The 288,358-nt window shown below is 36.9% G+C and overlaps 6 protein-coding genes across 9 annotated transcripts; 3 read left to right on the top strand and 3 right to left on the bottom strand.

Moving 5' to 3' along the window:
- The first annotated feature begins 31,163 nt into the window (after positions 1-31,163).
- ppfibp1a (PPFIA binding protein 1a) lies at positions 31,164-56,517 on the top strand. 2 transcript variants are annotated; one of them, XM_027151328.2, is made up of 25 exons: positions 31,165-31,354; positions 37,184-37,256; positions 38,003-38,208; positions 40,448-40,537; positions 40,653-40,766; positions 41,758-41,868; positions 42,627-42,719; positions 43,184-43,295; positions 44,574-44,635; positions 45,563-45,647; positions 48,853-48,965; positions 49,251-49,339; positions 49,698-49,743; positions 50,125-50,296; positions 50,890-51,016; positions 51,128-51,259; positions 52,749-52,899; positions 52,996-53,107; positions 53,220-53,308; positions 53,796-53,918; positions 53,994-54,119; positions 54,201-54,389; positions 54,870-55,028; positions 55,137-55,202; positions 55,924-56,517. In XM_027151328.2, the coding sequence occupies exons 2-25, from the start codon at positions 37,193-37,195 to the stop codon at positions 55,999-56,001; spliced, it is 2,709 nt and encodes a 902-aa protein (XP_027007129.1). In that variant the 5' UTR covers positions 31,165-31,354; positions 37,184-37,192; the 3' UTR covers positions 56,002-56,517. The 2 variants fall into 2 exon arrangements, with proteins under 2 accessions (XP_027007130.1, XP_027007129.1); XM_027151329.2 differs by lacking the exon at positions 42,627-42,719 and having other exon boundaries at positions 31,164-31,354.
- A 937-nt stretch (positions 56,518-57,454) lies between these two features.
- LOC113645619 (NADH-cytochrome b5 reductase 3) lies at positions 57,455-63,250 on the bottom strand. Its single transcript, XM_027151330.2, has 9 exons — positions 63,088-63,250; positions 62,639-62,764; positions 62,479-62,551; positions 61,769-61,875; positions 60,386-60,515; positions 60,056-60,139; positions 59,124-59,209; positions 58,902-59,001; positions 57,455-58,343 (listed from the first exon to the last, which is right to left on the bottom strand). The coding sequence occupies exons 1-9, from the start codon at positions 63,106-63,108 to the stop codon at positions 58,171-58,173; spliced, it is 900 nt and encodes a 299-aa protein (XP_027007131.1). The 5' UTR covers positions 63,109-63,250; the 3' UTR covers positions 57,455-58,170.
- Positions 63,251-65,154: 1,904 nt separating this feature from the next.
- si:dkey-222f8.3 (Poly(U)-specific endoribonuclease-C-like) lies at positions 65,155-72,151 on the top strand. Its single transcript, XM_027151836.2, has 7 exons — positions 65,155-65,279; positions 67,805-67,904; positions 68,577-68,688; positions 69,135-69,256; positions 69,374-69,486; positions 70,337-70,487; positions 71,646-72,151. The coding sequence occupies exons 1-7, from the start codon at positions 65,269-65,271 to the stop codon at positions 71,904-71,906; spliced, it is 870 nt and encodes a 289-aa protein (XP_027007637.1). The 5' UTR covers positions 65,155-65,268; the 3' UTR covers positions 71,907-72,151.
- Positions 72,152-73,490: 1,339 nt separating this feature from the next.
- Positions 73,491-76,319, bottom strand: tnnt2c (troponin T2c, cardiac). Its single transcript, XM_047804341.1, has one exon. It carries the CDS (start codon positions 75,322-75,324, stop codon positions 74,494-74,496), a length of 831 nt encoding a protein of 276 aa, XP_047660297.1. The 5' UTR covers positions 75,325-76,319; the 3' UTR covers positions 73,491-74,493.
- A 1,782-nt stretch (positions 76,320-78,101) lies between these two features.
- cry1a (cryptochrome circadian regulator 1a) lies at positions 78,102-92,801 on the bottom strand. The gene is made up of 14 exons (XM_027151534.2): positions 91,724-92,801; positions 86,244-86,352; positions 85,105-85,247; positions 84,784-84,968; positions 84,148-84,236; positions 83,797-83,937; positions 83,372-83,683; positions 82,365-82,516; positions 82,060-82,262; positions 81,396-81,503; positions 80,720-80,815; positions 79,515-79,592; positions 79,213-79,320; positions 78,102-78,784 (listed from the first exon to the last, which is right to left on the bottom strand). Exons 1-13 carry the CDS (start codon positions 91,879-91,881, stop codon positions 79,217-79,219), a joined length of 1,878 nt encoding a protein of 625 aa, XP_027007335.1. The 5' UTR covers positions 91,882-92,801; the 3' UTR covers positions 78,102-78,784; positions 79,213-79,216.
- Positions 92,802-99,506: 6,705 nt separating this feature from the next.
- Positions 99,507-279,376, top strand: btbd11a (BTB (POZ) domain containing 11a). Of its 3 annotated transcripts, XR_007138679.1 has the most exons (18): positions 99,507-100,660; positions 206,447-206,596; positions 235,829-236,036; positions 243,680-243,832; positions 248,899-249,064; positions 254,579-254,668; positions 256,763-256,864; positions 259,632-259,725; positions 263,048-263,183; positions 266,575-266,801; positions 266,998-267,176; positions 270,998-271,103; positions 273,167-273,269; positions 273,359-273,440; positions 273,532-273,600; positions 274,004-274,117; positions 276,287-278,351; positions 278,657-279,376. XR_007138679.1 is itself a non-coding variant. In XM_047804098.1 (17 exons), exons 1-17 carry the CDS (start codon positions 99,793-99,795, stop codon positions 276,506-276,508), a joined length of 3,069 nt encoding a protein of 1,022 aa, XP_047660054.1. In that variant the 5' UTR covers positions 99,507-99,792; the 3' UTR covers positions 276,509-279,376. The 3 variants fall into 3 exon arrangements, 2 of the variants coding, with proteins under 2 accessions (XP_047660054.1, XP_047660055.1); XM_047804098.1 differs by having other exon boundaries at positions 276,287-279,376; XM_047804099.1 differs by lacking the exon at positions 256,763-256,864 and having other exon boundaries at positions 99,510-100,660; positions 276,287-279,376.
- The last annotated feature ends 8,982 nt before the right edge of the window (positions 279,377-288,358 follow it).

Raw genomic sequence — 288,358 nt, 5'->3', positions numbered from 1 at the left:
TTAGTTCCTTTTTATTCCCCAGTGTTTTTCCATGTGTTTGTATTTTTTTTTTTAATAAACCCCATTTTTAGGTTATTTAGGTTACCCCTGCATTTGGGTCTAATTCCGTTCTGTGGAGACACCCATTTATGCTAGACATAGACCCAGCTGGAAAACTATGCCTGGCACCTATTATCTGTGAAGCATCTTTTTCTGGATTACTCTTTCTGGCCTTTTGGGATTTTTTTTCGTCCCCTTAATTTCTAGTTTACTTCGGTGGACTTCGCTCCGCACCTGTTCCTTTGGGGGACACCTCTTCGGTTCCTGTTTTCCCGTGGAGGACACCACCTCACTTCTTGCCCCTCTGGTTATGCTGACAGACGTGGCCCGGGCTTCTCTGGCTAAAACACATTGCCTCGCATATTAATTATTTACTAAATCAGTTGCAGCTTTATTATATTTTTGTTATATTTTCAGAATAATTTAGGAAAGGACCATCACCAGCCAAGTATATAGCTAAACATGAAATAGACAATAAACAGCCTTGTGGATTGAAGCATTTCTTATTGTGAATTTCATTTCAGTGTGTGGAATTATACAGTAAACACATAATCAACCTATTGGGTTTTCTATCACACCACTGTTGAATTCTTGATTCTAGTTAGTCAGAAGGTGTTGATTGATTTTCTATAACAGTAGCTCTGACAACAGTGCTGGCTAAAGTCAAAACAGTTTTAAACTGCAGTTGTTTGAATTTTTGTCTTTATTTTTTTTCTATAACAACAACAAATTCACTGAGTGTTAAACAGACAGTTCTTCATAGAAGTCAAATAATTTTTAACAGTCAGGAAGTGTTCTGTCTTGCAGGATGGCGGATTTTCTTTCGATGCTTTCAGGTTTGTCAGTGAAATTTTTTTTGATGAATTTCTTATGAACTTGAAAGAAAAATAGAGATAACATTTGTTTGCAGCTGTTATGTTAGTTATAAGAGGAGCTAAATTATTGGATCTTTCACAAGATTTATGTTAATGTTTATGTTATGTTAAGATATATTAATTGGTTCAAAAGTACAATGTATAATTTTATTAAAAATTGTAGCACTTTGTAAGCTGCTGTGGTATAAGATGAGAGATAAACATCAGAATGTTGTTGATTAACTTTCTATAAATACAGAAACTGTCATGAAACTTTTGCAAAGACATTTTAGATGCAGAACATCTCTCAGTGCTCCCATTAGTGGAGTGACCTAATGTAAACAGACATTAAATACAGGAAAATTGAAGGGTAAGAGCAAATGGAAACAGCATCCACAGAACACAGACAAAATGAATTTAATGGCATGAGTGCAGCATGTATAAAAAAATAAAAGACCAGTCAAGAGAAGAGTTTAAAATGTGGCAATCAGTAGTAAGTCAGTCGGAAAAAAACACATGAAAAAGATAGAAAAGACAGGATGTGACTCTGGCATAACAATTGAAATGAACAATTCCCAGTAGACAAATCGGATGATGAAAAAGCGAAACAGAAGGGAAGATGATAAGACACAAAGTGATCTGAAAACACCACATGTTGTGGCTCTGGTTTGAATGGTGTAATTTAAATGAAAATGATGAACAACTTGCATGTTGTCATCAGCTTTATAATTCACGGTTTCCTCCACGCTCTCTAGTACCATACCAGTACCTCAAAAAAAACATGCAGGACATTTGACATGCAGGTGGCAGAAATTTCATCATGGATGACTGCTCATCAGTTAAAGCTCAATCCTAGCAAAACTGAACTGCTGTTCATCCCAGTTGATTCATCCCCAGGTCATGATCTTGCTATATCCTTGCACAACGATCTGATCTCCCCTTCAGCCACAGCTCGCAACCTTGGGGTAACCATGGACAACCAACTGTCCTTTTCCTCTCATGTTGCTAATGTGACTCGCTCATGTCGGTTTCTTCTCTACAACATTAGAAGGATTCGGCCATTTTTGTCCACACGGGCTGCTCAGGTACTTCAGGTACAGGCTCAGGTTCAGTCTCTTGTCATTTCTAGACTGGATTACTGCAATGCACTGCTGGCAGGTCTAACTATGAACGCAATCCATACTCTGCAAATGATCCAAAATGCAGCTGCCCGGCTTGTTTTCAACCTGCCAAAGTTCTCGCATACCACCCCCCTGCTGCGATCCCTCCACTGGCTTCCGGTAGCTGCACGCATCAAATTCAAAACACTGATGCTGGCCTACAAAGCCAAAAATGGACCAGCTCCCTTTTACATCAAAGCCCTCATCACTCCTCGCACTGCACCCCGCACCCACCGATCTACCAGCACTGCTCGACTGGTTCCACCATCTCTCAGGGTAAGAGGCAAGTATACTACAAAACTCTTCTCTGTTCTGGCACCAAGGTGGTGGAATGAACTTCCCCTAGAGGTCCGGACAGCTGAGTCACTGGCTATTTTCAAGTGGCGGTTGAAGACCTACTTATTCAGGAAACACTTCAATTAGCACTTCTTTCCTTATCTTTTGCATAAAAAAAAACACAACCTTTGACATATTTCATTGTAACTTTGAACAAATGTTTTAAACTCATGGTATCTTAAGTATGTAACCTAGTGAACCAGCATTAATGTATTCCCTGTTAGAGATTTAAGCACTTATGTACTGTACATCGCTCTGGATAAGGGCGTCTGCCAAATGCTGTAAATGTAAATGTGTATGTGTTTAATTGCCCCTAGTTGTTAATGTGTGTGTGTGTGTGTGTGTGTGTGTGTGTGTGTGTGTGTGTGTGTGTGTGTGTGTGTGTGTGTGTGTGTGTGTGTGTGTGCGCCTGTTCCCTATGATGGACTGGAATTCTGCCAGAGGTAAAAATCCCCTGCATATATATTTACCTGTCAGATTTGGGGTCAGTATTCCACGGCTCAAAAACTAAAACTGCTCTATCAAGTTCCACTCAACATCACAATCTTCTTCTGATGCCTACAAGACTCTACAAGACTCTATTTTCATTGAGAACATTTTTAAACACGATTGGTTTATACTTTATATTGGTTTCAAAGACAACTAATATTTTGTAAGTTATTTCTAACCCTTTTATTTTTAAATTATGTTCCATGAAAAATAACATTTCTAGACTGCCTGCCATATATAAAAATAACTCTGCAAATAATGATTTGCAGAAGGTGGCATGATGGCACAGCAGGTAGAGTTATTACTGTCAGCGCTATCTACAGTACAGATACTGTCTGTGCTGATTCTTCCATATTCTCTGCATGTCCAGTTTAGATTAATCTGTATTCCGTGGTTTCGTCGAAAAACGTTTCTTTCATTTCCATTATTCCTAGAATAGTCTTTATTTACACCATGATCTTGACCAGGTATAAGCAGTTATTAATCAATTAAAAATGATAGATGCCATTTTATTTTTTAATTCCTAATGAATGGAATATATCAGGAGAGAGTCATAACATAAGAAAATACAAAAATATAGCACATGTGGCAGTGATTATACAAACTTTCAATGAACTGTGACTATAAGGTTGTTAAATTTAATAAAATGTATTTCATTATTAGATGTATTTAAGTCATTGGAAGAAAAAAAATCAGTGCTCACACATTGTTATTTTGAGCAAACTGGCTAAGTGTGCTTGCTTTGATCCCACTCCATCTAACAGATCTGAGTATGAGGTTAATGTGGCCACCATTATTGGACTAAACATAGTAAATGTAAAAAAACATGGACAACTTTGATCAGAGGGTCAAATCAGAGTTACGCTAAACACATCCTGATTGCTAATGTGGATGTCTTTATTTCACATCCATGTTAAAATTCAATGTGTCAAATGAACACTACAAATTAAATAGATGGTGTGAATAAATGGGTCAACTTATCGCTCATGTGTTTGGACACAATGTGTGTGTAGGTGTGTATACATGCATGTGTGTCTGCGATGGTAGGCACTCATCATTCATCAGCCGTGCTGTTTGATTGCCCTGTTACCACAGCAACTCTCTTACTAGTCAATAGTGGTGGGCTTGAGGGGTGGGGTGGAAGGGTGTTGGTTTTGTTTCTTCCGCTTCACACGGCTGTAATTAAATCCCAATTAGAGCTGGCATCCATCACAGACATCTACTACAGCCTCCAGTGAGATATATGTGAGCAGCAGTCAGTCATGTGGAAAGAGGAATAGCTTCAAATGAAATAGAATCCGGGATGCAGATAATGGATTTGGGTGCACAGCAGGGTAACTGTTCTAAAAGTTAAAAAAGTTAAAAAAAAAAAAGTTGAAGAAGTGTTTGAATTTTAATTATTCATATATGGCCTTCGAAAAGACTTCACATAGTGAAATGCCATTTTCAGTGAAAAAGGAACTACATGTTCTAAACTTTCTCGTTTACAAAGTTATATCATTTTAAGTCTGGTTTTATCCAGGGGTTACATGGGAAAAAATGTGTAGTTAAAGATTGTCTTATTATTTATATAAAAGCAACTGCTATTTAGATTTTTGATTCAACTTGATCTTTTAATAAGGTATATTCAACCATCCGTCCATTCATTCATATTATTTAACAAAATCATTATTTTGAAGATTATTTTTGTTAGAGGCTGGTCGGGTTGATTCTCCAGATATCTGGGTGTAAAATTTTAATCTGTCTGTAAGTTTTACTTTTTTTTTTTCTTTATTTGTAAAATTTTTACATATTTACTTTTCCTCACCCAAATTCTAGTGCTTCTTGTATTGCAGTAAATCGCATTCTTTTTATTCTTAAAATCCATTCAAAGCACATTTCCAACTTAGTTACCACAGCTCAAGTCTTGTTTTCTTTCACATTCAGCCTCTTGGATTTCTCCACCTCATGATATGGCATTCTTTTGATGTTACCATCACTCTGGATTTACATATCTATCACCACTGTTGTTTTCTTCTCCTTATCTATTATAATTGCATGAAGTTGGATGCAGGGGCTTTGCACCCTTCTTGTTTGGTCTTCTTTTGGTTACATCTTTGGTTTTATTTGATTTTTTACATCTTAATGTTTGTTCTTGTTCTGCCAAGATTAATGCCACTGTGCAATCTTTTGCTTTGTCCAGCTACCGGTGTGATTTTGGTGTTTTTGCCACTGTTATTTGTCAGGGACCATTAAATATATAGTCTTAACCTGCTTTGGCCTTCTATCTGTTTGCACATTATCCACACCCCAGTCTATTTTCTGAGTATCTCACCTCTGGGTACCATTTTTGTTTGTACTGGAGGATGTTATACTTGATCTAAGACATTGGATTTGACACCCTCTTCTTTCAGTCTGGATGCCTGGAAAAGTGCTAGATGCATCATGACAAGTTTCTGGGTCTTGACAAGAAGCAACTGGGCAGCAACTCATCGTTCTTTTGTTGACCAACATATCCCACTGGTATATGATGACTGGTATGTTAAACACATTATTTTAGCTTATATGTCTTATTCTTTCTGTTCATCTTTAGTCTCTAAAGGTACTCTGTTGTCACGGTTTAATTAGTTTCTCTCATGGCTCCCACAGCTGTGATGATTGGATTGCGAGGGAATTGAAAGAAAAATATTTAATACAAAAAAAGGTTTGTATTTGTATTTGTTCTAAGTGTCTATTATATAGTATTGTGGTTTGCTCAATTCCCAATAATCACTATCCTTCTTTGTACCATCAATTGACCAACCATTTCCAGTCTTCAGGAGTATGTTTTTCTGTCACTGGCATGACAATTGGTTGATGGTTGCCCCATCTGTATCCAAACCCTCTCTTATTAATTATTTGGATGAGATTTCTGTGTTGAATAGAAGTGTGGATATTCCTTGGTACATGCCACACAATTATAGTCACCTGTGCAGTTGTATTTTAAAATTGTATTTTAATTCCTCAGAATCTTATGTTGTCCACAACTATGGCACAGGTTGGCCTACCTGATCCTGGAAACCTGAAGGATGGCTCTGGTTCTTAATGGCTGGCTTTTTTCAGTCTTCAGTGTTGTTTGCATTGGCCTATTGGGCAGACTATGTATAACCCCGGTTTCCAAATATTCTCCTAATTTGGGCAGAATGTCCAGTGCCCATCCATGAGTTAGCTTTCCTTTACATTGCAACTAATACCAACTGGGGAGGGTGAGTGCAAACATGTGCTTCCTTCAATACTGGTGAAGCCACACAACTTTTCAGACAGTTGTTCATGGTACACCACATATACAGTAAACAACACAAAGGAACGTGCAATTTAAAACAAGGGATATTTGCACATATTCACATCATGCCAGACATTAGCGTCCACCTTGCTGATATAGAAATTACTACTCAGTAGTAAGTTATAAGATAGCAGTGGCTGAACTGATTATTAGTTTGTGAGTTTGAATCCTGGTACTTCCAAGCTACTACTCTTAGGTCATTGATCTTCAACTGCTCAGCCCATATCTAAGTCATAGTAGAAACTGGATGGTGCTAGTTCCTTTTTTGGAAGCTTTTATGACCTATACTCCCCTAACCAGCCATTCTCAGATCCTGTGAAAAGCCGAAGGTTTATTTTATACTATATATTATTATATATATGACCTATATATTATATAGGTGGTCACAGAGAGATGTTCATTACTTTGCCAATATTGCACCAAACCCAGGTGCAGTTTAATGCTTTGTGTAATGGACACCCACTATTGTGGTAGTGATTGACCATGGGAGGTAATGGTGCTCTACAGCTTTTCAGGTTTGAGGACTGGTGTTATGTAATGACTCTTTCTACCAAACACTGGTCCAGTGCTTTTCAGTTTCAACCCAGATGCCAACCACTACAGGTGCTTTGATGGAATATAATTGAGAATACTGTAACGGGGTTGTGTAATAGTGAAGACAATACACTTCCTATTATTCTGACTTCTGCTTCTTTCATGTACAATATCTTGCCAAGCAAACCCCAGTGCCTCAGTTCTGGGCATTGATAGACAAGCAGTGAGCATTTTAGACATTTTCAAACCTGCAGGTGTCTTTCAAAGTCTTTATTCAAGTACTCATGTTAGTTTCCAGGGAAAATATTATTTGCAGTGCAGATGGACAATGACCCAAAGCATACTGCAAAAGCAACCAGAGAGTTTTTAAGGGAAAAAAGTGGAATGATATGCAATGGCCAAGTCAACCACCTGACCTGAATCCGATTGAGCATGCATTTCATTTGCTGAAGACAAAACTGAAGGGAAAATGAAGACAGTTGCAGTAGAGGCCTGGCAGAGCATCACCAGGGATGAAACCCAGTGTCTGGTGATGTCTATGCGTTCCAGACTTCAGGCTGTAATTGACTATAAAGGATTTGCAACCAAGTATTAAAAAAGTGAAAGTTTGATTTATGATTATTGTTTTGTCCCATTACTTTTGGTCCCTAAACAAGTGGGAAGCACATATTCAAACTATTGTAATTCCTACACCGTTCACCTGATTTGGATGTAAATGCCCTTAAATTAAAGCTGACAGTCTGCAGTTAAAGCACAACTTGTTCGTTTCATTTCAAATCCATTGTGGTGGTGTATAGAGCCAAAAATGTTAGAATTGTGTCGATGTCCCAATATTTATGGACCTGACTGTATGTACACTATATGATCAAAAGCATGTGGACCACCACAGTCTTAAGGGAGGTTCAACAATCTATCTATCTATCTATCTATCTATCTATCTATCTATCTATCTATCTATCTATCTATCTATCTATCTATCTATCTATCTATCTATCTATCTATCTATCTATTTTAAAATTGCAAAAATATTATATTAATAACCCCAATTTAACTGCCCACCCACTCTCCTTTTTATACTTTTCTCAATAAGACCCTGCTTGGATCATCCACTTTGTTTTACATGTTTTTCATGATAGACTTTTTCTTCTCCCATTTTTCAGAAAATCTATACAGAGGACAGGTTCAATGAGACAGATTGTCATGAGACAGGGCTAAATGTTGCTGGAGATTTTGACCCAGCCTGCACTATTTTCCACTGGTTTTATTGCCAGGGTTTTAGGTTAGAATCTCAATTAGTCTTGTGGTTAATACTGGGGAAGCTGACACTGAAAGAATTTATGCTCCATCCATTCCTCAATGAGTGTTATGCAAACAGGTACACCACAATATTAAATAATATAATAGAAAGATACTAATATAAGATCTCTGAACTGAAGGATTGTGAGTGAAGCTCGAATAGATATGATTTACAGTTATATTGGGATAAAATAAAAATATGATGTCAGTTTTCTGTTTTTTTTGCCCTGACTCACCGATGACATACACCCCTACCCCAATCTCTCTCTCTCTCTCTCTCTCTCTCTCTCTCTCTCTCTCTCTCTCTCTCTCTCTCTCTCTCTCTCTCTCTCTCTCTCTCTGTCCCTCTCTCTCTCTCTCTCTCTCTCTCTCTCTCTCTCTCTCTCTCAATATAACCACATCAACAGTATAAAGTTAACAGAGATCAGGTTTATTTCCTTGTCTTAATTTTTTTTAAGAAATTAAATAATTTATATAACATATTATCATGTACATAAACTCATCATCTTCATCTGGATATATGTATGTATACAAGCAAACCTAATTAAACCCAGAAATACACTGTATGTGTAACAGACTGGTAGAATTTGTGATAAACCCTCTCATTATGGTATCTCTGTTAGACATGTCCCCAGTGTGATATCAATGTCCCCAGATGTCCACATATGATCCTGTTACCCTCTGTCTATCTTCACTGACCCTGTTTGACAGACCTGTCGATGTTATCAGTCTCATTTCTCCAGCCTTGTATTGCAGCTAACAGTGAGTAATGGCCGAAGGCATGGTGTTTTACTACTGGAGTAAACAGATCTAATAATTCGGGGGATAACATTACCTGATTTCTCACTTTTATACAGGAAAGGTTTATGGTAAAGAAAATAAAAATCAGTAAGTGAGACAGATGTCTGTCCGCTTTACAGCTTCTATTTACTTCCCGCTGATTGTAGAGACATGGAACACTATTCAGAACTAAGGACATTTTAAAACCCACTTACTGTTGAATATAGGCTGCATTGCCCAATATATCCATTCATACATCCATACATCTTTCTCTTCATATACAAAATATATTGTAATTGCATAATTGGATGAATGTGTACAAAATAAATGAGACATGAGATACAGAACATTACACAGACTTATTTGCCATTTCGGCGAACCCAGAGGTATAAATCGATGCCGCTCATTTACATGTGACTATTCAAACAACTTAGTGGCCTCTCAGTAAACATGTAGGCAGAATGAGATAAAATGCACCACAAATCTTACATTGATCTTACAAGCCTGTCCCCTTAATTCACAGCAAAGGGACAACCAATGCACATCTGAGACATACATTCACCCAGAGCTGAAGACCCACGCCAGCTGGAGATAAATGAAATAGGGTCTCACAGAGAGAAGTGAGGACAAAGCAACTGGGACAGTCTAAGCTTCTATCAGCTTTCTCTTTTTGTTACCATTCATGGGGCATAAAGCAGCGGGGATGCCGAATGTCACCCCTGCAGTGTATCAGGTTCATTATCGGCTGAGACGGCATACTGAGAGCCAAGAGATGAGATTCACACCTCACAAGTAGCAAAGAGAAGAGACTGGATTTTTTTTGTCAGCCTTCAGAGTGTTGTTAGCAACATCCATGTATTTTGAGAGAAATGACTATTTTCATAAATAAAGGAAACCCCTTTGGTATTGAAGATAATTAATTTTGAAAACAGAGATATGAAATTATATTGGACTTTAAGTGATTTAACAATAGTATTTTTATTAGTCTTATACAGTACTTTACAATGAGCATCCTGCCTATTCGTGCAGTAGGATAAATCCATTTAAAGGTTCTGCTTTGCCAGCTTGGTAGCTTTATACATATCCCCATCAGCTGCTATGCTGAATAGATTTGCCATTTTCATGGATTTATGTTTTCTTTATCCTTTTTCCTAACTACTATTTGTGCTCATAGATTTAGGTTTATATAAGACTTTCATGTACTGTATTGATGCTAGATGTGTGTTAAATTTATGAACGGTTGTATGATGTGTGACGCGGAGGAGTATGATTAATTTTCTATGAGTGAGATTTCTGTACAACACCGGAAATGGGTGGATGTCTGTGAATTTGATTGGGCTGAAACTTAAACAAACTTAACAGCTTAAACATATTTAACAACGTAAACATATTAAGTTCATTTTATTTGTACAACTTTAGGCGAGCTACTCAGAAGTGGGCAAGCGATATGTTAGAGATATGTTACAGTATACCCCTGCTATAAACCTGCTACATAGGAATAGTGTATAGTCGCCTCAGTCACCTCAGGCTTGCTCATTGGGAATAAATACAAACATATTTAAATATAAGTTTAGTATTAATCTTGAATTTTTGTATTAGATTCAACTTTGTATAATATTAAATGCTCTGTAACGTTTCTAATATTCTGTAAAGCTGCTTTGAGACAATGTCTATTGTTAAACTATAAAAAAATACATTTGAATTGAACTGAATTGAATAGGAGCTGTATCAACTATCTTAAATTATTACAATAAATAATTTCACATATTTAAGAAAAAGGCACTAATGAGTAAGAGGTCCAAATGACCAAAGCAGCATGTGTTTGGCACATCCCCCTGCCGTGTAGACCCTCATCATGTGAATAGAGTGAAAAGCATTCAAGAACAAAGAGTTCCTTGAATTTGGGCCTTTACAGCACGAAAGAGCAAAAAGTTACAGTAGCATGAGGTGCTCTTGCTTTACCCTGGGCTCAGACATCCTACAGAGGTTTAACTGGCTCCTTCATTACTGAAGAGTGCCGAACCACTGAAATGGTGCAGATACAAATACTGATTAAGAGGCTTCTGAAAATGTTAATTAATTGTAATTAATAGGCAATTATAACAATGATGTCTGAATAGATTTGCCTTTGTTCAATGTGAGTAATGGGGAGTGGGTATTCACATTGGATTTCAGCTTCCTGTGTGGAGCTCTTATTTATAATTCAGTATAGTTGAACTGACATCGATATCATATCATAAGTGCTGTTTAAAGAAACATGGATTGTGAGTCATACTGTATTGAGTCGTGCTCTGAGTCAGAGTATCATTAAACACGCACTCTTATAAAGACTGATCCGATTTCTATGCAAGGTGGAAGTGTATTCATAGCATAACTCACATGAGAACAGCTAATCAAGACATATGATGGAAAGATCCCACACAGAAAAGTGAGAGATAAAGTTATATTTAAGCATATCATTGTCTCGTGACTGAAGGAGTTCTCTCAACAGAATATATTTCCTGTAATACCAAAAAAAGAATCCAATCTTAAAACAGATCGTGTGGTTCATGTCACAGTTCTGACTTTGCTAAAGTATTAGAGATGCAGTACCTGCAGCTCCCTACCTGTCTTCCTGTTAATTACTCTAGTGTGTGCTTTAAGGATTAGCCATTAACTTTATTGATCAGCCAGGGACTAAAATTAGAAACAGAACTACTATAATGAGTTGGAAGAAGCCTACACAATTAAGCTTAAACGTTGAAAAATTAAATATTAATGCTTCTGAGGTTTCTTATATAATGACTCCTTTATAACTAATAACCCCTCAGTTGTATCTATAATCCTTGTAATAATACATAACATCAGATTTACTTTATTTTGACTAATGTAGTATGAAAAGAAATATGTCTGAGGCTAAATCGTAATATCTCTCAGCAGCTCTTATAATTTATATAGTAAATATATACATAGTAAATGTTTTTGACGCATTTTAAGGAAATTCCAGAGAAAGCCAGGCTTCCTGTGTAATCTTTAAGAAATTGCCTGTGCTCAAGTTTTCTGTCTGCAATATTTATGGATAAGGAGTAACCTTTATAATGTGTGGTTCACTACTTTAAAAAAAAAAAGCTGGAGTATTTCCTGTTTTGGTTCCATTTCATTGTATTGTTTAACATTAAAAAAATTAGATTTTGTAAATCCAACATGATTTGAGCAGGAATTTTCAAAACCATGAAGAAAATCAAACTCTGAGGTCACAATCAAACCCACAACGATGGTGTTTTGCAACAGACACTTTACAACTTTAATATTCTATCATGTATATTTAAGTGCCTACATTTAGTTATATAGTCATATATAGTCTCTCTCTCTCTCTATATATATATATATATATATATATATATATATATATATATATATATATATATATATATATATAGAGAGAGAGAGAGAGAGAGAGAGAGAGAGAGAGAGAGAGAGAGATTTTAGAATTTTAACATTCATACTACAATATGTGATTCAATCACTCTCACTCTACATCAATTAATTTATTAAGTAATAATTTAAGTTCAAGCAATGAAATCTTTTTTTTTTGAGAAATATAATATTTTATGCATAATATTTTTTCTTAAATCTGACTGACCACATTTTTTTTTATCGCAGACCTAACATAGCTGTTAAGTTAGGAGGTATGCGGTAGTTTGTTGGTTAAGGTGTTGGACTAACAAGTTCGGATAAGCGGTAGAAAATGAGTGAGTGAGTGAGTGAGTGAGAGTGTTGGACTAACAATTGAAAGGTTGCGAGCTCGAGTCTTAAGTTCATAAAGTTGCCACTACTGGGCCCCTGAGCAAGGCCTTTAACCCTCAGTTGCTCGCTTGTATAAAATGGCATAGGAATGTAAGTCGCTCTGGGAACAGGTGTCTGCCAAATGCTGTAAATGTTATGTTAGTTACAGTAGCTAATAGTGGAATGAGGCAATGCTGCTAAAAAACCTTATGAGTTAGTGTTAGGTCTCGAGATCACATGTCCATCGTTCCACATGACTCAGCTGTTCAGACAGCCAGGAGAGCTTCATTTCAATCTGCCAGGACAGATTGTTGATGAGTGTTTTTCTTGTATCCTGAGAGACAGTGGGTCAAGTTCTGGCGTGTTGGAGATGGAGTTGCTTGATGGGAGTGTGGTGCAGACCAGGATGTGATAAATGTCTTCAGGAGGCTTGGGGCTGATTTTGTCTTGTATCGGTGCACTAAATCAGCTGCTGGTATTGATTTTTGATCTTTAGATATTACAGTAAATTGAAGTCAAATTTTAAAACTTTTGCAGCAAGGGTGAGGTCAAGATATGAATGGGGACAGAGTTGAGGGGAATGAGTGAGTAATGAATGAATGCACACACAATAATATACTGTGTTCTTTGCATTTTCCAATGAGCAGGTGAAAAGCTGGAACAAAAGAGCTGATGCTAAACTATTCACAGTTTCTCTGACAGCATCCTACTGAGGCTGTGTGTGTGTGTGTGTGTGTGTGTGTGTGTGTGTGTGTGTGTGTGTGTGTGTGTGTGTGTGTGTGTGTGTGTGTGTGTGTGTGTGTGTGTGTGTGTGTGTGTGTGTGTGTGCTATTAAGTTGCTGTTTTTTTCTTTCTTTTCCTTTCTTTTGAGAATTTCATGAGTGCTATGCTTGTGCATGTGAAGATAAACCTGAATAAACAACCTTGCATTTTGACATCTGCCTCCAGGGTATCAATTCCTTCACACTCACCAGGCTATTACTTCAATTTCATAGTGAATTACAGTACATTTTTTAGCAGCAGTTTGTCAGTAAACTGCAAAAAAAGGGTAACGTAATAGCACCCTGTGTAGTAATTACAGTTAATTAACAGAAACAGAAAACTAGAGTTATTTACTGTGTGTTTTTTTAAATATATTATTTCTATAGCGATAAAGAAAGAGAGAAATCCTGAACCTTTTCATTATTTTCTACTACACACTGGTTGCTGTTGCTTATATCTCCCAGTTTAAAGGTTAATTAATTTCCCCTCATCACTGACAGAATTCAGTGGAACAGTGGCATGAATAATGCAAAGGGAGCTGCAGTGGGTTCAGGTACATCTGCAGGGTGTTGACTGGGACCTGACAACATACAGCCTGTTTCAAACACTTGTCCACCCATGTGGATAAAATCGTTTTTGATATTTACACACAAACACACACACACACACACACACACACACACACACACACACACACTTGACTCAGTGAAGAAGATTCATTTAAGATGTCTAGCTAAAGTATAACTAATTATTTCCTGTCACCCTCAACACTATCTAGTTCCAATCAAAATTCCGAAGTAGGACTAATGCAAAGCATGACTTTCACAAATGAAGTATGTCAGACAAACCATAACCATGACTACAGACAAAAGAAAAGTAGGCCGTCAGTGGCCGCAATCCCTGTCACATATAAACGATGAAAATCTTGCCCTTTATGCTGCAATTAAAAGGTCATCACAGCCAGTACTTCTCCTATAAAATAAGAAAAATGTCACAAGCCAGCGTGGCAGACACCGAATTTGTGGTGTTATGTTCCTAGTCTGATTTCTAACTCCACACACTCACGTGCTTTACAGCTTGGTGAATTCATCTGTACATTCAAGCAGCAGGTGATTCTGCTAGATCAATTGCCTTGATATATGCTAGTGGTAACTGGTTTCAAACCAAATGGGAAATATTATGCTTTTACATTTGACTGCACAGGTTGCAAAGACAGACACAGAGCTTTACAAAAAAGCATTACAAAGATAAAAGATGTGTGACAAGCATTGAGCCCTGGTTAGCCAGCATAAAAGCACAGAAAAGAGAGTACAGAGCGACACATTGATTCCTTGACTCTCAACACCTGGTGCATGATGGTGCATGATGGGTTACATAAATGTGTCCATGAACTAGCACAAGAAGAAAAGTGCCTTTTGCAAGATTGACAGTGACGTTGAAGTTTCTTACATGTAGTTAGCAAAACACATTACACCTGAAACGTCTAATCTTGCTTCAGACAATGACACAGTGGCAAAGCATGGAGAAAAGGTAACTGTGTGGGAAATGTCTGGAGCTTTGATGCAGAACAATGCAGATTGTCAGGCAGGCTTTTTTAATTGAAATCAAAGGAAAGGCTTGGATGTTCTCCTATCAGGCAGGGGTTTGAACTTACTCAAATCAGTCAGGGCGTTAAATGAACTGAAATCAGGATGGGGTTTAAACGTACTCAAACCAGGCAGATATTTGTATCAATTCAAGCAAAATAAATTTTCAAATCATATATAATCAGCGGGGTCCAAACGTCTAAAACCATGTTGAAAAAATGAGATATATTTACATTTATTTAAATATAAATTTAAAACCAGAAATAAGCAGAACATTTTAGAAGTTTTAAAATTTTGGTGTACAATTTCAGGAAATGGTGTTTGTGATAAAAAAAAAAAAAAATTAAAATTAAAAAAAGACTCTGTCTCACAGATATCTTTTAAATGAATTTTCATGCTGTCAAATTTCATGTAAAATTTAATATTCAGACAGAAATTGCAATATTATCCAAATAAATCCACTGTAAAATGTCATCATGCTCCAGTTGTAACCTTACCAAAAAACGCTGTATCATGGTAAACCCCAGACAAAATTGAAGGTGACCTGCCACACATTAGGAGGGAAATGAAATCAAGCAGAGGAAAAGTAAGCTGTCTCTTCATGACAGGCATTACAAATGAAAGGCTCAGCCTCCGTTCCTGCTTCCTTTGGCTGTTTGAGTGAAAAGCCTCTTGACAACTGCGTTCATATTTTGACGTTCAGCTTGACAGACACCTGGCAAAGAAGAATGTCAGGGTCCCTTAGTGGCCATCTATCTGTCTAACGTCTAGTGGCACTATAACCCAGCTGTCTCTATGTGCTTTAGAAGATGTAGACCACAGGATGAAGGCCACAGTCTGGCATTAGAAAGGATTCAATCAGTGCTCCTGTTCACACCATGGTATTTGCTAAATCACACATTTAATATCAGGGTTAAAAATACACGCAGCGGCTTGATTCAAAGCAGTTATCAGTTTTTGGTCTCAAAGATTACAATGCAATTGTGCTTTCTGCTTTAATGCTTTAAAGTCCCCGCTCAATATTTAATCATTCATATTAAAACATATGCATCAGTAACAGTTATGAATTACAACAGAGCACAGTTAAATGCTTGAATCTGAATGTTTTGTATATTAGCATAGCTCAGGGCGTAGTTCTGTGTAGTAATGTGCTTGTTCTAATACATTATCGTTTCTATTGTAACAGTTCATATAACATACACTGGATGAATGTGTTGTTTCTTAAGAAGGTAAAATGTGGTGACATATTTGTTGGAGATATTTAATTTCTAATCAGTCGTTCCAGGATTTCATGTTTTTGAGGTGACAGAAATTAGCATGCAGATATCGAAATATTCGCAGAAGCTTGAAGTTTTCAAAATTACCCCAGATTTTCTGCAGATTTGGGCCAAGGTGCATGGTGTGATATTATCACAACACACAAGACAAATTCAGCCAAAGCTCTTTTCGATTAAGGTGTATGAATATGAGTACAGCTATCCTAGAAAGTAACTACACGTGTCTACGTTTAAAAGAATCCCAGGATTTAAAAATCCTGGGCTTGCAATTTTGCCAAATCAATTCGTTTTCTACAAAAAAAATAAAAGTCCAAAAAGTCTGCACGTTCAAAATCAATGATTTTTGGCTGCAACAAACAAAATAACTTTATAATATAGCAGGACTATGCTTGTATGGTATGACATCACATCACTCCCTTTCAGTAAGCATTATTTTCATATAATAGTGTGGTCTGTACAAACCAGAGTAATTAAAATAAACACAAATCCACTAACAATACAATATAATTTAGGTCATCACAATCTAACAAGAAAGAAGTAATCTCAGGTCAACCCTGTCTATTAAGAATTAGATGGAGATTAAATCCTAGATAATCCTAAGCATCATGTGCATCACAGATAATCATAGATTGTGTACTGTGCATATTCACTGCTATTATACTGAGAGAAAAATAGCAGCATAATTACACAAAGACATGAACAAACAGCGGTGTTCAAGTTCACACACGTTCACCAACTATGTTAATTAACCTTCCGTCTCCCCTCAAATCTCTCCATCCTCCAGGGAATAATCTATGGATAACCTGTTGTTGCAGCATGGTCTCCCATGATTGGCTGCCTCAGTACTTCCTTGGTGACAGATGCCTCGGCAAATGTTAATGAAAGCAACTGTCATGGCAGCACTGCTGCTATACACTGATGGAATAATGGAACATGTTCTGATTTTAATAGCTCAACGGCTGCAAGACATTTATTTTTGACTGTACAACCATAAATATGATCACCACAAGTGCTATAATGCGATATATTCCAGGATTAGATTCCTAGAATTTGTCTAATGTGAATCCATTTTTACCTTTTATTGTCCATTTACCTGCTCTGTTGCTATTGCGTAGCCACCAGCACTCCTGAGATTTTAGAGCAGATTGGGATCAGGGGTTAATTGTTGGGTAGCTTTCCGGAGCATGGGGACAATCACCACTTCTCATTATAGCTTCTATATTATGGTGTCAAAATGAATGAAGAAAATGAGGATGAGCTTCAGTGTAGAAATTTGAATCATACTTACCAACTCCAAAAGCTCCCGACTAAGTTGTCCCGGCATAATGGCTTTTGGAATCTGATTGTTTGAGTATGCAATATAGCTTAGGACAGTTGCTTGATTTAGCCAACATCTTTTCACTGTGCGCTGCCCTTAGGAAAGGTAAAGGAAAGGGTAGACGTTTTCTTTTTTTTTTTCTTCCTTAACCTTCTGCCATCACTGCTTTCCAGACATGATTGGATTATCCAAACGGAACCTAAAAGATATCTAATTACTCAAGCACTTGGGTCAAGCAAAGATATGTTCTGGTTAGTTCAAGGACGCAGCCAGATTGCATTAAAACACTAAAACAATGTTTGTGAGATTGTTAAACTAAATTCTGTATAGTATTTGATGACAGTACATAAGTGCAATAATGAAATTCTTCATCTTCAGTAACTGCTTTATGCCAGTCAGTGTTACAGTGGATGTCAAGCTCTTGGTAGGTACTGTATACACCTAAGGAAAGACAACAGACCATTACACACTCATTCACCTGTTCACCTCCAAGAGTAATTTAAAGTAGGCAATCCAGCTATACAAATCCTTCGATTTAATCCGATTTAAACCATTCAATTTAATTTCATTTGTATAGCGTGTTTTAACATGGACATTGTCACAAAGCAGCTTTACAGGATATAGTATCAGAAATGATACATTTTAGATTTATCTATAATAAGCAATCCAGAGGTGATGAGACAAGGAAACACTCCCTAAGGCAATATGAGGAAGAAACCTTGACAGGAACCTCATTCTCATCTGGGTGACACCAGAAAGTGGGATTATAATTAACTTCCTTTCTATGGCTGTGGATTATATGGTCAAAAAATGCAATTACGTACCCACGAAATACATTCAAGTTTCACCTGTTTACTGATGGAGACTCAAGAACAAAACTCTTCATGGTAATTCCATGTCCAGGTCCATTTTCATGGTTTCTAAGTAGAGCTGAGTGAGATTTAGAAGCGCCACAAATGTATGTTTGAAAAGTTGGACCTAAACCAGGTCGTCTGTCCGTTAAAAAAACTATACTGAACTATACTGATTTTGTGACTGTGTAAAATAAACAGTGTGCAGACAAATACATTTGGGACGTACAGCATAAGCATTCCAATAAAAAATAACATTACAGTAGGCCTATAAGGTTTTTCCCCATTCATTCTTAATTCATAAATTAACATTTATGACATTAATAATAATAATAATAATAATAATAATAATAATAATAATAATAATAATAATAATAATAATAATAATAATAATAATAATTGGGAAGATATGTTATTCACAGTGATGATTTCAAGTCCACATTTTGGAGGAATCAGGTGGGAATTTGAAATTGTATTCATTGCATGCAGAACTGTTCAGAGATCTACTTTACTAAGATGAAACCATCTTGACTCATCAAGCTCACAAGACACACATAAAGAGAGAGACAGCTGCACTGGCTCCTCATGTTCAGGTTTTCCTAGTCCCAGGCAAGAAAAAGTGTCCTACAGTAATTTGGCTCAGTCTGCTGTTTTATCAGGAGTGGATGGTCTTTAAATTCCCAATGTAGAAGAGTGCTTTTTCTGAATTAAATGAGGTATTGAATCCCACAAGACTTATTGTCTGTTCTCTCCCAAATGAAAAATGCACACTGATGATCCCACTGATGCTGCAGCATTTCTGCCTTAGACTCTACTCTATCCAACCCAACGCTACCTTGAAACATGCTCATGTTTTCCCCCATCCCAAGACAGCTGTGACAGCATTTTAAATTGTTTATCCTCAAATAAATTGTCTGCTGCTCAAATCATATGTGGCAAATATTCCACCAAACTACTGGTGAATCCAGGAGCTCTAGAACACACACACTGAACAGCTGGGATTCGTTCAGCCTCAGAGCAGCAAAGCAATCATCAAGCAAGGCTTCAAGCTAAAGTTACTAAGCTAATAGTCACTGTGGCAAGGCCAGATTTCACTAAAATCTCAGAGTTTTGCCTTTTTTTAATCTAAATATGAATGCAGCTATATTCCCAATAAGTAAAATTGTTACCAATATACAGTATACAGTCACTGACAAGCACATTTAAAAGTAAATATTCTTCCTTTAATGCATGTAAATTTGATCTTCTCAATGAGATCTACACTGTTATCACACTTACAGTCCACTATAATATACATAAAGGACAGTACAGGTTACAACAACTCTACAATAGCATCTCTCTATACATTTGTGTAATTGGTATCCCATTAAACTACAGTTAATAAAAATAGTATTTCCTTAAAAATAAAAGTGGTATAAAAGTATTGAAAGCAAAATAAATATATAAAATAAATATATGTATGTATGTTTGCATGCATGTATGTATAGTATTTAAATTAAGGTATTTGCTTATATACTGTATGTAATATTCCTATAGAACATATGAGATACAGTACATGCATGTCTTTTTTTTAAATGCACAATAATGGATTAGTCGTATAATAAAATATCTGGCAATGTTTAATAAAGTTGTACTGTATATATCCTTGGAAAATTATAGAACATGCGAAGACAGAAAACCACTTCACAACATGAACTATTGACCTTTTCCTTAAACTATAAATGGGTTTTTGATATCTTCAGTCTTTAATCTTCAACACATAATAAGCAGCAGCCACAGCTATACCCCATTTACATGCTGAAGTGTAAGCTTAATGGTTAGAATACACAACACATAACAAGACTTGTGCTTTGATAAATTACAACAAGGTGCTTGCAAGTCCAAGAGTAGACACCTCCTGAATTATAGATGCCATCATGCCTCGCTTACAAATCCACTCAATTACAAACCACTAGCTTCTTCTCCAGGCAGGATCAATAGACTCTCTGCCAGGAGAATATCTTCCACCTGGGTCCAACATGTCTCTAAATGTGCTGTTTTACCATCTTTTCCTTCATCTTCATATAAACCATGTCTAGCTGTCATTTGTTCTAGTGTGAGCTGGAATTGTGATACAAATGTTGTACTTACAACAAATAGTACCTACAGTAAAAGCAACATTTGGCAACGTGTTCCTTGTCAGTTGTCATAAAACACTAAGAAAAAGTTCCTAGAACATTTCAGGAACTGTACAGATTTAATGTACCAAAACAGAACATTACAAAATTGTTTCCAAAAAATACCAAATAATACTAAAAACTAAGGAAGAACGGTCTGTGTTTTTTTTTGTTTGTTTGTTGGTTGGTTTGTTTGTTTTTTGTTTTTTTGGAGAAATCATGCACATATTTACAAATTCTAAGAACCTGCAATGGATTCTAGGAGGATTACTGTGTCTTTTTGATGTTTGTTTTCTGATCTAATCTGCATGTGTCCTTCATGGCTCCTCGACTCATCCTGCTGTTCTACGTTCAGTTTCACCTCTGCATATGTGAATAGCTTGGCAAAAATCCTTGATGGACCAACACATCCAGCTCAGATGCTGCCCACATTCTTTTGACCTTGTATTGGCCATCCAGTTCTAAAGCCCTGGTCATGAATAATAAAACATCAACCAAAAATACAGCTGTGGTTCTATTAAATACAGCAAAATTTTATGTTTGTCTATCCTAAAATTTCATCTTGACTTCATCAACTAGTGTGTTCACCCAAGAAATACATAAATTATAACAATTCATCTTAATAAATCAAATATTAAAAAAATTGTAGACTAGTTCTATTCTATATAATGAATGTCCACATTAATTAATGATCAAGACTAGCATTTAGTCACTCCTATATTATTTGAGGACTAGAAATGACTAAATCTGAAAGCATTGACACCTTATCTTCCAGAGCTTCAACAAATTAAGCTCAATTGTTTTACATGCATAAGCTTAAACGGTAACGCAGAGCATATAAATTTTTAATATGTTTGATATTTATTAAGGTCTGATTATCTAAAATAACAGTATATTTGTAACAGAATTACTGTAGCATAGCTTACACTAAATATTCTCACAGACATTTTATTTTTAAGGCATGATAATAATGTATGGCCTTTCAGATTGCATTTATACACATACTGTTACTGCTAAAACAATCAGTTTAACAAACAATCTTATATCATATTATACATCCGAGCAGTTGAGGGTTAAGGGCCTTGCTCAGGGGCCCCGCAGTGGCAGCTTAGTGGACCTAGGACTCAAACTCACAACCTTCCTACCGGAACGCCAACACCTAATCCACTAAGCTACCACATCCTCATCTGTTTACACACTTGCATGTGCCTACTCTGTGTGTATAGGTTTATTTATACGTCACTGTGCTTCACTTTCCAGCTGGTTTTGAATAAATTGAAGATATTCAGAACTCAGAACTTTTCCTAATTCATGAATGCAAATCTGTTCTTTAATCGTCCACACTAAATGGTTTTAAATAGACCACAATTTCAGAATCACTATGCTAAAATAGTCAGCATGCAGAAATGCTGAAGATATAAATATTATGAAAAAAGATCAAAAGTTCCACCCAGATTTTAAAAAAATGCTTTAAATTTTGATCAAGGGTAATAATTCCCAGTAATTCAAGGGTTTGATGTTCTGTAAAATAGAGAAGCAAAGTAAATTATTTTTCCAATATATAAACCACAGGGATGACTGAAATCCAAGTCATCACCAGGAGACTTTGATGCATGAACCCTACAGTTAGACTGCATATTGTGCAGAATTTACCTGCAGGATAAAATGAGGGATGTTTTCAGGTATTTTTCAATCCTGGACAGTTACAGATGTTGAGTGAAAGGAAGGTTCTTTTTGATGTGGCCATTTGTGAAGAAGGTTAATGTGCAGTTGCCCTTTTTCATGGCACATGTGATTATTTTCAGATGAGTCTACAGTACTTAGTCCCAGAAATGAGAAAGACATGACCTCAATGACTGAAATCATGCTCACTCATTAATATTCTTTTCATGTTGTCAGATGTTGACATTTGAAGGTTTCAACAAGCCAAAGCTCATTAAACTATAATAAAACGCTCCATGAACCAGTACAAAAATGTATTGACAATCTGTTCATGTATGATCCACTAGCATGATCCTGCATGGAAGAGTGAATGAATACATCGGACATTGACCTCAGAGCTTATGGTTTGCTTAATTGAAATTCCAGGTAGCAGGCTGTCAGTTTTCTTAAATTTCAGTGGGGAAATAAAAAAAATGGACTACTGATCCAACAGGATTTGATGTGCTCTATTTCATTTGAAAGAATATGGAACAAACTGTACTTTCTCTATGTCCTCAAAGCAAAATCTTACAACAAATACTGAGATGAAAAAAACTTTATTTGGGGAACATGGGTAGTTTTACTGAAGTAGAAAATGCTAGTAATAGTAATATGTAATAACATGTACGGCTTAGATCACAAGAATTTGGCTATTTTAATTTATCAGTGAGTGTCATGTCATGCTTTTACAACTTCATAGACTACATTTAATATTTTAGATTCTTTACAAAATAAGTTAATCCATATGTTATCTATAACACAGTAAATATAACATGAGATAGCAGCTATAAACAGTTGTTCCCTCACTGACGTCTCTTAAAATGCTGTTACTGAGAAAAAAACTCATCTACCCTGATGACTCAACTAACTGTCACACAAAGTAGAAAGCCTTAGAGTGAACATCTGAGAAATAAATTTAAAGTGAGATGTTTGATTACCACTTATGTGTGATTGTTTAGATGTCCACATACTTTTGACCACATAGTGTATTTCTATTTTTCTAACTCTTAGCTTTCTTAACCTAAATTAGAGTTGTGTTTTGAAATCACTTGTCATAATGTTTAAATGGAAAATGCCATTACACCTTGACACCTTACGTTAACATAAACCTATGTGCCTCGACTCAGGTGTTACTTCAATCTGAGAAAATCAAAACTGACAATAGAAATGTTTTTTTTCTCAGTGGTCATGAAGGAATTATGCATGTGGCATATAAGTTTTTTAAAATCTGTCACATAAAATTGAAATTGCTGAGCATCAGTTACCTAGAATAATGTCTACCCAACTATAGAATAAGATTTTCAATTATTGTTAAAAACCCAGACACAGTTTCAGTTTTTGAGTCTCGGCTGAAATTCTATTTGTTTAGTCAGACATTTTATACAAATTTTCTTTTAAATAAATGTATCTCACAAAGTTAATTGCCAAAGACAGTTTTGGTAAATTGTTTCATTGTTTTTTTTATTCATGTTTGCTTTTGGGTGATTGCTGATGAGGTGACTTCATGCCTTTCGTTACTCTTTTCTCCTAGTTAGTAGTGTTACCATAGCTATACCTGTTGAATCCCTGCTTGTACCATAATCTTAAAGTACGTCCTTGAAGTAAACCACTTTAGAGTAAGAGCACACCCAGTAGTCTCTCTCTCACTTTCATTCTCTCAAGCTGATATTTCATATCTGTCAAGATGTATCTGCACTCCTGCTGCCTGATGTGATGCCAGTGCCAGATCCTCACCTCTACTGCTGTGACTCCTCTTGCTCTCAAAACCTGCCTGATTCATCCTAAAGCCCTACTTCTGCTCACAGCTTTTTCATGTCCAATCTGTGCCACATTACACTCCCTAATCTCGTCTGTGTACTATGCACTAGGTACCTTGGTATAGGTATTGTAATTATAAACAGTGTCCTGCACTCATCCCAGGACTCTTATTTACAATCTGTTCATACTGAACAACATTTAATGATGCTAGGTGTACTGACTATAAAGATTAGATTCACTTGCATCTCCAAACAGCTTTATTATCATTACATCTATGTACTGTCTACACTAATGCATAATTAATATACATAATTTAATATAATAATAGCTCACGCATCACAACTTGGAGTGTCAACATAAATTATATGAAGCTACCTAAACCCTCTTACTGTATATTCACAATTCATAAAAGTATAATAAAGCAGGTGATTTCTCAAGAAAAAGTCATACCGACTCAATCCGGTTCAATCCAGTCAAATTTCTGTCATTTTTTAGGACCAGTATGTTGTTTCTTAGACATAATTTTTTAGTCACTAAGAAATAGATGAGCATATTCTGTCACAACACACAAACCCTGTCACCCAAACCTATATGTCACAATCTCATAAAAGCCACAGGAAAATGTACAACTACCAACAGCAACCCACATCCAAACTATAAACAATCATAACCTTTCTTCCAATCATGCTAATTAAATGCAATGTACAGAAAGGTTTACATCATGATTTGAGAAGAATTGCACACACATAACATTTAAATATGTCTTGTGATGCTCAGATGAAAATCAAATATTTAATTTGTTTGTTACTGATATTCTGAGGTAAATTTCTTGTCAGCCCTGCTTACTATTTGTTTCTACAGCTCTCATACTTGCTTTCTTTCTTTGGCATTTTCTGAGGTAGCTTGTAAGTCATGTATGATTCTGTTGCTAATTCTGAGGTAAAATATTAGCATTACTAGGTTATACTCTGCTACTTTTTAGGCTGGGAATGTAAATGTGAGGTAACTTGTTAGCCAGGTATGTTTCTGTAGCTTATTCTGGGATAACCTGTTATCCTAAACAGTAATATAGCCAGGAATCAAATAAAATACAGTACATATCACATGATCAGGCAGTTTAAGTGAATGTCAGACAGAAGTGTTAGTGGTGATAACAGGAAGTTATTTAATCGTTTATTTAATCGTTTCCCTTTGAGTTTACTTGTTATCCTGGCTTTAAGGTATCTTTTTGTCAGATATCTTTCTGTTGCCAATTCTGATGTTAACGATATGCAAGGATCACAGCATTATGTTTGTGATCATCAGCTCAAAGTCAAACATTCAGTGACAGCTTCCGCTTTCATATATTTTGCCCTCTGATGTCTCTCATAATTACTTTCTGATGTGCTAAGAATCATTTGAGCTGGCAGGTAACACAATATCTGAACAGGTGGCCTAATCTGCGCTCTGAAATAAATATAATTCTATTTATTATGTGCTCACATAAGCTTAGAGAACTGCTGCTGGATGATAATGTAAGATAAGTCGTTTCAGCCTGTGCAGACTAAGTGAAGTTACATTCCATTAGCGTCCATCATTCAAAGTAAAAAAAATAAAAACAAGATGTGACCTTGACAAGGTTTTCCCATAAATAAGGTAACATTATTCTTTTACTTTCATACTGAATAAATGTAGATAGAATTTATTTTGGTATATTATCATATTATCAACATGAATTGAAGACAAACTGACTGAAAGTGTGTGTGTGTGTGTGTGTGTGTGTGTGTGTGTGTGTGTGTGTGTGTGTGTGTGTGTGTGTGTGTGTGTGTGTGTGTGTGTGTGTGTGTGCTCGTGTGTGCGCGTGTGTGTGCGCGTGTGTGTGCGTGCGTGCGTGCATGCGTGCGTGAGTGCGTGTGTGTGTGTGTGTGTGTGTGTGTGTTCAGAAATTCATCAGAGGATCATCAGATTGTCTGCTGTTTATGTGCACCTAGCAACAGATAATTTAATTTCACATTTTTACATGTGTATGGGTCAAGATTGTAATGAAGTCACAGGTTTAGCATAACCATCCTGAACAACTACTTTTTGTATCACCTGCATTTTCTAAAGCTAATAACACCTTTAGGTTTTCCCTAAACGTATCTCGCCTGGTGGGGTCACGTATGGACATGTGAAAACGTAAAAATCTGCACATCCAGTAACCCGAGCTCAGGATCGAACTAAGTAGTCAAGCTTTTTTTTTTTAATTAAAGATTTCGTGTTGTTTATTAGATATACTGTATTGTTTCTGACTCTATGTAGTAATTCCAGTCACTCTTAATCTTAATTCCCATTAAAGGAAAATAAAATAAAGCAATGAAATAAATAATGCCAAATTTGCAGTGACTTGAAGTAAAAAATACGCTCCACTCTAGATGTCAAAGTGACGCAGAAACAGAAAGGGAGGAAGGAAAACAGCTTGAATTTGAGGCGATGACATCCAAACCACATAAACATGACTCATGGCCTGAGTCATTCCACACTGTATTGTTTCAGTCCTCAGGGTAAAATTGATTCACAATTCAAGTGGCTTAGAATAGCTAATAATGCAATATACACATGTCATTATTACTTATGTGAATTGATTTCCTGTCCAGTTATCTTTAATGTCATTGACAGTTGAGGGCATAATTGTTATGCGACACTTGAAGATGAGTTTTAAGATCTTAAATCTAAAAAAAAAATATATAAAAATATCATATTGAATTCCCATAGAGAGATGAATAGCCATCCAAATGAATCCTATTGACGAGTCATTCACAACTGTAGATGTGCTTCAGCAGGATAATTATGTATTGTCCTTTATGACATTTAATATAGGAATCATATAGTAATTGTTCCAAAACATGATTAAAATTCTGACCAGAATCCTGTATACATTTCTTATTAATTAACTTTTATTAACATAACTTTTATTATGAATGTGTCATGAAAGCATTTTATATAAAACATTACTATCTATTTTTACTTTCATTCTATTTTTACTGTAATAATGAAATATTAACACAATTTTGGAGCATAGTGTGATTAAAAAGCAAAAGAAATAGATGCAGTGACTGGGTGATGTACCTCCACTTGTAGGAAAAACATCCAAGTCTTTTCTTTCAGTGCTGCTCTCTTTGTCTAGTGCCTCTAAATGCATCTCCTAACCATTCTTTCTTCTATGCTCGGGCTTCTTCTTCACCGACTGTCAGTTACTTGACATAATTAAAAGATGTCCTGTAGCCTTCTATGACATTGACACTTCTTATGGGGCCTGAAATATTTTCAATGAAATGTCTTTTTTAAGCTGCACTTTACTTAGAAGCATTAAGCAAGAATTGTTTCTCAAATGTCAAAACAAACCTAACCATCTAAGAAGTCCACCTCCTCCCTTCACACAAAAGCCTCAGGATGTGAAGTTACTATTTAAGTCCTTCTTTTCTTTCCTAAGGCCTAGCTCCTAATGCATAACAAAGATTACATGCATTATTCATCCTTATATACTTACTATGTACACATACACTCACTACTACTATTTATAAAGATTGATTATATTTCTAGTTATCCAAGCAGCTCTGTTGAATAAAATAGACAAATTTATAATTGCTTCAGCAGGTCTTCTTGCAACGGATTTGGCTTGGTTTTGCATTTTTACAATACTGCATTTTAACTACTGCAATTTTATAGTTATATAATGTTTGCAAATACACATATACAAATATACAACACCAAATTTACATGACAAAACATACAAATACAATGATCGTTGTTTTTAATCCATGAAAACAATTCGGTCACTGACAATCCCTCTTATAATTGTTTTAGCTTAGAATATGTAGCTCTAGTCATGCAGCTCATCAAGTCAAAAGCCTTGAAATCAATAAGCATTTGTTGTCATTTCAACCACATACATACAACAAACATAAAAGACAGCTAGCAGCAAAAAAAAGAGGCAGGTGGTCTATACTGCATGTTCATATGCTCATTTACAGCAGATATAACTTCCTGTACCACTTACCCAATATATATTGCTCATTTGAGTGAACAGAGTGTTTCTTGGTATCCAATTCTGCCAAAATGTAACTTTGATGACCAGGTTCTTTTGTAATGGAATGCAATGGAATATATTTATTTTTTATAGAGCTATTGTCACATCATACACCACAACATATTGAAGGCACATAGGATACTTTTTAATAACTTCACAGTTTTTCAATCAGTTATCAACCATAGTTGAATTCTGTTTCTATACTTGTATAAAGCTGCTTTGACCACATATGACACATATGACACAATATGACAATGTGAAGGGTTAAAAGTGCTTTACAAATAAATTGAAGTGAACTGAAATTGATTCAAACAGTCCAGAGAATTAAGTCCAAGACAAGCCCTTCATATTGTCAAGCTTTGATTGTCTGCTGTATAGAACCATTCGACAAGATTTCTGCTTTTTCTGCTTAAGTAATACTCACATTATTTCTTCCCTCTATTCTCCTCTCATATCAGAGCAGCTCTTATAAAACCAGCTGCACATGAATCACTGCAATGTTGGAAAAAAAAAATTATCATCTGTGTGTCCTGTGCCGCATAAAGACTTTTTATTTTTTCCTGATAATAAATGTTGTTTAGATCTGAGCTCCAGACAGAATAGCCTTCCCTTTTTGCTGTAGAAATACAGACCAATATCAGTATGGTCACTGTTTTCATTTAACAAATTTGAGCATCCTCTGTAAGCATCCACAACAACCCGCTACAACACTGCTAATCTACAACCAGACAACACTCACAGGGCCTATGCAAGGGGACATGGGGCACAAGGCATGGGACACCCTGCACGAGCACAACCACACGCACAACCACACACACATCCACACACGATGGACAACTTAGAGATGCCAATGCATAGGGAGAACATGCAAACTCTGTGTACAGTACACAGGGAAGAGGCAAGAATCAAAACCCCAAACCTGGAGAGACAAGGGAAATATGCTAACTAGTAAGCCACTGTGCCCACAATTTTTTTTAAAAAGCCCACAGAGCTTTTTATTCCTAATTTTTTGTGGCTCAAAAAAAGATCAATAGTTATAGTTATATATTTGGGTAAAACCCATTAAATTCAATAACTAGCCAACCAAGCTAATAACTAAAAGAAGTCATTAATCAATATAACTATGATAATGGTGCATGATGGGTTCTAAAACTTTAACTGCATTTTTTGCAAACACAGATTCTACAGAACAACTGGTTTCATGCATTAAGAATTCTAAGTTGTTTCATTGCTTCTCTGGCTTCTATGCTTATTTCCCACTCATAGCATTCTAGCATTTTTAGAATCTCAATCTAGCATTTTTGCTTCTTTTGAGTTATTTATAGTCTATACTGAGCACATGTAACATAACTGACACACAGAGAGAACAACCTCATTACAGACCAGACTCACTCTGTAACACCATGTCATGTTGAAATGAATACTCAGATTTTATTATTGTATTTTAATTCAGGATCATAAATATTCAGATATTATCAGCAATCATAAACATCTTATCACGGATAAATACAAAGCATCATTTTGTTTTTCCATTGCTGACTCAGACAGCTGTTAATTAACCTGCTGCCAGCTGTAAATAGCAACAGAAACAGTAATACAATGTGATTTCCAGAGCAGATGTACCACGAGAGAAAATAATGATATGAAAAGTGTGGTCTAAACCAAGGCAAGTTTTTTCTAATGAGGGGTTCAGTGACTTCGGGAAATTAGATGCAGTGAGTCATAATGTCAGTCACCTGGTGCTGAGGAAAATCACTTTGCATACCGAGTATCACTCAAAGCCTCAATACTTTTTAAATGTATTGAACAAGAACATTTGAACAGTAATTCCATACCTATTTAATATGTGAGTAGAACAGGAAAGGTCAATTGTTCCAGATAAATGAAAGTTTAAGCCACAGAATAACTCCATTCATCTGTCATATCTACTCAGGACATTTAAGTTTGAGCTGTTCCTTAAATAAACAATGACCACTGAAGAGAAATCAATGGCATTAAGTATGTCATGAGTACATTCCAAAGCTGCCATCTAATCAGCTCATGCCGTATGCACCTCAAAGAGGATAATGACAAGGTAAGAAAAAGTAAGAGGAGGAGAATAAGGAGAAGACAGAAAATAAAAAGAAGGCAGGCTGGAAGACAAGAAAAAAAAGAATGTGGACATGGACATGGGATCAAACATGAGCATGGGGAGAACAAGGAAAAGGGAGGCAATGAGGAGAAAATTGAAGAGTCAAGAGAGTCAAGAGTCAAGACAAAAGAAGGGAGAAGTCAAGGAGAAGAAAAGAAGAAGAAGAAGAAGAAGAAGAAGAAGAAGAAGAAGAAGAAGAAGAAGAAGGAGGAGGAGGAGAAGGAGGAGGAGAAGGAGAAAGAAAAAAATACTTCACAATGGAGTATACAAAGAAGAACATGATGATGATGATGATGATGATGATGATGATGATGATGATTTAGTACAATTGGAGGAAACATTGAGCATTGGAAGAACATAGACGAGGAGGACAAGTAGAACAATAAGGTAGAGGAGTTGGTGGCAGATAAGGAATAGAAGGAAATGTATTAGTTCAAAATAACCTTAAGTAATTTTAATGACTTTTAGGAACAGACGAACAAATAATTTAAAAAAATAATTTCTCAAAAAAGGATGCTACTGCGATTGACAGCAAAACAATAACTGTGTTTGTCTGCCATCTAGTGTACACATTTGGTAAACCATAAGCAAAAAAAGGAAGTAGTCTGGTATTTAGCTAAACAATCAAAAGTTTATTTATAGTAGGTATTTTCATAGGTTTCAGCATTCATGTAAACCTTTGTAGTAATTTTACCTAATAATAATTGCCCCAATAAGTGTAGCAACAAAGTATGTGTAGGAAATATATTGTACTGTATAAACTGCACACCACCACAAGAGGGCGCCATTTAACTTCAAATATCGTATAAAAGAAAGAAAGAAAGAAAGAAAATATATAGACTTAAGTAAACGTGCTGTGTTGTTAGCTGAGGGAATCTCTTTTCGAATCATAACAAATCAATAAATAAAAAAACAGAAAAACACTCGAGAACAAACTTCCAACAGAGACGTACCGCGTTGCACATAATGCGCATGCGCAGCTTTCAATTAAGTCCTTTGGAAAACATTGTCCCGATTTGCTGCTTCCGCGCATGCGCACAAAGACGCTCAGAAACTCTGAAAAAGTCGGCAACAAAAGTGGCAAATAGTAATAAATGGCTATGAAGGAACTTGGGGTCTGCTGGAGAAACTGGGAACAGACAAACGGATAAAACGCTCACAGTCTTCATATATTATCTAAAGCCAATCCCGGGTGCAGTTTAAAAAGAAAAGGTAAGTTGTTTAATGTGATTTAATGTTTAATAAACAAACTATTTGTCTCTAAAGTCATTTTTAATCAGCATTAATGAAAGCCATATTTTTATTTGGGGATAGTTTAATTATTTAAATTGCTTTCTGTTTTTGGTTGTTGTTTTTTTGTGTTTTTTTATACAAATACAAAAGGTCAAGTTATATATTTGGTTTTGTGTGTGTGTGTGTGTGTGTGTGTGTGTGTGTGTGTGTGTGTGTGTGTGTGTGTGTGTAATAATAATAATAATAATAATAATAATAATAATAATAATAATAATAATAATAAACAGCTGTGTCTGTATAATAGAATTCAAATCATGTAATCCTAGGCTTGAAAAAGATTTACAATGCTTTGCTTTCTTTAAGGATCTTATGTATGATGTACTGGTGAAAATTCAATGCATTATATGTATATGTTTATATTATAGGCAGCTAGAAATGTCTAACAGTTCAATATGAACTTTACCTGCTGGTGCTGTCATGGTTTAGTATTGGGACTGAGGCAGTAGATCAGAGGAACAAAGCAGGCAATCAGTGTCCTGATCTGCTTCACTTCTGTTTCCTCATTATCTGGTCACAGTTTGTCTTTAAACAATGCACAACAACTTGTACATTGTTACTGTGCTTTAGACAAAGGATTTTTAACCAGAGAGAATTATTAATAATCTCTAATCTGTTTTAATTGATTCAGTTTTCCTTTGTTTTTATTTTTAATAGCACTTTTAACAATGTATTTTAAATGTCTCACTGAAGACCGATGTAACTATGGCAAGGAAATCGTTAAATTATCCAAGCAAGAGTCAGAAGAATTTGATGTTTTCATGGTATAATAACTTAATATAATATTTTTTAGCTAAAAATATCTTGATTTATTTAAAATGCACAGGCAGGTGGTGAGGATCAAGAGAAAAATGGATTACAAAAGTCTTCTCGCACATCTTTCTGCAGTATAAGGAACAAATCTTTTTAAAAATATTGTTGTGAGCATTGTTTTATCATTTTATCCTTTATGTTGTCAGTATTTATCGGTTTGTTCTTATAAGCAGAAAGTGAACTTGGCTGTGAAGAAAAGCTGCAAATTGTGATACTCAAATATATCTGAATGACTGAGAATCATTGATAAATATAAGTAGTCGTCTCCTTTATGGTGTGCATAATGTTATGAACAATGACATCATAGTGTAATGTGTTTACAGCAGTAGTGGATTGAACAGCCAAAAGCCTTTAGTCCACATCCCCTGGAGGATAAACAGCGATTGTTGTAATGATTTTATGATTTAGAATGAGTCCACAGGGAGAGGACAGGAGTTGCGAAATTCCAGCTACATTTTTCAGCCGTCACTACAAGTCAGAAAAATGCTGTGAACCACTAGAGCAAGGAACGTGATGGTAATAGATAGATAAAAATATTTTTTCATTTTGAAAATATTTGTGAGGTTACTCTCCAGTCCTAAACAATAACTGTGTATGAAACTATGACCCAATACAATGTTAATACTGTACAGGTGAAAATGTAACTATATCTAACACATGTGCTACTGTACATGGATAAACCAGAGGTAACTTGGGGTCTTTCCCTGCACACACAATGCCATGTTATAGGAGAATAGTCAGTGATGTGGTAGTGTGATATGGCCTGATGTTACCACCCCAAAGTAGCACCTACAAATAGTTTTCCTCTAAACAGCATCTATTTGTATTGATCCCTTGAAGTTAAAATAATTGATAAAATAGAATATACATAAAGAATTACTTAAGTGTATGAAACAATGGCATTATGTTTGTAGTATCATAACTGAGAGTATGTCTTTGGTATTTTGTATAACTTGACCACAGTGGTTTGCCGAGAGCATGCTTAGTAACTAAGAGGAAATCAGATAAGAACTAGATCAGTCAATCATATACAGTATTTAACAAATGGGGACCTGAGTTCAAGCCTAAATCACAGACCAGCGAACACCCCAATGATCTGCTGTGTGGCTTTGTGTTTTTGTAATCTTTATTTAGTTGCCAAGAAGGTCATGGCACTCTATTCATATTCACGTTTATTCTTGTCAGGCTATACAAGAAACCGACTCTACTCTCATTTCATCCCATTGCTCAATCTGTTTCTTCACATCGACGTTCACGTGTGTGAACAATTTTGGATTTTCCAGCCCAATACCATGTACCACCTTGACTTGTGAAACAACAAACATGCCATAATGACTTCCTTTTCCTGGCATAATTTTAGGATTCGTTTAGGATACTTATGCTACAAATTGTAGTGTCATGTAATTTCATGGTTTCTTTCATCTCTACAGTCAACAAAAGCTCACTGCATTTGCAGTATATTGCTTTTAGCCAAGCTACAGTGCTGTGGCCGATATGAGGAGGATTAGGTTACATGCTTCATAAACACCTACATCAATTACACATCAGGCTTTTTCTACCTATAGCCCATAGCCAGATGGAAGCGTTCTCTCTCTCTCTCTCTCTCTCTCGCTCGCTTACTGTTGATCGCCACTCAGCCATCACTAAGTAAAAAATAGAATCAACAGAAATTAGAGACGTTGGACTTTTTTTTACTTCACTGAGTCACCCATAATTAAAAAAAAAAAGTCAGACATCTCTAATTTCTGTTGAATCTATGAGTTAGTGAGTGCGTTGGTGCTTTTTTAAACATTTACGGTAGCATACTGTCTTGAGACTAATGGAAGGCTGTTTGGCGCCTTGTTACACGATCCCACATATAAAGGAACTGCAAAACCAGATTTGTTTTGAGTTTTTACAACTCCTGCGCTGTCTGAAATCGTCCTCTCGCTTAATCTGATCTCTAACAGATACACGGTTAACAATCGAGCACTTTATAGGGCAGCAGTGTGGAGGAAAAAGCATCAGAGTGACCTGGCAAACCTAGTCTAAACTATTTTACAAACTGGTGCAACAAAGAATTGGAAGCAAATGTTGTATTAAACATTCTAACAAGTACACCGGCTTGACTTTATGTTGAGTAAACAGTTTCTTTTTGGAAACTGAAACAAATGTGTGTTTCCTTTTTTTTCTACAATAGGATATCAACTGTTCAGGAAGTTTGGAAAACAGTTCAAATCATGCATTATATAATAAATACGGAACCCATTCAGACACCGCATTCTTTCGGCGTGGTGTTCCTGTGTGCTGCAGCACAGCCATAATAGGAAAAAGACACTTGCACAGACAACAAGATTAAATACTTTTGGCCAGGCTCATCCTGTCTGACCCCAGCTTTTGTTTAGGATCCTTGGCTTGACACCATTTGCTAAACACCTTTATTGTTCGTGTAGTTTGTTCCGTGTGTGATGTTTCGACTGCGTTTGCGCTATAATTATCCCAAGCTTTCACAAGAATCAGTAGACCAAGACAGTAAGAAGAAGGAACAAACCGTTTTCACCTCTTAATTAACTTAATGCTTTGTTTCTTTCATCAGTAAACTGCATTTCTGTGTGACATGTTCAGAAATGTGTTATTTAGACACAATGGCAAATAAATAATGATGGATTTTCTTTTATAACATGCAACAGATAGACTTTACACAGAAAACCACCTCTTTTAAACTATACTGAAAAAGGAATTGTCTTTTATTAATAAGTATTTAATATTTTGGCTATAAAGCCCAAGAACCAGCTTTCTCCTCGTTTCCCATTCATTGGGACATCATACTGTACACTGGATGGGGGCGGAGTCTTCCTGGAGGAGACTCCGCCCATTAGGATAAACGTGTTTTAATTATGGACTAAAGGAAATCAGTCAGGAAAATGACTTTGTGTTTTGATTTGCATTTACTCTTTCTTTTAAGAGGACAGTTTGCACCACAACAGTTTTTTTTTATTATATATATTCTTTTTTTTTTTTGTCCAGTCAGTAAAACATCATGCAAGTCTGTTTCCATTCAAACGTCGCATATGGAAGCTTTTTCTCCCGACAATTTAATTATTCCTCAGACAACACGAATCAAGATAAGACATAACCATTTACATGAAGCCTCACAGCATATATTCTGTAATACAGATGATTAGCTAAGAGAGAGGCTCAAGTATAAGAGATTTCTTTGCTTCAGGTCACATATGTAGCACATTTTTAGTTTTGTTTAACATCAAGCTCAGCACGTACATGCGAATGTCTGCGACACGGAGCAGCGTGGGGTAATGGCCGAACGAGCGGATTGTTTTTCTTTCAAACTATCCTCCCTCTTGCCTGTCAACACATCTGGCCAATGTCAAACTATGTAAATAAACCAGAAGTTGATCCACCTTTGTACTGTTTGGGGCACCGAAGACTCCGAGCCAAATCGGGTTGTCTGATTATGTTTTAGTGAGAATTCCTTAGCAGGAAAATGGGCTATTCTATTATTACACTTCGAATGTGTTAACAACACTGCATTGCTGTAAGGGTTGTGTGCTATCTGTGTTTATATGAAGTGGGGGGCCTACATGAAGAGTGGTGTGATTTGTAAGGTATGTGAGCAAGAGCACATCTGGAGGAGTTTTCCAGGAACCCCAAGGGGAGGGGGGAGGTCTCTGTGTAAGGGGAGCAGGTCGTACGAGTGTCAGAGAAACCAGTGCATGGTACTGAGCTCAATCAGATCCCTAATCAGTGAGAGACTCCAGATTCAGTTGACTCCTTGAATGGGGAAGGCACCAGTGTCTATTTCACTTTTTGTAAACGTGCTCGTATTCGGCACCTTAATAACGTCAACCTTTCTGTATTAGTGGAAAGTATTGTTCCAAGCCAGAGATCATTCAGCACACTTGAAATGACTTTCTTTCATTTGAATAATTTTTCCATTGCACACTTTCCTGGAGAGACGAAATGCTCTTTATGGCATGCGCTCACCGTTTTTAGCGAAGCCTCCATCCTGACTTTCTTAGTTCTACTTTAACTTTGTTGATAATGTTATGACAAAATTAGCCTTTCCCAGAAGTTATGCAAGTCCCTTGTTTCTTTTTAATTCAGCCTGACATTATCAAAACAGCCTAAAGCTATTCTATTTGAAAAATATCCTTGTAGTCCTTTTGGGGGGGAAATACCAAGTTTAAAGGTTTTCCACAAGGATATCAGTCTGGCAGCTGACCAGAAAGTCAAACGAAGTGAGACGCTGACAAAGCATTTTGAATAAATAATGGGGAAAGCCACAGTGCTCGGGTGAGAGAGATCTCCACCCAAAACTCCAGTCTGGTTATTCAATATGTTTATAGTATCGGTCGGTCAGTCGTTCGCATTAAGCCGATTCAAAAGGTCATGTATTTGTTCTGCATTGTTTTATACTACGTTGCTTTTCTCTATGTTTTTGGTCCACAAGCTGTACTGTATATGTCAGCTTGTGTCATGAAACCAATGCAGCAGAATTCAAATAATAATTACAGGATGTTTGGATATCTGATCCACCAGGATAAGATGGGAAGTAACCACGCTTCCATGGAGTATTAATCCCAGGGAGTCAGGAAGCTAGGAATGCCATTACCGCACTGAACGGTTTTCTTATTATTACAGCAGAGAGGTTGGTTGCTTGGAGGAGCTAAGCACAAAGCGAAGCACAAAATGTATTACAAATGACACATCATTTGATTAGTGGGAATTTAAAAATTGGTTTTTGAGTGAATTACTCGAGAGAAGCAAACACTCTCTTTCTTTATTCTTTTGAATGAAATGGGTAACGTTGCTCACAAGAAACCTTTCATATATATTTTGGCTTTCACTATCCTCTATTTCATATAGTTCAGTATCCTTCATGATGTCTTCCACTGGTAAGTGCTTCGGTTCTTTCTAATGGCTTTTGCATTCACTGTGCAGGTTTGCAGGATGATGTCAGACGCTAGTGAGATGTTGGCAGCTGCCTTGGAGCAGATGGATGGAATCATCGCAGGTAATCTGAATTCTTCAGCAATTAATTGGCACGTGTTTCATGCTGTAACACTAAAATATCTGGGAATGTTCAGGGGAGTGTATACTTCTACAACGTGCTGTAGATGCATGCAACAAATAATAGACTTCTTTATTTTCTCCAATGATCTGCACAATTTTGAGGTGATGATCTATCAGTTATGGGTTAAATGTGGAAAATCCCCCAATAAATAGGTGCTCTTTATCAAGATCTTGCCAGTGACTTCTCTCAGAGGCAACTGAATCAATGCCGTCACACTTTTAGTGGTCTGGCAGTAAAACCCTCTGTCCAGGCTTTAATGGCTGACTGTGGGACACGATTAGATTTTTCCACTGAGTGAAATTCACTACTTATTCTCTCTGGCTGCACGTTGTGGTCCATCTCTGGGAACATCAGCAAGGCAGCAGGAAGAACGAACATATTTGCTGTTTGAATTAGAGCTTTTCTGTGCGTCTGCTCTCCACCGGCTCCTCTAATTGCAGAGCTTGATGTGCCAAAGTGTAAATCATCTAGCTTTAATGACCATAATGAGCATTTCTTTGCCATATTCACCTGGTCAGACTTGTCTTATTAAAGTTCTTTGGTTTAAAAAAAAAATATATGAAGTGAAAATACACCAAATTTCATATATGCTTATCCAGTGCTTTTGCATTTATTTTGATGAACAAGTCATTGTCACAATTCTTTAACGTTCTTGTTTCCTGATGTGCTTGTCTCTGGCCCTGTAGGCTCCAAGGCCATGAATTACACCAACGGTCTGTTTGACAGCCAGTCTCCCAGCTCGCCTATGTTAGGCAGCCTGCGTGCAGTCCACCTCCTAGAGGAACTGCGGGGGACACTTGAGCTGATGGACGCAGACGAGCGGGAGAACCTGTGCAGCCAAATCCCAGAGAACACTGCCGAGGGCCTGATGGAGTGGCTGCAGACCAGACTGGTGGGTCAAACATAGAGGGCTCTGCTTGTCACAATCTGTTGCAGGATTTTGAATGAGAGTTTATTGAAAGGTCCCAGATCAGTATAACTTAGTACCGTTTTTTAATAATGGTTTTCCATGCATGCATTCTGTCCCTGCATTCCATTGTCAAGCGGCTGCCAAAATAGACAGCACTTTTGGGTCACGTGTGTCAGCCTTTTCGGATTTATTTGTTATTGGTCTATATTTTAAAGCAATATTGCGTGTCTCGCTTTTAGAAAAATGCAACCGCCAATATTTATACAGGTTGAACAACCCACATTGTTATAAAAAGGAAGAAAATTGTTCTATTTAACAAAACGTAAAAGGTCAAGCTTAAAGAAGTATCAGCCGTTGGATTTCGTGGCCCTGTGTTGTTTCAGAACGTGTAATGTTTCTTACTTAGATATGGACATGTGTTTTTTCGTCTTCATCCAGCTTGTAAGGTTCTTTAAGTAGCGAGGCGACAACATTAGTGTTGACAGCAGTGTCCTCTGGTACATTGACTATCTTGTGTTATTCCTTCATGACCGAGCTTCAAGGTCCTCACACTTATTTTCCAGTCAGATAATCTTAGCTGAGCTTAAGAACAAGCTTGCACACTAAACCACTATGTCATCAGGCTTTGTCATTTGCCAACTCTGGTTTCACTGATTTGTAGGTCAGCTCTAATTGTGGAAAAATCATCACTCATCCTTTTCATCTATTTTCAACCCGTTTAGCAAACCTGGTTTCAGGGACTCTGCATCAATAACCTGTGTGACTTCCCTCAGAGAAGTAGAGCCGTGGGGTGTAGACAAAGCCCCCAACTCCAGGGTCGCTACCTGTGATGCAGGTCTCCGTTGCTGGGCCGTTGTAGCACAGGTTTTAGGGTTTTTACCGGCCATGATAAAACACCCAGTGTGTGTGTGTGTGTGTGGGTGGGGGGGGGGGGGGGAGCAAACACAAACGCAATGGGGTAAATATGCCGAAAACGGTTGCTCTATAAAATTAAGATGAAATCTGCAGGAGTCTCCAATCACATGTGTTTCCATTTACTGCTGAACAGCGCCCCCAATATATTTGATGTTTACCATTTTTTGCTTTAATATAGGAAGTCCCTCGAGGATTTTCTACACTGTTTTGTTCTTTTGCAGCTTTTTATGCAACTTGCAGAGTTTGTTGGGCTATTTTTTTGTGGCAAGCCACTTGAGCCACTTGAGTTGTTTTTTCAAACTCTTAACAATAAAGACTCAATAGTAAATACTTTCTTTTGATAGTCGTACTCCTGCTCAAAGCACATGAATCTAAGAGGATTTTTGCCAAATATGAAAAATTGGAAACGCCTCTCTAAATATTGTGGAGTTTGCTTGATTTTATTTTAATTTCAAAACAGGTTTAGACTTTAGAAAATGCGTAATCTGCAGTCTGAAACACTATAATATTTATCCTGTAATCACTATCTATAACTTCATCACTATGTTGGATCAGTTATAAACTCCATTGTTTAACTGACTGGCAAACAAAAGCATTACATCAGTTTATTTGCTCATTAAGAGGAGTATTTTAACTGTAAATTACACCAGCTGAATAATATTTGTTTATTTGTTTATTTGAATTTTTTTTTTTTTTTAATGTGGAAGTTTGGGCAGGAGATTTCCTAGAAGCAGTCCATCTTGTAAGCATTGCTATCGTATAACACACTGCTCAGACCTGTGAAGTCTCTTCTATTTGTCTGAAGATCCTGAACATTTTCAGCACTAGAGTCAGAAATGCTCTACTGCCGTCTGACCTGAAAGTGACCTGCCTGGTGTTAAACCAGTGCTGATGCAGGTTAACTCTTTAAATGATTTTGGGCAGATCATCTTGTGTTACAATGCAATTTGATGTTTGTTATCAAAGTTAACGTATGGTTTTGAATGTATGTTAACTATACTGTTGCTGTTCGTTCTGTTCGACTTCAGTTACAGCTCATAAGATTTGTAGTGTTTAATAAGATCATCTGAAGTGTCACGTGTTTCTCGTATTACACACACACACAACCATCCTGTTGGTTTGTTTTTCCTCTTTACCTTTACATGGCAAATGCATCTTATTTCATGTAACCTTTTTAAACCTTATCTAAAGAAGAAAGTAAGTGTAGAGGTTATAATAATAATTAAAAAAAAATGCATGCTAGCGTTATTGCAGAATCGTCTTGTGTATCATGTACTTTTGACTCAGTTTGTGCTTGTGTTTGTAGATTAACGGTCATGGATCCTCAGCGAGGGATTTGGCGTATCAGGAGAGACTGTCTCGGCTAGAGAGCGACAAGGAATGTCTGGTGCTGCAGGTGTGTAAGATGGTGGGGAAATGGGTTAGAAGTTGTTTTAGAATTGTCTAATGGGTTTTTCCTGCGGGGTTTATTTGTGGTGGTGTTTTTTGTTTGTTTGTTTGTTTTTTCTTAGGTGAGTGTTTTGACCGATCAAGTGGAGGTGCAAGGAGAAAAGATAAGGGACCTAGAGATGTGCCTCGAGGAACACCGGATGAAACTGAATGCCACAGAAGAATTACTTCAGCAGGTGTGTTGAGTGCGTGTCAGCATACACAACAAAATGTTTCAGGAATGTGCGTTATTTTTATTATTCCTTATTAACTGCTGAACTGGCACTGTTTTACATTTTTAAATTTTCATAAAACTTAAAAAAAATTTAATCAATTTTGTTTTTCTTTTCTTTTTTATTTCTTTTTTTTTTTTAACTTTCTTTTTCCTTTCTACATCAAGTGTCATCCAGAGGAGGGTGGGTTCATCTCAATGACTCTTTCTGAAGTGGCACAGGTGGTTAGATAAAGATATGCAGTTGTGCCTTTTAAATAATGGGTAAAAAAGGAAAAAAGTACAAAAATGACGCTTTGATTAAGGGGAAAATTATAAAAAAATAAATAAGTGATGTGCTGGTGTGATCTGGCCTATCACAATGTGTGTGTTAAAGTTTCATAAACAATTAATTTTCTGTGGTCCAGGATGGATGATTTTGTTTTATTTATCTATTTATTTTATTTAATAAGCTGTCCACAATCACCAGACATTTAATTCAAGGACAATTATCCCTTTAGGGTGAAATACAAAAACGGTGCATTGTGTCAGGCCACATCACTCCACACTATCAATGATTTGATTATTTACCTATAACCGTATTGTTGTATTCCTTACTTACTCCTTATCTAAAATGCAGAACTGTATTTCTTAATTTAGACTTTATCGAGTCCATAGCGATCACCTGATGAAACCACAGGAACTCGTCCTCCTCTAGGTGACCCCAGATAGTGTGATTTTGTAAATCATTTCTGTTCTATAACTTTATTCTATAGAGTCAAGCATTAAAGTTTTGTCATTTAAAAAATATATCGTATCAAAATGACGTTTGAGTAATTGAGACTTGAGAGCAAACTGTGAGTAATAACAAAGCGAATCGAGATTTTCTGAATGGAATTCAAACATTCAACAGCACTGTGGTATGAATCAAACATATTAACCGCTTTATTAATATATTAATGTGTTGTGCTTGTTAGGAGTTGCTTAGCAGGAGCATGTTAGAGACCCAGAAACTGGAGTTGTTGACGGAGGTATCCAGCCTGAAACTGAAGCTTACAACCGCAGATCATGAGGACAAGGAGAGTGAGGTAGCAACTGTGCATCATTTGGGATCATTTGGATCAGTCAAAAATGTGTGTTGGAATAAAGTCAGGTTCTTTTTATATTTTGAGCCAGATTTTTATCAGTGGTGACCAAAATCATCTATTGAATTTGTGCATCGCACACTTTCACGCCCTTCTGTGTCATACTCTTCATTAGCCATTTCCCTTTCTTTTGGAACACGGCTCTTAGATTTCCTTGTTTTGCATACAGATTAAATGTAATGATGCTGTTAAGCAGTCATTTAACACAAACAAGCATTAAACTAAGAATTATAGCCCTTAATAATTCATTAAAAGCTTAACAATGTCACATTTCACCAAAACATCATGTCGCCGTTCCTATACAGCCATGTGTAACCAATTAAACCCTTAACTCTGTCCAGGCATTGAGCTCTCGAGCCATTTCCTGCCATAAAGCTTAAACTGAGACTACACTAGTGCTATTCTACTTGCCCTAGACATCTGGGATTTTTGCTCTAAATTATGGATTTCATAAACTGGAAATGAAGAGCTGCTGTAAACACCAGACAAGGGAAATGCAGGCTTTGTTTTAGGCAGACTTTATGTATTTATAACATCAGCTTTATCTCTTATCAGAATGTGGCATCATGAAATTTTAGTTATTCATTCAGGGTGCCGCTTTTCCTCTCAAAAGGCATGCAGTTTTGACCATTCTCTTTCCACAACTCTGCTCCTGTACATTCTTGACACTTTACCTCCCTGATAAGCCTCTGTTCCTCCAGGCTCTTTATCAAGTGCTGAGTGAAATGCGCCACAGAGCGACTACTGCAGAGACAGAAAAAGTGCAACAGGAAAGAAGCCTGAAATCAACCAGAGTACGAACTTTGTGTTTTGTTTGATTTTTCTTCCCCCCCCCCCTTTCTTTTTAAATACATCACAAGAAGTGTACAATGAGACTGGTTCTCTTGCCCAAATGCACTCAGGTTTTTGTGTCTTTCTTCCTGATTTCTCCATTTTTATTTTTATTTTCCTGGTACTGTTTTCTAGTTGCTGTGCAATCTGTCTACAAACCTACGCTCTTGGCAATAGTACTTCTACACAATCACCTCTGGGGGTTTTTTTCCTCTTTCTTCTAATACAATACATCATCAATACATAATTCTACTCTGATTAGCTTTACTCTATTGTTACTCTAGCTATTTTTGCAAGGTTAACATTTTAGACGCCTTCCTCAAAAAATGGTACAAAATTAGTTAAAAGTCTGTGTGCATGACTGGCAGTCATTTCTTTGCTTTGGTTACAGTTAGTGTACAGTGTACATGTGGATCTTATTTGTCAGGATGAACTGGTGGCTATGCAGAAGCAGCTAGAAGAGCGGGAGCAGGAGCTGAGGAGACTGAAGGAGCGAGCTGAGGTCGTGACCTCTGATGGAAGCCAGAGCCGAGAGAAAGGTACGGGAATTCTCTCCACGCTATAAACTCTCTTAATATATTGGATAATTAATGGGTCTTATTTTCCCAATGGCAGGTAGTTAGGGGAGAAAGCTTTTCTATTTAGTAAAACTATTTTCTGATCTTCAGTGCTGTCCAACATTTATTTTAGAATGAAAGTCTGTTAACTTTTATGTTGGTTATTTTTTTTTTATAAACTTTAATCCTTTGTCATTCAGTTTTTTTAAATTACCCACAATGCCATGTCACCACCTGCTGATAGTATCTAGATATCTAGATCTCTATAAAATAATGTTATGCATATTATTTTATTTTGATAGTTGTAAGTCTAATTATTTGGTCACTTTAAACCTAAGGGTTAGTATAAAAGTACACAAAGTATTAATGAGGAAGTGCTGAAACACCAGCAGGAGCTTACATTTACAGTATTTGGCAGATGCCTTTGTCCAGAGAGACTTGCATATAATCTCATTTTTATACAACTGAGGGTTAAGGGCCTTGCTCAGGGGCCCAGCAGTAACGGCATGGTGGACCTGGGTTTCCAAATCTTAACCACTAAGCTACCACATCTTGAGTGGCACAGCAGAAAATTGTGGATGATATTAGACATATGAGCGTGTGTATGGTTATAAGAGTGGAAAGAGTTTGTTTTCACAATCCAGAATTGAAATTGATCCTGTAGCGTGATCAATAGCGGATCCATTGGAATTCTTTCCCTCTGGAATTCTTGCATTTCTTGCATGCAGTCAGTTTGCGAAGTCCTGCATTAAAAGTTCTATGTAAAATCTTATAACAGATTTTTCTGCTCGAGAAAGTTACAAATACCTTTTTAAAAGCCTGATTTGTCGACCATTGGAACAGCCCATGATAAACACTCTCTAACAGAGTGTATGTAGGTGGGTTCATATTAAACATGTCCAGACAAGTGATTTAAGGCTGGAGAAAGTTTCACCACCATCCTGCATTCTTATATCATATGGTAAGCATGTTTGTATCACTAGCTTTAACACTTCTGTATGATTAGGGTTATAGATGCAGTCTATTTAAGACTTGAATCAACTTGCTAGATATTGAATCAGTAAATATCCGGTTCATTCTGAATCACACTGTTATTCCACACTGTGCCATATACAGTAGGACTGTTAACATGTATTATTTTATTTATTTATTTTTCCCTTCATTTAAAAGAAGCTCGATCACTTGTACTTCCTGATTCATATTTTTGTTCAGTGTCTGTATCTGACATTTCTTTTTCTTTTCTTTTTTTTCTTTTTTTAGATTTGGATGTGCAGAGAATGAAGCAAGTTGTTGAGTCTTTAATGGAGTCTAACAATGAAAAGGTAAATTCTCACTAGATACTGACCTGTATCTCTCCTTGGTATACAATTTCAAAAGTCCAAAAAAACTGAAATTTTATAAAAATATTTCACAAATACTGATATTTTTGTGACTATATTTTATAATAAGAGTCTAAGGGACTTCTTTTTTTTGGGGGGGGGGGTCTTCTAAACAATTTTTTTATACATGACATTTTGGAAAATATTGAGAAATAAAATCGGTTCGAATAGTTAAAAAAAAAAAACAGGTACTTACTGAGGGGGAAAGATGAACTGGTACATAGACCATGTGTTTGTCTGAAAAATATAAATACAAAAAAAACATAGTTCTGAAAACTGTATATGGAAGTTAATAACACTTGGCGGTGTAAAATAGAGTTACTCTTCAGTTCTGTGTCCCAAAACATTTTATTATCCTTATAGTATAGTAAGCAATTTCCTAACCATTATATTTGTGTTAATTAAAGAACTAAACGTCATACTTTTTATCCATCTATAGTACCTTTTTTTTATATATAGAACAGCTGCAAAACAAATCACTTGCTGTTAATGATCGTTCTAGCAGCTCAAAATACTCATTCCCTCTCTTTCATTAAGACTTTGGCATGAAGGAAAACTTTTTGACAGTTACAAAGTTGTGACACCGAAGACTCAATGTATAAACGATGAATAATCGTCTTCTTACAGAAAAAGCCTCAGTGTTTGTTTTTGCCGGTTAAATAATAGCACATTATTTTTAATCCATTATGGTTATGTTGCATATCCGTCATACTGATCTGTGTGTTATTAAGGAAACGATAAGCTACAAGAACCAGCATTAATATTAATGGTCTTGATGGATCACTCAGCTCTACTACTGCTTCCCCCTCTTCAGCCCCCGCTTCCCACTTCGATGCAGGCTTATGCTCACAGGTTTAATCTTTTCCACAGGAACGTAAGATTGAAGAGTTGCAGCAGTCCCTGATGCTCTGTAGGAAAGTCCAGGATGCGGCGATGTCCGTGCAAGAAAAGAATGGTAAGGGATTATAGTCAAGATTTCATTGAAAATGGACAACCTCCGATTACAGGCAAGTAATCTCGTCCTGGATTTAGGTCATGTATCATTTCTTGTTTTGCGACTCAAGATTTATTCACTTCATTATTCATGCAAGAATTTTGGTGTCTGTTTTATATTCTGGACTGTGTAAGTAATTTCTTCAACATTTTTTTAACGTTAAACCACCACCATGGTCTTCTGAAGCTTCATTAATGTCAGCCCCAGAGATTAATTAAAGACTTTCTCAGATAAATAAAATCATCATCTTCAGCTACATTTATCTTTTATTTAGGATACAATTTGTGCACCAGTTTATACAAACCTGATTCCAAAAAAGTTGGGACACCTGTACAAATTGTGAATAAAAACAGAATGCAATTATGTGGAAGTTTCAAATTTCAATATTTTATTCAGAATACAACATAGATGACGCATCAAATGTTTAAACTGAGAAAATGTATCATTTAAAGGGAAAAATAAGTTGATTTTAAATTTCATGGCATCAACACATCTCAAAAAAGTCCAAGTCCATGTTTACCACTGTGTGGCATCCCCTCTCCTTTTTATAACAGTCTGCAAACGTCTGGGGACTGAGGAGACAAGTTGCTTAAGTTTAGGAATAGGAATGTTGTCTCATTCTTGTCTAATACAGGCTTCTAGTTGCTCAACCGTCTTGGGTCTTCTTTGTCGCATCTTCCTCTTTATGATGAGCCAAATGTTTTCTATGGGTGAAAGATCTGGACTGCAGGCTGCCATTTCAGTACCCGGATCCTCCTTCTGTGCAGCCATGATGTTGTAATTAATGCAGTATGTGGTCTGGCATCGTCATGTTGGAAAATGCAAGGTCTTCCCTTTCCCTTTGGATATACCTTTCAGCATTGACTGTGCCTTTCCAGACGTGTAAGCTGCCCATGCCACACGCACTCATGCAACCCCATACCATCAGAGATGCAGGCTTCTGAACTGAGTGCTGACAACAACTTGGGTTGTCCTTGTCCTCTTTAGTTCAGATGACATGGCGTCCCAGTTTTCCAAAAAACTTTGAGTCATCTGACCTCAGAACAGTTTTCCACTTTGCCACAGTCCATTTTAAATGAGCCTTGGCACAGAGAAAACGGCTGCGCTTCTGGATATGGCTTCTTTTTTGGCCTATAGAGTTTTAGCCGGCAACGGCGAATGGCACGGTGGATTGTGTTCACCGACAATGTTTTCTGGAAGTATTCCTGAGCCCATGTTGTAATTTCCATTACAGTAGCATTCCTGTATGTGATGCAGTGCAGTCTAAGGGCCCGAAGATCACAGGCATCCGGTATGGTTTTCCGGGAGATTATTCCAGATTCTCTGAATCTTTGGATGATATTATGCACTGTAGATGATGATAACTTCAAACTCTGCAGTTTTTCTCTGAGAAACTCCTTTCTGATATTGCTCCACTAATTTTTCACCGCATTTGTGATCCTCTGACCATCTTGACTTGTGAGAGACATTTTATACCCAATCATGTTGCCAATTGACCTGATAATTTGCATATTGGTCCTCCAGCTGTTCCTTATATGTACATTTAACTTTTCCGGCCTCTTATTGCTACCTGTCTCAATTTTTTTGGAGTGTGTAACTGTCATGAAATCCAGAATGAGCCAATATTTGGCATGACATGACATGACATAACATTTGATATCTTATCTATATTCTATTGGGAATAAAATATAAGTTTAAGATTTGTAAATTATTGCATTCCTTTTTATTCACAATTTGTACAGTGTCCCAACTTTTTTTGGAATCTGGTTTGTAGTTTTACACATGAATGAGTGTTCTGTAACATTGTAGAACCTTAGCATGTGAGGGTGTGGAGGAAGATGTGTGAGAGAGGAGGGATGTTAGCTAAGCTTTGGGCTCGTGTTTATTCAGTCAGTGCTTTCACTAAATCAGGTTTTGCGCCGTCAAGTTCAATTTGTGTGTGTGTGTGTGTGTGTGTGTGTGTGTGTGTGGGATTCATCCACTCAACCACACTTTCTCTCATTATGGCTGTTATTGAAAGCGCAATAAGTCGACTGCTGTTTGAGACACAGGTGATATTGCTGTGAACAGAACCATAGCTTTGTGCTCTGATCTTCTTCACTGAACATTTAAAGACTCAGCCTTCATGTTAAGTCTATAATGAACTCAGAAACTATGCTGACCTGTACATTTCTCAAAAGCTCTTGCTTGCACAATTCCACTCAACTACAAACCGTTGTAGAAAGGACATTATTTACATTATTTCCTGGCCAGTGTCAAACAAATGAGGATAAGGTTCTCTTCTGGGTCTGGTTCCTCTCAAGGATTCTTCCTCATATCATCTCAGGGAGTTTTTGCTTGCCTCCGGCTTGCTCATTAGGGATAAATGTTAGAAATAAATATGAACTTTCTTCAAAAACTTGTACAAATGTGTATTCCATGTTTCTGTATTTCTGTAAAGCTGCTTTAAGACAATGTCAGTTGTTAAAAGTGCTATACACATAAATTGAAATGAATTACAGATTACCAGTCTGCTCGTCCCGCCTCCTCTCCATTCACAGCTGGCTCTTGGCCACACTCCCAACAGCACAACTATATATACACACCATCTCACTCCCAAATCCCAAACCATTTTTTTATGACCATTGACAAAATAACTGGTTTATGGAACTTAAAAACAAAAAGAAACCAATAAGTGTGGTTGAAATAAAAAATTATGCAGTTGAGATTATTTTCTTGTTCAAATGTAGCATCAGTCCTCGCTGCAAAGAATATACGAGTAAACAAATTATGTTTAAGACTGTAGTATTTCTATGGTTTTAAATTTTCTTTAGCATCTAATCTAGCTGCTGAAAACAAAGACATAATGCAACCTTGCATCTGTCCATAACTCTGCTGTATATATGGAGCTCTTGTCTTGGAGCTTCTCTTTTCATTTCCTCACTTTAAACACACTTCTTTGTCTTTGGGATTTTGACTTAACGCAGTTGAATGAAACAGACTGATGTTTGTGTTTGCGATGGCAATTTTTTATCTACAAGTAATTGAGAGCTACAGAGAATTAATAGTTTCATAGTCAAGCACTTTTTAGCTTATTTCTGCTTACATAGTCACATTCAATAGTCTACATTACAAATATTGCTACTGTACATCTGTAACGTTTAAAAACCAGACGGTGTGTTCTCAGACAGAGTCGATGAAGAAGACACAGAGACGGGACGGTGTGAAAGTTCATCCAAATCCGCAACCACTACAGTTACTGAGACTCATTTCCTCACAGGCGCAGGGGAGACTGATGAGGTATGGTTTATACTATCTCTAAGCCCCACACACACACAGACAGGGTGTACACAGGATGTCCCACAGGCTTCCTTTGCGACAGTCATGTCCAACTCTTTTGTCTTTTCTTCTTGGGAGTATTTCTCCTCATTGTGTAATGTCATGGATGTTAATTGGAATTTTGTGAATACACTTTTTTTTTAATGGTCAATGTATATTACTCACTTTTATTGTTGTTTGTGATAAAAGATAAGAGCGTGATTTTAAGCGCTGTATCTTTCTGTTTTTGTTCTGGCTCTCTCACAGCCTCAGGTGATTCCCTGCACCGAGTTTCTCCCCAAGTCCTCTGAATACAAATTCGCAGCTGATGCTGATCCATGCCTTCTAACACACAGGTCTGAGCTCTGTTCCCTTCCTAAAGCTCCCCATTTTCCAGAATTCCACTGAATACAATTATACCAGAAAGTAAGAGGATTTTGATGGTGGATTTAATGTGTACATAGTCAGTTAGGTCTATTACATTAATACATGGACGGATTATTGTACCGATTTTGAATCCACTCGAGCGCTACAGTTGCGATACATCTTTGAAATGTCTGAGAAATAATATTCATTTATACAGACTTACATGTTTAGTTGTTTGGTTAAACACATTTGGGAGAGATGTTAGTTTTATTTTAAATAAATTAAAAGGAATTTTTGTATGTAATGTTTGTTTTTTTGTTTTTTTTTGGTTTGTATGTTTGATCGCAGTTCCTCTGAGAGGCTTGGATCAGAAAACTCATCTAACAGAGAAGAGGTGTGTCTGTCTGTGTGTGTCTGTCTGTGTGTGTCTGTCTGTGTGTGTCTGTCTGTGTGTGTCTGTGTGAGAATTTTGGTATGTGTGCATGTCTCTACTTTTGTGTACAGTGTTTGAATATTTTTGTGTTTTGTGTCAGCGCCCCCTGCTGTTTGTAATAGTAGCCACAGGCAAAAAACATTTACTCTGTACAATATATCTCTTGCTGTATGCGCACGTGTGAATATTGAGCAGCTCAGTAAATTAGTTAACACATGGATTTTGGTGTGATAACTAAACAACAAGGACTGAATCACAAGATCTTGACTTCCCACATCATTACAGACAGTAATCATTTTTACATGATCATAAGATTGATGATGATGTCTTTCTCTCTTTCAGGCTGAGTCTGGAGAAAGCCCAGATAAGAAAAGCAGCTCTCTCACATTGTCCCCCTCTCAGTCCAGCCCAGGTGGCAGTGAAAGTTTTGGCACCAAAAAAATACGCTCCTCCTTTGGACGGGGTTTCTTCAAGATCCGGGGCGGAAAGAGAACCGCCAGCTCTCCTGATCTAGGTGTGCTCTGACTCGTAATTGAGGAAAGTCATTTAATGTAATGTAAATCCACGTTCATGTCTCCACTATGTGATCTAATGAGAAAGCTAGCATTTTCTTTCTTTATCCTCAACAGAGATGTGCTTATTTTAATTTCAGACACAGAAGGAGGGCCATTTATTTTATGTTTTAATAGATAAAGAGAATCACAAACAGTGGAGAAAACTACTGGTTCTTTGTACAAGTGAGAGTCCAGACCACTATCATATAGTGGTGATCTTTATATTCTAGATCAAGAGTAATCGCTTTGGTTTGGTCCAAAAAAAAAATCATTTTGTGCACAGCACAACATCGGTGAATTCTCTATTCTATTGGGCAAGTTGTCAAACAGCAGCTCTGATGGTTGAGTCAACGATAATTCATGAGTTGGCTCTAATCGTACTGTATTGGGTCTCACCCCTCTCATGTTTGATACTGTTCTACACCTGGTCCATACAAGAAATTGTTTTGGGTCTCATCTGCTTCACATAAGCAGTTACAGTGGTTCTGTGTGTGGCTTTGGCTAACTAAAAAAATCAGCTAATCCCATGCTGGTTATCGGGCTGTTTTTGCAGGTGAGGCAGAGAGAAAGAGGACCGAGCATTTAGATCTGGCTGGATCTCAATCTCCCAAACCAAAGGAGCATGCAATCTCGCCTGAAAGCAAGAAGAAAGCTAAGGGGATCCGAAGATTCTTCGGAATGTAAGTCTTTTTTTTTTTTTTTTTTTTTTTTTATTTGCTTATTTACCAAAAGTAGCATTTACAGTTCAAAACCGAACTATTTCTTGTAACACTTTCAATTTTTTTTCCAAGGATGAGGAGGAGCCAGTCTACTTCGCTGAACCCGGAAGATGCTCCCGAGTCAGAGTTCAGTAGAGGCGGCCTTAGAGCCACAGCCGGCCCGAGACTTGGTTGGTCACGTGACTCGCAACGCAGCAACAATAAGTACGTTGTTGTATTTAAAGCACGTTTAACTTTGATTTGTAATAAACATCTTAATTATTAATCACCTCATAAAGTCATTTTTTATGGGAATCTAGTGCAATTTTATTTTCACAGTTTGTAAAGTTCACCTTTTTTATCACTTACACAACCACACATAGTGAAATGCTTCTCGACTCTCTGCATTACAAAAACGGTGTCCATAGGAATGAAGAGAATAAACTTTCGAGGTTTGGGTCAGAGCACAGGGTCAGCCATGATCCAGCACCCCTGGAGCAGTGAGAGTTAAGGGCCTTGCTCAAGGGCCCAACAGTTGCAGCTTGGCAGTTCTGAGGCTTAAACACTGATCCTCTGTTCAACAGCACAAAGCCTTAAACGCTTGAGCCACCACTGCCTTTTTAAGGATCTGAAACCTTTCCCTTCTTTCTAAACCTTATTTCTAATGAATGTAATTATTTTTCCTCAACTGTCAAAATATGAGCATGTGAAATCTTCTCAGGTCAGAATAACAACTTCCACTTGTCATGTTAAATAATGGAGGAGACGCTTGTAGAGGATTTTGATCTCTCCACTACTGTATGTAGAATGTAATCTCATTTTGGCAGAAGAGTGAACTTCAGTTCAGACCACAGCTAAACGGTCTTCACAATACATCATATTAAAAAACTTCACTACAGCTCCTAAAGCTACAAAACAGCCCCACAGCATGTTTAGTTTAGTGATCCACTAAACATTGTTTACAGTGGGTATTAGTGGTATTATTGCTTGTATTTGCTCCTCATGATTCACCGATGCTGTACATGACCAAAGTATTCCGTCTCATCTGACCACAACACACTGTATTCTCCTGCATGTTTTATTCTTTACAGGTCCCACCTGCGCTTACTGTTAGGCAGTTTATTACTTTTCTATACCTTATATTCAAATAAAGTATGTTGTATAGAATTGTAGAGTATATAGTATGTTGTTCTTAACCTGACATGGACTCCACAAAACCTTATGATCCACTTTAGATCAAATGCATCGGCATGTCCGGCTTTAGGAGCAGAGATCAGCAATGCCAGGAAGAGTTGGTGGGAAAAACCACTGATTTATCTTTTAATTATAATCATTTCTTTAGCTTTCAATTAATATTTGTGCTCTCTGCTTTCAGTAGGCTATAGTTGCTAAGCAACATAATGGCCAAGGATTATGATATTTTACAGACAAACACTGAGGCATTAATAAAGATTTCCATCTTTTTGCACTTATGTAAAGGATTTTATAGTGACATCAACTTGGATCTTAGTCAGATTCTAGAATGTATTTACCGTGAACAGTGTTTTAGTCTGTCAGTAATTTTGCTGCATGCTTTTTAACGTCATTTTTTTTTTTTCCAGATCAAATATCTTCTTTATTTGCCTGAATGGAACATTTTATGTCAGTTTTGGCTGCTGCCAATAATTTTGACTACATATTTTGTTGTTTTTCTCTTCCTTGTCAAATTCTGAAGTGAGCTTAACACCTCGTTTGCAAGCTGGAGTACAGAGCAGGTGTGTGAGTGGCTGCAGGAGCAGGGCTTCAGTCTGTACGTGAGTCATGCTCAGCGGTGGATCCGCTCTGGACAAATGCTACTAAACGCCTCACAGAATGATCTCGAAAAGGTCCGAGCATCAAAGAGCTTCATTTTTGAACATTAAATGGTAGTGTTACTGTGATTTAATTAGTGCTTAATGTACTCGTGTGTGTGTGTGTTGTAGGAGCTGGGCATCAGACATCCTCTACACAGAAAGAAGCTCCAGCTTGCTCTTCAGGCTCTGGGCTCAGAGGAGGACGACGCTAAAAGCAAACTGGACTTCAACTGGGTTACTCGTAAGTCACTGCCAAGTAAAGCATATAGCTACTAACAGGAGGACCAGTGCAACATGGTGCAAGACTGAACTAGTCATCATCAGAGATAGCTGACTGTTTCTCTCTGGTTCAGGGTGGCTGGATGACATTGGACTGCCTCAGTACAAAGCCCAGTTCGACGAGGGCCGGGTGGACGCACGCATGCTTCACTACATGACCGTGGTACGTCACGTGTAGCTTTGAGTCACAAATTATATTTGGAAACCAAAAGCAAGTAACTAATGATACTAAAACAAAAGAAAACCATAAACAATGGTGAAAACCTTTACATGTATTTCATGGTATTAACGTAACTTCTCTACATAACTTCTACATTACAGATTGGTCCTACAAGCAACTCTTTTATATGTAACATGAAGTTTTAAATATATTTATATTTAATTTTAAAGTAATAATTAAATAGTTTATACATGCATTTAGAAATGATCTTGAATAGATGTGCTGTTAATGACACCAGACCGAGTCGTCCACTAATAACTTTTATTTCTCTGGTTATTAAAATGACCATTAAGCCGGTTTTAGGTACTCTGTATTTTATGTAAATGGTGCACATTTGCTCATAACACACAAGGTCGGTTGTTTCATTCTTTTTATAATTGACAATAATAATCGATTGCCTGTTCTTTGTAAATAACAAATTTCATGTCAGGATGATTTGCTGGGTCTGAAAGTAGTCAGCGTGCTACACCATCTCAGTATCAAGAGAGCCATCCAAGTGCTGCGCATCAGCAACTACGAGCCCAACTGCCTCCGACGCAGACCATCTGATGAGGTTCTATTCATCCCACCACATACACTGCACTGTTTATCCCAGTATGTGTTATTAATTCTAGCGCTCTGTGCTTAGAATAACATCACACCAGAAGAGGTGTGCCAGTGGACCAATCACAGAGTGATGGAGTGGCTGCGCTCGGTAGACCTGGCGGAGTATGCACCCAACCTCAGAGGAAGCGGAGTGCACGGAGGACTTATGGTATGCCGAAGAACAATACGAGCATCATAAAAAAAATCCTGCATAGCTCCACCTTCATGTTTTCATGTTTTGTTGTCTCAGGTTCTAGAACCTCGGTTCAACGTTGAGGCCATGGCCCTCCTCCTGAACATCCCACCTAATAAAACGCTCCTGAGGCGTCACCTGGCCACCCACTTTCACCTCCTGATTGGTGCAGAAGCAGAGAGACTCAAGCAGGAGTGTCTCGAGCATCCTGACTACACGCTGCTCAATGCCACAGCGAAAGTGAAGGTAGTAAAATCTTCATTATATTTCTATATATTTAACTGTTCTTCAGATGATTTTCAGTAAAGTGATTCATATCATTTCAGCCTACCTACATTGCTTACACAATAATACCAACTTTTTAGCAAATTTTAGCTTTTTGGAATATTCAGGAACAAATCTATTACTAACACAGCGGACACTGCAACAAGGCTTAAAAGGTCTGCCTCACATCTCCAGGATTGAGGGTTGGATTCCTGCTTCAGCCCATGTGTGTCGAGTTTGTTCTCTCTGTGCATTCATGTGCTAGTTCCCTTGTGTAGGATAAACGTATATTTACTAATGCTCAGTGTCCATCATTGTTGTCTTAATTCATCTCTTTATATTTGACCAAACTATTCATTTTATTAACAATGAAACTGGTCAAAGAAAGACATGACCAATGTGTCCGCTGCAGTGGAAACTTGAAGCTTTGACATGAAGTATTTATTGTCCTGTCCTGTCCAGCCGAGACGTCTGTCCTTCGGTGGTTTCGGTACGTTGAGGCGGAAGCGACAGGAGGAGAGTGAAGAATTTCTGTGTCCTCTAGAAGTGCAGATGCCCCACAACGGCAGCTTCCACAGGGAAGAGTGCATCAGTGAGGACAACCTGAACCAGCTGGAGCAGGTGCTGCACCTTCTCACCTAAAACTGTACCTGATGGGCTTATATTTAGCTTTAAACATTGTCTAGTTTGTGTTTATGTACCTTTTTAAATACGTGTCTGTGCTGGTAGATGGAGGACTCGGAAGGCACAGTGAAGCAGATCGGAGCCTTTTCTGAGGGGATCAACAACCTCACTGTAAGAGATCCACTTTTCATTGACAGCATAGACGCTCATAACTGACGTTCCTGCAAATGATCAATGCAGTTCAGTGCATTTTAACTGTTTCCCACCTCTTTCATAGACGTTTTTTTTTACACACAAAGGATCTTTTATTTATTTAAAACGGTCCCTCTTTTCCACATACATACACTGACAAAATAGTTGGTACCTTTTGGAATGGTGAAACAGACAAAAAGTAATAAGAAATAAATATATACTGAAAATTGACTAATGAAATCAGACATTGTTTTTGAATTGTGGTTCAACAGAAGCATTTAATTCAGTTAATTTGTATAGCACTTTTAACAATTCACATTTTCAAAGAAGCTTTACAGAAGTATAGAAACAGAAAAAAAAAAAAAAAAAGTTTAAAACTAGATCTGTAAAGTTCGTCGCAACAAACTTTGATGTTGGCTTTGACGATGACCCAGGACCTGCGACTGAGACCAAGCTTTGACACTGAGCGGCACATTATGTCCGTGACCATTGTGGGGTTTTAGTTCTTTAATGCAAGGGTACCAATTTTGTCCATGTGTATGTTTGCCCATTCAGAATCATAGAGGGTGCAAACTTTTGCACTTCGCTCTGTCTGACATTTTATTTTACATATTTGTTTCTAACAGATTTTCTTTAGATTGGATTATTTGTGTATTTTGTGTGTGTGTGTGTGTGTGTGTGTGTGTGTGTGTGTGTGTAGAGTATGCTGAAAAAGGACGAGTTCTTCAAGGATACGCCGTCTCACTCTCCAACTCCATACACCAACTCCAGCACGTGAGATGCAGAAGTAAGCCAGTGTTAGCTGATGATCCTGGAGAACCAAACATCTGTTCCTTTACTGTGATTCTTACAACAAAGCTTCAGTACTATCATACTACTATGAGACTATGTTCTGGTCTGACAATCAAAAGCAATTGACGACAGTGGAATGTTTTATTTATTGCCTTTTACTGTCTACACCATAATGTGTTTCAGTGTTCCTTACAAAGTGCACCAAAGACTGCAAACAACAATCCAAAGATACTTTAATCTTGTTTTAGTTTAGATTACCTCCTTATTCTTGTACTCGGATTTAACGTGTCCGTCGACTCCTGCATTATAATCGCATGTGTTACTGAATTTCGACGCTTACTGCCTGGCTGATACATTGGGAGTATGGAGTAATAATATTCTCATTTGAAACAATTAGTCTGCACATAACTGGACAGTTATTCCTTAAAAAACATGTCTATGTGAGTGTGAGTGTGTGAGCTTTTATGAATTGAAGTCAATAAAGATTCTTTGAATTTTCTTAGTCTGTTGCATACATACATTGCTCATGAATGGTTTAACATCGTGTCAAAATGTAGTTTACCCCTTTATGGACACCTCGGGACGTTTTTTTGTCCCCTTCAGGGCATAGTTTCCCCATTTCTTAGCTATATTTTTCTCTGTTTCAGCTAGAGGAATGATTTGGGACAAACCTTTATATAACATACTTTGAAAATACATGTAATTTGATGTGGGAAAACAGCCAATAAATTAAATCTCTATAAAAATATCATTAATTTTTTTTTTGCATAAATCTGTTAATCAACCTGAGCTCTAATCAACACACTAAATATTTAAAATGTACTCTTTAATTACCAATTTATTTAGTGAGCTCACTAATTTGCATATAAATACACCAAAATGAATTATTTTTAATATAAAAAGCCAACTGGATATGGATATATATATAAGATTACTAACAACGTTTATGAATTTAGTTTTTGTGCATCAGATTTGAATTTTTTCCTCTTTAAAAAAAAAGTTTTGATTGTTTTAGACGTTTTGATTAGGAGTGAAGTTAATTTTAACAGTTTTTTTTTCTCCTTCCATTAAAAGTGATTGTTATATAAAATTCTCAAAAAAAAAAACTTTCATCTGGTGGACGTTTTCAAGCACAGAGGTACAAGTAAAGGTCCCGAAAGGTTAAGACCTTTTTCTATTTAATTAAGTAGATTGATTAGTAAAATGAAGCTAAGATTAATTCATCTAGAAGCCAAAGATGACAAAATGTTGTTCCACAACAGGAACTGCGAATTAGTTTTTACTCCTAATATTTTCCTTATAAAAATAAGCTGGAAAATAAACTGACCAGTTTTATGATCTGCCTTAATGATGGAACCTTGTAGGTTTGTTGGTGGAAATTAGGTCTCTTTGTTGCTCTTGTTTTCAAACAGGCCCTGAATGACTGAAGAAGAGAAATCTTCATTAATGGATGCAATGCTTTATTTGTCAAAGTCAAGGCAATACAATACAATATAGAATACGTGCTCGGTTATGTGACTGCTCTATGGCAGGTGACAGCTTTTCTTCTATTTATTTTTGCACAAAGCTGGATTACTGCATCACTTTGCAATTATTGCAATTCGGCAGTTTAAATGACACAAAGAAGCAGCTTTTAAATGAAAGCGTGCTACTAGATTGAATATATTATTAAAATATATAATAACTGGTCTTTCACTATGGCATTGTAATGCTTGCTGACATATTTCATATTTATCTTAATTTGAAAATATTAAAAGCCAATGTACTAGATTTTGTTCAACAGTAAGGTGCTTGGTACTAAGGCACTTCCAAAAAAAAAAAAAGAAAGAAAACAAAATATAAAATAAAACTTTTTAAATCTTTAAAGGATGCATTTCAATTACTGGCATATTTAGCAAATATCAAAAAAAAAAAAAAAGGTTCCAATAATGACTGTCATGACAAAACAGCACACAGAGATTGGTATGACAAAGTCAATGTAAGTGCCAATTCCAAAAGGGGCACAAATGCAAAGGCTAATGGTTGCATATCAAAATACAAGTGTACATGGAGACACTATGACGATATTGGTTTAAGCTGAGCTTTTTCAGCACCTGAGCCATATATGACCAGGTGTCAGGATTAGTACTGTGGTGTTTTGGGTTTATTTTTTCCCCTAGAAGACGAAGCGTCTGCTGGTTGAATGGCCCACTTTGTCCAGGTTGGGGTTGCAGGCAAACTGGATCATGGGTGGAGGTCCACACATGAGGATGAGTGTGTCGTCACCGGGAGGAGGAAGGTGGTTCCGCACCATCTGCTCACTGATGAACCCCTGGCTGTACTCCCAGTCTGTCACATGAGAAAAACAGTGGTTGTGATTGAATGATACAGAAGAATTATCTCCGTTAATGTTCTATTCTAGATTCTGATGGTTGGGTAAAGAGTATTGAGCCTTTTTTTTTAATAAACATAACAGCAGCTGGGAGCGATGGTGGGAGGCAAAGCAATGCAGCCTTCAGAAGAACTGTTTGTAATGTAATTGTTTCTATTGTACCAATTAATTATTCTGTGCCACTTAATTCCACCAAATATGCTAGAATCATACGTTATACAGTAGTCACTAATATAAAAGGACAAATATGCAGAAGATGCTGGAAAAATTACAGTTATAATTTAACCGCTTACAAACAAGGGACACATTAAGGATGATCATCCACGGTATTAAGAATCGAGGGGATATAAAGTTTTGAAATGGTTCATTTGTATGAACTGGTTCTTGTTGTGTTGTGTACTGTATACGGTACCTCAGAAGTATATATATTAAAATGGAGTTTTTTTTTTTTTTTTTTTGGGGGGGGGGGGGGGGGGGGTTATACAAAAGGAGTTTCTAGAGCCAGCAATACATACCATCATTAACCTTGTCCAAGGTGAACCACAGGTTGAATCGTTCGGGGTAAGAAGCCTTGATGTCCTCCAGCTCTGTACGCAGCAGGATGTCTTTTTCTGTCTGTTTGAGGGAGTAACACATTTCTATCGTTCAGGCATTTTCTTCTGCATCAGTAATCTGTTTATTAATATAAAATTGTAATTCTGGCAAAAAAAAAACAAAAAACCCTGGCGGTGACTTACTTGATTAGCAAAAAGCAAGTAACAAACTGTCTTGTCTTTTGGATCCTTCATTATTGCCCGGATGATCTGTAGCATGGGAGTGATCCCTGTAGAAATCAATTGCAACATGTCTTTGCATCAGGAAATCTAGATGAATGCTGTTTTGTGTATAACGTATTTTACATTATGATGTGTTAGCATTTCTATCGTAAAGGCTGTACCAGGGACTCAGATGCTGCACAGAATCTAAAACTAATAATAGCTGAATATTAAAAATTTCTCTTCTGTAAAGAGAAACATTGTGTCGAGAGTCAAAGACTTTCCACCCCAGGAGAATCTACAGGACAGGAGTTTGCAATTTCTGGTTTCTCAGTAACCGATCTGTCCATCTTTTCATTAGCAAGGAGATTCTGTCCACAAAACTCATTCAAATGATTCAAATTAATCATTCAATACATTTTGTATTCTGTATCATTCTACATATAAAGTTTGTGTATGAAAATCCCAAAAGATCTGCAGTTACTGAAAGACTCAAACCAGCCCATCTGTCACAAACAACCATGCCACGTTAACCATGTTAAAGTCACAGATCAAACTGTTTCTTCATTCAGATGTTTAAACAGTAACTGATGCTTTAGATCTGTATCTGTATGATTTGAAGAACTGAGCTGCTGCCACATGACCGGCTGAGCAGATAACTGGTTTATCTAATAAAGTGGACGGGGAGTGTACAGTATATGCTGAAGCTTTCTGTAAGGAGATAGGGTTATAACATTCATGATTCAAGGAGTCTAGAGTTTCATCTTTTAGTAGAAATCAAGATTTTCTACCATGGGGGAGTCTACAGGACAAAGTTTTTATCCCTTACGTAACATTCACTACTGCAACGACAGTTCAAAGATTGTTGTATAATAGAAAAAATAAATAAAAGAATAAATAAATAAATAAAATACCTGTCCCTCCAGCGATCATTCCCAAATTTTTCGCAGTCTTGACCTCAGGAGGTGACTTCTTCTCTGGTTTGATTTCAAATACTCCTAAATTGTGGACCAGTCAGTAAGCATTATTTTACAACAATTTAAAAAAAAAAAAAAAAAAAAAAAAAAACCAGCAGAGAATTAATTTAGCTCTTACACCAACAAACTGAGGAAGACAGCTACTGTACACCCCTGTTATATGGTGTACAGTTAGATTTAACAACCATCTAACCCTAATCCCATAATACACATCCTCCTAATTCAGAGACATGTCCAGACTGTGCACTGCTGAGAGGAACTGCTCACCTTGTCCTTTGTAAATCAGCAGTCCGCTCGGCCCTCTGAAGTCAATCATGTCACCGATGCGAAGGCTTTCCAGGTACTGAGACATCTTTCCACCTTCAGGAAACTTTGGATGAGTATTTTTGTAGTATATCTAAAACAAAATCCACACACACAAAGAAGGCTGTAGTGTTTTATAGAACATGGTTATTTTTTCATTTGAAATAAGTACAGCTCTAACAGATCATCTTCATGAAAAGGTTTAAGGATGTTTTTTCCTTCTGTAGTATGTTCATTTGCTTTGCAAAAGGTTATACCACATGTCTGACTGTATGCCTTGTGACTCGCTGGCACTCCCCAATGTTACACAAATACTGAAGCAGGACATTGGAGATTTTGCACACAAACTTCACTTTAAGTGAAAGAAACAAACAGGTTGGTGAGAGAACGACTGCAATAAAGCAACATTTCACAGACAGTCCACGAATTTAAAATGTGAAGTGGGCGTGGCCTGAACTGGACATGGTTTTTTTTTATTTAAAAAAACTAGTATATTAATTGGCCATTTAATGAAGCGCTAACCTGGATTTAATGAATCTAATCCTTTATTACATGTCATCCTACCTCAGGATGGGAGGAACTGGCTTTATATCTGAAACATTGAAAATCTTTGGAATAATTCCAGCAGTTGAAATGCCAGTGCTGTAAATCACCAAACAATGGAAATCTTTACTCAATTCTCCTCACCGCTTCACTCGTTCCTACGATACATTCAAGCTGGTGGTTGTTCTCCAAAATGCACAAGAACTAGTAGCCGGATTTAAACAACACAATCTCGTATCTGACCGCCATGTTTGTGCCCAAATAGAAGGACAAAAACCTTTTTGTGCAGCTTTTTGTTTTGGGTGAGATCCCAGTCCTGATATAATCCAATGCTCTGTGAACCTTTTTGGTCAATAAATAATAAAAAAAACACTGTCATATTCACCGTTCATGAATACAGCACCATGATATTTTTCCTATTGCCCACTCCATCACCTCAAGAATTGTCCGACCTGTGTTTGTTCCTTGTGACCATAAAGCTAAAAAAAATAATCCTTCAGAAAGTCAACATTAATCAAATCTGAGCTTATATAAACCTAACGCTTTTTGACCTTATGAGCTTTTTTAAGGATTAAGAGGAGTAACTTTTATCTTTTATGAATAACTTTTATCTTTACTAGGATCTTCTCAATCTAAGGGAAAACAACCAAATTTCTAAGAATATTCCTAGAATTCCATCAATAGGAGTTTGCACTCAGAATTTTCATGAATACAGGCCCAGATCTCGACTCTGGGTTTGTTTCAGATTTAAAAAAGAAAAGACTGAAAAGATACATAGTTTAGGTATGTTTTAAGAAGACCCACCTTGACCACCAGGTCCACAAATCCTTTGTCGTCATCACTTGACACTGGGGTGTAGGGCCTCACCACCAGGCTACCGTCTATTCTAGCAGACAGGTAAATGTGTTGACCTGTGAACATGGAAGAAATATATATTTATAAGGTGTTGTGTTCTACTGATGATCAACTGATCCACTGATGTATTTTAAGTCTTAAAGGCATTATATTGACTGATACTAGACAGAACTTGGATCACCCTGAAATTTCTCAAAACAACTCTCAGTACTTTGGTGGATGCTGTACACTTGTACCCATCTTCTGTAATCACTAAAAATGCTCCTGTACTCACAGCTTGCTCATATTAAACACCATTTCAACACAAATAATACTACTAACCATTTCTTTCACACTGTAATGATTTATAAATCACACTATCTTGTATCACCTGGAAGAGAATGACCAGATTACGCTTAAGGTTTCTTCCTCGTGTTGTGTCAGGAAGTTTTTCACATCTGGCTACACCTGGATTACTATAGCAGCTTTGCAACAACGTTGACTGTTAAAAGCCTTATTCGTATAATATTAAACTGAATTAACAGACGCTTAATCTTGGCTACTAAGATGACGTCAGATAACAGTATCGTATATAAAACTGAAAAAGAAAACAGGTTGTGCAAGTATATAAACATATCATGTTTAATAATGTGAGAATAATTAAAATGTACTGATTTTACCAATAGGAAGTCCCAAAACATGATCAGGAGACTTCAGGGCAAAGCGAAACTTTCTGGTGTCATGACTAATAATCTAAAAATAAAACAAGTGTCAGAGGAAAGTTTTGGTTATATTGATATTGGACACACACAAGTTAATTTCACAGGAATTCACACGGACCTCTTTATCTATGAGGCGTAAGGGATACTTCTCATTAGGATCCTCCAGGGTTATGGCGGGTGGTCTTTTGCAACCCAGAAGCCTCATGATTAGAGCAAAGATGTTGTCAAAGCCACCACGAATGAGCTGCAGACATTTAGGACAAAGTTAAACTGTTGCACTGACGACTGCAATCTTAACACAGCTGTATGAATAATCCCAAAAAAATGCTCATCATCATCATCATCATCATCATCATCAAGGCCCACAACTTTATACACAGCACAATGTTTATAAATATCAGCAAAAACCTCACAGTAAACAGTAAATAATATTAAAAAAGGACATTTAAACAGATTACATATGCAGAAAAACATGCAAAATGTCCATCTATAGCTAATAAAAAATAGGCTAGCAAGCTAACAGAGCTAACTAACGTCACTTTATACTCAGAGTAACATCATACGTACACCCAGAATGTATGACAGCATCTTGTCAGGTGTGAAAGATGTTTAATATTAATATAAAGTTGTCTCAGATCAACTCCCGAAACTGACTGGCGAAGTGTTACAATGCTAATATCAAGCTAACGTATTCTACTCCACCCTCTTCTGTACTTCCGTGTACTGCCTTGTCAGAGACATACAGCCAATCACGCGTTACCAACGGCAAACATGGGCGGGCGTGTCGTGTTTTCTCAACTCCTATTGGCTAGATTTTACAGTTAATAAAATTGTTGGAAAGGTCAACTAACTTTTAGTTGGATTTACTGTAAAAATGACGCACCTGTGCAGTCGGCTTTACACACTGAAGAAGAATAAGAAGAGGAATAATAATAAGAAGAAGAATCTGCTATCAACAATGGCTAGACACGGAAAGATCTATATTTATCAAGACTGATGTACAGAATACAGTTGAATAGTAATATATAATACAGCTTTGTGTGTGTTAAAAAAATGAAACTATACAAATGAAACAATTCTATATTTACAGTTATATAATTGAGAGACCTAATTATCAATTAATGCATCAATACTGGATCCATTGATCACATACTAAGGATACATAATGATTCAAAATCCCTGTTAATAAAAATATATATAAATAAGTGTGAATTTCAGTATTTCAGGAAGTGGTAGGTCTTCACTCATCGTTTGAAAGCAGCCAGTGACTCAGATTCTTTCCACAAGCCATCAGACTCCTTAATAACTGAATTGTACTGAGCACAACACACACACATCAACTGTATGGACTCCACAGACCTACACCAAATATGCACACTTCCAATGCACACTTTTTGCTCTTTGCACATACTGTCTCACATTTCAGTCGTTTGCTGTTTTGCACAATACTTTGTAATATCTCAGGTAATTGCTGCTAAACTAGTAAAAATAAATAAATAAAACTATATATAACAAACTATATATATATATATATATCAATGAAAGAAAAACTTACAATGGTCACAGAAAAAACTTTGATCTGACAAAAGTAATAATAAATAAAAATTCTATAAATGTTAACCAATGAAAGTCAGACATTGCTTTTCAACCATGCTTCAACGGAATTATTAAAAAAAATAATAAACTCATGGAACAGGCCTAGAGAAAAATGATTGTACCCCTAGAAAAGACGCACGTGTGTGTGTGTGTGTGTGTGTGTGTGTGTGTGTGTGTGTGTGTGTGTGTGTGTGTGTGAGCGTGTGTGTGTGTGTGAGCGAGTGTGAGTGTTATCATACAGAATTTAGCTTACAGGTTGTCTTTGGAATACCACATCTGGATCAGAGAAAGGATATAACCATATGTGGGCATGCAGTTAGTAGTAATTAAGAGTTCTTTTGGGTTTTACCTTTTATGAGAACTCTATAAAGATGTCAAGCTGACAAAGAACAACCAGATAACATCTGAAGGCCATAAACTTTATTAAGATGTCAGTGTAGCATTTTGTGTCTACCCCTAGTCACATTGTAAGCATGTCTAATAGTACACTGTGTGTATTGACTATGTATGAGCATATTGCATCATTTGCACATTTTCTCCTGGTAATGAGCATTTGTAACACCCAAATGTAACACCCAAATGTAAACTGTTTCTTAACTTCACATGTATGTAAATTGTTCTGCAATTTCTGGAGCACACTCCCAAGAATTTCACTCACCAAGGCACATGTGCTGTGGTGATGTGATAATAAAAGTGACTTGACTTGACAACTGTTAGTTCTAGTCTTTTCCTTGCATTAGCATTAGCATGGTGTGGCATACAAAAAAGTTAGCTGGAGAGCTGGCTAACCTTACATTATTGGTGTATACATAATATACATACACTGATAATGTAAGACAGTGTTGTCAAATTGTACTAATATTAATACTGTCTTGAACTAACTATTACAATTCAGCTGTGCCAGTGACACGCACTGCACTCAGCTGTTTTTCCAGGTTTGTGTGTAAAGCCACGCCCCCACATGCTTTATACTGGAGTCTAACCGCCAATCACGTGTCAAAAACAGAAATATTAAGTAGGCAATTCTTACTTTCGTAACTCCTATTGGTCAGAATTCATAGTTAGTAAAATTGATTGACAGAGCCACTAACTTCCTGCATAAAATGAACAAAAGCAGCGCTTGGTGAAAAGTACGCATATGTGTGTGCAGTAATGGCTAAACGGTAAGACATGAATGTATTAATACTTTGTTGTTGTTGTTCTTTAAGCTGCTCCCTGTCTGATCATCTTATCTATACTTTGATGTAATATGTTTAAATTCAGAACACAGTGTAATAGTGTTTATAATGCAGCCTTAAAGTATAATTGTATTGTTATGCCTTAACAATGGGAATAAATTCATAACAGATGTGGTGGCTGCAGCTTTTCTGCAAATGCAAACTACAATTTCATGAAATTAGATTTACTTCTTTTCTTAGATAAAATGCATCTATGTTTATGTAAGTCGACGGGTTTTGTTTTGTTTTTATTTTGTTTTTTGTTTGTTTGCTTGCTTGCTTGTTTGTTTGTTGTTTTTTATTTTAGACCAAGTCTGACAAAGTCCTAACAAGTAAAGTAGAATTAAAAAGTAAAAGGCTAATAGGTTCCCAAACGTTTTGTTTAATACAAAATATTAAACAAGGGGATTTTATTAAAATTGTCAAGAAACATCCGGTTTACATCAGAGTCAGAGGGAGAGAGAGAGAGAGAGAGAGAGAGAGAGAGAGAGAGAGAGAGAGAGAGAGAGAGAAATTTTGCATTCAGCTCTATTTTAAAAAAAATGTGCCTCAGGAGACTCCTTCAGGTGTGTTTGTGTGTGTGTGTGTGTGTGTGTGTGTGTGTGTGTGTGTGTGTGTGTGTGTGTGTGTGTGTGTGTGTGTGCTCGCGCGCACTGCAATGGGGTGTCAACCTATCTGTCTGACAAAGGGAGACAGAGAGATAGAGAGAGGGAGACGGAGAGAGAGAGGGAGACAGAGGGAGACAGAGAGAGAGAGCGTGTATGCGCTGTTTATTTTCATGTCATGTGGGAAGTTGCATGAGAAGGGCACGAGTGGGACGAACACGTGAAAACACTTTGTCACTAAAATGTGAAGCATAATGGTATTTTGTTGTATATCTGCATTCATTTAGACAGACACTAGTTTATATTCAGAAGTCTACAGCCAGACTGACTTGTTCCTCTAGGCGAAATTCATTTCAGTAGTTGCCTGTAATAATGGCGAAGTGTCGCAACAAAAAGTGTGACACCTGGGGCTAAGTACAAAAGTGCATGTTACAGTCTTAAGTGTCAGTAATGGAAGTAATGATACAAGATAAGTAATGCAAAAGATATTTATTATATATTATATGACCAAACCATACTTGTATTGGTAACCAAATGTATTCAAGAAGTTTGCATAAGTTTTTAATTATGATTTTTTTCTCAATTATTCTCCCTGTGCCTCAGGAGTCTCCTACAGGTGTCTGTGCACGTGTGTGTGTGTGTGTGTGTGTGTGTGTGTGTGTGTGTGTGTGTGTGTGTGCGCTTGATACTCAGTTAGTAAACTGTTGTACTAATCGGCACTTAATTAGTAGCAGCCTAGTACTAATACTTCTTAGGATAATAAATTAATTGTAGGCATGAAATCCCTGTTATGTTTAAAAGCCGGCTATATGATTGTGTAACCTACAGACGCTCAAAACATGTTGGGAAACGTGTGGTGTCTTTGTTCACCACAAAATAGGAACCAGACACATTTGGATATTATTTTATTAAGTAATTATTGTTCATTAAATTATTATTTTAATCTTTTTGAGGCTTTTGATAAATGGTATAATTTTCCTCTGGATTATTTGTCAGAAATGGTTATAACATAGTACTACTGAATTCTCCAGTAAGAAGATGTTGATTAATTTTCTTTAACAGAAAGTTATATATAAAAAAAAGTCATAGGCTTGTGCTAATGTTCTAAAATGTTATCGTTTCTTTACTTACACAAGAACTTGTATAATAGAAGCTCCACATAAACAGGTTTAGTAATGTATGTAATTGTTCATGTGGTATATGTTTATATAGGTTTCCTTTTGAGTGTGTTTGGTTTTTGGAGTCTCCTGTCATTTCTTTTGCAACCGGAAAGTGCAATTTTTTTTTTCTATTTATATTTTTGAGAGACAAAAAGGAGAAGCTGAGAAGCTGGCAGTGGCTGTAGCTGTAGAAACGTGTTTTGCGGACTTCCACAACGTGGAAAACTGTGACATGTGATTCTTTACTCAACTAACAATGTTTAATCGCCTCATCACAGAGTGGATTGTGGATGTGGATATGTTTTGGTAGTAAAATCTTTTGTATGACATCCCCATTGTTAGTCATTTTCCCTTAAGGACACACTTGGTCGTGTTTTGCAAATATGAGAAGTTTTGGTCGAACAAGAAAACAACATTTAACGGTAATGTTTACTAGCGTATGAAACCTAATACAGGAGCTATGCAGTTCATCTACAACACTTCTGTCAGTTCAGCACTTCTGTTGCTATAGTGTGCTATTCATTTGTCTTTGTTCTCATCGAATCAAATAAACAACAATTATAAGCCAGCAAGAGAGACATCAGAAATCACTAAACCGCAAAGGAGGAAGCCTAGAACTGTGACGAATATCATCACATGTAAATATTCTACATTGACTGGATGCTTAGTTAAAATTGTGTTAAATGTCATATTTGGTTGATTGCAGTCCAGCTGTTGATCAGGAGCTTTCAGCAATCCTCAATGAGCTGTGGAAGCTGGACGTAAACCGCGTGAAACCGGGAAAAGACTACACCATCAATCTACAGGTGGGGGTTTGGTTTGAAACTAGTACTAATAATACCAAATGTACAATTAAGTGCAAATGTTGGCACCTGAATTAGAAAGTGCACATGTAGCTGTTTCACTTTGAAAAAACTATGATCTTATCTTTAACCATTTTTGTAATAATTAGGACCATCTGTAAGACAAAATACACATTTCTTTTCAGAATTGGAATTTATATATAAAGTTATTTTTGACTTGTTTTTTCATATGATTACAATGTTAATATACACGAATTGACCATTAATAATGAACATCTGTAAAAGCTTAACACATGCTTTTAATTAAGATTCTTTTGTCTTCTTTAAGGTAGGGCAGTACACATTGCAGAATCTCCAATTTTTAAATAAATATCTTTGAATTTATGTAATAAGTTGCATAAGTTTCCAGTTAGAAATTTGAATGGTACATTTGCTTTACACCTTTAGGGTTGAGGTTTCAATTTGCACCTCTGCCTTCTGCACAGAATTTGCATGAAACACCCTCCTCATGCCTCAGGGCTGTTTCATGCTTCAGACTCAGAGTACTCCTTGTTTCTCTTCCAGTCCTCCAGCCTTGTGTTCCAAGTCCCCCAATCTGTGCAGTAAAGAAAAGCGAAAAGTTGGAATGTAAAGTTAATTGTTTACTATGAAATAATTTATTCCTTATTTTCTCAGGGAAAAGCTGATTACGTGGCCCAGGGCAGTAACACTGCTAGAGACAAAGCCAATGCTCCTCTGTTCACGTACGTCAATGAGGATAAACTTAAAAGCATTCCCACGTATGCTAGTAAGTACTGCTTCAGTGTTCCATTACTCCATTCAACATGAAAAGCAACAACATTACCTGTACCACTGGTGCTTCCATATGGTCCTGAATACATTTAATTGTATTTTGTTTACTTGTTAGGAGGATTTATTTAATCCACAGTTAATGTATATGCTCAGTAGATGGATGCTGATGACATCATGACATTTTATTAGATATAAAGGTTAATTAATTCTAATTAATTAGCTATTTGTGATTCGGCATTATAAAAACATAGACAGTATCGGTTGGGCGTGGAATCAGTTTAATGTGTTTCTACTTCATATTTGAACGATTTCTAACTGGCATTTGTTCTAAAAGTACATTTGATATATTGTTTTTGCACAATAGAAGAAAATCCAATTAAAATGTTAAGATAGAGCGCGTTTATTAGATATCTCTTTATCAGTCTAACCTTCTCTCTTTAGGCTTCATAAATCTCTTGGACAACTATGAGATGTCTACAGGTGTGGAAGAGAAAGTGACCAGCGAGGAGCTGGAGGAGAATAACATCTTCCTCAATGCCATCCTACAGACCCAGGTCATGAAGGTAGACTTCCATCAGTTTATGTACAAGCTAATGTTACTTTCTGACACGAGCCATTTTTATGCTCAGGAAAAAGCCTGTCCTTTTCCCAGTGACTGATTCCTGCTGTTTATTTTTCAGCGTGCACATGGGTATTTAGTCAGTAAAGGACAAGCCTCTCCTGATGTAGCTCAGTTTAAAAAGCAGCTCTTTGACCTCTGGTTCAAACTCTATCACCGAGACAGAAGTGGGGGGTGAGTATTTATTTATTTATTTAGTAAACAGACCTCAGACTTTGAGAACATCAACACCACAAGTCAGCATCATATTGTCATATATTATTAAGAGTTTTTTAATTAGTGAAAATACCTCAGTAGTTTCTTTTGGATAGTTAATGGTTCTTCCTAAATATGTTGGTTCTGCTTGTAACAATATGGAACAAATTAAGTGTAACCAACATTTATGTTTGCCTCTGATTGTAAGTAAGCATTTTTTCTTAGACAGAAAATGTTTATCAGTGGTCTGTCTGTCTCTCTGCCTATCTTTACTTTCTGTCTTTTCTGTCTTTCTTTCTTTCGTTCATATCAAATGTTAAGTATGATAAATAGCTGCCATGAACCTGAAACTTCCACTAGATCACATTATACATCAGATGAAAGCCACAATCAGGTCACATGCATGTACTGTACAGAGAATTAAGTTTTTTTATGTTGTCCCTAAGGCAATAGCTGAAGAATGAGTGTTTGGATGTTTGTAAGATATATTTAAGTGTTACTGTAACCAACAGATCAACTGTTTCACTTTGTTTGGATCAATTTCATAATCTAAAGTTACCGTAAGATCAATTGTCTTTTTTTTTTTTGTCTTCCTTCCTGTTTGTCATTCAGAGATGCCTCATATCGTACACATTCACAGTTAGAAACTCCTCTCTATAACCAAAGCCAACAGCAGACTTAAGAATAGCAGTTTACTGTATACAATACTACTTTGATCTAGTTCACACCGTAATGCTCAGTAAATATGTTTATTTAATATATAACATATATTTATTTGTGTTTAAGCTTTTTATGTCAAGGCTGTTGAGTCTCTTTGTCATCAATACAGTGAAGACTCGTGTGGATTTGAACACGTGTTTGTTGGCGAGACCAAGTACGGGAAAGAGATCATGGGCCTTCATAACTGGGTTCAGTTTTACCTGCAGGAGAAGCTGAAATTTATCGACTACAAGGGTTACAAAGCCAGAGATAAAGACATGGTATGTTGGTCATGAATATAGTTTTCTAATAATACAGTTGTAATGAGTCTGTCTGTGTTTTCCCTTGTGTCTGTCTGTTGTCATTCCCTGATGTTAATTGTTGATCCCGCCCACCTATTTGTTACCACGGACATTTAATTGCATTCAGTCTCTTCCCCAGGTGTTTTGTCTTAGTCCTTGTCTGTCTCCGTCTTGTGATTGGTTCTCGTTCACTATATGTACTCTGTTTTGTTCACTTCCCGGTTGTTAGTCGTTGTTTAGTATGTTGTCTGTTTATGTCTCTGTTCCTGTTCCCTGTCCTGCTCAGTGTTCTGCCCTGTTTTTGCCTGCTTGTTTGTTAAAAGGACTTAACTGCAAATGGATCCGCACTCGCCTTTGTCTCAACGTGACAACAGTGACGAACCAAACTGGGAATGATGTACAGTAATTGAGGTTTAATGCATTATTTGCAAATGTTACAGTCTGCCAAATGAATTTAGTGTTTAATTTGTGTTTTACTATAAATGTTCATATGGACTTAAACTGATTTGAAAGATTCCAAAAATGAGCTAGTCTCCCTTAGTCCACTAGAGGGAACAATAAACATAGGGCCATAGAATTCATAAACGTGACCTTAACCTAGGTAAATCTGTTTATATTTTCAGAAGTGATTACACAGTACCAACCAAAAGCATTCTGTAATTTTTATTTAATTTTCAAAAGTCAGAAATATCTATCTACCTTGGTCTGGCCCAATTGACGTATGACTAAACGTAATGTGGCTCCTTACCAGATTATTATTACTTTTGTGGGTAATGATTCAAAATAACCAAACACTAAATTCAGTTCATAGCAGTACAACGATCAGGTGTCGTGGTGGTTGTTGTACAGTAATTGCGCAGCAGGTAACTAATGGTTATTTGCATCATTAATAAAGCAATCATTAAACAAAGTATTGTTCTGTCTTACTTAGTGTCTCCTCTGTTGGATGTATCCTGTAGCGTATTGTTTGCACTTGGTTGCACTCTATACATTTCACTGTTTAGTTCTTAGCTTTATGTAGCTCTATGTTTTATGCAGCACCATTTCACTATGTTACATGTCTGCTATACTGTATATGATTGAAATGACATTAAATGCTTCTTGGATTGACTGACTTGATGTGTTTAATTCTCACAGCCGGACGCAAACGATCACGTCATTAACCTGCAGTTCAGCTGGAAAGGCCTGGTGAAGCCATTGGGCAGTTCGTTTATTGGTGTCAGCCCTGAGTTCGAGGTGGCTCTCTTCACCATTATATTCCTGAAGAGCAACGAGCGTGTTACCAACGCCATCGTCAAAGTGGACGAGTACTTGCTGGAGATCGTGGTTTGCCGACATGGACGTGCTATTGGAACATCCTACCCCAAACTACTCAGCAGCAACAACAGAGATCTGTAGATTCTTAATGGACCAGGTTGTAAGGATCTTAGGTTCTTCCTTATAGTAGATCATATATTTCATAACAGAGTCCTGACATTACAATTTTAAACTGGCATAACTGTATTAGTAGTGTTATTGTGCTGTTTTTAGTTTCTGTACTGAAGTACATTTACAGATTGCATTTGAAGAAGCAAAACTGTTGTTCATATTATATGACTATATATATTCAAGACTATTAAAAGTTACTCAGGAATAAAACTTAATGTATTTGCCCTTCTTTAAAACAGCAAAATGCTGCAAAAACACAAACCTATTTTTAACCATACTTGTCCAAATGGTGCGAACTGAGGGATTTATTCAACATTATTAAAGAATGTGTCAAAAATATAATTTGGGGGGAAAAAATCCCTCAGTTTGCACCATTTGGACAATTAGCAGAGTTCCTGATGTACTGTAAGCTGTAGATGTTCAAGGAGAAATTTCAACACCGATCCTGCTGTAAAATGCAGCTACAATGCAGGCAAATTATAATCTGATCTGAATAATTTGATTGTAGGACGTTATTAGTCCTTCATATTGTGTTTTATGAAATAGGAAAGCATTTATTTATTTGTTTATTTGTACATCCCTATAAGGTCAGTTCTGCTTCCATTAGATATTTTCGTTGAGAATCAACAACACCTTGCATTTTTGGTAACTGCATAGATCAGAGTGGACTCAAGAATACTGTCCCAAAAAGGTGTTAAATTTAAATTTTTAGATTTTTTTAATACATATTTACACACAGCTCATAACTGATTATAACACTAACCTTCAAAAATCACTTTATTCTGGGTTCAATTGACTCAGACAGTGTACACACTGGTGTTGATATCCTACCAGCTTCTGGGATCAGAAGAAAATCAGAAGAAAAACTTGAAAATAATTATTACAAGCGAAATATGATTTAAAATGTATTTAAATATTCAGTATAAGCAAACCTACATAAATTATGTATATTTACATTTCTGTCATTTACCAGACACAATTATCTAGAGGGATTTACAACTGATGGTTAAGGGCCTTGCTCAAGGGCACAGCAATGGCGGACCTGGGATTCAAACTCATGACCTTTCGATCAGTAGTCAAAATTCTTAACCACTATACTACTACATCCCTATGTAAAGTTTAACTCACACACTATTCTAGCTGAGCTCCTCAACTTCCATTGAGCCTGGACTTCCATCAGTGGAAGAGCAGAAGTTTACATGGACTGGGTTCATCTCCATCTTTATCAATTAACACAAACACATAAAATATGATCCTTAATGCAGCCAGTTGAACTGGCAGATTTTGTTTTCCTCAACACTTTAGTAAGGTTTGTCTTAGTCCTTGTGTGTATGGATGATGGATTTCTGAGTGTGTTTTTTTTTTTTTAAAGTAAATTAGTAACAGTTTAAATACTTAGTCCTAGCTAACTTCGAACCCCAATGTGAAGCAAAAAATAACCAAACAAAATCCTTTGTGTTGTTCTAACACATCTTTAACATTTTGAACACATCTTAGCTGCCAATATGATTAAATCTTTGTGTCCTGAATAAAAAGCCAACATTTAATCAAAAGTGAATAAAATGCTTTATTAATGTTTAGTTGTTGCTAAAAACAATCTTAAACATGGTCCTTGATTGTCTGTTTTAACATTCAGTTTGAGGTGTGCTGTCGAGTTTGAGATAGCGCTGTGTCCATACAGGCATGCCTTCCATTCCATCACGCAGATAAAGCAAACCTTCAGTGGATAACACTTAAAAATAGCACCTTACAATAGTTAGCAAGTTTAATGTGACAAAATAAGAACGACGCATAGGAAACAAAATTGATGATTTTTTCAAAAGCTATTTCATTCTGTTGAGTGCAAAATTTTGTATTCCATTAGGACAAAATGAAACAGACATAAAGAGAAAGATGTCATTTATAGCAACAAGACATGTGGTGTGTTGGTTTCACAGATGTTTCTTCCTTATTACAAGTAAGTATAGAAAACAAAACACGCTATTATAATATTCATTATATTCATTATATTTGTTTTAACAATTTAATAATCTATAACAACTCATCTCACTTTATAACACTTTATATAACTCTCTCTAACCTCATTAATTCCCTTTAGACCTTTTTTCCCCACCCACCCACACATCCTTCTAGAAATATCTGGTCAACTTGTCATGACAGCTCATCAAATCTTTGCCCAATCTTCTTGATAAATGTGTGGACAAAGCCTGCATCCTTTTTTTATTTTCCTGTTGAAATCTGTCTTATGTATTATTGCGCTGTCTTTTTTTTTTTTTTTTGCTTATATTTTTTAGAGACACTTAAAATAGTGAATAATCTTCCTTCTTTTCCCTTCATACTTCACAGAAAATGCAAACTATAGTAATACAGAATAAAGCAGGAAGACTATTAGTATTAGAACTGTAATCATTAACACAGTGGTTCCTATCAATCATGTGTTTGTACTAGCAATAATCACGGTGTTGGATGATCTTTCTAAGCAAAAGAAATTTACTGTAAATATAAAAGTCAAATCAAAAAAGTTCACCACATTATCACATTGCCTAATTCAAATGATCTACTTCCAGGACTTCCTGGTGGTCTTGGTTGTCTTGCTGTACCTCTGATGGTCAGTGACGCGGTTGCGCAGCACAATGATGTCATACTTCTGCCTCTTCAGCTTCTCACTCAGGTCAAACTTCTCAGCATGGAGCTGCTGCAGCCACTGATAGAGATCTCTGGCCTTCTCAGCCAGTTTCTCCTGGTTAAGGTGGTCGATGTTGAGAGGTTTGCGGCGCTCCATGAGTATCTTTGTCTTCTTCTCACGTTCTGTCAGCTTCTTGCCCCTCTTCGGTTCTAGCTTCTGCAGGTAGCCTCCATAGCCCTTATTGGCAAGGAGTTTCTTTTTCTTGGCATCCTCCTCAGCCCGCAGTTTAGCTGCCTCTTCCTCACGCCGTGCCCTTTCCTCAGCCAAACGAGCCTGTCTTTCGCGATCCTGCTCGGTTCGAATGCGCTGCTGCTCTGAACGATCTGCGCGTCTCCGCTCAATGCGAGTCTTCAGGGCTACCAGCTCATCTTCCTCTTTCTGCCTGTTGGTGAAGTGTGCCTCGATGAGACTCTGAAGCTCATTGAAGTCCTTCTCGACACGTTTACGATGAAGGTCATCAAAGTCCACTTTCTCACCATCAGGGAGCTTCGGAGGGATAATGGCAGGAACATACAGCTTCGGTTTGGGTTTGGAGTCTTCTTCTTCTTCTTCTTCTTCTTCTTCCTGTACCTCATTTTCTTCCTCTGCCTCGTTTTCATTATCCTCTACTTCAGGCGTCTCCTCTGCTTCCTCCTCTTCCTCAACTTCTTCCTCTGCTTCCTCATCTTCATACTCCTCCACAATCTCCTCAGTGTCAGACATTGTGCCGTGCCCTGTCTTTGAGAGAACAGAAGGTTGAGGAACAGCCTCAGCTCACCACCAGCTGGAGATAAGAAGACTGAAAGGAGTGAGCTTTTATAGAGTCCTTTTGGACCATGTGACCTCTCTTGAGTGAAACCCCTCAAGCTTTGGACTGTTAAGGGAGGTTTTCAGACAGATGCACTACGAGCTATTTTCTTCTCTAGACCTTTTCCAGTGTCTCTGGGACCCATATCCAGGCTTTGACCTCTGGTATGTGCTTCCTACCAAGTCTACCAAGTTCTTTTTTCAGTCACAAAACAGATGCACACATTTGTGCCTCATAAAAGGTTCCCTTCCTAGTTGTTTAAAGCAGGCAAGCAACCAAGCTTATCAGTTGTCGTTAGTATTTCTTCCGGTCCTAATAAGATCCTGCACAACAAATTTATGTGTTTTTTATCCCTTAAAACTTCCAGTGATTTTCAGGAACCGGAGATTCATTTCTCTTTATTAACGACATACCTTTCCCCTTAGTTTCATTTCAAATTGTACTGAGTACAGTTGCTTGTATAATATTCCTGCCAAGTGAGTCACCAGTCTCCAGAAAACAAACTACAAGAATAATTGTATAACATTAACAACTGCTTGCATGATGTTGGGGGAAGTGGTCGCTCAGTGGTAAAGGTGTTGGATTACTGATCAGAAGGTCATGAGTATGAATCCCAGGTCAACAAAGCTGCCACTGTTCTGCCCTTAAGCAAGACCATCAGCCTCCGTTGTATATAAGACATGTAAGTTGCTCTGGAAAAGAGTGTATGTTGTAAATGTAAGAAACACATCCATTTGGTCAATCAAAGGAGGTTCCTAAAAGTTAGGGATCTTGTTTAACTTAAACCATACAATGACTTATCTAGCAATTGGGAAAAAGTCAATGGGCAGGCAGATCTCTAATTTGGTATCTGTTTTTTTTTTTTTTTAAGGTTAACTCTCAGACGTATTTTTCCTTAAGTAACTATCTAGTTTTGTATATAATCCAGTTTCGATAGACCTGTGGAAATAGTGTCATACAAAAAAACTCTTACAGATTGTAGAAGGTTTATTTGTTCTTAGAACCATGCTTTGTGCCCTGGGATAGGCTCCAGGTTCCCTTTAACTCAGTAGGATAAGTGCTGTAGAGAATGGATGGATGGATTTGTTTTTATGAAGTGAGGAAAGTGTGATGGTCCCAGAGAGCTGCAGTAGGAATGCATTTGGTTGTACAATGCTTTACTTGTTTACTGATCATAAGGCGCCACGCTGGCACTCGTTTAATGAACCGTATCACAATGATGTGCTCCTTAATATCTGTAGATCATGAAGAATAGAGAAGTTTTCTTGATGTACTTTCTAATTCACAACACAATAATACCCTCAGTGGCCATTTTATTAGGTACCTATTTATAGATGCACTTTATAGGTGTACAGTTGCTGCTTGTAGACCATTTGTTGTTATACCCAGCCTCTCAGCCCCAATTTTTCCTGTCAATAAATGGAAAGAGACCACCAATGAACCATATATTACTGGGGTAGCATTCTCAGCACAGCATTAACACTGACACGGCACTGGTTTAGTAGCGTGTATCCGAAGCAGCAGTTTCGACAATAGAATGGGAGAAATTAAAATGGCTTCTGTTTGGATATTCAATAGCTTTATTGCGCTCCACAAATAGCTTCCAGTTATCATGAGAAATCCCATCAGACTCACGCCATGCCTTTCTGTCATTTGCAAGTGGCAGGTGGTGGTTGCTTTTAAATCCAGCCTCTGTTAGGACGCAAGCAGTGAGGGACAGCTGTAGCTATCAATAGAAACACTTGTGATAACAGATAAGAGCCAAAATTAAACAGGCCCCAGTTCCAGTATTCCTACTTCACACATCAACATCCTGAATGTTAAGAAAAGAGCGTTTCTAGAGCATAATGTAAACAAATAAGGATAACTTTTTATTAGCCCTGCCTTCTTTCTGCTGGATTCATGCCTTGTGATGTAAAAGAATGCTAATTTTTATATCCTTAGTATTGGCATAATTCACAATGTGTTTTCTTGTGGTATTAAACACATTCTGGAAAAACCTGAAATATAGAACACTCAACAAGATATATAAATGTAAACAGATAAACGTATGATGCCAATTTGAATATATTGAGAAATGATAGTATTGTCAAATAAAATGAAATACTTCAGGACCTGCTGATATAAATATTTAAAAATAAATAAGTCCCCCCACCCCATTATTGAACAATTTCTTGCTTACCAGAAGAGTTTTAATCCTTGCATATTAGATTTTCATAAAGGACAAGTCGTTTGTTGAATATTTGAAGGCCCTGGCTTGGAGGAACTAAATGCAAAGTGTTTAATCTATAATGAATTCAGATGACACAACTCCAAATGACTGTATACATCATTTATAAAGTTAGTTTATAATAATTTTAATGTTCATAACGATTTATAATTGCACTCTCTGGTTTCACTCAAATGAGGATGGGTTCCCTTTAGAGTCCGGTTCCTCTTAAGCTTTCTTACTCATGTCATCTCAAAGAGTTTTTCTTTGTCACAGTCGCCTCCGGCTTGCTCATTGAGGAAAAATACAAAAGACAATAGTTTAAATAGTTAAATATTTAAGTTTAATATTAACTGTTGAACTTTTTGTTCTATATTTCCTATATTCTGTAAAGATGCTTTGAGAAAATGCCCTTTGCCAAAAGTGCTATACAAATAAAATTTAAATAAAAAATGTAAATGAATTGTGAAGAAAGACAAAACATTTATTTACACTGTATTTTTATTAAACAAGCGCACAAGAGTAGACAATCTGCACAATGTGATGAATAACACCGATTCAATAAAACAGATGACGACTATGTGAGAAGACGCTTTATAAGAAGGTTGATTGAGAACAGGAAAATAAAGAAAGACGGCAAGAGTGACACTGTGAAACGGGTCGGAGAGCAAGGCAGAGAAAGAAGGAAAGACAGAGAAGGTCCTCGCTGTGCACAGTAAACAAAATCTACAAAAAGAAAAGAAATACAGCTGATCCTCAATGATAATTTATATCAAAAATATATCAGTGGGTCTAAGACTAAATGAAAGAGAAAGCACATACAATAGCAAATATACAGAGTGTTTGAGTATTAAACAAATTCATATATACAGCGAAGTTCTGTACCAAGAGAAGTTCTAACACTCACTGAGATTAGAACATTGTCATGTCAATGAGGAGCTATTTATTTATTTATATATTCATTTATTTCAAACTTGGCTAGAGTTTGAGTGTAGTACAAGTGTGACGAAATGCTTACAAAAAAAAAAAAAAAAAAAAAAAAAACACCCTGATTCCCCTTAATTAGTTAATATATGTTTACATATTCAATCACTTGTTTCAACACACACTAATGTATGTGCTTGTCTGTGTATGTAAGCTCCAGGACAGTGTAGTCACGTGAGAACCTGTTGAGACACACAGATACAAAAAAAACCCATCATTTTAGGTTTAATATGTTGAACAGTTGCAAGCAATATGACAGTCACTGTATCTATTATTATTATTATTATTATGCTAAAAAAAACCTGGACTGTCTCTCTAAAGTATTTTCTTTTCATTTGTTTTGTAAAAAAATGAAGGGAATAAGCACTGATAATAATCTTGACGTTATCAATGGTTATTTTGTTAAACAGTTACACAATCATGTTCTTAAGGATGAAAAGATTTCAATGACCGTTTTTGTGCAAAACGAATCAAATTTAAATGAACCTCTGACTCATAATTACTGTAGGTCTAACCTCTGGTAATCCTTGATGGTGAAATCTTACCCAAGTCTTGTGCTGTGTACATTTAAACTACTTTGTGGCATGAAATAATTATAAATCATTCAAACCTGTTTAAGGACTGTGCTGTCTCTGGACTTTCGAGCCTGTGGTAGGACCACAGTCCTGGTTGTGACGTTTCCCAGAGGTCAGAACAGTGCTGGAGTGATGTCCCCGCCCTGAGAAAGGACAAAAACTTTTTGGTAGTATTAGGCAGAAAAATGAGATTGATTTTTATCTACATGATATGAAAATGATACAAAACCGTTACACCGTACAGTCGTTTAAATCTTACTCACAAAGTAAGACCTGTATATTGAAAAAGATAATCAAACAAACAGAAAAAATAAAATTACTAGCTGGAATTAGTTACCTTGTATTAACATGGGGCCAGGAATCTGCTGAGCTTCCTGTCTGTAGCACACCATCCCACTACTGCTGCCTGAATAACCTACAGACATTAAGCATCATGAGCACAATTTGGTGAGCTCCCAACCTCCTACACTATATGAGGAGTGTTAGAGCTGGGGGAAAAAAATCTCTGAAGTCCTCCAGGACCTGCCAGAATTACAGTGCTTTTAATAGTATGTATTGACAAATCACAGCAACATCACACATCTTTTATTGACATCATGTTTGCATGACAGATGCCTGTCAAGAGCTTCAGGTGGTTTTCACACTGGGCATGTTTGCTGAAGTCTGAACCTGTGTGAGATTGTTGTCCTGTGATATTGCTCTGGTTTCAGAGTTACTTGATTTGACTAAACCACCATATATATTTATTGTTGTTATTTTTATACTTTTACTTGGGCTATGGGCCACACATGGCATAATTCATACATGGTTCTGCACTACTGATGAGAGGAGAATGGATAGATTGGGTTGATCAGCCAGCAAGGCTACGGTAACTCAAATAAGCAAACTAACTAAATGGTTGGTGAGTATAAGTTGTGTGTGTAATCTCTCTAACCTCATCTTCAGTTGCAAACTATCTTCAGATGTTCAACTTCATATGTTCTGGTCGTGCATGATGCTAATAGGCTACTGTTTGGAACACTCCCACAGGCCCTTAACACCATTATTGCCCCTAATGCCTTGATAGCCCTGTTTGGCATTCCCTCTGCTTCAGTTATATCATCCACAATGCCTGGCGTCATTGTCTTTGCCACCATGTTGGCTTGGTGTGCCTCGTCCTTAAATGGGAACATGCCTCCCCATCACACGAGTACTGGATATGAGAGGTACTGCGATGCATCCACCTCCAAAAAAATCCGACACTCTTCCAAAGGACCACAGAGATCCTTGTATAAATTCCCTATACTGAGGCACTGCCTATACTGGAGCCCTATACTGGGTTTTATTGAGAACCTAACTGTAATATTTGGACCTCCTCATTAGAGGACCACTTGATCAGACCCCTTTTTTTTTCGGGTGGTGGTTCTGTTGCTGTATTAATTGTTTGTTTTTTTGTTTTTTTTCCTTCTCTTAACAGATGTCCTATCTCGTTCTGTAATAATAATACACTGTATATGTCTGCAAAAAAGGAGGGAATATATAACATAGATGTGTTGTGTATACCTTGTTGTGTGTTACAGCTGAATTGTGTGTCTCCTTGAGAGTACAGCATCATGCCACTGGGCCACTCCCCCTGAGAGTTAGCAGCCATCTGGTACCCTGAAGTAAAGTAAAGCCAAGACGTTTCTGAGATGCTACGTGTTCATATGGACTTGCTAAGTGCAGTGAAGCTGAAACTATTTTATACAAATTCTTTATTCCCTTAATTATGACTAAGGCAATATAAATGTAGCACAAACATCTTGCTTCAATATAATGAACCTGAATAAAGATGTGTATATATGCATCATATTCATCTCCTATATCAAAATGCAGAAATACAGTGGTGAATTTTATACACGAACCTCAGACAAATCTTTAAAACTCCCTCCAGAATGTTCAATCAGCAGCAAAAGAACTGATTCTGAATGCTAGTTGTGCCACCCTCTGATAAACCGTGATTACTAACTGTGACAACCAATAGTAAAAAGGCCTATTGGTGGATTCATAGGACAGCGATTGTGTGAACGTGGTGTGTGTGTGTGTGTGTTACACCAGGGGGAAGTTTACAGGAGTAAGAACTGTGGGTTGTTGTTTTTTTATGCAGTTTGTAACATTAAATAATAATTATTAAAGAGAAAAGAAAACATTGATTGTTTATTATACATTTGAGAAATTCTACGTATATTATAAAATATACCTGAGGACGCAGCAGTGTCCTGGGTGGCATCTGTAGCGGGAATTCCCATCATGCTTGTGGAGTTTTCGCCGTTACCGTTAGGGTTGGATGGCACTGTAGCCAGCAGTCCTAAAAGAGTCAGGAAATAATTATTTATCAGGATTTCATGACCTGAAACATTCCAGCAACACACCACTGGAAAAGGGGATTTAAAAAAAAAAAATAAAAAATCGAACGATGCAAAAATCACAAAAATGTAAGAGAAATAAAGCCATAACCAGGGAATACAAAAAGTCCAAGAGATTTCGAACAAACAGCAGCAGACTAAAAAAAATCAATTGCAGAAATATAATTCTGATTAGACTTATCAGTATATTTAGTTGTACAAATATTTACACAGAACGTGTGTAACAAAGACACACTATATACACACACAAATATATAAGGTAAATCAGTCCAAGACATGTTGTATGACATCATCACAATATACATTCAGCCAAATCGCTCTCTGATTAACATGCGTCAAACATGAGTACAGACACCACAGCAAGTATTACATATCTGTCTTCATTGCTAGAAGTTTAAAAGAAGAATCCTGTGCTTGTAATTTTTGGAAAAATAAATTCAAGCCATCACAAAAACACAAGATCAGGCTACTGCACACAAATCGTCAGGCGAGACTTACCCAGGCCACGGTAACAGGACAGCTGCTGGTAGATCTGCTTCATGCGCTCTATGTTGAGACGGCTGGCCTCTGCATGGTGCACCATGGGCTTCGGGTAATGCACACCGATCACACACTTAGCCGACTTCTGCACACTCTCCGGGGCGTTCCACGGGTCATAGATGTACTTGGCAGGAAATCCTCTCAGCACAGGTAAATACCGTCTATAGGACAATACGAAGCAGATTGGTTACATTAAACCCTCTGTTAAAATCAATTATAAACATACAAAATTATTAATATACATACAGTTGGATCTAACCCACCGTATGTAGTCGCCGTTAGGGTCGGTGCGGCGGCCGAACCCCACCGGGCAGTAGCAGTGGAAGAACTGCTGGAAGAAGGAGCTGCAGGAGAGCCACATCCAGCTGCCTGCGTTCACACTCCAGTCTGCGTCCAGCAACAGCTCCTCAAACACCTGACACCATAACGAGGGCGTTATATGTGCAGCAATTAAACAAGGCTGCAGTGACATCTACTGTGTACAGCATGCAACTACACCACATGGTTCTCTGTATTTCAAGTTCAACTCAACTATGGACAATGGAGAAAAGAACAGATGATGGATGCAGTAACTTATTTTTACAAGAATTACAAGGAAAGGAAAAAAGACTGATACAAAATAATATACACTGTCTATAGAGGCATGAACGAGGATTTACAGTCATAAATCTTACTGGTTCAACATTGGGAGAAGATTTATATCAGTGCATGAAGCATAATTAATAAGCAATAATCCCCAATTAATATAAATGTAACCACTGATACCCTTACACAATAAAAGGACATTGAAACTTGCAGTAATCAACTTTCATTCAAACACAGTTGACAAAATATAGGAATACATAATAGATCTAGCCGTTGTCATTTGAGCTGAAGAGAGTTCACAGGTTTTTTAAAGTCTCAGTACATTTCTAAATATGAAAATTTTTAGAACTAAAAATCAACAACCACAACAAACAACAACCAGGTTGACTAAAAGACTCAGTGAACAAACCTTTTAGTGAATAAAATCATAAAATGAGAGTCACTGCTATCTACTACATGCACTAATTATATGTAGTTCTTTATTTAATTGCCTTTTTTCTTTTTAAAATAACTAATTTAGGGCAATAGAGATCAATACTTCTAAGTTCTTACATTTTTTAATAAAATAAATATTAAGCCCAACTTTTCAATAAAACGAGAGTCATGACATTTAATGTGTATTATGGCTCATTGAGGTTACCCCAGACAAACAGCAAACAGAACGTGAGTGTTAATGAAACAGTACCTTCATGCCTTCCTCCCAGCTGACCCACAAGTCTCCACGTGTGAGGAAGCAGGCCACGGCATGACGTGCCAGGTGGTGAATCCACCCTTCCTGCCTCAGCTGAGTCATGATGGCATCGATCCAGGGGAAGCCCGTCCTGCCCTCAGCCCACTTGGCCAGTGCCTCTGGATTGCGGTCCCATGGAATCTGAACGCATATGGGGTTGCCTTCCATTTTGTCGAAGCGTGGGTTGTTTGTGGCGGCTGTGTAGAAGAACTCACGCCACAGCAGCTGGCCGTAGAGCGACAGAGGTGGCGAGCTGTTCTTCTTTACCTATAGGATAAAGCCGGGATATAACGGGAAAGGAGAGGGATTAGTGTGACTCAAAACATGACTTGAGAGAACTGAAGATCTAATTATTGTACAATGGAGATAAACGTTTTTACCTTCCTGTACAAGTCAGTGAGTTTGAAGTAGAAAAGCCGACATGAGAGGCAGCCAAATCTTAAGTAAGGACTGAGGCCAGTAGGACTAGCCAACAACGAGTTGGAGTTCATTCTGGGACGCTCGAAGTTGGCCACCCATGCCTGGAAGCATAGTTCAGTGATTATTAACAAAACTGTGCCAAACTACTTCATTTTCTAATTTGTTCTGAATGGGTCTGACTTGTCACTAATGCCTGCATACAGAATATAAAAGACAGTAAAAAGCCAGACAACAAAATGCATGTTCCTGGTATGTATGTATGACTAAATAACTAAATAAATATGTGGTTTAATCAGCAAAGAATTTCTGACCTTTCTCTCCAGATGTCTCTCGAGCCGTGTAAGGGCCTCGGTTTCTCCCCCGGGCCACACTGCTGAGGACAGCCCCTCTGTGTCAAAACCTGAACACACCAATCAAAGCGAGCAACTGAGCATTTACACGTACTCATCCTGAGGACATCATAAAATAGCTTTAAGCACAAAGAAACCAAAAAGAGGGACAAAGAGGGGGAAAAATAGAAGATGTTTGTGTCAAGTGTTAAGATGTTGAAACAGCATATACAGTAAAAATCAGTGATTGCAATAACATGTCTGCAGTTTTACTCACTCCAGTCTCTATTCTACTTCATCAGAGACATTTGGTTGGTTGACAGTTCAATATTAAACATCTAAGCAGAATCGGTAAAAATCTGATCATCTTTTGCTCATAATTCAAGAGAGAATCACAGCGCAGTCCTTTTCCCTCCACTCTTGTATTGCTCTTGAAAAGTTCACCACTGCGTTCTTGCTTTCTTAATTTGTTCAAAGTTTCTAGTATCAGCATATATGCTGTATATGCTGCTAATGCTGCTGTATATGCTGCTAAACCTTCAAATGTTTTGCAAGACACTCAAAAACAACTTTCTGCTCTTCTAAACTGGGAAGTGAATTACAATACGAGAAACTCACCAAGCTCCTCAAGGGAAGGAACCCCAAACTTCTCGTCGTGATCGTCCGAAAGAGGAGTTGTGCAGGAGCCCATGACTTCTGCTGTGATGGCCTCGGCCGGGGTCTCCACTGCCTCCATCCTGCTGATGAGGGTCTGGAAGCGCTTGTAGGTGAGTGGAGACTGGCCACCGTTGAGCTCTATGATCCTGGCAGAGAAACAGAGAAAGAAGAGTGAAAAAAGAGCAAGAAAAAAATACTGGAAACAGGAACTGTTCGAGTTGATCTGGTATAGCAGGGAGATCGCCCTGTGTGTTCGAGACTGATAATCGTTAGCATACATACTTGTCCAGATCATAGAGCGTGTGCGAGATCCGTACTGTCACCTCCACTTCGGCTTCGCTGGCCAGCTTTTTAATGGCTGCATCTCGCTCCTTGCCAAACGGCTCTGAGTCATACTCGTAAGACAGCCGGGTGATGTTCCACTCCTGAGCGAGGACCAAGGAAACTTCATTAGCATTAACAGAAAAACTAGGCTATGGATGTGTATAGAACAGATAGGAGTTTTCAGTGAAACCCTATCTGGAAACTGCTGTCTGTAGCACGACTGGTAGATGCTATTTATAGCACAGTGGATGCCTTACAACTTCATAAGTAGACCTCTAGCAAGTAATAAGAATAGTGGAACTTATGTAGAAACTATGTTGTTGTGAACATTTTAGTATTTAGTTTGTCCAGACCAAAGCTGTGTAGAATAATCAGACTGATGTGCAGAAATGTGTAGATGTCTAGAACAAAAAGTCAGTAAAGCAACTTATATTTAGAGAGACACTTAGTGTAGTGAAGTTTCAGACGGTGTCGACGATTCACTTTATAACTAAACGCAAGTCCACATAATTGAGCAAAAATATAATTACATCTTTAAAAAAAGTCTTTATTAAAGCTTGATTTTCAGCCTCACTTTTGCTAATAAACAACTGACTGCAGGTCATTATTTGGTTTATTATTATTAAAAAAAAAAAAAGAAAGAAAGAAAAATAAATAAATAGTTCTTTTGTTAGTCACATGGTTTATTGATGCTGATGTTCACAGCTTCTTTACGTTAAATCGTGCATTAAACCTCAATGAAGGGAAGCGTAATGAAAGTGTTACTAGATGTTGCTTCAAATAACTTGTGTGACAAACGTCTTTCGTCTTTTTTTGTATTTTTTGGGACTGTTTGAGCAGAGTTTGGATGTTGTGTTGTAACTGCACTTTTTGATATATCTGGCTTCAGCGCTGCCAGATTGCTTGGCCAGTCTTCACTGATTGGAATTTTGCCTTGTGGTTTACATTGCTGTTGTGTTGTAGAACATTATCCCGTATTTTTATTATTATTTTTTTTTTTTAAGTTTAATAGATGCTAGCTTTTGCATTCAATTGTACACACCAACATTAGCTTAATTAGAACATAAAATGTGTGTGTGGGAGAAATGTTGTGGTACCTTAAAGAGCCTGGGGAACACATCTGTGGGCTGGCCCCGGATTACAAACAAGCGGGAGTTGAGTTTGCGGAGACTGGCATCCAAGTCCTCCAGACACTGTAGTAGAAACCTGCAGAATATAAAATTATACGTGAAAACGTTACCCAGGAAGTTATCTGGATACTAAACATTCAAGGTCTAAAAATAACTCAAAAGGTTTAAAGGAAAACTGAAACTAGCAGCACTGGTTAGCACAATTTAGGAGATTCAGTAGAGATATTACACAATACTACACCAGCAAAATAATTACTCTTAGGGCCTTTTTACATCTGGTCACTTCATGTGTTTTCTCTGATCCAATAGCTATCTGATTTGTTAAAACTGTCCCATTTACATTAGGCCACACAAATGCGTCTTGGCGAATCGGATATCAATCCGATCTTTCTACTCCCGCCCAATATGCAAATATATTTTACCTCATTTCCGAGGTAAATGAAATGGAACACGCTTTGGTGCATGCAGTTTTCAGAATGCAATTAAATATATGATAGAAAAACTTATTACGATGGTTATGCTACAAAAAACAGCATTTACTGTTTGCTGCATTTTCGCTGGTGACAGCAGTGCGTTTTAAGACCCAAAGAGACACCTGGGTGAAAGATCACTTGCGAGTGACGTACTTCTGTTTGGGAGGAGTATAGCGCTGACTTGTGTGGCTTGAACAACCACATTCATTTACCCCGTCCAGTTTCATCTGAAATGCGTCCCAGACCACCTCCTGAAGTGGTTTGAACGATCGGATTTATATCATCTCGAAAATGTTTCGGAGGGCATTTACACCCGGTCTTTTTACCATCGGATAGCTGTCTGATCACAGAAAACGCATGAAGTGACCAGGTGTAAAAATCATTGGCAACGTGATGAAAACAATCCACTTCAGGCTGCAAACACATCAAACCCTAATGGATTCTTTTTGTAGAACAGCACGGTTATGTAAAGGTTTCTGTTTCCAATTTAAAACCCAAATTTGATCACTTACTACAAGCAAATCTCACAATGTGGAGATACATTTCTAACAGGCTGCTGTACAGATCTGGATTCTACACAAACATGAACACAAAGAAGAGGATCGATCATTGTGTTAGAGCTCTTGTTGCCCACACTATCCAGAACACAATTTCTAACCGAGTGACACCCACAGACAAGTCAGAGACATGTATTATGGCTGTTGCCAGGTAACAGATTCAGTAGTGGCCTGCGATTATCCTGGTAATAACTGGGCACACTGGCGGCTTGATCACATCTCCTCATCTGTAAATTATACCACTGAATTATTGTCTGCCTACAAGAAAATAAATAAGTAAAGATCTATCTATAAAATTACGTTCATAAAATCTATAAAATTACGTTAATCCAGGAGTTGTGCATACTTTGTAGTTCCATATTTATCACCACCTCCACAAAAATATATATTTGAGGACCCGTTATCTTCTGCTAAAGACTGTACAACATCTCTCAGGTATGGCAGGGTGGAAACATACAAACTGATGTGAGAGACTTAGCAAAGTGGGGTTTTTTCCCGTCTGTATTTACTTTGCATTTGTATTTACTTGTCTATTTGTGGCTCCTGGACATTTTACATTTTTATTTAAAAATAATAAAAAGCACCTAAGGCCATACTTAAAAATATTCTTGTTTGCCGTAACCCGACCGACCCTGTCAATTTAGGACCGACTCAATTTTTTATTTTTTTTTGCTTTAAGACCGACTGACTTGCCGGTTGTAAATTTGCGTTAAGGCAGACCTTTTTTTTTTAAATGAATATTTATATTAATATTAACGGGTTCAGGCACCATAATACATCCAAAAAATTCATTAAAACAGCTTGACACCGCCTTAACTTGGCACGAAGTTCTGGAAAAACTGTGCCCAGCATCAAAATAAGGTTTGCGATGATGCTCCTGAAAGCACGAGTTGAAGACCCAGTCAGTGACGTCACGATATGCTAATTTGTTTAAAGTCATACCTATGTAATCACCATCACCAAAATTTTTTTTTTTTTTACATTTGAACTTGAAAAAAAATAGACCTACCTACCGACTGCAAACCAAAATACTTTTAGGGATGGCCTAACGGATGGGTTTCTTGTGTTTGTGATAATCTTTCTGTGTATGATGCTTGAATTTCCTCTGGGATCAATAAAGTAAGTGAGAGCGAGTGTGTCTGTCTGTGTGTGTGTGTCTGTCTGTGTGTGTGTGTCTGTCTGTGTGTGTGTGTCTGTCTGTGTGTGTGTGTGTGTGTGTCTGTGTGTGTCTGTCTCTGTGCGTGTGTGTGTCTGTGTGTGTGTGTGTGTGTGTGTGTGTGTCTGTCTCTGTGTGTGTGTCTGTCTGTGTGTGTGTGTCTGTCTGTGTGTGTGTGTGTGTGTGTGTGTGTGTCTCTGTGTGTGTCTGTCTCTGTGCGTGTGTGTGTCTGTGTGTGTGTGTCTGTCTCTGTGTGTGTGTGTCTGTCTGTGTGTGTGTGTGTCTCTGTCTCTGTGTGTGTGTGTCTGTCTCTGTGTGTGTGTCTGTCTGTCTGTGTGTGTGTGTCTGTCTCTGTGTGTGTGTGTGTGTGTCTCTGTGTGTGTGTGTGTGTGTGTGTGTGTGTGTCTGTCTGTCTGTCTGTGTGTGTGTGTGTGTGTGTGTGTCTGTCTGTCTGTCTGTGTGTGTGTGTGTGTGTGTGTGTGTGTGTCTGTCTGTCTGTCTGTCTGTCTGTCCACACCAATCTATAGTCTAACAGGTTGAGAGACAGTAAAGGATTTTGGACTCTCCTTTCATGCAGAACAATTAGCAGTGTACAATTGAGAATCCATATTTTCCAGATGCCATAGACTTGGTTAAACGCTTCACATGTATCAGAGGATTCACCCTCGCCAGTTGGTAGCTGTTGTACGATAGGGGAGACCTGGCTGATGGTGCCCCCAATCACACAACAGCTACTAACCTCAGGGGTTAAGGCCAACATGTGCTTCCTCCGATACATATGAAGCCAGCCAACGAGATTTTTTTTTTTTACCTAATACGTCACAGGGAAGTGTACCACAACGCAGAGGAAAAAGCTCTGTCTAGTTCACATGGCTGTTTCATTGTCAGGATTGAACTTTGATGAATCTGGTTCAGTATGATCAGCATGCTTATATGTCCTCTTCAGTGAAATGTCAACTTTTCCAGAGTTTTACTTTCAAGTAGGGCTATAATAAGGTATTAAGGCATCAGTTTCTTTTTTTGATGTAGCTTTGGATTACACAATCCGTGATTATTGGCCAAGTCCAACATTAGATAACTGAATGCCATAAATACCATTTGCTTGACTAACTAGTAAAAGAACTTTTGTGATACAAACACAAATATATACACACACATATACATGTGTGTACACACCTATTTGCTTGCAGGGTCCAATTTGCCAATTACAAAATGTCACACTATGTTCAATACCAGACCATCTAAACTTCAGGGAGTCATGAAAGGTCAGTCACAGTGCTGCCTAGACAAACAGACATGCAGAAGCAGACCAGTAAACAGCTCTATACAAGACCAGTACAGCATGTGTGATCTTGCTTTGATCACCGTGGTTCGAAATCTGTCTACACACTGCTCATTAAATCCTCAGTCACTTTCTGCCTCGTTATGGAGCAGATTACAAAGAGAGCACTAACACACAGAAAAAACGATGATCGCGGCATGCGGAACACAAGTTTGCTTTACTTTTATTTAGTTTGCAAGGAGATTTTATTTGATTCTTTAAGAATTTTAGTGTAAGATTTTAGGTTCATCATCTTTATTAAAGGCATTAAAAGTTTTTCATCTACACTGAATAACACCATCTGGGTATTAGCACTGAAGACTTATTATGCTTTTGCTTTTTCTCCTTAGTCATAGCAACTTTCCCTGTCCTGTTCAACAAGGTACGATCAGTCATCGGATGCTGAACAGTAAGTAGGTCACCAGGAGGATCGGTCACTGGTATGCCGTAAATGTCTACCATTACTTTTGCCTCTTCATGTCACACTGACCACTTTTGCAGCTTCTACAATAGATACACGAGGGCAAAAGGTGACATGGTTCCGCCAAACATGATGTTACATCACCAGAATACATAACAAGAGTCATCAACCACACCCATGCTGTGAAAACACAGACAGCTAATTTCTGCAGAGATGAATGCAATAAATGAAGCATTTTAATGTGGCTCCAAATATAATTTTTGGTGGAAAAAAGCATGTTAGTAAAGCATGTTAGTAAATTTGTCTCAATAATCCCATTAAGAAATTAATGTCAAACTTGTTAAGGTGTGATACCGTCAGAGTTGAACCATTCCCGGAGGAATAGAGTGAGTGTTATTTTTGATACATTAAAATTCTTGATTAAAAAACACTTGGTTTGTAAATTAACATAAAACTATTCAGGGATGATTTTGATAGTGACAAGCTAATAAATAAATGAAAGCGTTGCAAATTATTTACTTTATTGGTGTGTTTGCGTATATACTCAGCAAGAAGCTTGGTGTTACCATCTTGGACTTGGTGACTTTTTAGACAGATTCATTTCAAATAAGTGCCTAGTAACAAATCTAATGAGCAGAATAAAATGACTATCCTGTAACTCTGCAGTTCACAGAGCACCTGCTGCAAGTTACAAGTCTACACCAATGGCATAAAGCCTGACTGAGCTGCTCTGGTGCAAGCTGTTGCTCTGATGGCAAATCACAGATTGTTTGCCAATCACCAATAAGTTATCACTATTGTTTAAGAATTAATTATTGATCATTGTTCTCAGCCAATCACTAATCACCATTTTCAAATTACTGATTGTTGTTTGTATATCCATCTGCATTAAACTCTGTTCTTCATGTTTTTTTTTAATTAGAAATAATAAAAAGTTAATTATTTCAGCTGTATGTACATGGAAGATCTTTGCTCTATTTTGTAAATAAAACAATAGTTAATCTGTGATGCTATGATCAAAAACTTTTGCCAACTTTTTTTATGATCTAAAACCATCTTCAACCATCTTGTTATATCATGATAAACTATATTTAATAATTCAACAAGTTTTGATATGCAAATGATCGTGACAATTCAATGAATATTCAAATTAGTCGATGATGCCATCCGGTGACTTAAGGCATCCTTTTCAGCATGTATTCGCTTCTTTCTTTCCCCTGAAACCAAACAGCAAGATAGCAAACTTGTCTTGCACACTGAGAAACTTTTAGCGTAAAAGATTCTGCAAATCCCTCTAGTACATTTTAGCAGCATGGAGATGTTTACACTCTCAGAAGGTACCCGTAGTTGGATGTGGTTGCCTAGGAGATGTGGTTGCCTAGGGGTTAAGGTGTTGAACTACCAATCAGGAGGCGGTGAGTTCGATTCCCACGTCCACCAAGCTGCTACTGCTCAGTTGTATAACATGAGATAGACATGTAAGTGGCTCTGGATGAGAGTGTAAATATAGTTTTCGTACCTCCACCTGTTGATCCCGACGTTGGACGATCCAGCAAACCAGGGGTCGAGGATGTAAACACAGCGCACAGTATCGGCTCCCCAGATCGACTCTTTAAGGGATGGATTGTCGTGGAGCCTCAAGCCCTTCCTAAACCAGTGGATTGTATTTACGACCATTACTTCACCGGACAAACTCTTTAAGATTCAATATTTCTTCTATTTTCAGCAATCTGTGCAGTCCCAAAAAACGTGATGGAGAAAAAAAAGTGTGCTCAGTTATGGTTTATTCAAATATAAGGATCAAAGCGTTAAGTTGTTTAAGCGAATGAAATTATCCTTGCTCTAACAAAACGCTTTCCATGCTGTCGGAGCTCGTAAACACCGGCCACAAGCGAACCATTTGGCTACAAGTGCGTTGTACAAGTGCGCAGCCGAATACACGACGGGCTTTAGGACCGCACTGTACCGTACTTCCCTGTTGTATAACTTGTTTATTTTTTTCTTTTTTTCTGAGTCACAAAAATTAAGAAAATGTTATAAATGCGATATTACGTGATCGGTTTGTCTCAATATACGGATCCAAATATAAATTATTTGTTGAGTATGTGTATATTTAGTGGTTGAAATCCTCACGCGCGCTCCCTCTTCGCCAGCACGCGCACTACGAAACTGTAACAGTTATGTAAATATGAATACTCGCTAAAACACTCAAGTGCCGACGTTCCAGGCGGTTGAACTAGGTCTCCAACGCACAACGGACAAAATAAACATCCATATGATCAATTCCAGCTTGTATATTCTTGCACTGTGTCCAGTTCTAAAACGTTTCTCTTGTCCCACGTAGGAGCTCGAGCGCACTTTCGCCTACGTAACACGCTCGCGCCACCCAGACTACCGCGCACGTGGGCCGAACCTCTTCTGATTGGCTATTGCACGGTCTGACGTAATTGATCCCAAAGTCACGTTCTTCAAGCGTGATTATTTTGGCGTGTTGTTTTTAAATTATATACACGGGCATAGAACAACTGATAAATATTACAAAAAAAAAAACCCAACAACGTTAATACACAAATGCATTTACTGCGCATGTTAAATGTTGTGTATATTTTGATTCTCGATCAAAACAGCAACCTAAATGCTGTGTCTCTTTATCTCCATGTTGACAGGCTGTAGTTAAAGTACCCGGATGAGCACGTGAGCTCGGGCATGAACGAAGACGGAAGCACAATTATGCGCATGCACCCGACCAACGTGCGCGTTCTCGCTGAGTTTATAGCACGCGCTCCTCTTTTTTAAATAAATAGCTTGTCACGTGAAGATTTCTCCCGAATGAACATAATTGTAGCCTTATGTTATTGTCTTGAAAACACTGCAATTCAATACACATCTCTTTTTTCTTCTTCTCACAAACAGATGCCAATGTCTAGTACAAAAGTATTGAAGATTGAATGTATAAATGAAAGTAAATTTTAAAGAGTAAATTTTATTTATGTTATAAGTAAACTATTTTTCTTGTTCCACTTAATTGTCGTTTTGGATATCTGATGATGCATTACTGCTGTTGGCCACTAGGGGGAAGCAAACGTACATCAAATCAACCTTTTTATCTGAAGTCATCGTTACATCTCTAATGTTTAATGGAATGCTTTCTGTACGTTAACCATCTTCAGCTCGGAGAAGAACTAGAACTAGATTATTATAGGATTTGATATGAAAGTTGATAACTAAATTACTCAGTGGCTTACTAACAAATGACAAAGAAATAGGGTATATATATATATATATATGCCTATGTATAGATGTACTGTGTATATATATTAGATATGTACTGTGTATGTATATTAGATGTATAGATGTATATATACTTATATATAGATGTATAAATGTATATATGTCTATGTATAGATGTCTATGTCTATGTCTATGTATATATATATATATATATATATATATATATATATATATATATATATATATATATATATACACACACACACACACATATATATAGGTATATACCTATACATAGATGTATATATGTATATATACTCAGCAGAGTTACTGCACCAACCATGGACCTGATTATTTTCCTACAACAGACTGTTTTATTCATTTTATAACACAATATTTTGAATTCACTAACGAACAAATCATTTGACCTTTTATCCATTTATAGTTGCATTTAACATTGTGGAATATCCATGAAACTAATTAATTTCTGTTATCACTTATGGGAACTAAAACAGTAGTGTGTTCATACTTCATTGTCCCTTTAAGCTAATGAGATGTTAGCATATTTTCCATGTTACCAACAAACCACAAATAACAAAGGCCTCTGTCCTACTGTACTATATACACTATGTATTTGTGTTGTGGTATAAAGCATTTTAATATATGGCATTTTGACAGCATGCAGTGAGAAAGTGTTCAGGATAATCAAGAATTTATATCTGTTTATTTGGCAGCCACTTTCATCATCTGAGATGAGACACGATGCAAATCATACAGGTGGGCATTTGAGGATTGATTCTTAACCACTGTGCCTCCAGCGCAGCCTATTTGTCTGTTTTTATTACTGAGATTAAGATACAAATCATTAAATGTCTGTTATTCTCATTAATATTCCAGATATGGGTATTTTGAGTTCATTTACATAACATCCCGATGACTGCACACCCAGACACTCACTCTTATGGCATCATTATGCAATTCACTTAAAATCTTTTTAATTGGTCATAATGACTGGAATGATAATTAGTAAGACTAGGTGTACCATTTCATTAGCATAATGATGCTTTGTGTCTTGGTAGTAAAAAAAAAAAAACAGTATGTGTTTCACAACCATGACTACATGCCATAAGACATTTTAATGTTTCCAGGCAACCAGAAGTCATGAAAGAACATGCAGCAGCAACTCATTTATAAAGCAGGATGTCTTTGGCCCAGCTAGCTACCGCTCTCAGACACTACATATACTCGGTAAATCACAAATTAAATGGTATGCACTTGAGCACACAGTTGAAATATTTATGCAGTGTAGCCACCATGCAGTTTGCTAATGAGCACTTTCAGTCAACTCAAGAAAGTGGCTATAGGACTCAAAATATTCCACACCTCTAAAAATACACATTGCCGCCAATGTGGAATTTCAATAAGGACACAAATATTAACGATTGTGATATAATAATAATAATAATAATAATAATAATAATAATAATAATAATAATAATAATAATAATAATGATATTATTAATAATGGAATGCATGACATTAATTACTATTAAAAAAATAATAATAACAAACTACTTTTGTGATACCAAAAACGACAAGAAGGCTTAACACAATGGCGGCTCACTGAACTAAAGAAAAAAAATCAGGATAAATAACTAAATACATCACATGGCCTACAACATCTACTAACTGAAACAGTAATGATAAATGGCCATAGGGAAATTAGAATGGGGTGTCTGCATGTTCTCTTCAAAATTTATGATTTTTATGAAATTAAATTGCAAATTTAATGAGATAATATTTAATGAGATATTAAACACTGGTGCTCTATGTAAAGATATTCATACGGCTCTCATTTTGCACACGGAAAGTCTCTGTTATCCATGTCACCCTCACGTCCAGCTGGATGTATATTCCTCCACATGCAAAATGCACTTCTGACATTTCTTTCTGTAGCTCATCATGTCAACTGTGCCTGTTAAATGCAGTTACGTGAAGCACAAATTGCGGTTTAAAAGTCAGTGTGAAGTAGTGCAACTGGTCAACCACAGACATGTTCGAAAAGCTTGGGAATAAAGAGGAATTGCAAGTTCACTATCAAAGAAAATGTGTTGATAACTGCAATCCTTGTTAAATAAATACTCCAGCATCAGAAAAAGTAAATGTTCCGGAGAGCATTATGCCATTTTATTAGTAATTGCTTTTAATGAAAAGAAAGCTGTGTACAGAATAAGCTGTGTACAGAATGAGCTGTATCTCAATTTAAAAAAAAATCTGTGAAAATGAAAAAAATAATGTTAATCCATAACAGTTTGTAAAATGGCTTTGTGTTATTACATATTGTTTCATAGATGACAAACATTATCTATGAAAATGAATAAAGTAGCCCAAATATGTGAGACATTATGCAACACTTCCTACTGCATATACAGTAGTGCAGAACAGCATGCATGGCACAATTCAACACCTCTCAGTTTTAGAAGAGACCGAACTTCAATTAGGTCTTTCAGCTGAGCACTACGTAAAGTTTTGATCAAATTGAAAACATCTCTATTCTCAATAACAGCGTTTGGCGAACACTTTTATCCAGCGTGACTTACAGAAGTGCTTTGAAGTCTCTATCGATAATATCATCTTGATTCTGCTTTACTAGGTCTATGAATACTTTCAGTCTAATAACTCTTTTTGGAAGGTAGAAAAAGAAAAGCACACTTTATTTATTTATAATTAGCTATAATCTTAGATGCAGTTTAAAGACAGCCAGTGACTCTACAGTTCAGGCATCTAGAGGAAGTTTATTCCACCACTTACCTGTCAGAACAGAGAAGAATTTTGTTTCACCTTCTTTGTAGAGATGGATTGTGCACAATGTACAGTATAATATACAGTATACAAACTGTTCTGCGCTGTTTTTGTCTATCGTCTTGTCGTGTTTCGTATCATTTGGTTGCACTGTCTTTTATTTTGCACCGTTTGCATTCAGTTGCACATGATGCGCTTTATGTGGCTTTAAGTCCTTAGCTCTGTTTTTGTTCCATGTAGCACCCTGGTCCTGGAGAAACGCTGTCTCGTTTCACTATGTACTGTGTCAGCTATATATGGTTGAAATGACAATAAAAGCTTCTTGACTTGACTTGAACGAATCAGTCAAGCAGTTCTAGAGCATCTGTTGGAGTGTGGTGCAGTTCGGGACTGATACTGTAAGTGCTTTGAGGTAAGAGGATGCTGGTCGGTTTTTTTGGCTTTGTAGGCAAGCACGAGTGTTTTAAAGCTGATGTGAGCAGCTACATAAATCCATGGAGGGAGCATAGCAATAAGGATGGTGAGGGAGAACTTAAAAAGGTTTAAAACAAGTGGCACATCTGCATTCTGCAGAGGTCAAATGGCAAAGGCAGACCTGCCAGCTGAAGGAGTCCAGTCTTACAATGACAAGAGCCTGAAAATGCACACAAGTGTTTTATATGGATTGAAACCTAAGTGCTGTAGTCTAGTTCTAATAATCTAACAATTTAACACCATGTAGTTTACAGCATTAAGAACATTAGAGCTTATTCTGTTCCTAAAGAATTGTCTGCTGGATAGGCTTTATTTATTTTTACACGTCATCCATGTATGAAGCCTTGAGCATTGGCAGTGGTGTTAATTCTTAACCAGGTTGAACCTCAGTAAGTAAAAAACTCAAAAATCGACCAGTGAATGTAGCAGTCCTACGATTCCTTAAAATCGTGGCAGCTGGGTGAACCTGTTTCTGTGATGTTACTTATAAAATCCACTGACTATACAAACTTACAAACCAATCCTATGTACTTCTGACACCTGTATATGAGTGTTTTCTGGTGTAGCTATGGCAAGCATAACAATTACATGTGTCTTAATGTAATTAACAGTTATCTAATGTGCACTTATCTAATATGGCTTTGATACAGATTAAAATCAGAAATCCTGTGGATGGTACACAAGTCCATCTTAGTGCAGCATTATAACACATTCACACAGTCTTTCACACTTAGGACACTTTGGCATAACCAGTTCACCTACCAGCATATTTTTGGAGGAAATCGGAGAATCTGTAGGAAATGCACACAACCCCAAACAGACAGTATACTGATGTTAGGATTGAATCACTGGATGTGTGAGGCAGCAACACCACCCCCTGAACCACCATACTGCCAGTTTACTATATTGCTCCTATAAAATTAATTCTAATAAAATTGGCACCATTATGACACCATTAAAGTTTATGTACATTAATGCATGATCTTTCATTTACCATTGTTATTGCCTAAAAACACCCTCACAGACTGACACAGAAAGAGGCACTGTGTCCATTTGGAACCTCAGAAGCTTGTGAACTTAATTACGACTCCAATCCACAGTCCACGGCTGCCACTTGATTAGGTCTTGAAAATGAATTTGGACCTGGCGTTTATGACACAATCACATTGTATTATATTAATCATGCAAATCTTTAATTACTTGATTACTGTATACTAATCAGCTTTCCCCTAATGCACCACAGGGTGTCAAAACATTTGTTGATTAAATAAACAACATGAGAGTTTTTTAATGCATATATTAGATTATTAGTATGTAGTGCTATGTTTATACTCACAATCTCTCCCTGATGTTAAATTGATGTTTGGTTTGGCGACAGAATCTCCTCTCATTATTCAAGAACTAAAACATGAGAATCTTACACACCTTGCTAGTGAATAATTAATAACCAATGATAAATAAGATGCTGTGAGGATAATTAAGTAATGACAGTTATAAGGGTGTGATTTTAACTACCGTATTATTAAAACTCACAAATGGCACCAAACAATTATCTATAATCTATCATTTTAAGAATTCACTTTTTTAGTTAAAAAAAATAAATAAAAACAGGGCAACTAAAAGAAAACATGTAATAATAATAATAAAAATACAGAAATAATAAAAAATAAAATAATAATAATAATAATTATTATTATTATTATGTTTTTCGAGTGAAAAACAAACAAAAGTTTTTGAAAAGTATCTGTTTTATGATTTCTTTTACATTTACTTTTTTTGCTGATTCTATCATTTAAAGCGACTTACTACTGAGAAAGTAACAACAAAATACTATAACTAATAACAATACAAATAAATTATTATTGGTATTAGTATTATTGTTGTTGTTATGAATAATAATAATAATAATAATAATAATAATAATAATAATAATAATAATAATAATAATTCGTTTTCTTCTTCTTCTTCTTCTTCTTCTTCTTCTTCTTCTTCTTCTTATTATTATTATTATTATTATTATTATTATTATTATTGAAGTATTACATAAAATGATATATGTAAGCTACCTGTCTGTAGTTTCTGGCTTTTATTTATTTTCATTTATTATTTATAAATATGTGTTCATACTTTTTATAAAGATTTTATACATATTTAATGTTTGGGAATAAGTTGGGGATATTTCTTTATTGTTTGTTTCTGTGGTTTTTCAAGTACCTTAAATACGTACCAGTGCATACATGATGATGATGATGATGATGATGATGATGATGATGATGATGATGATGATGATGATGACCATTATTAGTCCTCAGGTGTGTAAAGACTTTCTCTGGCATGTGATACTGCTGTAGTAGTAGTAGTTTTGTGTGTGTGTGTGTGTGTGTGTGTGTGTGTGTGTGTGTGTGTGTGTGTGTGTGTGTGTGTGTGTGTGTGTGTGTGTGTGATCTGCTGTGATGATGAGTGAGAAATGATGCAGAACAGATCAGCTGTTATACCGCAGTAAGTGACAGGACGAATCTCTGCCCCCGTCATCGTGACTTCTGACTGGAACATGTTGCTTAAAGACTATTACCTTTTCTCGCCTCATTAGCCAATTTGAACAATTATCTAAAATCCAACACACTTTCATTCTCCTCCACAAACAGGTTTTTTCTTTTTCTGTCGCTAACCGATTTGTTCGCCATCAACACCACAGCAGCTAAGGCGCAGTGATAGGAATCTCGGGTTAAGTCCGGCCCGGGTTGTCACTCAACCGTTAACCGAGGCTGCTGATTGGACGTCTCTCAAGATGTATTTGCATATCTCCGCCCATCGAGTGGTTCTGCAGTGGTTGGAGAGGGCTTCGCTGCGCGCACTAAGTTGGAGAGGCGCTGAGACTCTGGATGAAGATTCGCCTGTTGACTGTCGAAGCAGTGGAAGGAGCTTCTACACTACACCTGCGCATCTGCACATCTGCTCAAACGGGGTTTTTTTCGGTCAAAATTTTCCGTGAATTTCTTTGTGCGCGTGAATGTAGCCAATATTTCCCACCTGTTCTTTCCGTTAAACGCAAGGCACAGCCCACAATAATGAGGCGCAGCCATGGCAGGCAAGGGTAAGGCAGCCGCGAGGACGCTGGAGGATTTGACACTCGATTCCGGTTATGGTGGAGCGGCGGACTCGTTTAGGTCGTCCAGCGTGTCGCTCTGCTGCTCCGACACGCACCCGTCATTCCCGCATGGAGGAAACTGCTGGCATCTGACCGAATCCATGCACAGCAGACACAACAGTCTGGACACGGTGAACACCGTGCTGGCGGAAGACACGGAGATCCTCGAGTGCTCGGGCCAATGTGCCAAGCTTTCCGAGCTCGAGGAGGTGCCGTGGAGCGTTGCCGAGGTGGAGGGCGCGCTGCGGAAGGGCAGCGATGTGGTAAACTCAACCGGCGCGTCCCGCGAGATCGTGGTCAAGCTGTCGGCGCTGCTGAGCCGCGCGCTAGTAAGGATCGCCCGAGAGGCGCAGCGCCTCAGCCTGCGCTACGCCAAATGCACCAAGCACGAGGTCCAGAGCGCTATCAAGGTGGTGCTGTCATGGACCATCTCTGCCAACTGCGTGACTGCGGCGCTCGGCGCGCTTTCGCTGTACAACATGAGCACGAGCGATCGCTTCAGCCGAGGCAAGTCGGCGCGCTGCGGTCTCGTCTTCTCCGTGGGGAAATTCTTCCGGTGGATGGTGGACAGTCGTGTGGCTTTGAGGATCCACGAGCACGCCGCCATTTACCTGTGCGCTTGCATGGAGACGCTGTTCCGCGAAGTGTTCGGTCGCGTACAGAGCAGCGCGCTCGTGGAGAAGGAGAACGGAGTTCCCAAGCTCACAGTCGAGTCCCTGGAACAAGCGATCAATAACGACTCCGAGCTATGGGGTCTGTTGCAACCCTACCAGCATCTCATCTGTGGCAAAAACGCAAGCGGTAAGCACCTGAAAGTTAACTTTATACTGTTTATTCTTTTGCTTGTCACCTGCGCGCGGTGACCCATTCGCCTTATTAACACAGACTCATAACCACTGCGTGCCTTGTGCCACCAACGCAGTTATTTATCTTACTTCACATTAACCTTAATGTCAAACTATATCGACACGAGTCAGTCGTTGTGACTAGCAGATGACAGCTTTGCTGCTCCATTAACCAAGACTGCATTCTGATGATCGCCTACATCCGAGTGGGAAGTTGGATACGGGGAGAAAAGGTGGTGATTTCATTGCTAGCAAAAGCTCTAACGAGATCAGCTGCACAGCTGATGTTCAGGATCTCTGTGGAATGGAGGTTATAGCAAAGCCTAAAAGCATAAATTAAATCCTCTAAAAGTTACCCAGCTGGTCCATTATCCCAGTGGTTAGTGATAACCTCGTTTTATTCATTTTGGACACCAATGATAGTGGTCTGAGTTTCAGTTGGTAATTGGTACAGTGACAGAGACCAAAGTGTCTGATGTGAAACATCTGATGATTGACAGTTTAGTCGATGTGTTTAATGAAATTCGTCCATGCGTTACATGGATCAGTATGTCAGACTTGATTCAGTTCTGATCCAGTGTTTTTAAGCAGTATCTTCTCTTATACCAGCACTCAGTATTTAATCAGTAGCTTACATTCTGAACAACTATACAGATCACAATATTTTGTTGTGGTAAAAAAAATGCTTCATTTTGCTGCAACCTTTTTCAAAATTTGCAATGCAACTTGTTTTTTCACAAAAAAAAAAGGCTTGGCAAAATCGAAATTAGTTTATTTTATTTTTTATACTACAAGTGAAGTCATATTGATTTTTATGATGGTTGATGCACATTAATTGAAAAAAGGACTAGCTGAATGCCCTTTGTGATGATGTCACATGTCTTGGCTCAAATCTGAGGGAAACCTGTGGTAATTCTTAAAAATCGCAAAAAACTCCTATGAATATCGGAGATTAACTTGATTTTGCATGTCATTTCTGCTAAAGAACTCATTCATTCATTCATTCATTCATTCATTTTCTACCGCTTATCCGAAATACCTCGGGTCACGGGGAGCCTGTGCCTATCTCAGGCGTCATCGGGCATCAAGGCAGGATACACCCTGGACGGAGTGCCAACCCATCGCAGGGCACACACACTCTCATTCTCTCATGCAATCACACACTACGGACAATTTTCCAATGATGCCAATTAACCTATCATGCATGTCTCTGGACCAGGGGAGGAAACCAGAGTACCCGGAGGAAACCCCCCGCGGCACGGGGAGAACATGCAAACTCCACACACACAAGGCGGAGGCTGGGAATCGAACCCCCAATCCTGGAGGTGTGAGGCAAACGTGCTAACCACTAAGACACCGTGCCCCCCGCTAAAGAACTCAGTATCTGCATTTTACATATCACACATCTTGTGAGTTCAACACAAAACAATCTGCCAATGACACATCATACTTTTTATCCATTTATAGTTACATGCAGTGTTGTGAAACATCGGCGAAAACAAGGTAGCTCCTGTGACTGCTTATGTAATAACAAACAATAAACAGTCCTTTCTTCATCTCATCAGTCTTTCTTTTTCTCTCTGTTGAAAATAGTCAGGAAAAAATGCAGCATTTCTTGTTACTGAGAAACCTCATAGCCGATTGTCCTAATGATTTTGCCATGTTGGAAAACATCAAGCTGCAGTTTATTAAATAGTTTCAGGGCACTGACACTGGAGACTCCTTACAAAATGGCTAAATAGTAATCTGTTGATGTCTTATTTTGTCATACAAATCCCTGTGTATGATTTAAATATATAAATAGTAGAAGACTGTATGAATATATGCCTTTGGTAGCGCTGTTAGCTGCTAATAATGGAAATCATTCAACATTTCCGACAAATCAGAGTCGGAGTTTCAACATCACAGTCGTATAAAAACCTGTTAAATAGCAGATCTGTGATAATGTGTAACACCAGTGTGGACATGTATTGTCTCGTAGTTTTGACAGAAAGTGTTATACTATATTGTAGATATATTTTAGTTACCTCATTTTTTTCTGACACTTGAAAACTTGGACCAAATAATAATCTTCCCTCCTACAACCTCGATGGCATTCTGTATCTAAAAGCTAAACTAAGACGAACATTATTATAAACATTATTTCTAACAGTAAGTCTCTACAGAAACAAGAGCTTATTCATGTCCTTAAGGCTGTAGGTTCGTGTTCATGATAAGTGTTCATTGTATACTATGCAAATGGAACAAACTGGGGAGTGTTCCAGAGTAAACTATGAGGTTTTTTTTACAGTTCTCTTATCTGGTAGCATCGCTATGACTTTTTCTTGGATGACATACAGGGTTGCTTGGCTGAATCGAGAAACATTCACAGCAGGCCTTTTGTTTCCAGCCTTGTTATTTATTTGGACAGTAGAACAGGTGCAAGCTCGCCACTTGCTTTGCTGCATGGTGTGCTGCACAACTGCTTCCTACACCTGTTGGACCAGCCATGCTCCTAGTTCACGCAATGATAGGAACATGTTTCGACATCACACTTTATGGCATTGGAGGTCGCTGCATATTTCTTGCATTTCTCACGCCCGGTATTACGGCAGTGATTACGAAATGTGTCAAGGACTTAGATGACTCTTACCCTACCAGGATGTGAAATTTCATCATTTCGACTACTGTTTTAAAAAGAGCGAGTGAGTATTGTAAAAAACAAAAATTCTTCCTAAAATATTCAATATAGCTGAACCTGTCAACTCCTTTTAAACTGGGATGAATTTGAATTATTCAGTCATTCAGTAGTTCAGTAGGGACTGCTACTTGGCCACATTTCAAACAAACAACCGGGCTGCGTAGGCATGGCCTACATCAGAGATTTACTCTAACCTACTGATAGTGACAGTGATCCACATGGCATTCCATTACATACATAAACAATACTAATATCTGCTTTACTATAGATACTGTATGAAATAGCAGGAACTAGATCAGAAGTGTTTTATATGAGTTCGCTGAAGTATCGCAAATGTTTCATCTGTGGTAATAAAATGGATTTAGGAAGAACCATTTACTGGGAAAATATAAACCGATAAGGAAAAACTAAAAGAAGCATCTCAGAATTTTCCAGAAAAATGTTGCTCGATTTTGTTTTAAGAGAATTTTCGATTTTTTTTTTTAATAAAATTTGTTATTAAAGATAAATATTTTTTATCCATCCATCCATCCATCCATCCATCCATCCATCCATCCATCCATCCATCCATCCATCCATCCATCCATTTTCTACCGCTTCTATATTTTAAATATATTTATATATTTTTATCTCTATTTTTTTATTGTGTAACATTAAGAGATCTGTAGGTTCATGATATTTTTGCCACATTATCTACCTGCAAATGATGCCTGAAAATTTCTTTATTTTGCAAACAGAAATAAAAAACAACTGTGCACAAGCTAGCTGTATAATTGCAGCAACATATAATTACGTTTGGTTACGTTACCTAAAGTTTGGCATCGGTGGCTAATTCGTGAATAATTTCCGTTCAGAATGATAAACCGGATCGCTATAATCACTGCTAAATTCATTGCTTTTCTCTTCTTGTTTTTAACTTTTTTCTTATCTTCCACATGTATATTTCTCAGCCTGAAAACCAGCAACAAAGCATCGAAATGTGTTTTGTGCCATAGACTCTGAGCAGATGAGATTTTAACCTGTTTTGAATTGAAACATTACCTTTTAATCATCAACCATCTTTTTAACAAGCTAGACAGATCAGACAGGTCTGAATGCAAATCTCTGACAACTCTTCTCTTAATGATCCAATCTCTGTAGCCCTGTAGCTAGTTTTGTGTCCAGTGTGCTTCTTTAAGCTCTATAATTTAAACTCATGTACCGGTAGTTTTTTTTTCTAGATCTCCTTTTGAGCCTAAAGTCTGGCATCAAACATTATTTATCAGTACAATACAGTGTATGAATCTAAAAACACTTTAATTTTAGCCAGCTTTAGACGTTTTCTCCTACTGAGTCAATAATAAGCTAATTTATGAAATCCCGATTTAATATTCTTTAATATTATTATCGTGAACTTATTGTCACACATTCTGAACTTCAGAAATATTTATGCTCAGATAAAAATAAAGATCTCTACCAAGTAAAGCGTATTACTCTAAGCGTCGGGACACTCTGTAATTGACTTTAGCACCTTTTGAGTAGGTGGAGAGTTTGGATCACTCTGGAGACCTTACACCTGTAAATCCACCTGCTTTCCTTATCCTGCGTGTTATCTAAGAGAGGGGATTTATAGACGGATGATTCTGGAACATTCTTGCTGTTCTTTCCCGCTCTTGCTCCTTGGAGAATTCACAGATGACTCGACAGATTGCCATCTTTACAGAGTTAAGATGCAAAGCACTGATTTTTCTTTTTTTTTTGCCAAGCTGGCTTTCATGCTTTTTTCTTTATTACACGGTGACTTTGGAGTGAGTGAGGCGAAAATTCTGAAAGCATTTTACAGCTCTTTTTTTTTTTTTTTTTTGGGATAAACACAGCCGAAGTTCTCACTTCAGCCGGTGAGTAATTCTTCCTCCTTGCAGGTGTAGTGCACAGCTTCACCTCATTTCTAAAATGTGTAAAAGTGTTGAAGTTCCTTCCCATGAGGTTTGGGTGCTTTTGTAAGGCATTGTGATGAATCATTATTTGGGAAATTTGTCATCAGACCACTTTTACTCTCTCTAAACAGGAAATGCCTTATTACTTAATGTACAAAGCTTGGTGTGTCTGTGTTTGTATACAGTATGTGTGTATGTGTGTGTGTGTGTGTGTGTGTGTGTGTGTGTGTGTGTGTGTGTGTGTGTGAAGCCAAAGATATAAGGACAGAATTCTGAACTTTAGCCTAAACGTTTGTCTTAAATAATGACATACAGGAAATATAGAGATGAAATATGTGGGGCTTAAGAGATCAGATAATGCAGGGAAGAAGGAATAGGAGATTAAAAGATGCTTCATTTTAAAGGTTGTAAAACAAAGCTGGTTCTGTGTTTTAATCAAATTCGGTTGTTGTTCTGAATCAGAATTGATGATGCAGTGTGTGAACACTGACTGCATTCTCGGATGCAAAAATAGTGTGATTTGTGTTCACATTTGTGGCACTGAAAAGGACATCTGATAAAATAGTGCTATTAACAGTATTTAACTATGAGGACGCTACAGAGTATCATCTGATCCGCATGTTTGATTTTGCTACAGGTTTTATACTGGATACCCGTCCTGACACAACCCTACTCTTTTATCTCGGCTCGGGATCGACACTCTGAGTCAACCCCTCAGTTTAATTATATAAAGTAATAATGGAAAAGAATTCACCTCGTTGAAGAGGAAGTGCAGCATTATTTTGATGCTTTATTTTATTTCTTTTTTAACATAATAACAATGTATTAATTAAAAGTGTATAGGGTTAATAACATTTCCTGTTTGCCTGTTTTCCTTGTGCTTCCTCGTAGTTTTTCTGGTTTTCTCCCCAGTCCAAAGACATACGCTGTAGGCTGATTGGTGTTTCTGAAGTGTTTGTAATGTGTGACTGTGTGATTGTATCATGCAGGGTATCCCCTGCATTGTGCCAAGAGACCCCGGGATATGCTCCAGGCCTCCCACAACCCTGTGTGGGATAAGTGGTACAGAAAATGGATGCGTGATGGACGGATGTATTCGTATCAGTTTCCTTTGGGTTCTCTGGTTTGCACTGACTGTGCAATACATGTCAGTAGGTGTGTGTGTGTGTGTGTGTGTGTGTGTGTGTGTGTGTGTGTGTGTGTGTGTGTGTGTGTGTGTGTGTGCGTACGTGCGTGTGCGTGTGCGTGTGCGTGTGCATTGGGTCCTGAGATAAACTGGCGTCCCAGTTCTGGTGTCTGTGTTGAAATGATGTCCCAATGAGTTGTCCTGCCTCCATACACTGGACAAGCTTGGAATCCTCCATGACTCTGATGATGAAAAGGCAGTTAATAAAGATGAATAAATAAATGAATTATCTTCTATTTTCTGGATTATTAAATAGCTAGAAAAAACAGAAAGGTCCAGGAAATGTGTTGTATGACAGACCTAAAAATGGCTGTGTTAAACTAACATGCAGCCAAAATAGCAGCTTTCACTAATTAAAAACGACTGGACTATAAATCTCCAGTGGCAGCTTATGAAACTGACTGAAAGGGAAAACGAGGAGAAACAGTCAGTTTATGAGTCCTAAGATTTGACTGTGTTGTCTTGTTGGTATTTTATAGTAAATATTACGGATTTCTTCCTTTCTTTTGACAGTTATTTGACATTTACCTCTAAACGTCTACATGATCTTGTGATCTATAGTTTCAAAGCTTTGACCAGTAAAGCGCATCTGTAAAAAATACACAAATATAAACTGATTTTTTTTTGCATTCCATTAAACAGAGAACATCCTACACCATGTCTACATTCATTTCCAACCATGCGTAAAAATGTTAATATTTCCATATAAATGCTATTAAAGAGTTGTCTGATGCGTGGGGCAGTGGGTCGAGTTAACGTCTCATGTCTCTGTTGTCTCAGATCTGTTCTTGAGCTCTGTTTACTGTCTGTGTGGAGTTTCCTGAGTGTCTCTATGTCTACATGGGCTTCCTCCAGATTCTCAGATTTCCCCCGAAAAACATGATAATAGGTGGAATGGTTACACTAAATTGCCCCAGGTGTGAATGAGTGTGTGAATGTGTGTATCACCTACTGTAGTGTTCCATCCAGGGTTTATTCTCAGCTCATATTACTGCAAAAGGCTCTGGGTCTACCGCAGACTTGTCATGTCAGTCACATGGCCTCTGTCTGAGAAAGAAGGTGGTATTGGCTGCATTTCTGTTTTGTTTTTTCTTGGAGAAATGCAACAGTGCATGTTAATCAGAATCAGGTAAACAAAATGAATTATAGACTAGAATTTTAGTTCTAAAAATAAATTTGACTCAGCTCTCTGAATTTGATGTCTTCTGATGGTGCCATTAGCCTTTTTTAGTAGAATGTGTTTTCACATCTATTACTTTTACATGATTTATAGTTCATTTTTTTCATTTAGTTGAGTTTGCGTGTAATGAATCCAAAGAGTAAACCAAAAATTGCCAAGAAAATGGTTGATCTAAAAGATTCGAAAATATATTTTATTCATTTCCAGAAATGTGGTGATGTAAATTAATGATGAAATGATGATGAAGATATTTTCAGGATTAAATTCGTATATTAACGTCTTAACCAACAGCCACTATATGAACCGTTTTTATTTTTTTTCACCTGGATTCTGTAGATTTGTATCTAGAACTGCTGCTGTAATCAGAAAGACATACTTATGCTTATTTCAGGACTGTTGTTCACATGAATATTCTTTCAGTAATGATTTATTATCCCACCATCTGCACAGTATGGATTCCCTTTTGAGTCAGAGGTCCTGTTTTCTTTTTTTTTCTCAAGAGAGTTTTTACCTTCCCACTCTCATCTCTTGCTCATATTCTTACTCACATTATTGACCTCACAATTTCTTAGCTAACTCTAACTCTCTTACTGTTGCTTTATTCAGGTGCTCTATACAGAGATCTTATACTAGATAGTGAACAAGTGTGAGAAATTATTTCAAAAAGATAAACTACTCAAAACGTCACATAACCGTGAGTCTTCTTCCAGTACACACGTGTTGAACTCGTAGTTCCATGCCATAGTATTCTTGGATTCATGACCACCTTACCCTAAACCGAGTCAAGACCAAGGAAGTAGCCAAAGAACTGAGTCAAGACAGAATGAAAGTAGGGCAAGACCAAGGCGAGGCCATCATGCCCGAGTTCATGTCAAGACAGAGACCAGATGTTCAGATGTTTTATCTTTCTAACATAACATCAAATATCTCTAGATTTACATAAAATAATGTTAGTATTATCATTTGGTTACACACATCCTATTCTTCTAGCAAGAGCTGCAGTTTACAGAGCATATGTAGGATTATAAAGCAAATGTGGGGTAAATAAAATTGACACTGTTTTCTATCTATACTATTTCTATATTTACAAATACTTGTGATATTATTCTGAGCAAATGAAGATGAAGCATTTTGAAACAATACAAACTTGCAATTTGTAGGTGCTATAAAACACCAGATATTTAGAATTATTACTTTAACGAGAACATTACAACGTTCCTGTTCAGGGAAAGGAGGTTATGGTATATTTAACCTCTTGAGACCCGAATGTCCTCATATGAGGACATAACATTTTCTCACAACTTCATTGTCTATATATATTTATTGTACCAACCTTATATGAGGACTGTTAGGTACTGTAAAACTTTTTTACAAAACTGCTTCCTTGAAAACACTGATTAAATTTATATTTATCAGCTATGAATTAAGAGAAACAGTCAGTAGAAATTGTAATGTACACAACAGTAGCATAGGAGGTTAAGGTATATTTGCAATCTTTGTAGACCCGGGCCGAGACGATGCTGAGGAAAATTTCACCCATGTTTATGATGAGTCCAAGACAACTGATACCACAACACTATACAACAGCTCTAACAACGGTTTAAAATATTTCCAGTATCAGTAACATATTCGGTGGAATTACCTGCAGTAAACAACTGAAACTTACAAGATCTTCTGAGGCATTTTTTTATCCAAGTTTAAAGAGTGGAAGCTGATACGAAGCAGGATCATCCACTGTTGATTCCCAGAGTGCTTTAACTCAGGCAAAGACACCAAACATCAAACATTTCAATGAAAATGTAAACAAATACTGCATATATTATCTTTCCTGTGTGGTGTTAAACACAACAGCTTTGAATTTAAATGAGGAACATCGGGAACAATGCAGTTTTTAAAATGATCTAATTCAGTTCTTACTGTTAAGCAGCAATGACACATCGATCCACTCTACTGTTAAGCTTATCAGAGGCACAGGATTGACGTCGGGACTCTGTCACTTGTAAGCTCAGTGGGGTAACATTGTTCTTCAGGAAGATTAAAGTAATAGATGGAGATTAGGAAAGGCAACATCTAAAAAGCAAGTGGGAATAGTATAGTATGCCTGGGAAGTAATTCCACACACTTGTTAACTTGGCTAGTTAACTAAGGTAGTAAAGGTTTTTATTTGGGTCATGATTTCTTTAGGTGTATTTTGCCTCAGATCTCCATGCTTGGTGGTTTGATTCTCGTGCATGTGAAACTTGCATGTCCTCCCTGTGCTTGTGAGTCCTGTGCCAGGTACTCCAGTATATTCTCCCCAGTCCAGAGACGTGTGGTATGCTGATTGGCAGCACAAAATGAAATAAATAGCCTTTGATTGTTCCCTGTGATGGGTTGGCAGCCATCCAGGGTGTCTCCCGGAGTAGCCCGAGTCTCCTGGGATAGACTCCAGGTTCCTTTGTGACCCTGTGTAGTAGAAGGGATATGGAAAATGTTCAGAGACTGTGAAAATCTGTCACATTTAACATTTTTTCCCCCTGTGTGTATTTGGATCATATATTTTCATCAACTTGCTTTATCTATCAGAGCAGATAAAACAAATCTCTGCTGATCGACACACACATTTCTACCAAAGGTACAATCTATAATTGATCAATCCTCTCATCCCAGCTTTGATGTCCACTACATGAGTGATTGTCCTCTGTTGTCCACTGTGCTCTGTGTAAAGGGATGAAGCGATGTAAATGCCTCTCCAGAAGGTGCCGGATGACTGTGCAGCGAGCCCACGTTGGGCCCCCGGTGAGCACTGAGCTCAAGGCCCACGGCACACACACACCCACACACCCAGCCCAGGCATGACGCAGCTCTTCACAGTACTCCGTTGCACATGGATCCATAGAGAGGACAGCTCACTGCTATAACATGCCAACATCTAGCTCCCACTCCTCTCAACTTTGCTCCGTGAAGCCGCTCGAATGTTAATTCAAAGTAGGTTAACACTGTAAATCATTTATAGACCTTCAGCCTGTGGCTGATTTATTATTTACTGAACTGAATTATACAAAAATCAAGTTTTATCAAAGTATTCTATTAATCATCATATGAAACGTGTCAGTCATGGAGATATTTTGGCTTCGTATTGTTTCCTTGAGCAGAGTGTGTATCTTTCATTCATTTTGAAGGTTTGCCATATCTACATGCCGGATAAAGATCGCATTTTTATAAGGCCTTCAACACGCACACCATGTTTCAGCTTCTGTTTGCAGCACTGCAATGCAGTTACTGATAATAAATCATTCGCACTAGATGATTTCCCCACATTCTGTCTATGTAAGACAGAGGATTTAGCAATATTCACATCTGTACACTGTATATGCTCCTGATGAATTCGTTAGCTAAAAGCACATTTCTCTGTTCATCTTATTATTCTTATGACAGTATGTATTCAGGTGTCTGTCCTTCAAATGAACCACCTGTGTGACTCATCTTGGAGAATCAGATTAATCATTTATTTTTTAATTTTTATTTTTTTCAGCTGAAATGTTGGATTCATTTGTGGAAAATATTGAGCCCTCGCGCTTCATTCCACAGCTGTCAAAATGGTAAGCTTTGGTAGCATGTGTCCCTGCTGTACTCTCCCTGTCTGAAAATGATTTCCTCACACACAAATAGTATCTTAGTACCTCTTTTGAGAATAACTCCATGTTAGAATACATGCAGTATGTTGAATGTTCATAATAACACGAATTCAGTGGCCATGCAGGTGGATAAATGCGAACAGGAATCTATGTCCATGCTGCTTTTATTTTTGCTAATTATTTAATAAAATCCAGGTTTAAATGGGTGAGAATAATACAGCAGGTCATTCTGGCACTTTCAATTGGATTGGAACTTCTACATCGATTGGACTATTTATCTTCTCATTCATTTCAGCTGGCAGCTTTTCTAGTCTAATTTCATGCTAAATCCCAGCTACAGGCTTGTGAGAGTTTCCAAGGTCACAGGAATTCTGTTAACCTGCAAATAATTTTATATCACAGACCTTAATGGTTATGTGCATATCATCACCTTGGGCTGAGCGATAAAGATGGTTTCACTGCAGTGCAGGATTTGAAGCAGCCATAGATATATGGACGTTATTGTTGTAGTTCTATCACAGCGCTGTTGAGTTCTTGAGTCTGACAAGGATGTGTATGGTGGGTGTTTCACATAATTTACACCCAATAAACAGATAAAAAATATATATGTGTATAAAAAGACACGTCATTATCGATTTAGTGCCGTTTACTGTAAGAATACTTTTATTTTGCTTTTTTTGAAGGAGTCTCCAGTGTCAAGACTTTTAAACTGTTAGCATCCGGTTTTTCAGTAACATGAATAAATGTGTCTTGTTGTCTTATTAACTTCATGGTATAATAAGACTGTAGCTTTGGAATGAACAATTCCTTCCTTCTTTAATGCTGTCACGGTCAGCGAGTCACACGCACCTCCCGAACGCCAGCAAAGGGAAGCATCCCCAGAATATTAAGCTCTTCCGGACTACACCTCCCAGAATCCTTCACTGCCACTGATTACACTGCCACCTGTTCCTCATCAACCACTCCATACATAAGCTGAACTTGAACTCTATGCCGGTGCGAAGTCTCCATGTGTTTCTACTGTCATTCTGAGCCTTTTCTGTGTATTTCTAGTTTGGTTTTGATCCTGTTTCTGTCTACTGGTTTTTCTGATTGCTTGCTGCCTGCCCCGACCTTCTGCCTGTTTGCCGTTGCCGATTTCTGTATCTGCTTTGATATTGACCCTGCCTGTCTGACTTTGATCGTTTGTTCATTAAAACCACTGCACAGGGATCTTCGGCCTGTTGAACCCTCATTACAAATGCAAGTGAAACAGGAACTGACTTTTCTTTACGAGTGTTCCACAACGTTAAATGTAAGCATACTGTAAGTGGATAAAAAGCGCTTCGCCATTCTTTTAATGAATAAAGCCATAATGTTCTCCAACCAATCCAAATAGCATATAATATTTTATTACTAGAATAGAAGCATGTATATACAGCAACTGTGGCAGTTGGGGTCTGTCATGCTCTATAGCCTCTGGAGCAGTGAGGGATAAGAGCCTTGCTCAAGGGCCAAATAGTGGCAGCTTGGTAGTACTCGGGCTTAAACACTGATCCTTCAATCAACAACCCAGAGCATTAACCACTTTAGCCACTGCCCAATCTTTTTTCTGTCATTTTTACTGCTGGCAAATTTCCCAAATTTTCTCTGAAAATCTTGTTAGATCTTGTCATTTTTAGTGCATAGTTGAATTGCTTTTTTAAAAATATTGTTTCAATGTTATTGATCTACTGAAACAGCAGAGAAAGCTTAGATGCTTTGCCTCTCGTACAGCGTGTAATGGAGTAGCTAATAAGGAAATACCAAAAAATATAGCATGAGAAAGCTAAAAATTATCATATGTAGTCGCACACTCTGAATGGATATGTAATCTGAAGGTAATAAAAGGGCTAATATAAAGCGGCAAATATGATGATATATTTGAAAAGGTCTACTACAAGGCGTGATACTCTAATGAACCCCTTGCCTGTGTGTTTGTGTTTAAAAAAAAAACCCGACTTACAGCTCGCAAAAACACATCACCAGTGTCTCGTACACGTGCCTCGCGACGGGCTTTCAACATTTTTCAATATGTGATTGTAGCTCATAATGACATGGACTTAACTGCACAAGTTGTTGGGTTTTTCTGTCTGATTCACGTGTTTAAGAGATAAAAGAAACACTTAATGTGTAGTTAAGAGTTTTAAAGATTTTTCCATTGAGCTGGTCTTAAAATCAGACTGACATTGATTACTAGAAAGCTTTTCCACCACAGTTTGTTTTTTTGTCTGTCGGGGACAGTTCAGTTAGCCGTGTTTAGTCTTTTCAGTTCTCTAATATAAGATAGCAGGGAAATAATAACGATTAAAGACAAAAAAGATTGTATACTTTCAATTTAAATATACAAAACAACAGCAAAAACATGTTTAGAACTAAATTCCAAAATATTTAATTATATTTATTTATGTCCATTTCCAATTACAGCTTTTAAAACCAGTCAGTTTTAACACATGAAATATCAAAAAATCAAAGCAAACCTTTTCTACAGAATTGAATTTAAACTTGTACATTAACCCAACATTAAGAACCCTATGTTTATGATAATAATCAGTGGCGTCTGGTCGTGATACAAGATGTTCCCTTTGCTACTGATCACTGAGTAAGAGAATTAATGAAGCTTGCTGTAATGGTCATTTACTGCAATATTTCTAGTAGATGACCAGATGATTCATCTCTATTTCTTCATCATCTGTATGGAGCTGAATTATGTACTGCTTTGGTGAGTAATTTAATTTGACCAATGATTCACTGCAGCACAGGCTGAAAGCAATCTGCACTAATATGGAAAGATTTTAAAGCTAACTTTCTTCTAAGCTCACCCAAATATGCTAATTTCTCTCTTCTCCTTTTTTCTACAGTGGTTTTTAAGAATACAAAGCAGCTTTACAGAAATCCTGCTGGAGATTTTGATCTCTAATGAGCAAGCGGGAGGAGATAGTGGTAACATAAAAGACCCTAAGGTGGTTTTCACACTGGGCATGTTTGTTGCAGTTTGAATCCAAGGGGGATTGTTCCCGGTTCCCCCCCACAGTGTCGTCTGGTTTCAGTCTCGCTTGATTCTATCGAACCCCGGTGCATTTGCGTTGAGCTTACATCATCACAAACGCCCACGGAGAACACAAGCATGCCGTTTTTTATTTATTTTATTATTATTATCATTTCGCTATCATTATATGCAATATGGCACTTCATCTCTTCTGTGTCTCGTGACGTTTCCTTGCCACACATGGTACACATGTGCAGTGAAAACTAATGATGTTTTAGTCGGATAAAACACATATACAGGTTACTTTACTTCCTGAATAAACAGGGACCTGAGTATGAGCTGTGTTTACGTCCATGGGACTTGCAGCACATTTCCAGTGTAACCAGAATAACTAAGATCACCTCCTACACATTGTCTGGGGTTTTGTACCATGGTGTGCTTCACTGTCCACATGACAGCTTTCACATTAATAATTTTTTATGCAAAGCTCTGTTTCAGACTAAACTGCCAGTGCGAAAGCCTCCTAAGTTTTCATGGGGAAAAAACATTGAGAAGACTCAAAGACACAAAGGAGGACCCTCTGTCCTTTTTGTGAAACCTGACAGTGGGTCATAAATTATTAAAGTACAGAGATGTAGAAGCCTAAAGTCAAATTGTACTATGTGTGCTGAATGAAATGAACACAGGACAGTGATTTACAGCAGCAGTTCGACTTTACAGTCTACAAGAAATAATGCACTGAATTTCAGTTATATTGAAGCATTAAGGGAGTAATCAGTTCCTTAACTAGCAATCGGATGTTTTACGATTTTATATGGGAGCCTCAGGATCTCTGATACTGGTGTGTAGTAGGCCAGTGCTAGCCCACTCTTTATCAGGTTGTAATTAGCAGATTTCATAAGGCAACGCTATGCTCTTCTGGGAGCGCTGATAATTACTGTTTTGCTGCCAGCCCCTGGAGAAAAGTGTAGGGCCTAAAGGAAGTAATAAATTGAAATATGTTTTTTTTTCTTGTTGACAGCATCTGAAGAGAAGCAAACATGGTGTTTTAGTAACATAGGTTACAGAGAGTAAATCTTAGTCAGAGGTCACAGCTAACTGGGACCAAAATTACACTGGAAGAATAAAGGCCTTTTGAACAGTGAGCTGGACTAATCCATTCTAGTGCTTTTTGTTAAAAGTAGCAGCCATTAGGTTTGATGTGCTTAAATATCGACTGACGTAACCTTTCCACATGCTTTTGTCATCATCAGTGTTGACATGAGTCATGACCCCATAATGATTTTTATGTTTGCTGATCATAAATTGGTGTTAAGAGTCATGGTTAGATCACAGCATCATAATAACATGACTCTGACATTGCAGAAATGTCACGACGGTTGTTACATATTTCTCCTAACAGGTTGAGCTTGTTTAGCTCTACACATACTTTAGTTTGGATTGTCCATATTCTTTTTTTTTTGGTTTGTAGTCCTGTTTCCACCCCTATCCCTTCACTGGTGTGTTACTGGATCTTCTTCATGAAGTGTTGCATGAATCTTCTTCATGAAGTCTTCCCAGCATAGAGTTTCGTTTCCGTGCCCTGAACCTTGCCTGTGTTACTGCTCATGATTAGTTTGTTACTACATCCCTGTCCCCTGACCCCAGTTTTCGCTTTTTATTAGACTTCGGGATTCTTCCTTAATAAAAAACACACTAATGGACAATAACACAGAATGGGTGGATGATAGAGGTTATAAAATAGCACAATTTGTTATAACACAATATTAAATTAAGAATATGTCACTTGATTCGATTTGACAGGAATATACATGCTTTATGACAATGTGTGCCGGAATAATCCTTTAAAAATGTTTAAATATCATCAGTAAATGCGAAAGTCCTACGAAATCTACATAACCCTGAATACATTTTTAATAGTATTTTAATTTCTGACTCATGACATTGTTGTGTTTTGCTGGTCATGCCTTATAACTCTAATTTTTTTCCCCCAAGGCTGCATGCTCAGTCATTAACGACTTTGTCATGCCAATCTCCACAGTGATGCTTAATGGCTTATATGAACTCGACACTTTAAGAATTTGTAGATTTTCATATATTTGTTTTACCCTCTACTGCCACCCAAATGAGGATGAGGATCCCTTTTGTGTCTGGTTCCTCTAGAGGTCTCTTCCTCTTCCATCTAAGGGAGCTTTTCCTCACCTCAGTCACCTCAGGCTTGTTCATTGGGGATAAATACAAACACATTTGTATTTATATATAATATAAATATATATAATACAAATTTAAGTCTAATATTAATCTGGAATTTTTGTATTATATTAATCTTTGTATAATATTAAACTTGTTTGCATTATGTTCTGTAAAGGTGCTTTGAAACAATGTCCACTGTTAAAAGTGATATACAAATAAATTTTAATTGAATTAAATTGAATTCAATTGAATCTAACCTCCTAGGGGCAATATATTCATAGAAAAGTCCCAAATGTCTTCACATAAATGTTTCCATTTTTAAAGTAAATCAAACCAATTTCTGCTCTACTGAGAAGTGCTCGTTCATAAGCATCTAAAATTTGAAGACGTTTCTGACATCCACTAAAAACAAACATCTAAATAATCTGAAAGTCTTGAATAATTTTATAGTAGACTTGCGGTGATGAAATAATTCATTTGTTTATACCGATTAAATATGTATGATAAGTCGATTTCCATTCAGCAGGCGAACTGAAACGTCAGAGAACTTAATTTGAACTTAATTTAAACAAGTGATTATGAATTATGCAGAGTGATCCATTCATGCAGTATTAACTTAAAAGAGTTATGGCGTGAAATCTGATGGGAATTTTGACAATCAGATCATATTTAAGCGATCAAAACATTCATGATAAAATGAATTATCTTATCAATGAATGAAGATGATCTTATCTTAGCTTAAAATAACACAATAGTAATGTGTATGTTGAAAAAAACAAAACAAAACAGTGATGTGGATTTGATGCTCAGCTCAGTTGCAAGTTTGATTCTATTCAGGCTTTTAAATAAAATACACACTCAAATCATATTTAGGAATTTACTGTAAGTCAGTCAGCACATATCACATGACAAACATGCGGATTCCTGGATTTTTTTTTGGATTGCTTTGTCTTTGCATGCAATTTCAACATACATAGGCTTGGTCATATTCCTCCATTTATATCAACCATGCTTTTGCCCCATAGGGTATGTCTTACATGCTCACAGTCACCTAAAGCTCCCTGGCCCTTTTCATTTCCTCTATCTTAATTTCCCAGAGGCTAGACAGTGTGACCTACAGAAGCCTTAATTTTTCAGAGCGCTCATAAATGTGGTGTCAGTTGCGGATTGTCAAGGGTACGTTTTCAATCTATTTGTTTGGCTGACCGCTGGCTTAAGAGGTTTGTTAAAACCTAATAATGTCTCCCATAGACATGTATCTGTATTTAATGGTGTCATGAGGGATGGCCACAAAACCAACATATACAGTATGAGAAAGCCATTCAGGTTTAGCTCCATGCCTTTACATACAGCCTAACCGCAATCTCCCCTGGACCACACTTCTGTTGCTTCATTCATCTCAGATGAAAATCTTTCCACTCAGACATTTTTTTTTATACTTTTTTATATTTCTAGGTGTTTTTGTTTCATTTGTGTTACATACAGTACTTTATGAATGAATGTAAGGAATATTGCATGTTAGAATGGTACGGTAATAAAATGAAATAAATAAACATAATAACATGATGGGGGGGGCATGGTGGCTTGGTGGTTAGCACGTTCGCCTCACACCTCCAGGGTCGGGGGTTCGATTCCCGCCTCCGACTTGTGTGTGTGGAGTTTGCATGTTCTCCCCGGTCCTCTGGGATTTCCTCCGGGGACTCTGGTTTCCTCCCCAGTCCAAAGACATGCATGGTAGGTTGATTGGCATCTCTGGAAAATTGTCCATAGTGTGTGATTGCTTGAGTGAATGAGAGTGTGTGTTTGCCGTCCAGGGTGTATCCTGCCTTGATGCCCGATGACCCGTGACCCGAGTAGTTCGGATAAGCGGTAGAAAATGAGCGAGTGAGAGAATAACGTGATCTTAACGTGACTAAGACATGACGATCTTACCCTAGATTTTCTGCAGAATTGGGCCAAGATGTGTCATGTCTTGTCATGACAACGTACTGTACATTCAGCCAAAGCCGTCTACATTTCTGGTGTCAAACATGAGTACAGCTATCGTAGAAAGTGACTACAAACGTCTCTTCACGGCTAGTAGTTTAAAAGAAGCATCTTGTGCTTGCGATTTCACCAGTTCAAGTAGTTTTCACCAAACATTTGGCAAGACTACAGGAAAGTTAAAGTATCAGAAGTGTGCTGTTATAGAAAACGAATTAACACCTTCTGATAAATGAGAATCGAGAATTCAACAGCACTATGCTCTGTGAATGCAACAGCTCTTGCTCATGGTGTTACCATCCTCTTGCTATTCTTACCTAAAGTTAGGAAACATAGCTAGGTATATTTCAACATTGTTTGGCAAAGTTAGTGTTGGAAAAGACAGCACAATTGATCTGGATTTACTGACAGTGCCAACTGCTGTATAAATTGATGGACAGCATCTCTCTCTGTCTCTCTCTCTCTCTCTCTCTCTCTCTCTAACTCTACCTCTCTCTCTTTCTCTTTATCTCTCCCTCTCTGTCTCCTTTTTCCTTGCATACACAGACACTGAGATTTTAATGGACCTCCACATACTCTTTACACACACACACACACACACACACACACACACACACACACACACACACACACACACACACGCACACACAAAATGAACCATATGCATTTATTTTCATTAGTTCTAATCGTTTCTTAGATTGTACGGTGACATTGGAAAGGAATGAAGCATTGAGGAGGAGTGGGAGAGCTCCAAAAGAGACTGTCAAATGGGAGCATCAGATGACAGCACTGCAGAAACGTTCATCATGCCTCACGCTCCCTTGCTCTCCCACTCTCCCTCACTGTGGGAATTGCGGTCCAGCTGTTCTGCCCCCTCATTTTCTCTGATTTCATACGCAAATTATAAAGAATTTTAAAGACACCACAGCAAGCTTTGAAATCCAGTTATGAATTCTTTGGTGAAGTCCTTTATATGGTCGCACTTTTAAAGATCTTTGTGAGAAATATGGAGAGTTTCATAACCCATGTGCTGTTGATGGATGTGCTAAATACAGTCATTTTTCTAAATCTTGTTTCTAAATGACTTTATAGACAAACTGAACAAAGATCCCCCCTTTGGTTTACACCACTGATTTTCTTTGTTCTCATGTATGTACTGTATGTGGATAAATGCTGTAGAGATCACGCATGTTCATAGCACTGCTGATTGTCATTTAAACTACAAAAAAATACACAAAAAACTATACAACAAAAACTACACAAATCTCTAAAAAGGAAAAGCTTAAATCTTTCAGTAATGCATTAAAACTTTATCTACCATAGACCCCCACTCACTCTTCCTTAGTGGATATGGCATTTCATTTTGTATTAATAAAATGGCTACTTTTATGGTGATTAATTTATGGACTTTTAATTTGCTTTCCTTTCAATATGAGTGTCAATCTGATCTTGATTCAATATGAAGACATTCCGTTAAATGCATGTTTCATTAAATTACAAGTGTAAATGTTAAAACCTGATTTACGTTTAGATGAAATTGTAGTGTATATATTAAAATAACATTTATAACAATAATATTTAATGGAATACTCACTGACGGTTGTAAATTTGTTTCAATGTAAATTGGGGGTTGTGCTATTAGCTACTAGTACTGTTATCTATACATCAGCAATCATGGGCATCTTATCATGGGTAATGAGATAGCACTGTTACTAGAGGGAATATCTATCTATCTATCTATCTATCTATCTATCTATCTATCTATCTATCTATCTATCTATCTATCTATCTATCTATCTATCTATCTATCTATCTATCTATCTATCTATCTATCTACCTACCTACCTACCTACCTACCTACCTACCTACCTACCTACCGACTTAAGTCGCAAATTTGAGACTTGAGACTCGTTTGACAAGTATTAAAAAAGACTTGACTTGACTTTGACTTGACATTCATGACTTGAGACTTGCACTTGTGTGACCTCTGCTACCTACAGCTAACTATATATGCATCTGTCCGTTTTCTCACGTAAATCCATCTATGTAGATCAAATCTAACGGCTTTAAAGTAGAACTCTTTCAGATGACCTTTTCAAAACGAGACAAGACAAGCCTAATTGTACCCGACTGTCATTAACCACACAGCAGTTATCATATCCAGAATACAGGATCTCAGAGTGGATGTCAGGAGTAGATTGTAAATTTGTATCTTCCTACTGAGAAAAATGTTTAAAGGACTTGAGGTGCAAGACACTGCGTTTTATTTTAAAGATCTCGTCAGCTAAGGCTCAAGTAACATTTTTTTATTTAATTGAAATATGTCAGGAGTACTAAAAATTAATGCTATAGGTTAGATCCATCTCATTGCTTTAAAGATTACATTGTATGAGTTATTTGTAATGTCATCTATTAGAGCTCATTTGGAATGTAATTAATTAATTAGCCTGGAGTCTTTAAACCAAATTCAAACAGGAATTCACTCAGCTGGCCTAAATGCCAAACGGCTTTGTATTAGCTGTTAATTCTCATCATATCGAGTATAACATAATGATACTTACTGTATGCTTCATACAGAATGCAATGTGAATATTCAATATTCAGCTCCAGAAAAGTGGCAGTCAAAGGTCAATTTTTTTCCTTCTGTTGTGGTGGTACTATGTTCAGAACTAATAAAAGACTGCAGATTTGTTTTGCACAAGCAATATGCAGTTTTTCTACACCACGCTGTTGTTTTTATAAAAGCATAATCAAATAAGAGTGAGTCTATGCAATCTTTGGAGCTGGACATTTAGCTAAACGCATTGAGGCTGAGGAAAAAAATAAAGGAAATTCTCCCCCAGAAAAAATAAATAAATCATTTTTTAAAATCCGGACCAAAATGATCCTTACGATTGGCGTTACTTCACCACTTATATTAAAAGTTTGATTAACATGAACTTTATAAGTTCATAAAAGAATAACGTTCAATTTTATAAACTAGATATTTGTTTTGTAATATGGATAGATGTGAAATTATGTTAACATTTTGAGCCAATGTATTAGCCTGTCCAAGCTGAGACCTCCATTCCTCTTTCCTCTCTTCTCTGTGGCCCTGAGGATGTTTTATATACAGGGTGAGAAATGTTCCTCACTTAACAACTTCTGCTCATTTGGCAGCAGCAGGTGCTGCTCTGTGGGTCGCATCCGAGTGTCAGCTCAAAAATATGGCATGTTTTCTTCAAGGTTGTTTGGTAGAGCCCTGAATCAGCACTCATTTTGACATGGTGAATTGTATCACACTGGCATATATTTCTTGAAACTTTGCATTTCATGAGTTCAGTATTTCCTGCGTATCCTTCCTTTGCTCTCAAGCTGCGTATAATTCACTTCAGACTCATGCAGCCTTTTTAAATCTTGCCATCCAGATATGATGGACTATTGTTTTGTAGCTCATCTTTGTAGCTCAGCTTAAATTGTTTGTTGAGAATGAGTTGCAGGAAGCTAAATGATCTACAGTAGATGTACTGTGACATATTATGTTTTAAAAGTGAACCATGTATATTCATATCGTTTATGGACATGCAGCTGGGTACTGAGTGCGGGTTACTGTCTGTGTGGAGATTCATGTGTTCTAGAAGTTTAACTCTAGGTTCACTGGTTTCCTTCTGCCACCCAACAACATGGAGGCTCTAAATTGCTGCGACTTTAAATTGTGTGTGAATGAGTGTGTGAATGTGACTTTAGTGCACAGACCTCGACTGGTGTCACATCTATGGTTTGTTCCTGCTTCGTGCCTATTGTTCCTGGGATAGTGTTTGCTGAAGATAATAAACACTTTGAGGTGTCAAAAAACGCTAGTTAACGTCACAACCACAAAAAAAGTCACACAAATGAACTTACAACATATATGACACAGAAGATACATATTACTTGTGCTCAGTACAACTGCCAGATGGTGTCATTGCAACTTAAGCTCTGTAGTGATACTGTACTTTCCTGCCTATCTGGCTGATACGTATACAGTTTCCATTGCAGACTTCAACAGCCACCACTAAACACTTTCTACAAAATCAGGGTCTACAGTGGATTAAGTCTTAAAATGATATGGCTTATCAAATGTGTAATTTGGGGTGTTTCCACCTAAAAGGGAAAAATACAGTGTGATGCAAAACACTCTTCCTGAATGACGATTGCATGTGCAATTAAAATTGTGGAAACCTTTGTAGACAACAAACAAAAGGAAACATTTTATTCAATTAGTCTTAATAGAAGAAGGTTCTTTGAAACCTTATGTGGGACTTTCAAATGCGTTTTCAGATTGTAATATTCATTCATAAATGTAATTTATAATGGTAGGTTAATGGTAGGTTATAATAGTAGGTTTGATAATGGTAGGTTATGATTTCCATCACTCGATCTAAAAGAAAATCACAGACTCCCTGGCTCTGGTTCATGGACCCCACTTTAAGATCTACTGAAATATTTTCAGTAGAGCTTCTTTATTCTTTAATTTCGTATTCATATCATGTTTTAAACATGCCATGGCTATTGAGAAGAAATAGCATGTAAAATATATGCCAGAAATGAAACGTTACCTATTTGGGGTTGTATTATTAGAAATTTAGAATAGAAATTCTTAAGCGTTCAACCTGTGCAAGTGCAAATGTAGAAACATAACCAAAAATATAACTCTAATTCCCAACTGACTTCCCCAATTTTAAAATTAAACAGCTCCCAGCAAGTGAGCATGCACAGTTGGGTTGTGTCATTGATGGATTCAGCTTGCTCTTGGTTCTGTCCTAAAAGATAATGTGTGTTATTGGGTTGCCAGTCCTACTTTAGCCATATGTTTTGCCATTGGGCCTGTAAATAGGCCAGACTGTGCCTGAGAGCACACATGCCAAATGATTCAGCAAGTTCCCATCTAACAATGGACACAAAAGGGTTCCTCCATGGATTCTCACAACTGGACCTTCATTAAAGTGATCTATTCCCTTTTTCCTATCCTTCAACAGCTCTATGCCACTTCGAAACCATTTCTTTACATCTTCAAACATTTGAGCTTCTGCATGGAAGAGAATTAGTAGTTTTTTTTTATTTTTAGGTGCTATGATGCAAATCTGATGTAGGTAGGTCTTGCAGACTCATACCAGGTAAGCTTCAGCTAAAAATGGGCATCTTGTCCCTAATATTCTCACACATGCAACAGCAAGCTTCTTGTGGCGTTTAGTCAGTCCCATGAGCTTTCAGTACAAAGAGAGAGATTAAGGGGGAAAAAAGACATGCACAGATAACTTTTGAGGAGGAGGAGTGTGCTGAACCAGGCTAATCAGAGCGGGGAAATGAGGCAAGTCCCGCGTGGCAAAGCTCCGCCTGTAGGCCAACTCGTCCTTGACAGCTCTGATGGATAGAGCTATCCGAGCTCCGGAATAAAGATGCAGAGAAAGTGGCAGACGCACCACAGGTGTGTCTCTATGGGGTTCTTCCTCTGCATTATTTGCTGGATTGCCCCAACATATGAAGGAGGACAAAAAAAAGACATCTGGAAGAAAAGATGATGGAAGAGGTCACACATGCCCCTTCTTCTTATAACCCTCAGAAAGACTTTTCATACTTTTCCTTAAATGTGGAGACTCTGAGGGCCTTTCACACTCTCATAACCACAAACCTTTACTATTTGTTTTGCTGTGGTACATATTTCTGTGCTAAATAATTCATAGTGGTTGGGATGCTGCAGGGTATATGGCAGAAAAAAATAAAGGGAAAAAAGGTTTGCATTTTTAGGAATGTTTTTCTTCAGGGTTCTTTGTACAGTTAAGGTGATCTAAGTCTGCTAAAGGGGTTACCTCAGGAATAATCCTAATTAGCTTAGCTGTAAAGGTGCTCCTCTTCCCTAACAGATGTCATTAATGTACTATAGAATAGCTTGAAATATTTTATAATAAAGTTCAATTTAAGAAAACATGGCAGGAGATTAAAAATTATATATATATATTGTGAGGATAGTGACAGGCGAGATCCAACATTTAGACACAACATCAGGAACATAACTGACTCCATTTTCCATTACACAGTCAGTCTTATGTTCAAGTTCATCTGTTTACTGGCTTCTTACACACACACACACACACACACACACACAAACTTGAACTCGCACATACTCTTTGCAAATTCTTGCTGCTAGTTTATCTTGCAATGATTCATGTGTGTGTTGCAATGTGTGTGTCCGTGTCCCAAGCCTGTTGTTTTTTTTACCTGATTAATTTTGGATTTGCTTACCTGTTGTAAAAATCAACCTGCACTTGCACCCTGCAGTAGTAGCTTATTACAGTACGAAGTAAATCTGCTGATAGCAAATGAAATGAAGTTGTAAAAGAAATGAAGTAATGAATTCATCTATCTTCTAGCTTCATCAATCCATCCATCCATCTATGCATCCATCTATCCATCCATCCATGCATTTTCTGTACCGCACATCCTGCACAGAGTCACAGGGAATCTGGAGCCTGTTACAGAGGATTCAGGGCACGGTAGGGGACACACCGGACAGGGTGCTAACGAATTGCAAGGCACAATCACTCAGACAGATAGACACACACACACATTAACACACACACACAGAGTCAAAAGCACATGTCTTTGGACTGGGGAGAAAACCTTAAAGCTCAGGGAGAACATGCAAGCACCTTCAACCACAGTGGTGCCTGGGAAATATTCTAAGCCACTGCATCTGTATGCTTCATATATCACTGTAAATAAAAGCACTTATATAAAATATAGTTACATATAGTAAATTTAAAGCCACTATAATCATCTAAAACTAAAATAAAAGAAGAAAAATATGTATTTGTTCAATTGCAACCCACAGTTTGTAAATAAACATGAAGGTCTATATTTGCTAGAAGGACAAACCCAATTACATTTAATTATTAGCCATTACTTTTCACAGAATTTTACAGAAATTCTACAAATTTTTACATTAGAATTTTACAGAAATCTAGATGTCAATTTATATTTACACACCTAATTAACAAGATGCAAAAGTGGCAAGAAGAAACTACCAGAACCCTCGAGAGAAACTACTCTAAAGGGAAGTCATCGTCTTGTGGGTGATTTATTTCTGAGTGACACTTACACAAGTGTATACCATAAAGTCAAACAGCACAAGGCTCAATGTGAGCATCAATTGTAGTGTCGTTTTTTTACAGCAACAGTCATTAGCTTGAAGTCTGCAGTATCCAGGTAAGATTCTTAAAAATAAAACAAGTATTGGGTGTAAAGTATTTTTGGTAAGTGTAAACCTTTAGGGTATCCTTGTGGGACCAGCCACAAAAGCAGTGAGTCAGGAAGCTCGAAACAGGAATAGAGCATCAGGATAAGAGTTCGAGAGGCGATACAGCAGTAAAAGTGTGTCATGATCAGGCTCTGACATCACATCAGGCAGCAGGAGGACACAGGAGTAGAGAGAGAGAGAGAGAGAGCGCAGATGATTAGGTATGCTCCTATCCAGCAGTTGATATCCAAAACAATATAAACTTTATGGTTAAATCCTTAGTACCTAAGATCACAAATGATCACAGAAGGTAAGACAAAAAACTAGGCATTTGTACCACCACCACCAACAAATTCTGCCCCACATAAACATTTTCCGTCTCTGATCTGCGCTACATCTTAATCACTTTGAATCTGGAAAGTCACAGAGATGCAATGAGGTGAAATCCGCTGGCATGAGCTAATTCCTTTTCTGTCACCTGCTACAAATCAGATTTGCTCCACTCAATTTCATGCTGAAATCAGATCCAAATGTTTTCATGAAGCTTGTTGTGGCTGAAGTTAACACCAAGGCAAAATGGGAGGGTAAAATGTGACAGCATCATCATAGGAGATACAATACACATGTTATACAGCTGCAAAATCAGTTGTTAGGAAAAAAAATGTGCTCTGGTTATATAAGATATAAGGAGGATATAAGTAAATATTATTCAAAATTAAGATCTTAAATTATTATAGAAAATAATCTACCGTACATGCTGAATACAAATGCCTACAACCTACACTGTAACCAAAAGCAGTTAATCTACCCTCGCTTTACATTCAGTCTTATATATAAATATATTTATAGACCAGTAAAACCTTATGGAAAGTAAACGAGTAAAGCTTTCCTCAATCTGCAACGCTCCAGTGAAACTGACGATTGTTCCATCTTTAGACCCGCACTATGAGGCTTGCTCTTCTTTAATAAGCTGATTAGGTTGATTCTCCCACACAAATACATGCTTGTGTATATGCAAACTCAAACGCACCTCCCTCTCAGTGTGATGAACCAGCCGTGACAGTAAATTGCTTTCAATAGTAAGATGCTCTGATTACATGTGGCTAAATATTTTCCCTCTGCATCTCCCCCACAACTATGCTAACACAGGGGAAAAAACTCTCTCATTAATCCTCTTCTAGTGCTAAATGTTTGTTTCTCTTGGCAGCAGAGCATGGAAGTGTCTGTCATTTCTTAAAGGCAACCTCATCCTGCATGCTTATCCAGTATATACAGTTGAGAAGGTCTGTGCAGAAACCAGACATCCAGCCAAAATTTTTTTCTTATTGAGCCAGTTCTGTCCTGCCCACTTACTCGGCTGGAAAGATGAAGGTGAAGGACAAGAAATGAGGTCAATCCTGCAACAGGAAAATGTCTAAATCTTTATTCAGCTTTGGACATCATTACTATGTATTAAACTATTGATACCTATCATGAATATGGTATTTTGAAGGACAGAATTCTTGATGCTGAAAAATATATATTATATGATGTTTATGATTATATGTTAGTTGTAGTCTATAAGTTATAATCCAGTTAACTTACTTATTAGCCAAACTAATGTAATGGCTGAAGCTTTGCAAAAAGAAGAAATACTTATGCTTAGTTTCATTTTTTGTGTATTTATGGTTTCATTTTGAAATAGAGCTTGTGATTTACTCAAAGTTGCACTTAAAGATATGTGGTTTATGTTTGTGCTAATTTGTTCCAATGTAGATACAGAACTAGAGCAGGGGCAACATGTACTGTACTATAGTAGTTCAGTACACTTTAGTACAATTTACAATGGGGCTTACATGGTGGACTCTTCATAATCTTAGATTAATAATGGTTGGGTTTTCATCAACGATCATTTGAAAACTTCAGCAGAATGAATTTAGTTTTGGGTCTGTAGTGAACTTAGAATTTGTGCTGACCCCTTAGTTCAATCAATTACAAACTGTTGTAGAAAGAAAATTATTTACATTTACATTATTTACTGTCCAGTGTTACCCAAATGAGGATGGGTTCCCTTCTGAATCTGGTTCCTCTATAGGTTTCTTCCTCATATCATCTCAGGTAGTTTTACCTGGCCTCCGTTGCCTCCGGCTTGCTCATTAGGGATATATATATATATATATATATATATATATATATATATATATATATATATATATATATATATATAGAGAGAGAGAGAGAGAGAGAGAGAGAGATACTAACTTAATTTTGAACTTTTTATTCTGTTTCTATACTTCTGTAAAGCTGCTTTGAGACAATCTGAATTTTTAAAAGCGCTATACAAATAAATTGAATTGAATAATAAAGGTCTTAACAAATGTGTTGTTATTTAAGAAAGAGTAGTAGATAACATTAAAAAGGGTTACATTTTTGGAAGGAGTCTCCAGTGTCAGCAGGTAAGGTTGTCACTTTTAATTATCCACAACAGGAAGGTCTTTAGGACAGACTTAATGCTTTGCCTTAATGAGACAACCTGCATTTACTTCAAGAGAACCCAAGACAATGACTATGACAAACTACTATGCCGGAACCCCGAGCATGGCCATTAACCAACAGTTGCTCAGCTGTATAAATGAAATCAATGTAAGTTGATGTGGATATGGGTGTCTGCCAAATGCTATAAGTTAAAACATGTATCACAAACAAAATTCATAATTTTAAGGAACTTTTCTTATTAAATGTTTAGTAAATGTTTTTGTTGTTTTTGGCAGAAACAATTTTAAATCCCACCCTTCATTTTAGATTTCATAAATAAAAACATTCCAAATTGCATGTTCGTTAAGGCGGGGTTGTCAGTTCGCATGAAAGGCGAAAGAGGTTTATTAAATCTAGTTGTGAATCTAATTTTGTTGTTTTGGTGGTCTTGGCTGAATGGAAACTAAGATTTTCTACTTCATATTCCTCCGCAACTCAAACTGACTAGCTTGAGTAACTGCTTAAACCTGGTCAGGGTTGTGAGTAGTGAGCAGGGAGTGAGGCAGGAATTTAGCATAAATGTTCTTGGAAATGTGGAAACATTACAAATTACAAACTGACAAATTTTATTGCGACATTTAGTTGTGGGCATAGACCAAAATGTGTTCTTCTTCCGTCTATGTAGTATATACTGTAGCACACACTTTTTTTTAGAGTCCAGATCTTTGCCAACATGACCTAGTGGTTAATGAGCATTTGCTGCATCTCTAACAATGTTCTTATAACAATTCAGAATAAAAGGCCTGCAGGGTACAGAGTTTTGTGTGAAAATGGTGTCCACAATTTATCCCACTGCTGTTGAGTGATTTGTGTGAAGCACAGGAGGAGAAAATATCCTTTCTTGAATTTATAAATATAGTTTCTTTCCCTGAGGCAGTCAAGTTCCTCAATACCCTGCTGAACCCCTGCATACAACATAAGTGAACAGAACTAAGCTAAACTAAACTCCACCACCAACACTGCCAGGAAGCCATAAATGTTTCACTAAAACAGCATGAAAATGTTTTTTTTATAATTTACTTTTTTAGCATATCCTCGTAAATCCTCATATAGTGTATGTCAAACTTTGTCCAAGTTCTTAAATATCTATCTTGGATAGTGAAACAGATTTGATTCTAATCAATTCATTTTTTGTTAACGGATGCCGGCTGTCAAAATGTCAGTGGTGCTTCTGGCCCAGAGCTGCACTGGAATCTGTTTTGAATGCACTTGAAATAAAGCAAGAATTTAACTTGTCTTGTGATTGAGATGCATAAAACTGAGATTCATATTTCAGTGCAGCTTTCAAAGTCTTTAGTAGAAAAAGTAAAAAGAGTAAAAAAACACACATATCATGTTTGTGCCACTACAGATGTCATCCGTATACTGTGTATATCTATTTATACAGTTTGTGCACTTTTGGGACAGTATGGTCACTTATATTTTATTCTACCACCTCGCTGCATCAGTAAATAACTCCTCCTACTGTTAAGGATGAGAAGTGGACCAGGATACAGATAGTATTTAGGCTATTATTTGTTTTCCTGCTCTGCCATTTTGACCAGTGGAAAAGAGATAAAAACTAGTTCTGATAATTCTCACAGGTTTTAAGAGATACAGTATATTCTATGTGTACGAAGGAAAAGATAGAGCTAACAAATGATGCTGTAGGTCAGTATATATATATGTGTGTATATATATATATATATATATATATATATATATATATATATATATATATATATATATATATACATATATATATACTGACCTACAGCATCATTTGTTAGCTCTATCTTTTCCTTCGTTTTCTAAGAGAAAAATGAATACAACTGATCTTCCAATATTTTTTTACATTAAAGAGTTAAACAGAATAAACATACGGTACCAGAAGGCAGAATGTGAGTTTGCCCTGTGTTTATTCCATACATCATATAGTCCATCATATGGACAATTATTAGGTGTTGTAATACAGTACAGATCTCTTTGTACATTCCATTCATTGAATAGCATATTGTGGTGGACGATTCTACCTGAAATGCTATTGTATGCTGAACATTCTGCCTTTTGAGCTTAAATGTTTGAAGCACAGCGAATGCAGGTCCTGATCAGAGCAGGAAAGAAAAAGAAAAAACCCACAAAAAGCTTAGTGGATGCAGTGGAACGGCTTGTTAAACAAATTGTCTGTAGATGTAGAAATGCAAAAAACAATTTTTTTTTTAGAAAGCCAAAATCTATGCAAGTCTTTATTTTTGAATAGCTAACGAATGTAATTTCTTCCACACAGACTTTCTTTAGGAAATACATAGTACAGTAACTTGTTACTGTGTTTTGTTTCTAACAGGAATCTTCAAGCGAATGTAGGCATAATGTTAGTTGGATATTTAGTGTGTGTGTGTGTGTGTGTGTGTGTGTGTGTGTGTGTGTGTACATATATATATATATATTAATATATATATATATATATATATATATATATATATATATATTCTTTTTTACAAGTAACGTTAAGGAGCAATGGTTGGGTGTGAAAGATAATTAGCACGAAAGAAACCCATTGCTTTCTGGTAGCTGTGAGCCTTGCACATCCTGCCTCCTTTAACCTTTTGTGAATTCCCGTTTCTACACTGAGATTTTTGTTAAACCTTTTATTTACATCAGATTTGTTTGAGTAGCAGAGCACCGTAGGGGTCATAAATTGTGTGAAAAAAGTAATACATTTTGGCACCCACAGACCAGTTGATCTTCTAGTGAGCTATCTTCACCAGTTACGTTAGGATCGATCGTACTCAACTCAGTTTCTATTAGGGAGTTGATTAGGAGGTCCAGCTGCACTCTAAAATGTAATTAGCTGACTCAAATCGAAACAACCAGAAAGTCATTGCCTTGGAAATATTGAAGTAAGGGAAGCAGGATCAAGATGTTGTGCCAGATAATGAGTTTGAAAGTGGTTTGAACTGGCTTTCCTATATTCTCTTTCCAAAAAGCAGCACGGTGTGTAATTTCTTTCCATTTTGTCTACAGGAGATAAACCAGAGATCTTTAAAGTCTGCATCACACCAATGGTCTTGTGTCTCTAGACACTGAGAAACTCCATACAGAACTACTGAAGATTTCACAGCTCCATGGGCTGATAAGGATAGCCAGAAAATGCAGGAATGGGACATGGGCACTGGCCAGGAGCTTGCAGGAGAGGTTATCTGAAGTTTGTGCAGTTACCCTGCCACTGCCTGAAGGATTAATTTATCTCAGTTGAGCACACAAAGGAATACTTGTGTCTTATCTTGGGAGTCCAGCCTGAAGGTACACAAAGCAGCAACTTAAGAGTGATTTCGTGATTATGGGTCTATGTAACCCTTATGTTGAATATGATCATTTCTCAACACTGGATCCATTTCAAACATTGATTAGCCCATCTTTTTTTTAGCCCATCTTATGTATTTTGTTCTAATCAAGAAAATGTTGAAAGTTATAAGGTTGAGATTATTATTATAGAATTGCCAAATACACAATACATGATTCACTCTCATCTTATTTAATGGCACAAGGACACCAGCCTATAATTTATAATGGGGTGAGTATGTTCAGATAGCAAGGTTAAGTGAATGTGAACAAAAATGTAAATGTTTCATTACCTATAATAGATGATGTTGAACTGATTCACACAACAATGCAAGAATAATCTATGAAACATTTTAATGATTATATTTAAGTAAAATGTAATTATAGTGAGCTGGGCTGCAGTGATATGCAAAGGTTTTATTAATGTTTTAAAATTACTATTGGGTATTCAGAGATATTATAGTGAATAACACTTTACATATGCTTAAAATATTTTTTATCTTCATACAGTATAAACAGTTGTAATAAGTGTGTGAAAAAATAATGGCACCCAAAATCATGGAAACACTTGATCATGGACAAACATGGCCTTTGAAATAGTTATATTTTTCACAGAATTATTTTAAGGTAGTTTTCATATGTCGTTAATGGTATACTTTTTGTTTTTAATTCATTCTTAATGTCTTTTCACTTAAAATGAGTCAGTAAAATCTCTGTGTGTGTGTGGTGTTAGCTGAATGTTTATAAAGAACAGAATGGGATCATAAAAAATGTAAAAGTGTGGATAAAGACTAATAGAATTCTAGTGCAGGAAGTTAAGGACACTACGTTTCAGGCCTGAAAAAAACAATTCAAAGCAAATTTAAATTGTAATCAGAGATTAGAAAGTTTAGAAAACAAAATGTAAACTGAGCATTGACGCAAGGTAATAATTGGAGCTAGCATGTTAGAAAGCTACTAGGAACTGTAGCTGTAAAGGAATATTGATAAAGGTAAACAAGGCAAAGGTGATGTTTATGTCAGGTTTTTCCTCAGATAGATTGGTAAATTAATAAGAAAGGTTTAACTAACATTATATAGCTAGCATCAAGCATTTAGCACTAATTTACGATGGTTATGTGTGATGTGAACTCGGAAAAACACAAAATGAACTTACTGTACTAGAGGGAAATTACAAGCAGTGTGACTTGTAGCCATTGTGAACTCAAAATATGTATTTAAATATTTACTTTAAATATGAATTTAAATGTAGCATCAGGCCTGAATCTAAACCTTCAGCACTACAATTTAATACATATCACGTTTTTTGTATTCCTTTTTATTACATAATTTAAGATCTTTAAAATCAGCACAGTCTTGTAAAGTCCTGCAGTTGTTCTTTCCACAAAGAAATAGATACAATCCTGGACAAGGCTGGATGCATGAACAGCTCAAGAGTCCGTGAAAAAAAATATCCAAAGACTCAAAGGGTACTAAAACTAATGAAAGGGCTAAAGAATAAGAGCGAACATTAAAGGAAAGGGATTAAGGTTTATTGATTTTATTGAGTGGCCCAGCAGCAAGCAGCACATTTGTTGAGGTCATTCTAATGATAATGAATAGAATGCACTGAAAGCCAAAAAAGATGGAATGCTATATTTGATCCTCTAATCTTTTATCAATGCCCTGTCAGAGTCATGGGTTATGAAATGTGTCACAATTAGTACATCGCCATGACATGAGCTACCTCTTGATATTTCATGGTGTGATACTTATGAAGTACTGTAACATGTGCAGACCTAAGTACCTGCTTTCCCTTCATCATGAAGGGTGTGATGAAATGTCACTGTCTGCATCATTAACTCTGAAGAGGCTGTGTCTTAAACCCAAGTGTTGAGTGGAGAAAACCCCCAGAAGCAGAAATTGGAAATCTAATAGGATTTACTAAAAGGATAAACTAAGGATGGCTGAATGAATGCTGTAAATGTGGTGGAGCGTATTGTATTTTCATTTTAATGAACATTAATAGTTAGCCTTTTGTTAGATATTTTAACAGTGTGGAAAAGACATGAGGCAGAAAAGGAGGTATCAGAGATGAGGATGGACAGGATTAGGAACGAGCACATCAGAAAGACAGCTCAGATTGGTTGTTTTGGGGACGAGGTCAGAGAAGATAGATTGAGATGGTTTGGACATGTACAGAGGAGGGAGATGGTTATATTGGTAGAAGGATGTTTTAAAAGAGGAAGACCAAAGAGGAGATATATGGATGTGTTAAAAGAGGCCATGAAGGTAATTGGCGCGAGAGTAGAGGATGCCGAGGATAGAGTTAGGTGGAAACAGATGATTTGCTGTGGTGATCGTGAAAAGCAAAAGTAAAAGAAGAAGAATAGTGGCCGTTTGTTTGTGTCATTTACACCAGCATGAAGATACAAGCCTCCCACTTGACTTTTTGTTACATCTTACAGATTCCAAAACCCTATACAATCTCTCAGCCTGATGCCCTGTGAGGTTTTTGAGCATTTTTTTAAAAATACACTTCATGTGTGTATGTGTATTGGTTTTGAACATATTTTCTGTTCATGCCTTTAATTATATCCCTTGTAATGGACACAATATTTAGAAACATGTCTTTGAATGTGAGCTGTATTTTAGATTTTTAGACTTTCTAATAACCATCCATTAAACTGAGTTATTATTTTAGGAGCAACCATGCAAGTTATAAATATATTTTAAGTCATATGGTTAACATTCATGTTTTTGTTTTTTTTTTTGTTTTGTTTTTATCTGAAACTGGACAGAGAGAGAGAGAGAGAGAGAGAGAGAGAGAGAGAGAGAGAGAGAGAGAGAGAGAGAGTGTGCTGGCTAACCTCCTGTGGCGGAACCCCACAGTTTCACAACGATCCTGTCATGGAAACCGTTTGACTTCTTAATAAACCAATGAAGAGGATAGAATATGGATTTGTCTGTGCCAATCTGTTGTTAATTAAAATCTTAATACCATTGTTGAATGCCATCTAAAAAGATTAGGGGATTCTGTTCCAGTTTTTCATTTCAATAGAAATTAATGGAAAGATAATACATAACTGATGCATGTTAATTGCAATGGTTTCTATTTAAATATTGGTGAAGTAACTTTTATCACTTAAATGATTTCAGTATTATCTTCATTCATTTCTTTCATCCGTTATTTCTTATTGATGTGCTATTGTCATTCTATTAATTTCTGGATGACCACTGTAATGCAAAATATTAGATCTTGTGTACTAAACTCAGTGTGCGAACCGAGCCACATCACCGCTCCAGGGTTCCTGGTTCGATGCTGAAATAAAAGTTTCAGTGTTTGTTCTCCGCATGTTTTCAGATTTCCTGGGTGAATTGCTTGCACTTAATAGCCCAAAGGTGAATGAGTGAATGAACTGGTATCCCATCCAGGGTGTATTTCTTTCTCGTGCTCAGTGTGCCTGGGATTGGCTTCAGACCCATGACTGGGATAAAGTGGTTAATAAAGATGAACAAATGAAGAACTTTTTATTTTTGTAGACCTTTCAGGATACCCAACAATATAGCTTTGTCACAGATAATAAAAAGCATTTTTTATTATCTGTGATGCTAAGCTACGTATATTGTGCAATAATAAAAAAGGCAGGTTATGATGTCAGAGGAAATACCACATGGAAAGGTCAGTGGTTGTTTATTGCATATATTGCATAGATAGTATTATTACTACTTAATGCTTAAAAACTGCTGAGTGGAAAGTATAAAGAAGTTTTACTTTAAACTGTATACACAGTCATATAACTTGTTGAACATCTCCAGGGCTGTGGGGCACACCGACACCTGCCTTCATTTTTCCCACCAAGCTCTGATGACTTTTATCTCCGCTCCAGGAGTGACTCCATCCATCAAGGCAGATTTTTATCTCCCATAACGATCCCTCGTCTCTAAGCCTGTCTGAGATCTAATGGGGGGAAACACAGATGGATTGAAGGTGGGAGACCGACGACAGCTCTGGGGCAAAACCATTCACAATCTTCCATCTTGTTTGTGAAAATTGGTAGCTGTTTGACCGTGTTTAAGCTTAGTTGCTGTTGTTATTGTCGTTTTTTGTCTATTTTGAGAAACAGCAGTGATCATTGTCATGTGTGCCAGTTTCAGGTGGAAGTTTGTTCCATTATCTCCGTCGCTCATGTCAATGTAGCACATTTAACTAGGATAATAGTGCGCTTAACTTGTTTTGGTAGTTCTTTCAGACTCCTGGGAAGTATTTTTAATTCATGGTTAGTCACATTGCATGTTTATAAAATAATAATTTAAAGCCTTGGAAGACTATTGATCTTTTAAGTGTTTGGTGAAGTAGTAGATCTTCAGTCTCTATTTGAACTCAGCCAATGCTCTTCCTGATGCAGCATCTTCCTTGGATCTTGATGTATGTTGGGTTGAGGTAAACCATGCTAGAGACTAGAGACACATGAAAATGATTCTGTGAAAGTGACACACTATAAAATTAAATTCATTTTCAATATTCATCTTCTCATAAAATTAAACAGTTTAGACCCGATGAAAAGCATCTATGAAAGCACATCTTGCAAAATTCCCATCCAAATGAATAAACATTTTCATTGGCACCACAGACAAGCATTCTCCCCATCACTGGGTCCAAGAGATCAGCAATGGCCATGCTGTCTGGGTATGAGAAATGACACTTTAAATTTTGTCATTAGCCATTCATGGTCACTATGAGGGCATATATGTACAGTATGTATGTAAATAGCATTTAAATGCTTTCCATCAAATGTGCTTACATTTACAGCATTTAGCTCATGGCCTTATTCAGAAAGACTTACAAAAGGATGTTTCAGGCTCTAACATAAACATACCCTTATGCTAGTGCACTAGGTCATGGACTAAGAAATCAATCAAGCTAAACCCTGTTGAACAGCAAGAAATAAAAATTCTAAAATAAATTGTTGTGCTTGGTAAAGTGTTTAGGTACCTTGTGATCATAAGCAGCCGTTAGAAAAGAACGAGAAAAAAAAGGGTTTTCAAGATCAGAGCTAGCCTTCATCCATGAAGGTTGGTACTGTAGCTAGTGGGTGAAAATTGGCAAATGACTAAAATTGGAGAACATTTTAAAGTGCAATTGGATGTAGTTTAAAATCATGGCAGTGTGAGGCCAACTGCACCAAATCAAATATCTACAATTTCACAATAAATATAGAAATCTATAAAAAAGAAAACTTCAGTGTAAACTTCGCTTGCTTTCTTACATCTCAACACTGATTATCATCTTGCGTTAAAAGCATCTGTAAAACATTACTTACTGAATGATTTGCTCAGAAGGATGGTAGGAGGTCCTCCTTCATCTGTTCAAATCTGATTAGCTGAAAATTTGAGGTGACCTTGGATGAACAAATTCTTGCAGTCTTGAATAGATGGTAAGATTAGTCAGATGTTTTATTCTTTATTTAATGGTAGTGGTGTATTCAGTTTTGTTCATGTGGTCTTTTTTGAAAGTATTCGGACAGCAAGGCCAGTTCATTTGTTTTTTTTGCTACACTGAAGACATTTTTGTTTGAGCTCAAAAGATGAAGGAGATAATAGATCAGACTTTCAGCATTCATTAATTTACTCCTAGATGTGTTAAACAACTTTGAACATTTTGCATGTTTAGGAGAGCAAAATATAATAAAACCATACAAAACTTGCATGAAATGCTGTTCGGTTGGGTTAAGACCTTGTGATTGTCTAAAACGTCTATTTTTTCCGCTGATAAACTCCATTGTTGTGTTGATAGTGTATTTTTGGTGAAGTTCTTCCCAATAAGTTTCAGCACATTTCTCTAAATTGGCAGACAGAATGTTTCTGTAGTCTTCTGAATTCATTCTACTGCTACTATCATGCCTTACATCAGAAGTGCATCCAAACCCAAGCCATAACACTACCTCCACCACATTTCACAGACTATATATTTCACATGTTGGCCTTTCCATCCCTTTGGTGTAGATTATTCAAATTTGATTCTGGCTTTCTGAGTCTTAGACTGCTAATTCTATGAACGGTAGATCATGAGACCTTCACCTCTGTGCTGTGGAAATTGTTGTTTTGGGGTTTTTCTTCACAGCTCTCACAATCTATCTATCATCAGCTGCTGTTGTTTTCCTTGGCTGATCTGTTCAAAGCCTGGTTTATAGTGCGCCAGATTTTCTCATTTACCATAGCTTTTAAATAGCTTGATTTTCTCCCACAGACAAGCGCTCTGGTCTACATGTTAGTTTATCCTTTTTATCAAATACAATTTTCACAGGGAAAAAATGCAGATCTCAAGACAATAAACATTTTGAGCTATTAATTGTCCAAACAATCAATCTTTCTTGCAACAAGAAACATCCCCTGTTCCAGTATATTTGATCACGTGAAAAATGGGTGGGTTTGAACAAAATTGTTTAACAGCTCTAGATTTTAATATCAGGAAATCTAGGATATCTCTAGTCCAAAAGTCTTCAGTGTGTAGCCAAAACCTTTTAAAGAAGACTCCGGCTCATATCCATAGATCTCATATCTCCTAATCAGAGCGGTAACGTGGATCAGTTGCATATATAATTCAACATGTAAACAAATACAGCCGATGTGCCTCAAGCCTTTCACTCTGCATTAATTGACCTGGCTGCATTGATGCATCTCTCGCATGTTTAAAGCTGCCCGGTTCTCCAATTGTGCCACAGCAAGTAATCAATGGCAGCTTGGCTGGATATTAACATCCCCTCACAGGACATTAAAATGGATTTCTAATTAACCAAAGCTTTTATTCTGGAAAGCCATTAAACACATGGCACAAAAGCATGAGGGAATTCTTACGGTAGCAATTTTGCTAGAAGATAAAAGATGGAAAGGGTGAGTGTAAGGCTCATCATGCAGCCCTGGTGACTGAACTAATTGAAGGGTTTCCTGCAGCTGAAAGCAGGAACCGATTAACTGGAACCATGAAGAGTAATTTTTCTTTATTCTGATTTAACAAATCATGTAATAAATCACTTTTTCAGACGAAGATCTAACTGATCTAAATCTGTGAATGATTTGTTTAGCTTTATTACCATTTAACAGTTCCATTAGGACCAGTTTGATCAGGGGATGTGATTTGACTCAACACAAGGAACCATTTTTTCTTCCATCTGTGATTTTCACTGCCCTTCTTCTTTTTTTTCTAACAGTTTCGGCACAACCACTGCTGGTTTATTTTCTTTTTATAGCCCTTTAACTGAAATGCAGGCTGGTGATATAGCTGTGCCTGTTGAGAAGGCCACTTTCCTGTAGATCTGTTTAATGTGTGTGACAGTAGACCTCATGTCTATGGGCTCTGAGGATAGCCAGAGGTCAGCGGTACTGCAAAAACATGTCACTAAAAAAAATACCAGCCTGTCTGCCCAGGTCTAATTTAAGCTTTTCCTTCTACACAGATGCCAAAATATTCAAAATGGCAGCTGTAATTATACAATATACTGTAGTTTCTTATTATAAACCTGCACACTGGTAAAAAAAAAATGGCTGAAAACTCCTATTTCCTATTCCATGCTATAAATCTGCATACTTAGCATACAAATATAAACTATATGTAACAAAAATCTGTGAGAGTATTTCTTGTCCTAAAAAAATGTGAGAAAATAGAAATATTTCTACATCACAGTGTGTTTACCACCTCAAGGATTGCCTACAGTATGTGATGCAACACCCAGAATGTCACATAAGAGTATAATAAAATATTTATCTCATGGTATTATTTAAAAAAATCTTATTTTACCTGAATGACAACTTAAACCCTCTTTGCTCTTTGTGCTGTATCATGGTTGACCCAGCTTTCTGACCCCACTAAGTCGGGATATGTGAAGAAAGAACTTCACTGTGCTGTATTGTATAAGTGACAAAATAAAGGTTTCTATTCTACTGTATATTATATATCAAAAGCCTATGGCTTTAAGAACCATTAGCCAGTGTGGAGAATTGTGTGGCCATATTTATAAAGTGAAGAATGAGGAAAATTATATTACACATGGGACCAAGTCATTCTGAGAAAATGTCTGATAAACATGGTGTCAGAAAATTCCCAGGAAACCATTAACATTTCATCATAAATCACAATAAGTCATCTAATCATCTACACATGGACTGTGTAACAATGTTATTGTGAAATAAGTTTTCCTATAATAATATGATTCAGTATCTTAACGAAAAAGGAATCATTTCTAACAATAATTTGCAATTTATTTTGTATCCTATTGTGAAAGACTGAAAATTACTCTGACACTCCGACAAAGCACTACTATTATTCTTTCTTGTGGCACCAGGCTATAACCTTTTTCTAACCCAATCTTAACATTATTATATCTTCCATTCTCATACTTACACGTGGACAAAAACAGAACTATCACACGAATATGTCTTTATTTAATTTGACAGGCAAATCAGTCTGTATGCCGTCAGATTTTCAGTGCACCATATCTGTTTAAAATCTGTCTGCTACACTCTGTCTCATTCCAAGTCTTTACATTTTTACCTAATGCTCTGAACTATACATCAATATATACATACATATATGCAATATATTTTCAATTTTGTCAAGACCACCACCTGTAAAAAGACAAAATCTTGCTTATAGGCTGTAAAATTCAGTGGATAGAAAATGCTGAAGAGATAGAATAGGACTTCCTTTTCTGTCAACTGCAATATACTGGGACCTAAAATCAAGAGTCATTTAAAAAATTAACCAAAAGAAAGATGTATACAATACAAATTATATGTAATACAGTAGATCTATAAAAATAAGACAAGCATTTAATGAAACTCATTCAAGTCTAGTAGTTTGTCACTGTAGTGCTGCATGAACTGACTTAGATGTAAATTCAGTTAAATTTTACTTGTATATTGCTTTTAACAATGGACATTGTCGCAAACAACTTTACAGAAATATAAAAATCCAGAATAGACATTCTAATGTTTGAAATGAACATTTATTCTTATCTTTATGACCAAGACAGACACAGAGGCAATATGAAGACGAAACCTTGAGATAAACCAAGATGAAAAGAAAATCCGTCCTCGTCTGGGCAACACCAGAGAGTTGCCTGCCATTATAAATCCTTTCCTTTGCTATAACTGTACACTGTATATTCAAGTGCATTTGTGTAATCAGGAGCTTTTGAGCAAATTATAAGTATGAGCATCCATAATTTCAGAATCCATTATAGTTTTAATATAAATTTGTTTCTGATGAAGCTGTCAAATGTTCAATGATAGAGACCAGAGCGTACAAGCAACCTCTGTGGTATCACATTGCTGCTTTCCACAGCAATACTTTGTGTCTCCAGGCTGTCCACATGGGGCCGTTTTCAGCAGACTGAGACTGAGAGAGAGAGAGAGAGAGAGAGAGATAGAGAGGGGGAGAGAGAGAGAGAAAGAGAGAGGGAGTTAGGGAGAGAGAGAGAGAGAGAGAGAGAGAGATACTCATTAGGTGTGTGTAAATGTCATATGAATCACTGCAAATTTGGTTTGATTATCAGTATGGCATCCACCTCTATTTTTCTGCTTAATAAATAGCACTTGATCCAGCACACCCTAATATTATACATGATAAACTAGAAATGCAGCTTCATCCACAAACTAGGATGAAAAATACTGTATCAAATTTTAATAGTTGAACGAACTACACAATTTTAATACTGCTGTTATAAATGTAGACTAGAGTTTTTCACACAGACCTGGCAACTCTGTGTCCAATAGGTTTTCCATATTTTTATATACACCTTTATTTATTTATTTATTTATTTATTTATTTATTTATTTATTTATTTATTTTAATGTATTTATGTATTTCTTTTTGTATGATTTGGTCCACCATAAATTATATAATCTTGTGTAACATACGGTTTCGTGAGCAGCTCACTTCTGCTCTTACAGAGAAATCTTCATCTGCTAGTGTAAGCATTTGTATATTCTCTACTACATTCAGGTTAGCTCCTGTTCCCCTCTGTGCCCACTCTCAGGGTTTTGTGTATGCCCACACGCTGGCTGTCGATGCCTGTCCACCCACAGTCAATATCACACGAGAGTGATATTGTGAGGCTGGGCAAAGAAACACGTGTCAGTAATACCAGAACTACCCAAATGCAGTGTCAACACAGATGTGCATGTTTTAAGCCGATACGACTTGGCAGACTGTCAAAATGACCGCTGGCTGTCCTGCTTTAGCTCAGTGCTCAATTGACGGTGTGGGGAGAATTGCATCACCGTGACCTGTGGCAGCTGTGTGCCATTTGGCAAATGTTTACTTCATTAGATGCAGGTAATCAATGGAAAACTAGAATCAAATAAAATGTATTTCGATTTTTTTGTGCTGTCCTGTAAAGAGCTGTTTGTATTAAACAGACAAATTTAGATTGATCATATAACAACAGAACTGTTCATGGAAGTGCAGATAGAGAAACTTCATAAAGTTTTACATCCTTTTTAGGTACATTTATTTATTTATTTTTTAAATCTTAAAGTTGTTCTGCAGTGTTTGAAAAGTCTCTGGGTTTTAAGCAATATAAAAGAGATCTTTTAGTGGTCACTGGAGGCAAAACACACCCCCAGAAATGTTTTTTTGTCACATTCAGTCTTCCATAAAACCCAAAGGAATTCTGATGTAACTGAATCTTATTTTCTTCAATTTGGTTCTGTTTTGAGGTTATGTAATTCAGTACAGGGGTGAACAAATCATGAATTTCATGTCTAAGCTTTTTTTTTTTTGTACTTCTAGTTCAGCATCCAGATAAAGAAAACAAATGCTACACTTTTATTGACTTTTAAAAAAACATCAGACTTTTTATTTGATGTATTATGTACTTTAACTTTAAGATGAATTCAATTCATAGTGGTGTGACACACCTTTGAGGGCTAATAAACTACAGCACATGCTTTGTGTTTACAAATCTCACCGAATCTCTCTACACAATTTCAATCTGTCAGTAGAAAAGATTTAACTAGCCGAATTATTTAACATGCAAGAATGGCAGATGATGATGGCAAAGCCTCATGATGCTTTCCTGTTAGCACAAACAACAGGCAGTTAATTAACAGGTAAACATATCTAGAAAAAAACAGACACGATTCGGATTCAAAGCTCATACTCGAAACATCAACAGCTATTATTTGGTGTTATTGACAATCATACATTTATTTATTTCCTTCAGTCCTAATACTAACTCACTTAACTAGCTAACTGTCTTGTATATTACATTAGCTGCCACTTTTTAGCCGAGTGGCACAGGTTGCATGCAACCAAAGCATGCAGCTTCTAGTTGATGAATTTCTAATTTGTCTTGATCTCCGGAATAAGCATTTCTCTCAGCATTACTCTTACATTCCTTGAGAAGATTCTTCCATACAAACCTGGGCACTTCTTCATGAAAATTCTAAGTGCATACAGTTCCTAAAAATGTTGGCATTTGCCATGAAAAGATCCTAGTAAAGGTAAAAGTTATTTACAAAACATTTTTAGGGCTCTTAAAAGCTCAAAAAGTCTTAGGAGTAGTGATGTGGATATTTAGGAGGCTTTTGAGAAAAAGGCTGAAAGGTATATTTAACAATATATTTAATAATGATAGTGAGTTAATAAAATGCTACAGATTAGATCGTGGGTTATTTTTGTGACCAATCATATAAGAGATACAATGCAGAAATGCCATATACTGTATGTGCTGTGTCGGAGATGTTTACATTTACATTACATTTATTACCTTTGTAACATACAGATGTTACCACATCTCTAATATGAACGGTAACGACCCAAATCCCTACACGATATAGCCTCAAATATCTTAACATAGAGATAAAGTGAAGGCTTAAAGTAGACCAGATTTTAAAAGCACTCATTTTTTTATTGGACAAACACAGTCTACAAAAGAATGTGTCATACCTATTAACAGTTAAGCCCCGCCTTCTCTATAAGATAAACGTTTTTGTAATTTCCTTGCTCAGAGTTGCTTATTGGTCCTGAATCCCTCTTCCTAGTTTTAAGCTAAATTACGAACTCTCCAAGATCATTCATAGACTCTTAATGAATACTAACTTCCACAGTTGACAGGTAGAGGCATTAACTTTACTGGATTGGGCTTAATTTATAGACAGATAGCTACAGCAGGTACAGGTGGACTAACATATTGTACTTCAGGAATTTGTGAAATACACCGCAGCCCGCTCGTATCCACTTGACATGACAGGAGCAAATCTTATTTTCTGACTATTTACTGCTCACAGCTGCATGTTAAAAATAGAAACATGGATTTCTGTGCTGTCTAGTTAAGCTGCACTATATTACAGATGGCTCAGTTCAAGTTATATAATGTTTTTGTCATTCCGTTAATTTCACTTGCACTTTCTGGCAGGACATTGGCATATTTTCACTTTTTTATTTCTCATTCTTTATGTATTAACTCTCTTATTCTCATAATAAGATTTCAAGCCTGTCTTTATTTAATGAGTCCTAACTGTAAGGCAGATGGATGTATTAAAATCTACACTAAAACCCTGTGACTCAATTTGAACAGGTGTGTGATGTAGTGGGATTTTGTTCAGGTTCATACAAATTAAGTCACAAGAAAAGTTAGCATTTTCCTAACCCTTTTACAGTCTCCAATGTTTCAGGGTTTAATTGTGTGAAAAAAACTCCAAAGTGCTCCAATTATTTTGGATTTAAAAAAAAATGGTAAGCATCAAGACAGAACTAAATTACACTGAAATCCCAACTGGGTTTCCTGTGTTATGGTTAACAATTTTAAGACCTCTTGTACCCAGAAGCTCTGTCTAGTTCTCTGGGTGTTCTGAGAATGTTTTATAACATATTTATAATATAATTATTGTAAAAGTTTGCAAAAAACGTTGCAGAAACATTTGTAGTTTTGGAACTTTTTTGCTAGCATTTGACTTGTTCAGCACTGAATTTCTCTGTCATGTCACACCACAGTGGTGCTTAATTGCTCATATGAAAGTATATATTCAGTGCTTTAAGAATGTGCTTACATTTCCAGCATAAAGCAGACACCCTTTTCTAGAGCTTTATACTTTAACTTTATACAACCGAGTGCTAAGGGCCTTGCACAGGGCCCAGCAGTGGCAGCCTGGTGGACATGGGAATTGAACTCATAATCTTCCAATTGGTAATCCATCTTAACCAGTAGGCTACCACATACACATCTGTTTAGATTTTTCTTTCACACGTTTCTATCTTCAAAGTAAACATATCAAATCAAACCCATTTCTGCTCTTGGAAATGCTCCAAGTGCTTGTTCATTATGATCTACAGTATAAATTCAAGCTGTTATCTTTAACCACTAAAATTCCCAACAAAGGGGGAAACAAACATCTGACACTGAAAGGTAACAGATTCCTGATTTATACAACTGCACTGTTGAATTCTCGATTCTGATTAGTCAGACGTTGTTCAAATGATTTTCTGTTGCATCAGAGCAAATCTACAATAACAATTCGCAAGAGGACTTTTATACTACAAAGAGGTGGAATTTTAACAATGTGTGTAATTGATGATTTTTAGTGAGGTGGCGTTTTTTTGGAAGGAGTCTCCAGTTACAGAACTTTAGGGAACGTCTTCATTGGGTTTATTAGTCAAGTTACAAGCTTTTATTTATAAGACATAGACCATTTAAGAAGAAAAAAATAGAGTTTTGTGACAGAATGACTAGTTTTTCTTCATTACACCTCATTTAATCTCAGCAAAACTGAAACTCAATCCCAGGAAAACTAAACTGCTGATCATCCCAGGTGATTTATCTCCAGGTCAGGATCTTGGAATATCCCTGCACAACGATCTGATATCCCCTTCAGTCACAGCTCAGTACCTTGTGGTAACCATGAATAATCAACTGTCCTTATCCTATCATGTTGCTAATTTGACATGATTATGTCAGATTCATCTCTACAACATCAGATGAATTCGGCCATATTTTCAAGAGACTGAGGTACATGCTCAGTCTCTTGTCATTTCAAGACTACAGGAACTCACTGCTGTCAGGTCTAACTATAAATGCAATTTGTCTTCTGCAAATGATCCAGAATGCAGCTGCATGACTTGCCTAAGTTCTCACACACCACCTTGCTGCTGCGCTCCATCCACTGGCTTCCAGTAGCTCTATGTACCAGATTCAGGGTTAGAGGTAGGTATACAGCTAGATTTCTTTCTGTTCTGGCATTGAGATGGGGGGAATAAACTTCCCCTAGATGCACGAACAGCTGAGTCATTGGCTAACTTCAAACGACGAGTAAAGACCTACCTCATCCTGAAACACCAGTACTAGCACTTTTTCCCTTATTGTTATATTCATTCATTCATTCATTCATTATATTCATTCATTCATTCATTCATTTTCTACCGCTTATCCGAACTTCTCAGGTCATGGGGAGCCTGTGCGTATCTCAGGCGTCATCGGGCATCAAGGCAGGATACACCCTGGACAGAGTGCCAACCCATCGCAGGGCACACACACTTTAATAAATAATAATATATAGCTTTTTAACATGCATTTGTTATGCTATAAGTAGAATAAAACACTCCAAATCATGCTTTCATTGATTATTTTCCTATAAGAGCACAAGTTTTTACATGACATGACATTTTAATGAATGGGCCTGCAACTAATTATCACTTCCATTTGCAGTTTTTCTTAGTGGCGTCAGTGCAGCTATGCATTCTCACCGTTGTCATCTCAGCTCTCTGTTTATGCACATCTTAATTGCAGCCTTGTTTGAAATAATTGACCTGAATATCCAACCCTTTTATACATTCAGCCGTTGTGACGAATGACAGGAAGTGTGCAATGCTGAAATGCCCCACACCCAGCACAGTAACTGATAGAAAACACTGATAGAGCTGATAGAGATGGAGGATCGGTTGCTTTCTCCTTCTTGTCTCTCCCCCCCCCCCCCCCCCCATCTTCTGTCTATTTCTTTGAGACATCCTTGTTGTATGGAATCATCTAAAGTTTTACTTTTCTCTCCGATCTCAGCAGATTTTTAACTAAACTGGTGCAGATCATATATTTGCCTGCTTTTGACACCTCAAGGTTGCAAAGAGGAGATTTGGCTCGAGGATTGGGTCCTTTCCCATGACAGCTGTTTGCTCTGTCACTTTATATCAGGGCTGAAAAGCTGACAGTGGATCTGCCAGAAAGTGCATTAGCCTTATAAAATAAATATTATTTTATTTATCTGGACTAGACATTCAAGTGCATTTAACATTTTAACATTTGAGCAAGTACTGTCGCTGTTATGGTTTAACTTACACAGTTATCCATAATTTTCCATCTGAGAGGAAATTTATATTAAAATGATTGATTATATCATGATGCACTGGTGAACATTATTGGGAATGCATTACATGCATAGTGTAGAAGTGGCTAAAATGTCAATCACACCAACTAACAGCCTGTTCAGTCCTGAAAGTAAAACAATTCTAGGTGATACAGTTACAAGTGGACTGCACCAAGTATCGATGTCAACAACCTTGAATCAATTTTGTGATTTGGTTCTAATATCTGCCTATGAATACACTCACTGGCCACATTAATAGGTGCAAAGTATCAGCTGCACAATACTTAAATTTATGCAGATACACACCAAGAGTTCAGTTTGGGCTCACATGAAACACCAGAATGAAAAGGGCTACAATATCTTAAACCACTCTTTAAAACTCTTCTGAGATGACAAGCATCTCACAAAGATGTCAATCCTTCAGACAAATGGGGATAGTACAGCAGCAGACCACATCTTGTTCCACTCATGTCAGCTAAGAACATGAATTTGAGTCTACAGTGGGTCGCAGTTACCATGGCCTTTCTGTCAGCTTGAAAAAATCTGTCTTCTCCTCTGACCTCTCTCAGCAACTGATGCTCATTGGGTTTTTTGTTTTTCACAACTCTATGTACTGCGGTCTGTGAAAATAATACAAGCTCAGCCGTTTCTAAAATTCTCAAATCTGGGCCCAACAACCATGTCACTGTCAAGGTCACTGATATCACCTTGTTCCCATTTAGATTTTTGATGTGAACACAAATATCTGCACAAAACATATAGTGGGAATACAATTAAAATGTAGTAAATGGGCCCTCTTTTTAAGTTATTTAAGCAAACATGGTAAAATGGAATAGTGGATTTCTATGGAAACGTAGCTGTTATTGCTGAACTGGTCTTTTTAAAGTCTGATCACATGTCCTGCAGTGATGCATTCAAGACACATAGATGCATTTATCTGCATTTGTATGCAACTGGCTATCTGTCTCAGAGGGATCTTTCATGTCATCAGACATCAGCTACCACATTGCAACAGTGCCCTGTACCACTTACTCCACTGAGTGTCACAAACACACACACACTCGACAGGTAATTGTCATTGCACAGGCATTGCACACGTATATCAAGAGACACATTAACACACACACACACACACACACACACACACACACACACACACACACACACACACACACACACACACACACACACACACACCTCTAGCATGTGTACATATACATTGTTTTCTTTTATTTTTACTACTTATATTTACCATATTAAATGAATTCTGGGTGTATGGATTTTGCTTTTATGTCACTCCTCTAACTTGCACTGCTGTGTCAACTTGAATTTTATCAAAATTGGGCAACTGAGATGAGAGATGAGATTAGAGCTGATATGATATGCTATGAGATGAGATGTGCCTTTAATAATTTAGGGGGATTAATAAAGGTATCTCGTGTCATCTTATATCATCTCTCTTCTCATCTCATCTCCTTTCGATGAAACTCATCAGGATCACTTGGGATGCATTGTAATCTCTCAATCTCTTAGCTCTCAATGAACAGATCCTGTGCAGAGTTGACAAGTACTAATTTATAATTCATTTGCAATTTAAAAATGAGTTAAAAAGTCAGAGTTAATGGGACATTTTATATAAATCTGTCCTGCATGACAAGGTTAAACAGTTGCATTAATAGAGGCAAATAGAGGCTGTTGTTGCTGTTCTCTTTAAAATGCTCATTAGAACTGATGCTTTGGTAGCTGACTTTTTAAAAATCTCATAGAAATGCAATCGTGAAAGCAGGGTCTTCTGATTTGTGATGGTATAAAGGTTAATATGATCCAGTAATAACTTTAACACACCAGAGAACAAAGCAATTTTGCCAAATAGTGCTTACTTACGGATTAAAACCTTGCCCTTAAAAAAAAAAGATGCAGGTTTGTGTGGCATTATAGTGGTCAGATTAAAATAAGCAGGTTGTTCCCCTAGAAAATGTTTCTACGAAAAGTCTGAACTTCATTGCACCACCTAGAGCTGAAAACAAATCACAGTGAAATTATAGTGAAATGGTCTTATTGTGGCACATTTTCGTCATTTGAGTGTCATTTATTTCTGTAGCTGAAGCAATAAGTTTCTAACAGTATTATATCTCTCTTTTCCATGACTCCACTTGCTTGCTGTGGCCATGGTGTTCGTTTACAGGTAAGCCATCCTTTTTTCTGGTTTTAATGGAAAATGTGACATGTTGCCTCCTGTGACTAAAGAGCGAGTAAGTGAGAGGCAATTAAAGGATTTTAGCTTAATTAAGGCATAAAACATCAGACAATGTCTAAACATTTTCAAGGCACCAAATAGGTATGTATATATTTATCGGCAACTATGATGTGGTGGAAAAATCTTTTAAAACATTACCATGATTTCATTGTTTCCTTATCACATATTCTTGAACGGTACAGGACAATGTGGTGAGAAATCGTGACCTTCCTTCTTTAATGGACGGTGTTTACGTTTACAACCTCATGCTTTAACCCTGGATTTTTAAGCCAAGTAGCCTCGCTCACCATTAAGACAAGGCTCGTGGGCCATATTAAAGACAGGGAATGGAATTCTCTGTACCTCACAGCAATTCATGCAGAGCCGTGTAGTAAATATCAGTGAAATACAGGTGATAGTTAAAGCCAACATCAAAGCTGACCTGTGACCGGGCCGCGATTACTGAAACGCAAAGCAGCTGGCAGCTGTTCATCGAGTTCCACTCAACATCTGCAAAGGAGACATCTTGATTTAGAACAAACAGTTGGTGAAGAATTTTAGCACTGTTTCAAGTTTTAGCTCTGCAGAGAGAACAGGATTTGAGAATAAGTGTAAAAAAGCATTTGGCTATTTTGTGTGATGCACAGACTTGGAGGTGGAAGTTCACAGAACGTTCATTTGAAATGCTGGAGCATTTCATAACACTACAGAACATGAAAAATAATGGTTTTATCATTCAGTTTTATTTGTTATATCAGTTATGTATACAGTACATACATATAAAATAAAAGGTCTGGCTTTTTTCAAACTAGAGATTGTATATAGTGTAAAGTCTGATCTGGGGATTTATGTCTCACTAATAAAAGCTACTGTATAACACAGCACATGTTTTACACAGAATGTGATGACTTTTTTGTCCATTTTTAGCTACATTTAATGTTGTAGTATGGATGCAAAACAAGTTCATCTTTGCTAGATTTTAAATTATAGCAGTGGAAACAGTCACATGAGAATGGAGGCTTAGTGTTTAGCCCATCTTCATCGTTCCTCTGGGGCTGGGGGTTGATTCCTGTCTCAGTCCTGTGTGTGCACAGGTTTGCATGTTTTCCCTGTGCTTTGGGGGTTTTCTCTTCAATTTCCTCCTCCAGTCTAAAAACACTGGCATCCCTAAAATGATTGTAGGGCGTGACTGGGCATAGAATTTTACTGCTGTGCCCTTTGAAGGGATGACATTCTGTTCAGGGTGTCCCCTACCTTGTGTTCCAGGCTTCCTGTGGCCCCATGTTAGATAATCAGTACAGAATTGGATGAAGAGCAATAGCATTACAGTATGTTATTATCATTTTAAACTACTTTACAGGGTTCACCAAACTAGTCTCAGTGAATGATTTATATAGTAATGAATGAACCTTAATATAAACCAGGGATTTGTATTACAGTAGCTTTGACTGCTGTAATAGACATTTAATCTACACCTTCTGACCAGGTTAAAATAAAAACTGAGATTTTACAGTGCTCCTGGAAAAGTCCTAAATAAGGCAGCTTGAATTTAATAACTGAAAATCTAAGTATAGTCGTCTTAGGGTATTAATATTATAATATTGTAGTGTGTACAGCAGTACATTTACTGTAGGATCTTTATGGGAATTATGTAAAGTTCAAAGTTTTATTGGGAAATACATCTCTTTTTCAGGGTAATGGGGGAAGAAATGCCAAGATCATGACCGGTGATGATGTATTAGTCCTTAAAAAGGGCACAGAGCGCTGAGGCTGCATGTATAATGTGCAGTCTTGGGATGTAACTGAATGTGAATGAATCATTTGGATTGAACATATCTGAAGACGTGTCCTGAATGGATACAAATACAGATGTTAATAGGAGGTGCAGTTTTTTTTTGGAAGCTTGCTAAAAAACATACAGTATACAAGGCACTAGAGGTTTACATCAGGATTGGGCTATTTTTTGGGGATATGACTTTTTGCACTGTGCTTAAACTCTGGCTGGAGGAACATTTGATTTGACACATGTAGGAGTTACATGGCTTTTGTAAGCCCATTATGGAGTCAAGCATGTAAAGTGTACAATCAAAAATAAACAAGTATGCAAATTTAATAAGTAGGAACTGGCTTAAAAGATTTCTAAGAACTAATTTATAAAGGACAAAAAAAGATTTATTTGGCAACATTTTCTCTTAGTGATGTAAAAACGTGAGATAAGCCATTATGTTTTCTCTATTTTTTGTCTTCTAATAGCAATTTTTTAACCAAATCCCGTTTAAGATCATTTTCGTACCTGTAATTAACTCTATAGTCCACTAGTTTCTCAAAGACCATTCATAAAAGTCTATTTATTTATAATTCTCCCATCATAGAGATAAATATTTTAAAATTTAAGCTGACATTCTGCTTGCTAAACCCATCCCTTCATTTTATCTCCAGTTCAGGCACAGGGCACCTTTTACTTCAGATTTACACAACACCATTCATTTAACTGTAATCTCTGTATTAATCATCTTTTAATGGCATGCAAATTGCTTTTTATGGAATCTTGGGTTTCCGAGGAGAGCTTTTATTTCTCTCTAAATGTCATGGCGTGAAACCTGCCGATGCAATCTTTTCATTAGCTATAATGTTTATCTGACCTGCTTCTCAAAGGGCATGAGTCCAGAAACAAGCAAATTAGGTAATAGATAGATGTAGGTTAGATTTGTATGGAAATCCCTTTGATGCTGGGTTTTGAATCATATGCAAATGCATAATTACCTGTTCCTAATTTTGTAACTGTTAACAGTGTAGAGGTTGAGGGAGGTTAAAATTGTTGTGTATGTTGTAACATGGACAAACACAGTGTGAGTACAAATGTATAGCACAGCATAGTACATTTGATTTAAAAAAGTCTTTCCTTTATTCAGTCTATTACTTGATATAGCTCTGTGGGGTTTTTGGGAATAACTCATTGACAGAATGTTTTGTGGCTCAGAAATAATCTACCATTCAGGGGAAGAGCTATTTAGACAATTGGAGGCAATCATTTTCTACATAATGAAAATGAACCTTTGCAGCTTCTGCAAATTGAGCCTCAAAGACAAACATTTATTTTTCACATCACTGTGTGTAGAGTGTGTATACTTCTCAAAAAACTACATTTCGTATTTATCAGGTTGCTCGACTGTATTGCGTTCATGGTGAACTCTGCCTCACTGGTGTGAGATTTTTTTATTTATTCACTTGGAGACCACAACAAACCATTCCTCTACAGTAGATTCTCAGCTGGGCTTAGTGAATGCTGGTCAAATCTAGTTCTCTAGTACATTGGTTCCCCTGCATTGCCCCCCAGCTACTCACCCCCCAACTGTGGCTCGAATGTGTTTCTTTACCCGAGCAACCGCAACCAGAAACTTGCTAATGACTTATTCATAAAGGTCCATCTGCCTACTGCTGAAGAAATGCAAGTTCTCCCCAAGTTTAGAAGAATTACACTTGACTCTACTGACTCTGCAAACACTGTTATATAACCAATACTTTACTTACCCTGGACCCTAGTGAGGCTTTTTTTCTAGAGTGATTTCTGATTTATCTGATTTCTCTGACTGCACATGTTTAATAATTTAGTACAAAACTCTCTTGTGGGTGAGTTTGAACATTTATATATATATATATATATATATATATATATATATATATATATATATATATATATATATATATAAAGATAGTTTGAATGGGTATTTTGATACAGTACTTCGTTATGCTATGTAAGAACATTGAGTAAAAACAACATGATGTTGCATTTGTTTTATTGATCTTACATCACAGCAGTTTGTAGATGATTACAATTGTTTTTAGTAATTAAAAAAAATGACATAATACATTTTATCTATTTACATTTAACATCAAGATCCTTGTTACTGTACATAGAAACAAGAGTAAACCGCCATTCCCTTAATAGTAAATACCCCAACAATAAACGGTTCATAAACACATGTTACAGAGAAAATGTCCTGAACAGTTTCCCAGGTCAGTTCACTGAAAACTTCATTTCATTAATAGCACTGGTTATATGGCACATCCAACTTAGATTTCCCTGTGCACAATTGTATTATAAAAACTATAACATATTCAAATAACTGCATTCATACAAAGCTTTCAGCTGCCAATACTGCCCAAGCTGTTCTGTACTTGCCTTGCACTTGCACTTACAAAGCCATTGTCATCTATTAGCTACATGAAATTACACGCTAAAATAATGACAATAAAAGCACACGATTGACACTGAGTGAAGAATTCTTAGGTATTTCATGGAGAAATAAAGCATTTTACAGTGACATGTGAACCTTTATCTGTCTGCGTTGAAGTAGCAGCCCAAACCCAGAAAGTCAGGATCTTTTTGTAAGTAATACTAATAATATTCCTTTAACAAGAATCATTATTCTGTTCCTTCCTTGCAGGGTCATATATTTTTATAAAGATAAAATGATAAAATAATAAAAAAAAAGATTCTCAAGAAGGCAGGTAGATGGAAGTATATATATATATATATATATATATATATATATATATATATATATATATATATATATATATATATATATATATATATCGTTGCTGTCGGGCGGAATCCTCGTATCTCCAAAACCATTATTTTTCAGGAAATTAAAAAAAACGCCGTATCTTATCTGCGATGCACAGGGTTTAGTCCGCGTCACAGTGGATTGTCTTGCGCTAAATTCCTGTCATTAGACGAGCACCCAGTTTTTCTTTGAGCCCAGTGATTTGAAGACATTTACCTCTGAAGACGTGTTGATTCGTTGCGTCACTCTTAATCTTGAGGATATGCCGTGAGGCTCTCTAGCGGAGTGAAGAAGAGGTGGACAGTTGAAGTGTCCAATGGAGTTAAGATTTTGCGCTCAAGTTATTTTCAAGACTTTAGATTGGTTAATAACTTGTAAAAACAACAGACCCACATGGGGACTGACCAATAGCATCGATATGTGAAAAAATATGAAATTGACAAAATTTGGACACACGAGGTTTCCGCCCGACAGCGACAATATATATATATGAAACTACATTAAGTAGGCAAGACTATGGACAAAAAAACAAGATCAGAAAACAAAACCAGAATAGAAGTCAAAACACAACAGCTTGATTACAACTAGAAGAAAGAGACACAGAGTATATATTTTTCTAGGTGAAAGTGCAGTGATTTCTACTCAATAAATTGGTTTTGTTTTCATTTTGGAAAGAGACAACAGGAAAGAGCATTTCTTGAGTTGTCTTTATACTGAAGAAAAGAAAGCAGAAATCCCCTTTCCTCAAGATATAATTGAATCCTTACCAACATGCCAATTCCAACAGAATATATATTGCAAGAGGTTATTTCTACTGGTCATCTCTCAATTGACTCTCAGTGCCAATCACAAGCCCAGATAAAAAACCTGTAGCAAATCAAATATGTAGATCAATGATCCACTGTGGCGACCTCTAATGGGAACAGCTGAAAGAAGGAAAAATATTCTACTGGATGTTTTATAGTCTTTCTAAACAGGTGTGACTTTTAATGACTGACTTAGAATAATAATCACGTTCAAAATTAAAAATTAATTAGTCTGAGGACTAATAGGGACTTTTAGAAAGATATTTTTTGAGAATGACATTTCAATCTTATCTCTTACACTGTCTCTGGTTATTACAATAATTCCTTCATATCATTAAAAGTTTGTAAAAAAAAGTTTATTGCATTTCAATCCGAATTTTGAAGCTCATAGGTGATGTAAATGATTATACTGTACACTGCAATCTACTGACTGATGTTGTTCCCTTCTGAAAACATTGCTATCTTTTTAAAATCTTACAGATATGTCTAATAACGTTTTTTACTGAATAAATATTTTAATCTCTAGAACTTTCTGAAAAACACGAGAGTGTTATGTCAGCTGGCATGTTAGCTGTGATTGTTGCCAACAGTAATTTCTGCAGAATGCTGTGCATCTGGAGTCAGTGCTTTTCCAATGCACCTACAAAACCCAAACTAAAGACGTATATATTCCATGCCATTGTCCTACATGTTTTTGTATGACATTCATTTTTCCCCATAAACGTTGAGAATTGTTTGGCTCCATTTCTTCATCACAGTATTCATTGTTGAAGAAGGAGGAAAAAGGCGTCCGTGAAGGCTGTGGTTGTTCCGTGCAGATTGATCAGCAGAATTGCTGCACTCAATACCACTCTGCCAGCATGCTCTTTGACAATAGCCCCATTCAGTCTGACTTTTAAACTCTTGAAATTGTTTTTCCTCTGCAATCTCTTCATCATCTTCCATTGTTGAGCCTTATCTTTTTTTTCCTTCCAGACAAGCTGTGGACTGTATAAGCACACATAGAAGGTGCTGATCGATCTCATTGCCTCAGTGCCCCAGGCTAGCCTTTTAAATCCTGCCTGAGGTTTACTTATAACACCTATTGCCTGTAATAGAGACGGAGTGTAAAGAGTGCTTATTACATTACATAAAATTCTTTCTTGTGTTGCTAAAATGTTCTTGCTGCTGAGAATCAATGAAGTGTCAAACTATAGGAAACAAAAATAGATCAATAAATAGAAATCTTTATATATTGTATATCAGTAGAATATATATTAGTGCCTCTTAGATGACACCAAATCTTTTTCATGTGATACATTTTTGACATCATTAGACCATAATGGCTGCTGTTATCGCTTCTTCATGGTCATATATATTTATATATATATATATATATATATATATATATATATATATATATATATATATATATAGATATATAGATAGATAGATAGATAGATAGATAGATAGATAGATAGATAGATAGATGGTTTGGAAACACAAACTGCTGGTGATGTCAGAAGTAATTAAAATTTACTCAAGAACAATCTACAGGGCTAATAAAGGCCTAATAAAAAAAAATTGACAACCAACATGATCTCATTATATTTAGCACATGAAATGAGCCACTGTCAAGCCGCTTAATGATAGAATATTCATTATATAGTTTGTCAAAATTGTACACACGGCTGAATCTCACCATCAGTACCTCATCATGAGGGTTTAGCCTTATAGCAGAGTCTTATAGATTAAGCATAAGTGTAACATTATTATGCACACAGACACACACAAACACACACACACAAACACACTCAAAGAAAGATCTGCAATTCGGTATAGTGTTAAGTAAGAACTCCAATAGATACAACAATATAGCCCTATTGGAAACTAAGTCAGGGAAGTGTTTCATACAAGTGTGTAATCACCTAATACAACAGACAACAACAGCTTGTGTACATCTACAGTCTAAAATGAAATCATTTCATAATTTTTTGCATTATGCTGATGGTGATGTTTTTGGTTCCACTGAATTAGACTGCAAAAAATTATGAGACTATTTCAAGCTTGAGATTCAAAAAGAATTTATAGAAAGCAGTTTAATAATCTTATCTTTTATAAATGTCTTGACAACATTAAATATATCTCTTTTCTAAGATATTTTTACTTATCTTAGGCTGAAGGCCATTTATAGATGCATAAAAAAACTACCACTGGGATGACTGTTGCAGCCATCAACACAAGAGAACCTCTACCAGGAATATTTTATATCGTGGCCATGTGGAGAAGGAAAATATAGAGAAAAATAAATAAAGGTAGAAATTATAGTACCACCTATTCGGTCAGTGTTGCATTTATACTTTATTATAGATTAAATTGATAATGAAACAGTTATATAAATAAATGAACATGATCACTGCAGTTGTATGAGTTCTGCCCTTGACCAAACAGAGTAGCTTCATGGGTTTGAGTTGAATTCCAGCCCCAAGGTTGATTTCTTTAACCCAGGGATCACTTTGACCTTTACAGTAAAGGGGACTTGTTCATAAAGAGGATGGGATGTGACGGCTGATGGGTTTATCACAGCCTCTCTCTGGTCCAATGCAGTCAAGTGTGATATATAGTGTGACAGGCTGGTCCTCTCTTTTTCCATCTTGTGACAGTTGAGGCCATATACAATATACAATTAACTGTCTTAGCGTGGTGTCATCCAACAGGAATTTAATTTCAATTTTGTTGAATTTGCACCTTTAACTTATATAAAATGTGCACCAATTTTCTATAAGGTTTAAGAAATGATTGATTAAAAACTTTAACCTTGGATTAAAACTCTTAACGTTTTCACCCTTTTAGAAACCTTATTATCAATTTTTTATTTCTTATCTTTTAAATGAAAATTAGAATACAGATTTATTGCTAATCTGTTGCAGTGAGAGGCTAGCTGGGCTTAATGATATTTGAATGCATACCAGTTGAGTCCATAGATCATTAGCTGTGCTTAGCTAGATAGTGTTACTAGCCGATTCAACCAGTCAGTTTGAATGATACTTATATTTATATCATAATATGAAATAATCCAGTAATCCTTGTGTGTATCCATATTATTAAGTATTATTATAAAACTACCACTTCCATGCTCCTCAATACACTTGAAAAAAAAAACCTTTTACTTGTGAATGAACCTTATTGCTAGTCTATTATATAGAATATAGAATAACTTGTTGTAAAACACTGAATACAACTGCCACTATTAGTCATTGATACCTTGAGTGTCAACTCTCATATGAGGCATAAACCACATCTGTGGAGTGTAAATTACAAATAATTTCATTGCTGAACCCTGGCAACTTAAATCCTACAGAATTTTTTTGACCTATGGTAAAAAGAAACCAAATTAATGTTAATATTTTTAAATGTTGTTTATTTGTTATTTGTACAGAATATTGTGTATTGTGAGGATTTTTGGTGAACAATGGTGAATCCAAGGACTATTCTACAAAATGACTGCACCCAAAAAGTGTGAATATGGAAAGAGAATTCTGCTATAGCACAAGCTCAAGAAAAACTGCCAGCAGATCAATAAGCTTGGACGGATGGAAAGCAAAGGCTTTGCTGGAAGCGCACCTCGATTAAGTCCAATACAGACTGAGCCGGCTTTCCACCTGTCAGAAAAATGCCGCCTTTTCTAGAAGAGCTCAGTGGCTCTGATTCTCTCCTGAGACATCACAGCATTACTAGCCATCAATATGAATTATAGCATAGACTAGAGGTGCCTCCACCAGGTCTTCTAGGTCCCACCTCTTCTTTGATAGCAGTGTGATAGCGTGTGACAATGCGTATTCTGTACGTAATTTACAATGACTGAAAACTGTCGGTGTCTAAGGAACAGTAACATGAACATCTGGATGCACCATACCAGAAGACATTTGGTTTCATAAGTTGTTAAGGAATATTTCACAATTATGAAAATGTAATTTTATTTCCTGCATCATCCTGCACACATTTGGTTAAGAAAAGCCAATCATTTTAGCACTTAATTTTACCATCATACTTTGAGGACAAATCTATAACCTTGTAAATACAAAATATGACTTTGATATAGTCACATATTGACATAACCTATGACCTATACAGATTCTAAAAACCTCAATCTTTTCTGAAGATGAATGTTTTCCTTGTATGTATTTTAACCCCATGCAGTTCTAAGTTTTAAAGTCCTTTAAAAGTGAAAAAGGATATTTAAAGATTTACAATTAAATATTAGATTTCAACGGGAGCACATGCACCCCTCTGACATTTTGACAACTGGTATCTGACTGCAAACTGAACTGATTACGCTTATGTCTATTTGTCTATCAAAACCTGACACTGACTGTGAGGAAATCACACGTACTGTAGCTAGCAAGGTTTTAGGCATTTATCTACACATTAAACCTTACCCAACATGATCTATGTCTAACCAAGATTACACAGGAAATAAAAAAATATAATAAAAAAAAAATTCACACAATATAGTGAGGAATTATATTTCTGGTTTCTTAATGCTGTAAATGTCATTTATGTATGTTTGCCAGAATTCAGTCATAGTGACTTGCAGCTGGGTTTTCCAAAATACAACACATCCATTCATTCATTCATTCATTCATTCATTCATTCATTCATTCATTCATTCAGGATACACCCTGGACGGAGTGCCAACCCATTGCAAATGTTATATATTTTTACACTCAGATTTTCTTGTTAATATCAGAAACTGACCAAAGTGCCATACTTGGATTTTTTTCTACTGTTCCAGGAAAAATTTAGAATATGACATTTTGACCTGAACAGAATATATAATAGTTTTATATCTCTAGATACATACTGTAAATATACATACACAAACATATTCAGAGCAACCTACAGATGTCAAAAGTACATTTTTACATTAATCAGTGTGAACACTATGTTGGGGGTTAAGAGACTTGAACATGGAACTAGCATTGAAAACTTAACAGTGCTTTAATTTGAACAAACTCTCATCCAATCAAAGCTTTGAACACTTATCTACCACTGCCACTGTATCTGTAATTATTTTAAAATAGAAGTTTAATTGCTTGAAACTGACAAATTCTAATGAAACTTGTCACAAAATAATGACTAGGTATAGCGTCTCATCTCAGGATAAACTCGGAATGAAATGTCTTGTTCTATCTTTCCATAACTGGAAATAAACTCGAAGGAGACATTTAATTTAAAGGAGAGAATTTTACATAATGGTCCAGCAACATCACTGAAAATGTAAATAGTTGCAGGTGCCATTGTTGGAACATTTATAAAAGTTATTATAAAACACACTAGAAACCATAAAGAACATTATTTTGGTACCAAGTTTAAACGTGACAACAATATCACTGCAACCATTAATGCTAGCATCTCTTGTCTTTAAAATTTCATCCCAACCTTAGCACATTTCTTCTTTCTCTGCATGATGTGAGGGCTCAAATGAATCTGTGGGCTGCTCTTGGATGGACTGTCTCGGTAGTGGTGTGCTGGCTGCCTGTCTCTTTGTGTAAGCTCAGCTGCTGAAATTTTGTCCTGTGGGATGAAGCCACAGTGGCTCAGAGAGCTGCCTTAATCTCAGTGCTTTATGAGAAGCTGAGGGCAGTGTGGGCAAAGCAGGGGTGAAGAAATTTTCTGTAAAGAAACAATGTACATGGCTTAGTGCCCCTTGGATGACACCAAATCTTTTTGATGTTATACATTTTGACGTCATTAGACCATAATGGCTGCTGCTATAGCTTCTTTGTGGCTTTATGCAGGATTTTGAATGAAGCAGGTTAATATTACTAAATCTTAGGAATTCTAACAGTTACAATGTCAGGGGACTTCAAAAGCTTAAGCAGATTTAACAAAAATAGGTGAATTATTAGTAGTGACACTGCTAGCCATAGTGGGTTTAATTAGGCTTAGGTAAATTTATTATGGCCTAGTTAAGCCTGTAATTATTTTTTCAATATAAGTTTAATTGCCTGAGATGACAAATTCTATTCGGAAACGTGGCACAAAATAATTACTACTGTACTTGTAGTGTCTCATCTCAAAATAAATCAGGATAAAATATATTTTTCTCTGCTTCTGTAATTGGAATTAAAATGTATTAAAATCTATTAAAATTAGTACTATCCCTAAGCCATTATACTGTAGGTCCTCATTGCCATATTACAGCCAGTCACAGGCTCTGACTTTTGTGGTAAAATTTTCAGCAGTTGAAGGTCAACATTCTTAATGCCAAGCTTGAAAATGTCAAAACAATTACTGACTGAATAATGGACTGTGCTTCTGAATTTTCAAGGTTGTGTGTGTTTGTGTGTATCTTTTGTACAAAAAGCATAAAAATTAAGTAGGATAAATTTGATATCCTTACTAATATATTAGCAAATATCTGGTATCACTCATGATTCATCACACATAGCTATAAATTTTGAACTGCTCATCCTGACTACTGAAAACCACTATAGGGATGAATGAGCGAGACTACTAGCTCCTATTCGTTTTGGGACTCATATATTACATAAGAGGTTCCATATATTACATTTGAACAAAAAGGGGACTGAACTGTGGCTTTTCGTGTTGCAGAATTTGTACATTTTATATAAATTTACTATGTGTTTTATTACCTTGAAAGGAGAACATAGTGTAGCTTTAAAATGACTTAAGCTACCTAATTAGACCTTAAGGAACATTGCTGTAGCTTTAATTAGTTTGTAGGCAAATTACATTCCACATTCCAAGTAAAAATGCTTACTAAATGAACTTTTGCTGTAACAAGCCGAACTTATCACCTTTTCTGTTTTGTTACTAAACCTGTGTTGTACCCATAGTAAAGGTTAAGTCTTTTTTTTTTTGCTGAAATCTATCTAAACATATCTCCATTGAAGAGTTTTATTGCACCTGGCAGCTTACTCAACATTACATAAGGCATCCTGACACTTATGAAGTAAGGATATAACCAAGTGTGCTAGAGCTTTAGGGATAATTAGACAAATACTGACCAGAAAAGGCAAACAGAATCCAAACCTTCACATGAACTTCATCAGCAAGATTTTTTAACTCTTTAAATATTAGACTCATTATTTAAATGTGTTCAGGATATTTTTCATCTTTCTTGGAACCATAAAGCTTTTGTAATTAAAAAAAAAATACCTGGGCCTAAATTGAAATTATTTGCAAGCATACTTTTTTTATTTAGGTTTGGATTAAATCCATTTTTATCCTATTACTGATTAATTCTTTATCTGACTGGTGAAATAGTTGTTGATTGATTTTCTAATTCAAATCACAGGTCACTAATACACTTTATTCCAATACATTAGTATTTCTTTAGTAACAAATTATTCACAGGGACTTACATTGTGGACAAAGAACTTAATAAAATGCTAATAAACAGATACTGTATTGTTATTTAAAGAAGGAAATGTATGATCAAGGAAAGATGAAGCTGTCTGTACATTTATGTATGGAATGAGTCTCAAATGTCAGAAGAAGCATCGTAATTGTCAGTTAAGTGTCCACAGTTTTTTAGTAACATGACAAAAGATAGATGCTGGTTAGGGAATGACTGTATATAGCTGTTATAATCTAAGCGATAACAGGCACTAACCTGTTTTGCAGATGTTTCACAACATTAAATTTACTATCAATATAAATAGGTAATAATTGCTGTGGTTTAAGAACAACAAAACACTCTTTTATTTGTGTTTGTATAGGAACATAATCTGTAGGATTTTAAGCGAGGCCATGTCATTTTGTTCCTATAACTTCACACCCCATTGAGTTTTATCCCTTTACAAATTCAAGTCAAACAGGATGATAATAACAGGAACTCTGTAATACATGCAAATTTGGTAATGCTGGATTGTGCCAATGAAGTAAAATAAAAGAAATCAAAGGTCCCCTGGCTCATTTTCATAGACCACTGAAGGTCCTGGGATCCCTATTTGAGAACTGGTTCCCTATATTGTCAGCATTCAGCATTCAGACCATTACTAATAGACAATATCTTTTCTATTTGGGTCCCATGTTGACGCTGTGGCTTATATGCTGATTTGTGTCAGTACCGCCGAAGCGGCCAGAATGATGGCATGCTTGAGCATGAGTGACAGCTCATTGAGGGGTACGTCGAACTCCATCGTGTCAGAAAGGTTTAGCAGTGGATAGTGTGCAGCTCAAGGGTAATTTCATTAAACACCAAACGAGAGAAGGGAGCTCAGGCCTGTTATTTTGACTGGAAATGCTCTGTTGTTTTGTCTGTATTAAAAGTACACAAAAATAAATATGTAACTGTTTTTTTTGGCCAGTCAAGGTTTTTTTAACATGATGTTTCATCTATTAGAAAGTTTTCAAACACCACAGATTAGCAAAGGATGAGCTTCCTGTAGCTGAGTATCATAGGACAGTGGTGTGAAAGAGTTTACCCCATCCAGCTCATGTTTATGTAAGCAATTCATCATTCACTCTGCAGGCTCCAGCTGGCCTGTGGGGGCCCACACCTGTGTTTTGTTTTGTTATTAGGCACAGTATGCCACACACACACACACACACACACACACACACACACACACACACACACACACACACACACACACACACTTTAATACTTCAGGCTTAAAGTCAGCTAATAATGAAGCACTGACATTATCTTCCAGACAGTTCAATATATTTAAAGTCCCCTTGATTTGATTGAGAGCCTTGATTTGATTCCGTATGTCAATGTATATTGAATGATGGTGTGTTGAAGTGCTTGAATGATTTACACAACAGCCAATTGCATTTGAGATCCCATTGTATCTAAACAAACTTGACAGTAGCCTAGCAAACTAGCTCAATTTGAAGAACAGCAAAGAATTTAACAAGAGCCTGTTTTTTTTCAGTTGTGGAGGATTTCTCACTGCCTACTTCACCCACGTGTGTCGATTATAACGAGGGCAGTATTCTAGACAATAATATGCCATGTGTTTTTGGTTTTGTGCCATACACATTTGAACCAACCTCGACTGTCAGCGGTGCTGAGGGTGACATAGAGCTGCAGGGGGCATCATCACTTGGTGGCATCTGTCATGTCTGAATGGTAGATTAAATGATTTTTCCTACTATTCCTAATGCAGAAGTCTTGACTGGGTACAAAAACAGAAATTGTGTTCTCATTCAGTTTGAGGTAGCAAAACATTCCTGCACTGAACACTCCTCTAAAAAGTGCTTGTCACCATCAACGCACAAATTCCAACTTTTATTTTTTTAAAAGAATAAACTCCAGTTATTTTTCTCAGCTCAGGAATGGTTGGAAATGGTAATAGTGTGTGGGATGACTGACAGTAAATAACACACTGTTGAATCATGTTTACTGCTAACGAGAGTTACCATTGGAGTGCTGGACATATGTGCTCTAGAGAGCATTTAATTGGATGAACGCAGGACTAAATGTGAATGATTTGATAAACTATCCTAATAAAATGAAAATTATTTCCAAACAAGTTTTTGGTATTTTTCAAAATTATATTTTACATATTCTATCTTTTTCTATATTGGGGTTGTTTTTTTTAGAATAGAAAGACTTGATACTATAATACACTACGTAAATGATAAATGTCCATTTAGCTGCACTGAAAGTCTCCCTATAAATTTATATACCTTTTAGTATCACATTCTTTATCAGATACTATACAGTATGGTCATTTGTGACAATACACACAACTTTTTGCTCTAGGTTAAGCAAAAACACAAATGACGAGTGAAACGAGTTTAGAGACGTTAAACTGTGTATTTTAAAGTACCAAATGAACACCTTCATTTGTTTACCAAAAGAAACACCACAGTAATAACCAAATATATATATTTCATCTCCTTCTATTCCCCCTACCTACAGCTTATTTCTCTCGGGACAAAGCTGAAAAAAAAAAACCCACACGGGTCAGTAGGGATACAAGCGAATCATTGCTATTAAATAATGAATCAGCACATTTCTACTCAGCAACAGGTCAGAAAGATGTCTGCCTGCCAAATGTTTTCCCTTCACGGAGACAGCTATTAGAATCAAGGGCCTGTTTTATTAATATTAAAGACAAGTGAGGTGTGGTAGTGAAGTGGAGAGGCAGTCATGAAGCACAAATTCATATCAAATCCCTTTAGATGCTTTTTAGACACTCAAGCAATAATACATAGGGAAAAAACAAGACTTTTAAAAATTCTGGCCTTTACTGATATTATGTTATTAAAATGTATTACTCCGGTTTGAGTTACAGTGTCAAGTATCACAACAATTTATCTATATAAGTGAAACCTGGCATCCGTGATTGGCACTGCAGTCGCATTTAAGTTTTCTTATCAAGTTACTAATGGCAGGCGTCTGATTTGGTAACTGAGCACGTCGCATCAATCAGATGCTGATTATGTCTTTTAAAATTGTATACGAAAGCTCCATTAATTAAATGATGTTATTCTATGCAACCACTAACTCACTGTCGGGTGCTAGACAGCAGGAATAACTTTCCAAAAGTACTTTTTTTGTCTGACTGTAAACAGACATGGAGCATTCAGGAGGTTTTGCCTCAGGATTAATATGTATAAACATCTGGCTTGCTATTGATATTTTATAATATGTTACTTTCTACAGATTAACTTTGTTTGAGGAAAAAAGTAAAAAAGAAAATCAGTAAAAAAAATCATCTTAGAAAATAAATTAAAAACTTGTTTTTACAGGAACATGTAGCTCCTGTTGGTGAAGTATTAATGTACTATAATTCAGAACCTAATTAGCATCCATTTTTATCTTTTAATCCTTTTGCAATATTGCTATCTTTTTTTTTTTGGAATGTCATTTTAATTGTATTTTTCTGTGGCTGGCCTTTTTCTTCTGCCTTTTAAATCATCTGCTTTTTTATTGCTTGTATTCACACTGATCTTTGTTAAACCAGTTTGAGACAATGCTTAGATCGGTTTCCTTACTTTACTATAAACCTACAATATTTCAGGCACTGATTCTAAAGATTTGAAAGAATTTGAAGGTAATTAAGATCATTTTACTAAATTTCTGTTTTATGGAACTGAGGTTCATTTGTAGTGACACATTTTAGTGATTATATGATATTCGGATACCTATGCAAAACCGGTTAGAAATATTCAAGGAATGTTTTAGGAAAGCTATTTAAGCAATAAAATAAGACAAGGCATGATGTGACTGAAAAATAATCAGATGCAACAGCATGCTATGATTCAAAGTTGATTACTTTACAATAACAGCACATCCGGAAATGTTTTATTTATCTTAATTAAGGCGTTTGCAAACATTAACTATTTTAATTTTATTCCATGAAACAGCTATAACCTGCTGTTCCCTCTCACCAACCTGCATTTTTATCTCTTCTGAAGTTATTAAAAAAAGGAAAAAAAGAAAAAGAAAAATCCAGCATGTTACGATGAAAGCAGAAAGCTTTCATTCATTAAGACTTTTCCATGTTTTTACTGTTTCAAATTTGCCACCGGAGACTTCTTCTAATAAAACAGACAACTAAACAAATAAATCACAGGTTTATATCTTGCAAACATATTAGAAAGATTGCATTAATATAAACCTGTGATTTGCCTCACAGTCAGGAACTATTGTCAGAACAGCTGTTATAGAAAATTAATAAAGAAATTGATAGAACATTGATACAGAATTGTGAATTCAACAACACTGTGGCATGAAACACCTCATCATTCTAGTTTTCACAATATTATGAAAATCATATCTCAGTATATAAGTAACCATTTGTTTCATAAAATGAATGCAACTAGGAATCTTCGGTTTGATTCAATCTGCATTGATGGAGTGAGTCTTGGAGTAAAGACTTATTTAAGTCCTAGTGAAGATGTGGGTGAGCCTTGATGTCCATAACAGAAAACTGCAGGGACTCGCTCACTTGATTTTACTCACATCAGTGCATTGACCTAGCAGACTAAGAGTCACGTCTGGAAAAATCAAAGTGCATGGCTGGAAATCCAGCAGAAAAGTGCACAGCTCCAGAGCAAAGACCCAGGAGAATGTGTGCACTCAGGCAGTAAGGAAGGTCCACTGTGAGCTTTGAAACCCTGTAGATGTCCTGTCATTTTTACAGCTTCAATTAAAGCCACCACTAATGACTGGATTGAATATTCTGCACATTAGCTGCCAAAAGCCTCCTGACTGTATGTGGGTGCGATTTTAATAGTTTCTTTCTTTAAATGTTGGCTATTTGTGTAATGTCAAAATTTGAAGTATGCCACTGCAGCCATACACAAGCAGTACTGAATCACAACCTGAGTAAGTGCAGTGACAGTGTTAAAACTGTGCTAGGTCTAAATATTAATAAAGCATTCTAATGAATCATTTGCAGTAATGACGTCCTTCAACAAGCATAGAGAGAATTTATACATTAGCTTACATTTCATGAAACTTTCTTGCTCTGCAATCTGATAACCCAGTTTTGTAGTTATCTGTAATTTCAGCCGTGTTTTCGTTTTTTGTTTTTTATTTGGAGCCTTTCAAGATTCAGAAACTAGAGTAATATCAGAAGTGATATAGAGGCAGGATCATGACTTTTTCTGTCTGACAGGAAGGAAGGAAGCCTGAAAGTGATTGATACTGAAGAATGCTCAAGGGTTGCATGAGATTTTGGGGTAGGGTGAGGCACAGGAAAGAAGACAAGGCTGTGACTGAGATCGGGAAGCGCTTGTAGTCGTGAGCCTGACACATCAGGCTGAGCTTGACTGTTTGGGAAAGTTTTGTGAGAGTAACTGTGTAAAACCCATGATCAAGGGCATGGGATCCGATTCAAGAAATAAGACAGGTGGTCAGAGGTCAAGGAATAAACTGCTGAACTTGGACTATAGTCATTGGTTGAATTCAGAGGCTTGAACAGGGTTAGACCGGGATAGGATGAGGATATAATGGTAAGGGAAATCCATGTGTCTGAGGTTTATTTGTACAAAATTTAAAATGAGAGAGAAACAAAAGGTAATGGAATCAACAAGCCAAGTGTCGAAACACAGTCGGCACTAAAGTCAGCAAGACGTTGCACTGACTGAACATTTGAAAGTCTTAGTTTGCAGGGGAGGGAGATTGAGGGAGGTAAGATACTCAGTGAATGAGACAGAGAACCAAAAGTATAGAGTTTCCAACAAAGAACTAAACAATGGCAGACAATTTTTTTAAATTTTCTAATTCACAAGGTCTGTAGATTATTGTTCATGGTATATTTGAAACATTTTGAAATATCGAAACATCTGTTTTCTTTTTTCTGTTTTCTCCATTGTTCATATTAGACTTTGTATCTGTTCACCACCACAGACAACCGCCACACGTGATAGAATCTTAAAGCTCACTTGCTCTTCAATGTAAATTGAAAAATAAGCATCTCACTTTGAGGGAAATTGTAAATATTAGATTTATACAATATGTGTTATTAGCAAATATACAGTGTATGCCATGGCATCGAATAGAGCATGATGTAATGGTCTGTTATTGGTTCTGAGACACTGTAGCACTCTTTGTTTACTCTGTAAATTGGGCCCAGCCATCAGAGACAAGTTGTTTTTCTTGATCAAAAACATTATCTACATTTGTGAGCACATCTACTGCTATTACTGAAACAAAGCAATATCCAGCAGAAGATTATGTAATGTTATTAAGAATATGAGATTCGGGGACAAAGTCAAAATGCTAATTAGATTTTGTGATAAGACTATATAATTGTGTTTATGTTTATCAGGAAAACTTATCTGCAGATATATCCTTTGTATTTTCATGTGCATCAATTAGATATTTCTGAGGTCCAAGGTATAAAAACATATATATGTATGGTAAGGTTTTATTATATAAGGTAAAAGTTGATTATCTCCATCCAGGTCAAACCTGTATAAGACTTCATTGTCATTCAATTGTATTCCAAATACTAATGCTTCACATGCTAATTATGGGCCTGTGTCTAAAACAGTTATTTTGTGAATTAACAAATTAATGAATTGAACTTTCAGGCATTTTGTGAATGCAGGTTATTATTATTTTTATACTGTTTTCTTCCTGACAATTAGAAGTGTTTTAGAAGACTTAGAAGAAATTCTGTATTACATGTCAGAATCTTAACCTAGTCTGATTCATTTATCATCACGTGGACATGGACATCTTGGATTGGCTGTTGTTGTGTCTTTTGGCATTTATGCTTATTTTAATGTTAGACCAATTAACACCCAATAAACCAAACCATAAACTAAATGCAAATGGAGTATGAAGTACAAGCTGAACCAAATCGTCAAATAGGACCTCATGATAATAAGGCCACCAAACTTCTGTGTAATTGCTGTTAATCTAGGAACCTGGAAATTGAGCTGACAGTCTCGGATCAAATGACAAAAGCTGTATTTATATAAGGATATAAAGGCATTCATGAGCTTATGAATAAAACATTAGTCGTAGCCCCCATGACAGTGTATTAATACTTCTGAAATACCACTATAGCAATTTTGCTGTCAGCTTTACATGCTCATAAACAGGTCACTACACTCATTAATGGAATTGAGTCCTTGTTCACAATCAAACCTGAGAAGAAGGTGACATTGTAGAACATGAAACACCTTTCACATTCTATTAATAACTTTCGATTGTCTCATGAGTTTACCCCTTCTCCTCTCTTAAGCCATCTCTGTCCGTCTACAAGCTCAACCCATCGGCTGTCCTCAGCTGCTAAGGGCTCTCACTTCATCTTTCATTTGAAAGATTTTGATGAATATTTACAACCTTTTCTGGATGCAGTATTTGTTTGGTCAGCCAAGGTGATGAGGAAAATGTGAGTGACATGTGGTGGAACAAAGTGCAAAAGCAAGGTCAGTTTGAGAGCTCAATCACGAACAGAGAGCATGCCGAAGGTCAGGGCCGTGTGGCGTTCTGAGAATACTTTCAGGCTCGACTAGAAAATAAATGTGTCGGTCTTGTCCCTGGTGCAAATGGCCTTGCATGATAATAAAGATCTTGTGCAATCATGTAACATATAACAGCTATTAATTGCCTCATATAAAATTCAACCATATCAAATGAAAGAACAGGTCTAAATGCTAAACTCTGCTCCAGCCCTAGCTATAACTTTTCATACAAATTCTCTTTTTGCAATTGTTCCACATGTACCAGAATGAGAATTTTGACACTAATATAGGCCTAGAAATTTATGGACACCAGACTATCACATCTATATTTTGGCCTGTTGCCACAAAGTGAAAGTACACAATTGTCTAAAATGTATTTGTATGCTGTAGCATTACAATTCACTTCTTCATTGGAACTAACACAAAACTGTTCCAGCATGACAAAACTCCTGTGCACAAAGCAAGTTGGACTGAAAGAACCTGGGTGTCCTTCACAGAGCCCTGACTCAGAATCAACCCAACAGAACATCTATGGGATTCACTGAACACTGACTTCACCCTAGATCTCAGCCAACATCAGTGCTAATCTCACTATTCACTTGTGGATGAATAAACACAAATCCTCAGTGCCACAGTCTAGTATAATAAAAAAAGACACAAGAATAATAAAAAGACAATTTTACTTAATTAAAACTGAATGCTACATGTGCATTTTAGACCCTTGAACTGTGACCATACCAACATAAAATTTCAAGCTGCTTAAATGAAACATTATGCAATATGTAAAACACGACTAATCTTAAAACCAGTTACTCTATTACATTAAAATCAGAAGCTTTCAGGTGCTTAATTTAAGCTTGCATCTCATTGTGCTACATGGAAGCAGTCTCAGATTCACAAAGTGTTTTCTCATGCTTAAAAATGAAAACTCCCAGTTTGTAAATTTTATTAGGTTCCTTCTTTTATTGCTCTCTTATTACTACAATCATTCAAAGTTTAATCTGCACAATTTGTTCTTTAGTTCAGAAGGTCTGCATCGGGACTGGTATCCTAATTATTGTATAACTCTATATTAGAAATTCCTAATTGCCCTCAATCCCTTTAGTAATATAAAATTCTGTAAATGTGCTAAATTCTGCTTGTTACTGAACTATATTTTAACTCTCTATGCTTTCAGACAAATGATGAGATATTTCACCATGTTATTATGTTTGGTTCGTCTTCAAAATTCCGAAATAATTTTTGTAGCATTCTTGCCTCAAGAAACATGAGATAGGTAAAACATGACCCCATGACCAAAATTATAGCTCCATGCAGTGCTTTATTAGCACCATCAATCACATAAAAGCTCCAGTAGCTTTAAGTTCACTTTAACAAAAGCTGGGTCTGTTCGACATAATTTTCTACATAGACTAGCTCTTGAAAAATCACAGCTCTGTCAACACTGCAAGCTATGTTCGAGGCTAAGATGAAAATGTAATCTCATACCAGAATTCATTATTACAGTAATTTTCTAGAATCACAAAAAATAATATTTCTGATTACCCCAAAGTGCTGCGGTTTAAATCATCCTCTTAAAAAGAGTTCATATTGCTAATCATTTAAAGTACTGTACTAGTTCTTAGTCAGAGATGTGTTACAGTATGTTATGATATCTGCTGAGTCAGAAATGGCCAGAAATGTGTATATGACATATATGTGACATAATACTATATGTGGGGAATGGGCTCAGGATTAAGAATAATGCATTAATTTGTTTTTGTTTTTTTAATTGGGTGAGAAGTAGATGGAGAATGGATGTCTGTCACTTTGTGCTTGTTGTGGAATGTGTATTGTTGTGCTGTTGTGATGTGATGATAGTCATCTATGTAATAGTATTGCCCTCTATGCTGTATTTTAGCTCTAACTAGCATTAATGGGATAATTCCATCTGTGATATCTATTACACTGAGTAGGCTATGCTGAAAAATATACTTCCATTTGCACAGCAGCATGATGGGAAATTCAAGGTAACATTAAGGTTACAACTGGGAGACGACAGTGGAGAAAAGGTTTTGTATATGCTCATTGCTGCTCTGGGAGCTTGTTATTCTTTCTAAATGTAAGTGACTGCAAGGTGGGTTGTTTATAACCCCATCAATATAAGGCCAAACTAGTTGCCATCCAGGTACCTGAGTTGAGTAGAGCCATTTGTCCGAACACTGCTTGCACTAGAATCTTTGACAAGAATGGATTAAGGGAAACAGGTCTGGAGTTAGCAACTGGTGAACTCAAGTGTGGGTATCTCAACCAACGTTGTGACTCAAGCAATATATTTTTGGATGAATGTACTTCCTTAACACATGTCAAGACTAAAATCCTGAACTTGACATAGCATAAAGGTTTATAGCCTACATCATCAAAGACCATTGCAAGGTGACAAGCCCAGGGGAAGATTTCCATTCTTAATTATTCTGTTTGTTAACAATTAAATGTTATATAGGCATATATAAATATATGTATAAGTACTTAGAGCTCCAGGTCTCAAATACAGTCCTCATTTAGCTAACTTTATGGCTTTATTGACTTGGACTCAAACAAGTACAAAGCTTGAGAAGAAGACCTTTCTTCTCTGTATTATTTATTTATAAATATGTTTCCAGAATGCTTTCCTCTGTGAGCATAAGTGTTTTTAAAGAATGGCCTTTAATATGAAAAATGCACCTACTGTATGCAAGTAGTGCAGATCGCAGATGTAGTTGATATAATATTATAGAGTTTAGACTCTTGTATTGAGCTGGTTTATTGAGTTTGATAATAATATTTCATTCCATGAATGCTAAGTATTTGGCATGTTGCCTACAATCTGTGTTTTGTGAGACACTGCATAACCCTGCAATGATCTTGCTTTTGGCATACTGTTTCCCAGAAGAGCATGATCAGTTTATTGTGGTGGTGAATGCGAATAGACTGTGTTTGTTTTTGGACTGTACTGTTTCAGATGCTGAATTCTTTTAGACAGTGATGCACCCGCTTGGGCGTGTGTGTGTTTGTGTGTTTATTTCCCTGAGCACATGTGGAAAAAACTGCCTCTTGAATATAGAGGAAAAATGACAAGGGTGTGATATTTCATAGTGAAAGAATTTTAATATTGAATGCTTATTTTTTTAGAAAGAAACTGCATCCTTTTTAAGAACCTCAGACATGCCGACACTGAAGATTTGCTTCACGGCTTGCTCTGCTAATAAAAAGATGAGCACAAAGGTGTGGCAAGCAGCCAAAAAAAATAAAAAATAAATCAAGCCAAAGGATTTTACGGGTATATAATTATTCTATAACTTTAAGTGGACTATAAATTCCGTATCCATACTGTATATATATAAAGGACTTACTGCTCAGCTGTATAGCACAATAGCTTTTAATTTGATAGCACTATATTATATTGTCTATGAAATTATAATAGAGAGATAAAGCATAGATTGGTGGAGTGACAGGGTTTTGGCACGAACAAAAAATCAGGGATTATTCATAATTGCCCTCTGAAAAATGTTAAAGTGTACCATTATAAGCCTCTTTTGATATTGTAATATTAAACTGGCAGCCAAAGTTGGCATCAACTTTTTTAGGATACCTCTATGATATGGGATATCGTTATTTACTACTGTAGGATTCCATCAGCATACAGGTAAATAATTATTTTTAGCATTATTTTTAGGGATCTTCATTTTTAAGAGTAGCTTATAGCATAAGGTACTCTTCATTAGATTTTTTTTCCACCAACTTTTCTCCACAATTTGGTCACCTGCCAATTTCTGCCTACCAGCCAGCTCTTTTTTGGCATATAACAGTTGCCAGCTGTATAGTGAACAGCTGTATATAGTTAATGTTTTTTAACTGCTGTATTTTTTGATGCTATGTCAAAAGGCAGTATAGACAGAGAAAACCGCTGTCTGCCCTCTTCCACATGCATCAACTCAAAGACCCCATGATTGGCTAATGTCATTGTGCCAACCAGAAAGTTCAGACATTTTTGCTTACTTGTCTCCCTGTCTCATCTGAATTACTCTAGCATCATCAGGATTCATACTTGCAATCAGAGGTACGCAGTTCTGTTAAGCCACTCGGGACTCCATTAGTTGATATTCTGAGGTTTGTCTATATTTCTACCTACGTGTTCACCATCCTCTTGAGAGCTTCTTCTGTTCATCATATGTTCTGACTCATGAGAAAAGGAGCAGAGCATAAGCACTAAGAGCACCCTTTGCACTTTCTCTAGTGGCTCGGAGTGTTCTCGAAATACACAGCTGCTGAAAAAGACATGGTTTACCACAGGGAGCTGGATGATACCTTGTGGTGCCTGTCTCAATAAATGCACAGTGTGGAGTGAGGCACAGCTCGACCCTATGAGTCAGCCTCCACCACGGGGAAGGAACAATAGGCAGAGAACAGAAAGCCTGCAGGTGTCCTGAAAATTGCATGACAAGTATTGAGAGTGAGTGTGGTGAATAATTGTTTATTTTTCTATGGTTCCACTTTTATAAAAGGGATCTTCATTTTTAAAAGATATTTAATGGCCACAGATTTCCTATATATGTGAGGTCTCCTTTAACAGTTAAAATTGTCCGAATGAAACCATATTTCAAAAAACCTCTAGGGTCAACCTGAGGCATTTGTAGGAAAATTCCTCTAATCCCCCACTCTCAAAGGTTCTTAGTATTGTTAACTGGTTCTAGCTTTTTGAAAGAAAATAATCTTTGAAATAATCTTAAGAAAGAAAAACCTTCATTTTACTATTTTTTCTAGGTGTATACACACACAAAAAAATAACACCCACTCATGTAAATAAGGCAAAAACCCTTAACAAACTGTAAATGTTTTCCAGCTTGAATTCTTAAAGCTTGAGAACCTTAAAGTACAGTATGTGAAGAATCCTAAGAATCTTAGAAGAATTGATGTCATGCTTTCATGCAACCAATGGGGACATACATATTGTAGTATATGCAATTGCATGCTACTAGAAAAGGATTCTCCAAGGGTTTCTTAGGAGCCTAACGTTCTGAAGGAATTTTGCTTGAAAGCTTCTTGAAGGGGAATCATTTTATCTTCGGATTATATACAGTACAGAAGCTTTATGAGCTTCCCTGTAGCCATTCATAGATTGAAACTTTTAAAAGTATAGGTCATGATCTGCATAGATTTTTGTAGGACACGGTAGATCCTTTCCTTTGGATATGTTCAGAATGAAGATAACAGTGGGAATTAAGGGGCAGTAGACTCATTAGAATTGAGATATAGTGCACAGTTTAGAGAGACAATGTGTTTAGAGTGCTTATGGAGATGTGAGATGCGAAATCAGTTTATAATCTTTTAAATCCACAGGGTAGGTTTCAAAGCAGCCACTGAATTCTCTAAATCTCATTTATTTCTTTATAGCCATTGAGTGAACATTAATAACATCTCTAATCTCTGTTACCATTTCTGTTGCTAGTTGTTGCTATGGCAGCACTGCAGTGAGGAAATCCAACTAATGTACACATCGTTACAGACAGCAAAATCCCTTCTTTCTGAAAGTATTACTGCATAACCAGAACCCAGCTCAATGTATGATGAGCCCCATCCCTTCTTTCTTCCTCTGTCCCTTCTCTGGGACTTGTGCTGCATTCCTGCACATGCACCAAGCTCAGGTAACCAGGCAACAGTGCTTTCCAGGTGTGCTAGCGTCTAGTGGGGCCTCTCCAGAAGCTGTATGGAAAATCTGTGCATGAATACATGGATACGCCTAAGAATAATCCTTCCTGGCAGTCTGTTTGTGACAGCACGCTAGTCCCTGGTGATCAGGAGGTTAATACTTCCCTTCACAGCTTCATGTACTTCACCATATGGCCAGAACTGCAGGTGAGCATGGTTCTATATTTGGAAACTTTGCCATGTGAGTGTAATTACACATAAACTTGAACAGGTTGTTAGAAGTATAAGTTCTTGTCAAGATTATTTCAAGATTATTTTACAGCATATTTTGTTCAGCGTTTTACTCAGTTGGGATATTATAAGCTCTTATAGAAACATACTCAACAGCTGGTAGTTTTACAACCTCAGTGTTTATTAATTTCACCCTGAAATGTTTGTTCTAAATATACATTGTTGATTACAATCTTTTATCAAGGATTAAAAAAATGTCATACTTTATTTAATCCCAATAGAAATGTAATTAATACACAAACCAGATTGTTTCATGCTATCAATTAAATTTGTCACTTTAGGGCTGTTCCAGTTTCAACCATAAACTCCACTGGCCAGAGTTTATAGTCACAGAATAGTCAAACTAAACTCCATTTCCCAGCAGCCATTGCCATTGCCTTTGTTACTCCTGATTATGACACCAATTTCCCATCACACTCACATTTGTCACTATTGTTTGCATCATACTTGATTTTGCTGTCCTTGGTTTTATATTCATGTAGATGTTTCTAATGAAAAACAATGTTTGGATAAAAAGCCTGCGCTTGTATCAGCTGCTGCTCACCACTTAAAAGTTCTATATTAAATTTATGGGAGAAATCTTATGGGAGAAATCCAAGTGGAACCCATTAGGAAGCTTGGAATTTTCTAAGTGTAAAATTTTTATAGCATGCATTTAATGCATTTGCCTATACCATGTATGAACACAACCAAAGTTCAGAGTTCTGTGAGTTCTTAGCTACCTAAATCTAACCTTTAGAAGGTTATATAATCTCTACCCACTGAAAAACTCTTAAGTATTCTAGATTTAAACTTTAAACCATTTACTTTACTTTTAAAAGAATTAATTTTGTGTTTGTCTTGTCTGAGAAAATAAATAAATAAATCTAGCATCTTAATGTGTTTTTTGGCTCTTCCTTCTGGGAAAAACTTTATGTTCTATAGTATGAAAATTTGACCAATTATTTTTGTTTTTTACATAAGGCTCCAAGCACAATCCCTTTTTAATCAAGACACACTATCAAAAGATTTTTTTTCTGTTTGCTGCTCTGGAGGTACATCAGAGATTCTCTGTAGAAATAGTTGCAACTAGAAACTCTTTAGAAAGCTACAAGCTTACAACCGTATGATTGTACATTCTTTAACAATGTAAGAAAATCACCGACTGTTGAATCAGACTGTGATTTTTTTTGTTCTTGTTGGATCATTGGATTACATACTCTTTTATGTACTCATTTACATGTGAACATTGTGCCTTACACTGGACTACCATCCCATACAGGGTGTATTCCATCCCAGTGTTTCCTAGATAGAAAGAAAGATTTTGGACACATGGCAACCCTGACAAGAATAGAGTGGATGAATGTTGTGTAATGTTACTTGTATTATGCTATTGCTTTAATCTGTAATTCAAGTTGCCTGGATAGACAATCTCCGGTCATTTATTTCACCACCGTCACTTCTATGGACATTGGTGAGAAAAAATACCTGGGACAGTGTTCCTAGTGGATATTGAAGAGATTGTGGTAAAATCTAAACATAATTAATGGAATCCTGCTAGGAATAGAATCAAACATTTAAATAGTTTTCATAGCTTTGATAAATAATACCACAAACTGGTATTTTCCTTTACAGATACATGAACTAGGTAACCAAGTTTTCAAATACTGCTGTTGTGCTGGTAATGCTCAAATTTTTAAAAGGTCAGATTAAAGTTTAATTGATTGGAGGTTTGATGAGTTTTAGGGATCTTTAAAGATTAATCAATTAATCTGAACTCAATTACACATTCTGCTGGGAAAGTTTGGGGCCAACATTGCTTGCATTGTGTGTTTAGTAAGTACATTGCCAGGAAATACTATCCTCTTAAATCCAGCCTGCTGTCTTCCTTAGGACAGGTTTTCACAGCACTTCTCCTGACCCAAATCCGTCATGTTTCTGGGTTACAGCATTGAGAGTGCCGAGTCCCAGAATGGTGCCTGCACTGCTGCCATAGTTCCTGTTCACACCAGTGTAATTAACATCTCCACAAAATGAGACCACAGACAAGCTGCTTACATAATCTAGGAGGACATTACATACAAGAGTCATGACATCATTCGCCACTTGGCACTATGTTTAGGATGCTATGCCTCGAGGCACTGGACATGCTGATTGGCAAGGTTAAGACTTGATGGGGTTTGCCCTTATGGGCTGGACAGCCGTTTTCTATAAGCTACCTGCAGAGTCTTACTGTGAGCCTTCTGTTTCCAGAGCAGTATTTGTGTTCCGGAAGCAGTTATCCAGGAGCATGTATCCACTGTTATATAGGAGCATGTATCCACTGCTGTCACTTATCTATCAATCATCCCAGAAAGTGGAGTCAAGTCAAGTAAATTCAAGAGTCAAGAACCTTTTATTGTCATTTCAACCATATATAACAGTACATAGTGAAATGAGACGTTTCTCCAGGACCATGGTGCTACATGGAACAAAAACAGAGCTACATAGAACAAAAGACAGAGCTAAGGACTAAGTAATTTAGTCCTAGCTACATAAAGTGCATCTGTGCAACCTGGTGCAAACAGTGCTAGACCAAAGACAAAAAGACAGTGCAGGACAAAACAAATAATACAAGACATTACACAAAAGATTATAGTACAAGTGCAAAAATACTGCAATGCACACACAATATAGTAGCAGCCGTTATGAAGTATTGTAATGTATTGTGCAAACAGTTTTGTGAATGTGCAGGACAGCATGTGCAAAGAGCAAAAACAGTGTGCAAAACAGCATGTAAGCAGTTTGATACGGTGGTGCCGTAGACATGGGTGTATATTGGATGATTATGTGGTGCAGATCAGTGGAGTTCACACAGTGTTGGTGTTGGAGGGAATGTGAACTACTGTACCATGAACCACTGATTTTAATGAATACAGTAAGAGCATAAAGCAATAATGGAACAGGATAATTTCCCTCATGTTCTTGAGTGTTGAGTGGTGATTAGGATGACTACAGTGTAGGCTGACTGGCATATGTAAATTGTCTGAAGTGTGTGAATGTGTACACACTTGTAAATGAGTGTGATTGCACCCTGTTATCACCCCTTCCAGGATGTCCCCCACATTATGCCCTGGGATATACCCTGGGATATGCAGTTCCCTGTGACTCTGCTCTGTGTGTGTGTGTGTGTGTGTGTGTGTGTGTGTGTGTGTGTGTGTGTGTGTGTGTGTGTGTGTGTGTGTGTGTTATCACCCTATAAAACTCTTTAAATACCATGGCAAACCCTGAGCTGACAGTAAGCAACTCTCAGCAACCTGTCAGCCTGTTCTTGTGCCTCTGACACCAAGATGTGTGTCATCCGCCAACATTATATACACTTAGCCCAGCATAAAAGAATATGCACATTTCAAGTCTTTTCACTATCTATGCTAATCGTCCGGTCAGTCACACATTTGAATTTGTGAAAATCTTCTCTCAGAATTTTTTTCCCACACTTTCCTCCTGAGCTAGCTCTGCTGAATCTCTGTTCATATACTACATATGATTTACATCAGTTTGAATCTGACCTGCCAGGTGGTTCCTTTTGCCTATAATTAACAATTAACTGATCACTAACCTGATTAGCTGCTACTCTGTTCACACAAAGCTGATTTGTGTGACTCAATTCAAGCCATCACAAATTCTAAATGCAAACTTTTAGTTTTGGATTCAGATTTTGTAATTCAGTTAAAAAAAGGGCATCAACCATTTTAATGGCTCTGTCAAACTGTCTGAATAGTTTCCAGCAAATCATTTTAGTTTTGCCTGCTAGAGTTATTACATAACAGCCTAATGAAAATCTGAGCTGATTGGGTTTATTCAAATTGAACACATTTAATTGTTAGACTCCACAAATATATGTTTCCATAGAATTATGCATTATGAAGCATGAGTTGATTTTAATGGTTAAGCACCATTAACACTTTTGATATTTCACTTTAAAACTATTCCCTCTGCTGTGTCTTTCAGGCAAATGATAGCATCATGTAAAGCAACCAGTGTTTTCAGTGTCACATGTGGAATGAAGAACAAGTGGCCTGAGATGTCATCAATGCTAAAATATCTAGAACAGAGAACTGAGTCACTTTTATAGTATATTTGGAAATCCCAGCAGCACTGAGGCTATTTGCAGTTAGTTCCCTTTTAAGACTATTGACTATGGTTCATTTAAAAATGATTGCATGTGAGAACATATAACATATAACATAACTATTACCATATACACCAGTATTGAGTTACTATCCCAACCTTTCACATTAGATCTGGTGAAAAAAGACAATAAGACTATGAGTTTCTCTAAAAATGCAATATGGACATTGCAAGCGATTAACTATAGAATAAATAACTTTCATCAGACAACTGTTTTTTGTGTGTTTTCCAGTCAATGCGCACTGTGGTTGTCCTACCTGGCCATGTCTTCCCAGAGCATGTGTATCAATTTGCATTTCTCAGCGGTTTTCCTGTGTGCCAGTGACACGCAATCCAAAAAATTAATTGCTTCAGAGACTTTTGCTTGGCAGAAAAATTGGGCTAAATGTCAGTATAAGAAGATTCTGGGAAATGTTCTCATTTGCACTTATAAGCTCACACTCGGTGGCTTTTTCAGGTGACTTTTGACATGACCTTCAAATCCATTTTCCTCCCCTCACTTTTGACTTGAATGTTTGGTCTATCTATTGCAAAAGTCACATTTTATTTAGCTACAGCATTTTCAACCAAATAAGAACTATAGGTTTAAAATCCCTGACCTAACCTCTAGAGTTTGGTTCTTAGAAGGTCTAATTAGTGCACAGCTTACTGCTTTCTCAGTTCCATCACAGCTGCTTCCTGAAACAGTAGACCATTAGTTGATGAGCTGAACCGAGTGTGTTAAATCAGGGAAAACAAACAACTGAGAAAGTGCATGACTCAGATCTGAAATGCACAGAAATGCAAACCCTTGTAGAGTCCGTAAACTCTCTTACTGTGTCATTTTAATCAGACTGAAAATACAGCAGGGTTATTAGGTAGGTAGCATTTAATCATGTTTATGTGGAAACTGATGTATTATAACTAATTATAACTAAAGTGCAATTGCATCTAAACATCTTGGAATGATTAATATGGGAAGCAGTTGGTGTGTCAATGCAAAAATAATCCCAGAATTCCTGGGAATCGACCTCTACTCAGTGCAAGTCAGTGAGGATTAAAAACCTTTCCAAATGAAAGAGTATCTCCTTCTCCTTCACCCATTGAAAAAGGTGCCTTCTTGAATCTCAAATAAAAATTTTAACAAATAAAAACAGATCTCTTGTCAATGCTGTTCTCTGTGGAGAAGTATTTTTAAGAACTAGACAAAAACATCTTTCTCACCAAACAAATGTTTCCACTTGGTATGCAGATATGTTAAAATTCAGTGCTATGATGACTGTATATAACTGTCATGTGGAACACAGGGACAGATGCAGGCAGTGAGGAGAGCTTTTATTTATATCCAAAAACAAATCCAAAGCCAGATAAATCCCAAAAATAAAAAATGACAAAGGCAAAGACAAAGACAGGTCAAAAAACAGCAGTCACAATCCAGATCTGCATCAGGCTGTGGTCACATGAGGACAACTGAGCAAAACACAGGCTGTAGTCAAAATGTAGCAAAACAAACAAAAAAAAAGAGTTTGTCACAAAGGGACTAAGAGGCTTAGTAACGCTGTGAACAGAGAGAACACAAAGCTCATACTTTGCAACAATACCAACAATAAAAATGCTGATACTAATCAGGAAGTAAACTGATGTGATTAATCAAGACACATGTCTGAAACAAGCAATGACGAAACAGGGGTTGAAAGAGGACATGAATCAAAACAAAAGCACATGGCTATAAAATTGAATTAAAACACGGATCAAAAGCGGAATTTAAATTAAGCGCTGTAGCACTGCGGACTGCTGCGCTGCTCGGCTCACAGAGTGAGGAGAAGATACGCGACAATGACATGCTTCTGAATCATACCACCTGTTTCACTACACACATCAGCCAAAGTGTAATCAGTGGATGGTGTCTACAAGGGGGATTAATCAGCCTGAACGGATGACAATCAATCTTTCACAATCAGGAGCAGTCACGTAAAGAAACACTGAGAAAAACGAACAAAATAAAATGCAGTATAAAGCTGTTGTATATCTTCTACCTACTACATTCACCTCAGGACTAAATACTGTATGTTGAGAGAAAATAAGCTCATTATCATGACTGTACAGTATGAATTATTTTAGTTTGAATTTTTATTCTATGGTGACTAGCTCTAAACACATGAATGAATGAATGAATGAATGAATGAATGAATGAATGAATGAATGAATAAGGATGTCTTGTTTTGTTTTTTTCATTTTCTCCTTTTAATTTCTTCTGAAATCAGTTTATAAAATTCATTCGTATTTCAGTACTTGAAAGTTCAGCATGTACATTTGTATGCATCGTACATAATGAAGTGTACAATAAATCAATCCGAGTGTATGATACACTACAAGAAGCAAGGAGATGTTCAAATGTCAACAAGCAATTTATTGGGAGAACCTGCAATTAAAACTTCGCACACATCTGTGTAGGTGGCCGAGATGTCTCTCAAATAAGGAGAGCATCCTGAAGGTCGTGCAAATGATAAATATAAAAAGAACTAGACTCTGGTAATGTTTTAATATTCTAGCCTGTTTCTGCTTCATTTTAGCTTTATCTCACTCTGCAGATTAGATACTTACATAATTATTAATGCTAAGTGCTGAATTCCCTGTGTATTATTCAGTTATTCATCTGCACATTATTCATTGTTCTATCAGGGATGGAAAAATACTAGCTTACGTGCCCAGGACAAGCAGATCACATATCTGTTCATTTTTTATTTTTTTTATTCATAGTTGCCACATTATTTCAAATTGTTTTGTTCTATTTGTTCTTCATTCATTTGTCGATTCCGTACTTTTCTATTCAGTATAAATTTCACTTCTCAGCATGTGGTGCATTTCTTAGCAGGTCAAGCAATGCTCATGCTTTCTGTTTTTATTTTTTTATTTGTGCTTTTGGAAATTTTGGCACGAGTCTTTGTTTTGAGTCTACTCTTATCTCCATCCTGTCCTGTCACTGTTGTTGTTCTGATTGTGTCCACTTGTTCTTGATTAATCTGCCTATTTATACCCTGTTGTGTCTTTCGTCTAGTTTCCCGGTCTCATTCACTGTACCTGTGCATTTCTGAACCATATTTTGTTCTTCTGTCTCTTCTGGCTTACTGACTCGTGCCTGTTTCCTGGTTTGTTGTCGTCCGCATGTCTTCTGGATCCCACAGTGTATTTTCATGATAATTGGTTGGATTGAATTTCATCCTAATAAAACACATGCTGAGTATGCACACTTCTGTGCTGCCTATAACCACACGTTACAATAATACGTTTCATGGTTGTGACGCACATGGTTGTGTTCCTGTAACTATAAAGCACACTATTCCTTATAAATCTCACCATCTGTTGCACTTCACACATCTGCCACAACTGAATAGTAGGACATTTTTTAAGTAAGAGGATTACTGTGAACTGAATAGAATTAGAAACAGGCAGGTTTGGGAAATTACTGAGATATTTAATCTAATTCAAGTGCAAGAAAAATTCATTGTATAACCGTACTCATTAAACATTAGTTGTGTCATAAAAAATAAAATAAACTAGTCCAGTTGGAATGGAATGTCAGTGTACTCGTAAAAAGGTTTAACTAGATATCTAATTCAACATACGCACCTCAGTTACATTACCTACAACACAGTGGGCAGTACATTAGCGCTTTGACTGCTCAGTAGGCTACAAACTATATTAGATTTGCATAGATTGTATAATTTAAATGTACGTGGAAGGTGATTAAAGGTTTAACTGCTAATGGTGTCTGCAGCATCTTTTTGTTTTTTTTACCGGAAAAAAGCAAATAGGGCAAATAGCAAATATTGTACAGGCTCCCAGGAAGGCATTGTTCAACACTTCACCTTTGCTTTGCTTTTTCCCAAGCTCTGTGTGAGTCTTCATTCAAGTTTACTTTTCACTTCCATAAGTTTCTGCTATCTACTCTTCCATATCTTTTGTAGCTTGTTGGATTGCATTAATGGCTCTGGATCTGTCTGCATGAGTCAAGTCTGTGTTTGTAGAAAAAAGAGTAAAAGCATATAAAAGAACTTCCAATCCATACTCATGTTGTCTGCAACGAACAAAAGGTTGCACAAATACAAGCATCTACTGTGCTTTATTCCATGCTTTTTCTTCACCACTGCAAATGGAGCTTTTTTGTGTAGAAATTTCATAGAAACCAGCAGATTAGTACTACTAGATCAGGGGTCGGCAACCCACAGCTCCAGAACTGCAAGTGGCCCTTTCATCCCTCTGCTGCGGCTCCCTGTAGAATTGGAAAATAAATATTTAATTTAAATGTATTTTATTTTAGTTAGTTAAAAAAAATGTAATTCTAAATTCTAAGATTATGATGCTCTTGTAACATTAAACTAAACAGTGTTTAATTTGTTTGTCGCTCAAAATATGCGTCATAACTGCCGACTTGCGAAATCCGACACAGAAGCAGACCCATTTTTGGTTTGCTGCAGCCGGCAAGTTAAAATTTTGATGTAATTTATACGAAGATGACTCAATTAGATATTGAACATTTTATTTGAAAGTAACCTTCAACCCAGCATCTTTTTTGTTAAGGTCAGTTCAAACTGTTAAAACTATTTTTGTTTGCTTGCAGAAATAAAATTTAGTTTACTCTGTAGCAGTTCATTGATTTCATAATTCAGTTCATAAATGCAACACACTACAGTTTTTTCTATACTTTCCATAAAGGTAAAAACGATATATGCAGTGTTATCTACATTTTAGATGTCAAAAGGGATTGTTCTTTCCCCTGTACTAGACTCTTCGTGGTGTTCAGTAATTACAGGTTTAATCCATCCATGCATCCATCCATCCATCCATCCATATATATATATATATATATATATATATATATATATATATATATATATATATATATATATATATATATATATATACCACGCATGATATACTGTACTGTAAATATAGCAACAGTAATAGACCCAGAATAATTTAAGAGAAAGTGTGGCACTAAGGTAGAAAGAGGCAGATGACCAATACATAACAACAATATATATAAAGTATCATAAACAGTTGTGCTGAGCAAATAATACAAACAGTTCCTGACCATTTTTCCTGACCAGTCAGCATGATTTTTAATGAGAGCATAATATGTCACCAGACCCGCTGCATGGCTCAGTGGACGAAATCGTTTCCATGCGACTGAGCAATATGGTTATAAGAACCAGCCAGAATGTGAAAGATAGCTAAAGAACGACATTTAAACAGAATTGAATTTCTTGCTGTACTTCATCAGATAGCTTGATGTGTACATTGTTGAGTCAACATTTGTGACAGAATTCAAGTAACCCACTTCATTAGTACTGTATGACTGCAACCCACTGCACCCTGATTGGTCAAATATGCTCTCTCATGTCTTCTTTTAAGTCTCATGTCTTCTGATAGAGGGAAGTGATGTAGCCTGAAGAAAAGCAGAATTACTATGATCACCTCAGAGTTTAGTATGTTTCAAAAATCGCAGGACTTGAAGTGATTTATTTCTCTTAAAGCACTTTACCAATTATTTTAATTACAGATATTTAACTCTCTCAGCTCCAGGGCCACTGTATCATGGCTGACCCTGTGCTTTGCCTCTCTTAGGTTTACTCACTCTTATGTTTACTCACTCTCAGAGTTAATTTCACTAAAATTTAGAAACCAAAGCTCATTCCTGTGGTAGCAAAATCTACTCACAGTTACAAAATATGACAACAGGCTTCATAAATGTTAAATTAACAGCTGCTTACATAAAATCTTACCATATCAATGACTGAATACGATTCTCGTTGTTTCTGTACATTATTAGTCATGATTATGAGGGTCATTCAACAAGTCCATATGTAAGCTGTTACTGTAGAAATGATTAGATATTAGATTAAACACATGACTTGAATTAAAGAAGAAACAGCCCTCATTTTACCTTTCTGCTTAGTGAAATACATCCTTTGCATACCGCAGTTTGTAAGGGGGGTTAGGGCATGATACATCACCAAGGAGCAGAGAGGATTAAGGGCCTTGCTCAGGGGCCCAACAGTGGCAGCTTGGCAGTGCTGAGACTTGAACCCCCAGCCTTCTTATCAGTAACCCAGAGCCTTAACCACATAAGCCACCACTTTCCATTAAAGCAAAGCAAGAAGCTAGAAAATTCTAGAAAATTAATCTACTCATTTTGACATCTCAGAATAGAAAATTCAGCAGTGGACTTTTAAAATAAAAATCATATAACAGATATGGGGTTATTTTAAAAGAAATACAATGCGTATTCCCTTAATGTGTTGTTTATGGGAAATTGCATCAGCTGGCATAAAGACATAGGGTGTCAATCAGCTCATTAGCTCCCTAGAACGTGAATCATTAAATCATGTGCATGAGTTGAGGAAACTGTAAGTACGCTGGCTCACTACACATTAGGACACTGATATTGTAATTTCCTCATAAGTCACTGTAGATACCCAAACTATTATTATTAAACATTATAAACATTCAAAAGTCATTAGATTACTTACAGTACATTTGTAGATGAAGTTGGCTCAGAATTGTTTTCCAAGCTGAGAGGCTTCGGAAAATATTATGTAATTTCTGGTAAGGGAACGTAGTGAGCATCGATGCCTCCTGTTGTGGGATTTTTTTTCAGAGTGAATGTTGCAGTGACAAATCACATTTTAATTATACACTGTAAAAAAAAAAAAAAAAACACCTTAGCAAGTGATAAAATGTTGAATCAAATCAAATGTATTTATTTCTTATTATAAATCTTTAAGCAGTTTAATCTTGCAATCGATAAATATACAAAAAAATTATATATGTCTAGAAACATGTTTAGTATTCTTATTTTTATTTTATTTTTTATCTTTTATTTGAAAATGCTTGCACATGGGATAAACCCACAGTTGTATAAAAAAGATAAATAAAATGTAAGGTGCTCTGGATAAGGCCATCTGCCAAATGTCAGAAATAGAAAGTTGACTATATTCAAGAGTTTTGAACAGTATAGTTATGTATATTTCCAGTTCCAAAGTCAGAGCTTCCGTTGACTAATTCGAAGGCTTTTATCAATTTGTACAGCATATCTGTGACCCTGTAAACATCTCTTAAATAATAAAAAATGATGAGTGAGCAGACTGATAATAGCAACAACAAACCTCATATACTGCATGAAAGCATAATTACACTAATTTTAATAACAACCACAAGTGCACTGAGCTACAAAGACAGTTTTCATAACTTTCTGACTAAAAAATCAACCTTATTTGAATCATATTTATACCTAATATTAGCAACATTTTTCAGAAATTGCAAAAGCTACTGTATATGTGTGAGAGTCTGATGGACAAGCATTAATAAAAGTGTTAGCTCATGTCAGCAGTCATAAAAAGGCTTAAGCCAAAGCTTTGTCAACTTAGAAGCATCATTCTTCTTCCTTTCCTTTCCTTCTTGCACTTGATGCATGAACTTTCTTTTTTTTATTCAAATGTAATGTAGCAAAAAAAAAGAAAAAGAAAAGCTACAGTATGTAGGAGTTGCTGATTTTTCACTGTTTTAAAAAAATCTCATTTGTAATTGAAAACATATTGAGCATTAGTCCTGTTTGACATGCATGTGTATAATCTGCAGTATTTTGCATAAGAATGTCCAATTATAAAAAAAAAAAAAAACATCTTCTGCATGCATGGATATGCAAATGAGCATATTTCTTTTTTAACAAAAGATAGATAGATTGGAATCTAAATAAACAACCTTATACATTGCAAATATATCGATTTTAAGCTTGTTCTTTGTGATTATTGAAGGTGTGCTGTAATTTATGGTCGAATCATTGGTGTGACATTTTGCTCTGGTCTCATGGTGTTAACTTAAGATGCGAGCCCATCTTGTGTGTTCCTCTTGCTCGTCTCTGGCTCCTAGTCATGTACAGACATATGGCCACCATCTGCCTCAACCTGGCTATGCTGAACATGGGTCTGTGGGCTACTTTAACCCTTCAGAGCCTTTATCTAACAAGACTGGACAAATATGGCTTTATCTTTAAACATGAATCAAGACACTCCTCCTCACATCTCACTCGTAGCTCCACAGAGAGTCACAGAGATTCTTACATATTGGAAATGAATTCTGTCATAGAGGCACAGGAGGGGAACGATGGTGGGTGCTGACAAATTGAAATGTAGCAACAGAAAATTCAGGCTTGTTAAAAAATGGCAGATACAATTGCACAACACTGAATTCAATCTTTATTCATTTAGCTATTTCCATATGTTTCATAATTAATACAGGTTCCTTTTGTTGTGTTTTTATACCTCTTTAGTCGTCACTAAGGAATAGTTCTTTAAAAGAGGGTTCCATTTTGGAGGCTTCACGCAGAGCTCTTTTAGAAATCTAACTGTACAAACAAAACCTGAACAGCTGTTTTTTTTTTTTAAGCCTATTTTCTCAGACTTTGGGGATTCAAATTCAGGGATCTCCTGGTGATAATGCTTAATGGTGATAAAGCGAATGCCTTTTTCTGTGCCACTTGGGAACACATTTTTTTTCCTTTCCTAAGAGCATAGATGTGTGTTTACATTTGTGCTGCTGTGGCAGCTTTTCACAATAATTCCAGTTATGTTGTTAAGCAGAATAGATTGAAGAAATTGTCTGTTGTTTGTGGAGAATTAGAGATGGGCGCCAAAGAAGAAGGAAATAAAAAATGAAAGTAACTTGCCGTGGAATAGAACCTTGTTTCTTGACTCATTTTAAATAAATTGGCTTGGTTCCAAAGAATTAATTCACAATTCTGCTAGATTTTTTAGGTTACACAGGTTTCTGTGCGGTTAGTCATTAATGTGTTAATTACACATAGTGTGCTTACATTTAAACATCAGAATGTGATATATTTTAATATATGTAGGGTTTTTTTTTAGTGTTTCAAAAGCACATGTGTATCTGGTTCTGAGCATTGTTGAATATTTGCTTTGTTATGTGTTTGTACTTTTGGTAATTTTTTCGATGTATTCTTGGAAAACGAAACGTCCAAAGGGATAATCCAAGAATACATCGAAAAAAAAATGTTGGTCTTTTTACTGGTTAAATCTTTGGATTATTTTACTGTGTTTGGATTTGTCTGTCATGTTACAGTAGGACTCAAGTCTGATCACGTTTTCTGTATTGACTTGAACTTGTACTTGTATTGACATTTGTACTCAAGCTTGTTTCAGTCTTAGGCATTGATCTTGATAAATGCACAGATCATCCGTAACATTAAAACCACCTGCCTAATATTGTGTAGGTCTCTCTTGTGCCAAAAACAGCTCTGACTCATCAACGCCTGGACTCCACAAGACCTCTGACGGTGTGTTTTGGTATCTGAAACTCAGATGTTAACAGAAGTCCTGTAAGATGTGAGGTGAGGCCTCCATGGATCAGACATGTTTGTCGAGCACATCCCACAGATTGACTTGCCCCACGAATTCCCACAGATGCTTGATCAGAATGAGACCTGGGGAATTTGAAGGCCAAGTCAACAATTTGAACTCTTTGTCATGCTCCTCAAACCATTAGTGAACAATATTTGCAGTGTGGCAGGGTAAAAGACCTGAGGTGGTCCTCTGCCGTAGATAGGAATGCTGTTGCCATGAATGGGTGTACTTGGTTTGCAATAATTATTAGGTATTATGTACATGTCAACATTAAAGTGAGAATCCTACAAAGTGGGGTTCCTTACAGAACCTTTTCCAGAGCATGACACTTCATCCACTGGCATGCCTTTTTCCCATAATGCATCCTGGTGCTACATCTACATATGTGAAGCACACTCACCCAATGTCCACATGATGGTAAAAGAAATCATGATTCTTCTGAACAGACCCGTTGCTCCATGGCCCAGTTCTGATGCTCACATGCCCACTGTAGGCCATTTTAGAGTTAACAAGGCTCAACTTAGGCACCACTGATTTAGTCTAATGATTTGAAAGACCTCTTATAAATCTCGCAACGGCTACAGTGTAGAGAATAAAGTAATTTGTGTGACTGAGCAGCTGCCCAGCCTGCCTGTAGATCGTGTTGATAATGACTCATCCATCCTCGTCAAGCACAGATGGAGTGTGAGGCCATGCAGTAGAGCATCATTGGTCTGTCTTTGACACTGTCCTCAGTTTTAACTGTTATATGCGTACAGCTGGGTTACTAGGTTAGTGGGGGTGAGTGTCTGCCATTGTATATTTCATAATTCTTGTAGTATGAAACTTTTGGTTTTAGAGATTTAGAGTAAATTTTAATAACAGTTCAGCATGATTTGTGAATTTGCTAAGCGGTTAGTTATTAGCCGATTGGACGTGGCTGTTATCTAAATTGTATTCTTTACAGAAATTTTCAATAAATATTCATTTAGGATATCATGTTGAATTTATTTGGTAATTTTTTGATGAAGTACATTATTGTTATATGAAAATTTAACTAGATTTTTAACGGTTTGCTTTGTCATATGGTCAGATTACTTGCATTCCTTTTCTTCTTCATTATTATTATTATTATTATTCATGCATTAACATATTGTGGAATACAAGCTCTGTATTTTACTATTTGAGGGCCAATCTGTTATTCTTTAGATGACTCTCTTCATGTTTTCTTGCAAGAAGACAAGTTTGTCAACACTTTCTTCTGCAAGGTGAGATCCGCTTGCAGTAACAATGTCTCCTGCAGTGAAGAAAACACTCACTTGGCAATGATTCTTTCTCTCATTCGTTTTCCATTATGTGGGTGGATCTTCATCAACATCAATGCTATCAATAATAATCTTATATCTTGTGTAAAATGACCTCCTCTTCTATAGACTTTGTATTCTCAGCAGCTGTGGAAAGCTTCACGAATGGCTCTGACATAGCTGGAGGGATTTTTCTGATGTGTGGAGGATGACCTAGCTTTAAAATATTACCTGTTAAGTTATTAATTCTATACAATAAAAATGTGGTTTCATTATTATTTATTAGGATTTTTCTATTTTGATTTGTTTGACAAAATTGCACTATAAATGTTTCGGGCAAGGTTGTGTCCAGGTAAGATTCAACGGATAAGGCATGGAGGCATGTTTGTAACACAGCTTTTCATTTTCCAATCCAAAATGTATTGTACTGTCACTGTCAGTAAGCACCCAGTTGCCCTAGAGGTTTATCAGTTGTCAGAGCTACATATTGTGCGTTTGCCTGTACGTTTTCTGTTTTGCTCTGTGTTTCATTGTCGAGCTCAAGAATAACATTGCTGATAAAGTTAACACTGTAAAAGGATGTCTTAACGTCGTGTTTAAATCATATTCTGAAATCCCATTTTGTCAACAGTTTAGTAGAGCTTCATGTCTTTGGTAGGGAAAACCCTTAGTTTTGCTATTGTTATGTGTGTCTGAATTAGCATTAAGTGTCTGCTGTAGAAGATAGTGTTTGTTATTTTGGTCTCATCTGCACGTTCACACTATCAATACCTGTAAATGACTCGTCATGTTAAACAGTGACTGTTTTGTCAACACTTTTTGGCCATCATTGTTGTAACTATAAGTGTTGACAGACTGGAAATTATATGGAAATATGATGCAAGGGTGTCTCTATCCATCAACATGTGCAGGATTGTGATGTCCAGATCTCTGGCCCATGTGAGCTAGAGGTAAAGCAATGCAGAGGCATTAGTAGAGCTGTGTTTTCCTCAACAAGACATACATTATAGATGACACCTCTAATCTATGTAGGATTTAGGACTTTCATTTATGGTTTGTCATTTATGGCATTTGGCAGACACCCTTATCTCATTCGAACTGGGATTTGAACTCGCATCCTTCTGATCAGTAGATCAATACCTTAACCACTACCTCATGCCCAACACACTAGTGTTTGGGGCTTATGTTTAAATTGAAGGCAGGGAAGCCTTTATTATCCCCAAATACTGTACACATTACAGCATCGCAGAATACTTTTCTTTGCATATCCCAACTGAAGGGGTTGGGGTCAGGGCACAGGGGCAGCTATGATACAGCTGGAGCAGCGAGGGTTAAGGGCCTTGCTCAAGGGCCCAACAGTGGAAGCCTCGCCGTGCAGGGACTTGAACCTCCAATCCATCAATCAACAACCCAGAGCTTTAAGCACTTGAGCCACTTCCCTGCATGGGTATGTGGCATTATTGTGGCATATATATACTTCAGCTGTTTAAGTCTGCTCACTGTAGCCTTAGATGCCTGTCTGTTGTATCCAATGTGGTCTTCTACTGTTGTCTCAGGTTTCAGCATTCTGTTGTACAATCTGTCTTTCTGCTCACCATTGGTGTAAAGCCTGCTTGGTTAACTGTATTCTTGCTTTCAACTCAAAAAATATTGGTCTTCCTCTGACCTCAAATTCATATTTTATTTGTCACAAACACCATCATACACATTACAAAATGTAGTTGTACAACATGTATTTTTTATGACTGGCCTTGTATAAAAATCAAACTATAGTCAAAATAAATATATATATTGACCTATCTATTCAGCAAGGCGTTTCCACCCACAATCATGCTGCTTACTGGATCTTTAAAGGTTTTTCTTTTTCCAAATCCATTTTGCGTCCAATGTTCTGTTTGAAAATGCCCAGGGGTTTATGACATACTCAAATGTTATACAATGTAGTTCATATACTGTACAATAAGGATTAAACTGATTATCATTTTAATCCTGTTTTCTGTGGTAGGGTAAATGTTCTGTGGTAGGGTAAATGTTCTGTGGTAAGGTAAATGTTCTGTGATGGCTTAACATGATTGGCACATATGTAAATACATATTTTAAAGAAGCACCAGGCTTGGCATTTAATAATAATGAAAACAGGCAAATGGTCTAAGAACAACAGGCAAAATCACAAACGGCAGGAAATTATAACAGGCAGGAAATTATAACTGGCAGGAAATTCACAAAACTACACCATGTTTAGCCCGGTTCCTTTTCAAAGGAGCGTTCCCATAGTGTCAGCCATGACACAGCATCAAATTCCCTTGAAAGGGAACCAGTAACAGCAATCAGTATAGCAAATAACTCCAAAACACAAATCCAAAATAGTGACAAAATCCAGATAAACAGAAACAGGTCATACACATGGCTCAAACAATACAAAAAAATATGGTTCAGAATTGCAGGAAAACCAAACAATACTACACGGGGACTGATGGTGTAGATGCGGTTAATACATTTGCTGAAGCCAGACGTGATACCGGAAGTGAACAGGGAAGTGAGGGTTCAGTATTCTGGTGACGGCTCCCTCTTGTGATTTGGGAGGAAGGTAGTGGTATGTGATGTTACACATATACAATCTTTTTTATAGCATATTTGTTATAGTTATTGGAGCTTCACCACCACCACCACCAGAATTCTGTAAATAGAAAGGAGAAAAAAATTATAAAAAGGAAAGTTCACTAGCTAGTGGTGACATAAATGGTCCTGATCAGCGAAACCAATGCAACATGAAATCTGAGATTTAAAAAAGGAAAAATACTTCTCATACTTAAAAACGGAATAAATTTTGGGGTTCAATATACGTAAGGTTTTCTACTTGTACTAAATCCATGAATACTTCCACAAAAGAGGTCTTATCTGTAGTCCACATATACACTCCTGATTTAGTATTAATGCACTGCAGATTCTCATTACAACCCTGTAAATTTACTTGGAGTTCCTACTGTGCACTCTTTTCAACAATCCAACATGGAATAAGAAACGGGAAGACCTGCAAACCAGAAACACATCCGCTGTTCAGAAATTTTAGAGCATATTTTTAACGTGAAAGAGGATTTCCTTTTATTAGTGTCAACGCATCACCCTATTAACCTTGGTGAGACTAAGATAAGAGAGCCAGTTTCTCAGGCAAGCACTGTGCTACAAAATAGGCTTTGCCCTCACACAAAAAAGCCTATCGTAGGTTAATGTGGACATGAAATTGAAAACCTTCCCTGGAAAATGAAATGTCACCCACTGATTCGTAGCATGCATCTCTGTATTGTGGGGGTATAGCCTCTCTCTCCCTCAGAGCCATCTTGTTCATCAGACACAAGCGCTGATCTGCTTCAAATGGAAGTGGTGTATAGTTCAGTGTCATTATATGGTTCTACTAACCCAGCTTGCCCAGGCGGTCAGTGAAACTGAAAGATCATAAATGTCATGGAATCTTTGGATCATGGTGCTTTTAAGGTTAAAATATCATGGCCTACAAATATAAACTGACAAATAGCCGCTTTAATAATCAAAGGCAGTACATTAAATATGTTAGTCATTGCCAAGTGAAATTTTGTCCGAAGGAAAAAATGCTTTTTTGACAGTAAATGACTGATCTCTTGCTATACTGTATCTGTGATGTAATTTGCAGGATAAGACATCATTATTATTATTATTAGTTTCTCTCTTGTCTTTCTTCCTTAAAACAATGTATAATGGCAATACAGAGTCTTTTGTACTGGATGTAGGAACGGATGACCTTGTTGTCATGGTGAAGGCAATCTTGGGTAGTTTGAGATGTGATGTAATGATCGAACGTGTTCACACTGGAGGCGTAGCCTGACTGCTTGGGCAGCTTGAGTTGTGTGTTACCGCACTGTAATACAGCAAATGAATTGTCTTTTTATTGCTTAAAATGTTACATGCTTGACAGTTTTAATATACTGTAATATGTGATTGTTTTAGAGGTAAACAAACAGACACGTCCCAATGTACAGACTTGTTAGATTCGTTTGATGTTGTATTAGATATCTGAAGTCTATTAACATGCTGGCACAAACAGGATTTTCTGCTTAATGCTGGAATGCCATTTTGGGTGTATTGTAGCCATTTCACCCTGAGAATGCAGAACACCCCCAACACACACACACACACACACACACACACACACACACACACACGCACACACACACACACACGCACACACACACAAACACACTTCACACAAGCTCAGGATCATACTGAGGAACCAGAGGCACCAATTCTACCCAATGCACCATCATGACACCCTAATGATAGCATATTGCTGTTTTTTGTAGTCATAACTGAACATGCTGTGCTAATATGAGTGGAGAGGCACAAAAGTCAGCACAGAGGAATTTAATTACTTTTTTATGTTTGGGTGGAAATATTAGGGCTCTGTGGATACAAAAGGAAAGCCAACCGTTGAGGAGTACAGTAAGATGCTTTGTTATAAGGATACTTGTGTTATTTTTAAGATAAGAACAAGCCAATCACCCACAAGTTACATAAAAATATATCTGGTAGAATTTAAAGATTAGTTTGCTGTGATTTGCTTTGATTTGTGCATTGCTTGGTTTTAATCAAATGTAATACCCATAAACTTTGCTTTGTAAGGTTCGTCCAAAGAAATTACCCTTAGGCCAGGGTTATTTAAGCAATACGTTACACCAGGACTTGGATTACAGTGAATATATACAGTGTAAGAGCGTTTGTAGTGTTTTATAAATGATGACTAAAACAATATGATTAAATCCAGTAAATAATTTATTATGATTAATATTCTTATAACCAATTCTTCCACCATGTTAACAGAAGGCTTTGGTTGCTAAGCAACATAACAGGCCAAGATTAGGGCACTTCCAATACAGAACAATGACTTAAATGTGATGTTGTGATGTGTTGATTTAAAATCTGGTGCTTTAATGCAGAATTTTCTAATTGTTATGCAGTCATACAGTAGGTGTGTGTATAATGAGTATTGTACTTTGAACCTGGTTTAGTTTAGCTGTAATAGAAACTATGTATTTAACATTCTTGGTTTTAACTATGCCTGTGAAAGAAGACTGCTGTGCTATGCTGAATTCATTTGGAGTGTTAATTGTGCACCTCAGAAAAAAAAAAGCCACATAATAGCAACATCAGTGGAACGGGTAGAATGTGGATCAGCACAATGGTGCTTTTCCATGGAAATCTGCCATCGATATGACAAGAGAAATGTGCTTTCTGTTGTCATGTTGGTTTTATGTCCTAATATGCTATTTAAGTTGGTGCCAGTGTTGCTGTTTATGCTGCTTTCTCAAGTTACACCTCCTCAACTCTCACTACCTTCACTGTTTACTCTTCCAGACCTGGAGATTCCACACTTACCAGACTGTCTGATATTGTCTGATACACCTTGTTTAAGCTATAGCGATCTACCAGAAGCTCACAAACGTCTCTCGGGTTCAATTCTGTACATCATTAAGAAGCACGGTTGACAAAAAATGCTTTTTAATAACAAACATAACAAACAGGAGTGTGAGCAATGCACCAGACAGGAGGACAGGGTATCTATTGTGTTTTATAAAGTTACATGTCATCTTGATGACAGCCTGATGTCTCTGTAGTCTCACAGGGAAAATCTCTCTCTCTCTCTCTCTCTCTCTCTCTCTCTCTCTCTCTCTCTCTCTCTCTCTCAAAGGGAAGAACCAATGCTCTAAAACCATTGGCGATTTTATTCAGCCACAAAGAGGCTAAACAGGGGACAGACTTCTAAGTATTGTCAAGACATGATGTGTGTGTTATCATGCCACAGCCTGGGGAAAAACAAATACCAGCAGCTAGAAAGTAAAATAATTACCTGTCAAGCAGAAGCAAAGCAAGCTGGCATCAGTTCACTTCAAATTACAAATTAAAGTCATGTAAATCGTTATGGTCTTTCCAGAAGTCCTTGTTATTTTAACATACTACAAAAGCTATAACTCTCATGTTGATGGTGTATGATGGTCTCGTCTTGATGGTGTACGATGCATTGATTTTTTATGAGCTGCTAGTAAACATGTACAGTAAACTAGCTCAATTACAAGACATCTTTGATAGTCACAGACAAAGAGAGTGGTAGGTTAGCTAATGTGTTGATTTATGTAATTGTGTAATCTTGCTTCAAACCGTTTTGAAGCTAATGATTATGTTAAATTGTTGTAGCTATTTATAAATGTGTTTGTAGCTATTGATATTAACTTTTATGTTGTTTACATATGTGAATGCGTTAGTCAAGTCGCTAGGTATGTTGCAGTGCCACAACACCTCTTTTGAAACGCAGAGCATTCCTCACCGCTCTATATAACCTATTAAGGACTTCTAATAAAAGGAATATAGTTTTTAGATTATACATAAAGTGTCTTAGTGTCTCCAAAACAGCAGGTGTGTTGTGGAGTGTTCCCAGCATGCTGTGGCCATTACCCACCTAAAGTGGTCCAAGAAGGATAACCGGTGAACTGCTAACAGGATCATGAGCACACAGGTTTTGTTTATATGTGTGGTCTGATCTGATCTGATCCCACAGAATAGCTACTGTAGCACAAATTGGTGAAAAAGTTCATGCTGACTATAATAGAAAGGTGTCATAGTGCTGTAAGAGGTAAATGTCGACCCCAGTCCCCTGCTTCCAATGTGAGAATGTCAGAAAAAGGACCAGGTGGCCCGGTTTGATGAAACTCTCTCTTTTACCTCATTTGGACAGTCAGATGCATGTGAGACATCGCACCAGGATGCACTATGGGAGGAAGGCAAGCCTACAGAGACAGTGTGATATTTCGATAATGTTCAGCTGGGAAGTCTCGGATCCTGGTGTGTGTGTTAACCCTAATCCTAACCATACCCCTAACCCTAGGGTGTTATTTTACTGGGATGTGTATTTGTACCACAACATCGTTACAGACCAAGTAAACCCTTTCAGTGGTACAGTATTCTCTAACACCAGTTGCCTCTTTCAGCAGGATTATTCTCTCTGCCACATTGCAAAAATTGTTCAGGAATGATTTGAGGAATATGGAAAAATATTCAAGATATTGACATGGCTTTAAATGTTTCATGTCTTAATCCATTTGAGCATCTGTGGGATGTGCTGGACAAACAAGTTGGATCCATGGAGGCCTCACCTCCAAACTTATAGAGCTTAAAGGATCTGCTGCTAAGATCTTGGGGTCAGTTACCACAGCACTTCATACCTTTAGAGGTCTTGTGGAGTTCAATCCTCAATGCGTCAGAGCTGTGTTAGTAACACAGGAGAGACGCAGATGGCTTTAATGTTATGTCTAATCTGAGTATATACTGTATAACTTTTATGGATTCTTGCAGAGAAACAAAATGTTCTAGATGTACCTTTTTTTTTTTTTTTTTTTAGAGTGTAATAGTTTTTTTAAACAACTTTTAAACAACTTTTTTTAAACAACTCCCAGATACATCAAGACCTTGACCAGCATGAATGAAAATTTTTTTTTTAAAAATGAAGTACAAACTGAATGCATCCCGGATCTGTAACTGGATCAGCAATGTGCTGACACTTAAAAATTGCTGGGAAAATATCTAATAAAAATGAACAGAAAATAGGCCAGTTGAAACCATTTTCCTCATGTGTTTCAGACTTATTAACCAAAAGAAAAAGAAACCACCACACAATAGTACATGGTCGCTTTCATTATGTGGTAGCGAGTAAAATTTATGTGGAATGTTTCTGATGGATTTTCATTTCTGCTTTTCACTGCAACCTCTGGCACGAGGAACTCAAGAGGGATCCAAACATCTTCCATTTTCTCCTTCTGTATATTTCTTTTTCATTTGAATAAGAAACAGTCTGTGAAATGCCTTCTTTAGTTGGACATGCTTGCACAGCAAAAATGTGTAAAGGCATGAAAATAGGAACATTATTTTGCTAAACAGTTTAGTTTGTCATGCCTTTTTTTGTGCCTTCTGGCATTTTTACTGTCAGAGTGCAGTGATGTGTTTGGAAATTGACTGCAAAGCTGAGAGCATTTAAACTCCAGCTTAGAAATCTATGACACACTTTTCATCTTTAATGCAACCAGACAGCAGTATTCACATGCGAACAGGTACATCAGCGCTAAAAAAAAATGTTAACCAAGCCTTTTTTCAGACCCTTGAGAACCTGGCCATGTTTTTGCTATCAGGGTTAGTCAGACTGTAGTGACTCACATTTAGGAATCATGAGGCAGAACATTACCTGCGGTTCTGCCAAAAAATTACACAAACAAGTCTGAAAAAGACTAGGGGTGTGTAGAGTGACAGATTAACGTAAGTACCTGAATCTGCTTATGTTAGAAACCACAAAGCCGTACCTTTTGCCTTGCACATGCATCATAATGCGTTTCTCAACCTCACTTTTAAATACTCCTATCTGGGTGATAAAAGAGTGAAGAACTGTTTTGAGATATCAAAACTTAGAACAGGCATGCTTTAGCAATTTATCTAAATCATTACATATAGAAATCAGGGCTTATTTTGTACATACAGTATATAAGGTTCCTAACAGGAGTATGTCCTCTAAGTGGTGGTCTGTGAAATCCGGTCTGATTTCACTGTGACTGAATTCAGGTACACAACCCATTTTATTTTTTCAAGTGACTTTACTTACATTTCTCTTAGCTCAGCCTTGCTCATATTTTGAAATTGGTTTCGTTTTTACTTCCTGGTCCCGTCTCCACTGCATTGTGTAAACACTTTAACTGGCTTTCTTGCGGCTGCTTCTCTTAGTGGTCTCCACAGCAGATCATCCCATCCCCATATATGATTTAGCACAGATTTTCTGACACAACTGTCCATTTTTTTGGGCTTGGGACTTGCTCTGAGAGTGCACTGGCTTGTGCAACCCCCAGTGACTGGGTCGGTTCCCTGATTGGGAATCGATCCTGGGCTATGATGGTGAGAAATTCAAGTCCTTGTTAATACCTCTTATATCTGAGTTCTATTTCTTGCCATTGTACTTTACCAAGCCTTCAGTTTCCATTGTTCTTTTCTGATTTCCAGCTCTTCTCTAGCTTCAGACTAACATACCAGTTTAGATTTTGAGCAGTTTCTGATTAGGGAATGTATATATTTGTGATACTGTCTACCAGTTTCTAACCTCTGCTGTGGACCATAATAAAAAAAAAGGAGTCAGGACACTGTTGGCTTTCAGTGTGAGATGTCTTTCCCTCTGTTGGAATATATTTACATTTAGTGGTTGAAGATAACGGCTTAAAATTTTACAGGCTTCTGAACAAACACTTCGGGCATTTCATAGACCAGAAATGGGTTCGACAACACTATTTACTTTGAAGAAGCATTCTTGTTTCTTTAGAACTGTTCTATGAATATTTTGTCCCTAGTAGGCTAGGAACAAACAGAAATACATTAACAGAAAATTACAAAATACAGAAATACAAAAAAAACTACTAATTCTTAAATACCTGAGTGTTATGAACCATTTATCACCACTATGGAGTGTGACATGACAAAGACATTCTTTGATGAACAAGGACATTTAAAAAAAAACGGATTTCATTTTTTGGCCTCTTGTAAACAGAGTTGGAGAAAAATCACGAATGAGAATAACGTTGGTTTAATGCTGAGCATTTAATATTGTTATATTTATATTATATTATTGTACCTGTAGTATCCATGGACATGAATGGTTTTGCAAATTTCTGACTGTATCCCCTGGTTTCACTTGGTGACCCTGACATACATGGTTGCTGCCAGGTGCTTTACCGGTAGCTCTGTGTGTTACAGTATCTGCCTCATGCAAAACTTTAGCAGATTAACAACATCCACAAACTGTTTTTCAGAGGAAAAAAACAGCTCAACATTGCACCTTCCCACAAAACACGGTACCTGTTCTCACCTCCTAATGCCATCTCCTCACTGCCTTCCTCAGCACCTTCCACCAATTGCATGCTGCCTGGGCAGTTCTTCCCTGTTGCTATGGAGACCTGTTAATATTCCGAATGTGTTTTGCACTGACGAGAGTGCGGCTGTGCACCACGGAGAGAAGGAAAGGGGCATTCCTCCAGAAAAAAATGGACAGCAGCACAGTAAAGAAGTGTGCAGGAATGGAACAAGTGGGGGAGTTAAAGAGGCGTAAAGGCTTGCCCTGATTATAAGGGCATCCAGCGGCGCTCTACTGCAGCACTAGTCAATGCAACGTAACAACAGAGAGTAGAAAATTGTAACTGCTTGTGAACATGTTATAACTGCAATGCTAGGTCTAAAATAATGCTGAGCTTATATCTTCATAACGGAAGCATGCGTTCCAAGGGGAACTAGAACTCAGATTTGTGCCGAATTTATTAGAAGGCCGTCATCATCTAATAGGAAATAACAAACTCGCATCAGAAAATGGACCCTGGACAAGCATGGATACATCAGGGAGATCATTAGAAGATCACTTGATGGAAAGTGATGCTCCATTATTGCCATTTATGTTGCATATCTTTAATACAACTGTACTATTCATTTAAAACTGTGAAATGGAAATGGCCAGATTATGCCAAATCCATACTCTTAAAACATTCTAACATGCAGTAACTGCTCTGATGGTAAGTGTGTGTATCTCCTGCATCTATTTTTTGACAGAAGAAAGAAGGCACTGTGCTTGAAAGAAGACACTGTGCTTTAAGAATTTTTTTTTTTTTTTTACAAGTATTTCTATTTTGACCTCGCCTATTATGGGCAATATCACAACAAAGTTCCACAAAAAAGTAAATGTTGATATTAAATACATTTCAAACCCATTTTTGAGACACCCCAAGTTGACAAGCATCTAAAATTTGAAGGCATTATCTTCAACCACTAAAATTCTGCATAAGTGTATTCCACCATCAGATTGGAATGTCAGTGTACTGGTAAAAAGGGTTGAATGTGTACATGTCAGAGCAGGTGCCTGTTAAACCCTTCCCTGTACTTGAATAATTGCTTGCGAGGTTCTGCTTGATGCTCCCGGTGCTTTGCTGGTTGGGGAATAAATGATTAAGTGATTGAGTAAATCAACAAAATCTCTTTAACAGATGTGTCATCAAATTGAAAAGTCTCTGATGTTCATGTACAACAGCTGGATGTTATATAAGTGTGCACAGGTTTACAATTAGCAGGTGTGATTCAAAACAATGATTTTATCTGGACTAGGGAAAAATCGTTTGTATTTTCAGTTAAGCTTCAATTCAAGCTGTTGTGAAGGAGCTTCGGGGATATTTTGACACCTGGTAGCTGATTACTAAATGAATCAAATAGGCTTATTTCCATTTTGTTTTGACATCTTTTTACCACTGTGCTGGTTAAACATGCTCCTGTCATGTGGGTCATGGTGGCTTGTCGTCAGTAATGTCATCATAATCCAAACATTTTCTGTTGCACCACTCAGGACTCGAATCTCCAACACTCCAACAATCTTCCATTACAGAAGGTGGTTAGCAAGTTCGCCTCATGCCTCTAGGGTTAAGGGTTTGATTCCTATCTCTGCCTTTGCTTCTGGTTTCTTTTGGGTACTCTGGTTTCCTCCCCCAGTCCAAAGATTGGCATTTCTACAGTGTGTGCAATTTGTCCAACTTAGTGCTACAGGTCCACTGGGATGGCCTCCAGGGTCCCAGTAACCATGTACATGATAAGCAATTGCTAAGTAGGAAATTGGTGAATCTCCCTGTCATTGAGGTATAATATATAGTATTTCATGAACTTGACGTGAAAACCTACATTATAGGCAAAGAAACGGTCAGTTTTAGCCAGAACCCACACCTTTAGTATGGTCTACTGTATATTTGGGTGAAGTGCATCGAGAGTGATGCAACAGAGAAATGTTTGCAGGTTCAAATTACAGCAACACGGCTGAGAGTCCAAAAAAGTAAAATTGTCTGAGTGCTCTCTGGGTGGGACGGATGGCATTCTCTCTCTCCTATCAATCACAGTGACACTAGCCAATCTTGAGTGACTGTGAGCTGATGCAAGCTGAAGAGGGCAGATAGCACTTTCCTGCATGTGTGTGCATGAACAGCAGTCGGATTCAGATATTGGTTGACTGTATGTTTCTTTAAGGAAGCATGTGAGCCTTCTCCCTCACTGCATGATAGCTGTTATATGACAGCGGTGAGCTGGCTGGTAGCTGGGACTAACATGCTGAGGCTTTAGACGTAAAACGATTTTCAATGTAAAATTTTTCCTTTCTTTAAAATAAAAGACGGAGCAAAATATTGTCCGGATGATCTCTTTGAAGGACTTGGAAGCTCTGTCCCTCTTCAAATATAGAGAGACTCAGACATCTCAAAAGGACTTCGGCTTTCTGTTTGAATTCTTTAAAACATATAGTAGATGCCTTCAAACACACAAAATACCTTATTTAAACACTGGACATATTGTTCCAGCTGGATCCCAGCGCACCTTCGGCTTCTATTTTTCACCCACATGTGAAGTGAGGTCACATGGTATGTCTCTAAAAAGCAAGACTGACCTCTGAACCTCTTTTTCAAAGAAATCTTTGGAGTTGTTTGAGTCTCTCTCTCTCTCTCTCTCTCTCTCTCTCTCTCTCTCTCTCTCTCTCTCTCTCTCTCTTTCTCATGATCTGTCAGGTCTGGCAGCTCTATTAGAACCTCCAGCAAGGCAAAGAATGCATGTATTATTAATTTTGAGCAGCTTGAGGCAGCTGCTCCTTCTTGAGCCTGCATGCTCACCTGACCTAGTCTTCTGTCTGCAAAGCATTGAGCAACAGGAGCTTGAAGGCATCGTTGTAGACATACAGTATATACAGCTGTAATAATGTATAAAGTGGTTGCGTGTAGCCCTCCAGTTGGGATCATTTCTACATTATAGCACAAGCAAGAAGTGTTTTAATATTTGAAATATTTACAGGTTGAGCTATGGAAAGTAAAACCTTGCAACATTCCTTAAAGAGCTTTGTGAATTCACAGCATGTATCAAAATGTAATCCTTATCGGATTTTCACCGGAGCCACGCTCTCACTTAACTCATTTAACTCTTCTACATCTCATATTGAATTTCTTCTGATTGCTGATTGCGTTTTACTTTCAGTTCCCCTGCTAGTTAGGGTCACTTTGTGAATTTGTCCTCATTCTAAAGAGTTTGCAGTCTCTGTAGCCTTAAAACAGCAAAGCTTTACAGGGAATTAAAAAGCACTGGGGTGCCAAAGTGTTGGAGCAAGATAAAGTGTTAGGAAGGAGAGTGCGGTAGATGGGAGAGATGGGAGAAGGGAAGGACACACAAAGCATATTTTGTTTCATGTTTTTTATCTGATCGGATGAATAATGCAGCAATTCTGTCTTCTGTCACATTAACAGATTCTTGAGCTGTGAAAGATGGGGCTCCAAGAACTGGGTGGAGAACGTGGATGCAGAGGGAGAAAGAATCAAATAATAAAAGGCATTTTCATAAAAGATAAAGGAGTGGATATTTTGAATCCAATACAGGGGGCGTGAAAAGATTTATGTCTAGCTGCATGCTGGGAATTAAAGGAGGAAAAAGGACAGCAAATCAACTTCTGTTGTTTCCTTTAACGTAGGAAAGTGTGAGCATGTGTGTGTGTGTGTGTGTGTGTGTGTGTGTGTGTGTGTGTGTGTGTGTGTGTGTGTGTGTGTGTGTGTGTGTGTGTGTGTGTGTGTGTGATTGAGAGAGAGAGAGAGAGAGAGAGAGAGAGAGAGATTCACTAAACCTTCGTTGGATTTTCTCCTTTCTGATCTTTAATTGCAGTCTCACAGAATCAATAGCAGATAGCAACCACATACAACTGTACTTCAGTCAAAAAAGGAGAAACATTTAGCTCATGTCATGTCTATAATACTGTACAGCATGTATTATTCACATTACATTTCATGCATGAAAGTCTCAGTGTAGATGCTTGTGACAGGCCATTTTAATCCCACCTTTATGAAACTTTGATGAGTGTTCATATTGCCTCTGTCACAGTGTTGCCATGTGCTTTCAAGCTCCTTGCACAATATGACCGTGTACAGGATATTATTCTGCTTTTACACACAATGTCAATATCACACTCTCGTTGGATAACACACAGGAAAATACCTGAAACTTTTATTTATTTATTTTTGTTTATGCGTGTCCATGTACACGGTCTCGGTATGTGTTCACTGAGAGTGCCAGTGTTTGTCTTGAAATGAATGTACACTTAGAAGCATAAAAAAGGTTCTTTTTATGATTTTTTATTCTCAGGCACTTGTGGTCCATTTTATTCTCCTGTGGCTAAGTTCAATATCCCATCTGTCACAGCTGGTTCTTTCTGTCTAAACAAAGGCTGCAGATGTGGCTCTGTGCTGTAATTTGATTAGGACTATTGGAGCAGCAGGATTGCAGCACGGGGTGAGTGCCACATCCAGGAAATGGTGCTGGTGAACCCACCTGTGTGAGGTTTGATATTGGGAGAGTGAAAATGTCCAACCATGACAGCTATACTCATTAGCACCTTTCAAAGGGTTTGTAATTGCTATCTTGGGTTGTTAGGAGAATTAAATTTCTGGTATGTTTAGGAGAATTCAAATTCTATGTAGGTACACTGCTAAATGTTAAGCTGTAACAACCAGGGATAAGGATTTAAGTCACACAGTTCTCAATCAGACACGATTCTGACTTCAAAGCCAATAACTTACAATTCAGCTTTGAGTTTTGGGCTTAAAAATGGCTCTGGATTTAAAGCTTATAACATAAGTCACAAATTAACACTTGAAGACTCACAACTTGGCTCTGACGAATGACTCGGCTATATTTGAAACGGGTACTGTCAGGAAAAGTATAGATTAAACTTTACATGCAATCATGCCCAGAGTTTGGTCCTTGCCCCCCTTCTCTTTCACTGTTATGCTGGTGATACTCAGATTTATATTAGTAGCATAATTTCCAGCACTTTATCACTCCGTTTCTAATAACCTGTATGCATGATATCAAACACTGGATGCAGTAAAATCAAGGATCATATGCCTTTTCACTTGGTATTGATGGTTTGACTGTTAAACCTTACTCTAGGTAATAATTTTGCGGTTATCTTTGATAAATCTTCTCTCTTAGGAACTCCACATTAGGGTATAATTTAAAAGGGGCAGAGGTGGCACAAGTGGTTAAAGCTCTGGGTTGTTGATTAAAGGATTGCGGTTTAAGACCCACTACTGCCAAACTGCCACTGTTGGGCCCTTAAGCAAGGCCCTTAACCCTCTCTGCTCCAGGGGTGCTGTATCATGGCACACTTTGCCATTTTAAATGTAGATTGAAGACATATCTTTTTATTCAGATATAAACATAATACATCTTACAACTGTGTGCTCCATTAGATATACATTATTTTGTAGCTCTGTTTAATATTATGAACAGCAGCTACGCTAATTCCTCTCCACTTTCTTCTCTTTTTTCTACCCATACCGAGGCATTCAGTGATTGTGCCGGCTTCGGTTGTGTACCAACTCCTTGTGGTCTCTGAGGACAACAACCTCTCAATCAATACATGATTGTCAGAGTGTATATGATTGTAGAAAGGACATTATTCATAATTAAACTCTTCAGAGTTTATAACAATGTATAACCCTCCAATGTCACCCAAATGAGGATTGGTCTGGTTCTTCTCAAAGTTTCTTCCTCTTCCATCTAAGGGATTTTTCCATGGCACAGTTGCCTCAATCACCTAAGGTTTGCTCATTGGGGATAAATACAAACACATTTAAATAAAAGTCTAATACTAATCTTGAATCTTTGTACGAATCTTTTTGTAATGTTACATTTTTTGTACTTTTTACAATATTTCTTATGTTTGGTAAAGCTGTTTGAGACAATGTCTATGGATATAAGCGCAATACAAATAAATTTGAATTAAATTGATTTAAATTGGGATTTCACTGCTGCATATGCTACAACTGAAAGACCATCGAGAGTAATTATCTAATTATAAAGCTTACTTCTAGCTACTTGCATCCTGAGTCTTTACACATAACCTAAATGTACTAAGCTGGGGTCTGGTTTTGTTGAGATATACAGCACTGTTTCATTAACGTAGTGTATTGCTACTCTATATCTCAGGGGTTTGAGCCTGGACTCGTAGATGACTTCTTGTAGCTTGTCTCAGACTCATAAAACTCATAAGCATCTCATAAACAAGTCTAATAATGGCACACTGCATGCTTATTTATCAGGTAGTAATATATAGCATGTCTAATGCCTAAAGTCTAATATTTTTTATCTCTAGGTGTGCTGAGCCTGCCGGACAGCCTGAACGCACACCATGATCAGCAAAGAGGGGGCAAGAATCCAGAAGGTCATGTTTTCACCCAGGCTGAACTGCGCACCATCGAGCAGTCTCTTCTGGCCACCCGTGTGGGGAGCATTGCTGAGCTAAGTGAGTCTGTGTATGTGTGTGTGTCAATGTTTGATTCTGCAGTAACAGTCTATTAGACATGGCTACACTAACTGAATGCATTTCCTTCAGTTTATATTTATTGTATTATTTATATAGTCATGGTTAGGATGACCATTTGAAATTATATAAGATATAAACTGCAGTATTTTCAATATATCCCAAAATACAATTTATTATGAAAGTAAAACTCATGGCTTTTGTTTCAATCACATTTGTAGTGTATGTGTTATTACTACAGGTAATAATTTCATAGTATTTCCTTGTACTGAAGGGAAGGATAAAGTTTACTAGAGGCTAGTTTATGGAAGGCAAGGGACATCTTTGTCAGTAAATGTTTAAAAAAGCACAATCGTATACTCAAGATGAGATTGTAATGCAGAGGGAGCTCATATTTCCAGGGTCACCGGCTTGATCTTGAGCTTGATTTACTGTCTGAATGGAGTCTGAATATTTATACTGTGTCCATATGGGTTTTCTTTGAGCTTTAGAGTTCCTTCAAACTTTAAAGCAGCCAAAATATCTGTGGACAAATGACCAACAGAGTCGTATGTGGTTCTGTCACAAAGATTGAAGCTCAGGAGAATTGACTTGAATGCCTTTATAGGCTGTACCATGACAATTCTCCACCACTGGGACAAAGAAGTTTAAACATGTTCCAGCCTGAAATGCCCCTGTGCCAAAGGGTTGAAGTGGAAGAACTCAAGTGTCCTGCACAGAGCACTAACGTCAACCCCACTGAACACCAGAATGAACTGGGAAACTGACTGCACCCCAGATGTCCTCACCTGACTTCATTGTCTGATCTCACTAATGTTCATGTGGCTAAATGAATATAAATCCATAGCCATGCTCCAAAATCTAATGAAAAATTCAATAAGCACGTATTGTTAGTATGTAAGTTAGTAATTATTACGTATAGCAATCTTTGACCAATTGGACCATACTATAAGGACATGAAAGGTCAGATGTACACATACATTTAGCCATATTGTGTTTAAGAAATGAGGCAGAAATGAGAGACCGCCTTACCAATGCAGACCTTTATCAGCAATTGAGAAACCAGAAGGATTTTTTGGAAACTAGCTTTGCTAAAGCTTTTATCACTAGTGTGGAACCTTTGTTTTTATTGGACTTTAACACATACCACATACCCTCAAAGTGGTTAGATCTCTCAAAAGATGAATTATACACATCAATGCTGATTTAAAGTTAAATCCCTATTATCATTAGAAACTAAATAAGTTACAAAACAAGTGAACTTCTAGTAAATTTTCTTCCCCCTGTATATAACAAATGTGGTAGTCAGAGATTAGGTTCAAAAAATTCTGGAACATTCCTGTATAATAAATCAAGACAGAGCAGCATGAGTAAAATAGGAGCTCATTATAGAATTATCTCTGACTAATCCACTGACAGCTATGGGAATTTGATTTTAGCAACCAACCGTGTTGCATTATCATTTAGAACAGTACACATTAAGTCATTTATATACAATACATTTGAATATCCAAGTTATAAATACTGCAAAATGTATGCAATTAGGTATTAGAGAAATAGAAATTCTTCTTCCAGTGCACCGTTATTTGAACCATCTTGAACTATTTGACATCTGGATGATCTATTGAGGTATTGGCTGTTTTTAGACTTGTGTGGGTGTAGGATCCAGTGGTCAACAGCTGGAAGGCTCCACCCTAATCCAAACTGGGTGTGCCAATTTTTTAAATGGATTGTTTTCCAGCTAGATCACACCACAGACGAACAGATTAAGACCTATTTGTCTTGGTAGTAGTATATTAGATCTAGAAGTTAGGATTTCTGTATAAAGAGTTGTGTTTTTTATGAAGACTTAACAAAACATGATGGTTATGTATTCAGTCACACTCTTAAGATGGGAAAACGAGTAAGTGACCCCTGTTTAATTTCTCTGTGTGGACTGTGTCGAGGCAAAAGGCCCATCACGGTCATTCTACTCACCCACACAATATCGCATATGCTGACTTTATAACAGTAGTTCAGTATATTAAGGTCTATTAAGTATACACCAGCAAGACCCAGCTGTGTGTGTGTGTGTGTGTGTGTGTATGTGTGTGTGTGTGTGTGTGTGTGTGTGTGTGTGTGTGTGTGTGTGTGTGTGTGTGTGGGTGTGAAAACTTGGGAAATGAAGAGCCCAGCTAAAAAGTAACAAAAGTCAGATTTAGTAACAAAAGTTCAGCAAATATCAAGTTAGCTTGTCAAGGCCAATATTAAAAAAAAACATAGAAAGTAAGTACAGGAGTTATCAAGGAGTGTGAAAATGTATGGGGTTTTATGCAATACAGGGGTAAAAAAAGAAAGAAGGATGGGGTAGGTGTGCAATCATGTGCTTTGTCAGAAGCCAGAAAATAAAGGTTTCTGCCGATTTTGTTGAATCTAGCCTGAAAACCACAATGTAGTGAAATTAATGGTTGAATGTGAGAGAATGGAGGGATAAAGTAAGATTGAACAGATATATACTGTAGATAGATAGTGGTGTGCTTTTGGTGAACATTTTAATTTTTACATATTTATGGTGATTAAGTAATATAAACATGTATGAGCTTCTGTGGGATGAAAAGGCTGATGAGTTTATGATAAAAGGTAAGACAAGTGGCTGAGTACAGGTTGGAGGTTGGAGCTTTGAGCCTAAAGGTGCAAGAGAAATTTAGACATTTGAAATGATCACTACTGTGTATACCCGTATACTGCAGTCTGTATGAGATTTGAATTGATGTCATCACCATAAATCCTATAAGTGTTATGCACATTAAATGTTATGTAATTGTGATGTAGTGGCATATAGCATCTACCTTACATACCTGTCATGCACATCAGTGGTTAAGGTTCAGGGTTGCTGAGCAGAACTTCAGGGTTCAAATCTCAGCACCATTAACCTGTCACTATTTGGCCCTTTAGCAAGGTCCTCTGCTCCAGGGTTATATATTATGTCTAACCCAAATTTCCTAACAAGTTCCTAAAAATTATTTCACTGTGCTGTAAGTATTAATTATTATATTTGTTTAATAATCTTTTTAAAAGAAGTAAATATATAACATCCTATAAGAGAAATGAGATAATAACATATAACTGGTCTAGGGCCAAATGCTCAGTATTTTAGGAACTTATAAATTCATTCTTATTGTAAAGTATAAAAAAGATGCTAATTGTACTTAGGTGAAAATAGGAAGAACCCAGATCAGTTGCCACCTGTTAGCGACATCCTAGCTAACACAAAGGTCATGCTAGCTAGTAGTGGCGTCTTTAGTAGTTTATTTGTGTCTCAAATGGCTTTACTGTACACTATGTGCTACTGTATGTACTCTACGGGGTAGTATAGCTTCTAAAATGGAAGTTAATTTTACTTTCCGGAAATATTAGCTGTTTCCCAGTCGGTGGCAAATGATGTCAAATACATGAAATTCATAGCAAAAAAGTTTAACAGAATTCAGTGATTTTTTTGCATGTTGTAGCCCCAACTCTCTTCCACTACGCAAAGCTGTAAGCATTAAGTGCATGAAGTGTCCAACATTTCACACTTTGTTTTTTCCATTTAAATAGTGCATCATCTGGGTAATGCACTTCTTTCAGTGGGTAAGTGCATTATCTGGGTAATGCGCTTCTTTGACCACACTACTGACACATAATGAAACAGACTAGAGCATAAGTATATAATTTAGATTGCTTCTTTTGTCTCTCTTGGGCCTGCAATGACTCCTATTGCACTGTCCAGCATACTGAAAAAGAAGAAAAAATAGTAGCTACTGGACATAAACACAAAAAAAAAATCCCACACAAATCAGTGTTAGCTAACTGTATTTGCTCCCAAAGAGACCTGAAATGTCTCCGCCATCCTGCATACGAACAAAGTAGTCTGTTGTATACCTGCTTGCTGATTTAAATGCAGTGTAAATTGGATACTTTCACTCAATTAATAGGCTAAGCCTTGAAGCTCAGGTGACCCTGCACTCTGGTATCAGCTTTCTCTCAAGCTAAGACATGTAAAGAAAAGACTTTTAAGACTCTGTTTGGGGGATGTGGTAGCCTAGTGGTTAAAGTGTTGGCTTGCCAATCAGTAGTTTCTGAGTTCAATTCCCATGTCCTGCAAGTTACACTGGATAAGGGTGTCTGCTAAATGCTGGAAATGTTATGTCTATGTGAAAATGAAGTCTTCTACTGTTAGCTAGCTTGCTACAATAATAATAGATATTTACCATAAGGGTATGTTGAGGTCTGTATGATAACATGGTTTACAATTTATTGGAAGGAATGCAAAGGGTAAATAAATCATTCATTTTATTTTTATTGCAATAACAAGGGGCATTGTCATTAAGCAGCTTTAAAGAACACCTGCTCACATACTCTCACACACATCAATGAACTGTTTAACACCAGAGTCATTACACAAGGCCAGAACATTTCTAAAACCCCCATACATCCAGGTGACCACCTGTTTCAGATGATCCCGTCAGGCTAGGTGAGCAAAATGATCTGTAATTTTCTATATCTATATTAAAACCAGTGATATTTTTGACCTAATCTTCTTCCTTTCCAAAACCAAGCCCAGTCCAGCATCATGATGCACACCTTTATCTTATTCTGACACTAGAATATGTGGACATTTGGAGTTTTTGGCACCTGATGAGTTTGCAACTTCTTATTAGAGTTCACTAAACCTTTGCTTTAGTGTTGACAGGCATGAAAACAGTCAGTTACTTAGTTTAGATGCTAGATGCCATATGGTGCCCAACAAGAATGTATTATTATGCCATATTATTTTCCCCTTTATGTCCAGTTCTTAAACATGTAATCCACAAACATAATGCAGGCTTGCTTTCAGTTCTACGCTGATGATAGCTGAACTCGTCATGTTACCCAGCTTAAGCAGAACAGCTATAAAGAAACATGTATAAATAGAAACGTTTATTTTTTAAATTAGTTTAAAAATGAAATGTTGCCCTGCAGTGCTGGGTTTATACCACAGTTTGAGGGCAAACTTGTGCATATGTTGTTATTTTTACAGTTGGTATTCTTATTCTTATTCTGTGGACATGGTGGCATAGCGTTTGGAGTGTTTGCCTTGCACCTCTGGCTTGGGGTTTTAATACACCATCTCTGTAGTGTGTGTGGAGTGTGCATGTTTTTCAGAGGTTTCCTCCATGTACTCTTGTTTCCTCTCTTGTATAAAGACAAGCATTATAGGCTGATTGGCATCTAGAAGTTGTCCGTAGTGTATGAACGAGTATGTGAGTCTCTGATTGTGCCCCACCATGGATTGGCACCCTTTCCAAAATGTCCCATACCTTGCCCCCTTTGTGAACAATGCTGTGTATGAGCCTGGGCTGTTTGAAGCTGTTTATTAAGGAGACTTTATCCATCTAATGTACCACTGGGTCTCCTTAGAGGTCTCTGTGGTCAAAAACACATACTACATAATAAGACCAAGGATTGCAATCCAGTGTGAAGCTTTTACCAATAGGGAATATCTGGTTCATTCTTTGGCTCTCTTATGCTTTTTAATTTCATACTATTACTTTTTTAAGGAAATGCTGTCTGCTACCGGTCTCCGTTTTATTTTTAAAGAGAATCAAAAAGAAATCATGGTTAAATAGAATGTTACACAGTTACAGTACACATTTTAAAGGGTAATGTGTCATGTATTAGCAGGAATGCTGTTGCCATAGTGATTTTGTTTTTTAGGGTTATTTTCGCATGGTTGTAGATACATCCCTGTGTGTCGTGCATGTGGGTGTCTGCATGACTATATGTAGTAAATTTGTATCTAGAGATCAGAGACAACTAGCTTTTATTCCCTCTGGTACAAATGTGCCTTAAATTAATGGCCTCCCTCCCCTTTTATTTCTTAAGAGGATTCATATTATTATGTGTGATTTTAAGACCCTTTTCTTCAAAGCAGTCTCTTAGTTCAGTAAAACTGCTTGGCTAAAAAGCCTTTCTTAGTCACGAGATGGCAATGATGTGTTCCAAGTATCCTCCTGTGGTCATGCATACAGATTGAATTGATTTCAAAATTTGGCCAGGAAATCTGGACTCATATGGGCCTAGTTAATTAAGAGCTGAATTGATTTAACATGCATTTGTGCAATCTTACAATAGAAAGGTGCTCCTGTGTTTTCAGGTGTTTGTTCTATCAAACAGGACATTACACTACACTAGATTAAGGTTCACTACACTACTCGACAATACAGTAAGGTACACTACTCTACACTAGTACACTACAGTACACTGCACTACACTACACTACACTACTTTACTCTATAGTGAGGTACACTACTCCGCTGTACTCTACATTATAGTAAGTAACACTACACTACACTACACTGCAGTACACTACACTACTCTACAATACTCTACATACACTACACTACTCTACTCTACAGTATTCTGCAATACAGTAAGGTACACTACACTACACCACACCACACCACGCTACACTACACTACACTACACTACTTTACTCTATAGTGAGGTACACTACTCCGCTGTACTCTACATTATAGTAAGTAACACTACACTACACTACACTGCAGTACACTACACTACTCTACAATACTCTACATACACTACACTACTCTACTCTACAGTATTCTGCAATACAGTAAGGTACACTACACCACACCACACCACACCACGCTACACTACACTACACTACACTACACTACTTTACTCTATAGTGAGGTACACTACTCCGCTGTACTCTACATTATAGTAAGTAACACTACACTACACTGCAGTACACTACACAACTCTACAATACTCTACAATACTCTACATACACTACACTACACTACTCTACTCTACAGTATTCTGCAATACAGTAAGGTACACCACACTACACCACACTACACTACACTACACTACACTACACTACACCAGACTACGGTAAACTACACTACCCTGCAAAACACCACAGTACGTTAAGGTACACTACACTACACTACACCACACGACGGTAAGGTACTGTACACTACACTACACTACACTACACTACACTACATTACACTACACCACACTACGGTAAGGTACACTACACTACATTACACTACACTACACTACACCACACTACACCACACTATGGTAAGGTACGCTACACTACACTAAATTTCACTACACTACACAACATTACGTTAATGTAAACTACTTTACACTACTTTACTCAACATTACATTACAATTCTCTACACTACTCCACTCTACACTACACTACAGTACACTACATTACTCTACAGTGTTCTACAATACAATAAACTACAGTAAGGTACACTACTCTACACTTCTCTACTCTACACTGCTCTACACAGCAGTAAGGTACACTACTGTACACTACAGTAAGGTACAGTAAAATATAGTATCGTACACCACGGTTCACTACACTAATCTACACTACATTTCCCTACAGTACACTAAACTACACTACTATACAGTACAGTACACTACTACACTATAATACTATACAGTACATTACACGACACTACACTACACCACACTTCAATAAGGTATACTATTCTACACTATACTACATGGCACTACAGTAAGGTACAGTACAGTACTGTACAGTAAAGTATTCAATTCAATTCAAGTTTATTTGTATAGCGCTTTTTACAATAGACATTGTCTCAAAGCAGCTTTACAGAACATAAACACAGAGCAGAAGGTAAACATAATTAATGATAAAGGAATTAACGAATAATAAAAGAAATAAGAATTAACAGAATAAAAATTCTAGATTATTATTAGATGTATATAGTTCACAGTGTGTATGTATTTATTCCCCTATGAGCAAGTCTGAGGTGACTCAGGCAGCAGTGGCAAGGAAAAACTCCCTTAAATTGGTAAAGGAAGAAACCTCGAGAGGAACCGGACTCAAGGGGGAACCCATCCTCATATGGGTGACACTGGGGGTGTGATTGTAATATACAGTCAGTTAAATGTTGTATTGATGTGAGGTTCAAGGACTTCTGATCTCCTGAGTACCACAGAGTCTAACTGGAGATGTCTCAGGATTCTTAGAGTCGGCCTCGGCTCAGTGGACGTCCAAAGGCTTCGTCCCACAGAGGACGTTGGGAGCTGGTACAGTGGTACAAAGTATAGTACAGTATCTACACTACTTTACACTCCACTCTCCAATATTCTACACTACACTACACTATAGTACAATAAAATGCTCTACAATACAATACACTACACTACTCTACACTACTCTACACCACATTACTCTACACTAGAGAAAGGTACATTACACTGCACTACATTACACTACACTACACAACACTACTGTACTTTACACTTCTCTACACTACTCCACTCTACAATACACTACTCTACACTACACTATACTACACAACACTACACTATAGTAAGGTACACTCAGCTCCAATGCATTACATTACTTTACACTACTCTACACTACACCACAATACAATACTCGCTACAGTTCACTACACCACAGTATACTACACTTTTCCACACAACACTAATACAGTATATAAATGCTATGAATGCTGTGTGCTGCATTTTAAACTACATCCCACTTTTTGACTCAATATGAAAATCAATAATAATAATAATAAATAAAGCTGAAAAAGTAAACAAAGTGGAATTTTCTACAATCCATAGAATTTTCCTGAGCCAGAACACAAGTTGGCAGGAAAGTGACCACATAATAATCACATGTAATAAGAACAACACAAGGTAAACAAGAATAGAAGAGACTCTTAAAACAAAGCACAGTTCACTTTTATTACAGAAACAGCTCAATGAAGAAAAACAAAAGATGAAATCAAACAAAAAAAAAGCAGGTTGAATAATTGAAATTGTACAGTAGGACCTTATTATTGTAGGGCCTATTTGTTTTTCACACAATGTGGGAAGCAGAGCAGAATGTAGTGAAAAGAATGCCTATTGGGATTGGACCAATAAAAAAGATTTCACTGCACGAAGAAGACGGAAGATTCCAGATCAATGCTATAAATGTAAACTAATTAAAAATCTGTGTAATGAGTAGTTAAGTAGTTTTTCATTCTATACTTTCCCACTTTTACTATGGTAATTATTTGGATGTGAGCATTCACCTGTGAGTCATTATTTTTTAAAGACCCTAGATTCTAAAAAAAAAAAAAAATCATTGGGATACAAAATATGTAATTTAATAAGCTTTTACCAGCGAAAATGAATAAGCAGTTATAGCAGTGCACTGGGTTAGAGTAAACAGATAAGAGTAGTTGAGGGAAGTGATGACTCATTGGTTAAGCCTTTGAGGAGACAAATGAGGAGATCAAATCTCAGCAAAACAAGGATGTGACTAAAAACTTTACTTTATTTTAAAGCAATAGCTTTTAAAATGAAGCAGAAGAAGAAAAAGAAGAAGAAGAAGAAAAAGAAGAAGAATCATTAGGTATTTTGATATCAAAAAGCAGTTATTCTTTTCATTCATTAATTTTCTACCGCTTTATCCGAACTTCTCGGGTCACGGGGAGCCAGAATCTCAGGCGTCATCGGGCATCAAGGCAGGATACACCCTGGACGGAGTGCCAACCCATCGCAGGACACACACACACTCTCATTCACTCACACACAACGGACAATTTTCCAGAGATGCCAATCAACCTACCGTGCATGTCTTTGGACCTGGGGAGGAAACCGGAGTACCCGGAGGAAACCCCGAGGCACGGGGAGAACATGCAAACTCCACACACAGAAGGTGGAGGTGGGAATCGAACCCCCAAACCTGGAGGTGTGGGGCAAACATGCTAACCACTAAGCCACCGTGCCCCCCTTATTCTTTTCAATAATATGAAAAAAGGCATCCTGATCATTAATTTTAACTCTCAGTTGAGACCAAGAGCATATTTAGCCAGACCCATGTCTGAGACTGAGACAATCCAAATACAGATACCCAGACAGGTTCAAATCAATACAGAAAATATCTTGAGACTGCAGTCCTACAACCCTAATAACATACCTGAAAAACACTTTTACAGACAGTAGCTCTTTCATTAAAAATGGGTTAATTAAAATAAAAATACAGCTTTTCTACATTTTCATTACCGAGTGTCGATAATGATGATCTCAGTGTAACCACTTTGCTAATTCTAATTCTTTCCACCATTTCACTAATGACACTGACTAAATTTAGAGTCTAAAATCACATGGAAGGCTGTTGATATTTTGATGGTGTAGCTGGAATTAGGACCAGCAGCACTCAGAATGCTGCAGGTCAAGGCTTTGTGTGTGTGTTTGTGTGTGTGTGTGTGTGTGTGTGTGTGTGTGTGTGTGTGTGTGTGTGTGTGTGTGTGTGTGTGTGCACAACCATGGTAAACTATACAATCCATATATTTGTGATCTTAGCTATTTGTAATTGATAACATTCTGCTGATTCAGTCCTAAGTAATTCAGCTCCCATTTACAAAAAGTAATCAGTGTTTTGTTGACCTACGTGTACGCTGGCATGGAGTCAATAACCCCTCTGTTGTAAAAGCGCCAGCAGGAGCTGCAAACAGGGCTCTGCTTTTTGGCTCGGCTCCCAGAAGCTGCACTTGTCTGCTTTGGTGACAATTTATTCCACAGCGATACTCGTACATATTCTGTTAATAATGAAACGTACACCATAAATGTGTTTAATAATGGTGACTCAGCTGTCTGGATTTATTTATAATACATGTCACTGAGTATCAGACATTCAGCAAGTAAATCCTGTCAATAAAGTTAAAAAAAAATGTTCCCTTTATTTTACAATGTAGATTTTTTTAAATAATAAATACAAAATAGACCTGGAAATGTGGATGTACCCAGCAACAAGACTACAGTGCAAGAAAAGCAAGAAAATAGTTTAAACAGATTAAAAGGAGCCAAACTACAGTATGAGCCCTATGATCTCCATACTTCATCTGAACAACCCAGTGTTTGACATCTGGCAGAAAAACATGGGCCACAAGAAAAAGATTGGCTATACATGTCAGGAAAAGTCAGTAGTGAAAGGTTCTTGAAGAGCTTTAAGCTTTAAGATAGTGAGTTGCTTGGACACCTTTCTAAAGACATTTAAAAAGCCGTTTGCCAGTAAGCTTAAATAATAATTTTACACTTAGATTTTTATGCAGACTTTAATATACAATATACAGGCCATTTTCTTTACTTGGGATAATAAACAAACAAAGTTGATGTCTTTAATTAATCATTCATTCAATCATCCATTCGTGCATCCATTTATTCATTTATTCATTCATTCATTTGTTTGTCTGTCCAATCATCCATTTATCTATTCATCCATTCATTCATTTAGTTATTTATTCATTAATTCATTCATTTATCCATCCATCCATTTATTCATTCATGCAATTGTACATTTGTTTGTTTGTCTTTCCATTCATCTGTCTATTCATCCATTGATCCATCCATCCGCCAATTCATCAATGAATTTATTCATTTGTTTGTTCCCCTGTCCATCTATCCATCCATCCATCCATCCATCCATCCATCCATCCATCCATCCTTCCATTCATTAATTCTTTCATTCATTCATTCATTTACTCAGTGAAAACTGTATCCTGGTCAGGTTTACAGTGAATCTGTAGCTTATCTCATCAAGCTAGGTGTAAGGAGTAATCACAAGACAAGACATCACACTATCATCACACTAACATTAAACTCTCATAATGGCACACAGTCACAAAACTGCACAATCATCCCTGCGTGTTCAGGAGGCGAGATAATACCAAAGAATCCTCAGGAGAAACTCCTCAATAATAGTAAACCATTTGCAGGATCGAACCATGAACCCTGGATCTATGAGGCAACAATACAATAAATGACTTTATTTTGTCCTAGGGGTATACAAACTTGTGCACTCAGCTGTAAATCCAGTGGAGTATTTACTTCCTTTATTTCTGTCTTTTCATTACCTTTTTCATTATCTGAAGCAGCTATGGTCAGATTTGTGATAATAAACTAAACAAAACAACAAGTCCTCAATTTATAAAACTTTTTTTTCTGGAATTGTCATCAACCCTTGAAACATAAACCAGCACAGCCAAAAAATCACAATGCAATCTTTTGGCTTTAGGTTTTATTGCAACTGTCAGGCAGAGCTTTTAGGATCATTCACAGCAGCACTGAACATTTTCTTCCTCTCTTCTATGGAAGGATTGAAGTCAGGAATAAGTTAAATAGAGAGGTAGAGATTTTTTATAATTGATATGTGTTGTATAGCACCATGGTTTGGGCTTTTCCCCCCATTGTAGTACATTAATGTCTCCTCCAGGAAGTCTTGACCCTGTTCACAGCTATTCATTAGCTTTTATAAAATTTGCCAGAGGGACAAACATATCTGACAAAGAACTTGGCGGAGAAAAGAAAGCCTAGTAGTGAGTGAATGAAGACGTAAGAAAAGGTGCGCTTTATACTATTTCTATTTCTATCTCAATGTATTCTTTTTTCCCTTGCATTAATAGCTTTTTCATGTCTCAATTTCTGAATCGGATTTAATGTAAAGTTTGAGTGCACTGAGAAAAATGCACTGAGAATTGCTAATAGCGATGATGTTCTCGTTTCCATGGAAACAACTTAGAGCCATTATGATGCTAAGCTTTTTGGTGAGCATTTGGTTACTCCTGATTCATTATAGGAAGGAGTCTGTAGTGTCAGATTTGTAACAGTTGCAGAGGTAAAACTTTTCAGGACAGAGGGTTGGTGGTTTCTTAATAACCTGACAAACTGTTTATTTTATTTTTTAATTATATAATTATTTCAAGCAAAAAAAAAAGAAAAGATTGAGTAGCTATAACGTAAGCTATAACAAGAACTATTTTTGTTAGAATTAGATTGATAGAAAATATGAGGAATAATCCCTTTTAAGCATGGTGATTTTGAAAAAAAATCAACTTCAGGGTGGAAATAGTCATCTTAATAACTCCAATTCTTCTGTGGCATTGCAAAGTGGTGTGGTTATTTTCCTATATATGTCCTTTTCAGTAATTAAACCTTTATTGTGATGATTTATGCTCACAATAAAGGAGTCTTTAAAAAAGCAGGCTTTAGCTGGCCCTTCTTATATTTCCACATTTCAGAAAAAAAATATTTTACATCATGTAATAAAAATGAGGGTTTTTCACCCTGGATTCTTTCCTTTCAGTATTCAGATGTTGAATGAAAGCTTCTTTGTTCACATCTTGGCCCTGATTTCTATCAAGGTAGATAAGTTGAACTCACTTGCCCAACACTGTTCAGACAGCCTGAAATAGCTGAGGTCAGTAGACATAATCTTCAGAAGAATCCATCGTACTGCTAATTAGTCATTAAAGATCAGTGGGATCCCTTTGAAATCGGAATGACCAAATCCAATTCCCAACAATGGAACAAAAAATCAGAGCCTCTCCCTTCCCCACTGGAGATGTGGCTGACCATTGTAGACAATTGAGTCTTTAGTTTCTTCCTCTTTATTTCACAGCTTCCTCTTACATGCACAATTTCCCACAAATCGACCATGACAAATGTACTAGGCAGAATCCAAATAGTAAACCGTCAGCCGTAGGCTGCAATATCCTGCAGTCTTCCTTGGAATTGGATTTTAAATGAAGTTTGGATTTTGGTGAAGTAGATTCAAATAAATAAAAAACAGTAGAAGAATGGTTTTAGATGAACATATTAACTAATCAGACTTTAGTTTGACGCCATGTAGAATTTATATAGGAAAGTCCCAGAAGTACTGTAGTCTGATAGATGCGTTTATAATACTGGATGTGCATTAAGTTGCTACTCTACATGATCAGAAAACGAACACGACCATGTCAGTTTGTTTGTGCGTTGTTTGTTACTCAGCCGCCATATCATCAACACAACACAATCAAACTGGTCTTATTTGATATTCATACAAATTAGACAATTTGTGCTCATTTAGTTTTTGAGAGCTTAGCTTCATTGGAACATGTGATCAGGAGGTTTTAGAACTTTGAAATATTTCAAACTTAGAAAGTCAATCTCTTGCGTATTTAATATTTAAAATTTATGATTCTGCATTACATCTAGTTTGCTATTCAAATGGAAGCAAATGTGTGAACAGATTTCTATACAAGGTCAGATTTTCATCATGTCTAATGCAGGTTTTGCACAAACTTTGTGATGTCCATGCCAGCTTGAGTCACACGGTCATTAAAGCAGAAAAAGAGGGTATGAAATAAACACTACATTTAAAAGATGGAAAAAGTGATTGTACATTTCTCTCAAGATGTTGTCAATATTATATATCATTTGTAATGAAAATGGTTGTATTCAGTTAGAAAAGAATGCATAACAGAAATCTTGACAGAAAGCATCTGACCTACAAGCCGTTTGAATGAGACCAGTGTGTATAGGGAGAGGGATCCAAACAGAACAAAACACGGTTTATATGTTCATGTTGATGCAAGTGAGGGTTCAGAGATGAGGCTCAAATAAATACCATAGTCATTAACATGAGCCCATGACTACTAGTATATTTTGGGAAACTGAACCAGCTCAACTCATTAGTAAAGATCACAGGCAACTACAAGCAAAAAATAATAAGTGTTTGATTAAAGTGAATATGGAGCATCGAGGAATTAAATAGATACAGATAGTGATGTTGTGTTACCCCTCTATTGTATAGAGTTATTTATCTAAGCTAAAGTTCTACTGCTGCAAATGTTCTTACTTATTCTATGAACTGGAACAGATTATCTTTCTCTAACAATAAGAAGATCAGATTACAAATTTAATTGCCAAACAGGAGTATAGTGTGGTCTGTATTAGACCTAAAGTTTCCTGGAGAAACTGATACTTATTCCAAAGCAGATGTGTTTGGTATCTGAAACAAATGACCATGACAAATGAATCTGCAGTTGTAAAATGTAACTGGAGGCAACAGTTGAGCTGAAAAATTCAATTTAGTCTTCCATCGTTAGTAGGCCTTCATTATTTGGGCTTTGTTTATGTGATACACACACTAATAAAGTTTTGTGCACAGATTTGAACATTTTATGCTGCATATTTCATACGCCAGTCGGTGAGTATGAAGTAAGTCTTAGAACTCACTCCCAAGTTCAAAATTTGGAGCTTTATACAAGTATATTTAGTGGCAGTGAGGTTACTGTTGTTTATTATATTCATGTAAATAATGGATGGATGGATGAATAGATGGATGGATGGATGGATGGATGCGATGGATGGATGGATGGATGGATGGATGGATGGATGGATGAATGGATGGATGGATGGATGGATGGATGGATGTGTGGATGGATAAAGGAATTGTTAACATTTTTATGCGACACCATGTGGAGAAAAACAATATAATACAAATATTTACTTTGAGTGCTTGATAAGTGTCTTTTGTCATGGACTGCTATGCTACAATGTGGTTTGGAACACAGTCATTAAATTACCACTGAAGACAAATAAAATCTAGACGTTTTCAAAGGTAAAGAGATGACACCAAAAAATGACAGCTATACTCTGACACCTTTCATGTTCCACACCAAAGCAAGGCATTTGGTTTAAATGGCTTTAAATACAGGTTAATCTAAAGTATTGGAGATTCTCGAGCTCATGACTACATTTTTAGACCTGTGTTTGTGTGGCCGCCAGGAAAAAGCCTTCGCATGGTGAAATGTTTACACGGTCATCTACATTTTTTGCTATAAAAAAGCCTTTAAGGTTGAAGACTACGAAAACTAATTACGAAATGACAAACAACCTTGAGTGGTGAATTCAGGCTTATTGTGGAAATTGCAGCAGTATGCAGCTTGTCAGGATTTCTGCAGTAAAAGCTACAGTCATTTGGTTTCATCATACAAGCTTCCGAATGTGTCCATAACATCATATATCCTGTACCGCACTGAGGAATAAACAATAGTGTGCAATATTTCATCAGAAAGGGAGATTTAGAGACTCTAAAGTAAGCAGAGCAGCAGAGCACTAATCACTGTCTGGACCCGCTGGTGCGGCTGTGCAGGGCTTCACTGTAGGAGATTTCACAGACTGCTATGAATAATACATGAGTGGAGTTCAGACACCAGTACCCCTGGCTGCTCCAATCAGGGTTATGGTATTGACACACTCTTTTAAATGTTCCTATTTGTAATCTGATAGAGCCATCTGGTCTTTATCGCCTGCTTCCTAATTATGTCTAAACACTAGGATACAATACTGTGGCAGTGTGTGTATTTTTACACAAGTGATGTGAGGCTGTGAACTAAGTGTATTGTATGTGTCTCAAGAAGTGTAGTGAATAGAAGTGAACCATTTTGTGTCAGGACTTCTTCTTCTTCTTCTTCTTCTTCTTCTTCTTCTTATTATTATTATTATTATTATTATTATTATTATTATTATTATTATTATTATTATTATTATATGTGCTGCATTTTGGATTAGTCTAAAAACTTTTTGTATTTTGTATATTTTATTATATATATATATATATATATATATATATATATATATATATATATATATATATATATATATATTATTTATTTAATATTTAATTTTATACCGTAGTATAATGACATAACCTCCAGCCATCCATCCATTTTTGCTTCTTTTTTCCACTTATTTGCAAGTGTATTTTTCTGCTTATTCTACACAGAGTTTGAGGGGATTCTACCCTTAGTCTGCATTCTATCCCAGGGGGGTTGTTGCCCCATGGACAGGGTGCCAAATCTCACACACACACACACACACACACACACATACACACACACACACACACACACACACACACACACACACACACACACACACACACACACACACACACACACACACACACACACATTCACACACTACAGACAATTTAGACAATTCCAGTCAACCTACAGCACATATCTGTGAGGGAGTACCCAGAGGAAACCATGTTTCCTGTTATTGGAAATGCATTTGATGTGTTAACGGCTTGTGCTTTGAAGAAATCAAGGTCTTGGTCAAGAAGTTTTTATTACAGTACAACAATGTGGGTGGTAATTGGGTTTGGTACTGCTCAACACTTAATGTTAAACAATACACCAGCTTAACACATGCAATACACTTGTCACGAATTGAAAGGCAAGTGGATGCAAGCTTAATTTTCAATCAATTCCATGTTGGCAGGCTGCAGAGTGGCGGCCTATCATCAGGAGATTGCGAGTTTGAATTCTGATAATGCTACAGCCATCCATGACCAGAAGCCAAGAGAGCACTGGTGGGAAGGGATGGCATATTCCCTCTCCACTGGCAATCAAAGCAACACTAGCCAATCACTGCTGCCTGTGAAAGGGTGCATAGTATTTTTTTCTGCCCTGCTATGTCGCAGTTTGTAAAGATATGCTTGGCTGTCACGTGTCTCTGAGGAAACATGTTTTAGCCTTCACAGTTGACAAGGGACAGCTGACTAGAGAGTGGAAATTGGCAGGTTACCAAATTAGGGTGAATACACAGGGGAAATAGCCCACTTAGCATGCAGAATCTCGATCAAAAAAACAAGCAAAGGTCAAATTACTAGGGAAACAGATCAATACAAGAAAACACGATCAAAAACACAGAGAAATCAGAAAGGTCAAAGCCAGATAAGCAATCTGGAAATAATGCTCAGACCTACGAGTAACTGACAAGATGGCAAAAACAGGTATGACAGAATTGTTTAAATACTGAGAGTGAATTGAATATAAACAGGAAACAGATGTTTTAGTGTTCAGGTGAGTGTCACCATTGTGCCAGATGTGTAGTGGAGCAACACTGGAGACACTACAAGTGTTCTTAACAACAAGAGTAATAGTGCCAAGACATGAAGAATCAACACGAAGACGTGGAGGATAGCTGAAACGTGTATTGCATCAGAGAGGGCACATTTTCCAAGAGTATGTGAAAATGTTGAAAAGGAGCAGGTAGAGAAGCTAGAGAATTAAGAGTGATAACATATAGTCTGCAAACAGAAGTACTATGAGGCTTAAAGAAGCAGGGGTTTACTGCAGCCTCTGAAGAACAGGAAGTAAGAAACAGTTTTCAGAAGCAGCTGGTTTTAGTTATCACAAGTCTGTATCTTCTGCCAGAGGGAAGGGGGATGCTCTCTTCTTGCACCGATGAGAGATCATTTCCAAGGTTTCATGTACAATCCGTTCAAATTTCCTCTCAAACAGACTGAATGGACAAACAGTGGAATGATTAGCCTGCATATGTAGAGACAGAATTCTTCAGCGGTCTCAATATGGCTGATCCTAAATTACACACCCACATAAGTCACCTATTTTAGCGACTCATTTACCGGCTAGTGAGGCGTAACCGATGATTCACCTTCTGTGGATTCCTGGTGAATTTCCAGAGCGGCTACTAATCATCCCTGCTGTCCTTCAGTTACAATTAATACTACACTCTATATCCTAAATGAATATGCAGATACACAGCGGCACCAGAATACAACAGGACACTTTTGAGTCTGGTTCCTCTCAAGGTTTCTTCCTCAGAATCATCTATATCTTTTATTTCTGTAAAGCTTTCTTGTGATAGTACCTATTGTTAAAAGTGCTATGTAAATCAAGTTAAAATGAGTTGTTTATATTTGGGGAGAAGAATTGTTCTGAAATGCATCATTATTGGATCAAATGTATTCTAATATTGCGAATGTTCATTATGTATCTGACACAAAATATATATCAGCTCTTTTCTTAACAAACTTAGAGGAAAACGCTACCTAATACCTGCCCTCTTCCACATACATGAGCTCACACACACCCAATGATTGGCTAAGTCTGGCTGTGATTGACAGGGGATAGTGAGTATGTCTTCACTCCCAATGTGACACCATAATCAATCTTGCTTTCTGGGACTCCCAGCCACAGAAGGTATCCATCACTGGAAGGTATATTAATGGCTTGTATTTTGAATACATTTTTTTTTTTAAATCATGAAACCAATACACTTTATTCCACATTTTTTTGGTATTAGTGCTATTACTCACTGCTTACAATGCGTTATGTTATTAAGTAAGAAATAAAACAAGACAGGCCATGCTACAGTATGCTAGCAAATAAACCAGCATATTAACCAGTCATTTACGTTACTTCAGAGCTTCATTCATGAGCACCGTGGTATATTTTACAATAATGCACAGTAAATATATTCATAATTAATTATATACAGGAATTATTTGCGAGTTTATTATAGATATAGCCTTATATTGCATTATCAATAAAGTTTATTAGACAAATGTGTTTATCTTCAAAGATTACCATAAAAGCTTATTGCAAAGCATTATTATTACCATCCCAGTGGCCTTTACATGTAGTACTAAAACATCATGTAATAAACTTGCATTAAAAAAACATCAGACAAATTTGTTTACACTAGCTAGAAAAAAATATAGCAGCCAAAAACTGGATGCTGTTAAGCAACCCATGAGAACTCATCTTAAATCACATTACCTATGTCACACGCTGTTCTTATAACTTCACAACAGAAGCTTGCTGAGGGTCGAGACAGTTATTAAAGGGGTCACCGTTTTAATAACTACACAGATCGATATCAGGTATCGGCTTATACTCTGAGCTTTAACTGATTTCAAGGATACTGCAGCAGAGTAATGTTCATCACAGCGAGGCCTCAGATATCACCTTCAAAGAGTCCATGCCTTCTGTCACACCAGTGAGCCGATGAAAGGCCAGTGAGATACAGTAGGAAAGGCTGCTTTGACTTTGTCTTTCCGGGCTTCTTTGAAGCGCAGACTATGAAGGATCACACGATAAGACTGGGCTGCTTTCAGCTCTGCTACATTCCCTTGTTGACATTACAGCTTAGCAGAAAATGGAATGCAGTATGCTTTTCCAAACCAATGAGCACTTCTATAAGTAAACAAAATGACTGTATATTATTGGGGGTTTTTTGTTGCTTGGTGCAGATATCTGTCAGGGATTTCTTCCAAATCTTTGTGCTACATTCAGAACAATGTCCATGTTTTCACGTGTTTGTTTTATTAACATTGCCTTTTTTTGGTGGGTTCATGTCTTGTCTCTGCCTCTGTATTGTCATTGGATGTTGCACTCATGAGGCAGGATTACATAGTCTTACCTATTTTCAGTTTGCTTCTTAAATTGTGTGTGTGTTTAAACCATTGTGAGTTACATTTTGGTGTAAACTATGTGTCGTTCACCACCTCGTAATTCTTACTTTTGCAACAGCAGATTTAATTCAATGATTCAAATTTGCATTGTACTTTAAGGTTTTCATTTCATTCACCCTTCTATATTATTTTCAAATTCCTCTCAGTAGGATCTCGATTATTTTCTACAGCTGTTTCACTTTCAGTGTAAATATGAAGTTGAGCACAGGTTGCATGAATCGTGGCAAACGTCGTCTTAGTGCAAAAAAAAGACAGATGGTTGCTGATTTGCACAAACTAAGTAATAGATATAAAAAGACATAAGCAGTTAAAATACCATTAAGCATAAGAAAGGGCGTATTGGGGAAAAAAGTTTACATGTAAAACAGCTGAAAATGTGTCTGGAAAAGGACACTGGCTGGGAGGACTATGAGGGAATATTTGTACACTAATGGATAGTAAGGAAAATGGTGCAGAAAGGAAAAAAAACGCCTTAGAGATCACAGTTAAGATCAAGAATGGTGCAGCTTAGTTTATTCTTGTAAATTCAGGTTCCAACTATTTTGACACAACCAAAGCGGCCAACTCCCTGATCTACACCAGGGAATGAAAGACACTCCAACTTAGAGCCATTTATTGTGGTCAGTTGAGAATAAAATGATATTTTGGCTATAAACCAGGATGTTTGGCAACACAAGTACACTGTTGGGGAATCATTGATGGTTTGGAGCTGATTTGTGGTTGGTGGTTTAGTCTGGAGGATTGATGGTATCCTGGAGTTCACTAAATAACAGGATGTTTTAGTCCCAAAATCTCTTAACACTTGTACAGAATTAGAGATTTTAACAATAGTGCCAAAAATTAAAAGAAAAATTATATTACATTTATTTGCTATTTCTTATTCTGATTGGCAGATACAGTAATTTTGTTTCTTCAACAAAATTCAACAAAATAATCTTCCAACAGAACAAGATAATGTAAAGCTTAAACATCGTGAAATATATCTAGAACTAGGTTTAATAATTGTACATTATTTTAACAGGAAATGCTTATTTATTTGGACTATATTCAATATAACGTGCTTTTTTTTTTTGCATCCAAAAGTCCACAAATCTATACAAATAGAAGAGCTGAAAATGTTCTCATGGAGGAGTGTCCAAGGCCCTCAGCCTTGTTAGTCATGACATGCAAACACTCAGTGCTTTTATTTTCCGTAGCAGAGACAAAACCAGGTTTAATTAATTGTGCCTAACATTTGTGATCTCAGAGCTGCCACTCACTGGATGTTTCTGTATAGATGCTAGAGAAAATCAGAGGTTTCTAAAAGAAGAGCAGCAGTTTCTAATATACTCAAAGCAGCCTGTCTAGCACCAACACCCACACCACAGTCATAGTGATCGAGGTCACAATTTTCTTCTTTCTAATGTTTGATGTGAACATTATCTGAAGCTCTTTTCCTGTGTCTTTGTGAGTTTATACACTGTGCTGCTCTGTGCCACTTATTTGGCTGACTGGATAACTACAAGCAAGAGCAGGTGTACAGGTATTCCTAATAAAGTGATCGGTTAGTGGGTAGATAGATAGATAGATAGATAGATAGATAGATAGATAGATAGATAGATAGATAGATAGATAGATAGATAGATAGATAGATAGATAGATAGATAGATAGATAGATAGAGGGGGCAGTGGTGGCTCAACTGTTAAGGCTCTGGGTTGTTGATCGAGGTTCAAGGCCCAATACAGCCAAGCTGCCACTGTTGGGCTCTTGAGCAAGGCCCTCAACCCTTTCTGCTCCAGGGGCACTGTATCATAGCTGCTCTTGCACTCTGACCCCAATCTCCTCAGTTGGGGTATGTGAAGAAAAGAATTCCACTGTGCTGTAATGTATATGTGGTGATAATAAAGGCTTTCATCCCCCGTTCTATTCTGTTCTATTCTGTTCTATGCTATTCTAGATAGATAGATAGATAGATAGATAGATAGATAGATAGATAGATAGATAGATAGATAGATAGATAGATAGATAGATAGATAGATAGATAGATTGTTAATTTTTAGGCAGACAGACAGACAGACAAACTCATTTTTATGATAAAAGGTTAAAGCTGTTGTACACGTGACTGGAGCAGTAGTACAGATGTGGCTCTGTTCAGGAGATTTGTAGGTGGTGGTGTGATGTTATGTTTTTGCCGACTCGTTTTTTTTTCTTCTATAATTAACCACTGCAGTGTTCAGTCTCGCTCACACTGCAGGCTCCAGTTGACTAAACTCAATGCAGCAGTAAAATTACTGAGAGGAAATACACAACCTTCTGCTGTTAGAGCTAAGTATTTCTGGAGATGATTGATTTATTGTTCCACATTAAAGTTTGCTCAGATGTGCAAGGATACCGGGGGAAAAGGAAAACCCTCAGAGCGTGAGGCTAAATCAAGACCTTTCAGTGATACTGTTTCAGTCGACAAGTCTGTGATTTTACGGTATTGAATGGCTATGAAGATTGTGAACAAAATTTTGTGATATATATTCAGGGATGTGCACAGTATATAAACATGGAGGATATCAAAGAATCTGTGATAGATAAATTGGAAAAATCATTCATTAAAATAATTTCAATTATCATTGGGTGTAAAAATAATAATCTAAAGATCCTTGGGGAAAATGTGTGTGTGTGTGTGTGTGTGTGTACTGTAGATATATATGTAGATATAGATATATAATTTTATTTCTTTCCTTTTTTTATTTAACATTAAGCTATGATTGATAGCGCTGTAGAATGGATCTACAAAGAGGAAAAAAAATCTCTTTCTCATATGTATTCCTGCCGCATAATCTCCACTTTCTCTGGATTATGTAGAAATATACAGTGGGAAGTGAATATCAGGTCTCCTAGTCTCCTGGCACACACAGCTGAACAAATTCGGCTCACGGGGATCGCCCTTCTGGTGTCATATTCGACGGGGGTGTGATCCGTTCCCCGTAATTACACCAACTATTATTGCATCTTGCACAAGAGGGACGAGGGAGGGAGATCCACCAAGCTGTTCTTGGTGATTAATGTAGGTATGCAGCGAGAGGGCACATGGGAACGTCTGGTGCATAATTATTGCAAAGTATCAAGCAGTGTGAATGCTCTCTACCACCCGAATCTCTACCCTGCACCTCCTCATACACACACGCAGCCCAAACCACAAAAATGATTAAACCTACAAAAAATGATTCAACTTAGAAAAGGTCATATTGTGAATCCATCATTTAACACAGCTGCTGTGAGGAGCAACAGCAGAAGCAATGTCGTTTTGCAAAAGATGAAGTGTAGCTTGTGCGCCTGTAGAAAGAGCTTTGAATTTTACAAAACTATATAAAATGATGTACTTTTTTGTAATATTTATAGTGACTCTTAAGGCAGAAAGTACCTGTGCTGCTCACTTTGATGTAACACAATGGTTGTTCAGAAACCTGTAGCACAGTCTTTTATTATTCACATCTTTTTCTTTAATGATTTCACCGTTCTGTTCTGCTTCTCTGGGTTCTTTGCATAAGAGCCTCTACTCCACAAGTGCCTGTCCCTTTTACTCTTTTTCATGTAAATTTCGTGACTATGTTTGCAATTCATCCAGGAATTATAATTTTACTCATATGAGAGTATTGGATTAAGTACAATCATCAAAACTTTCTATAAATATATAAAATCATGTTAAAATGTGAATTTTCTACATTCTTTAAGCCTTTTATCACTAGCACTCATTATTCCTGTTAGATATCTTCTTAATCCTAAGGCTGACACGTGAGAGATTTTTTTTCTACATTAAATTTAGATATTTCCTAATTTGACGTCACTGGAGATCATTTAGAGCAGTCCCAATGGTGTTTAATAGGAGAAGAATATCTGTGATCTCCAACAAAATCACTAACAGTCAAAGATATGTGCTTGGTCTATTTATATTTATTTTATTTCTTTTAACATCTAATCCAAATCCATGATAATGATGTGTTATGGATGTGACAGGACACTTTATTTACCCCCAGTGCACATGGTACTCATTAATTCTGTGTAATTACATGACATTAATTGATGCCATACATTCACTTAAAACAGCAGTCAGTGATGCGTTACATGAATATAAAGTCTGGACAAAAAAAAAACAGGGTCCAGATTTGACTTCATATGAATTTTATTTGTCTTTAGACTACAATTGGTGCCGTTGTATTTGGTTAAAAACACATCCATTTTAAACGATTTGTTCATTCTACACAAATAATCACTGACTTCTATAAGCAGGTTGTAGTGTCCATGCTGGGGGATTATGGGTACTAATCAATTCAAACAACATTTATATCATAATAAACTAAAATATATGTTGAATTATTTAATTCTGAATCATTACTAGTTATCCGAAATGACTCTGAGTTTGTTATAATAAATCAGATAAAAATACTAAAAATCCCCTTGTTGAAAAAGTTGGTATCACCCAACTATTACCTGATGACACGACATTGCTGGTCAGAGTGAGATAGTAAAATATGAACTCAGGAGGAAGTAATAATAATAATATGGTGTAATGTAGCTAACAACCGTCCACAGCCAGCTAATTCTTTTCAATTTATCATCATCTTATAAGTTAGCAAAAACAGTTCCACAGTTACACTGGGGGTCATGTCACATCCTGTGCGAACATCCTGAAATCGATGCTAGGTGACATGTCGCATTTCCCCTGCTACTGAAAAGAGCTGTATAAATGTTTAATTTAGAAGATGTTCTCTTGTATACATTTCAGTGATATGTTTAAATTTACATTTACAGCATTTGGCAGACGCCCTTATCCAGAGCGATGTACATAAGTGCTTAAATCTCTAATATTGAATACATTAATGCTGGTTCACTAGGTTACATACTTAAGATACCATGAGTTTAAAACATTTGTTCAAAGTTTTTTGTTTTGTTTGTTTTTTGTTTTTAAATGCAAAAGATAAGGAAAGAAGTGCTAGTTTAAGTGTTTCCTGAATAAGTAGGTCTTCAGCCGCTGCTTGAAAATAGCCAGTGACTCAGCTGTCCGGACCACTAGGGGAAGTTCATTCCACCACCTTGGTGCCAGAACAGAGAAGAGTTTTGTAGTATACTTGCCTCTTAGCCTGAGAGATGGTGGAACCAGTCGAGCAGTGCTGGTAGATCGGAGGGTGCGGGGTGCAGTGCGAGGATTGATGAGGGCTTTAAGGTAAAAGGGAGCTGGTCCATTTTTGGCTTTGTAGGCCAACATCAGTGTTTTGAATTTGATGCGTGCAGCTACCGGAAGCCAGTGGAGGGATCGCAGCAGCGGGGTGGTATGCGAGAACTTTGGCAGGTTGAAAACAAGCCGGGCAGCTGCATTTTGGATCATTTGCAAAGGGCGGGTTGCGTTCATAGGTAGACCTGCCAGCAGTGCATTGCAGTAATCCAGTCTAGAAATGACAAGAGACTGAACAAGTACCTGAGCAGCCTGTGTGGACAAAAATGGCCGAATCCTTCTAATGTTGTAGAGAAGAAACCGCCATGAGCGAGTCACATTAGCAACATGAGAGGAAAAGGACAGTTGATTGTCCATGGTTACCCCAAGGTTGCGAGCTGTGGCTGAAGGGGAGATCAGATCGTTGTGCAAGGATATAGCAAGATCGTGACCTGGGGATGAATCACCTGGGATGAACAGCAGTTCAGTTTTGCTAGGATTGAGCTGATGAGCAGTCATCCATGATGAAAATCTCACAATGTATGATATTTGTATAGTTTTAATCAGTTACAGTGTGAATATGTTTGGACTGTTCTTTTGATGATGGGTAGATAGATAAGACAGATGGATGGGTAGATAGATAGAAAGCTTGATAAACAGAGGGACATTATGTAACTTGCCAAACCAATTCTGCACTTATGTGTAAAAACATTGTGATTGGACAGCAAAAATATAACTTTATTTTTTTGTAGTAATTTATAAGATTTTTTTTCTAAGATTTGTAGTCTGTGTAGATATGTAAGGAAGAGAGATCCCTACATTTAGCCCCTTCTAGTCCACTCATTTTTTTAGTCCACAGACTAAATCTTATGGTTTTATATATAATATATTGTGGCTCAAGCTGAGCTCTTAGTACCTCTTATGTTACCCCGTCATTACAAGTCAATAGATAATATTTCTCCCCCCCTTGCTGTAATGTCTGTAATAGTAATCGCTTTTTGAGCTTGTTTGACAGGTCCAGTGGCTTGTTTCCAAGGTTACTCTTTTGGTTCCCAGTGGAAGGTCACTGTTTTTGAGCTAAACCCTGCTGGAGTAATGAGATCAAGGCTTTCTTCTCCACTACGCCTGCAGTTCTTGACGCCCACCTGAGCGCAAGCTGTTCTGCTGCACACCAACTACATTTCAGTCAAATATGCTGTAACTGCAGCTCAGGGCCCGTATACTTCATTACCCAAGCCTTATGTGTTGTGTGGTGTTTGAGTAATAAACCGGGTTAAGATGTACAAGCTGTATAGTGTTCAGGTCAGGGCTTTGAATGAGTCAATAAATAGCACTATTCTACCTGATTTGGTGCACAGCTTGGCCCAGTAAATTACACGTGAGCCTGGATTTTGTCATTGTTTTCTCATTTCTCATCGTATTGCACTCAAACACCTCTGCCTTTCTATCTTATTTCATGTTGGACAAGAGAAGTGTGTGAGTGGAGGGTAAAGGATTGGACAAATGTATTAAAGAATTGCTCTGATGTATGTCTCTGGCTAAAATGAAGTGATCAGGAGTACGGTAGTTATTGTCTTCTGCTTCGGAAGTCTTCTTGTTGTGGAAGGTAGAGGAACCAACTGTACAGTTTTACAGCCAAGCTGATCACGTTATGGTGCAAGAACGTATGATAGGATAATTGAACACGGTTTATCATACAGTTTATATTCAAGATTTAAGTTTCAAAATGTAATTATGAAGTACACAGATTTTGTGACAACTCCACAAGCATCATCATCCAAGTACTGAAAGATGTCCGGTTCAAGGGTCACTTCCGGGTTCTAACATATTTAATACATGCTCACGCTATCATCCACATAAAGTATTGTCTCTCTGTAGCATATCAAGCCTATCATTGTGTTTCACTGTGTATTAAAACCCACAAGTTTCTTTGCCTTGCATTTCTGTTTGCCCTGCTGATTGTTCTACTGTTTTTCTGAACTTTGCATGTGTACTATGACCATTCTTTGGAATACGTTTCTGGATTTATCTGCCTTCTCTATATTACACACCACGTATAGATCCCACACCTCCTGTATCTGACCTCTTGTCTGAGTTATATACAGTATACAACCTGCAGTGTAATGAAAACCTGACCTACTCCTCCAAGACTATGTATTAATAAACTACATTTAACAACTAAGTTAAGAAAGAATGAACAGAAATGAGAAGAAATAAGAAGACTATGGTGTTCTCCAGTTTTCTCTCATGTCCCTAAAACATGTCAAATTGTTTGTGTGTGTGTGTGTGTGTGTGTGTGTGTGTGTGTGTGTGTGTGTGTGTGTGTGTGTGTGTGTGTGTGTGTGTGTGTGTGTGTGTGTGTGTGTGTGTGTGCACGGCACCTTTAGGTAGAGTGTCATCCCGTTCAGGATGTATTTTCTGTCTCGCTCACAGTGTTCCTGGGATCATATCTAGATCATTGCAGTCCTGAAAAAGTAAAATTATTGGCACCCTTGCTGTTGTTTGAGCCAATTCCATGAATATTATGCGAATTCATGTGAGGAAGACACATGATGCATAAAACACATGCATTTTAGCATAAGGTATTTTAGATTTATTTATTTTGCATGTCTTTTTTGTTGTTTGTTTGTTTGTTTTTTGGATAAGAGCTGACAATAAACAATAAAGAACAACAATGGTGTGGTAAATTCCAGATTCAGATTAGTTACCATACTAAGTAGGACCAGAAATTTGGTGGAAAAGAGCTGTAGCACAGCAGAGCACATTGTGTGGATTTGTGAATGCTCAATTACTGTCACTGCTACTGCTCACAGTTTTCGCTCCTTCCTGTAGCTCAGAGTCAGGGACATTTCGTCTGAATGCAGTGGATCCAAAACAATCGCAGGTCCAGCTCTCAGATAAAACCTCCAGGATTGCATGAGTGTGAATCTTTCATCCAGTACACTGAGAATGTTGTTTCTATTTTACAGAGCTGCACGTTATGTTAACGGCTCTGTTGTGGTACAGTACCTGCTAGTGAACACAATTACCGGTTAGCTTTTGGAAGATGGGTTTAGGAAACACTTGCCAAAGCTAGAATACGAATCCAGCTGAGTTGTGCCGAGGTTTCATCACTTACAGTATGCTGGCTGTTTTTTATCAAGTTTTCAGTATTTTCTTTTCTTTCAGGAAAACCTGAATTTGCTTGCTTAGGCTAGGATTTCTTAACAGCTATTAGTTGTGGCATTCAAGGCAGCTGAGGATGATTTTAAATATATTTGTAGCGACTAGTTGCACAGTAGCGTTTTCTGCTTTTACTGCAAACGTCCTTTGAATTCTCTTCAAACTGACACACTGGCAAGATCATAGTGTGCACATTTTAGTTTTATATATATATATATATATATATATATATAAAATATATAATATATATATGTGTGTGTGTGTATGTGTGTGTGTGTGTGTGTGTGTGTGTGTGTGTGTGTGTGTGTGTGTGTGTGTGTGTGTGTGTTGTGTGTGTGTGTATATATACACACACATACATCTATTGGAAACAAATTTGATATTTTGGGACCATTTCTCCGGTCCCAAAAAGGCATCACTTCTTCTGAACTTTTTATTTTATTATTTTTTTTTTTTAATAAGCTGATGCTAATACAAGTCACAGGTGTTTTTGTATGAGGTAAGGATAAAATTCTGTGCACATGTAAGTGAATATAAAGAACAGTGCTATCTAGATTCTCCCTAAGACTATGGATTGTTTACATGTTCTTCCAGGCACACAGAAAATTTCTTTTTTTTTCTACAGATCATTGACTTCCCAAGGAGAACATTTCAATTTACTGTCCTTGCTCAATAAAGTTGATTACAAACCACAAGCTTCAGGGCATTTTTGTCTGACCAAGTATATCACCCCCTGCAGGTGATCTGGTGTCTCGTGCCATGCACCACCTCCAGCCTCTGCACATCAAGAGCTCGAGCAACGGCACACCGGTGCACCAGAACAGCGGAGGTCCTATACACTGGGAACCGGAGGCTCTGTACACCCTCTGCTACTTCATGCATTGTCCGCAGATAGAGTGGGAGAACCCCAACGTGGAGCCCTCCAAGATCACCCTGCACACAGAAAGGTGGGAACAACTACACAGCCGAGAATCTTTAAAAAATTCAATATATATCTGTATACATACTAAATATAAAGTGAAAGACTTTCTAACTACCTTGTCCCACATAGAGACAGAAAGTCTATACTGGACAAACATGGTAAATAAATCATAAAAGGTACACAGATCACATTGCCCAATGCATCCTGATTCAATTTGAAGGCAGAAAATCTGAGGCAGAGGGACAGATCATAAAGGTTTCTTAATTGCTATGTTATACAGTGAATGAGCTTCAGGCCTGCTGGTAAGCAGCTAATGAACATGGGAATGCTAATGGAATGTTTGTCAAGGTGCTCACTGATCACAAAAGTGCTTTGCAGTTTGCCTGGACATTTCTGGATTGATGAGTATACCTGATTTTAAAAAATTCTCCACAAGGGACTCATTTGTGCTCTGAGAGTAAAAGAACAGGTATGAGTTACTAGATTCTCCAGAGAACAGATGCTCCTGTTCTCCTCAGGGCTCATTTCAGCTGGAGATAACTGCAGTACAGGAAGGATGGAAACAGGAGGAAAAAGGAAGGATGGAAACAGGAGGAAAATGTAAGAGGTAAAGTGGAAGCGCATCTCAGAAAGGAAAAAGGGAGAGCGAAGAGTGAAGGGATGAAGATGGCTGGTGAGCTAGTGATCAATAAGAAGAGGTCAAATTGATGGAGCTGGTGCATTCAGAAAGGGACTGAGTAGGAAACAAAAGAAGGAAGGCATGCTGAGAAACAGATATTCTGTGGTGTAAAGAATGAAACATAACAGACTTCATGATTAGCAAACATGGTTTATTTTGAATTGGTTTATGATGAATAGTGAAATTAGTTTTTTTGTAACAGATACTCGTCATTGGGTTGTTGAATCCTTCCAGTGAATCAATATGAGTCAGTAGTGAATCATTTTGTTCATTTCTGAGAATCTTTCCACTCTTTCAGTGAATCAGTATTTGAGTCGGTAGTGAATAATTTTGTTTATTTATGAGATTCTCTTCTCTCTTTCAAAGGCAGTGTTTAAGTTAATTGTGCATTATTTTGTTCATGACTCTTGTTTATATTCTTTCCACTCTTTCAGTGAGTCAAATGTATTTTTTGTTCGTTTCTTAGAAAATCTCTTCTTCAGAGTCAGTGTTTGAGTCAATTGTGAATTAGACTGAGATTCTCTCCTTTTCTTTCAGCGTGTCAGTGTTTGTGTCAATTGTAAATCCTTTTGTTCATAAATAAGTGTCACACTTCTCTTTCAGCAAACCAGTATTCCAGTCATTAATGAATCTTTTTGTTTATGTCTGAGGTTCTGTCCGCTCTTTGAGCGAGTCAGTGTTGCATCAATAATGAGTCCTTGTGCTCATGACTGTGATTTGCTCATCTCTTTCAGGGAATCATTGTATGAGTCATTAGTGAATCACTCCTTTCTTTCAGGGAGTTATTGTTTGAGTATTGAGTGACTCCTTTTGGGCAATTGATTATGTATAACTTTTGAAATGGATAACTTTTATTTTGATTCTAATATTCATCTCTATTCACTTACAGTACTTTCACTCCATCAAAAATGCCTGACTTTTAAAGTTTAGTTTCTTTCACTGAGTCAAAGAGGTTGGTAAAAGTTTCTGAAAGGATTTTGATTAGTGTTTGATTGATTTTGTTTCCCAAATGTTTTGGGATTGAAACTTGAAGCTTTTCATGCTTATATCATCAAAACGCTTTGAATCCATCGACCTTGAGAATCTAAAAGTCTTCATTTTGATGTGCAAGTTAAACAAACCACACTGTACTCGTGATGTGTGTTTTTTCTTACATACAACGATTTTTGCCTAGAAAAATTAGTCCTAATTGTTCTCAGTGTCCAATTTGTAAATGCTTACTGGATGATTGAACCAGGGCTGTCAAGTGTTACGCATTGAGAGTGACAGTCACAAATTTTGGTCTTTTCTCACACTCTCCTGCCACACATCGTATTTCTCACGCAGAAAAACTTTTTGACTATTTATTATATATTTAATAAGCCACAACGCCCAAAATGTATCTGTCCGCACCGCTATCTATATGGAACCGGGCAGGAATCAAGCATGTCTCTGCTGGAGTTCTTAGTCGAGTCTGACACTTATCAGCCAATCAAAAAAAGAGGCTACACAATAGCCAATCAGAAAATAGCTCTGTTCATTAGAGAGGGTATTTTCGATGGGCAGGCACTTATTTCCAGGGATTTCAGAACAGCGTAACAGATATTGCGTCATCGGGTAGGCGTGGCCTATTTGATAATCTAACCCTATCCCTAACCCTAACCATAACCCTAGTTTTTGGTTGTTTATTTGTTTTCTAAAATAAATCTACCTGTATGACTGTTTTGTCCTTCATAGTATGCTGTTTTTGTTTTTTTTTTGTAAGAGAGCGTTTTTCCAAGACCTTTGGAAACACGGCCACTTTACGTTGTGGTAAGGAAACCCCTGGAATTTAATGAATGCCATTTTCGGCATGGCATTGCTATAAGGTGTGTTCAATTGGCATGGCGGTGGGTTCAATAAATACATTATTGAACATAGTGTCTCAGCAGCTGGGACATCTTTAATCCTGCTGTTCTTCTATTGTAGGTATATTTAACTTTAGATGTAATTTGATTTTAGTCCTTGAATTCTATATATCTACCACCTCTACATGTGTGTGTTTAGAAAGAAAGATGTCTTTATTTGTCACATATACATTACAGCATTGTGAAATGATTTTCTTCACATGTCAGGGTCAGCCATGATACTAAACCCCTGGAGCAAAGAGGCCTTGCGTAAAGTAGCAGCTTAGTAGCACTGGGGTTTGAACACAGACCAACAACCCAACCGTTAACTATTTGAGCCACTACTACCCTTGGCTTATGCACTTACGCATAATCATATTTATATCTGTTGTGCCATTTGTTAACAAAAAATATGAGCAGTTTTTGGTGTAGAGATAATTGCAATAATGTTGTGTTATGTAAGTTAGTGGTGTGCATCGGGGCTAGAAGAAAACAGCAAAGCAAGTCCAGACAGTTGTGTAGCTTGTGGCACAAAAGATGCATTTCCAGTTCTCTGTCTAATCAAATGCTGCCCCAAACATTTATTGAAAACAACTATAGCTAGTTTAAAGTGTGACTTTAAATGCTTTCTTTTTGACAAGATATCTGTGATGGTGGCAAGAATGTTAGCAAAGCATGTTAGCTAGATAGCTAGATAGTAAGGTAAGCTAGCATATTGGTGCATACTGTAGCTGTAGCTCATGTAAAACTGAAAGCTTTATCTTCAGAGATATTCATACAATGTGGTCTAGTATGAATTGGATGTTTGCTGTACTTTATTGAATTGCCTATTTTGCATTGTTTAAAAAAGGCTAAAATTTCTTACCAAAGCATTCGCACCTTATAGCTAAGTGCTTTATATGTGGAGAAGACTCACAAATGTGTACAAATGTGTACAAATATACACTTGGGTTATCATCAGTTCAGACTACGTTTTGTTTAACATATATTTAATGAACACAAACACTAAATTTGTTGAAACTGCTGATATTTTCCTGCCTATATTCCTTAGAAAAGGAAACTCCCTTCCTCTTAGTTCTGTTCTTGGGCATGTTCTGAAACAGATTCAGTGGAGAAATATGCATGTGAAATCTACACTGTGGTCCATGTGCATGCATTGTTTAAGGGTGGAGAAGGGTGTGAGTAGACATGTGTGAGAAGGGCTGGAAGAAGGCTGGAAGGCTTGTGGTTTGTTTTGGCGAAGCTTCCTGGCAGGCTCTCTGGAGGTGGGAAGGTGTCTGGGGGAAAAGGCTGTCGAAATGTAGCTGTAAAAACCAGGTCAGGGAAAACACACTGGAATGAAAAAGAGAGACATTTGTGTGGTGACATTTTATACTTTTGAAAATGATATTTGAAATATTTCATTGTTCTTACTGGGATATCTGAGTTATATTGCAGTGCTGTGAGCACTGATGTTTCCATTATAGCTGAATCTAGCAGAGGGATTTATATAGCACAAATACTTTTTTTTGGTCCCACTTATAGCTTGCATTTAACTGCCAGTAGGCATGTGCAGAATGTGAAACCCAAACCATCAACATTTTCACAGTGTTTTCTGTGCAACGTGTGGGCGAATAGATACTGCAAAGCTGTTGTTCTGAGGTAATGAACAAATAACATGGGCCATTTTAGAGTACACTGTGGTGTGTATGCTTGTTTGACCTCTTTGTTTGAGCTGCAATCATCAAGATAAAACTCTGTCCCTTCTTTGGGACTCCAACACTTTGATACACAAGAAATAAAACAGCCATTTATAAGAAACTCATTAATCATGGCATGGTGTGAAGTTGATTATTCTTTAATAAAAGCACTTCAGATTTTCTTCCGTAAAAGAAATGTGCTGATGATTGCATTTTACATATTTATTATAGAATGGTATATTGTACTTTTTAACCATTTCTGGTTACATTTAACGTCGGCTTTGTAAGAATTCAGTTCCTGTTATTACTTAAGGTGTAGCTGCTTTAAAATGTTAATTTCCTCACCAACGTAAGAAGAAGAAGAAATAGATCAAAAAAATCAGTCTGTCTATATATATATATATATACACACACATTATCCTGTTTGCTATCCCTCTGCCTGTCTTTGACTAGAACATGCCTAATACTGTATTTTGGATTGTTTTCCGAATTCTAATGGTGAGTTCAAGTCATGCCACACATGAACGATTGGGAAACTGGATTGGAGTGGATTTTTTGTGGTTGTGTCAGTAAGAAAACAGAGGAATCAATAGATTCAGTGTCTGTAGTTGATGATAAATTTGTTACAATTAAATTTTCACTTGTCTCAGAAGCTAGTTCAGTTATTTTCAATCATTATGTATTTGTTATATGCAGCTATTGCAGCTGAGTTATTGAAATACGAGCAAGTTCAATTCAATTCAATTCAATTGAAGTTTATTTGTATAGCGCTTTTTACAATAGACATTGTCTCAAAGCAGCTTTACAGAACATAAACACAGAGCAGAAGGTAAACATAATTAAAGATAAAGGAAATAACGAATAATAAAAGAAATAAGAATTAACAGAATAAAAATTCTAGATTATTATTAGATATATATAGTTCACAATGTGTATGTATTTATTCCCCTATGAGCAAGTCTGAGGTGACTCAGGCAGCAGTGGCAAGGAAAAACTACAACAATACAATACAACATTTAACTGACTGTATATTACAATCACACCCCCAGTGTCACCCATATGAGGATGGGTTCCCCCTTGAGTCCGAACCCATCCTCATATGGGTGACACTGGGGGTGTGATTGTAATATACAGTCAGTTAAATGTTGTATTGGTGTAAGGATCATGGACTTCTGATCTCCTTAGTATCACAGAGTCTAACTGGTGATGTCTCAGGATTCTTAGAGTCGGCCTCAGCTCAGTGGACGTCCAAAGGCTTCGTCCCACAGAGGACGCTGGGAGCTGGTACAGTGTCTGGAAGCCTCGGGATGGGTACAAAGAGAGAAGCAGTGGAAAGGGATTAACATATCTGCTGTTCATAAAAATGTGCAGCTTCTCTAGCTTCTCAGCATCAGATACAGACAGGATGTTTCTCAGCTTGGCAATATTTCTAAGGTGGAAGAAGGCTGTTTTGGTAGTATGAGAGATATGATTTTTAAAAGACAAGTTGCTGTCTAATATAACACTACTAGTAACAGTACATCCCTCTAAATGGGAGTTAAGTTGTGAGAGTTTCTGTGCACTGGTTTTTGGACCTATGAGTAGAATTTCTGTCTTATCGGAGTTTAACAATAGAAAGTTGCAGCTCATCCAGTCTTTTATCTCTCTAAGGCATTGAGTTAATTTTGACACTGTGGCTATTTCATCTGGTTTTGATGAGATATATAACTGTGTGTCATCAGTATAACAATGGAAACTAATCCCATGTCTTCTAATAATGTTTCCTAATGGAAGCATGTATATAGAGAAAAGCAGAGGTCCTAGAACTGATCCATAAGGGACCCCATAATTAAGTTAGATTAATATTTAAGTACCTATAGGAGAGAAATGATTTAATTATGATATATAATGATAAAGTTAACAGTGGCTTCATAAATTAATAAAAACATAAAACAAAGTACACCTAAACATTCTTTTTTCTTCAGTTAATAAAAAAAAATCCTTGCTGTATTTTTTAGTAAATTAAGAGAAGGTTCCCCTCCTTTTTTCCCTATGGTGCCTTGAACACACCTTATCTCATATGTAAGACTGGTAAATATGAGCTTTCCCGGCAGTAAGACTCTCCTTTGTGACAAGATTTTCTTGTGGAAAATGCTCAGTATACATCTCACTGAAAATCTCCATTTATTAATGGAGCATACGCAGAACATCTGCCACACAAGTCCATGCATAAGATGCTACTATAGAAATGATAAAGCCTTAGAACAAGTGCAGTGATATAAATGAAAAGAAAAAAATTCTTCAATACCATCTGACCAAACAGACTGGGGAATAAAAAATGGAAATAAATAAATAAACAAATAGATAGATAGATAGATAGATAGATAGATAGATAGATAGATAGATAGATAGATAGATAGATAGATAGATAGATAGATCTTTAATTGATTATGCAAGGATTTATTCAGCAAGCAAGTTCGACGTTTATTAAAGTTTGGAAATCAGATTTGTTCCTGTGTAGATGTTTCATCAGAGCTATGAACCTCCATAAGGTTAGATCAGATGACATACAGTATTATATTTCTCAAATTGAAATAGAGTAACTAAAAACTACATGTACTTTGTTTTGCTTTTCTGCAGACGTCGCAAAGTGAGTGCCAGTAATAAAATAATAATAACACATATATATTCAGTTTCCTCCTGGTGACTGAAAACCTCTGACACCAAAAAATAAAAATCACATTCACTACATTTCATTCTCAGATTCTGAGCTGCACTGATCTGAGGCCTGTAATAAGTAGCACATGAGAGAAATCTTTGCTGTTTCTCTTGCATGTGACTGGTCAGGACATAATGCCTACATCATGAGAAAATCATAGACATGGACACAAGTGTAGGTAAATGTTTTTTAACCATGTTATTAAAGCACACTTGCTTTCCGGTCTGCAAACAGAATGGAAATTGACTTATGGGACTTTTTCAGTATGAACGAATTTACGGCTGTACGACTGATATAAAATTAGTCAGGAGACTAATAAAAAGGAGATTTCAGTGTTTCTCTCTGTTGGATAACCTTACACAGAATTATAGTGACTGAAGAGAACACCTTTAAATTTTAGATGCTTATGAACAAGCACTTGGGTCAACTGAGAGCAGAAATAGTCTGATATTTACTTTGAAGATAGAATAGGACTAGAAGTCAAACCCAGGAAGCTCTAGAATGAAAAGAAGGCTTGCGTAGGTAAACTGTACAAATATTTCTCAGAAATAATTTTAAACTTAGCTGGAAATTGGAGAACATATCTGAAGTAGACTTGACACCCTGCTTTAATAATTACTCCTTTTACATAGAAAAATGTTGTATTATCTCTCTGCTGTTTGCTAAACTGTGGTTTGTTCATTTTTTCTCAGTATACTAAGAACAGATAAGATGATCATTTCCCTCTGGCTGTTCGTTCTCTTCCAGACCGTTCATCGTGCTGCCTCCACTAATGGAGTGGATCCGGGTGGCTGTAGCACACACCGAGCACCGGCTCAGCGTATCTGTAGACAGCGATGATGTGAGACAGGCCGCCAGACTGCTCTTGCCTGGAGTGGACTGTGAGCCGCGGCAGCTAAAGTAAGACACTGCTCTGCACCACAAATGTATCTGTATGGTTTAACATACAAAACTAACAGCTGGCTTATTAAATGTGATGAACAGCAGATGTGGCATTGACACTGTGGTTAGTTGGTGGTGAAGCGTGAGGATGCGTTAATGTTCAGAATCAGGAAGTCTCCCTTTTTGGGGGTTCCACAGCGATCCACATATTTTAATTTGGCGCAGGTTTTACGCCAGATGCCCTTGCTTACGCAACCCTCCCATTTTATCTGGGCTTAAGACCGGCACTGAGAGTTAACCCCTCTGTGGCTTGGTTGATTCCCTGCCCAGGCATCCAATTCAGGCCACAGCAGACATACAAGAGTGTACAATAAAAATCTAAACTTCTTTTAATTTGATGATCAGCATGGTATTAAACAGCAAGAGTTTAAATGCATATTTTTATATTTTGGATAAAATAAAGCAGGTGTTTTCTTGAGAATTTCTACTCAGATTTGATTCGAAGCTCAGTGTTGGAACCACTTCTAGCCTTGGCTAAGGTTACCATGCCCTGATTCTGAAAGAGTTCTCATTTCAGACAAAAGGGAACATTGCATAACATATAAAATATAAAAGGCTCTGGGTTTTGTGATTACTCTTTAAATTGATCTAAAAAGATTACAGTACTTTATACCAACACATCAACTTTTTCTTCTCTTTTTTTACCACACAGATTCTGCACCATTATTAAGTTAAACCTCAACAATGCTGGCATGATAAATAATTTTGAATTATTCACACAGTCAGTGTTCACAGTGAAAGCTCTTCCCGCAGGCAAATTTAATAAAGGAATAAAAGAATGAATGTAAGCATGGAATTCAAATGTCACAAACACAAAGAATTGGGAGACGTACTGAAATTGTCCTAAATACAATTTCCTTAGCTGTAATATCCTGTGAGTTATAATTACAAGCAGGAAACAATGGAGATACCTGTGATTATAACTTGCTACTACTTTTATCCTTTCATCATTCAGATAATATGTTCGGATAATGATAGATTCTTCTTTGTTGTTTTGTATATTGTAATGTGACTGATTAGACTGTAAGAGAAATTATTCAGTAACTTCTATGAACAAGGCAACGCTGGCAGGTTCTGTGGGATTTAGAGTTTTAATCACTTCTAATTCATTACTGCCTGCTTTATACCAACAAGGGGACAACCAGACGTAGGTAAAACAATCAGGGAATTAATCAAAAACAAGCTGAGGGTGGAGACCTAAAACAGAAGCCAAAGCTAAGCAAAAACACATGGTACAGAAGCGACGGGACTCGTGATACAGACTGAAGAGATTTTTTTGAGTTTGAAATTAGTCCTCCAAGGTTTGTGTTTATTTTTGTCTGTTTTTGAGACTTTGGTTTATCAATCAATAAAAATGACCCCATTTCAACTAGATATGATCTGTATTTTCTGTTATCTTTTCAGATCAAGTTTTGTTTAAAAGCTATGAGCTTGTAAAAGTACAAACCCTTCACAAAATTCAGGTTTATAATATATTATACAAGTGGATTTGCATTCTTGTTTTTCCCCCCTGTTTAGTTACCGTGAAAAGATGCAATTTATAGTAAATTGCTGTGTTAAATTATTCCTAAATTGACCTTTAAGTGGTTAATTAAGTGGTTAATTAGACAAAAAAGGTTTTCAAGATGAAGTTTGTTAGAATATAGGCTTGGTTAAACACTAACTGGACCATTTTTATTGAAAGGTGAAATTTATCTCTTTGAAAGTACAAAAAAATTGTGTTTTTGCATAAAATATACTGATAGGTGAAATGTCTGTGCTGAATTCTCTTAAATTTCCTCCAGGATCAATAAAGTATCTATCCATCCATCCATCCATCCATCCATCCATCCATCCATCCATCCATCTATCTATCTATCTATCTATCTATCTATCTATCTATCTATCTATCTATCTATCTATCTATCTATCTATCTGTCTGTCTGTCTGTCTGTCTGTCTGTCTGTCTGTCTGTCTGTCTGTCTGTCTGTCTGTCTGTCTGTCATCCATCCATCCATCCATCCATCCATCATTATTCTCCCTGGGTGAGAATAAGTATATGAATGTGTTCATCCTCCAAATGGTGCCATCTCAAGCCCCGTGTTCCTGGGACACGCTCTGGACCCTGACTGAAGTTGATTGAATAAGAACCAGCCTCCTTAGTATGAGATTTTCTGACATGGTGCTGTGTAAATGTCTAATGCAGATTTCACTTAAAAATGTTTGACAAATGTTCTAATCCCACCAAATAAACAAAGCTTTGCTTTAGGGCTGTTCTTAGCCTGGCAGTAGTTTGTTGAAATAAAACTTGACTTGAAATCAGTATGTGCCAAGCTTCCTGTTCAGCTCACAGTGGTTTTAATGTTGGGGTTATTAGAGTGCATACAGGCCATTAACTACACAGCAGAGAAACATAAATGCTGCTGCATTTTCTGGTAAGCAACCCTATACACAAGAGGAAACAAACAGACTTTACATATCGGTGTCCATATCTAACTGAAGTTGGAAGTACATTTATACCCATATTAATTCCACAATTAAGTCCATTTTTAATGTATAAAATATGTCTTAGTCCATTCATTATAGAATATAGAAAGATCATTCATTTATCTTTAGTAATCTTCAAGTTTAAACTCTCCTTGTTTTCCCTTCTGTAACTGTACTGTTCATGTGCCTTAGTTCAGTAAGGAATAAGTTCCTAAGATTTTCTATTCTATTCTATAATTCTGTATTTTTATTATATTTGCTTCTACACAATGTCACCAGAAAACATTTTCTTTTGTGTCTTCAGAAATGATTTTATTCTATATTTTATTATATTCTATTCTTCTCAGTCATCGGAAACTATTCTAACCTATTCTGTCTTCAGAAAGTATTCTTTTTTTCTGCACTATTCAGCTTCTGTAGGAAATTATTATAATTTCAATTTTTGTATTATATTGTCTTCCTTTCAGAGTCATCAGAAAGTATTCTATTTTACTTTGTATTCAAAAAGCATTCGTTTTTGTATTTTATATTCTATTATACTCAATGTCACCAGAAACTATTCTGATGTATTCTGCCTTCAGAAAGCAATCTGTTTTTATATTCTATTATATTCTGTCTCTGTATGACATATTATTACATATATTACATATTACATATCTATTCTGTAAATATAATCCTATATTTTTATTCTATTATCTTCTACTCAGTGTCACTAGAAACTCTTCTATTCTATTTTGTCTTCAGAAAGTATTCTATTCTATTCTATATCTGTTCTCTCTTCAGAAGGTATTCAATTCTATTCTATTCAGTGTATAACATAATAGAATTGACAATACTAGATATTGAATTTTACACTAGCTAAAATATGACCAGTAAAACATCCATTTAAAACAAAAGCAATTTCTGCTGCAATTCACCAAAGAAATGTCAATTTGTTCCCCAAAGTCAAAAGTCTTCATGGGCAGAGAGTAAAGTTTGTTTTTGGTTCTTTTCCAACTGCTTTCCCACTTTCTATACTAACAGCACAGCACATTTCTCTCAAGACAGCACTCAGAACAAATGCCAGGATGATTTCAATTGATTTAGCTCTACGTTTCATTACATTAAATAATGAATCAGCACATTTCTGCTCAGTTTTTAAAAAAAAAAAAAAAAAAAGATGCCTACTTGTATTGACATACAAAAAAACATCTGTTTGTTGCTCTTGTTAGCATTAAGCCAGATTTGCCAGAGCTAGTGTTTTTTGCAAACTCAGCTGTCCTACAGTTAAAGCCAGCAACTGGTGAAAAACTATGTTTTAAACTCACCACTGAAGCATCTTACCATCCTTACAGCTGAATATATTGTACCTCTTCTTCTCAACAACAGTAGCTGTATTTCAAAAATGTATTAATATTAATGAACATTGGGTGTCTGCTTATGAATATTAACAACTAGCATGCTGTCCAAAGGACTTCAAATACTGTAGAAGAGTTGAAGAGATACTCTGCAACAACTCATTAAATATGCATGAATATGATTTTTCAGAGTAAAAAGCACTAAAGAAATTGAGACAAAAATAGGATTTAAGATGTAGGCAAGATTTACTACATCCATAAGATACTATCAGGTCTTAAGTGAACCACCAGCCAGGTTTCTTGTTTGTCAGCTAGATATCTGATACAGTGAAGCCTTTAAATGAAAAATGAACACTTATTAAAATCTTCTTACATCTTCTAAACTTCTTGTCTCTGTAAACTGTGGATCTTAGCAGGTTTGCTGTAGCTAGCTATCTAAAATCTGCCCTTTCAGTCTATTTATCAGCAGCACCTTGGATTAAAATTAACTCTCATTGCTGAACAAAGAATCAATCAAATTGCGTATTTGATTATAATAACTATACCTACTGTTCAAGAGCATTTCAATTTAGCTAACATGCTACACGTAGCTAGCTAACTAATTGTTTTTCTACCTAGAGAGCAAAATACCATAGTTACAGTACCATAACAAATGGCATTGCAGGTTAATTAAACAACAGCAGTAATTTAGGTTACTTTAAAGTTCAACCATTTTTAATGTATTATGTTGTAATTGAAATATTGAAATATATATTTGACGTTTATATATAAATGACAGGGCTATTGGTGTAGCATGTAGCTGCTGGTTTTTCAGTGTGATGTAGTAATATCCGATTCAGGTTTAATCTAAGTATGATCAGAGGACCTCCAGGTATCTGTGAATAATAGCCAAGGCATTTTCTAATTTTCTAATAATTTATCATTTTATTTTAGGGGAAATCACTACCTTTGCCCAAGTTATTATGTTTTTAAATAATATTAAAAGTAATCTAATTTAATGAAAATTTAATGACACATAAAAATTGAGTTATTTGCATGAAAAATTAAAAAATTCTGTCTCCAATAAATCTCATTGGCTAAATGTAATAATGTGCCTAATTTTTATCTTCTAATGAATCTGTCCTGAGTGATTCGATCAGGTATAAAACCCAGATGCTCTGCATCTGTTTGCTCCTGCTTTTAATGCAACATATTTCCTGACAGCACTTCTTGTCTTTTTAGAGCAGACGATTGCTTCTGTGCCACACGAAAGCTGGACGCAGCCTCCACAGAGGCCAAGTTTCTGCAGGACCTGGGCTTTCGGATGCTCAACTGTGGCCGCACTGACCTGGTCAAGCAAGCGGTCAATCTGCTGGGACCTGATGGCTTAAACAGCATGAGTGAACAGGTCAGATCTGCTGATACATGCAGAAATACACTTGTCATGGCTCTAATGACAAGAACCACAAATGTTTACTTAATCTAATTTTGGTAACACTTTTTTTTTAGAAACTACCGAGGACACACAGCAGCTCTCATAACGCCTGAACTGTTCTTACGTTGCGACATTGGCAGCAATTCGATTTTCAGTTCATTTTGCCACTATGGTAGAGTAATATGATGGTACATTTTCAGTATACTGTTATATTACATTGACAGTAATAACAGTCACTGTACACAGTGGCTTAGTGGTTAGCGGGTTTGTCTAGCATCTCTGGGTTTGGAGGTTTGATTCATGCCTCCACTCGATGTGTGGTGCCTGCAAGTTCTCCCTGTGCTTCAGGGTTGTACTCTAGTTTTCATTTACAGTCCAAAGACATTCTTTCTAGGCTGACCGGTATCTCTAAATTGTGTTTATTTCTGAGTATGTCTTGCACTAAGGTAGGTCCAGGATGTCCCTAGCTTCATGCCCTGTATCCCCAGTGTAGGCTCCATGAACGAACGCTACCGAAATTGGAATTGATTCCCGCAGATTCTGTACTGAATTTTTAGAATTGTTACAATTTTGAATAATGTACAGAATGTTTACTTTGTATTTTAAGTTTTGTTAAGTGCAATCCTACTAGCATTGTTATATTTATCAGACTACTGTATTTTAAGCACTCATCTATCCCATGATAAATAGTGTGTGTCATAGACATATACAGTATTGTGCTACATGATATAATTATGTTTCAGTCAGAACGGTCTCTACATCTCTATATGCAAAGACACTGTAGTTACTAAGTAATGAGAAAAGTCTCCTAGTTTGAGTGTTTGGATGTCTGCATAGTGCTTCCAAAGATTTACATTCAGCCCTTCTGAAGTTGTGTCAGGAATGCTTGACTCTCTTTAGAAAAGCACACTGATATCACACAGATTCCTCCAAGCCACTGTTTGTGTTGGACCTTTTTACCACCTGCAGGCCAAATAGATACCAGCAGTTCATGTCCTGTCTCTGGCGGTACTTCACATAGCCTGACAGGGATCTTTTTCTGTTTCTCTCAGTACACTTGGGAGACATTAGAGATACTAATAATAGGTTGTTTTTTTTTGTTATTAGTTTGAACGTGTAACATTTTCATCTAAACTTATTTAATGCTGCTGGAGTTTTTCTTAAATAGTGGTTCAAATGAATGCTAGATTAATGTTAAAGATATTTTTTGTGTATGATGTAAGCAGACAGAAATTTGCCAATATTTAATTGTGCATGAAAAAATCTAGAAATAGGAGAAAAGAAATTACAGTATAAGTAGATTATAACCATCTACAGATGTGAGGATATGTTTCATCACTTGAAAGTACTTTAGGCGGAATTTATATAACACTTGAAATAGACTTGTTGAACTTAACTATTGCGATTGGTCAAGCAGAGGTACACATGGACTCATAGAATAGCAGAAGTCTGGGACAAAAGCCAGAAGTTCACTTTCTATCGATTCCCAACTCTCTCTTCCTCTACTGATGATAAAGTTTCTTCACCCACCACCTGCTTTCTCCTCCTAACTATGCCACTATTACTCCTACCCAAGAGGCTTTAGTCCAGAGCCTGGCTGTTTAACACAAAGCAGAAAACACTTAGAATTTTATCATATTGTTTAGTTTAAATTGAGTGAGGCATACAAAATTACATTTGAAGAATTTAACCTTGGGAGCAGATTTTGATTGTGTCCATCAAGCCAGCTAGTTTTCTGATAGCTTTTGAAAGTGAGATGTGCACAACCTCAAATAAATGCTTTTCATTGCAAGTGAATTGCTAAATTGTGTCACAAACGTTGTGATAGACTCAGTTCTTTTATGGTAAAATAATAATCTTGTGCAGGTATTGATCATTTTATTTTAAAGGTATTAAGGTCAGGGGCATGGTGGCTTAGCATGTTTGCCTCTCAGCTCTAGGGTTGGGGGTTTGATTCCCGCGTCCGCCTTGTGGGTGTGGAGTTTGCATGTTCTCCCTGTGCCTCGGGGTTTCCTCCAGGTACTCTGGTTTCCTCCCACGGTCCAAAAACCTGCATGGTAGGTTGACTGGCATCTCTGGAAAATTGTCCGTAGTGTGTGAGTGTGTGAATGAATGAATGGGTTGGCACTCCGTCCAAGGTGTATCCTGCCTTGATGCCCGATGACACCTGAGATAGGTGCAGACTCCCCGTGACCCGAGAAGTTCAGATAAGCGGTAGAAAATTAATGAATGTATGTATTAAGGCCATGGTGTGAGAATCAATGGGAGAATGTAAACATGGTTGGATTTTAATGTTCTCTGATTTGTACATAAGCAAAATGACTACACTCTTAAAAGAAACGATATATAGAATATATATCTATATATTTCTATAAAGAAACTAAAATTCTACTGTTCTACCACTTCCTTTATGTATGTTATAGAAAATTGTTAGAAAACCCAGTGGGATTCTTAAATCCAAGCTGGATACTTATTTTTAGAATAATTTATGAGTTCTTCATTATGAGTTCTTACCTCTTACAGTAAGTGTTTAAGTTTTTCCAGAATTTTCAATTCTGTGTAGAACACCAAGTCAATTTTTTTGTGTGTGGTAAATTTGTTCTGCAGCCATTTCTCTGACAGGAAGAAATCTTGATATTGTGTAAATCTCAAATCTTGAAAGCAACTAAAACTCATTGAGAGATCACAAGTTTAAATCTTATAATCTGTAGAAAGAATGGGTTAGGATGGGCTTCTCTTCCTCCCTTTTCAGTTAGAGCGAAACCTGTCAATAATGGGTGTTTGTTTTCTAATCTGTGCAGAAAGAGGGCAGACAGTGTTTTCCTCAAAGTGTGTTACACTTCCCTGTGATGCAGCATAATACGCTGTTGGAAAAGATGTGGATGGTTGATTTCATGTGCCTCTGAGGAAACTGGTGAATGGCTGGTTGATGGGAATTGGCAGATGAATAAATAGGGAAGAAAATGACAGAAGATCCATTCGTAGGATCATAGACCTCAAGGTGTGTGAGAAGTGATGTGAAAATCTGAAATATTATATTGCATTATAAAAGTAATAATAGTGATATGACATAACAACATAAAAGTAAAAAAATATGGTCAAGGTGGATGATTTTTTTTCTTCACACAAGAGACTCATTTTCTTGCATTCCTGGACACAGTAGAAAGAACAAGGCTATATGCTGTTGTTGATATTTTGCAGTATATACTCATGAAAGATGACACACAAAGAGTAAATGCACTTGTTTGTGTGAGTCCCAGGATATTGGTTGTGCTAGTTTCAGCCGTTGAACCCTGACACCACTGATTGAGACACTGCACGTACTCGTGGTTCAGGTGGTTGTTATAATGGTGTTTGTTGTTGAGTTCAGCTGAGTCTAATTGGAGTTCTCTGTAGAGCAGGGTCCAGTCGACAGTGTCAGTGTTATTGTGAATCTCTGATATATGTTAACTGCCTACAGTAGGCAAATGGCCTATTTTAGCCTTTAAACCCTAGTCTATTTTAGACAATTTCACTTCAGCTTCCAGTATTGCCGTCTGTACAGGAATTATCACTACAGAGGTTCATACATGCCATAATTTGCATAATATACAAACCATAATAATGTACAAACTATTTTAAGCATTTTTAAGTGTAAAGTCTTAGAAAGTTTGTGTCCAAATAATCAGCAGACTATAAAGTTTAGTAATTATCACAAATATGGAGAGCTTTTTATATATATTGCTGCTACATTTTATCTATCTATCTATCTATCTATCTATCTATCTATCTATCTATCTATCTATCTATCTATCTATCTATCTATCTATCTATCTATCTATCTATCTATCTATCTATCTATCTATGTCGATAGATAGATAGATAGATAGATAGATAGATAGATAGATAGATAGATAGATCTATCTATCTATCTATCTATCTATCTATCTATGTCGATAGATAGATAGATAGATAGATAGATAGATAGATAGATAGATAGATAGATAGATAGATAGATAGATAGATAGATAGATAGATAGATAGATAGATAGATATGTGTGTTTCTATTCTAGATATCTTACACTGTTATTTTTATTTTAAACTATGTTTTGATCTATAGTCTTTTCTTTGATGATATTTTTCTTACTTTAGCTGTTGTGTTATCTTGAATTCCCACTACAGGGGATTAATAAAGGTACATGAGACATCTCAAACAAGGTGAATTTGGTAACATTGAGTTTTTATGCAAAACAGAGAACTTCTTATGCTGACCAGATTCCTTTTAAACAAAGCCCGCCATCAGCCCCTCAGATCCCAGCTATATTTTTAAACTTTATTGTCTTCTGTTGGTTTTCTGCTGAGTTATTTGAGAGTAAACATGTCATATCTTGTATAGCTTGTAAGATTTAGTTTGAATCTGTTATGTGTGATATAGCACTTTAAGCACCAGAGCAAATATCCCTTTTATTTACTTCTCGAGCACTGCATCTCTCAGATGAACAACTTAAGTCTCCCGTGTATTTATGTGCTATAAAGCTAACAGCGCGAGTGTGTACACATCATCTGACTGTTTGGAAATAAATAAGGAAAGTGGAAATAAAACAGGGTGCATATTTGGAGTGAACAAACCTCTTAGGGATATTTTGATGAATTTGTGACACTAGGTTAGTTTAGGTGAGACAGCAAGCCTTGCTATGTGCACGTGGTTCTGATATGACCTCAATTGCTCACAGACGCATACAAAACATGGAAATGAGGCCTGTTTCACTGTGGCTGTGGCACTATTTTCTCTCTATTGGGAATAAAAATTGTGTTAAACCCAATGCTGTGTATTTTTGAAAACCAGTTTACTTACTGATACTTTATCGCACAATGGAATTTTTTTAAAGATAATTTTTTTTCTGTTTGTAATCAATCGTGTTGTTTTTCTGAATGATAAATTGTTCTTAAAACAAAAAAATAAATTGTATTTATTGTGTTGTTTAGTGGTTAAAAAAATGCAATTTTTCAAGTGATTACAAAATAGCTACTGTACAAATTCATTTATTCTCTGTTTTCTAATTTCCTTATATTTATTATTCCACCTTGTATAATTTATTGAATTATTTCATTTCATGGTCCTAATCATGATAAAAAATGATAAAAACATTCATATGTAACACAACCAATACAAAACAACAAACACAGCCAGACAGTCTGCTCACCCTCACGTACTCACGCTCTCAAACTTCAGCTACAAGAAAGACCCAAATAACACACAGTTTGCATCACCATAAGATAAAAAGAAAAAATTAATAATACATACATGAGAAAAAAAGAATTAAATAAATTGTTAACCAAAAGCATAAACAAGTTGTTTTAAGAAAACAGAGAGAAAACAGAAAGGAACGAATGACACAATTAAATTCCTGTGTGTGTGTGTGTGTGTGTGTGTGTGTGTGTGTGTGTGTGTGTGTGTGTGTGTGTGTGTGTGTGTGTGTGTGTTTGTGTGTGTGTGTGTGTGTGCAGGGAATGACCCCACTGATGTACGCATGTGTCCGTGGTGACGAGGCCATGGTACAGATGCTGCTGGACGCTGGGGCCGATATCAACAGTGAGGTCAGTATGAATCAGAGGATGTTATATATCGAACCCAGTGTGTCTTTATAGCTGGATCCTGTTCTGTATCATCATGTAGCTGATGTCTGTCCATGTTCTTCTCTTGCTGTCAGCATGACATGTAAAAAGTCTAAGTGCTGTATTTAACCCTTGAAGCTCTCAGTTTAAACCAACACAGAGCTGTATTTATTCCTCAGCCTTTACACACCTTTCCTAATGTAGCTACTGAATAATCTGCTTGATCATTTAAGAGAGTTTGAGGGGTTAAAAGTGTGTCTGCTTAAATCTTAAATCTTAATCATAAAATCAATAAAGAAAATAGATATATATAATTCATTTGTATAATCCATTTTGTTTCAATTTTAGACAAATTCATCCCAAAGTAGACACACTTAACTTTTCGTGTCCCATTTAAGTCAAAATCATGAAGTACCCCATACAGCCCGAACTCAGATAACCCAAAGTTTATTAAAGCCTGTCTTGGCAATGGAAAAGGCTTCATGGATTTGACTGTGTTTTGATCTGTTTGTGGTTTCTTGTGGAGAGAGTGACTCTTGAACAAAATGCCAAGTGCCTGTTCAGAAACGAGCGTTCTCGTTTTATAACGCACTAAAATATCACATTTAGAATACTGTGAACTGAAGGGTATATATGTGTGGCAGCCTGGGAAAACGGTTTGCTTAGGGGAAGCGTGACATTTTCTACTATGTATAGTTTTGAAAAGTAAAGACTTTCGCCAACTGAAATGTGTTTTGTGAAGTTCTGGAAGTTCTTACATGTGAAAATGGATAAAATTGGACATAAAGATTCTACCGACCATCAAAGACATCATGATAGACATCGTGGATCTGATTACAAATATCCATCAAACAACTGATGAAAGTGTGACATTCACTGTGTGAGGATATCGCACGTAACTAGCATGGTTTCAGGCTCACTGACTGTTCAAAGTTAGACTAGTCCAAAGTTCAAAATTTCCACTCTTTAAATTTGAGGTGTTAATGTATGTATGGTCAATAGTTTGTGTCCCAAATGACATACTTTACTTTACACTTATATTATGTGATTTAGCATCCTGTGTATGGATTTGGTTTTTTGCAAATTGGAGCTATAAACCGTTTCCCAGCTAAGCATTGCTAAATGATCTCAAACACAGCTAATGTAAAGTAAAGTGCATTTTTGAAATTTTGATATAAAAAATCTCACACAACTTAGACTAATTTACAAAAAAACAATTCTTGATCTTGTTCAATCAACGGATTGTCTTTGGCTATCTTGGAAATTTAAAGGGCTATCTGCTAACCCTGCCCCTGTTGCACTACATAAACTAAAGCGTTCAAAAACTTCCTCATCCAGGTAGCTGTGAAGTTATTTCTTCTTGTTGGAATTTTCAGTGTGAACACTCTCACTACTCACATAAGTATGTGATTTGGGACACAGCTCGAATTCCTGATTTGTTTTCCCAGACCCCCGTATACTATCCATAACATTTCCAATCTGTCAATGTCATTATTCATAGCTCAAAGTCATGACTGTTCAGCTACTCACAGATAGCGTCTTTATATAAGCACGCAAGATTAATAAATTGATTTTTGCCTGATAGAAAGCACAGCTAAGAGAGAAGCAAAGGATGTTTAAGTCCCAGCTTTTGGCACTTTGCTTATGAGTCACTCCTTAGTGTGTCCTCCAGCATTTATGATCTATGCCAATTATCTCTCCTCCAGTCTATCTGTCACTACCTTTAAAACTTGCAAAGAACCCTGCAGATTATGGCCAGGTCTCTGGCTAAAGTACTGGGATATGTGTGAGTTATTATATGGAGAGTGAGGAAAGGGAAGGCTAGTTTTCAGCATTGGGTGGATTTCTATTATTAAAAAAAAATCCTATAAGTCTATTCTTAACTGTCTGAGGTTAGCACAGGGGCAGGTGGGAAAAAAAGCTGTCTCCAACTTTCCGCTCCAACATTCCTCTCAGTCAATTCTTTATATTTTTTCCTTGCTTTTCTTTTTTTTTTCTTCCACGTCCAACTTAACTCCAGTGTGTAATGGCTGAATGCTATTTGTTTCCCTGAACTTCCCCTATATGACTTCCCAGGTTCCCAGCTCAATACACAGACACCCCTCAGTTTATCCTGACACCAGGCAGGGGACTCCACTCACTTTCGCCGTGTTGCACGGACACGTCCCTGTCGTGCAGGTAGTAATGACGCGAATAATTCAATGCCTTCCATCTCTGCACTCTCCTTCAATTATTATTATTTTTATTATTATGCACTAACATAATAATACTGGCAAAAAATACTCCTGTGGACTGGATGTTTCTCTTCAGGCTGGATTTAATGAGTCAGTAAACAGTGCATAGCAGGACGTTTTCTACTAAAAGCACTTGAATTTTTTAAAGAACACGTATATACATACAGGATTGTTTGTTCTCTTAAGAACACAGGAGCTCTATTACCTCTGAAGCAAAAGCCACATGCTTTGTTTATGTTGTATGAGTTCTCCTACTAACTAAAATCATTCATTTAATGAAAAGGCTTGTTTTCTTTTGTTTTGTTTTTGTTTTTTTGTGTTGATTGTGTTTTTTTCTCTTTCCTCCGTTGGTTGATTGTTATTTTAGCACTATGATTAACAGAAAGCTAGACTAGCAGGAGATGGGTGAAATGCATGCAGTAGATCACAGCCTCTCCATTGCAGGCGAGCTACAATAAAGTCTAGTGCTACCGAATTCATTCATCTTATACCAGTATAAAGTATAAAATATTCATGCAGCTACAATGTAAATAAATCTGCAACTAACAAGGATCAATCAATGAATTTATTGATTTTACTTCAGTGATTCGATCTTTTCAGTTGATTGGCTAAATTTATTATTTTAAAAATAGCCACAATGTGATTTAATTAATGAATACAACCTATTAAATGTATTTTTTTCCCCAGCATTTCATATTTAGTAAAACTACTTCAGGACTCAGGTTATTAATTAAAGTTTAATATAGATAACATTCTTCTGTAATGCCACGAGAATACAAACTGTTTATGTCGATTTATTATATTATTAAAAATATATAATGCAATAAATTAATTATAATTAATTATAATCATTACTACCAATTATATTTATTTATTATTGTTATTATTTATAAGACATATTTGTAATGAATATATATATATATATATATATATATATATATATATATATATATATATATATATATATATATATATATATATATATATATACATTACTACACTTATATACACTTCTTGGACACAGGTCTCAATTACCGGTAGTGTCAAAGCAGTCAATGTTACAGACTTCGTTACCCACGGATCACTGCGGCCTACGAGTATGACCTCACAGGACTCATCTTCCCACAAGGCATCTGCACTCCCACAGTTACTGTACAGTCAATGTCTTTCGACGTACTTTATGTTTTTATTTATGGAAACTTATGTTCAGTATTCAAAAACCTGTCATGACAATTAGAGTTAAAGAGAAGAAAGATATTGCTAGAACTTAATAGGACTGTCATGTTTCCCAGGGATTCAGTTGTCTCTATCACTGTTTATTAGCACCTTTGTTTCCTTTGTTTCTTTGTGAAGTAGTATGAGACGTTTCTGAGCCTGTCTACTGTTAGAGATATTCTATATTCTTCTTGCTGTATTTCCTCCCAGCAGAGTTTTAGACTGATGGTATTCATAGTCCGTGACCTACTTGTACCAGTATGGATGTTTTCATTTTTCATACAGTTCATTAATATAAATGTAATTGTACATATGTCAGTTGTGACATTTGTGCGGCTCAGATCGACCATCGTCTGCTTTAGACCTGTCTTTTGCCTGGATATTGTTTGAACTATTAAAATAAACTCACCTGCACTTGCATTCAAACAAGTTTAGTTTTCTGACATTTGAAAACAGGTGAACAGAATTAGAAGGACAGCCACTGTGAGCGTAGGAGTACAGATGGCTTGTGGGAGTGAGTCTGATGCGTCCATGCATGTAGGTCTCGTGATCTGTTGGAAATGGAGTCTTTGATGTTAGCGGAAGCGACAGGTCGAGACTCTTACCTGCATTTCAAGCCTTATTTGTTCAGTTTCGACTAGTCAAATTCAAAATAAAGCCCTATACGCAACATTAAGATGACAAGTTCATTTTGCTTGACGTATCATTTCTGGTGTGCGGACACAAAAATTGACTCAAAAGCTTCCAGCATGGTTGATGTGAACTGAAAGCAGGATAGTGACTTCAACATATCACTAAATATCTATTCTGTGTTTGTGTGTGTGTGTGTTGTGTACATTTATCAAAACACCTGCATGGAAAAAATACTTGACTGCTTGTGGTGTGAAGTGGCATATTGTGTGCTACATTGTGCTTTATAGATTATCTAATTGATAATGAAAGCTTATTACCTACTTGTTTATTGTAATTTATCGATTTTGACGTTTGATGTTGCAGCTCTGAAAGGAACTGCTAGGAATCTATGTGCTTTCAGACGTAACAGGACATCGTCTCGGGTAATTCCACGTGGAAGGGAGGGTGAAGGTAATTAGAGTTGTATAAACTGCTGGATTTACTGTATATACAGTATACTGTATATCTGTTTACTCAGATACTAAGTATGTCAACATAGCAGCATTTCTACTAAAAAAATATCTAAATGCTATGTATGTTTATATAAGTTGTCAGAAAGTGCTTATGTCGAGGGGAAGAGGGATGTCTTTAGATTTGAAATGTTACGTTCACCCAGTTACACGTGAAATTACCCAAGTCCTGTTATGGCTGTTGAGATGCACAATTTCAACTCTTTTATTTATTTATTTATTTTTACATCCTCAGTAATTATGCTGTATTTGCTTTTGTAGAAATCTAACAGTTAGAGTTAGAGACACAGTATAAAAAAGGAGCATTTTCTTTAGAATGATGTGTTTTGTCTGTTACGGCCTGATCCGTGATAGCTGCTACTGGACGCCCGAGCCAATGTGGAGGGGGCGTTGCAGGATGGAGCCGAGAACTACGCAGAAACACCGCTCCAGCTGGCCTCTGCTGCAGGTGACACAGCAATCCTCAGCAACGTGTTATTCATGAGAGGCTTTCTTTAACAAGAAAATGTGAATCTAGATGTTGCTTTATAATCCGGATTTGTTTGTGGATCGCGTAGCTGGAGTCGAGTCAAGCCATGCCAGTGACACAGATGTTTTCTCTTACTCATAATACACTTAGCACTACTTGACTGTATAGTCTACAGTGATATAAAATATTTTAAAGATATGAATTAATCACACTATCTGGTGTAGTATGAGGAAGAGGAGATTACTTCCTCATGTTGTGTCAAGGAGTTTCTCCTGGCTTGCTCAATAGAGATCTGAAGAAAAATTTGATCAGATTATTTAATGCAGTAAATAATGTTGCCAAATATTCTGGAAATAATCGTACAATAAATCGAGACAAAAATATGGCAATAATTTTCTCTTCAACTAGAACACAAAATCCCAAGAGAGGCATGTCCATGAATATGAATGAGGCCAAACGACTCATTAAATTTACATAAACAGTGTCTTGCATCATTCTGAAAATCACTTAACTAGTTGACTTCCAGGTCCTCATACAGGTGGCATTACTTGATTAGGCACTAAGCTAAATGTCTTCTTCAGTCCTTTCTCTATAGCTAAAGAGCATCAAGGGTTGAGCAGGAGATCTTGCATACATGTTGTAAGAGTGCTATAAGTAAACAAATGTGTGATTTTAAGGTTGTGTGAGGTTTATGACATCAAAACCTCATCAGCTCTTATTCCTCATGCTCAGTTTGACATACAGCTGGTCAATTACCCCCAGCACCCAACATGCCAAGGACGGGACACTGATTTGCAATAGAAAAACAATCAGCAGGAGTCTTTGAAAAGGTCCGCAATAAACAGGAAGTGGCAAAATTCTTATCTCGGTTGTTATGTTTCAGAGTGTTTCGTTTTGTTGTTTTTTTTTTGGACTTAATTGCAGTGTTTGTACGTACTGAACTGGGATTTTAAAAGACAAACCAGATTCAATCAAGTCTATAAAGAAATGCTTCCAATGCGTATTGTAGTATATTGTAATTCAGCACCAGATTTAATCAGTGTTAGAAAAATAAACCCACATTGTAGCCAAATGGTCAATAGTCGTTCAAATGGCATGTAGCTGAACGAACATCTGCCGCTGGGGAAAGTCACTGAACATTGGCCGCATGTCAACTGTAGACAAATTTTCATCCGTCTCTGAAAAACTTTGTAGAAATGCGCTGTTCAAATCAGATTTGCACTATTAAAAATAACCAGATAAACATGAGGAATGTAAGTCTGGACCTGCTGACAGACCCTGGGATTTTATTTAAGGGTTTACTATTATATACTACAGTATGAGGCATTTCTCTTTTTCTTAATACACAAATCCATCATCAGCTTGGCATCATGGAGTGAGAGCAAAGATTATGTGGCCAGTGTCTGGCCTCCTGTTCAGTTACAGTCGACTGAATTAGTATAGATTCAAGATTAAGGATTAAAATGGGGAGAAAGAAGATTCATCAAATACAACAAAGGAAAATCGACTGAGCTCCATTTCGACAGCACAACGGCGTTAATTTAATTCACGTTTTATTCGTACAGTGCTTTTTACAGTAGACACTGTCTCAAAGCAGCTTTATAGTAATCCGAATTTTGATTGCTAATGGGCAAGGCAAGGCAGGGACAATGGCAAGATGATCCAGCTTTACAAAAGAATTAATTGTCTTATCTGGTACACTGTGGTTTCATGTCTGGTAGATTCAGTGGAAGAAATAAGAAACCGTCTGGACTGTGAATAAGAGGTCATTTGATGTATTCCATCAGTTTTAAAGAGTCAGCAGCTTTGGGGTGTGTTTAGAGAAATAATCAGTGATGGTAAGTTAAGTCAAGTCTGTCAAAATATAAGTAGGACATCAGCGCTAAACTGATGTCTCTAATGTACAGTAGTATAGTGTAAACTACTTATTCTAAACAGTTGTGTCATGACATGAGGAGGTTTATGTTTACCATTTTTTTAAATCCGACTCACTAAACTGACATGTACACTGTGTATTGGTTCAGCACACAACTTCTAAATTGTAGAGTGAGATCTCTCTCTCTCTCTCTCTCTCTTTCTCTCTCTCTCTGGCTGTCAGTTGTGCTTTCTCTCTCACTGTCTCTCTTTGTCTGTGTCTGTCTGTTGGTCTTTCTCTTACTGTCCCCCTGTTTGTCCGTCTGTCTGTCGGTCTTTTTCTCTGTCTGTCTCGCTGTCTGTCTGTCTGTTGGTCTTTCTCTCTCTGTATGTCTCTCTGTCTGTTTGTTTGTCTATCTCTCTCAGTCTGTCTGTTTGCCTATCTCTCTCTGTCTGTCTGTTTGTCTTTTTCTGTCAGTCTGTTTCTCTGTCTGTCTGTCTGCTGGTCTTTCTCTTTCTGACTGTATCTGTCTGTCTGTCAATTTGTCTGTCTGTCTGTTTTCCTGTCTGTATCCCTCTCTGGTGGTCTCTCTCTCTCTCTCTCTCTCTCTCTCTCATATGACCTTATGGTTAGGATGCTTTTGAGAAACTGGACTCACATTACTCGTACTTATTTCTCAGTAGAATCTACACAAGGCATGTTTCAGAGGAAAGCTTAATTACTTTTAGTGCTCCTAATGCAGATGCAGCACATTTCCATGTTACTCATTATTCTCATTTTAATTGGCTCCTTTTTTTTGTTCAGGTGTATTTAGCCCGAAAATGCATCAGGCAAAAGAACAGCTTTTATCTCAAACATAATCCATCAAACACAGTCAAGCAGATCATAAATAACTCATTTTCAGTGTAATCGTTCAGAACAATGTCTTCCAATCTTGGTCCTCAAATAACCCTTTTCTGTGTATTTTAGTAGATTCCCTACTCTTACTCGCAGAAGGTATCACTTCGGCTCATAAACAAGCACTTAGTAAAGAAGAGAAGGTTTTTTTGAGCATTATTTTGCAGCAAGATGTTGAGAATCACAAGTATAACCCATTTTATATTTGTCTGTTAATTAGAAGGTGAGTTTAATCAGGTGTGTTGACAGCACAGAAAATACTTGAATGAAAGCCCCGATTGATGCACATATATGTCTGATAGTGCGATATGGCACTTTGAACAAATGACAATCAATTATCACAAAGCTAATTTCCAGAAAGATTGGACATAGATTTTGAAAAGCGAAAAAAAAGAAACCGTGAGAATAATCAGACTTCTGGGGATTCTAAAGTATTCCCCTTCTCGTCATATACTATAAAGTTCAGTGGTTCAGTATGAGTATTAACATGGTAGATTATTAGGAATAGTTGATTAAAATGTATTTACTTGCACTTTGCGATGTTTACAGGCAATTTTGAGTTGGCCAGCCTGCTTTTGGAGAGGGGAGCGGACCCTTTAATTGGAACCACGTACCGCAATGGCATTACTTCGGCTCCTTTAGGGGATATGAACTCATACAGCCTCGCTGCAGCACATGGGCACAGGTAAGACACATACTGTACACACACCAGTGCAAGATGATGAATTGGGATGTACTCAATGCCACTGTATGCCTTTACTAAACAAACAGTAGAGTGATCGGTCATCAGTTTATCAGAAGAAGGGCTGAACCCAAATACAGTAACACTATTATTTCTATCTGTTTGTGTACTTCGATTTAAACTACAAGGATCTATATTGATAAACTAGGTTTCTAACACCGATGCCCTTTCCAAATCAGGGAGCTGTTGTATATAGTAGACAATAGGCCACGGTAAACATCTAATAATAGTTGATCAGATTTGATTTTTTTAACATTCTGGAAAGGTTAGAAAAGTTCACTGGGCTTGCTGTCAAAATCTACTATGTAACTGGGACTCGTTGCTGAAGTGAGTCAAAATAGAATCCCTTAAGTAGCATTTCATTAAAACTCCTGAATTTCAGGGAGCTTTTTAATCTATTAACAATGAAGAATTTCTTTTGCTCCATTTAGGTGGCGTTAGATTGACTCTGAACATACCTGGGGGTTTAAACACCATAGACATGATAAAGAATTCAGTGTGGACACATACACGTACACACACTGGTGTGAAAAAGTGCTGGTTGTCCCACCCTTAGCAGCAAGAACTTCAATCAAGCGCTTGCGATAATTTGCAATGGGTCTGTTACAGCGCTGTGGAGGAATTTTGGTTCACTCATCTTTGCAGAATTGTTGCAATTCAGCCACATTGAAGGGTTTTTGAACATGAACCACCTTTTGAAGGTCATGCTACAGCATCTCAATAGGATTCAGGTCAGGACTTTGACTAGGCCACAGTCTTCATTTTGTTGTTTTTTCAGCCATTGAGAGGTGGACTTGCTGGTGTGTTTTGGATCATTGTCCTGCTGCAGAACTCAAGTTTGCTTCAGCTTGAGGTCATGAACAAATGGCGGCACATTGTCCTTCAGGATTTTTTGGTAAACAGCAGAATTCATGGTCCCATTTATCACAGAAACTTCCAGGTCCTGAAGCAGCAAACAGCCCCAGACCATGACACTACCACCACAATATTTTACTGTTGGTATGATCTTTTTATGAAATGCAGAAACTTTTATGCCAGATGTATTGGGACACACACCTTCTAAAAAAGTTCAGCTTTTGTCTCTTTAGTCCACAGAGCATTTTTTCAAAAGTCTTGGGGATCATCAAGATGTTTTCCCTCAAATCTGAGACAAGCCTTTATGTTCTTTTTGGTCAGCAGCGGTTTTGGTCTTGGAACTCTGCCATACGGGCCATTTTTGCCCAGTCTTTTTCTTATGGTGGAGTCATGAGCACTACCTTAATTGAGGGAAGTGAGGCCTGCAGGGTCTTTTGTGACATCTTGGATGAGTCATCATTGCGCTCTTGGGGTCATTTTTGTCAGCCAACCACTCCTGGGAAGGTTCACCACTGTTCCATGTCATCACCATTTGTGGATAATGGCTCTCGCTGTGGTTTGTTGGAGTCCCAAATCTTTAGAAATGGCTTTATAACCTTTTCCAAACTGATGGATATCAATTACTTTCTTTCTCATTTGTTTTTGAATTTCTTTGGATCTCGGCATGCTGTGTAGCTTTTGAGGACCTTTTGGTCTACTTCACTTTGTCACTCAGGTCTTATTTAAGTGATTTCTTGATTGTGAACAGGTGTGGCAGTAATCAGGCCTGGGTGTGGCTAGAGAAATTAAACTCAGGTGTGATAAACCACAGTTATGTTATCTTTTAACAGGGGGGCAAACACTTTTTCACACAGGGCCATGTGGGTTTGGATTTTGTGTTTTTGTTTTCCCTTAATTCAATTTGTTTGATGATTTGAAAAATTAAAGTGGACAAACATGCAAAAAAAATAAAAAAATCAAGAAGGGGCAATTGTATATTATATACAGTATACACACACACTCACACACTGGGGTCAGATAATACAGTGCCCCTGGTTCAGTGAGGATTAAGGGCCTTGCTCAAGGGCCCAACAGTGGCAGCTTGGCTTAAACACTTATCCTCTGATCAACAACTTAGAGCTTTAACCACTTGAGCCACCACTGCCCAAAGGGATGAATAGTAAAGTGTAGGATGTTCTTGTTCATGTTCCTCACAGAAAATAAGCCAACACCACCAAGTCTCAGGTTGGAAAAAAAGTTATATATGCTTTATTAATGATAAACAGTTTAAAAATATTAACCTGTATGTTCACTGTCTGTGGTTGTTTTTGCTTTTCTTAACTGTAAATTCTTCATTGTTAATGAAAATAAAACCTCCCTAAAAATCATAAGGACTCTAATGAAATGCTGCTTAAAGGAATATTTTGACTCCCAGCATCATATGGAGTTTTTGGCAGTCAGCCCAATTAACTTTTCTGAACAAACCCCACTACTGAAATAAATCCGATCAAATATTATTAGTCTGATCAAATATTATCCTCCGGTCACTTTGACTTTGAGTAATAAATAAGTCAAATTGACCTGAGGGCCACACAAGGATTAAATGGATTTAAGAACCCAGTGGAAATGTTAGATATAAACAGTTTTTATTAAACATTCTTGTATCAAAGCTGGGTAAATTACATGTACAGAAGCATCGTTCCCCAATGCGTGGGAATTGTAAAGTGCGTGAATGTGGACACCCACTCTTCCACTCGCACCCAGGCTCAGCGCTGCATAATGAAGGCTTATTGAAATTCACCGTAACAATTGGAACCGAGAATCAAATGCATTAGACATCCGGCATTTTCATTGCAATCTTTAGGCAGTCGGTCAGACTCATTTGAGTTGGAACAATATTGTAGCCTGAGCCAAGTTTAAGAAACCTGCTTCATTGTGCTACGAGCCCCTGAGACATTTCAGACAACGAGACTTTTGTTGATTTGTTGCTTTGCGTGAATCGAACCAGACATTCTCAGAGTCAGAGTGTACTTTAACTGAGTTATAATCATGCCCCAGAGCAGACAACAGTAAAATGTGCAAAAGATTATTTTCATTTCTTGATAAATGAGTCATAAATATTAATGGGCTCGACATCTTTTAAAAATGCACGTTATATTTTACAGTTTTTAAACTCTAGCTCATCTATCGGTTGGTAAAAACACCGTGTCGGCTCTGTGTTCATCATTTCGAGCTGGAAAACTAAAACGGAACATGTGGGGATATGAAATATTATGAATGGGTACAAGTAATGATGCATCGCTGTCATGGCATCACATTAACCAAATGTTCTCAGAAGTTAATGTTAGTACATTAATAATTTCCCCTATTCCAGTAATTGCATTTTTACATAATGTGGCTTTCATTACTGTACATTTACTCCTGCATGAGTGATTAGGAGCATCCGAAGAGGCTAAGTAAGGGTGTGTGCGTGGTTGTGTGTGTGTGTGTGTGTGTGCAGGAACGTTTTCCGGAGGCTTCTGTCCCAGTCGGAGAAGGACAAAGGCGACATGATGTCTCTAGAAGAGATCCTGGCTGAGGGCTCAGAGGCTGGCGGGGAGAAACGAACAAGCCACTCAGAGGGCACACTGCGCACAGGCAAGGCGAAACTGAGGGCCCTCCGAGAGGCCATGTACCACAGCGCCGAACACGGCCATGTGGACATTACCATAGACATCCGCAGCTTGGGTTAGTAACCACACTGCACGACTTCCATCACATCTGCAGCCTGTTAGTAACTATTTATTTTGGTTATCGCATGCCTCCACTGCCTCATTTCCCACCACTGATAGTAGAAGGCTTAGATCTAATTCTAGGGGTGCCACTGATTTCTGAGCTGTGTAGATGCCTCGGAGTGACAGATGAGTGTTGGTCGTGTGTGTAGGTGTGCCGTGGACTCTGCACACGTGGCTGGAGTCTCTGAAGACATGTTTCCTACAGCAGCGACGGCCGCTGATCCAGGGCCTGCTTAAAGACTTTAGCTGCATCCAGGAGGACGAGTACACCGAAGAACTCATCACACATGGCCTACCGCTTATGTTCCAGATCCTCCGAGCCAGCAAGGTTCACACTTACTCCTCTGAGTACATCATTTCACACGATATATTTCACGGACAGTCAGAGCAGCATTTGCAGTGAAGGGTTAGATTTAAGAACTTGCACAATGAGCCAGTTGAGACAACAGCTTAACTTCAGAAAAAGGAATACACACTTGTGACACACAGTGACTTGCTTTTTCTGACGAGGGCTTGTTTTTGTAAGGAGCCAGTTCATGTTATCGTAACGACCTGTAGGCGGTTTACACCTCTGAGGAACTCGACATCAACACAGTCAGGAACACATTTGTATGATTCAAGCCTTTAAAGGCAGTTAAAAACAACTAGAAAATTTAGTCTCCTCAAATGCCTTTTCCTAAACAAGAATATTGACAAAGTCATTACGAAGAACATTTTTTACAAAGAACATTTATAATGCACTATTCTAGGCCTGTGCATATAATGGATTTTGCAATTGAATGAAGTCCAGTGGTAGTTTTTATTTTAATTACTTTTTTAACAAATTACTTAAGCAGTTGAGCCGTTCTGAGGTGAATATTTCCAGCAGTATCCACAAACTTAGGCAATAAAGCATACAATAAATTCGAATTTAATGATAATAAATTAAAATTTACAATTAAAAAGTTTGTACAAATCTGGATCATGATCTAAAAAATTTTAAAGTGATCAATTTAAATTCAATGTAATTGAATTGAAAATTCAATGTAGATTTCATTTCAGTCTAATAAAGCAGAAATACTTAAGAAGAAATACTTAATTTTTGAATATTATAGACTGTCATATTATAGTATGACTTGTAGTGAAATAAAATGATCTGAAAAAACAAAGGGAATATATGAATGTGGATCGGTCGCAGAACAATGTGAGAAAAGTGTGCAACTAGTGCAAGAATGCAATAATGCAAACATGTTTGCTATCAATCGTAGTATTTTACAGTATAAATAAGCGAGACAATGTTAAAAAACTTCAAAAAAATAGGATAAGTAGGAAAGATAATAAGAGGGTGATGTGATTCATTATTGTACCAAAGTTGATTATTTTCCAATAACAGCAGTTTTTTCCTCTTATACTGTACAAAATCAGTTTCTTAACAATAATTTTTATTGTGCCGACAATTTTTAATAATAATAATGTTGTCTCTTCTACAGAACTGTACACAGCTTTGTCTGCACGTTCGTGAGACTCTGCTGCCATGTACAAACTGTCAATCACCTAATTGACCACGCCCTTCCCCTCTTTTTTATTCAGTTTAATTCGAGTTTATTTGTATAGCGCTTTTTACAATTGACATTGTCTCAAAGCAGCTTTAAACAACATAAACATAGAACAAAAGGTTAATATAAAGAATAATACTGTATAAAGATTAATAGTATACAAAATTCAAGATTAATATTAGATATATTTATTTCACAATGTGTATGTATTTATTCCCAATGAGCAAGTCTGAGGTGACTCAGGCAGCAGTGGCAAGGAAAAACTCCCTTAGATGGTAAAGGAAGAAACCTTGAGAGGAACCAGACTCAAATGGGAACCTCATCTTCATATGGGTGACACTGGAGGGTGTGATTATAAATATACAGTCTAACAAATGTTGTATTGATGCAAAAGATCACATGGAGTTCATATCTCCTCTATGGTTGATTTCTAGATGCCTTTTTATCATAAGGAAAAATTTTGCGGGTGATATCAGGATCAACTCCATCAAACAATTTATGGAGCTGCAACTTATAACAAGAAAAGTGTCATCTGTCCTGTTTGCTAACATATTGGAAATATATTTAGGGAGATATTCATGAATATTCGTAAGCATGATAATTACATTCGCATGCTATTTATGCTAATTTGTCTCAGAAATCTGGAAATACGCCCACAGTAACTGGTTGCCAGATCAGAAAAAAGCACCATGATGATACAGTAGCATAGAGCAGTTTTTAATAAGAATTAATAAGCAGGCTAAATGTAGAAAGCTCACATTCTCTGCACCTCGCATTTCGTAGTTTATTAAAGATAAAAAAACATAATGGCTGCAGCATTGTTTTCTCCAAAAATTCGATTTCAGGGTGAAATACAGACAACGGCGTGTGTGAGGAAAAAAAACTTTGTGTTAAAAGTCAGATCTTTGAACAGCAGGCTGATGTTTAACGTGTGAGTGGTGAATGAAGAATAAGACACCACGTCTTATTCTTCATTCACCACTCACACGTTAAAGTTCGTACAGTGGATCAACGTGCAAAATAATTGTGTTAATAGTGCACAAGATGTCATAATTACTGTAATTATATGCTTTCAGCTTGCATTCACACTTTTGTAGAAATCGTAGTTACAAGTTGGACTGGTACGAAAGTTCTCACGTGAAACTGAGCGATGTCACGTTACAAACAAACAAGAAAAAGCAGGCAGGAGCTAATGAGAGGATAGAACTCTATTAGTCTGTGTGTGATAAGTTCACTGCTCTTTTCTAGTAGCGACTTTGTATCAAGTGACCGAACACATAGCTAATACTGAGTAGTTTGCTAATATAATACCAAGAAGTAAAATAGCCTATAAATAACTATAATCTGCTACAATTTCACTAGCGCAGTCATTATTAGCTACTGGAGTCAATGCTAGTCTAACCTGGCATTAGCAAATATATCATGCTAATCGAGTTAAATATAACCAGTTGTCATATACATTTGTTAGCTTAAGCACACATTTCTGTCATGGGACTTGAAGAAGGATTGTAAACCCAATGGTGGATTTATTCTATTAGACACGAACAAAAGTCATGCCAAATAAAATAAAAAATGATTAATGTTAGAGAGAGAGAGAGAGAGAGAGAGAGAGAGAGAGAGAGAGAGAGAGAGAGAGAGAGAGACGGAGAGAGAGACAGACAGCGAAAAAGAGAGATGCCTGATCAGTGCCCTGACTACTGAATTAGGAAGCTGACTACTGAATCATATTCACCCTATTGAAACATTTCAGGGCCTGGACGCTCATACTAAAGTTCCACACTGTACTTCGTTGCCTTTTTAGGGCTAAATATGTTGTGTCAAATGAGATGGTCAGTTTAGATAAAAATTAAAATGATTCTTATGAATTTAACGCACTGATTTGCTGTACAGTGTGCAATCTATATGTAAAGAGTAAAAATGTAAAAGGTAAAAAGTAGTACTTTTTTGTATTATAATGCATTTAATACTGCATAGAATTCTAGTCTATATAAATAAATAGAATAATTTGGTTTTGAGAGGACATGGGTAAAATATAAACACCCCATAATAATCCAAAAAAATAGCAATGAAGTACAATTACTCATTTATTTTCCACTCCTGCCAGGATGTAAGCAGTATAGCTGAGCATTCTGTCTGAAAGAAAGTTAACGTTTTGTGTGTGTTTCTATAGAAATGACTCGTTTCTGTATATGAGAGGAATCTCCAAGCCATTATCTTGTAAATCTGACATAACCACCATGAATGAACTGCGAATCTTCACATTTGCATTTTACTCATTTAGCTGACACACTTATCCACCAAGACTTGGAATTTTAGACAGGACACAACTGAGCCGCTGAGGAACTGCTCAAAAGCCTAAATGTGGCAGCATAGAAACTCGGGCAGTATCTGATCACCTAACATAGTGTTCACCCAGTCATTGGACTACTGCTGTAACCCACCCTGAATCAGCTGCTTCTCTAATAATGAGTTTATCTGAATACTGAACGTAGCTTAGGGGTTTTTTTTTCTGTCACTTGACAGTATCTAAAGTTTTTTCACAAGGGTTTGTACTGGTTTGATATTGTACCATTTTGGTGACACTTCATGTTTTGTGCATGCCTGTAATTAACAGAACGAAGTCATCAGCCAGCAGCTAGCTGTAATCTTCACCCAATGCTACGGGCCATTTCCAATCCCCAAGCTGACAGAGATCAAAAAGAAGCAAACCTCACGACTGGGTAAGTAATGTAGCACTGACCTACTTGAAAACTCACTCCAATGTAGTTTTGCTCCGTCTGCCTTCATTTGCAGTTGCTTGTGCTTTACATAAAAATGAGTATTTCACCCACATGCAGGTGCCAAATCACTCTGTATTATTGGGTATCACTAGAACTGGGTTTTGTTACGTATTTTTGAAAATATCACAAATTATATGAGTCCCGGTTCCCAGCACCTCTCACATACATATCATGTGTTTTGCTCCATGTTCATCATGTGCTTCAGTTTGTCTTTTGTTTTGGTTTTGGTTTATTGATCCTGTCATGTCATTGTTATGTCTGTTACTCATTGCGTTCACCTGGTTTGTGTCTCAATTTATAACCTGTTGTTTCTTTTGGTGCGTTCAAGTCATAACAAAAAGAAACCTAAACGCTAACAAAAAACAGGCATAATAACAAGTAGGGAAACTTTTCTTTGAGCGCAGATTTTCCAAGTTAGTAAAAAAGCAAGGTGGAATCAATGGATCTGTAGTTGACTAAATTTGAACGTTTACTCGTTTCAGAAGCTTCGGTATAAGAAAGTTTGGTATACACAGCATGTCATGGAAATTCAGCCAAGCTGTTAAAACTAATATGCTATATGCTATGCTATATATGATATATGATATGCTAAAAGCACAAAATATGATAACATCTTACAATTATCATATTATATGTAACAATAAAGTTAAATGTGGATACATAAATTGATAAAAACATGAAAAAGTAAAACACACCCCATTTACATTCTCTAAGGAGAGTTAATAAACCTTGCTGTGTTTTTTGTAGTGACATGAACACACCCCGTGTTGTAATTACAAAATCCCAAGATGACACACAGTTTGTTGTGTGCAATGTCTTGAGTGTTATAACGCATTTCTGCACCTTGTGTTCTCATATTTCTTTTGATTTTGAACCCTGTCTGTTCATTTGACTTGCATTCATGGCTTTGTACAGAAAATGCCTATGTTGTTAATAAGACAAATCTCAGACTGAAAATATGATTGTATTAAACTAAATGTATTAGAAATATTTTAAACACCAGCACGTAAACAAGTTTGACTTGCCTGCTTTTAGTACTTTTAGCTATTTCTCCTAATTAGGTTTCCAGTCCTGCGAAATGTCCAGTGGTGATTAGGTCCTTTTTCATATAACTATACAGTCTTACTGCTACAAAGCTATTTGTGTCTCATCTGAAAAGAAAAACTCAGTTCCAGGCTCCATGTGAAAAAAAACAGGCCTTTCTTGTGGCTTGCCTTCAAAACATTGTGATGGCAAAGAGATGGCATCTAATTGTAGATTTTGGAAAATCGGTGACCCAAAATAAAGCACCAGAAATGTCTAGCTGTGATTCTTTAGAATCCACTTCCATCGTCCTCCAGTCAGATTCATTACAGCTCTGATTGTTTTCAACTTCTCCATTATTTGCCCTAATACTATTTTCAGATAGCAATTTTTTTTAAGCCATTGCTTGCTTTATGAAGGTCACCACATGTTTGTCTTATTTCATTTTTTTTGTTCTGTAATCTACCCCATGTTGATGAATGATTAAGGGGATTTTGCTTTGGTGGCACCTCATTTTCTTTCCACCAGTGAAACAGGAAAGGATGTGGATGACTGCTTAAGAGTTCCTAAACAATCCGATTTACATTTTTTAAAGGTTTATTTTGAATTTCTAGGGTTCCTATATTTGAGATTCTTGTTTTATTATTTTATTTCATTTTTTATGGATTGGGGTTGAATTCTGGAGCTGTGCATTTAAGCAAGCCATATTATCTTGGAAGACAGAAATGGAGTATGTTGCACAGTAGTTTTACCATCAGATAGTGAGGGGGAGGAATCCTAAGGTGAACTGCAAGGAATTGTTCTGGTTTGGAGTTACACTACTGCCATCTAGGTGGCACATAAGGAATTAGAGGTCATGGGTATTCCAAACAGCCCTTGTTTGTTAACAGACTGTAATGGTCCAGATGTGCACTGACCCTGAAATACAGTATGCCTTTGTATAAATGAGATTAAATCTCATATTTATGTTGCTTTCTCAGATCCACATTTCCTGAATAATAAAGAGATGTCAGATGTGACGTTTCTGGTGGAGGGAAAACCATTTTATGCCCACAAGGTGCTGCTTTTCACAGCATCTGCGAGGTAAGGGACTAAATAAATGTAGTTGATTATTGTTTATTTTTATAATAAAGACATCATTAAAAACTGTTTTTGCTTTTTCCTCCGTTTAGGTTTAAGTCTCTGCTCTCCAACAGGCCCGCTGCAGAGAACACATGCATTGAAATCAGTCATGTCAAGTACAATATTTTTCAGGTTGGAATGCTTTTCACTCGTACACGTTAAAACATTGGACTGGTACATTGCCTTTGTGTATCACAGGCACTAAATGTTCTGTGTGTTGCAGCTGGTGATGCAGTACCTGTACTGTGGTGGCACTGAGTTACTGCACATCAGAAACACTGAAGTCATGGAGGTATTACAGAAGTGTTTCTCATCCTCTCTTTATCACTTTGCATATTATTCATTACCTCATCCATCATCTGCCTCTCATCTGTCTAATTTTTTCAGTAGACCTTATAGAAAGTGCGATATGAGGGAATAGTGCTCAAGCTAATACTAGCCAAGCCACTGAATCATCTTTATTTGTCATCAGAATTATCCATTTTTAGGCATCCTCGAAATATAACTATAACCGTAATAGGGGCCGAGATGTACTTTACCTAATTGTCTCCATGAGTCAGACTCAGTGCACGCTTCAGAGCTGTAATTGTCCTCTCACTGTTATTTCTAGACACTTCCATAGTAATCGCTTTTACCGCCAATCGCTTTCCATGAGCCTATTTCCTAAAAGTCTTCTGTCTCTGTCTGTTTTGCAGCTCCTGTCTGCAGCCAAGTTCTTCCAGCTTGAAGCCCTCCAGCGACACTGTGAGATCATCTGCTCCAAGAACATCACCATAGAAACATGTGTGGACATTTACAAACATGCCAAGGTGAGAAGAAAGCATATTTCAAAATCTTTCACAGGCTCGTCACGAATCACTAGCTCAAAACATCAACCACAGAGCTTCCGCTGCTAGTGCACAGTGTCCCAAAAGTCTCTTTACAAAGCGGAAAATGCAAAATGTAACTTTTTTTTGGTGTTTTTTTGTGGAGTCATCTCTCCCACTTCGAATGTGCTTGCTGTTAAAGTCCATAGCACCCCTGGTGACAGCTTCCTGTCCGAGCCATGAGAAAGATTTCAGTATGTTCTTACTCTATTTGATAAATAAATAAATAAATAAATAAATAAATAAATAAATAAATAAATAAATAAATAAATAAATAAATGTTATATATATGAGAAAGGCATGTACGGCGTAGTATATAAAAGCCATTTTTCTGAAAGCTGTTCAATTCCCCGATGTATAAAGGGACTTTTTGTACTGTGCATTACTGAAAAGTGTGGTAGCCTTGTTTAAAACCTTCACACGATGAAGTTTTTATTTAATATTTTTTTCTAGTATGAAAAGACTTTTCAGACTTGAAATGTGTTTATCTTTTCGTACATACAGTGAGTCCAAGTCCAAGTGTCCGAGACCAACTTTTTTTTTTTTTTTAAATAAACAGAAAGTGAAACATTTTTGTCTTTTCAGGGATTCAAGTTGTTGCACTATTTCAAGGTCAGTGTTTAAATGTAAACCCATGTGTTACTGACCATGTGCAGCTGCTTTGTTCCAAAGATCCTGTTTTCCTCATGCCTAATCTCTTTAAATTGAAGCATATCTTCAGACAACACACTTTTTTAGTGCATCGAACTGATCTAAAATGAATGATCAGGTTTTATACAAACTTGCCAAGTCCACGCCAGCTCGAGTGACGCTAAAGCAAAACAGGGAAATACAAAATATTAAGGAATTCTGAAATGTGTGTACATATTTCTACTAAGAATATGATTTGGCTTTTCACTTAAGGTGTTGCTGATAATATAATTTCTAATGAATTTTTGTGTTAAATTGAAGAAGAATGCCAAACAGAAGCATATTTTATGAATTGAGGAATGCTAAGACAGTAAATGCGAGCATACATTCAAGTACTTTCTAACTTTTTTGTTCATGTACCGCTTTTTATACTTTTGAATGCTTTACTGTGACTTACTTCATGCTTTTTCCTCTCACACACTTGTATATGCAGAATTGCATAGTTTAAATATAAAAGTACACATAAATATAAAATAAATGAGATTTACTTTAAAATTACAAAGAAAAATGTAACATTTTTAGTACGGTCAAAAACCTGTTTAAATGCAGGTAATTGTTTTAATTTTGCATACATATGTATGTTATTAAGAAAAAAGAAAAATACAGTATAAAAAAATATAGTACTTTTTCTGTAAAAAAGAAACTTGAATGAACTTTGTCATTATTGGCATAATATTCAAAATAATAGATAGAATGTTAATTTACAGAGAATGTCCATAATTATACAGTGTTTTGTTTACGGTTGAAAAAAAAAATAGCAAAAATATTATACTGTAAGAAAATAGTGATATTTTCCATAAAATTTGTTTTATTTAATTTTTTAGGGTGTAGTGCTCTCAGAATTTTGAATCTCAACCACAAGTAAAAGTTTTTACCTTTTTGAAATCTTTACCTCCAAAACTGAAAAAGGTATAAGTTTGTATTTAAAGATATTTGACAGCTGGTATCTGATTAAGTGTGTGTCTGTAACTCACATTCTGTGTGTGAGAAATCACTTTCAGCTTCAAGGTTTTAGAAATCTTTCCATTCTTGTCAATAAACCTTCACTTTTCACACTTAAAATAGTTAACTCAAAGAGTCTGGGTAAATCACAGATAAACAGAGTCCTTGTGGTTATATCTTAGTTTTTACCTTGTTGTTTAAACGTGAACATTCCTAAACCCCGGGTTAACCTTCTTAGTTGCGTATTTGCTGTGTCAACAACCATGACTATCTTGACTATTGCATCAGTGAGAAAGAAAAATGTTGGCACGTCCATCCTCCAATTTTTGATTGAGTACCTAAACATCTACAGTAGCTGTGATATTAGTAGAGTTTAGAAGGATGATAACCCAGGGTTAAGCACACTGTGAAAAGCCCTCTTTAGAACTATGAATTCTTTAATGAGTGCAACTGTTCTCATGCAAATTGTGTTCTCATCAGTTCCTGGGGGCCACAGAGCTGTCAACCTTCATCGAAGGCTACTTTCTGAAGAACATGGTGCTCCTGATTGAGCTGGAGAACTTTAAGCAGCTCCTGTACGAGGTACCTGCCGAGAGCCCTGGCCCAGGTCCTGCCTACGACGTTCTCAATGATTTAGAACAAACCCTGGCCACTCGCATCCACTCCATCCATCTTTCATCTTCCAAGGGCTCCGTCGTCTGATCCCAGTGCGAGGTTTGTGGCCTGCCGTGTGACTTTTGGATTTATCACAGGCTCCTTTTGGTGTCTTCGGTTGATTTCTAGGATGAATTTTTGTGAGCAGTTGTGACATCCACTGACTGGTACCAAGAGATTGCGATCTGAAACCAGTTTTTTTTTTTTTTTTTTTTAACTTCAGAGACAAATATGTCATTTCATGGGATACATTACTGTACGTGTCACACAAATGCTTGCAAATCAGCATTCTGACATGTAATCACTGGGCAGAAACTAAAGATGTCATCTTCACTCTGCTTAAGCTCTTGTGGATAAGGGAAGGACCATGAACTTGGGGTTTAATCACTGCTTTTTACATCAAATTATCTTTCCCTGACCATTTGTCAGATAAGAAGAAAATATTATATAAGTACTTTTTTTACCATTCACATTCAAGATAAAGAAAAAGCAAAAATGCTTTAATTACAGACTTAAAACCACTGAAACAACTGAATCTGTTCTATCTAATTACATTACACCTTTGATATCAATGTGCCAAATGATAAGCTAGAGATGCTATTTATTTATGCTATAACTTTTGTTTGAATTTACATTATTTGTAGCAGTACATAAGGATTAGTTCAGAACAGTGGATTTTGTCCACAAATTATTCTGCAAACTGCATAGCGAAAGTGAGAAAGAAAAAAACCCCACAACTTCTTAAAGAATTAACAAGATTTTTCATCCGCCGTCTAATCTTATTTAACGATAGACCTGGTCTGTAGTTAGAAAGCAGTCTGTCATACTGCCCTTGCTAATTGTGTTCTCCTAGGTAACACATCGTCCTCGCCGTAGGAGGTCCTGTGCTCCGTGTCCCAGTTCCTTTCTGCCCAGTTTTAATGACCTATGAAACCACCACTGTGCTTAGTACACTGAAAACTGAGCAGCTCATCCTTGCCTTGAGGTTGTGTAATATCAATATTCTGTTTCAATAAACTGCATGGGCCCTTTGCAGTCTTTACATTTTATAATAAAAAAAAAACAACATAAAGGGAATAAAAACAAACAAACAAACAAACAAAAAAACGATTGAACTCCATCAGTATGTCATTAAAGGACGACGGCTCTTAAATTTCAAACTGTGGACGCAAAGTGTGTGGGACTCACTACTGTGCAAAACGGTGCAAGAAGACCGTTTTGTGGAATGGAAAAAAATAAAAACAAAAAAAAAACATTTACAGGAAGATGCCAGCACCACTGGTCAGTACCACTACGACCCTATGAAGTGTACATACTGCAAATCCACGTCTGCACCTCTGCTTTGGTTATATGTGATGCCAAGCTCAAGTGTTGCTCTTTTAATTGTGCAATTTGTTCATTGCCAAAATGCATGTCTTGTGTTTTGTTTTGTTTTCTGTTTGTTTTTTTGTTTTATATTTGTGTGTCCTTCGGTGTCAGTGTTAAACTGTCCTAGGACTGTAATACCAGCATGTATGTGCGTGTGTGCGTGCGTGTGCGCGTGTGTGCGTGTGTGTATTTCCACTTAATGAACCCAAAGTAACTAATCTATAGGAAAAATAATAAGGCACTTCATCCAAAGAACATCTGAAGTTACTGCTAGCGTTAGAATAAATTCAAGCCGATAGTCTGTTTGTCCATTTGTTGTCACTTTGCACCCGTAACGGCAACCCAGTAATCCCAGTATATCGTGTATTATATACATCGAGCACATAAAATATAGAGGGTTGGTATGCAACATTCAAGAAAAGTACATGGAGAGAGATTTAATGATGGATTGAATGTTTTGTAGTTAACATTTTATCTATAGGAGCTGTACCTGACAGACTGGAATGTTATAATGGATGAGAAGGTTGGTTAATCTTCCTGTTTCCGATGTATAATAAGAGATTCAAAAGAGTTAAGAGTTTATTCATATGTAGCTAACAAAGGGATGATATCGTGATGCAAATAATTCTAAACTGTGAAGATTATTTTATTTGAAATCATAGTAGCTTTATTTTCTTACAATATATGTCATATTGTTACTCTCCTTTCAGCTGTTCTGTTGTAGCTAAGACGATTTTTTTTGTCTCGCCAACATCCTCAATTTTCAGTCAAATGTCAAGTGTTTTTTTCTCATGTACTGTATATGTGTGCCAAAATGTCTCGCAACAGGTTCAACAAAAGCAAGACCATGGACATGCAGACAATTCCAAACGGATATGTTCAAGGAGTCCGTGTTCTGACTTTTTTTTTTTTTTACAACTCTAGATGGCTTTTTGTTCGTTGCTCCTGCTAGAACTGAAGTTGTGAAAGCAATATCGCACATATAATCAACTCTTAAGAAAAGATATGTGAGATCTTTGTCATTGTTGCCTACAATGGACATTGAGAAAGGTTGTCTTTTTAGGTCTTTATTAATTAGTGGAATAGTCCTGTAGTTCAGTACTACACTAATTACTCATTCGCTGAGGACTAGTAAAATCTAGAAGCCATTGTGGTTGTTAGTGGATCCTTAAAACAACCTTCTTCAGACAAAATAACAACTTGCTCATTGTGTCTTGGCTTTGACTTTTATCTGCTTTGGCTGCTATTAAGACATGCTTACAGACGTTGCGGCTCTGCGCCGTGGTTTTCTTTGATGTCTCTATTACACAAAACTTGCATGCTTTGACTGAATCTGAGGGACTTAGTTTGCTTTCCTTATTTCTCCTGATTGCAAAATTGTACATTGTACAAAGGTTTACGTATATAGAAATATATCTATTCAACTTAGTGTAAATATAAGGGATGTGGTTGACTTTATCATTGAAAAAAAGAATGTCACTTCTGCTACAGTGCAATTGTTCAATAACATGCGTTTGTGTACAGCCAATAAAATGATCATAATTTAAACACCTGCTACACTGTCATGGTTCTTTTAGCTGATATAGAAAATCCTAGAGCAGATAAACACAACATGATTTTGTATCGTGTAATCAGTTTATCAACCTTTAGTCCTTGTAAGCGTTCATGTCTAACACAGAGAGCCAAATCAGCCAAGGACAAATTAAGTACCAGGACCAGTTCTATTATTTTAGTACACAAATAAATAAATACCCTCCATCAAATATCACTATTTACCTATAGACAACATAGATTATGGCCATGTATGATTGTCCATTTACTGAATTTACCAATAGAGGATCCAATTATTAGTATTAGGGTACATAATGTCCATATAGTAAGCTACTAGAAGCGCACCCTCTTCCAAAACGAAGTTCCCTAGCAATCAGTACATAGTAGCTGAACTTGATATAAACATGATATAATCACTATCAGATAAACTTTAAACTCAATCTTGTCACTTGTCATGTACAGAAAAGTAAAAAGTCTTGCATCACACTGTCACAAATGCCCCTTATTCTAGGAACTCCATTTTCCAGCATTTCCAGTTTGAAATCACTTCCACTATAGCTGCGACTGAATATCCAGTGGAACTTATATTTATACCACCTTATACTCAATGGAATAGCAATGAGTGCTTGGTGAACCTGGGATTTGAGCTACAACCTTCCATACAGTCCAACATCTTAACCACTGAGCTACAACCTAATAATTTCTAGTATTTTAAAACTAAAGAAGAGAATTAACCTGACAATCTACTGCTTCTGCTGAGATTCTACAGTAGGGAGCCAGTGGACAGTGGATTATTCCATAAGGCATTGGGACTGATGACACAAAAGAGTTGTAAAAAATAAGAGAAGGCAACAGGGTAACAGACTTTATGCAGATCTGATAACCAGATCAGCTTGTTTTTTTATTTGACTTTCAATTCTAAAACTTTCATTTCATCTGGATAACATTCTACTGGAACAATGAGGGAGAAGCAGTTTGTGTCACTCAGCATCTTTGGATGAGTCAACACATTATCAATCTATCAATCATCTACATTGATCACCACATCAATGAACTGGAGATCCCCTACACTACCGGTTCAAGCTCTTGAGGAAAAGGATTTGAGGACCGTCTACCATCACCTAGAACTTAAGGTTACATTTTTTGGGTCATGGTCTGGCCATTAAAAAAACAGTTTATAATCATATTTATTGAAGATCCTTCCAGTCAAGCGCAAGTATTTTCAGTATGAGGTTTTATTGCTTAGTAACAAGACCTGATTTTTCACTAAGGATAATTTTCCAAACTTCCACATTATTTCTGTGACTGTGATTATTTCTAGAGGGCACCATACCCATTAGATATACCCCCTCAATCCTTACTGCCTCCTGTTGAACATAAAGCCATGTAAAGAGCTGGATTTGTTCTCAATAGACTCTTTGATCAATTTGTTTGTTATGTTGTACATTTAGTAGGAATCACCATGTATGATAAAGTAGAATCTGTAAAGCATTGCCCAAAACCCTCTAGTTTTAAAGGAACTTCAGTGTTTTTCTAGCAAGTTCACTTATATGATCTTGCTCCTCAATATACAATTTTGGGTTTGTTAGTTGGTTTTCTTGCTGTTGTTGCTGTGCTTTTGTTTCCTTTGTACTGCATTAGTCATCACTTCATATTGACAGTTTTCATCTGTCTCTGTGAGCCAATTTCATTTAGTGAATTTGGAAAAGAAGACAAAGAAGCACAAGAAGAAGAAGAGGAGGAGGAGAAGGAGAAGTAATGTATTTACAAGAGGTGGTGTTATTTAATGGCTAAGTTAGCATTTAGTCCATTGCCTTAACAACTTACAACACACACACACTTTACAATGAATAGCTTGGAATTGGCAGATCTTACTACCTTTTTGTCACCCGCAGAAATACTGTTTTAATCAAATAATTTTTAGTTCAACGTCAACACCTAGTATAGTATATGTTTTTGTTTTTTTTTTGTCCCAAGACTCCGTTTTCTAACATTTTTAAATTTATTAGTGTTCTCATAATTATTAGCTCGTTTTTCCTGCATTGAGCAAAAGCTCAAGAACATGTAGGCAAAAAAAAGTCCTGTGTTGTGTCAGTAGAAATTCAGTAATAACAAGAATAATAGACAATTTATTCTTGTACAGATTTAAATAATGAGCCTAAATTCTGAATCTGTTCTGAAGTAGTCCATGAAATTTCTGTCATTTTTTTTTTATTTAATGACAGCAGTTTATTTTGGCCTACAAAAGCAAAAATGGACCAGTTCCCTCTTTCCTCAAAGCTCTTGTCACTCCTCACATTGTACCTCGCCCCCTAAGGGCTACTAGCACTGCTTGACTGGTCCAACCATCTCTCAGTGTAAGACGTAGTTATACAGAAAGACTCTTTTCTGTTTTGGCACCAAGGTGGTGGAATGAGCTTCTCCTAGATGTCCAAGACCTGCCTCTTCCTGATACACTTAAACTAGCACTTCCATGTTTGTTTTAAGTGCACATTTTTTAAAAAAAAACCCAGAACAGAGTATTAGGTACGGTAGATTCTATCCTAAGTCTGTGACCTAGTGAATCATTGTTAATGTATTAATTCAGGCTTCAAAGACTTCAAAGCACGTTTGTACGTCACTCTTCAAAAGTAATAATAGCATATAGAAGTGACGAGCCAGTCATATTATCAAAAAGTTTTAGTTATTGAACAAAAAATATCGGTTTCATTAGTTTCAGATTTAAGCATTGTGTTTAAGCAACCAAAACTCCTGCTTGTAAAGAATAACAACATTCAAGATTCTACAGTTTGTAGAATTGTTTTAGTGTGTAAAGTTATCAGTTTATCTGAGGATCATTAGACATTTCAAAATGATCTGAATGACTAAAAAGCTTGCTAGAGAGATTTTTCAATGCGTTTAACAAGTGCTTTTTAGCCCACTGTAAAAAAGGCAAATATCTGTGTGAGTTCTTCACGGTTGCGAGGTTCCTCCATTCCACAAAACTCGGCATGCTATACACACTGTCTCCAGAGCAGGCTTTGTGCAGCGGGTGGCAATACATATTCCAGAGTGCTGAGGTGAACCGGTGAAGGAGGACATCTGCCAGCCTGAGTCGCAGTTTACAGCTGGAGCACACAATGTGATTGGGGCAACTCGACTGCACAGGCAGCTGTTCCTGCAGACGGAGAGGCCCAAGACGGACAGAGGAAATGCCAGGCTGGGGCAGAGCATGTTGTATCGAGGGTTTTTGACCTCTGAGGCCGTCGGTTCTTGTCAGCTCCAGCTGAGCCCACCGCTCTCTCTAACTCTCTCTGCTGCTGCAGGACAAGAAGAAGCAGCCTCCTGCGCAAATGAACACTCTCAACATATAATGCTGATTAAGGCGCTCTGGCAGAACACTCACCTAATTTATCGTACACACTTAGAGAACAGGTTGAAACTAAAACACCAAGAAGCTTTCAGTTTTTTCTATGGGGGTTCTTATTTCAGTAGGACTACTTCCAGGAAATCAACCCTTATTCAAAGAACTCTAAAGGAATTGTACATGAGAAGGCATCTAGAGTCCTGATCTTCTCTGTTGAAGCTTTACATCATTTTTCATAGAACCTTAAAAATAACCCCTGACTATATGGACTTGAAAAGAAGTCCATAAGGTTTTTTTTGTCTTGTTTTGTTTGTCCAAAGAGTGTCCAGTCTTAAAAGAAAATTTTATTTTTGGTAAACTATTAACATTTCCAGAAAGAAAGTTACACTGCATTTGATTATTTTTGTTGGTGCCACAAAAAGCTGATTTTTTTAAAAATATGAAATATGGAAATTTCATACTGTTAAAAATATCTAATGATATTGACACTTCATTTCATTGAGATCAACAATACATTTCTTTAAGGAACCAGAAAATTGCTCTTCTATGGCATCATTGTAAATTATTATTTATTTTTATTTTTTTGTAGATTGTACATTGTACCTCCCATTGATTGTTGTCTTTGGTGTTAGTGCTGTATTGTTTTCTCTGATGTTTTGCAGTTTCTTATTCACAGCAGCTTTCCCAATAAAGCATTGAAAAGCAAGAATATTTTTAAGGCTAAGACAAATCTGTGCTATTAAGCATTTTTAAAGTCTGCAAAATAAGTAATGTTACCTTTCTCATTCTGTCTCCAGTTCCCTGTAGCGAGAACTGTAAAGCCAGACATGCTTAGTCTGGTTGATCTACAAAAAATGTCTGCAAAGTCAAGCTTATTTGTAAGCGTAAATGTCTAAATGCTAATGAAAAGTAACAAGCATTTGATATCAGAGTAGTGTTATCACTATATCAACACTATAACGCATCATGACATTGTGGTTGTGTATATGGTTTAATTCATTGAAACTATTTTAGGAAAAAAATATGCACGAAAAAATATGCACGACATTTAGCAAAAAGACATTTAGAATAATTTTGATTGAATTTGATTATAACCATCTAAAGAATATACATTAATAATAATATTATTCATATAATTATATAATTTTGAATTAATTAAGTAATTAATTAAATTAACGAATATTAATGTACTATTCATATTCAATAATAAATTCTAATGTTATATTATATATTGTTATTTAATAATAATAATAATAATAATAATAATAATAATAATAATAATAATAATAATCATCATCATCATCATCATCATCATCATTAGTAGTAGTAGTAGTAGGGGAGACCGGGTATAGTTGTAACACGGGGAGAGTTGTAACACTACCAATTCCATGAATCAGGGATAACATAGGAGTCATGTGACAGTCTCATCAGGCTTCCTTTACACATGGAGGCTTTACACATGATCCCACATGGAGGTTTTCCAGTCTGTGTTGCTATCTCTCCTGAAGCTACAGCAGAAAATCTAATTCTGAGGTAAGAAAGTAAAAAAAAATAACAAGATAATATTTTGTTTAGTACTTCTACTGTTGTAGATAATGTTGTACGAGTTATATCAGGTCAAACTGTAGTTTCTCTAGTAAAGATTTGTGTATCAACCTTCTGCCAATTTCAAAGCACCATGCTAATAAAGCTAGCTAAACAATGGGTGACAGTGGTGGGGTAGGTTGTAACACGTGTTTTAAAAGTGTTACAATCATCCCCTTATATACAACTCAGAACATTTTTGTGATTTTAATCATTTTACAGTATGCCTAGAACTTGGGTGAGAAAAACAGATCGTGGAGTCTATGCCAGTCTTTTAAAAAGAGCAGCAGAGGAAGTTAGGAAAGTCTGTTAGGGCAGTGGCAAAATCCCATGGAATCTGCCATGTAACCTTGAACAGACATTGGCAGAAATATAAAGAACTGAAAGATCAGGGATCGAGGGACCTTCCCCGTGTAGGATACTACAGTCCTCACCAGGTCTTCACCAGGGAGCAGGAGGAGACTTAGTCACAGTATATAAGCCAGGCAGCCGATATATGCTATGGGCTAACTCCACGTGAGGTGAGCATGATGGATAAGCGTCTTGAGAACAGGGTAGAAAAGGCAAGATTCAAGACCTCTTAATGTGTATTAGACCTTTCATGCAAACTCAATTTAATGTTTGTGAATGATGAATAAAATATTTAAAATCAGGTAAAAGTTAAGTAAATACCAACACATACATTTAGACAATTTCTAAAAAATGTGTGTCCCTACTCAGACATCATGTTATGATTTCTTTTAGGTCAGAAAGTTTGCCTATCAACTCGCAGTGGAATTCAACATACAGTACGGCATCCACAAACCTGGGATGAGAAGAAAATGGCGGGGCCTGATTGTTTTAGCTTGTTTATGAATCGGAATCCCAGACTGTCAGTGAGGAGTCCACAGGCAAATAGCCTATCAAGAGCTACCAGTTTTAATCATGCTAATGTGGAACTCTTCTTTAGGACTGGGGGAGGTGATTGATAAAAATGGCTTTGATGGCAGTGACATATGAAATGTCGATGAAACCCTTAGTTTTTGTGCATTTTGTCTACCTGTTACAACTTACCACAGTATGTGTTACAACCTACCCCAGTAGTGGGATAGGTTGTAACAAAGTACCACCTTGTATTTGTCATCATCTCACAAAGTCTGTGACATAGTTGAATAAATTTAAATTGCTGCCATTTGTAGTAGACAAATGTGGGTACTTTGCCTAAAAGTTTCAGACGGGTAGCCTAAAAAAAAGGTAGTTTTAGGTGCTGAAGAAAAAAGTGTTACAACTGTACCGGTCTCCCCTAGAAGATGAAATACACTCTAAGAAAAAAAGGTTCCCTCTACAACTCAAGGGTTCTTCAGTTTATAGGTTCTTGAACAATACAAAATTAGATTTGTCTTTTAAAAAATAATGGTTGAAGTACAGCACCTTTAAAAAGTTATATATATACAGTACTGACCAAAAGTTTGGACACACCTTCCAAAAGTTTGGACACACCACCTTTTCAACAGGACAATGACCCCAAACACACCTCCAGGCTGTGTAAGGGCTATTTGACCATGAAGGAGAGTGATGGGGTGCTGCGCCACATGACATGGCCTCCACAGTCACCGGACCTGAACCCAATCGAGATGGTTTGGGGTGAGCTGAACCGCAGTGTGAAGGCAAAAGGGCCAACAAGTGCTAAGCATCTCTGGGAACTCCTTCAAGACTGTTGGAAGACCATTTCATGTGACTACCTCTTGAAGCTCATCAAGAGAATGCCAAGTGTGCAAAGCAGTAATCAAAGCAAAAGGTGGCTACTTTAAAGAACCTAGAACATTACATATTTTCAGTTGTTTCACACTTTTTTGTTATGTACGTATATAATTCCACATGTGTTAATTCATAGTTTTGATGCCTTCAGTGTGAATCTACAATTTTCATAGTCATGAAAATAAAGAAAACTCTGAATGAGAAGGGGTGTCCAAACTTTTGGTCTGTACTGTATAATATAATATAATATATATATATATATATATATATATATATATATATATATATATATATATATATATATATATATATATATATATATATAAAATGATCAAATCTTCCTGTACACTGGCGTTCAATCTGTTTGAACTGAAATGAAAATGGACTTTTCTAATATTTACAATCAGTATAAACGCACAAGTATAAGACTTAACCTTATTAGTATAAGATTAGTCACGACACTGTTGGGTTTCTACTATGTAGAGTACTATGTTTAGCTGCAGGTGAGCAGGATGATGGAAAAGTGAAGAAAAGTGTGAGCCCCCTGCTGGGCATCTATTTACACCTCTACACAATAACACTGGTACACAGAAACAACTGCACAGCTACAGATTTCTTGATAGTAAAACACTACATACAGTGAAACCTAATAGCTTGGTAAAAAAAAAAAAAAAAAACCAAAAAACAGAAAAGCTTAATGTCCACATTATCTGTGATTTACCACAAATGTTGAAAACAGGCAACTAAATCTGGTAGAAATCTTTTTTTTTTTTTTTGCATCTGATAAAAAGTGTAATGTCAGAGGTACTAAACATAATACTTTCAGATTTTGTACTGTCAAATATTGTATAGACTGTGCACAGTATTAAAATTGTGCCATCCAATAAAGGAATAACTGGCAGTTATGTTTAGCCTCTCCTACACCAATTCTTACACTGGAACAATTATATAAATGTAATGTAAATGCAAGTCAAGCATTGCAAACAACACAGGATCATTCCAAGAAAAAAAAACTTCTTTAATTTAACCTAAAGTATTTATTATTATCACATAGACATTACAGAGAGTGTGTGTGCCCTGCAATGGGTTGACACTCCATCCAGGGTGTATCCTGCCTTGATGCCCATTGACGCCTGAGATAGGCACAGGCTCCCCATGACCCGAGAAGTTCGGATAAGCGGTAGAAATTAATGAATGAATGAACATAGACATTACAGCATAGTAAAATTATATCTTCTCGTATCCCCGCTTTGGAGGTTGGGATCAGAGAACAGGGTCAGCCATGATACAGCTCCCATGGAGTGGATTTGGTTAATGGCCTTGCTCGGGGTCCCAAAAGTTGCAACTTGGCAGCACTGGGGCTTGAACCTGGTCAATAAAGATTAGAATAGAATAGAATCCTTTATTTCGTCACATATACATTACAGCACAGTGAAATACTTTTTTGAAACTTTTGGAGGTTTTGATATAGAGCTCCTGAAGCAAAGATAGATAAGGGACATACTCAAGGGCCATCAACATCCCAGAGCCTTAGCCGCTTGAGCTACCACTGCCCACTAATATGCAATTAAACTAATATTTAGTTTGTAATAAATATTAGTACAAACACAAGTCAGTGGTCATCCAAGCTCTCCAACAGTTTAACTGTTTCTTTTATATAGTGTTCTTGGCTACTACCCAATTCTAAGAGACTCCCATTCTAACAGGCTCTATAACATTCACTTCTATCATTTGTATGAGCAGATCCACAATCCAGCAACATTTACTAGACACTTCTTCAGTAAGCTGTGTTTAATAGTGTGGCACCACATTTTCCCCTGTTAGGAAAGGTAAAGCCAAATTTTGCAGTTAACCAGTGGTCATCAGTACAGTCCAACAGTTTCAGAAATCAAAACCAGCACAGCTGATTTGACCGACTACAAAGCAGCCTCTTACACACACACACACACACACACACACACACACACACACACACACACACACACACTCCATATATAAACCTACAGCTTGGATTATTGGTGCTACAGTACACTAAATCCCAAACACCACAAAAAAGAAACACATCACCTCAGAAGAATCGCAATCTTACTGGAGATACAAGACTTTTCTCACAATAGAGTCCATTCAGAGAGAGACACAGAAGCCCTTGAGACACTTCTTCACCAGTTGGCAGATGTGATGTGCCACAGCAGGTATGGAGCAGGTAGCAGTGTAACTGATTAAAGTCCACATCAAGTGACTGAAACTGAAAGTGGTTTTCTATCTGGCACTCGAGTCCAACTAACCTTGCCTGAAACACTGCCACATGCTGG

The sequence above is a fragment of the Tachysurus fulvidraco genome, chromosome 19 (genome assembly GCF_022655615.1).
Source record: "Tachysurus fulvidraco isolate hzauxx_2018 chromosome 19, HZAU_PFXX_2.0, whole genome shotgun sequence".
Classification (NCBI taxonomy): domain Eukaryota; kingdom Metazoa; phylum Chordata; class Actinopteri; order Siluriformes; family Bagridae; genus Tachysurus; species Tachysurus fulvidraco.
The sequence above is the reverse complement of the archived record's forward strand: the minus strand, read 5'-3'. Positions and strand labels throughout refer to the sequence as shown.

Excerpts from the sequence above, each read along its gene's own strand:
- ppfibp1a (XM_027151328.2), top strand. The coding sequence starts at position 37,193 with ATGATGTCAGACGCTAGTGAGATGTTGGCAGCTGCCTTGGAGCAGATG. Across the intron at positions 49,340-49,697 it reads CCATGCCTTCTAACACACAG|TTCCTCTGAGAGGCTTGGAT; the intron begins GTCTGAGCTCTG and ends GTTTGATCGCAG. Across the intron at positions 53,108-53,219 it reads GGACTTCAACTGGGTTACTC|GGTGGCTGGATGACATTGGA; the intron begins GTAAGTCACTGC and ends TCTCTGGTTCAG.
- LOC113645619 (XM_027151330.2), bottom strand. The coding sequence starts at position 63,108 with ATGCTGTCATACATTCTGGGT. Across the intron at positions 60,516-61,768 it reads TTGTGGACCTGGTGGTCAAG|ATATACTACAAAAATACTCA; the intron begins GTGGGTCTTCTT and ends ATTTTGTTTTAG. Across the intron at positions 59,002-59,123 it reads ACTTGCTTTTTGCTAATCAA|ACAGAAAAAGACATCCTGCT; the intron begins GTAAGTCACCGC and ends TCCCTCAAACAG.
- si:dkey-222f8.3 (XM_027151836.2), top strand. Across the intron at positions 69,257-69,373 it reads TACAGACCCAGGTCATGAAG|CGTGCACATGGGTATTTAGT; the intron begins GTAGACTTCCAT and ends TTTATTTTTCAG. Across the intron at positions 69,487-70,336 it reads CACCGAGACAGAAGTGGGGG|TGAAGACTCGTGTGGATTTG; the intron begins GTGAGTATTTAT and ends TCATCAATACAG.
- tnnt2c (XM_047804341.1), bottom strand. The coding sequence starts at position 75,324 with ATGTCTGACACTGAGGAGATTGTGGAGGAGTATGAAGATGAGGAAGCA.
- cry1a (XM_027151534.2), bottom strand. The coding sequence starts at position 91,881 with ATGGTCGTAAATACAATCCACTGGTTTAGGAAGGGCTTGAGGCTCCAC. Across the intron at positions 84,969-85,104 it reads ACGCTCTATGATCTGGACAA|GATCATAGAGCTCAACGGTG; the intron begins GTATGTATGCTA and ends TTTCTCTGCCAG. Across the intron at positions 81,504-82,059 it reads GTCCTGTTACCGTGGCCTGG|GACTGCTGGCTACAGTGCCA; the intron begins GTAAGTCTCGCC and ends TGACTCTTTTAG.
- btbd11a (XM_047804098.1), top strand. The coding sequence starts at position 99,793 with ATGGCAGGCAAGGGTAAGGCAGCCGCGAGGACGCTGGAGGATTTGACA. Across the intron at positions 249,065-254,578 it reads TAAACAGCATGAGTGAACAG|GGAATGACCCCACTGATGTA; the intron begins GTCAGATCTGCT and ends GTGTGTGTGCAG. Across the intron at positions 254,669-256,762 it reads GGGCCGATATCAACAGTGAG|GTTCCCAGCTCAATACACAG; the intron begins GTCAGTATGAAT and ends ATGACTTCCCAG.